Source organism: Candoia aspera, chromosome 2 (assembly GCF_035149785.1).
Source record: "Candoia aspera isolate rCanAsp1 chromosome 2, rCanAsp1.hap2, whole genome shotgun sequence".
Lineage (NCBI taxonomy): Eukaryota > Metazoa > Chordata > Lepidosauria > Squamata > Boidae > Candoia > Candoia aspera.
In genome coordinates, this window is record NC_086154.1 from 86,880,163 (window position 1) to 87,168,520 (window position 288,358).

General features: G+C 42.0%; 5 protein-coding genes across 9 annotated transcripts; all 5 read right to left on the minus strand.

Moving 5' to 3' along the window:
• Positions 1-1,036: 1,036 nt before the first annotated feature.
• On the minus strand, positions 1,037-14,698 carry BNIP1 (BCL2 interacting protein 1). 2 transcript variants are annotated; one of them, XM_063292387.1, is made up of 7 exons: positions 14,579-14,698; positions 13,718-13,810; positions 11,980-12,071; positions 10,345-10,446; positions 7,930-8,048; positions 4,752-4,957; positions 1,037-3,759 (listed from the first exon to the last, which is right to left on the minus strand). In XM_063292387.1, the coding sequence occupies exons 1-6, from the start codon at positions 14,660-14,662 to the stop codon at positions 4,761-4,763; spliced, it is 687 nt and encodes a 228-aa protein (XP_063148457.1). In that variant the 5' UTR covers positions 14,663-14,698; the 3' UTR covers positions 1,037-3,759; positions 4,752-4,760. The 2 variants fall into 2 exon arrangements, with proteins under 2 accessions (XP_063148457.1, XP_063148458.1); XM_063292388.1 differs by having other exon boundaries at positions 1,037-3,828.
• Positions 14,699-22,941: 8,243 nt separating this feature from the next.
• Positions 22,942-53,801, minus strand: CREBRF (CREB3 regulatory factor). Of its 2 annotated transcripts, XM_063292390.1 has the most exons (9): positions 53,675-53,801; positions 38,558-38,753; positions 37,865-37,990; positions 35,385-36,447; positions 34,010-34,204; positions 33,033-33,222; positions 30,411-30,484; positions 29,719-29,841; positions 22,942-28,740 (listed from the first exon to the last, which is right to left on the minus strand). In XM_063292390.1, the coding sequence occupies exons 2-9, from the start codon at positions 38,669-38,671 to the stop codon at positions 28,625-28,627; spliced, it is 2,001 nt and encodes a 666-aa protein (XP_063148460.1). In that variant the 5' UTR covers positions 38,672-38,753; positions 53,675-53,801; the 3' UTR covers positions 22,942-28,624. The 2 variants fall into 2 exon arrangements, with proteins under 2 accessions (XP_063148460.1, XP_063148461.1); XM_063292391.1 differs by lacking the exons at positions 38,558-38,753; positions 53,675-53,801 and adding an exon at positions 36,735-36,817 and having other exon boundaries at positions 37,865-37,920.
• A 1,781-nt stretch (positions 53,802-55,582) lies between these two features.
• On the minus strand, positions 55,583-72,557 carry ATP6V0E1 (ATPase H+ transporting V0 subunit e1). Its single transcript, XM_063292392.1, has 4 exons — positions 72,395-72,557; positions 68,893-68,940; positions 57,929-58,058; positions 55,583-55,862 (listed from the first exon to the last, which is right to left on the minus strand). Exons 1-3 carry the CDS (start codon positions 72,496-72,498, stop codon positions 57,965-57,967), a joined length of 246 nt encoding a protein of 81 aa, XP_063148462.1. The 5' UTR covers positions 72,499-72,557; the 3' UTR covers positions 55,583-55,862; positions 57,929-57,964.
• Positions 72,558-73,794: 1,237 nt separating this feature from the next.
• RPL26L1 (ribosomal protein L26 like 1) lies at positions 73,795-80,080 on the minus strand. Its single transcript, XM_063292393.1, has 4 exons — positions 79,978-80,080; positions 78,733-78,905; positions 77,899-78,039; positions 73,795-73,964 (listed from the first exon to the last, which is right to left on the minus strand). Exons 2-4 carry the CDS (start codon positions 78,898-78,900, stop codon positions 73,836-73,838), a joined length of 438 nt encoding a protein of 145 aa, XP_063148463.1. The 5' UTR covers positions 78,901-78,905; positions 79,978-80,080; the 3' UTR covers positions 73,795-73,835.
• A 1,509-nt stretch (positions 80,081-81,589) lies between these two features.
• ERGIC1 (endoplasmic reticulum-golgi intermediate compartment 1) lies at positions 81,590-219,502 on the minus strand. 3 transcript variants are annotated; one of them, XM_063292403.1, is made up of 10 exons: positions 219,388-219,502; positions 198,008-198,069; positions 179,307-179,379; positions 128,491-128,585; positions 120,802-120,926; positions 108,133-108,237; positions 102,643-102,703; positions 99,523-99,623; positions 98,192-98,314; positions 81,590-83,254 (listed from the first exon to the last, which is right to left on the minus strand). In XM_063292403.1, exons 1-10 carry the CDS (start codon positions 219,405-219,407, stop codon positions 83,147-83,149), a joined length of 873 nt encoding a protein of 290 aa, XP_063148473.1. In that variant the 5' UTR covers positions 219,408-219,502; the 3' UTR covers positions 81,590-83,146. The 3 variants fall into 3 exon arrangements, with proteins under 3 accessions (XP_063148473.1, XP_063148472.1, XP_063148474.1); XM_063292402.1 differs by lacking the exon at positions 219,388-219,502 and adding an exon at positions 219,230-219,375; XM_063292404.1 differs by lacking the exon at positions 219,388-219,502 and adding an exon at positions 198,752-198,798.
• Between the last annotated feature and the right edge of the window lie 68,856 nt (positions 219,503-288,358).

Below are 288,358 nucleotides of genomic sequence, written 5' to 3' on the forward strand. Positions count from 1 at the left end.
TCACATGTAGAAGAGTGTGGGAAAGAATTGTGAAGCCTTACAGGTTGGTCCCACTCCTGACATGGAAACGGAGTTCTCTGCCACCTATAGGTTTGGACACAAGGGGAAAGGATTCTGGATTAATTAAGAGTCCTCCTCACCTGAAACATACCTGGGGACACATGGATAGCCCTTTTCCTTGGAGGGCAAGCAGAGAAGCATTTTTACTATGGCATCCAGCAGTGGACAGAACTAATCCATACCCTACCCTACTCCAATGTACAGAGAAATTCTGTGCTTCATACATTCCAGAATGCTGAAACCTTCACCACTAGAAATTCTACCCAGTACCACAGTTCTCACCATGTTTATGAAATTCCACTTGGCTTGGGGAAGGGGGATTTATAGCCTTCTGAAGAAGCTGAAATACCACTCCCGGCATCGCTCACCACTGGCCATGTTGATGGGGCTCTGGAAGTTGTAGTTCAACAAGATCTGGAGAACCAATTTTTCATCCTTCATTTAGTATTACCTATATGTTACAAACTGGAGCAAGGGATAATTTAGAATCTCACTAGCAGGCACCTTCCAGCAAGGATTCCCAGTAAAACATACTAATGATAGGCTGAATGTCTTGATATATTCTGTCTGTCTGGGGAATCCTGATGCATTGACTGAATTTCTAGTCCACCCATTCATTTATTTATTGTATTTCTAGGCCATCCAACTCCAGAACGATTCTGGTGGCTTCACAAGTTAAAAGAAGCAACATTTCATAAAATGTCCCTTTGTCTGAGGGGCAAGACAGCCTCCAACTGTGACACCTCCAACTCAAAGGGGTTCGCCCAGCACTCTTAGTCCTTCTACCAAGGACTTCTCCCTTTAGATCAGCTCTAAGAAAACCAAAACAGAATGTCTTTTGGACCTTCCCATCCAAAGCCCAGAAATACAACCATTACTAAATCTTGTGCCATTCATAAATACAAGTGGTAGCTGTGTCACTGCTTGCACATGGAGAAGGTTTTAACAAGAAATCAGCTTATTAAGCAGCCAAATCTCTAGAAATAAAAATGGAGTTTATTGGGTAAAGGGTCATATGAAAAAACAAGGGAAGTTAATGATTAACCACAGAGTTTTCCAAATAAAATCAACAGAATCAATCTGACTGAACTAGTTAACTATGCCAGCATTGAACAAGACCTTGGTTTCTGCACATAGCCAGTGCTTGCTGCCATGTATAGGTGGAGAAATCCTTTGGGCCTCCTGCCTGAATGTTTTTTGTCAGGTCTTCCTTGCTCTGCTTTTTTTGTTGATGATCTTCAATTTTATAAATCATAGAAGATAATTGAAAGCGAGCCTCTTTGGAAAAATAGTTTTCTTAGTCAAGGAAAATGTTCCCCATTTTTAATGTTTAGGAGTCTAGCCAGCCAATGAGGAAGTATCTGGTGGCTGAACTCAAGTGATGAAAACTAGACTGCAGTTTATCAGTTGGGCCACTGTTAGGAGTTCTTAGGAAAGCAAGCCCCTCAACATGGGTCAATTTACTGGATGTTTTGGGCCACGCCACGAACTAGGGGGTTTGTCCACAGTATTCAGTCCAGTCCATCTCCACTGAGCTTGATATGTATGTTGGGATCCAAATTGAGTTCCAAACATTCACACACAATATTTTATCCCCCTGCAGCATGCCAGAGACCTCTTTGCTGAAGTTGGCTTTCAAAAATAACAAAAAAGTTAATCTAGTGCTGAATTCTGCATACTACAAAACTCATGCAAACAAATAACAAAATTTATTTAGTTCTCCTGCTTGTAATACTGAAATAAATACCAATTTAATAAGAAAGCCTAAGACAAATGTAAGTATTAGTGCAAAAGATACCAGAGCTGGATAAGAAAATGTTTTTTTAAAGTGCAGTTTGCTTCTCTGACTCCCCCCTCGCATGCATTTTTTGCTTTAAGGCAACACTATTATTTTGAATAATAGTGTTGAACCTATTCAATTGCTGCAAATTAAAGAACTATCTGTAATTTTTAAAAATATGGTCCTTCAGTGCCATCTTGTGGCATACACACAAAAATCAGTCTCTGGTTCTGGATTAGTCTCTCTGTGTGTATGTGTTTGTGTGCATGCACTTTCAAGTCACTGTTGACTCCTGGCGACTTCCTGGACTAGTCCCTGCAGTTTTCTTGGCAAGGTTTTTCAGAAGTGGTTTGCTATTGCCTGCTTCTTAGGGCTGAAGGAGAGTGACTGGCCCAAGGTCACCCAGCTGGCTTCATACCTAAGGCAGACTAGAATTCACAGTCTCCTGCTTTCTAGCCTGGCACCTTAACCACTACACCAGCCTGGCTCTCTCTGGATTAATAAACTAGAGTAATTTTCACCTGCTCTATAGTCATGAACATCAGTCTTTATAATCTGCCTTACATCCACCTATGTTGACAGTGGAAATGGGAAAAACACATTCACCATTTTTTCAGTTCCTTCAGTAACAAATGTTTAGTGTATTACAATCAGGCTGAATCAATCCACTGCAGGATGAAGCCCACATCATTGAAGGCCATGGACTGTAATCTACTACACTGGTCCAGTAGAGATGGTCAGGAGGTTTTTTGACTTCCCAGTCTAGAGCTGAGAGAGATGAACTGGTCCAGTCACCCAGCTGGTTTCCATAGCTAAGGGAGCACTAAAACCCGAGCCTCCCTGCTCCTAGTCCAGCACCTTAACTACATCATACTGGCTCCCATTTAGTGTATTATTCATGCTAAGTACCAATCGCCTTGTATTGTTGGACAGTTTAAGTACTGCATTAGCTTGAATATTCTTGTAGAAATTATGCACAACAGATGATAATAAAACATTGCACTGGCTTCTGCATGGGCAGACTCATTTTGAAAGTTATTCTCCTAGGGCTTCTCAACAACCTCCACAAAAATCACAAAAAGATCTAGCAACATAAAATACTTGTATCTGACTATGACTATGCACAGACTATTTAATTTCTATTAAGTGCAACACTCATGGGACTAAGCCCCAATTTTCTAATTTGGAATCCACCGATGAGATCAGACATTTACATGATAACTGACCGGATTCTAAGAAAGGGACGGTTCCTTGCATGAAAACCAGGAGAAGAGGAATTGAAATGAATTGCAAGGGAAAGCACCCGAAATCGTCTGTGTCAGTGCTTTGCTACTGGCATTTTAACTGGGGCAACAGGAAGCACCACTGAATGTTTAACTGGACATTAACAGAAGAATAATTTTCAGCTACCAACAGGTGCATACAGGGAAAAAGAACCCTTGTGTTTAAGCCCATAGTTTATAACAGATTAAACATTCTAGAAAATTAAGGAATGTTTTTATAATTTGTGCTTTATACTGCAAACATGCAAGTCCCACAGGAAAACACTAATTACAAAAAATGCTCTTTGATGTGTTTGTAGAAAGTAATGCTGAAAAATGTTTCAGAATGAAAAGTTACCATTTAAAAACATCATTATTTGGAGGTGACGATAGATCCTCTTGACTCTTTCCATATCGCTAGCCCAGCTCCTTCAGCTTACTCAGATCTCTTCATTTTGCCAGACCAGCAAATATTGGAAGACAGTCTGGTTGCCTTTCTTGCAGTAAAGTGTCTGGGGTGGGGCTTCTTCACAGAAGTCCTTGTCCATCTGTCATGGGAGCCCATGAGAGTGGGTAAGACCCCAGTCTACACCCTGCTCTCGCTTGATGAGGACAGCCTTGATGCACAACTTTGAACCCAGAAAATAACTATGTGTGCTGAGAGGAAGAAGACAGGAAAAGAACTCTATAATTATTTGCTGAATGTTGTTCAGGTTCACCGGGGTCCTGTAAAGAGTAGGATATATATGTTTATTTCAATGTATACTAAGACATCAAACTACTTTCAGACAAAATTCCCTGAGTATTTAATGTTACAATTGTGTACTGTGAACTCAGGGTATGTATGTTACAGAGTTCAGCTTTTAACACATATTTTAGCCCTAACTGGATCTGGACATGCTTTGCAGGAGTCACTTTTCTTGACACAACATTTTCTCTCTTTTTAACAGAATTATCCGATCTTGCCATAGTGGGAAGCAGGATGCTGAATAAAATGAACATGATTTTAATCCTCAAAGTACTTTGAGACTGCTATCCCAAATAAATGATCTCAAAGATCAACAGGAGGCATCAAAACTGTACGCTGGGATGAAGCAAAGAAATCCATCTAAACAACACTGGCAAGAAAAACAGAACAACAAAAAATATGGACCCATCAATTAAAAAGAGATTTGGGGATTTGCCTCATTGCTCTTTCTGGAGACAATCTGAGAAAAAGGTCATTTTTATAATTCAAAAAGGACCAACAATAAGACTTACACACTTGGCTTCCTTTAATTTATAAGATTTTTGCAGCACTGGCAGTGACATGTACTTTACTTAAGGTATAATATACAATATCTAATATATGCTTATTGTATTCTCCCAGTCCTCTCAGTTCTGTACTGAACTGAAGAAAGAAGTAGAAATGTATTTCAGACTAAAGGTGGGAGACATTGAAATGTGTTTCACAGAATATGTCTAGTGATGCATCCTTCCAGTCTCAGAGCGAACATGCACCCATTTTCTTCTTCCTTGTTCTAACCCACTGCTCATTTGGCTTACTTGCGTAATATAAAGTTCTGTCTAATAAAAGTCTCTTCTGTCAGAACTCTTTTTGCAATATATCTCCTTTCCTTTTTCCTCACAGCCATGCTTCCTCCTCTCACCTGAAAAAATTACAAAAAGGGAAACAGTCTTTTCTTGAGGATGTAAAGCACAGTGGCCAAAAACAAGGCAAGGGCAAGAAAGATGAGCAATTTATCAGTCAGCTCCCTGCGATTATATTTTGTAATAAGCTTTCGCCCCAGCTGTATTGTTCCAGACATGGATTTAAACTCCTCATTGGCATCCAAGATGGTTCGTGAAGAATTAACTGAAAGAGAAAATGTACATTTCAGTGGCTTGTTTCTGAAAGCAAAAACATACGTTGTAGAAGCATCTCTTTTGCATCCTGTGAAAGAAAGCATACCGCAAGCAGAACACTAGGTAAGTTGGCTTAAAACTTCATGTTTCCATCTGAAGCCAGATGAAGTCAATTCAGGTGGCTCTCTTGTCATCTGATGACCACCTAACAGTCCAAATGATATGTTACCATCTTGAAGAGGGCCATTCGTAGAAGACTGAGATCAGAATTGGCTCAAGCTCAAGTCTCCAGACCACTAAAACTTTCACCTCAGCCAAACTCTGTATCACAACACACCATAATCTCTCTTAAGGTGTTCACAAACACTTTAAAAGGGCAGATATAAATAATTAAAACAGCAACATATAAACATTCATCAGCATTTAGTTAAAAAAATCTGATCTATCTAAAATCAGATAGAAGCATTAAGTCTTTTAGGCCTATATTTAAAAACTATCTGAGAGGGGAAGAGCCAATGTAAACAGATAGTGGTAGAATTTGCTCAATAAAACCACAGATTTTCCCCAAGCACATGAGAGCTAGCCTAATGCTTAACTTCTTTTTGATGAAGCAAGTAAAAATACTTTTCCCACTAGTTGCCACTGTCAGCAGGCGAAAACTGGACTTACAAACACATAACTCTTTATCACAAAATGAAGCTACAAAGCATCAACCAGACAAACATTTCCTAGTCTAACCAACAGCAAATCCAGATCTGACTTCCCCCGGCCCCAAGAATGGATTACATCATAATCAGATAATCTTAAAGGCACTCCCAGGACCCCATGGAAAGTGAACAGGAAATCCACAGTGATAACTTTTATACAGTCAGTTTACCCTGCACTGCTGGTAAACCTTGTAATATGCAATTTCAGTGTGTGTGTGTGTGTCTGTGTAGAATAAGGTAGATCTCTGCTTTACATCAGCAAGACTTTTGGCACCCAATTATTTAGCCATAAAAAGAACAAGGATCCTGCCATGATGAGAAGTAAAGACTCCCTCAAGTCAAACTAACTTCTAGTAACGACAGGGACACATCCATGTAATTTCCTTGGCAGTAACTGAAAAAGTTTGCAATTCCCTTCTTCTAGGATTTTTTTTGTTTTTACTTCTTAGTCTAGCCAATAGCTCTGGGACTTTCTGGTGGTCTCCCATCAAAGTGCTAACCAGGTCCAATTCTGCACAGCAATTTGGGATTAGTAAGATAGACTAGGTGCTGCCATCTTTTGAGGCCATCATCATAAACTAGGGTGTTAAAATGAAGGATGGATTTATCTATGGGGGAGAAAAAGGTGTGACCTACTTAAACGGAAGGGCAACTTGCCTCGTAATTCTAAGGGCATGTCATTTGTTCTCTCCAGTACTGTGCCTGACTCCAAGGATGGCTGGCCAATGCAGACAATGCAAGCTTGGCATTAGCCCACCTCAGTTCTAGTTGGCTTCTTTGTGGTTCGAGAGGCTCAGACAGCATTCTATATGACCAGTATACAACTTAGGTTATAGCCCTTTCCCAGAAACCTCAGCAGGAATTTCATGATAATACGCATGATGGACAGAAAGAGTTCACTACCATTTTAAACTATTCCTTTGGATGTGTTTCAGAAAAGGCATCACCAGTCAGAACAATGAATCAGCCATTTGGTAAATCAAAAAAGATGTTTTGCTGTTCAGATATTGCCACTGAAAGCAAGCTGAGACTGACCATTCTAGAATGGACGTCCTGCAGTGTGTTTCATCTTAGGCATTTTGTCCTTGTATAAACAGAGTATAAATCAACAGAACAATTAAGTGGTACAGCATACCCCTTGCATTTCAGAGCTGTACATTTAATCCTTGGATCTCTAATCAAAAAGATCCCAGTAAGGTGCTCCAGAAAGCTTTCTAAGTGAGACTAGAACAAACTGTGGACAGCAGGAATAGAAGGCCTGGGTTACAGAAAGCAACATTTTAAACCAGTATAAGGCAACTGTGTATGTTCATATCAATTTTCTTTAAAATATACAGATTTGCCTTTCTGTGTATTTTAAAAAGGGAAAAAATGAAATAGATTCATGCTCCTCATAATTTGTGAAAGATGTGTATTCTATAAAGGATATCCATGTTCAAAAACACAATACAATTAACACTAAATTAAAACATGGAACACTTCAAATCAGTGAATACACTCAATACAGTACAGCAATGAAGGCCTCTTATTTCATGTTGGGAATCAATTTTGTAAAACAAAATATTCTCATGGGAATGCTCCTTTTCTTCAAGTTACAAATATATGTATGTGTTTGTGTGTTGTGGATGGATGGATGGATGGATGGATGGACAGATGGATGGATATAAATAATATGTACACACCCACACAACCTACATAATTCTCCGCACCACCATATGACTAGAAATGTTCAGCAAAACATTTGGCCTGGTCACTATACAGCATTTTCTCCTTTCTGCTAGGTATATGCAGGCCAAATAATGGATTGGGAAAAATTTCCTCAAACATTAACCTGGTTGTTTTACTGAAATGCTTTTATTTCTGCATTAAATACATACACTTCATTTCTATTTAAGCCAATTGATTTTAGAAATTCATTTACTGAACAAAAAAATGCTTGAACCTGAGAGTTGTGACAAGAGATCTCTCCTGGTACATCTTGGTTGCACCACATGACATTCTTCCCTTATCCTTGAATGAATATTCCTGTACCTGGCAGATTACTCGGGCCTTAGTGAGAAACAGAAAATTGAATTCAGAGGTGTCTTGAGTGCAAGGAAGGTACATGCAGCCTAATTCTCCTGGTTTCTTCCTCTCAGGGAACCGCCATGGAAATCATGACAAGCCAAAGGTTCTGGGGAAGACAGAGGGGTGTGGCTGGGGGGAACCAGGAAAGCCCTGTTGCCTTGGAAGACCACCTGTCCATCCTGGACTCAACTCCAGATCATTTACTTACCTAGAGACTGCATGGTTTCCTCACTTTGCCGAACCTGCTGAGACATCATTCTGCTAATTCCCATCAGGCTCTCTGTGATGTTACTTGCCCCCTCTGCCAAACTTTCCTTAGTAGATTTTCTAAAAGAGAAGAAAGAAAGAAAGAAATCTGGCATGGAGCTTCAAATTATATGCCTTCCTAGTTTCTTCTTCAAAACCTGGGGGACTGTAGAAAAGAAATCTTCAAGGAGAGAAATATTCCAGTATACATACAAATGCAAACATGCCTTCAATTACAAACGGTTTTCTTGGGATAATGCAGAAAGGATTTGCCACTCCCTTCTGCTGGGATGTTTTGTTCAATTATCCAGTCTAGTTTATCATTTTGCACTAAGTGGCTCCTGCATCAAACAATTAACCAGGTCTACGCTACATAGCTTCTAAATCAGTCAGACTCAGTTAGATGCTGCCACTGGCTGAGGTTCTTAGGCTCCCTCAAGTCAAGCTTGACTTTTGGTGAGCTCACTGCTGCCACTACCTGAGCTGTCCTTGGTTGATAGAGAAAGCTAAGAGAAGTCAGCTCTGATTAGTAACTAGATGTAAGACCACCTGGGAATTAAGGAGCTATAGGCTAGGGGGCAGAGAAGTTAGAAAAACATATTTAAAAAAAAGCAACGGAAAACATGTTTGTGTATCACACCAAGAAAACTCCATACTTGTCCATGAAGACACCAAGTGTTGAGCTCAACTCAACTTTATTTGCATTAGGGCTGATCTGCATGACCCAGATTGCTCCAGCCTGAGTATGAGCCACTAGCCATTTCCTGATGTTAGGAAAAAATTACTTAGTCATCTACCCACCCCCAAGTCACTGGGAAGGCAACCTCTGTCTTTTCCTCTATGTGTCAAAAGTAGTGTTCTCCCCCTTCTGCCAGCTCAAGCAGGGCTGCCCAGTTTACCTGCTGTACTTCATTTCACTGCAGGCAAACCCCTCCATTCAAATTGGCTGCTGTGCACTGCCAAAGAAACACCACCTCCTCTCAATCACTGGTGGCTGCCCTCGAGACATCCATCACGGCTGCCAGACCAGTGACACGCTGGACTTTTTTTAAACAATGCAGCAGTGAAAGGCTTGGCTGTCCCCCCACCCTCCACAACTCAGGTGAAGGTGACAAGTCTTTTGCCAGTTTTCTTATAGCCCAAATGACAGGACTAATGGTAAAACTGTGGTGTTTTCTTTTTTTCTTTATTGGTTGACCAGTGGACACATCAGACAGGAAGGTCAAAGGATGAGGACTCATACAAAAGATTAATCAATGGAAACCATGTACATGACCCACTTGCAGAAAGGACGGTAAGTGCTGCTGGTTTTCCTGGCATGGGTAGCAGGAGTAAAGAAGCAAAGGAATCCACCAGGTGGGGTTTGTAGTAAGCATGGTCCAGATAGAAGGCCATCACTGTGGCCAAAATGAGGAAGGGATTGAAATCTAAAAAGGTGGTTCTTAAACTGACTTCCTTTTCAGACAGTTTATACATAGGAGTGAAGCACCTTAAATATGTAGTGCAATAAAGCTCTCATTCTAGAGACAATTATCTACTTAACTGCTCAGAGCCCCTGATAGTTTTTGAAATGTGCCTGCCTGAATCTCATATGGCTTTAATGAAGGAATGAATTTAAGATATAATAAATGTTAAGTGTATCCATAATACAGTAATGCACAACTATAAGCTACCACTGCGAGAATCCAGGATCCTCTTTTTGCAACATCACATAGTTTGACTAGAAAGTTAATTACAAATGTCCCATTCTTTCTCTGATACATAGAATCAAATACTGATTTACCAGATATCCTGTAACATTCTTGACACATCCAACTTCAGAAGAAGCTGAACTACTTCTTCCTATCACTACACATCAACATTTTAATAATCAGGAGTACATTATAAATTTGCCCAGATATACTGTATTCATACCAATGAAGAGGTATTCTTAATGCTGCAGAACTATTCAACTTTCTCAGAAGCAAGATCTACCAAATCTAATGGGAATTACTTCAAAGAGACATAGAGGACTGAACAAAAAAAACCCTGTAGGTCTTGCAGCTACCCAAGTATTCAGCACTGCATACATCTATTCCCCAAATGGATAGGATAATTTCATGAAGATGCAAAGAAAGCAGCAAGCATGCATCGAGTGCAGGGACTGAAATCAGTAAAAGTTAATTTAAGCTGTCTTACTTCCCAGCAGCATCTCAAAAAACTGCCTGCAAATGATGACAAAAGATAAAGCTAAAGAAGGTTCCAAGTGGTGGAGTTAAAAGAGAAAAGCATATATTTATAATGGCTCACAGGAATGAATTTCTGAAACAGTATTTGGCAGAAGGTTGGGAATTTGTGTGCTTATTTTTCATAACAATAAAAAAGAATAATTACATACCTTTGTCGTAAAGGATCTCCCCCACGCAGCAATTCATCTTTCTCAGAATTGTCAATGGCAATTTTGCAAGCTAGGTTTGCCTTTCGCCAGGCTGACTGATTGCTGAAATGATTAATATACAGACTTTGGTATCATGTACAAAGTACCTGAGATACCTGAATGCATAAAACTAAAGCATTCAATTTGCCCTCGGCTTAATTAACACTTTTTTCATTAGCATACATGTTATATCAGCATCTTATTAAAAGCTCTATTATGCAGTTATCTTCCTATTTCTTTATACTTCATCACTATAAAAATAAAGTTTCTTAGTCAATGGTATGTTTAACAGTGAAAATATCTGGATGCTTACAGAAATCAATAACTATCATCCAAACTTTTGGCAAAGTTTCTAGCAATGGTTATAGCACTGGATGGATGGCCTGAATCAAACTATTTTTCAGTCAACTGATCAGTCAACTTTCAAAAGTTGCATTGCGAGTCACAGCTAATTCTAGCAACAGAGTATTTTAGAGAGCTATTTTTTTCTATGAAAAGAAGAAAGAACTCACATCCTTGGAAGAAAACCCTACTAAATTTAATGGAACTTACTGTGATGAACAGATGACTAGATACTGCATTCTAGAGATCCTCATGCAAAACAGGTTGAGTACCAGCAGGATACAAAAATCAGCTCTGTCATCATAAACCAGTACTTTTAGGTTTGAAAGGGCACATAATTGTATCATATCTTGTGGGGGATATTTTGGATCTGAGAAGGAAACACTAGGATACTTGACAGGGAGATTTCTAATACAGAATTGCAATAACTGCACTGGTCCATTGCTACTTCTTGTCTGCCCTTGTGATACTCCAATCCCATCATTTCAGCCCATTATACAGAGCTACATTTTATCTTGATGTTTAGTTGAGAAATTGCTATATGTAGGGCAACATATGCTAGAAATTCTTCCCCTGAACACGCACGGCACAAGGTATTATTTATTTTACATTTTTTCCCTCATGAATTCTATTGGGTTGAGTCCAACCCTATCTATCACTCAACTGAACTCGCCTCTCCTTCCCATATGCCTCCCAAATCTGCCCTGCAGGACTGAGCAAGCTTTTTGAGTAAATCTGGGAGTGCAGAAGGAGAAGAGCAAAAAGTAATTGAAGGCAGGTGATTGTCTTCTTGCGTAATGTTGGTTGAACTCTAGGATGGTTACATAAGGGCCTTGGTCGCTTTAAAAACAAGTAGGGAGTTGCCTGCAGAGCAGGAAGTAGAGAACTGAAATATACAATCAATCAAATCTTGTATGAGGGATAACTTCAGTGTTTCCTATATTCTGAAATTTCTGATCTGTAGGCTGAGTTTAAGCTCAGCTAATAAAAGGTATTACATCATTGGTCTTTGTAGTTTGAATTTTTAAAAAAGTGTCATGGTAGAGCTACTCAAATACAGACATGCTTTTAGAGGGTTCCAAATGGAAAGCTAGAATACACATCCAGGTTTGAAACCAGCTTACAACTTGCCTCACTTCTATAGGAGTTGAGATTGTTGAAAAAATCTGTTTGTTTTGTTTTACAAAAGACTTTCAGAAAAAATGTCCAAATGCACATGCAAAATACAGATCAAATCTTCACTGTTTCACTGACCTGAGCATTTGCTTTTTATGGTTCTCTACTTCTTGGAGTAATACTTGTTTTTCTGATTCTTTATCTTGCTCCTCAGCCATCTGTTCCAGCTCCTAGGCAGAACCATAAACACACATTATTTATTAATATTTTTATATCAAAAAAGGAAATATGCATAATAAATGCACAAATACAAAACGCTATCCTTGGCTGCCAGTAAAATTAGATGGATTGGGGCTATCAAAATTCTTCAGTGCTGCTATTAATTTCATTTACCCAGTTTCAAGTGAAGGATAGACAAGAAGGAACTATGAGAGCAACAGCATGCAATCTGAATGACTTTCTGAACATCCTGCTACACTGGACTTTTTATTGTTTACCTAGTCCCACCTTTACACCAATGATCAAGAGCCATGGAATGTTACAATCTCTCTCCTTATCTTACCCAGAAAACCTATGTCAGTACAAATCTTTGAGTCTTAGATTATCTATGGAGCATGAACAGAACATTTGGTGTTCTTTCTTTAGTGGAGCTTGAAGGTAAGAGGTCTTGCTTAGTAAAAAGAGTGGAACAAGACCAGATTTTATGCAGGACAACTCTATAGCATTATGTGAACTGACATGACAGTTCGGATGCAGAACCAGCTGATATAAAGAAAGTAGACACACTTCACAATTGGAAAACAATTACTAGTAAAACCAGATTCCCCACAATGCTCCTTTAATTAAAGCATATTAGCAAAGGATTGTGTGACCCTATCACTGAAATTGTTTTGTCCATTTAATTATTGTGGCTTTTCCACCCCTATCCCCATTGGGGCATTCTTATTATTGTATTTTAATTGATTAAATCATTGTCCAGTATTGTTGGACTTTACAACATTGCTACCACATATGAAAAAAGGATCCAACTTGTTTGTTACATTTCCAGCATGTTTTACAAAAAGAAATTGTCCTAACAGCCAGGAACCACGCTGAGACAAGGAACAGGTCTCTAGTGTTTTATTGCTGCTACATAACAGGAAAATCCTAACAAACTGAAGAAGCGTGGGAAAAACCCAGCCATATAAACCCCAAAGGTTAAGGCGGGCCCGATCTGTGTCTCTTGGAATGGCTACCTAATTCCTCAGTGCTACGCATGCGCTTTACAGCCTGGATGGGAGCCCCCTGCCCGCCATCCTTACTCATGACAGAAATATTCATTTCAGCAACCAAGAGTAATGTTCCAATAGTAGAACGTCTTACATCAATTCTCTCTAAATATGTTTGAGGTAAATTTGTTTCTTCTGTTGAAATTCCCACTGTTCCATCTCTACAACTTGTTCAAGTTCTGCATCCATTTCATCATATAAGTGTTTATCATGTTGAGATTGTGAATAATACTTTTAGATTTATAGTAATATAGTAATTTATAGATTGTATCTAACAGATATTCAGTATTACGCATTATAAGATTTTCAAATTCAGACAACTGAAATAGCAGTAAAATAGATAAATTCATGACATTTTCAACATCCTTACAATGAACTTTGGTGAAACCAAGATGTGTACCTTGCAGTCCTTGACCATTGCTGACAGATATAACTTCAAGAATGTTTTTTAAAAAATCGTTTACATTAGCATAGCATTCAAGCATAAGGAATTGCATGCAGGTGAGTGCAAACACGTGAGAGATGGCCCAATAACCCCCTGCAAGCTAGTAAAAACATCTATGGGTTTATTTTCAAAACATCACTAATGTTTTGTCAATATTCCTCACCTGTATTCTACGACGTAAATTCTGGAACTTTTCTTTTACTTTGGCATTCAATTCTGTAAGTGCACTTACAGGTCCTGTACAATCCCGGATATCCTGAAAGAAAGAAAATTAACACATGTAGCCAGTATGGTGTAGGGTTAAGATGTCAGTCTAGGGCTGGGGAGAGCCAAGTTCTAGTCCATCCTCAGCCATGGAAGTCTACTGGGTGACTTTGAGCTAGTCACCCTCTCAGTCCAGCCTATTACACAGAGTTTTGTTGTGGGAAAACAGTAAGAGGAAGGAGTGTAATGTACACCACTGAGTTCCCAGAGAAAAGGTGAAAGACAAAAATCTAACAAACACAACAAACACTTTTTGCACCATTGTTCTCTTGGAACATATATTCTTAACTGGATCATGCAGCAATTTCAGATAAGATAAATACAGCAATTTCAGAAAGGTTGGATGGTATACCAGTGGAGCATATTAAGTCAAGTATTATTCTTGATTTTTTTATTAAAAAAAATAACCATTTGGACGACGGCTGCCAAGGTGAGACCACCATCACATCCAGGGTGTGGGAAACTGAAACAGCTGAAAAATTACACCGTCCAGAGAAGCAGGTGCCTAAACCGGTAGCAGCCGAAACGGCCAAGTGGCTTGTAGCATTTCTTACAGCACAGACCTTCACTGGGTTGAGCCAAGTCGTTTGTGACCCGTTCAGCTACTGCAAGGCTCCTTGAGGCCGGCTGAAGGATGCAGCTGAACAAACTGTGCCGGAGGGGCAACCATTGATAAGAGGGACAGGTAGGTACGGACTTAAAAATAAAGTGCCCACCGACCATACCGTGGTTGATTGAGCAGCGGCGACGGGAACCGTACCTGCACGGCGGCTTTAATCTCCAGGTCGAATCTGACAATCTCCTGATTGCAAACCCGGACCGGCACGTCACCGGCGGCCGCCATCTTGGGTCTAACTACGGCGAGCGTGAAGGAAGCCCAGCGAATTTGGAACGAGAGCGTGCTGCGAGGCCGAACATCCACAAAGAGAAGCCATTGGTTGGCACAGAAATGACGCGTTCCTTTTTCACGAAGCTGTTCGCCCCCTGCTCTTCCAACTGCGAGGGAGAGCGAAGCGTCGTCGGATGAAAGGAGGAGTTGGTTGTGCCTCGAATTCTGCCGCGTTTTCCCGCTAGCCGCGCTTCCCTGTGTCTTTCCATTCAGAACAGTCTCTACTATGTTTAAGATTGCGGTGACGGAATTCTTTGGAAACAACTGTAATACTACTCCTGTTGTAGTACCTTTCATGTGATTATAACATGTAATATTATTTATTGGGATTTATACTTGTACCATTGCTGTTTTTCTCTTCAAAAGGGGGCAGAACTCGATACCCGAGCATATGCTTTCTTTTGCGGAAAGTTAGGCTAATTCCCCAGTATTTCCAGATGAAGTCATCCTAGACAGGAGCTGAGAATTCGATTGCAGGATTGCTATAGACATTGGATTGAATCAGCCGATAATTAAATAGTTTAAAACTATTTAATAAGCTCTCATATTTTAAAGGTATTATCCTCTTTACAGGAAGTCTAAATAAATAGCATTATTTGATAATTTCTGAAGATTTGAAATACTTTACTCAGATTCATAATTGATCTAAAATAGCCTATTTACCATTTTCATTACTGTTATAATTACATTCCACAGAATTAATTAAGTGAATGCTGGGTTGTTGTTTTTTTTGCCTACTGATGCATATGGATACCCATTATGCTTTTCCTTTTTGTGATAGCTTATCACAAAAAGTTATACAGGACATACTAAAAGAGTAAAAAAAAAATAATCCAAAGAAATTGAAGACATGAGATAAGAAAAAGAAAACATAGCTAAAACTAGGTCATGCCAGGATCATTTGGTATACCTCTTTTTATTCTTGCAAACCATCTTTGCTTCCACCATGTTCATACAACACTTCATATATTGCCTATTCTATTTTAAACTTTTCACATGTTCTTGAAGATCTAACCAATTCCACCCAATCACAACTTTCTAGATTTTTTTTTGTAGTCTTTCCATTCCTCTGCACCCATTCTTCCTTCATATATTTGTTTTGCAATTCAGTACTCATTCACTCCTTCTAAAACTACCTCAATGGATTTATTCCATAACCGTTAACTTTTATATTGGTCTAGTGGTTAAGGTGCTGGGCTAGGAACCGGGAGAGTGAGAGTTCTAGTCCTGCCTTAGGCATGAAAGCCGGCTGGGTGACCTTGGGCCAGTCCCTCTCTCTCAGCCCAAGCCACCTCACAGGGTTGTTATTGTGGGGAAAAGAGGAGGAGAAAGGAGTATTAGGTATGTTCCGCTGCCTTGAGTTATTTATAAAAAGATAAAAAGGGATAAAAATAAATAAATAAATAAATAATATTCCATCCATCTTCAAGGCACATTCACTCTTGACGTTATCTCCAATTTTACCATGCACACTTCTTCCCATTCCCACTGCATACCCAACTTTCACTTCTGCATAAGAAAGAAACTCAAATACTCCTCTCAGAATTTCCCTCACTTCTCTTTCATCCAAAATCATTTGATCACTGTAACCTTTACTTCCATTCAATCTATTCAAGGCTCTTTATTTAGTCCTCTTCACCCACTTCAGCAAAGGATCGTTACCTTCTCGTGGTGCTGGGGCTTGAGCACCTCAGTGATGCCATGAGCTAAACCGTGAAGGGCCACCCAAGACGGGAAGGTCATGACAGAGAGGTCAGACTAAATGCGATCCCTGGGGAAGGTAATGGCAACCCACCCCAGTATTCTTGCCATGAAAACTAAATGGATCAGTACAACCAGAGATATGTCGGTATACCATCGGAAGATGAGACCCCCAGGTCGGAAGATGGTCAAAATGCTACTGGGGAGGAACAGAGGATGAGTTCAACTAGCCCCAGACGTGATGACGCAGCTAGCTCAAAGCCGAAAGGACGGCTAGTGGCTGACGGTGCTGGTGGTGAACGGCAAATCCAATGTTCTAAGGACCAACACACCATTGGAACCTGGAATGTAAGATCTACGAGCCAAGGCAAATTGGATGTTGTTATTGGTGAGATGTCAAGATTAAAGATAGACATTTTGGGCGTCAGTGAACTGAAATGGACTGGAATGGGCCACTTCGCATCAAATGACCACCAGATCTCCTACTGTGGACAAGAGGACCACAGAAGACATGGAGTAGCCTTCATAATTAATAGTAAAGTGGCTAAAGCAGTGCTTGGATACAATCCAAAAAACGATAGAATGATCTCAATTTGAATTCAGGGCAAGCCATCTAACATCACAGTGATCCAAATATACGCCCCAACCACAGATGCTGAAGAAGCTGAAGTAGAGCAGTTCTTTGAGGATCTGCAGCACCTACTGGACAACACACCTAAAAGAGATATTATTTTCATCACAGGAGACTGGAATGCTAAGGTGGGCAGTCAAATGACACCTGGAATTACAGGTAAGCATGGCCTGGGAGAACAAAACGAAGCAGGACAAAGGCTGATAGGATTTTGCCAAGACAACTCACTCTGCATAACAAACACTCTCTTCCAACAACCTAAGAGACGGCTCTATACATGGACTTCACCAGATGGACAACACCGAAATCAGACTGACTACAGCCTTTGCAGCCAAAGGTGGCGGACATCTATACAGTCAGTAAAAACAAGACCTGGAGCTGACTGTAGTTCAGATCACAAACTTCTTGCACAATTTAGGATCAGACTAAAGAGATTAGGGAAGACCCACAGATCAGCTAGATATGAGCTCACTAATATTCCTAAGGAATATGCAGTGGAGGTGAAGAATAGATTTAAGGGACTGGACTTAGTAGATAGGGTCCCGGAAGAGCTCTGGACAGAAGTTGGCAGCATTGTTCAGGAGGCGGCAACAAAATACATCCCAAAGAAAGAGAAAACCAAGAAGGCAAAATGGCTGTCTGCTGAGACACTAGAAGTAGCCCAAGAAAGAAGGAAAGCAAAAGGCAACAGTGATAGGGGGAGATATGCCCAATTAAATGCAAAATTCCAGAGGTTAGCCAAAACAGATAAGGAATTATTTTTACACAAGCAATGCGCAGAAGTGGAAAAAGACAATAGAATAGGAAGCACAAGAGACCTCTTCCAGAAAATTAGAAACATTGCAGGTAAATTCCAGGCAAAAATGGGTATGATCAAAAACAAAGATGGCAAGGACCTAATAGAAGAAGAGATCAAGAAAAGGTGGCAAGAATATACGGAAGACCTGTATAGGAAGGATAACAATATCGGGGATAGCTTTGACGGTGTGGTCAGTGAGCTAGAGCCAGACATCCTGAAGAGTGAGGTTGAATGGGCCTTAAGAAGCATTGCTAATAACAAGGCAGCAGGAGACGACGGCATCCCAGCTGAACTGTTCAAAATCTTACAAGATGATGCTGTCAAGGTAATGCATGCTATATGCCAGCAAATTTGGAAAACACAAGAATGGCCATCAGATTGGAAAAAATCAACTTATATCCCCATACCAAAAAAGGGAAACACTAAAGAATGTTCAAACTATCGAACAGTGGCACTCATTTCACATGCCAGTAAGGTAATGCTCAAGATCCTGCAAGGTAGACTTCAGCAATTCATGGAGCAAGAATTGCCAGATGTACAAGCTGGGTTTAGAAAAGGCAGAGGAACTAGGGACCAAATTGCCAATGTCCGCTGGATAATGGAAAAAGCCAGGGAGTTTCAGAAAAACATCTATTTCTGTTTTATTGACTATTCTAAAGCCTTTGACTGTGTGGACCATAACAAATTGTGGCAAGTTCTTAGTGGTATGGGGATACCAAGTCATGTTGTATGCCTCCTGAGAAATCTGTATAACGACCAAGTAGCAACAGTAAGAACAGACCACGGAACAATGGACTGGTTTAAGATTGGGAAAGGAATACGGCAGGGCTGTATACTCTCACCCTACCTATTCAACTTGTATGCAGAACACATCATGTGACGTGCTGGGCTGGAAGAATCCAAGGCTGGAGTTAAAATCGCTGGAGGAAACATTAACAATCTCAGATATGCAGATGATACCACTTTGATGGCTGAAAGCGAAGAGGAACTGAGGAGCCTTATGATGAAGGGGAAAGAAGAAAGTGCAAAAGCTGGCTTGCAGCTAAACCTCAAAAAAACCAAGATTATGGCAACCAGCTTGATAACTGGCACATAGAGGGAGAAAATGTAGAAGCAGTGAAAGACTGTATTTCTAGGTGCGAAGATTACTGCAGATGCTGACTGCAGCCAGGAAATCAGAAGACGCTTAATCCTTGGGAGAAGAGCAATGACAACTCTCGATAAAATAGTCAAGAGCAGAGACCTCACGCTGACAACAAAGGTCCGCATAGTTAAAGCAATGGTGTTCCCCGCAGTAACATATGGCTGCGAGAGCTGGACCATAAGGAAGGGTGAGAGAAGGAAGATTGATGCTTTGGAACTGTGGTGTTGGAGGAAAATTCTGAGAGTGCCTTGGACTGCAAGAAGATCAAACCAGTCCATCCTCCAGGAAATAAAGCCAGACTGCTCACTTGAGGGAATGATATTAAAGGCAAAACTGAAATACTTTGGCCACATAATGAGAAGACAGGACACCCTGGAGAAGATGCTGATGCTAGGGAGAGTGGAAGGCAAAAGGAAGAGGGGCCGACCAAGGGCAAGATGGATGGATGATATTCTAGAGGTGACGGACTCGTCCCTGGGGGAGCTGGGGGTGTTGATGACCAACAGGAAGCTCTGGCATGGGCTGGTCCATGAAGTCACGAAGAGTCGGAAGTGACTAAACAAATAAACAACAACTTCACCCACTTACAAAACACTTTTGTCAAAATATCTCTGCATAGCTTTAAACCTAAGAGCACAAGCATGCTTAGGGTAAAACTGGGCTTGTGGCACTTGTACCATATTGGCCAAAATATACCAAAACTGACTGATACTTTTCATCCCTGCTCTCATTATCTACATTCTTTGCAGATTTTTCTCTATATACATATTACATTTTTTTCTTTTTCTCATTTTTAGCAGCGGTCATTCTCTTAACATTCATTTTTTCTTAGCCAGTGTATTCCACTTTGTTATTCCACCTTGCATCCTGTTTCATACTCATCAGTGCAACCCCATAAACTTCTGTGGTATTCAGTAACGTATTTTCACTCTCTCCCAAGTAGTTTCCACATCATCTTTCCTTATGTCCACTTTACATTCATTCTAAAATGGGAGACTCTCTAATATGTACTTATGTACCTCTGTGTACTTTTCTCTTCTGCAGTCATTCCATGGTTTTCCTTTTCATCCATGTCCAGTCTTGTCAAGATCCACTATGGACATTACTAAGGAATGGTTTGTTCCACATTCAGAACCTCTCATCAATCCAGTATCCTTCACTAATTCTCAGTATTTCATCATTAAACAATCAGATCAGTCATGCCTTTAAATCTTCATTCCCTTGCCATGTATATTGGGAAAATATCAAAGTGAAATTACGAACAAGCTGGAGAGAGTTAACAGGTACACCTTTATTCCATAAAAAAGGAATGATCGTCATCAGATACTTCTCCAAAAAGAAAAAAGGCACATGGGTAGAAACAGGAGCAGGATATGTAAGTTTCCAGTTATACCTACAATATTCATTTAACTAATTTTCCTGAAATTAATAAAGATTAGCTAAGCAGGGTTACATCATAAACATTCACACATTGATTCTTCAAGAAGATTCCTTCACCTCCATATTTAATTAATATTTTTACCTTGAGAGCAAATAAGAAATGATTTTCACCTGGGACTGTGGTGGTCATGTCAGCTTATCAAGTCAGGTAGAGTTTACTTCAGGATATTTCTTCAAGCAGGAACTATTGGTTCCTGCTACTGTCAGCTTAATCTGCTTGCTTTATATTTTAATTTTTATTAACTATGATCCCTCCATAATATGTATGAATAGACCTTTACCTAAATCAAGCAGATACTCATTGAAGAGTCGTAATTCTTTCAGGGATCACCAGATAGCCCAAAAACTTCCACTGTATTCTGCATCTTGTTCCCACCCATCCATTCATGTTACCTGAGTAAATTTTTCCCTGAATTGTAGTCATTAGAATGTTGCCCAACTTTTCCTCAAAACTCAACTCTGGGATTGGTAACATGTATCTACCACCAATCTGTGGATTCCTACTTTCATATCTACCCATAACATCCTAGACGACACTATTTTATGCATGCTGACATACAATTTTAGTATTTTCATTGATAATTAAACCTAAACCTTCACTTCCCTGCATGCATTCATAAGCTTAATTCCACAAGATCAGACCACCTCCATTAAGTTCATTTTTTTACCTTTCTTGGTTTCACAGATACACAACATATATCTATTTTCATTTCATCCCTCTCTTCAGTATTTACACCTCTCACATTTTAAATCAGAATCTTCCATATGTTATAATTTTCAGATGATGGTCCCATGGATACTGTCCTCTGTCACCCATCATGGCTTGGTTAATAAGAAACTTTCACATAGTATATTTCAGTAAAACAGAAAATGTGTAGATTAGGTCAATGCTCATCATTCTTTAGTCATATGCATACCTGTAGCTTGGTCACACCAGGCCAAGTTTAAATTATAGCTCCTCCCCACTACTTTGGCGTTTGTTTTCTGTCACTGTATCTACTTCTAGAGCTTCTAAGGGGATTGGTACTAAGAAGAATTTTCCCAAGGGTATGTTTGAACTAGAGACCAGGGCACAATTATATTGAAGCACAAATTGGTTTACTGACAGTGCTAGAGGCAAAGGCAGGTTTAAAGAGGGGAGGGGTTATAGTCTCTTGACTGATTTATGCAAATCAGAGTACATACAGTATGTGGTGGGATTGGATATAGCACGTTATGTGCCTGGTGAGGTCAGTTAAGCCATTAGGATTTAATTATGAGGTAATGGGGGACGCGGTGGCGCTGCGGGTTAAACCGCTGAGCTGCCGATCGGAAGGTTGGCGGTTCGAAACCGCGCGGCGGGGTGAGCTCCCGTTGCTAGTCCCAGCTCCTGCTCACCTAGCAGTTCGAAAACATGCAAATGTGAGTAGATCAATAGGTACCGCTTCAGCAGGAAGGTAATGGCGTTCCGTGTCGTCATGCTGGCCACATGACCCGGAAGTGTCTACGGACAACGCCGGCTCTAAGGCTTAGAAACGGAGATGAGCACCGCCCCCTAGAGTCGGACACGACTGGACTTTACGTCAAGGGAAACCTTTACCTTTACCTTATGAGGTAATGGGGCAGGACTACAAAGACAATACAAGTTGAAAGAATAAAGAGACAGCATTTTATGAACATAGTTCTTTCCTTTGCTTTCCCTGAGCTCTGCTTACCTCTATCTTTTCCTCACGTATTAGTATTTCTTGGTCTTCTAAATGTTTTGTGGCTGAACTGACAATTTAGTTTCCTTGGGAAGATGTATTTGGTTTAGGGGCTTTTAGCTTGGACCCTCCCCCCCAAATCATTCTTCAGTACCTCTCCCAATTGTCAAATGGACAGCCATACTAATCTGTGACTGAGATCACACATTACACAAATCCATGATTTGGTTTACTAAATAAATCACAATTGTCTGGGATTATATAAGCCATGAGCTACTATATATAAACCACAATAACTAGTTTAATGTTTTTACCAGGTGGTCCCATAGATACTGATCTCCACAACTGCCAGTTGTGGCTTTGGTCAACTGAAATTTTCAGATAACACTTTTTAGTAAGAAAAAGTATAGTATAGGTTACTAGCCTTAGCCACAACCTATCACATGCAGCTTTCCTGACTCACAGTAAAGAAAGTTACAATCAATTCTGGTACACTTGGTTTATAAGCCATATGCAACTAAAGCCCAGTTTTAAAGTTCACTCATGCTATTCTATGCAAGACAGGATCTCTAATCTAGATTATTTTGCAAACCAACACTGTTGCCCACATCCCACAAACTCAGAGATACATGCAATGTACCATGGTGTCTACATGGAAGCTTTTACTGAACAATATGATATGTTCATGAGAAAGCCCACCATTTTAATACAGAAGTACCAAGGATATTAAGAAACAAAACAAAACAAAATATCCTAGTGTCTTTGTAACAGCAGTTTTACTTAACAATGTATGAGTCAAAAATCACAGACATAAAACACACTGAATGCACTACAATGTCAGAACTTCTCTTCACAATTTATTTTCAATTACAAAGGATGTTGCATACATTGATGAGTTTGTGAATAGAAATGTTCGGGCTCAAGGGTGACAGAATAAACAAACCAATATTTTAATTGTGTCTTTTTAAAAAAAGGAAAAATTACACAACATTAAACATTATAAAAGTTGCAAACAGATCATGCTTTTAACAGGATAATTTTTTCTAAACAGAGACAAGACCTTCAATACATTTCTCTGAGCTCCAGTTGGAAATGGACCACAGAACATTATAACAGCATTACAAACATAATCCTAGTAAAGGAAGGTCACAATAGTTTTTAATGTACTATTTTTACCTTTCAAAAACTTTGCTGTGTTTGCATATACTATCAGACTTGCTCCCCAATCTTAAACAGGTTGACATAGAGGCATCCCATGATACAGTGCAACCTACTTCCAAGTAAGAATGCTTAAGGCTGCAGCCCTAATTCTTAATCAGATTTTCAGTATATTTAAGGAAGGACAACTTAATTTGTAGAATATACTGCAGTAACCAGTGCTAAGTGTTGTATTACTTTGCATCTGAGGGAACAGTGTAGAGCAGCAGAAATTTCCATTACTCTTAGAAGCCAGAAGTAATTACCTCAGTCTTTCATATCTAGTCTTTCATGGCTAGCACACATGTTCAGATCCAAACTTGAAGCAGATCCACTGAAATCAATGGGAAATCAAAATAATGTACTTTTAAGCAATAGATATTTAACAACATCTTCTATAGCCAATTCAATTTTAAAAACATATTTAAAGGAAAGACATGTTTAATACATTAAAGATGTCAGCAGTACCTGGATCAACTAAATTAGAAGCTTCATACCAAGAGGCAATTCAAAGCAGTGGGATGAGCTAGCACCTTTTACTACTGGAAATACTAGGTTAGCTCCTAGTGAAATGGTAAACTAGAAGATCACTTGACCTAACATAACATGTTTTGGTTTTCTCTTTTTTACCTAGGTTTAATTTAGGCTTAAACTTTCTATTTTAGAAAAAAATTAAGGCTACAGCCATAAATGCAACAGTGTAGTAAGTGCCACATAGATAAAATGGGATGTTTTTAAACATGTTTGCTTAGGATTAGGGAGAAAAAGCATCACCAGTATGTTCTTGTGGAAGTTCCTAATGTCTTAAGAGGCTAAGCATCTCACTGCATGAACACTGAAAATAATGGAGGAAAATTAAAGAGTATACCTATGAGATCCAATCAAGTTTAGAACGCTTTGAAGGAAGTATATGCTAAAGTGCCATTTCTGTGTGTTGTCAAAGCATTCAGTTTACTCTGGAAATATGCCTAAGTATTATTGTGGTAATGCCCTTACATGCCATGATTTATTAATTAAAAAGATTAAAGAATCGCCTCTTGGATTAGTAATTGACTGAAATATAATTTGCACAATCCCTCAGGTAAAAACATAATAAAAATAAAAAGCTCAAGACACTGCACTTTTATGCAGTATTCAGTTATACAAAATGGAGCTTTCCATCTGATAGCAGGCTAAAATACATGATTTTGCAGCTAAAGCCTTACTTTAAAAAAGAAAGAAACCAAGAGTAGACAGGAGTGAAATTCAGACCTCAAGGCCTAAACTTTTGTACAATGTCTTGTGATTGTGCCTCAACAGAACTCAACAGGAAGACTGCTAAATGTCCAGAAACCGACTGGCTATGCTATTCTGCTGAAGGCAACTTGTAAGAAAACCCATGAAAAACAAGTAGAGTATTAATGCTTTAAAACTAGTCATATTTGTAAGACTTACATAAGAGAAACCATACATCAGTTATTGACATTTGTGAATAAACAAGCAGATTTATTAACAAAGGCAAACATCAGAAAAGTGGTACAGACTTAAGTGAAACTCACACTGACAGTACGGTATTTGAGAAATGTCTGTTGCTTTTAAGTTTATTCAAGAGACCTTTAATCTGTTAAAGAAGTAGTTTTTGCTCTTTCTCCAGTACATTTCAACCTAAGTTTAAAAATAAATTACCAACCAAACTAGTGAAGTTTGTATATCTTTGCCCAAGTCCTACAACAGTTTCACTGTTTGCATTTGATGCCACAGTAGCATGGAAAGAACCAGTCCTTAACTAGTCAGAAGACTAGTACTAATGAGCCCCAGAAAATTAAATACCAAGATTTGGTTGATAAAAGAGGCAGAGAAGCTGTTGTTAAGAGATGGAGTGGAATTATTATAAAAATCCTATTTTCCAAGACCACTAAAAATTGGTCACCCTATGCCAGTACAAACTATCAATATAATTTTAAATCAGATCTATTTGAAGTTCCTTTATTATGGTTTAATTGTTATTTGCTTCTAAAAGGGTTTAAGGAGTCCTGGGGAATGAAAAATAAACTTGGTTCTAATATACAAGTAAGGCACGATATAAAGCCACATCATAATCTGTCAATGGAGTTAAGTGGATAAAGGACAAGAACCATACATGGTACAGAGCAAGTAGTTCATCATAGCCATTCAAAAATAGAAGTGTGGCACTCAGTTTCAGACTGACAATTTTTTAGCAAGAGCATGCTTTCAATGGAAACAAACTCTAAAATATCCAGTGTATGAAAGAGAATTTAGGACTTTTTTTTTAAAGTAGATAATTGCTTTTGAGGGACATTAGAATATCCACAACGTCTACACTTAGAAAATGACCAAAGACTTCAATAAGATCCACATTCCATGTATGAAGAGTGAAAACCTTTAGAACTCCTCTAAAGATAATCAGCCAAAAATGCATGCCACAATTTCCCCAAACAAAACATGAACATTTGGGTTTTTTAAATCTTTGTGATAATTATACACTAAACGTATATTTAATGACACTAGAGGAAGCAGATTGTTACTGGCATTAAAAGTACAACCATTTCTAGACTGTTTTAAATGCCACAGAGTCTCCTGGTTAAAATGTAAAGCTGCACAGCTTGCCTATGTCATCTTTACAATAAGATTAAACCAGCAAAGGTCTTAACTTTACTCTACATTTTACTGCCAGGTTTTATTTAGATCAAGTATCGCTGCAGCATTCTGACCAGCCCAGAGTTAGCAGCAAATGGCAGGAATCATATAAAATGCAATTATCTTTTTTTTCTTTTTTTAAACAAAGTGCTTTTCTAAGATATACATACATATATAAATAGATACAAAATAAAGTGTCACCATTAAAAAGCTCAACTATTTAAAAGCTTTTTGACTATAACTTAATACATAGAAAACACTGAAATGCAAGGGCATGGAATCCACTAAAAGGGTTCAGTCCTTTTTTTTCTTCATACCAGTTTTCAGACATGCGTGCACACTCACACACACTCACACACAAGTTGCAAAAGCAGTATTAGCTCAGAGGAGACTGAGCTACAAAGGGGATATCATATCTTACTGTCAGTTTATCTTGCTATATAAGTCCTGATTAGAAAACAGCTGTATTGTATTGTAGCATATATCCTTTCCATGCTATTCTGATTCAGAGTTAGAATCTTAGCATGAACGGTATTTAAATGCCATTTACCAATGAAACTCAACACTATTCCAATGTATCACGGTAGATGGATATAAAATACTCAGAAGACAAAGATCCACAGCAAGTGTTAAGTCAGGCACATTACTGAGCTGCCAGTGATACTTCAGCTGCAGATACATCTTAAAAATCTTTCTGCTCCATCAGGACATGCAAATTTCTGCTGATTTCTTACAAATACTTCAGATGTTTTTTCAAATAAGTAAATGGTAATAAACAATGATTTGGAGAGACATAAAAAGAAAAAGCTGTAGGATGGTACAACTCTGTAGTGGTATATTGGCGTTCTCCAATCTTCGAAACTTAAAAAAAATGAGTATTAGGTTCCACTTAGGAATAATCCATTGAGATGCAAAAACTGCACTACAAGATGTATGTAAAGAATTGGGGGGTGGGGGAATCCATGAGCTTTTTGCATTTGCTTGGAGCTACATCTAAATTATTTGGTATTTTAGTAAACAGTGTTATGTAGTCATCTATATCAAAAAAGGGGGAGGAAAGGCAATCATGAAACCATATAATGATCCTGTCTTGACATAAATAACTCCTCAAGAGATAAAGCTTTTCATTGGTACTTTAACACTGGCTAAAAGCAAACTCTTGTGAGGCAAACCACATACATATTTGTATACCCCCAATCATAGAAACTATGAGTTAACAATAAGTCACGTATAAGTTTGAAGAAGCTAGTTCAAATATCTGTACAAAAATATAAAATCTAGAAATTCTTTTTTTTTTAGCCTGTGTTGATTCTTGGAAACATCACATGCACAATAATACAATTGGAAAAGTGGCAACTAAGGAATTAAATATTTGTAGCTTTTTTTTTTTTTACATATATACATACTACAATAAAAATAATTTTATTTTGGTTGGTTGGTTGGAAATATACTACAAGCTAAATTTTTTAAATTCCCAAAGTCGAAATCTATTTTATCAATAGCTTACTAAAATCCAAATATATTAAAATTTCTACGATACGTGCAGAAAACAAAAAGGATTTACAGTCTTTCAGATGGCCAACTTATCTACTATGAACAAACTAGAGGATCAGCAAAATAATAATGTATGGATGCTCCTTCCGTAGATAATTGGACCCAAAGAGAGAGAAAGAAATTCACAGTTCAGTAAGATCCCTAACCCTGACCTTTAAGTTTTTTTTCTTTTTATACATTCAGTACAGTATCATGTAAGCTGTGCAAAACTTTACTTAAACTGGCAGTTTGCCATTTCAGTTGCATTTGTCTTTGGTACAAAAATAAACAATCGCATTAATGTGCAAGTATTTGTTTTCTTCCGGCCAAGTACCGAAAATTATTTTTCTAGAGCCATCTTTTATACAATACACAGACTCTGTGGCATATCTACATTTTCAACATATTCCTATATACATTCAAAAATTTGTAAGAGCTGGAACAAATACATTATAACCCACGAGACCATCTATGTATCTTACCTCCCAGAGGAGTTTCTCATCCTACAAAATTTGTACTATTCCATGTTTATTCTTCCCCCTTCCCTCCCTCCCAATTCAATACAAGGCACAAAGAGTATACATTATTTCTTACTTGCACAGACATTTAAATACCGTATCAAGCTCAGAAAATTATATTTTTTATATGGCACACTAGCTTAATTGCTAAGTGTGCTATTTACAAGTTATGGTTACAAAGAAAACTTATTGTTTAATTTAGAAGAAAAAAAGCAACAATTCTTCAAAAAAATCCTTGAGTTTACTTTTTTTTTTTAAATTTAGAGCATAAACCTGCCATAATGTTTGGCATTTTGGTAGGTTTTTATTTGCAAAAAACATATTTTGCTCCTACATAAATTATATAATCTGGTCCTAGATAAACTTAATTTTAAAATTAACATGTAGCCATCACATTTATGCCAGAAGCAGATTTAAATCTACAAGGTTTATGCTCCAAAATGCCATTAAGCATTTTATATCATGCTTTCATTTACCTTACTACATTGTTATAAAAATAAAACTAAAAAATTATGGAACTTAAAACTGTTTTATACAGCACTAAACTCACATGCAGACCAGAATTAATTCTACAATGTAGTAGTTCATGATGCAGGCAGAGCTCTGACCAGTGTGATGGGATAAAATGATGTCTACTAAACTTTTGATGTTGGTATTCGCAGCCCGACAAGTCCTCCTGTAGGATCTCCTTCTGCTGTTTTTTCTAAAACCTGGTTCACAAATTCTGAAGTTTGTCCAGACACCGGCTGTCCTAGAGAAATGAGTGAAAACACATTTTTAGAATATTACTATGAACATGTGTGTCCCCTGCCCTTTATTCCTTACGAATTTAAGCTTCGCCAGTGTCTAATAGGATCAAACATGTTTTCATCTGAGGTAATTTGAAATTTGATTGCCCTCACCCAGAGTAGCCTAAAAAGATGGCTGATGAACAAAGAGCAGAATGTATACATGTAGTATGAGACAAACCTGAGTGGGCGAAAACACTGCCCGGAAGAATACAGAAAAACTTACTGTAATTGTTGGGTAATTTGAGGCTAGTTTAGCCAATAATGAAGTCAGATAAGTCTTATTACATATTGTTTGTTATCTTCAAATCTATGCGCAGCACTATAAATACAATATTTTGTTGGGAAATCATAATACATGTCACAGCAAACAGTCACATTCCTGTATGCAGGCTTGTTTTGCCTGGAATACCTCCAACCCAATCCAGAAAGTGTAAGCAAGTAAGGAAGAAGGTCAGTAAATGATGAGGCCATCCTACAGGAAGAGGGATCAACTTTGATGTAATTTAACCATCTTTGTTTAAATGGAGCAAATTAAAGCCAGGATACTCTGTGGACTCTCCCTCTTTCCCTCAGTGTATAGAAATGGTTAGATAGCATCACCAATGCAATGAACATGAATTTGAGTAAACTCCGGGAGATAGTGGAGGACAGGAAGGCCTGGGGTGCTGTGGTCCATGGGGTCACGAAGGGTCGGACACCACTTAACGACTGAACAACAACAACAATAGAAATGTATATAAAGAAGAGAGGAATAATAATTTTAGGACTGATAATTTTTGAGCTCTTGAATGAAAGGGATGATATAAATCAAATAAATAAGGGTAAAAGGTGACTTATGCTATCTGAGCAACTAGTACTTTCAAGTTTTAGAAATACTAAAGAGGGAGGCCTATTTTTTTTACTGCTTATAAATAGTTCTGCATTTGCTGTTCACTTACCAAGAGTATCTTTAATAAGTATATCAAGCTTCTGACTCATATTTGTTACTCTCTCGTCTTTAGGACTCTGCACCCTATTCACAATTTCTTGTTTGATAGAATTGATCACAAACAGCAAGTTATCTGCAAAAGAGACCAAGCAACTGTGTAAGTCCATCCCAGTGCAACTTTTCTGAGAAGGAAGAATACATCTATTTGTATAAAAGTAATTTTATACCACTCTTCCACCTGAAATTGCCCCATTGATATGTAATAATGTAATAAAACTACATTAATACTGAAGACAGAACTCTAATACAGAAAAAAGGTAGACTAAAGATTGAAAGGTAGAAAATTTTTTAAAGAAAAGGTCTTTGTATGTAACAAACATTAATATGGATGCCAGACTGTGGGAGAAGCTCCACAAGTGGGACACCCTAAACTACAATGCCTCCATCCCCCTAATTTCCTGCTAAGTGATGTGGCAAACATTTCAGATTGTTAAATCTTTTTATGTCTTCACAAGACCATGATCACTTTACAGAATAACTTGTGAATTGACCAGCCACTTTCAGATTTTATATAATTAGATCATACTTCAAAATGGACAGTTTCATCAGTCAGCATACTTAAAAGATTTAAGATTCATAATTTTGATAAACTGAAACCTTCAAGTACAAGACAACTATTTTTTTTCTTCTGTAAAAGCTTACCATATTCAGTATTCAGACCCCAAAGTTTAACTTTGTTGGCTTCATACTGAGCTTTCTTTTTCAGTCGGCAAGCCCTGCGATATCGAGAAGGAAGGAAAAGAATTGGGAGTGAGATATTGTTCAGTTGTTCAGAATGATCATCACACACATAATCAGAGATTCAGAATATTAGGTATTACCAAGCAGTACCCAGACTATAATTCCTGATTCCAGCACTCATTTCTCCTTTCACTAACAAAATGACTCCTCTATGAGTATTTATTAAACATATTTCTATCCCATCACAATCAAAAGACTCTCAGGGGTTTACATGGAACAAATAATACAACTTAAAACATGCACAGTGCAATCTTAAAAACCAACAGTCTTAAACAGAAACAATAAAAAGACCTTAAAACAAAAACGATACCATAAGAATAAGAAAAATAAAGTTGGCAACATCTTACCATCAGAGAATATATCTTTCAGTAATACAATTAAACGTAAGTATGCTGACCGCACACAGCAGGCTATTATGATCAGGGACTCTTCCAATGTGCCATGAGGGGTGTGGGGCAAGGGAGTAAGGGAGAAACAACCATTTGCATAGATTGGTTCTTACGATTAGACTTAACCAAGCCCTCAGGCTCCAGGCAAAAGTGGGTATGATCAAAAACAAAGATGGCAAGGACCCAACAGAAGAAGAAGAGATCAAGAAAAGGTGGCAAGAATATACAGAAGACCTGTCTAGGAAGGATAACAATATCGGGGATAGCTTTGACGGTGTGGTCAGTGAGCTAGAGCCAGACATCCTGAAGAGTGAGGTTGAATGGGCCTTAAGAAGCATTGCTAATAACAAGGCAGCAGGAGACGACGGCATCCCAGCTGAACTGTTCAAAATCTTGCAAGGTGATGCTGTCAAGGTAATGCATGCTATATGCCAGCAAATTTGGAAAACACAAGAATGGCCATCAGATTGGAAAAAATCAACTTATATCCCCATACCAAAAAAGGGAAACACTAAAGAATGTTCAAACTATCGAACAGTGGCACTCATTTCACATGCCAGTAAGGTAATGCTCAAGATCCTGCAAGGTAGACTTCAGCAATTCATGGAGCAAGAATTGCCAGATATACAAGCTGGGTTTAGAAAAGGCAGAGGAACTAGGGACCAAATTGCCAATATCCACTGGATAATGGAAAAAGCCAGGGAGTTTCAGAAAAACATCTATTTCTGTTTTATTGACTGTTCTAAAGCCTTTGACTGTGTGGACCATAACAAATTGTGGCAAGTTCTTAGTGGTATGGGGATACCAAGTCATGTTGTATGCCTCCTGAAGAATCTGTATAACGACCAAGTAGCAACAGTAAGAACAGACCACGGAACAACGGACTGGTTTAAGATTGGGAAAGGAGTACGGCAGGGCTGTATACTCTCACCCTACCTATTCAACTGGTATGCAGAACACATCATGCGACATGCTGGGCTTGAGGAATCCAAGGCTGGAGTTAAAATCGCTGGAGGAAACATTAACAATCTCAGATATGCAGATGATACCACTTTGATGGCTGAAAGCGAAGAGGAACTGAGGAGTCTTATGATGAAGGTGAAAGAAGCAAGTGCAAAAGCTGGCTTGCAGCTAAACCTCAAAAAAACCAAGATTACGGCAACCAGCTTGATTGATAACTGGCACATAGAGGGAGAAAATGTAGAAGCAGTGAAAGACTTTGTATTTCTAGGTGCGAAGATTGCTGCAGATGCTGACTGCAGTCAGGAAATCAGAAGACGCTTAATCCTTGGGAGAAGAGCAATGACAAATCTCGATAAAATAGTTGAGAGCAGAGACATCACACTGACAACAAAGGTCCGCATAGTTAAAGCAATGGTATTCCCCGTAGTAACATATGGCTGTGAGATCTGGACCATAAGGAAGGCTAAGAGAAGGAAGATAGATGCTTTTGAACGGTGGTGTTGGAGGAAAATTCTGAGAGTGCCTTGGACGGCAAGAAGATCAAACTAGTCCATCCTCCAGGAAATAAAGCCAGACTGCTCACTTGAGGGAATGATATTCAAGGCAAAACTGAAATACTTTGGCCACATAATGAGAAGACAGGACACCCTGGAGAAGATGCTGATGCTAGGGAGAGTGGAAGGCAAAAGGAAGAGGGGCCGACCAAGGGCAAGATGGATGGATGATATTCTAGAGGTGACGGACTCGTCCCTGGGGGAGCTGGGGGTGTTGACGACCGACAGGAAGCTCTGGCGTGGGCTGGTCCATGAAGTCACGAAGAGTCGGAAGCGACTAAACGAATAAACAACAACAAAGCCCTCAGGCACAAAGCTGTGACTTGCAGAATAGCTGTTTTCCAATATACCAGTCTGCAAATGCTTGTCAATAGGAAAATAATAATAATAATAATAATAAATCTAATAATAATAATAATAATAATAATAAATCAAACCTCTTTGCTGCCCAACACTCAACAACTCTGGGCAGCACAAAGCAATCAAAATATAAATAATCTATACAAAATATAAACATTATAGACACAGATATATACACACATACATGCACAAACACAAAATATACTGTAAACAGAGAACAAACTGAATTGCTAACACTTTATTTAACAAATTGTTACCTAGAGGCAAGTTTATTTTTTTCTTTCCTTGATCTTGGTCTTGCTGTTAAGGGAAGTTCACTGACAGGGGTCAAATCACTAATTACTTTATTCAGTTTCCTAAGTTCATTTCCAATTTGTAGCAGCTTTTTAGGGTTAGGTGTCAGATCTTCTACATCAGTCCTTCGTGACTTTTTAACAGCATATTTTCCTATTTAAATATATACAAAAGTAATCAGTAGGTTGCAAATTTACATTCAATTTGTAGAAATACATTCAAGCTACAATTTGTTATGCTTCCAGGTGTATTTGCCAGCACTATATCTCATATAACACTATATCTCATATAGACTAAGAAGTCTATATGGACTTTAAACCACATACAAATGCATGTTAGCAGTAACAGTAGGCACAAAAGGAAAAAGTAAGATCATCTTGCTGCAGGTGCAAGATGTACAGTCAGAAAATCAGTAATGCATCTGTTTATTTTAGGCTATTTTGCATTTAAAGCAGTTTTAAAAAATGATGATATAACTAAAGACAACCACTATCACCAATGTCTTAAAAGGATTGTTTTCATTTCTCTAACCAAAGTTAATGTCTAGAAATGCAGACTATTCATGCATTTCCTTCAAAGAGGGAGATGAGAACAAATACTGTCAAGATATCACAAATGGTACAAAAAAGTAGGGAAATGTTTCTAAATTGCAGAAGCAAATTGTTTTACGACTCCTCCCTCCCCCCGTTCCCTCTCCAACTGCTTCAATATATTATTGGAACAGTAGTAAAAGTTGTTTTACTTAAAAGAAAGCTGTGATAAGGAGGTTTTAGAATACTATCAACAGATACTCACATTTCAATATCTTCATGTCCCAACCCAATGTTAACCTAACCCATGTTAAACAGTTTTAGAGTGCCTAGAGATCTTAAACAAGACAGAGGAAATTCTGACAAACTTTAAGAAGTATGCCCATGCACCTGTAAACAACAGCTCTTACCATGATGTAATCCGTTCTTCTGATACATATTGCTTGGTAAGGTCTCTCGATTCCACTCAGAAGGCCTTAACATTCTTTCCTGCTGTGATGGCGTCAATTGTTCACTATATTCCCAGAAGTATCTTCGCTTGCCTCTTTTTCGACAAGATATTGCAGTCATTTCTTTCAAATCTTCTACAGAATCATTTTCAAAACCTAAACATTTATAAAGTTGTACTTGTATAGAGCTCATCCATAGCAAATGGACCAGAGACAGAGAGGAGAGAGTACATTAAAAGTAAGGGTAAGGAGGATTGGAATAAAGGGAAAATGCAACTTTAAACACTGACAGTTTCTGGCAATGTTCAAACTCCCCCCCCCCCCCCTGAAGTGACTGCTGGCAAAGAATTGTCAGATATTTTATGGACAAAACATTTTGAACCTCCGGGCTGGTGGTATAGGACTTTTCCAGAAACTCTCTTAACCATTTTGTTCTTAAGCAGAGTCTGGAAGTAGCTGCAATTCTTTACCAAACTGTATCCTTCTCAGCTAATGTTCTCTTCAAGTCAGCATTCTACCTCTGGTTACAGAAAGCCAAATGCCCACTGAATCACTGATTCACTGCCAGCATGCAGTGGAGTCAGATACAGAGAAAAACATGTAGTTACAGTGTAGTATTATATTACATTGTTTTATATGCATATAATTTTTTTAGCTTCCATACTATGGATATTGCTTTAAACAAAGAGTGAAATTTTACTATTTCCAGGCATTTTCTAATCTCATATTAAAAATAGGTACCTGGTTTCACAAACTAGATATAAAATGCTTTTTTTCACAGCAGCCATTTGTACTTGCATCTGCTTATGCTCATGGAAAATGAATGTTAGATAGAGGATTATATACCCATGAATGATTTATATTAGGCTTTATATTAATTATGCAATGGGAAGAATAATAAATCATTTTATCTTGATGCACAACAAGAAGCAGTGGCATTTATTCATTACAATGATAAATGCTATTTATTTCTGGAAACACTTCCATATAGATCAGAGCATGGCAGTCATTAGGGCCCATCAAATTATCATATATGACACAAACATTTCCAAAATGTAAGAAAAAACTCTAAATAGAACCTTAACAGGCTGTTATATATATTGTTGATGGTTACCTTAAAATAAAGCAACCTCATCAGTGTTATATAAGACATTAAGTTACAAGACAACACTGCTGCATTCTAGGCTGTGCTTCCTTTAGTTATTTGAAGCAAGAGGTTGTTCCACATAGCTAAAAACTCATTTTCAATTTTAGAGTGTAATGCCTTCAGGAACAGCACACATCTCCAAGAAGAGTAGTTTATTAGTTTGGCTCTAGATCATATGAGTTTAATTACCTGGTTCAGAAAATGTATCACTGATGTCATCATCTTTATCATCCTCATAATCCTCCTCTTCATCATTTTCAGATAGTTCATGCTCACTTCCAAACCCTTCATCATGGTCTTCATCCTCCAACTCTTCCTCATCATCTTCATCCTCATCAGGATCAGCTTTGCCTGCTTGATCAGCTGATCCATCACTGACAAAAAGAGAATAATTATGTTCTTCTTTTTTCTGTGAAGGATCTGAAACTGAGGTGCTAGCAGAGAGATTGCTCTTCTCAGCAATAAGTCCTGGAGTTTCCTGGGGTGGAGTGAGGAGCAGAGCCTGAGTCTCTTTAAAAGGCAATACAGGAGCACTGTGATTCTGAAGTGGATCAATTCCTTTCTGCTCTTGTCTCTTTGCTACAGCTCCACAGTAGCAGGTATTTTCTTTTGCAGCATCAGCATTTGCCTGGTTCATAGTAGACCTGTTCTGGTGCACTGGATTTATCTTTACTTTTGCCTTTTTAACATAATCCTTACATTCAACGTGAATATTCACTTTCTCATTATTGTACATATTGGTCGTAACCATGATTTGTGTGCTTGAATTGGCCTTGCTTGCTTTCTGAGCAAATTCAGATAAAGGTGCTTCAGCCTGAGCAGTTTTTGATGAACAAACTGGGGCTGCTGCTCTAGTTGTAATTTTCTTGGTTGGCAGAGAAGTTAATTGGGTTTGTTTTGCGTTGAACAGCAACTCTGGGTAGCATAGTGGATCTGAGACAGGCTGAGAGTCCTCACTGTTGAGCTGAGCCAGAGTCGGAGTTTTACTTATTACCTCTTCATCCTGATATGGGCTTGAAAAATCATCAAGACCCAAATAGTCTACCTCTTTTGTTCCCCAAATGTCACAGCTAGTTAATTTCGTATATTTTGTTAAATCTTCACAGTAAGTATCCCACTGATCCCAATTTGCAGGGAAAGACATTTCAGTATCCAGAATCTCAGTAAAAGTCTCTAAGCTCTCAAATTCTTTACAATCCTCTATAGAAAGGAGATTGTCCCTGGAACTTTGTTGGTAATCCATTCCTCTGTCCTATTAAAGTAGATATAGATAAGCAGATCAATAACAGTTCATGTTTTTTCTATCCAGATTCTCACCCCATCAGCTGACTAAGACCAAAAGAAATTAATAATTAAATATATCAGATACACCATGAAGGCCATATTACACAAAGCAATTTAAAGCAGTAATCCTAGAGTAAGCTCCACTGAACCCAGTGGGCTTTCTAAATGAATATACATAGGTCTATGCTGTGTATCAGTTCTGAACATCTGGGAGTTTGGGGGGTCAACAGTTCTCATGCTTATCTCAGTGCTTACCTGCCAATAGGAACACCTCATCAGTTCTAGTATCTTATAGATCATTCCTCTCTTAAAAGCTCAATAAGATATTATCAATGACACTGAATGAATCAGAACAAGAAACAAAGTGGTAAGAAGTCCATTCTTTCTCGAATTAATCCCATAACATTCAGGTTCTGAAGAGATTATTTTAATTGTATTAATTAAAGAATACATTATTTAAAGAATACCTTTAAAATGGGCAGAAAACATCAGCCTGAATGATCAAAAGTCTGAAGCAAATTTCCTAATCAGGAAAAATTACAATGTTTGGAACTATTTGGTTTAGAAAAAATGTGAGTAAAAGCATATATGGTATAATTTAAAAATATACACATGACAGAGGTAAGAGATACAGTAAATTTATATATACAGATTTTGCTGCATCTGTTATCTCTGTCTCTCAAACACACTCGTGTGTGTGTGTGTGCGCGTTTATGCCAATAAAATTGAACAGTGTGAAATAAATGGAAATTGTGCATTGGGTACAATTGATAGCCACTGCTAGATAATTTTAAAATCGATACACTTAGGAAAGATAAGGATATTAATGGTAACTAGCCACAATGGCTACATGCTACATCCAGAAGGAGAGGTAGCATCGCTACCAAGTGCAGAGGAAACTGAGGAGAGAGCTGTTGCCTCCTTTTATCGTAAGGGGAAAAACCTTGTAGGCTTCCTTTGAGAAAACTGCTTTTTGAAAGATAGCATATAAATACATAAATGAAAGAACTACATAGGTATACACACACACACATATACACCCACAGCCATGCACACGCACACTTTATATATACATTATAATAAAGCTGATACGCTTAAGAAAAAGATCAAAATTTGGACAATTTTTAAAGAAGTATAAAAATAAAGATATATACTATACATCAAACACACAGCAGACATCAAATATATTTATAATATTTCTATTTACTACATAAGTTAATAATTGTTTTAAACTATATTCCAAGAGGAAGAAAAATGCAGAAATGGAACAAATTTATCAAGAGATGCTATAGCACCTTTTAGGATTTCAAAGGGTAGCTTCATCTGAGTTTCTTTAGGAATAAGAGATAAGCTTCATGCAATTAAGGAAAATAAATGTAACTTACCAATTCATACATGAAATCTGGGTCAGAATTGTTAGCCAAGAGATCTGTGCTGATTAGAGTCTGTTCTGAAAACATGTGGCTTTGAAAGGCATCTCCAAAAGGAGGGTCCATTCCACTCACACTAGGCTATAATAAATTAATATTAGTTTGGAATTTAAAACATCCCAATTTTAGTATAAAACAAAACAGAAATACCAAACCTTCAAACAACACACCTTTTCTTATGTTTTTCATTCTTACAATGTATTAGGAATAAACATTTGAGTTTAACAACCTTTTAGCATTTTCTGCACATATGTGATTTATGATTCTGGCTGAGTTCCCAAGATGTGCTAAGCCAATATGGTTGAGCTTGGTTTAGCATTCTTCAGAACTGATCATTATTTATGGCTTAGAAAATTCTGCAAATCCAGCCACTGCGATTTATTCAATAAAAATTATTAAAACAAATGATGGTTTTGCAGAAGGTATGATCCCTACATCTTTCTACCCTGTCTACAGTATTTGTAATTAAGTAAGAGTATACCGTAGCCTGTATTCCTGTTTTAAACAATCCACCAAAGTACATTCCTTTTGAAAGAATAATCATGATACATTGGTGGATACCAAATTATATACAGTTCTTTTAAGCTGTTATTTTGCTTTTTAAAAAGTATTAAAATTTGCTTAGGTAAGCATGTATTGAGCATTTACCTGAGGCATTTCCAGGCCCAGATCCTCCAAATCCAATTCCAATTTTTTTGTTTTCCTTGCTTGCAAATTCTGTTCCAGCTTTTTTTCCGGGTCAGTAGGCAGCATATAACTCATACAATGGCAAGTTGCAGATATTTTGCTAGCAAAATTTTTACTTTGATTACTTAGAATACTTTTTTCTCTGGAGGGTTTTTGTCTGAAATGAAAACAAAACCATTAAATCATTTTACATCAAATGCATACATACATATATACCCGTCATCCTATTTCCTTTTTGGATAAACAAAACTACAATCTTAGGACCATTTTGGCTTCTTTTAGCAAACATTCACTCTTCACAACAGACTGTGTGCTACCTAATACCCTTTTACCAGCATTTGCATGCCTTAAGATATCTCCGCCATGATCCCTAGTTTAGTTAGTAAAAGTGCTACTAACATGTAAAAACACAGATTCATCTACTTCCTTCAGTTTTTCTCCACAGATGTACAACTTGCAATCATTCACTCCATTTTCCCTGTCAAACACAACTAACACAACTATCTTAGTCCTCATTTTTGCTGCAATCATTTTTACATGCATTTCTCATCCACAGCCTCTTTTCCTTCATCCTATCTTTTTTCATACCTATTAGCATAATTGCATAAGCTTTCAGAGGCAATTTGTAAAGAAATTCTATTCCAAGCAGCTTCCACATAATCTTTTCGTATGTCCACTTTGTGTTGGAAGATTAATCAGATCTAATACTTTTTCATATAGGACTTGTACTTTCTATTCCTGCAGTTGTTCTTTTTCTATTCTATTTCTTTCATATTTTTCCCTTTTTGCTATTTTTCCCCCTAAAATCCATCATTGATGCTACAAAAAATGCTTTATTCCACATTTAGAACTGCTTGTCAGCCTCATGCATTTTCTCAATCTTTCATCCTGAATAATCAAGTCTACTTGTTTGTTTCAATGACTCGCACATTTTAGACTGTTTTTTATATACACCTGTAGTGTGAGTGCCATCAACTGAAAACCACTGCTTTAAGGGATCTTGCTTTCAGGTCCTTTAAGGCTTTAGATATTAGTATCAACACTCTGAGTTATGTTTGGAAACAAACAAGTGGCCGGTGCAGCTGTTTTAATATATGTTTCCTTTATCTAGCTCTGCTCTGTAACACACTGTAGTTTTGTATCCAGAACTAATGGCTGCTTCTCAATTGTTTTCAAATGCAGCCCCACAATGAATGTAAATGGAACTATGTGTTACCAGGATGTAGAATTGGTTCAGGAAGCCTTATTTCAATATTCTAATTATTATCAAAGTAGAACCAGGACATGGAACTGCTTTAGCCTAATGTAATATTCAGATAAAAAATTTAACATGGGCCAAATGTTTTGCTTCTACAGTAACTGGTACTTTCTAAACTATGTCACAAGAAAGTAAATGTTCCAATGAATTCAGAAGAATCCACATCCTCACACAGGAGAAGCTGCCCATTATGACTTTGCAGAAGCAACTATTTTGACCTGATTAAGCTTTCAGCCTTTGCTGATGACTGGCCATTTTGTCATTATGGAACAGAATATTCTATATCTACTTGTATAATTATTCGTAATGTAGCAGAATTACCTTCAGAGGAGCACATGTCATGTAGAATCATAAAAGCATAGCAACCTTTTATTATGTGTAAAGCTATTTTTTCAAGAATAAGAAAACGTGTACCTCCAAATAAAATTCCAAAAAAAGTATGAAAATTATCTGAATATGCATATCAAGTTTCCAGTTTGAAGAGTTTCCATTCCAGTCAGTATTTGCAGAAGTAATTGATTTATCTAGTGCTGTTATTATTTTAATATTGTTTTATTGGCTCCTGATTTCAGCTTCACTCATTGTGTTTTTAATGTTCCACTGTTACTTTATGATTGTGGTGTTTTTGTGAAGCCTTTATATTGTTCTACTACTGCTGTCTAATGGAAAGGAAGAGTAATCTTTCATGAAGATGGTCTCAAATCCATTAAAATAAGCACCCAAATGTTAAGCATATAAAGCAGGGTAACTGGATGACAACTTCATACATAGTAGGAATAATTATCTGTAACAACATCTCAGTGAAACATTAACACGTTAGGATGTACTGGAATAAGGAAACAAAACAAATCCTAATAACTCTATATATTTCCAATAAAACCTCTCCCTTAGAGGCTACATAAAAGATCGGCCTTTTTATAAAGAATTAAACTTTCTTAGAACTTTCACCTATAGCAGCTATATTTTGACAAACCTGATGTTTAAGATTTTGGGCAGGTTGTTGCATGGCATTTGATTAAGCTAGGCACATTCCGTACACTAAGCACAGCAAGATAACATTAGCAAAATAACTTACACAGTGCTGTAGCAGTTTCTACTAGGTTACAGAAATGACATTGTTCATTAGTGACTCTAGAAGCAAAGGTCTCAATTCAATCAATTCATTGAAATATTTTAAGTTGATTGCTTTTCCTGAAGCGAGGTAAAAAAATATAATTCTCATAAAATGACTATACCTCTTGGCAAGATAAAAACTGCATATTAGTAAATTAAAGCTGACTTCTATTGTTCCAATATTGTTTTGATTTACTCACACATGCTTTACATGCCTTGTTGTCTCTCCTTTCAAGTGTAGTCAAATATTTCATTTAAACTTAAGGATACTGCAAATCAGCTTGAAAGTTTATGTGAATGTGCTGTTATAATTAAATTTGATTCCATGCAGTAACAGACAAGCAAAACAGCACAAGGATCACCTTCTGCCCATTTGCATCACCTATGTTTTTATTCTATAAATTATATTTATTTCATGAAAATGCTGCAAACTAAATCATTGCTTAACAAGTAGTTCATCACTTATTGCCATGAAAAGGTCTCCCTTGAAGCGTTTATGCAGGCATTAATGATATGATTATAACCACAAGACTATAAAGGCATATAGTTTAATACACAGAAGCTATGCACTGAATGTGTTAAAACAGTAAAATTGCAGCAGTTTTGCTAGCTTTTTTATCAACTTTCATTTTACCATTTAACTGTTAAGGGAAAATCTGCCTTTGTTGAACATTAAGTGCTAGTCATTTGAAATGACTAAATATGAAAGGAATTGGACTTTGAGTAGGCTACATAGAATCCTGTTAACTTGTGTAGACATAAATTATCAAAATTTAAAGAGTTCTGAATCACAGAAGATCCAGTTCAGCTAACTCAGCAGCACTACACAAGGCAGTGTATTTGTATGTTTATTTAAGGTTTAGTAATTAATATAGATTTTACAGCTGTGAAGTGCTTTAGATTTGGTTTCAGGAAGGTCCATTAGACCACAAAGAATGCAAATACGCTTTGTACGCCACCCAGAGTTGCTTGCTTGTGAGATGGGCGGCTATATAAATTTGAAAAATAAGTAAATACATAAATAAATATAGCACCTGTCTGCAACTCTACATCTTTTCTTGGGACTGTGCAGCTGGTTTAAAAGATGCAGGCCTCTAAAACCCAGATAGATGCTATGTTCTTACCCCACTCAAACATCACCTAGTCAGATGCAAAGGAGGATAAAGGCTCCTGAGAGAACAACTGCAAATACTGCTTGTAATGCACGAAAGAGAGAGCAACATCTGAATTTTTTTGCTATGGGGAAAATGGAAGATATAGCTCACCATAATGTCTGTTTACACTAATTACTGCAAGGAAAAAAAGTCCCTAATTGTTTGCAGCACAGATTTAAGTCTAAGTAGCATTCCATATCCCTTTGTTCTGATTGTTCCAATCACCTTGCTTGAATCCTTTAAACTGCTTCAGTAGCTGAACACAGCAGCATCCTGAGCCATCTGATTTTCAGTATGCTTTCTGTTTCTGCCTTTAATGGAAAAGCAACCATTACAAACCACACCCAGATGATTTAGTCTTAGAAAATGTTCTTTTTCTTCTTTTTGGAATTTCAAAAGACTATGAGAATTCTTTGCTCAAAACAGTAGGTTTTTTTAAGAAGAGTAAGCAAGTTTTCACTTTACTAGTTCCAGAGTTCTTGCTTCCTTGATGTTTTAAAACTGACTTCCAGAAGGTGGCCTTTCAAACTCTTGAGGGCGATATTTATAGAAAGATCTCTTTTTCTGTGTACAGCTTGGTGTACAGAACACAAGACAAGACAAGACAGACTTCAAATGCACAAAAGAATAATCTGCTTTGTTCATAGCTTTGACAAAAAAATTTGACATTCACGACAATGTCAGATTATAAAAACTGATTTATTTATTCAATTTGTATAGCCACCCATCTCAAACAAGTGACTCTGGGTGGCTATACAAATTTATGCTATGAATGTGTCCTTATGCAAAATATATATGTAAATCATTGATTACAGAATGGTAACATTGATTCTGCTTGTGCTTAACACTAGTCTATAGTTATCAGTTATCATAGCTGATAATGAAAAGCTCTTTTTTATGCCTCCCTCTCTCAATTTGTGGAGGGTCTCCACTTTCATTATGACATTATTCTAGCTGCAGTGGCACAGAGAATCCCTGAGAGTACAATTATGATCTCCCCAGCCAATATAGCCAGGGAACAGGCATGACAGGAATTGTATCAAATAATCTAGAAGGCACCTAGTTAATTTCCTAGAAATTATGCTTCTAACAATTATATCCAGGGCCCTTTTTCCACAAATATATGAGATAGCAAGCCCATTTGAAGTGTTGTTCTGATTGCTACACCTCTGAAAAGATATTGGAAAGCTTAAAGGAGGCGCAAAAAGGATAACCAAAATTATTACAGGGATAGAGCAGTTATAGTGGGACGCAGCGGCGCTGTGGGTTAAACCACTGAGCCGCTGAGCTTGCCGATCGGAAAGTCGGCGGTTTGAATCCGTGTGACGGGGTGAGCTCCCATTGCTAGTCCCAGCTCCTGCCAACCTAGCAGTTCGAAAACATGCAAAAGTGAGATTAATAGGTACCGCTTCAGCGGGCAGGTAACGGCATTCCATTTAGTCATGCTGGCCACATTACCACGGAAGTGTCTATGGACAAACGCCGGCTCTTCGGCTTTGAAACGGTGATGAGCACCGCCCCCTAGAGTCAGACACAACTGGATTTAGTGTCAAGGGAAACCTTTACCTTTAGAGCAGTTATCCACTACAGAAAAATTACATTGATTGTTACATTGATGTGTGTGTGTGTGTGTGTGTGTACATATAAGCAAACGGGTAGGAGAAGACATAATGCAGTATACAGAGTCATGCAAGTTGTGAAAAATAAATAGAAGGATTCTGCTCCCTCTCTCACAATGTTAGAACTTAGGCTAATTCACAGAAAATAAATAAGGGAAGATTCACAATTAATAGCATGAAGTAGTTTTTTTATGCAATACATAAATGCCTGGGATTAACTTCGTAAGAATGTTGATAGCCACCAATTTAGACTGATTCAAGAGAGGACCTGAGAAATGTAAATGAGGGATTAAGCTATAAGTGGCTAATAGCCATGAATCATAGTCAATTAGAGCAACATTTAAGCCTAAAATAAAATAAATATCTTAAAACCACCAATTAAAGCACTAAAGTTGATAAACATTAAATCCTAAAGGTAAAAACGACATGGTGAGAAGCAGCAAGGATGTTCACACAGTGAATAGGAATATGAGAAGATATAACAATAACTGCATAATATTCAATCATACAAGTACCTAAGCCTGATAACTTTCCTTTAAAAAAAACCAAACATGAAAGTCCATTTCTGATGAGAAGGAAGGTATAATAGGCAAGAGAGAAAACTCTGAAATTTGACCTGATACTTTCAAACTAATCTTTCTTGCTCATCTTCTCCATATCTATTTCATCTTGAATTTTAAAAATCCATTTCCTTGAATAAATTCAATGGTTTCCCACTGTGCATTTACCTTTATTTATTTTACATTGCATTTGGGGGACTTGATTAGAATATTCTGCAGTCTTATAAATCATTCATTATCCTGGGGAAATATTGCATCCTAAGATATTTTTCTGTAAATTGTACTGATTTTCCTATCAGCATTTACAATGACTATTCCATTTTCAAGCAGAATTACATCTTCCAATTATTTTTAAAGCCTTCATAACTAAAGTGAGAATTTATTGGTAAGTAGCAATCTGGAAAAGCACAAGTGCAATGTCACTGTGAAAGTACTCTGAAGAACAGAAATGCTGTAGAAATAAAACTACAGAAAGTGCAGAAAGACTAATTGTGAATTTACCCTTGTTTTAACAAAAAGCACTAGCCATTTCCCTAAAATTTTTGAAAGCTAGAACAGAAAGTGAAATTGAAACATGATCTGAAAATGAGAGGCTAGTACAAATTTCTTTAAAAAAAAACCTTGCACTTTAATGTATTATTGACTTTACCATCTACTTCAGCAGGCTTAATCAAGACATACCTAGGAAATCTAGCATCCATCAACTTGAGGGAGGTAGAAAGTACAGCTTATCCAATCAATACAGAAAAGGGAAAACATTTAAAGGGTTTTTTTCTCTAACCAATGTAAATCAAACTGCTCTGTGAACTAGTTCTTGCCATCCAATTGTATGCAACTGTATCCAAGATACAATTGAGACAAACTCAAGTACTACTGACACACACATGTCAACGTAGTTTTCTTGGTGATTTGCCAATGCTGTCTTCTGGAATTTTCTATTCATTTTCCAGTTAAGCCTGCAGCCCTCAGATTTCTGGGTGAATGACCATGCAAATATTTTATATATTTATTGGTTATTGGTATTATTTATGATTTTTATTGAATTTTAAATTGTTTTTACTGTGAATGCCCAGGGTCCCTCCTTGTGGGGGAGATGGGCGGTGATAAAAATATAAATAAATAAATACTAACCAGGTCTCGCCCCATCAGCTTTTTGCAAAATCACTTACTTAATGCTTAATGACTCTCTTTTATGATGAGGCTGGTAGCTTTGAGCCTGGATGAACCAGGATAGATATAGTATCCCTCTTGCAGCTTTATAAATCTGACAATTCTGAATGTTTCTTAGGAGACTTGAGAAAGTTCCCTGTTGGCATCATTGGCTCTGAGTTTACTGTTACCTTTGCTCTAGTTATTTTTCTACTTGCTTCATCACCCCATCCCTCTAGTAAATCAGGATACAAATAGCAGAAAATTCAGAGCAAGCCTAATGGAACATACATAAAACTCAGTACTGAGCCAACACTGTGGCTGGCTGATGGCACTTTTGAACTTATGATTCTCTAACACTATTGTATTTGCATACAAATCAGCAGAAATTTTGGAGTAATTTGAAATAAATTACTGTACAGTTTTGGATCCAACAAAGTTAAGGAAGCTTTAAAGGCCATTTATGTAGTCTGTTAAGCATACAATGAATTGGAGGATCTGTGACTACCTAAATATTATTGGTCTTGTGTCTTCTATCATTCATGTCAATAGTGTGGGATCTTGGAAACTGTAATTCAATAATGTCTGAGAGGTCACCCAATCTACACGACCATGCCAAACAGAGTAACTTGAATATATTTCTTTTTTTCCTACAAGTAAAGTAGTGCAAATGCTTGAACTGGTAATGAATCAGATGAGGGCAAAGTATTCCTGCATACAACACTGTTGACAGAGGCTCAAATAGTCTGTATAATACCAAGCACCTTTGAATGGTGAGACTAGTGTAACTCCTCCTGAACAAATATAATTTAGTGGAAGGATATGAAATCCAGTGCCCTCCAAATGTTTTGGATACTTCTTATCAACTCCATCCACCAAAAACAATGATATGGTATTGTGGAAAGTACATCTGGAGAGCAACATATTGCCAAATCCCAATCTGCTCAATGATATCCATGTATTAGTAATCCTTTTATTATGCTAGAGAAATATGAGTTTGTTTGGAAGCTACAAAAATTACAGCTACTAAGCTGTCAACTGGACCAGCTGAACATGATACATTAACAGCTATACTGTTAACATACTACTAATAATCAGCTACACTGAAATTACAGCTACTAAGCTGTCAACTGGACCAGCTGAACATGATACATTAACAGCTATACTGTTAACATAATACTAATAATCAGCTACACTGATTCCTGCTATAGTTCAGGCATAATTTGCAGAACTAGCCCTTATTTCTAAAACGCAAGTTAGTTCTAAGATCTGGCTACATATCTGGGCTGCAAACTCCAGATGATCACTAGATGGCAGCATATGGCTGGAAATTGTTTTTGCTGCTATCTAGTGGTCATCTGAGGTTCTATGGTCCATAAATGACAGGCCTACTGAAGGAAGCTATTAACAATTGCAACTGAAGAGTTTTCTAATAATCTTAAATACTATTTGTACAATATCAGCCTGGAATTTACATAACTCTCAGCATAGGAAGGTTGGGAATTTTTTTCTAAAACTAATGCAAAGGCTTAGCTCATTTACCATTCCGCAAAATGCATCAAACTCCCAAAGAAACACAACCATCTCTTCACTAGTGTATAATAAAAACTATAGCAAAGAAAACAAAGGCAGTGAATCTGGAGAAGAATTTACATTCAGTGTGATACAAATTTACTTTCAAAATGTAATACCTGTGATTTGGGATTTCTTTCCGGTTGCAATGTCAATGCTCAGTTATTTTCTTTTTCTTCACAGGAGTTTTTAAACTTTAGCTGCCTTAGCTTCTCCAGTGTAAACACTGTTTAACACAGGGGTCACCAGTTTTTGTGGGGAAGGGGGAAGAGAACTAAGTGTGTGTATGGAACACTCATCACATGTATTGATAAGTTAACAGCTGAATGACCATGGCTGTGTCACTACTTTCTACTACTGAAAAGGTTGGCTGGTATAAAGTTCATCTCTAGTTCTGGATGGGGTGGCACTGCCCCATTCAGAACCTTGGGGGTCCTCCTGGACTCACGACTCCTGCTCGAAGAGCAGGTGGCAGTCGTGGCCAGGAGGGCCTTTGCGCAACTTCATGTTGTGCACCAGTTACACCCTTTCCTGGATCAAGATGCCCTCTGGACAGTCACTCATGCCCTGGCCATCTCCTACACAGACTATTGCAATGCGCTCTACATGGGGCTACCCTTCTGGTCCAGAATGCGGCCGCACGGGCAGTGATGAGTGCCCCAAGATCAGGACATGTGACACCACTGATGTGCAAGCTGCACTGGGTGCGTTTGCTTCCCGGTCCAATTCAAGGTGTTGGTTATCACCTTTAAAGCCGTACATGGCATGGGGCCAGGCTACCTGAGGGACCGTGTCATCCCCGTAACATCAACCCATCCCACGCAGTCATGCAGAGAGGGCATGCTACAGATCCCCTCAGCAAGGGAGTTTCACTTGGCGGGATCCGGGAGGTGAGCCTTCTTTGCAGTGGCGCCCGCCCTTTGGAACATTCTGCCCTCCGAGGTGAGGCAGGCCCCTTCACTCCTGACCTTCCAGAAGGGTTTGAAGACCTGGTTCTGCCACCTCGCCTGGGATGGGAACGGCAATAGCTCTTTCTGGGGGTGGCTGGTGACATAGAGTTCTCTCTACTGAATGGAAATTTTCCCACTTGGATTTCATATTTATACTTATTATTTTAGTATTGTGGATGTTGACTTTGTAATTTTATGTGCTGAGGTTTTTAAAGGACAATTTTATTGTAAACTGCCCAGAGTCCCCCTCTTTGGGGGGGAGATGGGCGGTAATGGAAATTTGAATAATTAATTAATTAATATAAGGTAGGACCTTATTATATGATTTCTCCTGAGATTATATAGCTATATTGCAGAACTTGTGTTTAACTCTGGAGACCTTTCAACAGTTGTTGCAAAATTAGGAAGACAGATAATTTACTGTGACATAAAGGACACATTTTAAAATACATGGAAAGTAATATGATTCAATTAAATTGTAATTTTATTTACATTTATTAATGCCCTGGTCCTGTTCATTTTTTGAAGTACTGCCCCAAGCACACTATTTAAAGGCAAACTAATCCTTGGCCCCCAAAAGTTTGTGCACCTCTGTAATAAAACTAAAAGTTGAGGTCAAATATTTTTGCTGTTTTTTTAAATCAAAGTAAAAAAAAAGTACATAATATTTTTCAACACATAATACAAATTGTTAAACCAGCTTGCAATTTATAGTGCAAATGTTTTGTTGCATTCTATTTTTGGACAGATTAACACTATTTCCTGCTTCAGAGCCCTATACAGCAATTAAAATAAAAGTGTACTCATGTAAATTTTACCCCCAACATATACCTTTTCTTCCATCAGTTCTTAACTTTCAATTCTACATCAAGATACTTGAGATCTTTCATCTAAGAATAAGTGAATAAGCTGATTTTTCACAAACTGGTTCTCCCTTCATAGACTTGCTGTTTCCAAGCTGGGGATAAGTTTGTTGTAGGCCTAAGAGATACCAGCCAAGACAAAGGAATTATTTTCACATGAAAAATTCCCTCCCTGGTACAGCGTCACAATAATTACAAATATGACATAGTATAGATATACTATATAATGTACATCTTATCAGTAAACCTTCCTGTAAAAGTATGATGAAGTACCACAGGTGAAGCAGGAGATTCATCAATAGTTACAGCATCCCTCAGCTTTTCAGGGCTGGCATTTGTATGGTTAAAATTTATATTCTGCTCTCATTGTTATGTATACTGAAGCATCCTCACATCCCTATTAGGAGATAAAGTTCTAGCAAAGGCTAATTTCGCTTGCATCCTACCAGGCCACAAAGAGTAAAAGAACTGAAAGCTCTATTTCATTGGTTCTTCAACAGTACTGAATATTTTCCATGATCAGCTCCCTAGTAGAGTTTCTCTGCTTTGAAAAGCAATCATTAATATAAACTAGCACAATCTCTGATTCATCAAATCTCATGTTGCCTGCTAAGAACGTGGCTTACATTGGAAGCCGAAGGTTGCACCTGAGGTCTCAAGCCTTTGAAAGGTCAGAAAACATAACTGTCTGCATTAATGGATTACAAGTTGTTGAGACTTAAACCAGGAAAATATGCAAATTTTAACCAAATTAATATACAAATAGCTGGATAGTTACCCCACTTTATAATAAATGAAAAATTTAAGATGTCAGGCTTAAACTATTATTATTCATATTGCTTCTGCAAGGAATACTACAGTACATTGTTAAATTACTATTTAATAATTCAGAATAATATTTTTTAAAATATTAATTTTACAGTTGGAAAAATACCAACACAAAAGAATTAATGGCACGTTATTGGATTCTGCCAATGCTTAGTTGAAATTACTAAGAATTAAAGCAGGGACTAAAAGAAAGCAAAAAGTTCAAAGAATCAGGCAGTAAGAGGTTTCATAGTGCAAAGGAAGACTTTGACCTTCTTGTCTTGTTTTTTGATTTAGAAACTGTATACCATATGCAACAATTATTTTCTATATGGCAGAGTTTACAATAAGAGTATCAATGCAATTAAAATTGATTAGCTTTGAACAATATCTCCCAGATTTTGCCATAAAAATATAATAAAACATCACTTGGACTTCAGGTATATTAGGGGGAAAAAAAGGACTATCTTGATTGGGAAATCAAGAAGGTGGCGGCATCACAACTCCAGCTACATTTGTATACAGTATTAGTATTCTGTATTCATTTCAATAACTTATGGGTGGAACTGTTTTGATTGACTTGGTTCAAAATTTACAAAAGAAACAGATGAAAGGGCAGCCCTATTCATTCTTCTGGATGCTCAGAGGTATATGTATTATTAGCCCTGATATCTGTCTTGATGACCTAGCAGAGGTAGATCTTTTGGATGCTATATAGCAGCAACAGTTTGTCCTACTGAATCAAGCCTGGAATACTGGAAGATTGTTTGATACCACATCCTTTGACATCCTACAGGGTTCTATTTTGGCCCAATTATTATTAAAAATCGGAAGCTATTGGATATGTAATTGGGAACTGTAGAGTGAGTTGGCACATATGTATTGATGACACTGAATAATGATGCCAAGAACATGGCTGATACATCTGAATGCTCAATAAAATTTACTCAGGAATTAAGATTTAACCAGTACTGGACTGGATACCTCAGGATGCTCCCCATCGCTAGATTCTGAGCACCTAGGAGTGAATTTATGCCATGAAGTCACGAAGAGTCGGAAGCAACTAAACGAATAAACAACAATGTTCAGGGCACCAGTTTCAACCTTTTCTATGTTTAGCTGACCATTATTCCTTCCCTGGTTATATCATATTTAGACGTTTGCAATACATGTTATATAGGGCTACCATTTAGAGCCTCCGGAAGCTTCAACTAATGCAAAATGCAGCTAGATTTATGCTACTGAGATCATAATCCAATAACATTTGAAAAATATATACTGGTTGCTAATTGTTTTCTGGGCTCAATTCAAGATTTAACTCTTTAAAGCATGAATAGCTTAGGGAATGAATAAGAGTATGCTTGTTTTAGAATGGATCTGTCTGATTTAAATCTATAGCAGAACTGTCACCTCTTAAACATATATGTAGAAAAAAATAAATTTTACAAGTTGCAAGCAAAATTAAAGTTACAAAACATAACCTCAAGCAGTGTTAAAAATGCAATTAAACCAAACAATCTATTGCTTATTTCAAATAGTCATATTTCTTCAGGATAAAATTCCATAATCTGGGTCCTGCTTGCAAAAGAAGCCCCACCCCACGTACCCATTAACCCACCATCTTCAGTGGCCAGATGAACAAAAGGTCCTGTAATGAAGATCCGTCCGGTTCAATGAACTGCCTGCATTTACGTTCATTTTCATTATCAGAGTAATACTTCTCAAAGGTGGGCAGTCTGCTATTTCTCAACTAGTTATTTCTATCATCTACCTGATCAAAATATAATAGTAATAGAAAGCTGACACTGTATTCGAAGTGCACCCATAACCCAGGGAAGGAAGTTATACACACAGCACAAAACAAACTACGCTCCTGCCTACTTTTTATTCAGTCTTCTTGCATTTTGGCGGTAATTATGGAACTTACAACTTTTTCCTCTATGTATCAAAAGGTGCCCTGCTCACTGCCTGCCAGTTCTACAATATGCATATATGGAGTCGCTTCTCAGCTCTAGCTTCTTCCTTATCACCCCTCAATTCTGCTTTTTTATAATGTTCCAGTGCTCGGATCCCGTCAATCCACTTCACTAAGCTGACCCACTAACACACCTCCCATCCAATATGGCCGCTCCACCAAACAGGACCAAAACACACTCGAACAAATTGTCGCTTCGCTCCGCCCTCCCTGTAATCCTATTGGCCCGTTCTATCCGAAACTCCTCCACCATTGGGCGCGCCCGCCGTCGTTCTTTCTGACTAGCGGCCGCCCTCAAGTTAGAATGACGCGACATGTAAACAAATCACTTTCTGGAGGTTCCGAACTAATCAGAACTCCGCCGGCCCACGCCCGTCCCGAAGCCAACGAGGGAAGAGAGCTGGGCAGCCCTCTGCATCCCATCCCGGAAAGAAAAAAACATTATTGAGCTACAAAGTTACCTAAAAAAAAGGGGGGGGGGGGAGAGAAGATACCTGTAGCCTATCAATGCGGGTTGGGTGGGGTTTATTATTATTTATTTTATTATAAATATTTGTATGCCACCTAGGGAATCATAGAGAAGAGGTGTCGGCACTAAAAGAGGGTGGTGGTAGTGAATCTCAGATGCCTCCCTTTTCCTCCTTAGGGCTACAACCGAACTTTGACAAACTCCTAGCGTTGCAGTGCATACAAGGACTCCTCACACACCCCATCCAGCCATTCAGCGTTAGGGAGAGGTTTTCTCCTTTTCCTCTCAATGCCTGCTCTGTTTGAAGCACAATCCTTTTTCTTGGACCCCACGCCAACTACTTGGCTTCCTCCACTTGCCGGTATTACCAAACACAATGAAAACCACGAGGGCCGAGCCAGATACCCTGTATGTTTCACTTCCCCCCAGGTAGACTAAGCGGGCAATAAAATTGGGGTAAATGTTAAAAATTAATATGTGTAGCCTTCAGGTGTGAATACGATTTGAAGCATATGAAATTCTTCGAACACGTTTCTCTCACCATTTCGCCGGCTATTCAACAGTGTTTAATCTTTAGATTCTTCTTCTTAATTACAAAAACGAGAGAACATTTTCGTCCGTACATAAGACAGTTCTGAAAAGGAAAATGTGGAACCGAACCAAACCAAACGGACCCCACAAAACTTTAGCGTTAAGCTTTATAATAGCTGACAGTCTTCTGTCAAATGCCCAAGTAGTAAACGAAACATGCACAAGCCTGCACAAAATTGAACAAATAGCTAGATCTACTTCTTCGCCGTACATCTCCCTCCTGTTATAAATGCGTTAAGTCCAGTTTTTGGAAAACGAGGTTAAAATGGGACAGTGCATTACAAAAGTGAAGCACTAAATTAATCCAAGGACTCAATACCGATGTCTGAAGAAACACCTAGCTTAAAATCCCTCCTTTACTTTACATGGAAAAGGAAACTATAAACAAATAATTCCCCAAGCTCCTCTGCAGTCTGAGGAAAAAGGAAAGCAAGCACACGCCCCCTTTTCCTCCAATGTCCCTTTCCACTTAGGGCGAGCGCCCCGAAGAAATTGGGCATGTTCTCGTCCATCCTGCATGTCTCTTCCAGGATTAAAAGACCGAAAGCTATTTTACCTTAACTTCACGCAAATGCAGCCCATTTGCCTGAACTAACCCTTCCGCCAGTAGTTCTCACTGCAGCTGCCCCGGGTCTCCACTCCAAGCCACGCTGCGGAAGGACAGCACCTTTCACTCCCCACACGAAGACGACCTCGCGCCGTTCTGAGCAGCCTCCATCCTAAATCACCCTCCTCCTCCCGCCCCAGGAGCAGCAAGGACCCTCGGCGCCTCCCTCCCGCCAGAGCCGCCGCATCCTTCTGCCACCGAAGGGCTTCCCAGCTGATGCAAGAACCTGCTGGGACCGTCGATCTCCCCGCCCCCGCCCCTTTTTCTTCCGCCCAGGCGCGGGGGGCATGGGGCCCCCCAAACTTCTCTTTAGCGCCCCCTCCCCCTCTCTCTCCCACCTCATTCTCTGTCCGGGCTTCAGCGGCTTTCATCTCCCTTCGTGGCTCCTCACCTGACGCCCCGACCCAGCGGGGGGATAGAGGACGTCTCACTTCGGGTCCCAGCTTCTGCTGGGGCTATAGCTCTGGCCCGGCCCCTCCATGCCGCTCTGGGGTTTGTTTTGTTTATGTCCCTTCCTGACGGATTCCCGGAAATCGCGTGACTCGCCCCCATCACGTGGGCTTTAAAAACGGAGGGGGGAAGGGCAAGTAGAGCCAAACCTAGGCAGAAAGTATGGAGCCAAGGCCTCCAATCAGAAAGTACGGAGCCAAGGGCCAATCAGCGGCCGCAGAAACTCGTCTCCCCTCTCATGTGACGGACAGAAGGGCGAGGGCGGGGAGAAGGAGGGGAAGGTTCTTGCTCAGCTGACGGGGACGGCGGCGGGAATTCAACGGGGGAGGGGAGCTACTAATGACAGCTGCTAATTGCAAGCTGCAGTCGCATTGGCCGCTCGTCCATGGAGCGAGTATTAAAGGGCTGGATTGTATTCAGTCCCAGCTCGATTTTTAGTGATCTCTAAATTGCCTCTAGTCTTGCCAAACTCCTTTGGCACGATGAGAGCTGTACTCCGACCTTTCTGGGTGGGCCCACTGACTCGATCATGCCACCTTACTTAATTCGGTATGAATTATGATGAGGTGTCAGTCTAAAAACTAGCTCTAATCCCGGGGGATTTTTAAAACACAGAGACCCAGATGTGGAAGGATGTATAGTCCTGCTGCTTTGCAAGTGCTGGGTGATGGTCAGGACAATAGTCCTTAGGGCCTGCCCCTTGTGCAACTGTTTTCAACTGTACAAGTCCTGGCTGCATGATTGAGCGTCTAGTATTTCTAGCCTATGGGATCAGAACTATTGAAAGGAATTACTGCTCAGTGGTTGCAAAATTGTTTCACTGTAGTGACAAAGCTACAGATAGATCCTGAGGAGGCATTCGCTTCTCCAAATGACAACCTAACATAGGACTTAGTCATAGGTAGTTTTTACCACATATATGAAAATTAACCTTCAGAGTTCAAAATGCTGGAACAAAATTTTCTTATTAGCTCTAACAGTGTTCTTCAATGAAGCTTGTCCATACACACTAATGGAAATGATCTAGAGATGAGAAAACAAGGGATGTATATGCATGTATGAGATCACCCCAAGGTTTGGTTCATGACTATCTTCAGAAAGCTCAGCAATCCCTATGCAGTATTTCCACATGGGCCTCATATTGTTTTAGAAGTATATCCATGGTTACCACTTGCCATGAATTATCTTTTGTATCTGACATAACTCATTCATATTTTTTTCTTCAAATTAGATACACAGTTCACTCAACTCTGACCAATCAACCATCACCAGTATTTCTCATTTATCTGTAAATTCTGATCTGACTTAAACAAAAATTTTAGTTATTTAATGAATAGATTTCTCTATAACTTAATTTTGAATATAACTAATACTGGTTAACTTAACAAATTCCATATATAAATGCTGAAATTCTTGGCCATATTCACTATTTGTAACCTGGACATAATTAAACTGGACTTTATTTGTAACCTGGACATAATTAAACTGGCACAGCTTTTACAGTGTTCTGCTGTAGTTCTCTACAAATCCAATGAAGCTATTCACATTTTCATACTTTATTATTTAGGCCCCAGAATTAATTAAATCTGAGAAAATAAGGTTGAGAAGATATTGGACATCAGATCTAGATTTTCTGAATCAGCAGGGATATCTGTAAGAGGAAGGATATCAACAATGAAGCTACAGGGAAGTAGCCTAGGTAAGTGATCGCTAAACTACTTCACCGAGAGGTATTTGAGTAAAACTAATTCTATAGCACTCTAAAACTAATGAATTCATAAATAAGTGATTCCAAACTTAAGTTTCTATATATTTATGCAAAAATAACAGCCCAAGGAAAGCCAGAAAATTAAACAGAATAGAAATTTATTCCAGGTTTGCTTGGTGGGATATAGGGTGTTCTCAATACACCTAGACATCATCATAGGAATGATGGAACATTTTGTAACACTTGAAATTCAAGCAAAACTGTACAGAAATCAGGTACAAAATACCCTTTAGGCACTTCAGGAGTATTAAAAATGTCTGAGTTAAATATTCTTCATAACAGAACAAAGGCATTAAGGTAGACGTGGATGGATTCAAAATACATTAAAGGCATCATTCAATCAATGGAGCTTTATCATAACCTATAAAGAAAGAAAACAGTTAATTTTATTTCAGAAACATTTTAATTCAAAAGTCAACTAATTATATGACTATTGAGGGTAGGACTGATAGAAGACTTTAATATTCAAGATACTGCAACTGTTCCAAATAAAGTTTTACTTTAATAAGCAGTACCATTTGGGTCTTGAAATACTAGTTTTTGCCTTCAACACAATTGCTAATCATTGGCTAAACTGTGCTAAATTTAGCAATATATGAATGTAAGTTAACAGTCAGCTGTAATCTACTGACATTTCTTCTTTTTAAAAAAAGCTGTCTAAAATGAAAACTGAACCTAGTGGCAGAATATTAGTTTTGACTAAAAGGCTAAGATCCCGTCTCTCTAGTTAATTCCAATTCTCTTGTGGACACTCCAGTACTTCCAAGTCAAAGTTGTTATCTGGCAGGAACAAATTCACTATAACAAATATACCAAAGATCACTGCTTTGTCGCCTATGGCGTCTCTTTGCAAGGCACAGCATGATCACTGACTTTTATGAACTACTAAAATTTTAAAAAGGAAATAAAACTACAACCCCAACCCTGAGTCATCACCCAAATTCATTCCATGCCTCATCTGAAAACACTGGAGCTTTGTTTCAAGGGGAAAAAAATAGATAATTAAAAGCTTAACATCTGTCCTCAGCTGTTTCCAACAGAGCAAATGATAGATATTCAGTGAAATCAGAGGTCTGGAAATAAAAAGCAAAAGAAGCTTTCTAAACTGAGCTGGTTATAACAGAAACTAGGTTCATGGATTGGTGTAATCCTTTCTGTAATCATTTGTGTGGCAAACTGCACCATTCCACACCCAAAGCACTGAAGGAAATCAACCATTTCTGCTCAGATGATCAACAATCTTGTCCAGCTCCCAGACTCCTATACTAATAGAAGTTCCCTAACTTCTGGATTTGAAAAACTTGCACACATCCCATACAATGTATTTCAAGTCCAAGTGGTATGGCTGCACTTCTGTTCTGTCTAGTTTTTAAAAGACAAATAAAATGAATACTGTAGTCTTGCAAGTAGCAGTAATTAAAAATACTTCTGAATTAAGAAGATATGCTGGCTTTAGAATTTGATTTGCCTGCTTGGCTCAGAATAATTAGTATTCAGCTCAATAAACAAACTAATTACATTGGGTTGCCCATTTTTGAAGTTCTCTTTGATAACTGTGTATATTTAGTAAAAATCTTCTATATCAATTTGAAGTTTAGAATTCAGTTTACACTGATATTGTCAACAATAAAAAAGGACCCATGTTATTAACAAGTTTCTGTAATGCAAAAAAACCCTACCCATTCTTTTTCAAGTAAAAAGTAATAATATTAAGAATCAAAGAAGAATTAAATATGAAAAATAACCATAACTAAATTACCTAAGTGGAAACCTCTTTTATTGTGGCTATGAAACTGGTACAAAACAGTATCTCTGTTTTGGTTGAGTTCATGAGCTGCACAAAAACATCATCCTCAGTTTATATTATACAGTCACTATGTTCACATAGCACACTATATTAGGGTAATCTGTCAATGGATCTAAAATGAAACTATTCTACTATATTCTGTCAGCCAGAATACCAATTCCACTGGTTAGTTCCATTAGTCCTCTCCTTGGCCTTCTATTCCATAATCAACCTTCTCTCACTAGACTGTTCTCTTCAACCTCTTTTAATCAGTGACTAACACAATTCCAGTTACTTTCAGTGTTAATGCTAAAAGTCTGATGAACTGCAGAAGCTGAGTCTGAAAAACTAAGTCTTTTCCTTAACACAATACTGTTGTTAGCAAGAACAGGTTTTATTATTACAATCTTTTCAGCAAAGTGAGTTGGTTTCATCTCATGCAATAACTATCCTACCCTCAGCAAGGTTATTGCTTTGAGCTCCCAGTTTATGTTCTGTCATCTCGGATATGCTGCACACATACACGAAGTAATCACCGAACTAGTGCAATAATGATGGAACAGAGAGAACAATATTCATTCCTTGGTCAAAATGAGAGATATAATCTTAGTGCAAAACAACAACAACAAAATGGCATTTACCTAGCTCATATACTGCCACAGAAAAGGACATAACTTTTAAGGCCAGTGTTCCTTCAGATACAGGATTGTCTCACTTTTTAACTGTGGTCCAAACAGAGGGTTCAGCTGAGCCAGAATGGCAATCAGCCAGCTGCAAAATAATAACAGATTTATTAAGGGATTGGCTAACATGGAATATTGACAGGGCAGTAATAGAATAACTAAGTCTAACATCTACACAAATTCTATTAAAAGTATAATTTCAAATAAAGCAGCAACCAGAATAGTCTAAGCATCTGTTTAGAAGTCCAGTATATATTTCTTAAAACAGTTTTTTTCAATTTCAAGGCATGGATAATCCTATCAATTCTGTTTACGCTTTTCTTAAAAGTGATAAAATGTTCTATAACTAAAGATGTATCAAATTCAACATCCCAATAATTTTCCCCTGCCAAATTTCCAAGTTTTAGATTGTGAATTATGTTTTTGTAGCCAATTGGCTACATCACACATACTTGGAAAAATTGCTGAACTACAAGAAAGAAGTAGAGGAAAAAAAGTCTTCCCTGCCCACTCCACAAAATAGGGACTTCTGCCAAAATAGGGAAGTAGCTACAGAATGCTGAGGAAAAAAAAAAGGAAACTGAGAATGTGAGAGGAATTGGAATGGAGTATCATGGAGGAGGGCATGGTTGACAAGAGCACTCCACATGGCAATATTTTGTTGCAGGCCCCTTTTGTTTCTTCTAATGAAATATAGTACTGGACTGTTTTAAAAGGCACCATAGCAGTTACAGGTATCACCTGTGGAGCCCTATTAATCTGAACTATAATTTATCTTGTCCTTATCTATAACTTTTCTGCACACCAAGCAGTTCGAAAACATGCAAATGTGAGTAGATTAATTGGTACCGCTTCGGCGGGAAGGTAACGGCGTTCCGTGAGTCATACTGGCCACATGACCCGGAAGTGTCTATGACAACGCCGGCTCCAAGGCTTTGAAACGGAGATGAGCACCGCCCCCTAGAGTCGGACACGACTGGACTTTACGTCAAGGGAAACCTTTACCTTTACTTTATCTATAACTTACCTATATTTTGTTTTCTAGGTGAACATGTCCTGCTTTGAGAATCTGTACGTTTACTACACTTTATAGACTTTTTGCTAAAAATGGATAAAAATGAACTGCTGATTTTGGGATTTACTGATTTAAAAGTTTTGTTTATGGGTGAAGGGAAATATGATATGTAATATGGGAGGGTGGAGATGGTAATTACTATGTTTGTAACTGCTGCAAAGATGACTGGAAGTTGCTTCTTTAGATATCTTTCTTTTTTGTTATTCTTCATTTTTTCTTTTACCCCTTTATAATCTTTTTCTATTCTATGTTTCTGTAGTTTTTTAACTCTTTGTAAAATCTTCCTTTAATAAAAATTATTTTTAAAAAAGAGAATGTATACATTTACTGATAAAGCCACCTTACTGCTGGTAGTTTTATACCTTGGATACAAGAAAAAAACACGAGAGAAAAGTTAATTATTTCCATCATATATCTCTTGCAACGAAAAAGCTTATACCCAATCCCACATACTTAATAATAATGTTATGCAAAATTGCTGTTAAGAGCTTCTGAAACCACAGTAGTATATTACAAAATACATGACCTTCTTTCTCAAAGCAGTGGTCACCAAACAGAAGTCAAAGTTAAGACACAAACATTTTTCACAATGGAAAATACAGAGGAAAACGCAGCACATTTATTTCTGAATCACTCACTCAATTTAACAACTCAAATTTGAAAATGGACTTTAGAATCTCTTTAAACTGTAGGGAACTACCACTGAACTAATGCTCAGAATACAAAACATTTTGTGAACACAATGGCACATCTAACTGCTATTTCTAGAATGCTTTTGGAGGATGAGAAAGAGCAAAGCAGCTTTGTAATGGGAGCTGCTGTAAATGCAGAGAGCTGTGACAGTCATGGAAAATTCCACACAAACCTGGATGCTTGGACCATAAAATGAAATACTGATCAGATAGGGGGCAGGGGGATGACAGCAGCCACAGACAGATGCAAGATTAATTCTTTTTAGATTAGTCAATTTTCACTATAAAGGTTAAAGGTTTAGACTCATAGCACACAATATAAGATTTTAAGGTAAATTAGCATTTTCCTTGTTTTCACTGCTACCTATACAGGATAGTCAGCTTGGACTTCAGGACAGTTTTCCTTGGAATGATGCTACAGCTGCATTATAGATATCTTTACCTGTATCAGATTGTTAGGGCCTCTAGGGACACAAATATTATATGTGGTCCTCTCTATAGACAAAACACATGTTTTTTCTTACCACTTAATGTGCAAGTACCACTGCAAATATTTACTCATGGCTGCTTAAGTCAATGTTTTTTTCAGTTTATATTCCAAAAAATTGACAGGGTCCTTCAGAAGTTGTCAATAAAGACAGTGTTTTCCAAAGGGTATGTTCTCTGCTTTTACCAACATTCCCCATTTTACACAGCATCAGAAAGCTTGGAAAGTATTCTATGGCCTATGCTTAATCCACAAGCAACCACAGGGGTTTAGCTCCTAGGCACAGTCAATTATAATTCCCTGTTCCAATTGACTGTGGAATGTACTCTCTGAAACTAACAGAGATTCGATGACAAAAACATAGGGAATATTTTCTGAAAATTGACAATTTTGAAAAACGAAAGAAAATCCATTCTTAGGAGCTTACAAAAGCTGGTGGGGTTGGAGTGGGAGACTGAATGAATGTAAACAGACTCCTTTTGTTGTATTGGATACTGGGTTTTTACAAAGCAGACTAGGATTGCTCCAGACTTTTGGAAAAGCATGCTCACAAAAACACAAATACGCTGTACAGTACACCTACTGTAATGAGTTCCCCAATACCATGGCTAATATGCAGCTTTCTATGTTATTCAGGGGCAAGTTATCCGGTTTCCAGATTACTCCTAGATTTCTCACAGCTGTTAGGCAAGAGTTAGTTTAAATTCTTCTGAACATAGAAGCCATTTCAAACTGAAAATTAGATTTAGTCACTGGACCCTAGAAAAGGCTGATCCATGAAGCAAACACAGAGCAATTCCAGGTAATGTCAATACTGACTTTTGCAGATTTCATGTGGGTTCACTTCAGTATATCCCAGTATTCTTACTATTGCCCAAGGGTATGAATAAAGAGGGAAGAACTCCTTGTGCCAGTTACGCTTTATTAAGGCTGTGCTTCCATGAACAAGATGAACAGTTTTACCAAGTTCGACAATCTTTTGCTGGAATATTATATATAAATTAAAAGGCAGAATTTGTTATTAACATCTGATTTTGTTACATTAATGTAAAATACAGGTCCTAAAGACAAACATCAGAAGGAGATAAAGTTGAGCTCTTTGCTGCAAGACAGCTGCTAAACATTTCACTCATCCACCCATTGCAAGGATAAGCTGTGAAATAATTAGGTATAGCAGCAGCAACAGAGACCCTATTAGTGACATTCAAAGCTGCTGTTTGGATACTGCATTTTCCATTGGAAGTACCAATTTATTTATTTATTTATTACTCATATTTAGCTACCGCCCATCTCCCCCAGAAGAGGGACTCTGGGAGGTTTGCAATAAAATTCCCCATAAAACATAAACATTAAACTCACATAAAACAATTATAATAAAACCCAATAAATAAATAAAATCCAAGAGAAATGTAAAATCCAGGCTGGTGGGAGGGACTCTAGGGTGTGAGCCATCCCCAAGAATGGTTATTCCCTTTCCCACCCCAGGCGAGACAGCAAAACCAGGTCTTCAGGGCCTTCCGGAAGGTCAGGAGAGAAGGGGCCTGCCTCACCTCCGGGGCAAGATATTCCAGAGAGTGGGGGCCACCACAGAGAATGCCCGCTTCCTGGACCCGGCTAGATGAAATTCTCTTATGGACGGGGTCTGTAACATGCCCTCTCTGGATGATCAGGTGGGGCAGGCCGATGTAATGGGGATGAGACGGTCCCTCAGGTAACCTGGCCCCGTGCCATGTAGGGCTTTAAAGGTAATAACCAAAACCTTGAATTGGACCTGGAAGCAAGCTGGCACCCAGTGCAGCTCACGCAGCAACGGTGTTATATGTGCCCACCTAGGTGCACCAAAAATATCCCGCACGGCTGCATTTTGGACCAGCTGAAGCTTCTGGATACTCTTCAGGGGTAGCCCCATGTAGAGCGCATTGCAGTAGTCTATATGGGAGATAACCAGGGCGTGAGTGACTGGTTATCGGAGGACTGGTTATCGGAGGGCTTCACGATCCAGGAACAGGCGTAACTGGCGCACAACCCAAAGTTGTGCAAAGGCCCTCCTGGCCACGACTGCCACCTGCTCTTCGAGTAGGAGTCGTGAGTCCAGGAGAACCCCCAGATTACACACTGAGTCTGTCTGGGGCAGTGCCACCCCATCCAGAACTAAAGATGACAGTTTCCTGGAAGATGAAGCCCCATCAACCCACAGCCACTCTGTCTTACCAGGGTTCAGTTGAAGCCAGTTGTTCCCTATTCAGACCCCCACAGCCCCCAGGCACCGAGAAAGGCCAGTCACTGCATCACTTACCTCACCAGGGATAGAGATGTATAATTGGGTATCATCAGCATACTGATGATACCTCAACCTGTGGTGACAGATGATCTGACCCAGTGGTTTCATGTAGATGTTAAACAAGAGAGGAGAGAGAACCGAACCCTGCGGCACCCCACAATGGAGGGGCTGAGGGCTGGATCTCTCCTCACCTATCACCACCGACTGGGACCGGCCCTGGAGGAAGGAGGTGAACCAGCGCAGAACTACGCCGCCCACCCCTAACTCCCTGAGCCGTCCCAAAAGGATACCATGGTCGATGGTATCGAAAGCCGCTGAGAGGTCAAGGAGCAAGGATGGATGCACTGCCTCCATCCCGCTCCCGCCAGAGATCATCCATAAGTGTGACCAATGCAGTTTCTGTCCCATATCCTGGCCTGAAACCTGACTGAAAGGGGTCCAGATAATCCGTTTCCTCTAGGACCCTCTGGAGTTGTAACGCCTCCACTTTCTCAACCACCTTCCCTAAAAAGGGGAGGTGGGAGACTGGACGAAAATTGTCGAGCACAGTTGGGTCCAGAGATGGCTTCTTGAGGAGGGGGCGCACCAGTGCCTCCTTAAAGGCGACCGGGAACACCCCCTCCCTCAAGGATGTATTTACCATTGCTTGGACCCAACCACACGTCACCTCCCGAGCTGCCTTCACCAGCCAGGAGGGGCATGGATCTAAACAACAGGTGGTGGCATTCACAATCTGGAGGATCCTGTCCACTTCCTCGGGTCCAACCGGATCAAACTGCTCCCAGGTAACAAGGCTAAAACATTCCCTCGGTATCTCCTCAGACCCTGCTTCATGCATGGAGTCCAACTTAGACCGGATCCAAGTGATTTTATCCTGCAGATGCTCAGAAAACTCTTCCACACGGCCCTGTAGGTGGGTCACTGGGCCCACCTTCCCCAAAAGGGTACGTGTGATCTTAAACAGGACTGTTGGACAGCAATCTGCGGATGCAATAAGACTGGAGAAATACTGCCGTTTCGCCACTCTTACCGCCACAAGGTAGGCCTTAATAGCGGCCCTAGCTTGTGTTCGGTCGGATTCGGTCTTTGTCTTCCTCCAGCGGCGCTCTAGGCATCTCTTAAGCCTCTTCAAAACTCTCAGCTCCTCCGTGAACCAAGGGGAGTGTAGGGTTGGATGAGACAAGAGAGGCCGCACAGGCGTGATCCTGTCCAAGGCCCCGGCCACTTCCCTGTTCCAGGCAGCAGCCAGGGCCTCCGCTGGACCGTGCAGCAGATCCCTGAGCACCTCCCCCAGCTCCCTCTGAAACCTCACTGGGTCCATCAGTCGCCGGGGGCGGACCAATCGAATGTGTCCTGCCTCCCTGCGGAGGGGAGCGGCTTAAGAGAATCTCAGGGCCACCAGGGCGTGATCTGACCATGACAATGGGGATAGATGCAGCTCTCCCCTCAGATCATGTTGCCACTGCTCCGACAAGAAGACCAAGTCCGGAGTGAGACCACTGTCTCGAGTCGGGTCCCGAATGATCTGGGACAGGCCCATGGCTGCCATGGTAGCCATGAACTCCCGAGCTGCCTCCGAGGCATGCCCCAGGGAAGGCAGATTGAAGTCCCCCAAAACCATAAGTTTGGGGAGCTCCACCACCAAACTCGAGACGGCCTCCAGCAGCTCAGGCAGGGAGGTTGCTACATAGCAGGGGGGCTGGTACAGTAGCAATACTTCCAGCTGTTCTCAGGAACCCAACTTGAAGAACAGGGTCTCACACCCGGCAACTTGTGGGGCAGGGCCTCTGAAGGCCACAAGAGACTCTCGTATGACAACAGCCACCCCTCCTCCCATACCTTGGTATCTCGGCTGGTGCCACACCCAAAACCCAGCTGGGCACATTTCCAAGAGGGCTACCCCCCCTTCTGAGCCCAGCCAGGTTTCAGTGATACACACCAGGTCTGCCCCCTCCTCTGCGATCAAATCGCATATGAGGGGGCCTTTGTTGTTGACTGACCTGGCATTAAGCAGCAGCAGCCGGAGACCAGGGCCCTCAAGGATCTGCTGTCCAGGGCCCAGGTCTGAACTCAGAAGGCCGGAACATGCCACCGGTAACAAACACCGGGGGCGTCTTCCCTGAAGATGGCCCACCCTCCGGTTCCCGTCATAGCATCCCCAACCCGTCACCACCTTGATGATATACCCCGCTCTATAGCCCCCAGAATTTCCAGGCCCCGTTGCCTCCACTCCCAGACCTCCAGAAACCCTGGGTGGAAATAAGGGTCTCCTCCCCCATTCACCCGAATCAATCAATAGCCAGGCAATGGCCAGACCCGCAGCGCACCAGCTCACGCTCTTGGCGCTGCGGGAGTCTAGCCAGAGCTCCGCACACCTACCCTGTGCCCCCCTCAGCCTCTCTCACTGGTGGATAGGGGAGCACCCACCCATTCCTGCCCCCCCCATCTCTCACACAGGGGGTAGACACTCTCTCACACTCTCATGCATGAACACACAACTCTGCCCCCCCCCGAATCTCTCACCCTCAGAGGGGAGTACCACACCCACACAGGAGGGATCCTCTTAACTGCCTGCCACAAATACTAGGATTATTAAGATAAGAAAAGAGATGGGTTCATTATAAACTACAGTCAGCATGCAGAAATACTGGGGAGGGGAAATATGCTACAACTATCTTCTAATGCTATTGGCTAAAACTGATTAACTTCCTTTGTGGTTCATAATATAACTGGACAGAAAGTGAGCTTAACTACGCAGCTGGCAAGGTGAAGTAGAAAATGCTCTCTTTTTGCTTGAACTGCAGCTAGAAAGATGTAGAACTACTGTGTGACAATTGTATTTGGACTCTTAAGCAGCTCTGCACCCTAAACTTTATGCTAAGATATTACCACTTTTACAAGTTCTATTCATAACAGAATAACCAAAGAATATTGGAAATGAGCATCTCATTCCTTACTATCACATGGAAGTGACAACTTCCTCTCTCAATTCTGCTGCAGTTCTTCAATTTACACAACTTAAATAAACACATATAGACTTAGATGCTGTTTATGTAAGATGGTCAAGTATAACATAGAAGTATAACATAGTTGTTTAGAAGTATCAGGAAAATTAAAAGAAATGAATTTATAAACACTCATTCAGATAGCCCAGAATGATGACTATCCTCTGGAAGATAAAAGTGCTAATTAGAAAGCTCTTGAAATTATTCTAAGTTCTCATCAGGTGGTAGAGTTATATGCAAGAGCTCCATGGCATTACAAATTAGGTTTCCACACACAGAAAGTTGTAATCCTGTTCTACATTCTGAGACACTGTTTGGTTTCATTCATTCATTCACTCACTCGTTTTTCAAATTATATAGCCATCCATCTCACAAACAAGCGACTCTGGGCAGTGTACAAAGAGCTAAAAACAATCTATGCCAGTCTTCCCAGTTTGGTGGCTTCTACATCTGGCATCTGAGAATTTGGGGAGTTGTACTCCCAAACACATCTGGAAGGTGCCAGGTTGGGAGAGGATGCTCTCTGCCGTGAATAAGAAGTCACTGCTTTGTAGACATTCATAAGCACTTTTCAACTAGTGAAGTACCACAGCCTCTCTTGCTTTCATCATCTGTGCAAAACTACCTGAAACTACATTTGTGTAGCAAGCTGTTCTCTTCATATATATACACCACGTTGAGTGATGTCTGTTTAATAAAGATACCTCTACTTCAAAGGTAACATCTGCTTCCAATTCAGCTTGACCCCAGTGTCTACATGAGCAGATCTGGGTTGGTAGCAATGAATTATACAGAAGGGCTTTGCCACTGCATGGCCTTCCTCTGGGAAAATTTTTGGTCTTCCCAAGCTAGCCAAGCTTTGGGTTTCTTGGTTGCCTCCCAAGTACTAACTAGGTCCAACACTACTTAGCATTTTGGGGATCAGCCAAGATCAGCTAGTGCTCCCACCTGCTGTGATGATTTCTATTTAGAGTATCAAATTCATGCACAGGACACATTGATGAAGTGGAAAAAATGTGGGTGATGTGGAAGAAAAGAGCAGAGAAACTTCAACATGTTTTCCATCACTGTAACTTCTCCTTTTTTACTATTACAGTCTTAGTTCTATTTGTTTATTGTTTTTAATAGTTTATACTTGTTTTAACTGCTTGTTGTTGTATGCTGCCCAGAGTCACATTTGTGAGATGGGCAGCTATATACATTTGCTAAATAAATAAATAAAATAAATTACTTCCTTGGCCAAGAAACCCATTCTGCAGAATCAACACACAGTATGGTTTTATAGAACTTGAAATTTTCTCAACAGATCACAATTACTTTATGCAGAAAATCTCTGCTCAAAACCCTTGCCACTATGAGATATTTTAGGCAAGTACATGGTTTGCATATAAAAGGTTGAATTCCTAGCATTTCCAAGTTTTATTTTAAATCTGAAACAGAAACAAGCTGCTGCCTGTCAATATCAGTATCAGTTGGATATATCAATAGTCTGAGTCATCATAGATGTCTGCAGGGGGTGGGTAACTGATAAAAATGCACTGTGATTAAGACAACTCATACCCTGTGATTTATGTACTTGCATTCAACATTGGAACCAACGTATGAAAAACAAGGGGGCTGTGCTCTGATGCATGTTTTATCTTTTTGCTATCATTGTAGTTTAAAGCAAATGCCTGTGCTCAGTATAATAATGTAAAGGCAGCTTTTTGCATTCAAAGACCTACTTCGTTCACAACTTACCACACTCTAGTTCAAATAACAGACCTGGCTCCAGATGTTTTTGATGGGAAGCAGGGTAACTGAACGCTCTCACTGACATAATGGGCACTGCCATTGCTTTGCTGCAAGTAAGTTCAATCACCTGAGAACTAGGTGAGTTCCCTAGTGAGGTGGGGTAGATGGCCATTCTCCCCTCATACAGAGTTACTCCACACTGGCACTCTACCAGTTCAGGAACCCAGCAGCCCTTGCTTCAAGTCTATTGCAGTGGATAAACCACTGGGTAAGTTCACTTGCAAGCAAGAAGGGAGGTTGACAATTGGAATTTCATACTCAGTAGCCCAACTGGCAGCTGCTAAAGGGAAGAGGGGAAAGGAGTGAGCATTTGTACATCTACTGAGGTATGTGGGTGTAGGCTAATACCCACTGCGGTGAATCCACATATATCTACTGAAACCTACATTTCCAATCATGTTTCCATGATTTATTATTAACCCCTTCTTACTCATGCCCAACACAATCTCTCATCACTGTGAAAAATTCTTTCCAAAGCACTTTATGGCTGGCTGTACCCAAAACATTTTAAAATATTATCTGATAGAATGGTAGCCAAGGATAATATCCTTCTTTTGCTAGTAGGCTAGCCTAAAAGAGAAAACACCCAAATGCATAAAAATGTATAAAAATGGCCACTCTTACTACCTGTACTGTATGTATGTATGTTTGTTTGTTTTCTGGGTATCTCCTGCCTACTTCAAAGATAGAGGCCCACAATCCTTCAGACATTAATCTACAATTGTTCAGAGCCAATGGTAAGGAATGCTGGGGCTTTCATTCAATGCAATGTTAAAACAAAGAGAAATCATGATGCAGAGCTTATTTGAAAGTCAGCTGGGTCACAGCTTCATATTTATGAGTCTTTGGGTTTGTTGAACCATAAATAAGTACAACATATGTACAAAAAAACTAGTTACGTAGCATTTGCATCTCCTAGGCTAGTTCAGGCTATAGTAAGTTAGATCTTGTTTAGGAATGAACAATGTGATTCACAGTTTATAAAAGCAAAGATGAAGGTCAATTCTTAGAGAAAACTGGCTATACACAATGATATTTCAGCTTAGTAGCTTGTCTTACTGTTTTCATTATCATAGCATTCAGGAACATTATTCTAAAATAAGAACTAAACAACTATTCAGGGAATTTAGAGAAGAGCAGACAATACAGCTTATTAAAATGCAGACAGTTGCAAAGCATTTAATACCATAGAACAGAAAAGGTACTTAGCCCTCATTCCTGTACAGCAAATATGTACTAAATTCTCCTACAGAATCTTACTAAAATATTTTAATAGAGTAAATCAAAATAATAAATTATAAGTAGGAACAATACTAAAGCAGGTAATATCAAAAGATGCACAAGTTGCATAGCCAAATATATATTTTCTCACTAATGTTATGCTGTCTTTTTATGACTAAAACACTGAATGACAAAAAATATATGCCTGAAGACTTATAGATCAATCCAATATGTCATGTTCATATTTTCTTGCATCAGCCACTATGATGCAAATCTTCCCATTCTACAATCAAGACACTAAACTCAAAATATATTGTAGTTATAGCACAGATTTTTACCACATATGGAATGAAACATTAATACTTACAATAGGTAGCAGCACACAGCACATGTCACCAGCATTGTATTAATAACACTGTTGAAAGAAGAAAGATGGCGGATAAAATGGAAGTCATGTTTACAAATTGGGGTTAGAGAAACAGGAAAAGAGACAGTTTCTCTAATTTTATTACACACGAGTTAGAAATACCAATACAGTAATCTAATAATAACTTTCCAAAGTGTTCATAAATGTTAAAATATGTCCGTTATTGTACGATAAGTCAATATTATACTCATAGTTCACAGTAACCTAGGCCATCTGATAAATTTACAGTAAGAGCAAGAGTGAACCATTAGGATACAGCCAACTTTATGAGAGTACAGAGTTTTTTCTTCCATGTAACTCTCCCCCTCTCCCCATATCTAATCCAGAGCTTTGGGATGGAATGGGAAACCGGTGATTTCTGTTCTGCTGTCAGGAATGTTTAGATCCACAACTCAGCCTTTCAGCCATTACCATGTTTTCAAAGAATGAAACACCAGCATTCCAAATTTGGTTTTCATGCCTCTTCTGCCCCTCCTGCTTATTCTCATTTTTTAAAAAAGCATCTTTCATATATGCATAGCTGCCATGAGAAGCTAAAGGCATACACAGCCTATGGCTGATAGTCTCAGGAACTATAGCATGTAGACATAGCTGCCTGGTCTTCCCTAGCTAGAGCAAAAGAACTCATCCAAAATTATAAAATACTGTGCATTCACACAAGGCAGAGACTTTACATATACAGTTTTAAAACATGCAATATTCAGACATTATCAGATATAGTCCCAGTGTGTATGAGTGCCTTCTTGTCACCATTGACTCCCGATGACTGCCTGGACAAGTCCCTGCAGTTTTATTGGCAAGATTTCAAAAGTGGTTTGCCATTGCATGCTTCCTTGGGCTGAGAGAGAGTGACTGGCCCAAGGCCACCCAGCTGGCTTCGTGTCCAAGATGGGATTAAAACTCATGTTCTCCCAGTTTCTAGCCTGATTCCTTAACCATTACACCAAACTGGGTCTCGTTATAATCCCAGTAGTATTAGTAAATAAGAAAAAAAAGTAAAGCTCTAACCTCATTAAAGAAATGATTGCTTGCAAAACCTAATGAACAAGACTTTGTTCAGAACAGAAGGCATCAATGTCCTAAGAACCACCATTCATTTTGCCATCCTTTTCCCAGACCCACGAAGCTTATGCAGATATTATTCAACATCTGGCACTAGGGCATGAAAACATTTTTTTTTAATAGAAGACTTTGGAAAATCAGTATTTTCACTATAGGCAATAAGTTATCTATGCAGTTTTAAGAGAAAGCTATTCTTGGCACAAAGATCAGAACTAAGCTAATTATCTCATTGCTATTTGTGGATTTGACACAAGGAATTTAGTACCCTACATGAAAGGCACCAGGTTGCTGACAGCAATGGTAAGAACAACATATTTTCAGGAAGAAAGTTTCACTTCAACTTAGGGTATAATCCCTATGAGTGAATAAAAATGATTTTTTGCTAATTACCATGAATAAGAGGCTAGAGAACCACAGTTTTGGCTATTTATTCTTGCTTTCCTTTTAAAAAAAGGTATTTATCCTAGTATTTCTGCAAGCATGTACACAATCATCCTTTCATACTACCACACTGAATTAGGCTACAGTTAGAACAGATGACAGTTCATTCAGCTATAGCACTTAATTTCTATTCAAGACAAAAAAGAGAATACACTGAACTAATCACTTTAGTCTCTTAAGTAAGATGACTGTTTTCCAGTGAATTTTATGAAGCCCAGAGCACTGATGGAAAAGTAGTTTCAGAAATACAGGCCATTTTGGAAGTTTAAAATTGTTCTGTGCTGAAAAAAGAATAATAATTTGAGCTATTTTCTTAAATTTACTATGTTATCTATTATTATCAATAAAACTTAATTACACATGGAATTGATATGATTTTATTAAAATCAGTCACAACATACATAAATATGCTCTGATAGTCTGCTATGTGTAAGTGGCAAATTACAAAGCATACAAAGATTCCTGTTCTACAGATTCAAGAAAAGTAAAAAGCCACTTAAGAACAAGGTAACTAAATTTAATGCAACACATAAAGTGCAATTATACAGTCCCAAGTCTTGCATAGACTGTACCTCACAGACCAGCTCAGATATTCCCTGGGGAAGGCAAATCAGGTCATTTACTCATCCCTTGTTCAAACATCATTTTGAGAAGTACATCATGCTATACACTGGGTTGCCTTCAGAAATTGCAACTGGGTTAGAAGAAGCATGCAACTCTAGTATTGTCTGATCTGCATACTGATCTGCATACATTTCTGAACCCAAATTACTGCAAAAGCCCCAAGCAGTTTTGGACCAGGATACTTCAGAGCTTGTTTCTTCCTTGAGAACTGAAGAGATCTTGCTCCAAATACCATCTTCTTTTGCAATCTAACTGTAGATACAAATAGTGAGTCTCCTTATCCAAAACAGCCTATTTTTGAAACTTCCTTTCTCAGAAGACTGCCTTGTTTAAATAGCTTCCTTCTTTGCACATTAATTTTATTTGGCTCCACTGCTGATGATGCACTTTCATATACTGCTCTTTTTTTCTGTTCAATTGCAGGGAGAAGCAATCTCTTACCTTCAAGATCCTTTGGACTACAACCCTCCACAATAACCTTCTGGCCAGTGATTATGGGAGTTGGAGTTCAAAACATCTAGGCAGCACTCAGCTCCCTGCCAATTTTTTTTTTTGTTCTATTCCTTCCATCCTCCTCCACTTAGCAACTCTTTAATAAAAAGCACCTTATAGATTAAAAATAAAATAAGCAACAGTGTAAACTAATAATCACATTTTGACATTTAGCATCAATGTAAAAACGGAATGAAGGAATCAGAATAACACTAAAAGGGGAAGTTAACTAAGATGCCTTCCAGTCCGATCTACAAACACAATGATTACCTTAAAAGGGCGTTAACATTCAATTATTAGCGTTACGGTAATAGGCTATAATGACAGAACAAACTGGAACATCTGTCTCACGTCCCTCTGACTAGGAAGAGGGGCTTAAATAAGGAGCAGCCTAAAAAGAGAAACTGTCACAAGACTGTGACAGTGCTACCCCTTTTAGCCTGCCTCACACGAAGCTGTTATTCCAAGGATGGGCTTCACACGACATAAAGGCCCCCAAACCCAAGTAGTTTCCCCGAGAAAGTGGGGTGCCCTCGGGGGTGTATCATGATTAAGAGGCAGCCCTCCGACACCAACCCGGGAAGGAGCAGGCGGCCCGGCGTCAGCCCTGGGGGAAGCAGGAGAAAGAGAAGGAAAGGGCGCTGCATTGCTGTGGTGCTCCAAGCAGGAGGAGCAATAGTCGTTTCTTGCCCTCGGGACGGCATCGGAGCCATGACAAGCGTTCGCGGCAGGCAACCAGGCCAAAGCGGGGGAGGGGAGGGCAGCGTCTTCGCCTCGCCCTCCTTCTCCGGAGCGTCTTACGTCTTCTTTTCCAGTCACTTACCCCCGGTTAGGGCCCTTGGGAACCAACCACGGCAGAATTCCACCGATCACCCCCCAGAAAACGCTCATGACGATGATAGGCACCAGTAGGCCGCCGTACGCCATAGCTGCCTCTTTCCACCGACTCCGGCTCTAGCCAACGCTACGGCCGATTGCCACCCCGCTTTGCTAGCCACGCCTGTCTTGGCGTCCTAGCCAATCAGGGCAGCCGTAAGGCGGGCCTGCGGAACGCATTTTTTCGCTCCCCCTTGGACAGCAGCCCAATGCAGGCACGGGGACGCAGGCGCCCGCCTTCGTGGAGGGAGCGGAAGCGTCTTAGTCTATATACGGAGTCGCAGTTGCGTTCTGAACTCCAACGTTCAGGCCATTGGGCCTAACGCAGAAGGATGCGCCATCCTTTCCTCGAACTGCCCGTGGCTTGCAACTCGCCGCCTAGCTTTGTGGTTCACCTTACCACCACCCCCAGCCTCCAATATGCCAATGACTGTCCATGATGTATAGTATCTATTTCTAGCCCTAACTACCGTCATCGTAATGTTTAGTGCACTTCGCAGGAAAATCTTAAGTACTTATTTTGGAGAATTAAGATTTTCTTCTTTCCTTCCACACAGAAGAGTTGAAAAGAAAGCTATTTCCTGCTTCCCTTTCCATATTACAACTTGAACTGTGGCAAAATGAGCAGAAAAGGAAACTGGGAAATGAGAGGGTTAATGATGAGCATGAGAAGTGGCAAAGAAATAGTGCATTTCACAGTAATACCCACAAGCCCATGCAGATCTACAAATCTCAGTAGACACAGATGGTGAATGATCAGTGCTCAACCGAGGGGAGCTGGTCTAAAATGCAACTATTAAAGCGTAACACTGGATACAAGAGACCTTGGCCCTTGCTAACAATGCATGCAGGTGTGGGCATTAGTTTTCCATCCCCAGACCAGTTTGTAATTAGCACTTTTGTTGAAGAAGATAACTCGAGTATGTCAGTATTATGTTGTCTGCTCACAAAACTTTATAAAGGATGCTGAAGTAAGATTTCTCCAGTAGAAACATGCTATCCCTACTTGGTTTTCAATATTGTTAATTACCCTATGTTATGAACTAAGAATGTTACAGTAACAGCCCTCTAATTTCTTAGCTTAATTTTAGCTGATCTGAAAAATAGCCTTGGAAATTAATGTCCAACCATGTATTTTTTACTTTCAACCATGAATCCCCTGCTACAAATTTTCTGCAATGAACATACTATTACAGGAAACAAGAGTATGGCTAAGCATTTCTCTACATCCATGTAATATTCTTTGGTAAGGGAAAATTCCTAATTTTTATCTAATTTGCAATATATTCCTTTTTTGTTACTATGTTAAAGTTATAAAAGTTGTAAAAATAAGAATACTGATAAAAATAGTTTACTGAAATTTTAATGGATCTGACAAAAAGTCCATTTTATTCTTGCATCTTCTCAATTGTTTCTTCCTTGTATTTTCCTTTCTCTTTTCCAACCTGGCGAGACTTTGCTTTGCGTTCCAAAATCTTTTTGCGATCCTTGTCCAGCTTTAATCTTGTGATCACAACCTATGAAATCAAAGCAAATACTTACATTTGTTTTCTTAAGTCTTCCAAGGCATCTCAGTATGAATGATTCACTATGTAAGTTATTTGAGCACAGCACCAACTTGTTGCCCATTTTTAAAAATGCCGCAGTTAGGCCCTGCATCACAGCCTGTCTCAGAAGTGGTTCTGGCTTGTTAAAAGACTACGGGACCAGGGAATTGGGTTTGGATTGAATTCTATACAAGCCATTGATGAAATTTCCCTGAGTTGTTTAACCACCTGATGGTGCAAGGTGCAATCAAGAGCTATCAGGTCCAACGACTTGTTCAGTTTCAACAAATCAGTTCTGAAAAAAAATCTTGGCTTATTATGACAATACTAGCTTACTACTGACTACCAAGCAGGACACAAAGTATTTAAAATACCACATGAAAAGGTGCAATAAAGATTTCAACCATCCATCAACTAGCACAAATTAGACATAGGCAAAACCCTTTCCTATCAGCAAGGAACTGCATCAGCCAACCTTGCCTGGGGTCAGAAGCTAAGCAGGATTAGGCCTGATCAGCACTTGGCTGGGAGACCTCCAGGGAATACCGTAAACTGCCCAGAGTCCCTCCAGTGGGAGGAGTTGGGCAGTGATATATTTGATTAATAGATACATACATACATACCAGGGCCATAGACTAGGAATAGGAAAGTAGAGGAAAAAAAAACAGTCCCAAAGAAGTCAATGAAAAGTCATTTCCCTATTGCTGGCAAGAAAACTACATGGACATGCCCACAAAATCCCCAGAAGTGGAGCTCAACTTGAGGGAAGTTTAACTTTTCACTTCTATTTAAATTAAAGATTTGGTTTGTTTATCTGGTACAGCACCCAAGTTCTTTTAAATCAGTATGAAGAAAAGCACACGTTTTTCCACTGGATGGGCACAAGGTGAAAAATGCGCTTTGCTTGGAGCAAACCCAGTGTGCCTTGGAAGTCTGGTTGGACTATTCCAGATGGGTTACTGTCTAGCTGAATTGAAAGCGGGATTATTTAGGTTGATCTGGGTTTGCACCAAGGAAAATCCAGAGGAGTCTTAAGGGGCAGGACTGGTGCAACTCTACTCTCCTTCTCCAGGAACGCCTACGCAAACAGCCTGCTCACCAATCTTCCCAGAATTTTTCTACTCCGCATAGCATACCTGCCTGCCCCATCCAGCCTCTCTCATGTTCCTTTTGTCTTTCTGCTCCCACCTGATGGACCTGTCTACCTCTCCATCATGCACATTCCTTCTCTGCCAATGCTCTGCACCCATCCAACTTTGGCACCACTTTTAGTTTAATAGCCACTTTTCTTTTTGTTTTCTTTCCATTAAAACTAGGTAAATCTATGAAAGTGTGGTGAAATGAAAGAAAAGGAAATTGCAAAATGAGGGATTTAATGCTAACCATTAGAAGAGGTAAACTGTGAGGGTTAATTTTCTAATTTCTTATTACAAAAATTAAAAAATATTACAACTATGACCAAAAAAGGTGATGCTTGTGTGGTCAATGGATGTTCTAGACTACACTTCTAACAAACGTTATGCAAGATTACTAGCATAAAGAAACCAGGAGAATTAATCTCATCTTGTTTTCCTCTGTGCTCATCTCAGTGTTAATTTAAATATTTTGTCATTTCAAATGAACTCACTGTTTGGTAAGAGACAATATTCTTAATTTTTAAAAATACAAACAGCTGATTTTTTTTTTCTGAATAAGGTAAATTTGAAGAGAAAATATATAAAATTGCAAATCAAAGCTGCAAACAGTGAAGTTCAAAATCATATACTTTACAATCACAGATACAAGCCATTACAGGTAGTCCTTACTTAACAACCCTAACTGGGACCGGATTTCTGTCGCTCAGCAAAGCAGTTGTTAGGTGAAACATCACATGACTGCACTGCTTAGCAACAGCAGTTCTGGTAGTTCCTGTTGCAGTCATTAGGTGAGGACCTCACACTTCTCCTCCTCTGCACTCTCATCTCAACTCTCCCCACCTCCCTATCTCCACCTGTCTCTGCCCTTTTGGCTGCCCTGCACTCCACTGCCACAGCCTACCCCTGCCAACCTTCACTGTCGTCTTCCTCCTGCTGCTGAGGAGGCACGCCTGGCTGAGTTTTTAAGAACTGAAAATAATACACTTGATGGAAAGCTAAACTGAGTGAAATGCAGAAGTGGATCAATATTCAGACAAGGAACAAAATATGAAAATAATGAACCCAAAAAAATCTTGTCACATAAAAGACAAGAATACATTATTCCTTTTGCACAATCTTGAGTATGTTATAGTCTGGAACTAACAAATCTCCCAATTATGACTTCCTAAAGGAATATAGGGAACAATCATTTTCAACATCTGATGTCCACATAAGTAAGGCATTTATCCCAAATCTTCATTATAAAGTACTATTCCCAAGTAAGTCAAAAAAGAAAAAAGCAATGACAATAAAAAATATTCAAAATAACACAAACCATCTAAACTAACAGTTCACTTAAACAGGTAAGTCAAAACTACTTTATATTTAAAAAATGCTAACTTTTTTAGAATTTAGCAATTCTTAAAAGGTTAGACTTGTGCAGTTCCAAGAACACTGATGGGAATTTATTGTTCCTACTCTTCCTATTTTATCACAAAACTAAGACCAAAAATACTGACTTTCTTGGTAAGATAGCCTATTAACCATTACTCTCTTGCTGTTGTTTGAATCATGTGTTCCTTACCATGGGATTTGAATAGGGTGACATTAGTTTACAGATCTAGAATCATTTAGCAATATAATGCTTTGGTTAAAAATATATCTGTGCAATGGTGGCACTATAACTGCAATAAACAGAAATAAATTAGCAAGAAATGTATTCTTGCTGCCTTTTCTCATCCACACAAGCATCAAGATGCATTCTATCATGCAGAGACAGAACATTAGACAGTTATTCTAATGGAAATTCTACTTGCTTCCTTGGGTATGATCTCATCTTACCTGATTCTTACCAATTACATTGTCTAGGAGTAACACATATTCCTAATGAATTAGCATCAAGAATACACATTAGCATGTTCTTCTAAATGTATTCAACATTAAAAAAAAAAAAGCTGAAGAGATAAGATGTAATCCCCCTTTGGAGGAAATCTCAATTCCTAGTGACTTTACAGACATGTTGTGGCAACAGTACATGTTGTTGCCTTCTTCTGGAATGTTTTTTCAACTTTTAGGTCTAACTGACCCCCCCCCCCCGGGCTTTCTTAATGGCCTACTATCCCAAGTACTACCCAGGACTTGCTAAACTGAGGTCAACTTTAATTTCAGAACTTAATATGTACAATCGCAAAATCCAAAGCAGAATAATTCTGTTATGCTAATATTAAGAATAGTCTTAGGGAAATTAAATATTTTCCTGTATTTAAGACACAGGTACTCTTACATGTATGAACTTCAAAACCCCAGAATTCCCAGCCAGAAGAAAACCATTGCTGAAAATATAGGGGAAGGCTTATCTATACTTTTTTTATTAACAGAGATTGCCCAGTTAAGTGAACATTTGGTCAATGGTAGTATTATTTCTCACCAACAAAAAAGGCTTTTGCCTAGAATATGCTTTTTAAATACAGCAACTTAACCTTAAAATCAAATATATTTTTACAAACCATTTCTTAGAAGACTGGTAATCAAAATAACCTCTGGGAAGTAAACAATGATCCAAACCAATAACATTGTTCCTCTTCCACCTGCTCTGTTTATACGAAGTCTGCTAAAGTTAATTTTTGCCCCAAACTATATCTGCTTTGCCTGATTCAATAATTAAACAAGCCCATATTAGTTTATGATGCCTCTGTACAACTTTCCATTTCATTAATTCTTTTTTGAAATTAATAATAATTACCACTATATAAAGTGTGTATGTGTAAATAATCATGATTAAAACTCACCTTGCTAGGGTGAATGCCCACATGTACAGTTGTGCCATTAGCTTTCTCACGCTGTACACGCTCAATGTAGATAACATACTTCTTTCTATATACCTGGACTACCTTGCCAATCTGCTGTCCTTTATAATGGCCCCGAACCACCTAGAAATAAAGGTATCTGTTATCCTTTAAAATAATATTAATTTTAATATAATTCTTACAATATTAAGGTATTTTAATATTAGGAAGTGCAAGCTTAAGGATAATCTGTGAATGCATCATAGAAGGATTTCCTACACTCATGATAAAGTATTACAGTAGCAGCAGTTGTGTAGCACTGCAGATTTGAAGGTAAGAATGTGCTTTAGAGGGAGCAAATGTATCACCTGCTTACTGTTCCTTAAAGCAGTTATGCCTGTAAGAGATTGTCAGGGGGCTGGGAAAGGGAGAGAGTAGATATAGACAATCAAGAGACAGATGTTGAGTCCACTGGCTGTCTATCTCATAAACAGCAAGTTAACCCAAGTGACAAGAAACCTGTGAAGAAAGGTTTTAACTCAGAGACTCTGCTGTAATGAACTCACTATAAATGAGTTTATAATGCCTTCTCTGCTGCAGTACCTGCCCTATGGAACAACCTCCCCCTGAGATTCAGATAGCCCCAACCCTCTTAGCCTCCCAGAAGGCTGTTAAAACTTGCCTCTCCCCCAAGTGTTAGGGGAGCCCAATTTATTTGTGTGTTTTATGGAATTGTTATGTAACGTCTTCATTATTTTTTTACCCCTGGTATTGTATTTTTTTAATTGGTTATGGATTTCATCACTATTAATAGAAGAAAAAGATAGCTTGACATACTTGAACTTCATCATCCTTTCGGATGGGCATAGAGCGAACATTGTACTTCTGCCTCAATTCTTTGGAGAGGGGTGAAGACATGATCTTCCTCCGAATGTGAGATGGAGCATTGAAGTGCCGTTTACGATTCTTGCTGCGATCCGAAGTCACAAATGGATTGAACTTCATTTTGACTGGAGAAAATACATGTTATAGAACTAAATATTCATTGAGAAATATATTAAGATTGCAATCTGAAAATATTTATCAAGTCACTGCAATAATAACTGGAGTTTGTGCAGATATAATACTATTCCCTAACCCAAGAGTATGTTATTGTCAGAATGTGTAGATAACATCACCTGTACATATGGGAACTTGAAGCTGCTTTTGAAAATTTCTTTCCTGCTCTAACAATATCCTATAAAATGCTCTCTATATAGGTCTGAGGTTATCAATCTTCATTACTGTATTTCTAAATACCAGCATAACCAATAAATTCATGTAAAAGCTTACTGGCTTTGCTAGACTATTATTCTACCTACAGTAAGCAGCCTTATTCCTCTATATATATATATATATATATAGTTCAGAGTTATTAACCTGAAAACAAGAATATAGCATTGATCAAACTTTGGGAAAAAAAAAACCCTAAACAGATGGATTCATAAATTTCACTATGTTCAGTATATCCTATTTTGCAAGCTAATACAAGATGAACCTATAGAAATACCGCAGCAGTCATAACTATCCCCAAATAAGTAAGTTTAACACCTTGGACGAGTAGCAGACAAATTTTTAAAGCAGCTTATTTGCCCAGCATCAACTCCGGGGGACCTGAGTATTGACATGAAAAACTGCACTTAAAGCGAAAAAAGGCAAGCCACTTCAGAACCGATCTGAACTGCTACTGTTCTAATCTATCACCTTGCTGAGACTGAACAGCCCTTAAGTCTACGCCGCCATTCAAATATGACACTAGCAGCAGCTTGAAGGCGACATCCCCTGTCAAGAACAGCACCTCTATCAGGGAGCAGCGTACGGGGTCCACCAGACGTTAGTAGGCCCTAAACAGAGAGGGGAGATCGGCGGACGGCGGGACCGCCGTGGAAATGACATTCTGAAGTCTCTACTGCTTAAAATACAAGAGCTGCAACAAAGGACTCTCCACTTTTTGTATCTCCTCACAAATCGCAACACAGGAGCTTCCACCAACGAACGGATGGTAAAGGATTACAAAAATCCACTCCTCTCTATAATCCTTACCTGCAGCCTACTCGGCTATGGCCGACCGGAAAAAGAATTTTGTCCTACTTCCGCCGGTTCTAGTGAGAGTTCCTCGATGTCTCGCGAGAATTGCCTTCTTTGAGGATATTTGAGAGATGATCGTCTGCGCCACCTCGCGTCCATCCAAGGAAACAAGAGCAAGTGGGGTTGTGCATCCCAATTCGTGCGTTATCGACCCATTTTCTTTTTCTAATGCCGGGTTCTCTGTTCAGGCTCATATTACATTCATCCGTTCATTGTTTCTCTTTCCATTCGCAAAACCTTCATTCAGTTTATTCGTCCATTCTACTCCGGCTCTTTCACTCACATTCCATTCTTCCGTCACCCATTTTCTCTCTCTCGTGGCTGCCCCCCCGTTTCAACCTTCCCCTCAGAAATCAGGCTTTCAGGAAAAGTTCTTATAGGAGTTGTGTGTGTGCGCGCGGGGTAATGGTGGTGACGGGACGGAAAAGACTGCGGCAAGACTAAAGAAACAACTCTTCTTTTCACCGCTGCGAGCGATCCCTCTCAGGCTACAATAAGGCATTTAAAAGGTTCCACGCAGTTGAACTGGCTCGTATTTTCTAAGCTGGATCCAAAGAGGCAAGCTGCACTGATGGGACTTCAAATAATGTATGATTACTATAGTGCAGAGTTGGCATGAGTTCCTGCCAGATTCAGCTCACCTATATTTTCATGCAGATTTTAACCAAGAACAAGTGAAAAGGGAGGTGATTGAGACTTTGCCAAATGAAACTGGGAATGTTGGTGGTACAGTAGTTTAGTAGTTTACTCTCCCCTTAGAAGAGTAAAGGCATCCTACACTAAACAACTCACTTCTATTGACTTAGCAGTGGTATTTGAAAAAAAAAAACAATCACCACAACACGTAACTAATATTCTTCCTGCAGAATTAGCACTGGAATACTTGTTCTCCAATATCGGGAAATGCCAGAAATGTAAAACTCACTGTTACTCTAGTGGAAATGTTATTAGACTAGATCACATCAGTGGATGATCTCAAAAACAAAATAAAGCTTTCCTGAAATCTAGCAAAAAAGAGATACCAGCTTTAAGCAGGGCTTCTTCTTAAAGGTATTAGGAGCTGTTTAAATATTTTTACTTAACTCATTAAGCCAATACTCTTCATTTGTTGATTTAGCATAATCTTGCATTATCTTTTTCTTAATGATAAATAACAAAATCGGATGCAAAACGCAACACTGCAAGAGACAAAACCTTCCACCTCAAAAGGACCCATCTTCATTTCCGTGGGAGAAAGGCACAAGCAATCAGAAATTAATACGCATGTATTGTCTTCAGTTTGATTTTTACAAATGAAAAAAATGTATAAAATCCATCCAAATAGTACAAGATCCACCAAGATAATAATAATTTCTTAAGAAAAATAGTGGGAAATTCTAAATATATTTTACTTCAGGAAAGGATGGTAAAAAAATCAAGAATTTTATGACAAGAAAAATTAATATCTTCTATACACCAACAAAGTAAAAATAGACATGTTGGGCAAATTGAAGAACCATATATGTCTACAAGTGGGTCCCCTTGAACTTAATGTGGTTTACTTCCAAGAAAAGCATAGAACAACATATAAAGTACTTCTGGACCGAAGCAGTTTAATCACAGGATATTGATTTGACACTTTCAAAATCTAAAAAGGTCACCCTTAAAAGACCACAGTCATTCTGACAGCAAAATGACAGTTTCCAAACTGTAATGTCAGAAATCTTACTGTTTCTTTTAAAGGTACAGCAAAGCTAGAGAACACACCATTTGTATCCATCTTAGGTGATATAAAATGTACAAAGCATGCCAAAATTATAACAGGTCATATATCAAAAGATTTGTAGTCTATGAAAATTGGTGGGTTTTATTGAAGGTCCCTATGCACCAATGTCAATACCATATCAAAAACTATTAACTCACATGATTTTTGCCTTATCACCTTGTCCCCACATTCACTTGGAGAATGGAACAAACTATTATTTTATACTTAGAACACATATGGAGAAAATGTTCACATAGAAAATGTGTTTTTTTATATATATACAGTGTGGTACCTCTCTCTTAAGAATCAGCAAAGTAGGTGCTTGCCTTTCAGGTTGTCATTTGGCAAATGCTCACAAATTAAAATTTTAAAGATGAGCAAGTTATTATGCAATGACTTGACTTCCCCAAGATAAGGGCTACTTTCTGTGTTTCCAGTATTTATGGAAGACTTTGCTTCTATTTTAACACATTGCTCTTCTACCCAATTTGAGTATTGACCTAGTATTACCTCCCCTGCTGCTCCTTTAAATTAAAATTTTTGACCTAGACAGCTGAATGATCTGTGTTGCAAAAAGTAAGAGAAAGCCTCACAAATACAGAAATATATAATCTGCTTTATTTACAAATGAAGCTTATATTCCTTCATTTTTTCTAATTGTTTCTATTATTTTATGTTGTTGGAAATAAGTAAAAATATTTTAATATTCCAGAAGAATAAAAGACAGTTGTCTTTCTGCTAACTGTGCTGGAGAATCCTGGGAAGAATAAATGTTTTAAATGGTCACCCTGGAAGTGTTTCTCAGCCTGCCAAAAAGATAACTAGACCATAGATCCTATGTTTCTACTCATCTGGAAAATATATAATGCAAAAAGATCAACAGACTTTGTTCTAAATATCTGGCCTAGGTTTTTTTTAAAGCCAAAATGTTACTAAAATCAGTACTACTGTTCAGTAAAATCAGTATGATTGTCGAGTTCCATAATTCTTGAATAAAATCTGATTTACATAACTAAAATGCTGCTCTGAAGCCACCTTCTGAGACTTTAAAACATATCATGAAGTCACGAAGAGTCAGAAGCGACTGAACGAATAAACAAAAGATCTATCAGATCTAGTCTGAAAAAGTAAAAGATAACAAACCTCAAAAAACATTGAATGAGAATGGTACATATAAAACCACATTCCCTTGCAAATGTTGCTAACTTTCAAAGACTCTGGTTTGTTGGGCAGAGGGTTGTTTATTTGTTTTGGCTCCCTTATAATGTTTCCAACAGCTTGTGTGACATATGTCAACTGAAATGGTATGAAGAAAAATGGATAGCTGTGGGCTTTTCCTTCTTTGCTTCTTCTCACAAGACTAGGGTGAAGATTCTTTTGTTACTGCATCTTTCCTAGTTGGATCTTTTTCCAGGCTTCAGAGGCTGTAAAAATGCAGGAGTCAAGAATCCCAGCCACAGTGAACGTTCCACCAATGATGGCACAAATCTGAAATGGGCAAAGGAAAAGGAAACACTTAGTACTGTTGGCCTTCCCTGCTCCCTAGGCCCCTCCCCCACAAACCTCAGAAAGATCCCCTCAGGCATACAGCTTCTGCTTGGCTTTTATTAAGTTATTTTTAAACACACTAGATGCAGTTAGATATAAGTTTAGTCAATGATCTGGATGAAGATTTAAACCTTTTCTTAAATACAATAACAACACCTTAGTGTTATAGTTTTTTTCTGAATTCTTTTATCTTAGTTAATATTCCCCCTAAACAATTCGCTAATAGGTGATTCACAACCCATTTTCTGCCTTCATCTTGTTCTTCCTGGTTAGATTAGAACTCCACTAGGTTGAGATCATGTCATTTTAGTACTTAGTCATATAGTACTTAGTATTGAGATCAAGGATCTTCCCAACTACCAAGTACTAATGCAACCAACCCATCCATGTATCAGCAGAAAACCATACTGGGATGAAATCTGGTTCCCATTCTGCCAATTCCTTTCCTGGAATTGACTAGCAGTGTGGCTGCTTCTAGTCACTGCTGTCTAGTGCTGTTCGGATTATTTCATGGAGCATTCTTTAATCTTTGTTTTAGAAGCAAATCTGACAATGGAATTTATTTCTGAATCAACATCATAGCAGCCTTCCTCTGACTGGGTGCCCTCCAGATGTGTTGGCCTCAATCCCATAAACTGGATAGGGATTATGGCAATTGTAGCCATCAGGACACCAAGTTAGGAAGGCTACATTATATATATTTGGGCTACACACCAAATTTAATGAAAGGGTTATCACCCTTCCACAAAGGAGTGTGATACTGAGATGGCCACCTAAAAGAATAATCATGAAAATTGAGAAGGGAACTAGGAATAAGATTATATAAAACTTTCATGAAAATTGAGAAGGGAACTAGGAATAAGATTATATAAAACTTTAACAGCAGTAACAGAAGCAGTGAGGGAGGAATTGCTCATTTTTCTGTGTATTTTTTATTCTGATATTTGTGTCCAATGAGCTCAGTGAAATGGAAATAGGTTTCTGTGAAAAAAAAAGTTAAAGGATTTTTCAAGCCGTGGCTGAAATTCTGGGAAATAAAAGCCACAAAAAGAAATGGAACAAACTGATTCCTTTACATTTCATTTTCTTTTTACAGAGCTGAAAATGTTTTCCACAACTACTCTCAATTCATTTACCTTCTCTTCTACCAAAAGTGATGCAAAGTTACTTTTCAGGGAATATGACAGCAGAATGAGTTCGGTAACTTCAACCAATACAGATTAGTTGACACCAGAGGTTTTAAACCACAAGATGGGAGAGGAAATGTACTTGGTACATCAAAGCAGGAAAGTATCACTTCATATTTCTAAACATAAGAAAAATATATTTCCACTTCTATTTATAAAATTAAATACTCCTATACATGGAGAATCCCCTGAACTGGTAGAAACAACTGGGGTATCTTAGGATAGCCACATTTCACTTCAATAGTTAATGAGCAAGGACATTTATTGGATGAAATGTCACTACCGCATGGGTCTGCAACAATCCATAAGCAAGATGAGGCCAAAACACTTCTCTGAACTTTGTGCAAAAACAAGTCACAAAAACAAGTAAATAAATGTCCCTAGTTTCTCTTATATTGAGCCAATGAATATGCAGAATACTATTTAAAAATCACTCAATTAATTAATTAATTAATTAATATATCACCCAACTCCTAGCAACTCTGGGCAGTTTACAAATTGTTAAAAACATTTAAAACAAGAAAACAACACAAAGCAAAAAAAGAGCAAAGATGGCAGAGACAACAAACCTGGATGGGAACAAAGAAAAGGAATAAAAGGGGGCTTTGATCACATGTTAGGAATTTAAGGTGAAGAACCACACTGAATCAGGAATTGAACTCTAGTATTTATTGTTCTATCCTATAGACAGAATCCTGCCAAACTCAAACCAAACTACTAAGCACTAATGGAAAAACTCCAGAACACTTTTTGTTTATTCGTTTAGTCGCTTCCAACTCTTCATGACTTCATGGATCAGCCCACACCAGAGCTTCTTGTCAGTCGTCAACACCCCCAGCTCCCCCAGGGACGAGTCCGTCACCTCTAGAATATCATCCATCCATCTTGCCCTTGGTCGGCCCCTCTTCCTTTTGCCTTCCACTCTCCCTAGCATCAGCATCTTCTCCAGGGTGTCCTGTCTTCTCATTATGTGGCCAAAGTATTTCAGTTTTGCCGTTAATATCATTCCCTCAAGTGAGCAGTCTGGCTTTATTTCCTGGAGGATGGACTGGTTTGATCTTCTTGAAGTCCAAGGCACTCTCAGAATTTTCCTCCAACACCACAGTTCAAAAGCATCTATCTTCCTTCGCTCAGCCTTCCTTATGGTCCAGCTCTCGCAGCCACATGTTACTATGGGGAACACCATTGTTTTAACTATGCGGACCTTTGTTGTCAGTGTGATATCTCTGCTCTTAACTATTTTATCGAGATTTGTCATTGCTCTTCTCCCAAGGATTAAGTGTCTTCTGATTTCCTGACTGCAGTCAGCATCCACAGTAATCTTCACACCTAGAAATACAAAGTCTTTCACTGCTTCTACATTTTCTCCCTCTATGTGCCAGTTATCAATCAAGCTGGTTGCCATAATCTTGGTTTTTTTGAGGGTTAGCTGCAAGCCAGCTTTTGCACTTTCTTCTTTCACCTTCATCATAAGGCTCCTCAGTTCCTCTTCACTTTCAGCCATCAAAGTGGTATCATCTGCATATCTGAGATTGTTAATGTTTCTTCCAGCGATTTTAACTCCAGCCTTGGATTCCTCAAACCCAGCACATCACATGATGTGTTCTGCGTACAAGTTGAGTAGGTAGAATGGGAGTATACAACCCTGCTGTACTTCTTTCCCAGTCTTAAACCAGTCTGTTGTTCCCTGGTCTGTTCTTACTGTTGCTACTTGGTCGTTATACAGATTCTTCAGGAGGCATACAACATGACTTGGTATCCCCATACCGCTAAGAACTTGCCACAATTTGTTATGGTCCACACAGTCAAAGGCTTTAGAATAGTCAATAAAACAGAAATAGATGTTTTTCTGAAACTCCCTGGCTTTTTCCATTATCCAGCGGATATTGGCAGTTTGGCCCCTAGTTCCTCTGCCTTTTCTAAACCCAGCTTGTACATCTGGCAATTCTCGCTCCATGAATTGCTGAAGTCTACCTTGCAGGATCTTGAACATTACCCTACTGGCATGTGAAATGAGTGCCACTGTTTGATAGTTTGAACATTCTTTAGTGTTTCCCTTTTTTGGTATGGGGATATAAGTTGATTTTTTCCAATCTGATGGCCATTCTTGTGTTTTCCAAATTTGCTGGCATATAGCATGCATTACCTTGACAGCATCATCTTGCAAGATTTTGAACAATTCAGCTGGGATACCATCGTCTCCTGCTGCCTTGTTATTAGCAATGCTTCTTAAGGCCCATTCAACCTCACTCTTTAGGATGTCTGGCTCTAACTCACTGACCACACCATTAAAGCTATTCCCGATATTGTTATCCTTCCTATACAGGTCTTCCGTATATTCTTGCCACCTTTTCTTGATCTCTTCTTCTTCTGTTAGGTCCTTGCCATCTTTGTTTTTGATCATACCCATTTTGGCCTGGAATTTACCTCCAATGTTTCTAATTTTCTGGAAGAGGCCTCTTGTCCTTCCTATTCTATTGTCTTTTTCCACTTCTGCGCATTGCTTGTGTAAAAATAATTCCTTATCTCTTCTGGCTAACCTCTGGAATTTTGCATTTAATTGGGCATATCTCCCCCTATCACTGTTGCCTTTTGCTTTCCTTCTTTCTTGGGCTACTTCTAGTGTCTCAGCAGACAGCCATTTTGCCTTCTTGGTTTTCTCTTTCTTTGGGATGTATTTTGTTGCCGCCTCCTGAACAATGTTGCGAACTTCTGTCCAGAGCTCTTCCGGGACCCTATCTACTAAGTCCAGTCCCTTAAATCTATTCTTCACCTCCACTGCATATTCCTTAGGAATATTAGTGAGCTCATATCTAGCTGATCTGTGGGTCTTCCCTAATGTCTGAAGTAAGGATGGCAAGCAGGGGGCTCCCATCCAGACTGTCAAGCGCATGCGTAGCACTGAGGAATTGTTCAGCCATTCAAAGAGACACAGATCGGGACCGCCTTAACCCTTGGGGGTTATATGTCTGGGTTTTTCCCACGCTTCTTCAGTTTGTTAGGATTCCTGTTAAGTACTAGCAATAAATATTAGAGACCAGTTCATTGTCTCAGTGTGTTTCCTGGTTGTTAGGACATCAATCCTAACAAACTCCTACTCCCATCGAAAGAGGGAGGAACAAGCAATTAAGGAGATACGTTTAGAAATGTCTTCCCTACTCCACCTGGAGGCTCCGCTACCCCCAAACACCCGAGCAGGAAGGCGCAAGACTACAGACCGGACAGCATCTGGCAGCACCGACGTCAGACGACCAGGGCACGCCAGACAGGGTCACGGCCCTGGAAGCCAGGGTACAATACCTTGAACACCTGCTCCTGTCCCCGACATCGGCAGACCGGGGCACGCCAGACAAGGACACGGCCCTGGAAGCCAAGGTACGAGACCTGGAACATATGCTCCAGTCCCTGGCAACCATCGTAGGCGAGCGCTCCAAGACTGAGGTGACACAGGGGGCAAGAGGGGATCAGGGCACCATACCCACCCCGCCAACAACCCCGAGCGGAAGGGGCAAAGCATGAGACTCTGTCGCAGGGCTTCGTGGCCCCAGGCCAGTGGGAGCCATCCCTCACCACCCACAGGTAGGGGTCCTGCAAATTGGGAGGTTCGCCAAAGACTTCCCCATACAATTCGACGGGAACCCTACGAAACTGTCCTTCTTTCTAACAAATGCGAGGGACTACATGGCCAAATACGGCCATTGCTTCAGCACAGAAGCCGCTAAAATCTCGGCAGTGGCCACCAAGCTCCAAGACAGGGCTGCGGACTGGTACGTGCAGATGTCCGAGTCCGGAGCCCCTGCTGTGGCCAATTTCCACAACTTCCTAGCCGAGCTGAAGCATTACTTTGAGGACCCCCTGGCGAAGGAAAGGGCCAAGTGCACACTTCAAGCGCTGCGCCAGGGAAGAAAAACGGTGGCCGACTACGCCCTTGAGTTCAAGGTCCTCGCAGGCAAAATCACGGAATGGTCTGAGGCCACCCTGATCGACATGTTCAAGCGTGGCCTCAACCAGGAGGTGCTACAATGGGCACTCTACAGGGACGACCCAGCCTCCCTTCATGGGTGGATTTGCCTAGCCGGAAAAGCGGAGCACGCTCAGCGCACGTTCCTGCTCGCAACCGCAAATGACAAGATCCCTCCCAGCACCAGAGGACCAGTCCCACAGTCGGACCCGACCTGGCACGCAGCCCAACAACGGAGGCTTGCCCACGGGCAGTGTACCAGGTGTGGGAAGACGGGCCACCAAGCGGCGGACTGTTCCAAAAACAGGACAATGGATCGCCCACCCAGACCCACACCAAAGACGCTGCACAAGCCATCCAACCCCCCCAGACGCCTAACAGGAGCGTTAGCAACCCGGGACGAGGACGCGGACGCCTACCTCGCAGGGGACGTGATCGACGCCCAAGAACAGCCGATGGAAAACGCTCCCCACCTGCTCCAAGCAGCGCCGCTGGGCAGGTGGTGAAGAAGGGGCGCAACAACCCCAGGGTGAGTGATGATTGCTCCATCCTGGCAGGGACAATTAAACTCTCTTATGGCCCTAGAGCCATTGCGGTCGAAGCTCTGGTGGATTCGGGGTGCTCCAGAAATCTGATCCACCCGGACATTGTCGCCGCACTAAAACTGCCCTGTTCCCCCCTCCCTAAACCGCTGGTGTTCCAACAACTAGACAGCTCTACAGCGGGGGGGGGGGGGGGACCGGCCACCCAGAGGACCAGAAAGGTCACCCTGACAATGGGCACCCACAAGGAATCCATAAACTTTGTGGTAACCCAGATAGGGAAACCCATAGTAGTGCTGCAGATCCCCTGGCTAGCACGCCACAACCCACACATAGACTGGAGGACACACTCCATCAAGTTCAAAGACGGGGTCTACCAGGCACCAACACCGGACAAACCATCTGCTCCGACGGTGGGGAGGGCAGAAGTCGTCGACCATACCCACGACCCCCACCCCCAGAAGGACTGCCGGAACAATATGCAGACTTTGCAGATGTCTTCGGAGAAGAGGCGGACCAATTACCCCCCCACCGCAAGACGGACTGCACAATTGAACTGCTCCCAGACGTCCCATTACCCAAGCCCAAGATCTACCCCATGACCCAGAGAGAATTAGCGGCGCTGCGGGAATTCTTGGACAAAAACCTCTCCAGGGGCTTCATAGAACCAGCGAACTCGCCGGTTGGAGCACCTGTCCTATTTCGGGAAAAGAAGGACGGCACCCTGAGACTATGCACCGATTACCGTGGATTAAATTCCGCTTCCCTATCCAACAAATACCCCCTACCCCTCATAAAGGACATGCTAGCACACCTGTCAAAAGGAAGGGTGTTTTCCAAACTCGACCTCTGCAAGGCGTATTACAGAATCCGCATCACCTTTTGTGGTGCAGGTGGACGCCTCTGACTTCTCAATAGGCGCCATCCTGCTGCAAAAGGATTCTGCTGGAATCCTGAAGCCATGCGCCTATCTCTCGAGGAAATTCTCAGAGACAGAGAGGCGCTGGCACGTGTGGGAAAAGGAAGCATTTGCGGTTAAAGCAGCGCTGGAGGCTTGGCATCACCTTTTGGAAGGGACGACTTGCCCGTTTGAGGTCTGGACAGACCACCGCAACCTCGAGGTGCTCCGCATGCCCCGGAGCCTCAGTCCCAAGCAAATACGCTGGGCTCAGTTCTTCAGCCAGTTCAACTTCCAGCTGAAGTTCATACCAGGCAAAAAGAACTTCCTGGCAGGCGCACTCTCCCGACTGCCTCAGGATGCGGAGCCTATCTCCGACATCGTAGGGACGGTGCTTTCCGATTCCCAGCTGGGTATGGCAGCGGTCACCCGGGGGCGCGCTCGGGGACAGCCTGCCCCCCCTCGCAAACAACTACGATGCAACCCGCTCCTAGATGCAGGCAACCTCAAATGCCAGGTGGGCTACGGGCAGATTTTATAATGGCATTAAAATCTGACCCCTGGCTCCTCGCCAACCCCAACAAGGTCACTATGGACCAGGACCTCGCATGGGCGGAGGGAAGGTTATATGTACCCGACTCACAACGGCAGGCGATCCTCAACAGATCGCATGACAGCAAACAGGCTGGTCACTTCGGGTTCTTGAAAACCCTACACCTGACTCAGAGACAGTTTTGGTGGCCCTCGCTGAGGAAGGACGTCAAGACGCATGTGGCGTCCTGCCCAGTGTGCGCTATGGCCAAGCGACCGGCTGGCAAACCCCATGGGCTGCTGCAACCCATGGCTGAACCCTCCCACCCTTGGGATGAAATTTCAATGGACTTCATAGTCGACTTACCGCCCAGCCAAAAGAAAACGGTCATTTGGGTGGTAAAAGACTACTTTTCAAAACAAGCACATTTTATCCCCTGCGCCTCGATCCCGTCAGCCCAACAGCTGGCGAAACTGTTCCTAGTCCACGTGTACCGCCTACACGGCTGCCCCTCCCACTTGGTGACCGATAGGGGCACACAATTTACCTCGAGGTTTTGGCGGGCTTTCTTGAAACTGATAGGTACCCAGGAAGCCCTGTCAACCTCCTGGCATCCCCAGACGAACGGATCCACAGAGATCCTTAATGCCACACTGGAGCAATTCCTCAGCTCCTACATAAACTATCACCAAGACGACTGGGTGGACCTCCTCCCATTTGCAGAGGTCGCATACAACAACGCGATACACCAAAGCATGGGAAAAAACCCCTTTGGGGTAGTGTCAGGTCGGGAGTTCGTCCCCATCCCTGAACTCCCTCAGCCTCCGTCCCCAACAGTGGCCGCCTGTGATTGGGGTGAGAAACTCACAGATTCCTGGCCAGTCATCAAGGACGCGCTTAAAGAGGCACAAACGGCGTACAAATTACAAGCGGACAAACACCGGTGCCAGCAACCAACATTTCAGGTGGGGGACATGGTCTATCTATCCACCAGATTCATAAAATTGCCGCAACTGTCAAAGAAGCTGGCCCCCAAGTTTATTGGACCATTCCAGGTGACACAAATCGTGAACCCAGTCACGGTGCGCTTGGACCTGCCCCATAATTTAAAGAGACTGTACCCGGTATTTCACTGCAGCTTACTCAAGCCGGCAAGTGATCCCTCCTGGTGGCACCCACGCATGCCCCCCCCCCTCCACCAGTGATGATAGATGGGCAACACTTCGAAGTGAAGGAAGTACTTGACTCCCGCAAGCGGCGGGGCTCCCTCCAATACCTCGTAAAGTGGAAACACTTTCCACACCCTGAGTGGGTCGCTGCCCGTGACGTCCAGGCCTCCCACCTGATCCGCACCTTCCATACCGCCTACCCCTCCAAATCCGCGGCTTAACCTTCTCAAAGGGGGGCAGTATGTCATGACCACCGTTGCGATGCTTGTGACATCGCAACGGCTCGCATGACAATGCAGGGAAATGGGTACCGGGCAGATTAAGGGAAAAGGCAACTAGCTAACAAAAGAGAGCAACAGGTGCTGGCAACAAAGTATCAACTCTAGCCGGAGGCGCGGAAGAGAGAGATACAATATTGCAAAGAAGGTAATTGACAAGACCAGACCACGAGGCGCGCCCGAGCTCTCAAAGAGATTACGAACCTGATCGCCCGGCAATGAACCATCACTGGCCAGGGAAGCAAGTAAGGAAACGCCCGGAGCACAGGGGGGGCTCCACGACCCCTCACCTACCGGCAACAGAACCGACGGGGCTCGGCGGCGCACCCGAAGTAAGAAGGGGTGGAGCGCTGACCGGCGCGGGCTATTTAAATCCTGTTCTGGCGCGCTCCACTCACTCTCAGCTGTTCTAAAAGGCATGCACTCTGTTCTATCAATAAAGCCAGAACCTAAGCCCACAGTGTCTGTGTCTTTACTGGTTAGCAGGCAGAGCCTGACAGCTGCAGATCCTCATAGAACTGCTCTACTTCAGCTTCTTCAGCATCTGTGGTTGGGGCGTATATTTGGATCACTGTGATGTTAGATGGCTTGCCCTGAATTCGAATTGAGATCTTTCTATCGTTTTTTGGATTGTATCTGAGCACTGCTTTAGCCACTTTACTATTAATTATGAAGGCTACTCCATGTCTTCTGTGGTCCTCTTGTCCACAGTAGTAGATCTGGTGGTCATTTCCAGAACACTAAGGCAGTTCTTTTCTGATCTTCTTGGCTGGGAGCTGAAGAGTTTCAACACTGCACGTGTCCTTTTCCCCCTGGAGAGGGCCCCCTCCTTCTTTTCCAGTGATCCCCATAACATCACACTTGCCAAAGGCCTACGTGAAAAGCCAGGTCTTCAGGACCTTTTGAAACACCAGTAGGGTGAGGGCCATTGAAAACTTGAAGCCCTCATTCCAGAGGACAGGCGCTACTGCAGAGAAGGTGCGCTTCCAGAGTCCCTAAAGTTGGCATTGTTTAATTGCAGGAACCCAGAATGCACCAACCCTGCCAGATCAGATCGGCCAGGCAGATGCTGTGGGAGAGGCCTCATTCTGAACCATTAGCTTCCAGGTGGTCTTTCAGGGCAACCCCACGTAAAGCACGTTGCAGTAGTCAAGCTGTGAGGTAACCAAGGCATGAAAGACTGTCTGAAGGGCCCCCCCCCCACATCTTGGGAAAGGCGCAACTGTCTCACCAGATGAAGCAGTGCAAAGGCCTTCCTGGCCACAGCTGCCTCTTGCTTATCAAGCAGGAGCAGTAATCCAGGAAGACCCCCAAATTGCACACCACCCTTGAATGGGAAAGTGCCACCCTATCCAAGGTCAACAATGGAATATCCTAGATCTGGGCAGTCCAAATACCCACAGCCACTCAGTCTTGGTACAAAGAGACAGTTCTTCCCCATCCAAACCTGCACAGTCTCCAGGCACTGGGACAGAACCTCGACAGCCCCATTTGGTTGGCCTGGAGTTGAAAGATATGATTGGGTATCATCAGCATACCCCAAACTGGCAAATGATCTCACCCACTAGTTTCATGTAGATGTGAAAAGGAGGGGAGAGAGAAAAGAATCCTGCAGGACTCTACAAAGCAAGGGCCTGGGGAACTATCACTCCCCACCTACCAACACCAACTGAAACCAGCCCCGGAGAAAGGAAGAGAACCACCATAAAACGGTGCCCCCAATCCCCAACCCGTAGAGCTGGCTCAGAAGATACCATGGCTGACAGTATCAAAAGCTACCGAGAGATCAAGGAGCACAAGGATGGATGCACTACCATCATCCCAGCTCTGCCAGAGGTCATTAACAAGTGCGACCAAAGCTGTCTCAGTACTAAATCCCAGCCTGAAATGGGTCTAGATAATGTTTCCTCCAAGGTTCTCATCAGCTGCAGACTGACTACCTTCTCAACAACCTTCCCCAGAAAGGGAAGGTTGGAGACTGGTTGATAGTTATCAAAGACCATTGAGTCCAAGGACAGCCTCTTGATGTGGGGGCATACCACCATCTCTTTCAAGGCTGGGAGCACCACCACTTCTATCAGAGAGGCTGACACTACAGCATGGATCCAACCACAGTCACCTCCCTGGCCACTTACATGACCGGATCTGGAGGGACCCAGATCCAGTAAACAGGTGGCTGAGCTGACAACACAGAGAGCCCTGTTCCTTCCAATACTGCTGTACCAATAAATCCTCTGGATGTCGTGATAAACCTTAACCCTCATAATAGAAACAGCATCCTAAACAGAGAATCCACAGGCATATATCCATATAAATCTTAGTCATTCTTAAAGTTCTCACAGTGGTGCTTCCAGGGGAAGATGGCGGACTGACGTTTGTAGCATTTTCCAAGGGAGCTGAAGCAGATCGGCTCCTACGATCCTCTCTGGATCAAAAAGAGAGATGCGAGATCTCCTTACAGTTGTTGTTGTTCTTCATGAAGAGACCACAAGACAGTGATATTGGGTGGAGGGGGTAACCAGGAGATGGTGGAACTTGCCATATTTGCTCTAGCTGCAAATGGAGCCTTTCAAAGGACATTAAGTTCGTGCACTTCCCTTGCTAACTATTTTCAGAAACTGCCTATTAACTGTTTCAAAGAAATTAAGACACCTGCAGAGTGACAAGGCTGGAAATACCAGGTGAGTGCTTTCAATCCTCAATATAAGAATATGAAGATCTATTTTATAATCTTTAAGAACTTAAAATAAACAGCAAAAAGTAAGGCAAGCTTTTGCTACAGAAAATTTTAAGGGGTTAGAAAACAATGGAGTTTTGAACTTCGAATATTAAGACTTTGAAACTTTTTAAAAAAATAAATGTATGTCTGTGGGAAAGAAAAATTGTTTTTGAGATTGGCGTTATAAGACAAGCCCCTTATAATGGCCTTTAGAGACATTTTTGAAGAACTGCTTAGAGACCTGCATCATGAATTTGATTCATTCATGTCAGCTATTTTGTGTGTTCTTGAGAACAGTTTGTTTCCCAGACTAAGATGTTACAGAACAAGATATGCAGCAAAATTTACCTGAGGAAAATGTGACCGAGACTCTGAATAAGAATCTGTCACCAGATATAGAGAGAAAACTGGATGAGGTTTTAAAAATCAAGAGGAAAATAAAAGTAATAATCCCAAGGAACAATTGGAATAATTTCCTTTACTTGGATTTACAAAAGAGACTGTTTAAAGTGCTAAAGAAATCTGTAACAAGGATCAACAATCATCTGAATGGATTACAGAGAAAGACTGCCCTGTATAGAAGAAAAAAGACTACAAAGTCGGTTTATTCAACCAGGGATAAAATGGGATAGGTTGTTATTCTGGGTGGTTCTTTCTGTATTTATTGAAATCTTAATTTAGAAAAATGTGCTGTACTGGATTTGCTTACATTTAATATGTGTAAAAGTTTTTTCCCCTATAGTTACATTATGTAACTCCTATTTTTATAGTACCTAAGCTGGCTTTGCATTTAATTGTTTCTCTTTATTCAAAGTAAGGAAGTTTGGAGTATTTGTCTTTTTAAAGGAGAAATTATTTCTCTATGTTATGTTAAATTTTAGTCCTTTGTTTATATTAGGATACTGGGATTACTTTATATTCGTGAAATGTGGATGTGGTTATAGGTTAGTGGAGATGTGGAATGTGTATTTGAATGGGACAAGTTATTTGGAATGTTGTGTATTGAAGCTTGTCTTTTGGGAAGGAGAAATGGTCTCTCTTTGTCATGTTAAACTTGGTTTTTTAATTTTGTTTATATTAGGATATAGGGACCATTTTATGCCTTTTAAATGGGATTTTATTATAGTTAATTCAGGTGCAGAATGTTGAATTTTATATATGTTAATTAAAGTTACAATCTTAGAGCTTTGTTTAGATTTTTTGCTGGTAACTAGACTGAAGAAGATGCTACTTATTTGATTTGCCTATTGTTAAGAAATGGGTTATGGGATGAAGAGTTTTATATTTGTTAGGTAAAAGGAGGTGAAGAGATCAGGGAATTGTTCATACTTGCCACGATGAGGGTGGAAAGTCACTTTCTTAAGGAGGGAGGGGTGGTTCCTTTTTACATATTTTTTTCTTTTTTTCTTGCATTTTTTTCTCTTTCTTTTTTTCTTTTAGTTTGTACTATCTTTTATTGTTTTATTCAAAACTTTTAATAAAATTATTATTTTTTAATTAAAGTTCTAAGTTTAAAAAAAATTAAACCCTGTAGTGAGAGACACTACAGAGTTCCATTTTCTCAAGATAAAAATAGAAAATTATATAGTTCCAAACCTAGATAAAATATCACATGAGTCTTTTCTGCACAGTCCTCGTAAGATTTCATTTAAAAACACTTTATGTGAAAATTGTTTGGGTCCAGCTTAGTAAATAAACTGCTGAAAAAAAAATTAGCCTCTATAGCTTTTAACTCAATAGCTACAGCTTAACAAGATCTAGGGTGCTTCTGAGGCCTGCCCAACTTGACAGTAACACCAGCTGCCACAAGTGGATAATCTCTGCCTGGGCCAGAAGGCTATAGGCCTCTCCACAATCATGACAACTCCAACTCAACTCTAGGGCAACCTTGATGCAGTAGGGACTTGGGGCAGCAAAAGTGGTGACAGGCTGGAGAATGACTCTACTAGGTTTGAAAGGCCTGAGATAATAGAGAATAGTGCCCTACCAACTCTAGTTTTTATCCTAACAAAGAGGCTGGTGTTTCAGTATAACAGAAATGCAAGGACAGTATATGCAGAAGAATTTCTAGTAAAGATAGAAAAGGCTGGTATCTCTAAGAGATCAATCACTAAAGCACATAAAAGTAGACACCTTCACTTGGATGAAGAACTTTAGACCTAAAGCTGGAACATGACTGGGTTTGATTTTGTAGTCTACTAGCATCAGAAAGCAAGCCAAGGTATGAGAAGTTCAACTGGATCCTGGGGCTAAAGAAGTAGATTCAGAAAAGGAAGAAAGCCAAGACAGGCAAGCTGCTGTTATAATATAGAACAGATCAGAAGCCAGGACAAACGGGCAAACAAGCAGGCGTATGGTAAAGCATAGGTAAAGAGCTCTAAAGTAAAAGGCCAATCAGCATTCAAAGCTATTTTTTGCTTCTTTCTTCAGAAACTGCCACCAGACTTCAGTGCTGCACTTCTCTTCCCAATGTATAGAAAATGACGAAGAAGCAGTTCAATAAGTCTTCACAGAATGTATCCATTCCTCCCACCTCCTAACACACATTAAAGGTTCCACAGATTACAACAAGGGAAGGATTGAAAACACAAATTTACACCTACTTTTTTTGTTTTGTATTGAATGATGTATCAGAGGAGTGTGGAATATGTGGCCCTCCAGATAGTGCCTAACTACAATTCTATGAAGTCGTGATTTTATAATGAACCAACTGCATTTTTCTCTACCATTAGAATGATGGGAGATAATATCACTGAAAAAGAAAGGTTCATTACAGGGAAGCACAGCCAGGCAATTCCCTGATAGAGTACAGCTTCTTGCAAGCCTGCTTGTTTTGTATCAGTCACTATATATCTCTCTACGCCAATGCAAAGGCTGGAGAGCAGAAAGTGCTATTTTATTGTATACATTCTCACAACTCTGTTAAGGAAGAAGTTAAAAGTAAGTTAATTAAATGTGAAAATTAAATGAAAGATGAAACACTCTTTCAAGCTCTTATTTCATTACACTGGAAATCACCTTAAAACAGACAGCTTGGATGGAAGTATAAAAAGACCATCCTGTGTGGATCAGCAAAAGGTTTTCTTGAAACTAGCAACTAGCATTTTCTTGAAATTATTTTTTGTGAGCACTAATCAATTTCAGTAGGAATATGTGATATGGGGGGAAAAAGGCAAAGAAAACATCAGTGTGCAGGCATGCCCTGAGAACAAATATAGATGAATTCCACATTCCAATAATTAGAATTCTAGTATTGTGTTGGGGGGGCAGGATTAGTGTGTGATGAAAAGAAAGTCTCTGCATACTAGAGATGAGGTTTGGGAATATATTTGTGGCAGTACAAATTTGAGATTCTTTTGCAAAATGCCGGAAAAACCTCAAAAGTAATCAAGATACCACCAGCATAAATTATTTTCCAGGGATGTATCAGCCTTTAGGCCAAAGCATCCAGTACCTTCCCATTTTCCTACCTGAACAATTTTCTGTCTTCTGGATGCATGTGGGAAAGAGTTCAGCATTACAGCGCTTAAATCTCTAGCACATACACTCCACTCATGCACAAGCAGCGACAAGAGGGTGATAGTAACTTACCGTTGTGATAAATCTGTACAAAGGCTGTCGCCTTTCTGTGTACTTCACTGTAATAGGGCTCAGGTCATAGCGAAACCAAATGGCTGGAATAATGCGCCCTGTGTGGCTATATGCTACATATTCCTGAAAAAGGATGTGCGGCAGAGAATGAAGGCACAAAGTATACGCAACAGACACCTAAGACTTCTGCATGCATCTACTTACTTTCCCCCAAGATACTTGATAGTCTTCAAGATGTTTGTTCGGATCCAGGTTTAGTTAAATTTAAAGGGCAGGACCTTCAAAACCATTTGGACTTAAAACTAGTACAGTAATGACTTTTAAGATACTAATTTCACAAGGCCTACTCTACATATGACTACATCTTGATCTAACTCAGTTAGGGATATTACAAAATTAGCACCTCTTATGCAGTAAAGTAGCAGTTACAACCTTCTGGGCTATGAGAGAAAACAGATTATTTCTAGATTCTGTGACATTAACTCTAAGCAGCATTTTTATACCTGAAGTTCAAGAGGTTAGAAACGGCAAAAACTATCCAGAACTGGAGCCAACAAGAATACAGCCAGGTAGTTGAGGTGATATTAGAGAGGTTTTGAGAAACAATGAAAGGAATAGGAATAATAATAATTAAACAACAACAATGGAGCCTAGCTTTATAAAGTCATACACCAGGAAATCTATGTCAAATGATTTCAGTAAAACTAAAATTCTTTTAAACATGATATTAGCAGGGTTGAAGCAAACTACAGGAATTTTTAAACAATAGTTTTTTTAAAGAAGGAAGCAAGAGCCCTGGACAGAGAAAAACAAACATAACTGATAGGCAGAATCTATCCCAAAATCCTTTCATTCAGCCATGCTTTAATTATATAAGACTGCTACTCACAAAGCAGAAAGCAATGATGGGTCAATCAGTTTGCTGCCTATGTCAGATTATCAAATATTCATCCATATATTCATCCCATTTCCACATTAATCTGCAAAGAATATTCTTCTTTGGCATGGAATTGAAAATATATATTTGAATACTTATGTCTAAGTATATTATCTATGGGTATGGGTATGTTTTTGAGCTGAAAACCTTATCAGAGTAAACTGGGAAGTGTGAAAGCCAGAGAATTTTCCATTCCTATTAGGTTGACTGCACTGAAATGCATACAAGTTCAATACTTCAACCTTTCTTTTTGTTTTCATTTTTCTAGTCTTCCAGAAGGGGGTGCTATTTGATATTTTTTTAAACTAGTGTACAATGAAAGAGCAACAATGGACACAAGACTGGAAAATAATATTAAATCAAGCCTTTTTAGAAGGGGATGTAGTATCTTTACCTTATTGGCTACAGTATACTGGTATGAGTACCGCTGTTTGCCACTCATGTCTTCATACACAGTAGGGACAATCTTCAATATATAATCATGGGAAGCAAGGGCTGTGAAAACAGAATATACCTCTTTTTGAGAAACCCCAAAATATCAGAGGTGCTGTTCTGATGTATAGATTTAAAAGTACAAATCTTGAACCTGGCTTACTCTGTTTGGAATTATACTGATTTCTAACTGAAAATAATACACAATTGCCTGCATTTTTCTCTATACAGAAGAATATATATTTTACACGTGTTTTTAATAAACGTTGGAGATGTGTTACGTTCCTTCTTGTTTTAAAAGCTCTACAATTATTCCAGTTCCTAAGAAATCTTCCATCAGTGAGTTGAATGACTACAGACCTGTTGCATTGACATCTGTAGTTATGAAGACCTTTGAGAGGTTAGGGCTGGCTCATCTGAAAGCTATCACGGATCCTCTGCTAGATCCACTGCCAGTTTGCTTATAGAGGAAACAGGTCAGCAGATGATGCTGTCAACATGGCTCTATGTTATATTCTGCAACATCTTGAATCTCCGGAGTCTTATGTACGAATCCATTTTGTGGACTTTAGCTCAGCGTCCAATACTATTATTCCAGGAATTCTTTATAACAAATTGGTCCAGCTTACTGTGCCGGACCTTACCTGTAGGTGGATAATCAGTTTTCTAACAGATAGGAAACAGCATGTGAGGTTAGGCAAAACTATATCCAGTATTTGGTCAATTAGCACAGGTGCCCCTCAGGGATGTGTGCTCTCCCCGTTGCTTTTCTCCCTCTATACCAATGACTGTATTTCAAAAGATTCTTCTGTCAAAGTTCTGAAATTTGCAGATGATACAACTGTTATTGGTCTCATTCGGAATGGTGATGAGTCAGCATATAGATGGGAGGTACAACAACTGGCCCTGCGGTGTAGTTATAACAACTTGAAACTGAATACACTCAAAACTGTAGAGATGGTTGTGGATTTTAGAAAGAATCCTTCTAACTCCCCTCTTCTTACTATATTCGATAGCCCAGTATTAGTGGTGGAGTCCTTTAAGTTTTTGGGCTCCATAATTTCTCAAGGTCTGAAATGGACGCTTAACATCAGAACTATGATCAAAAAGGCACAACAAAGGATGTTCTTCCTGCGTCAACTTAGGAAGCTTAATCTATCTCAGGAGCTTTTGGTATAGTTTTACAGAGGAATTATTGAATCTGTTATCTGTTCTTCTATAACGGTTTGGTTCCGCAACCAAGCAGGACAAATATAGACTTCAACAGATAGTTAAGTCTGCAGAAATAATTATTGCAATCTGCCTGCCTTCTATAGAAGACCTGTATATTGCAAGGGTCAAAAGGAGGGTGGAGAAGATATCTGCAGACCCTTCGCATCCTGGACATAAACGGTTTCAACTTCTACCATCAGGACAGCACTACAGAGTACCATATGTAAAAACATCTAGGCATTGAAACAGTTTTTTCCCTTGTGCCATTGCTCTGTTGAACTCCTGATTAATGTAGCCTGATATAATGATTGACAATGTATGGTAAGACATGACTGCTAAGATGTGACCGGTAATGCTCTGTTAAATGTGAACATATGTTAGACAACAGATGCAGTATGCTGTCCCTTAATTCTCCCTTTAAATATGAGTGTGTGTTAGTTAACAGCTGTAGTGTTATTTCCTTCCATTTTTCTTTCTTTCTTGATTGTATAGTTTTAGCAAATAACTTTATTACTTTACTATTGCTTATTTTTGATGTTATGTAAATATCTTGAGAGCTCCTCCACCGAAGTCAAATTCCTTGTGTGTCTAATCATACTTGGCCAATAAAGTATTCTATCTCTCTCTCTCTCTCTCTCTCTCTCTCATCCTTTTTTTTTTTTTGGAACTGCTAGATGCTTTACCACACTCAATGAATTTTTCCAGTAAAATATAAAAATCTAATTTGACTAGATATTGAAAAATTATTCTGATTTACAACTCTCTATCATAATGTTTACTAGAAAGTTTTCAATACCAACAAGAGTCTGAAGAATTTTGGGATAGTTTACAACAATTTTCCATATATTCAGTCTTACCCACTTAAAATTCAAATAGCTTTTTTTTAAAAAGCATTACTTTTATGTCATGGATTATATTACTACCAATGAAGGATCATCAGATTTAAAGTTGAAATCATCTGACTGTATGGGAGGAAGCTGGATAGATATGGGTTTATGGATTTTTGAAACATAATCTCATAGCAAAGATAGAAATTCCATAGGACAGGAAACAGTCTTTCAGCAAGGGCTAAGTGGAACTAGTTCTGAACTACAGTTACCTTAAGATAATCTAACTCATTGCATCCTATAAGTACATACAGAGGAAGGAAATACCAGGCAGAAAGATGTTGGCTAGGACCAGGTTCATTTCCTGCTCTGCATGATCCTTAAAAGCTCTTCCAACTTTGCATCTCTTTGCCCTGGCTCCTTTGTTTCTTTCCTTCAGAGACACATGCGCATACACGGATGCTTTGCAGGAGGAGACCTGTATACGTCTACGGTGGCAAAACTTCAGAAGGAGTCTGGTAGCACCTTTTCTGACTGACAAATTTTATTAAAAGGCATAGGCTTTTGTGAGCTGCAGCTAATTTGAGGGACCATTCCAACAAGTCTTCTGAAGTCGCTCTTAGAGACAAATTTATAAGAATAAGTTTATTCTTCAGGCATCATACATCTCTAACTAGCCACAGTAATCAACAAACCCCAGGCTGCAGAGCACATCAACAGTATAAAACATCAAGTAACTAGTTTTTCCTAACCTGGTGCTCTTCATTATAGATGGTACTCATCTATAATTCCCAGCCAGCATGACCAGCTGGCTGAGAATTATGTATTCAAATATATCTGAAGACTACCACATTGAAGAAAGCTGTTATAGATAATTGATCTGGGCCTCTTTTATAGCCAGGAAAATCAAGTCTGTACATGCCAAACTTATTTCATTGCTTAAAACACCAGTGATACAATCTGATTAGTTTTTGTAGGCCTCTCCTATCATGAATTCTGTACTAACAACAGATGGACTCCTGAACACCACAAATTGTACGTACGGTTTGAACTGAGTTTGTTCGTTCCCTCCAGTGCATTGAATGCTCCATGAATGTTCTGGACCTGAAAAGAGAAAGACTATAGAATATATTTTTGCATTAAGTATCTGATTTTGTGTTCTCCAAAAATGAATAAAATAATTCTTAATCACAGATAAGAAGGAGAAGAAGCAAAAGGGACGAAATCTCCTCAATCTTCATACATTATACAGTTTCATATTGATGTCATCATTCATCCTTATTTGGGAACAAATTTCTCATATTTCCAGAGACCCTGTAAACAAAATACCTTAAAGCAACTGAAGCATCTCAACACATGTACAATATTTGGCATATATTAGCTTATTTTATAAAGTAAGAAATCCTGAGCATATAAAAATAAGTGAATCTCACCAAACTTCAATAGGATTTTTTAAAAATTAAAATGCACAAATATCAACTTTAATTAAGGCTCCTAAGTCTTGTGCAGTTACACAAAAGCAACAACTGACAGAAGAGTAACACATATAAAAGGATGGTGCAGCTGGTTTTCTAAAGAGGCATTCAAATTATTAACAACCCTAAAAGATTTGCCCTGTACCAAGTGGCACAGCATCCACTGAAAGATTATTCAGAAACATGACTGCAGCTCTGTGTTTGACAGAACTTCATTCATAGATGTGTCATCAGAACAGCTCATTGAGAACCAACATTTTTTAAAAAACAGAGCTAATGCCAAGTTATGAGCTCAGGGAATCCATTTCACTACAAAGGCAAAATACTTGTGTGATCTTGCCTAAAATACAAACGCAGATAGAAGGTAGTATGATTGGTTTAGATTCAAGTTGGAACATAGAAATTTTAAGACAGTTTCCTTTCTTCAAGACTTATAGCCTGAAGACATTCAAAGAATCAATTTATCCTTTGGTGAGGCTCAAAAAGCCACTGGTTTCTAATAGGCAGTTGATGCACAAAATCTGATCAAGTGAACTGCAGGGCACAAAAGCTTATGCTTTTTAACCAAATGTGTCATCAAACACCAGGTAGCACTTATAGGAGACAGTCATGCTTTATTAGTATTTCTGTCTATCACCAGCAATCTTAGAAGTCCAAGGAGAGTTACCATGTCTCAGCAACAGAACATGTATCAAGGAGGTTCCAGATTCAATCCTAGGCATTTCCAGTTTTAATTCTTACTTTGTTTTATTTTAAGAGATCTAGGAGTGAGTAATGTTGCCAACCAGAACAGAAACAATGGTAGACTAGTTGAGCAAATAATGTTTTTCTAAATTCACAAAAGACAAGATTCATCACTGCAACATGCAATAATATAATAAAGTTTTGGGGGTGGAAGAAAGGAAAGCAGCTGATGTGACTAGTAGGCATGTGAGGATTGCTATACACATGAAACTGACTTGATTTAGATTCAAGGTGTATAAGGGCCAAGGGAGTTTTCTGAAACCAGGTTGGAAGGGATGAATTCAATGGAAGCATTCTGCTATCAAAAAGTGCCTGACCACTCAACCCACCACAGCACAGCCAACACAAGCTATGAAAAGGATAACACTACCATATGTCAAAAACATCTCATAAACAACCAACAGACTATTACAAACACACAGCATCACCATAACACACAAACCAACTAAAACCCTCCAAAACATTTTAAATAAACCAAAAGACTCAGTAGCCCAAGAAGAAAAAAACAGGAGTCATCTACAGCATACAGTGTAAGGATGGTAACAGCCACTATGTAGGACAGACAGGCAGAAGACTAGCAGAGCACATCCATGAACACCAACTAGTAGTCAGAAGACAAGATGAAAACTCCTTAATCTCACAACACATGGACAGACTCAACCATAGTTTCAACTGGGAAACTGTGAGCATCCTAGACCAAGCTAAATCCAAAAACGCTAGGGAATTCCTGGAAGCCTGGCACTCAGACAAATCAGCCTTCAATAGACACATAGAGATAAACTACATTTATACACCATTCAAAACAGACAATAAAAAAAACCTAAGACCAGAACACATCCTCTCCAGCAGCCTACACCCAGATAAGCAGGGATTAACACCAGATAAGCAATCAGGTAGAAAACAATACCCTAATCAAGGAACTACCAAGGAGAAAACCATACCCCCACCAACCCTGGCAGGGCAAGCTGCTGCATAAAAACAAGGAGTAAAACCCACACTCACTAGCACTGATTATTTATTTATTTATTGAATTTGTCACCGCCCATCTCCTCCAAGCAGAGGAACTCTGGGCGGTTTACAATATAAAACAATAAATATATAATAAAATTTCAATATAAAACACATTATGAAACAATTTTTATTGTTTCATAATGTGTTTTATATTGAAATTTTATTATATATTATATATATATTATGTTACCTAGTAGGGTAATGAAATGTCTGCAAGCAAACAATGAAGCTCAGAGAGCACCAAGGACTCCACAAGTTCAACCCTGAGCCACATATATTCTCTTCTATTAGTACTATTCTACGTTGCACTGGCCAGACTGCATGTCATGTTCACTGTTTCAGTGTGCCTGGTACATCGTAACACTTCACATGTCATTTACTGATTGTGTGTTTGATTTACAGGGAAAGGAGGTTTCCATTGCCCGGACTGTTATCTCTGGGCTGAGGGAATGGAATGTGTTTGGGTTTTCTCAAATGTTCAAGGTTGCTTTCCCAGGATGGGTGAAGACGGTTACTGGCACCTGGGAGGGGGTGGTTAAAATGGCTGGGTGGGGGGAGGTGTTACGTTTTGAGCCGAGGGTTCTTAATTTGTGTTTGGAGCACTTTTGCTCGTTCTCAGCTTTCTCTGTACTTGCATACTAACCCTTCAATAAACCAGATTTCATAAAGTTCACTTGTGAGTCTGGCTCTGTTAGGTTAGGCAGTCGTTACACTGCACCTAGAATACTGTGTCCAGTTCTGGTCACCACAATACAAAAAATATGTTGCGGAACTGGAAAGAATGCAGAGAAGAGCAACAAAGCGGGTAAGATGCTTGCAGGCTAAATCCTACAAAAAGTGGTTAAAGGAATTGGGTATGCTTAATCTGAAGAAGAGAAGGCTAAGGGGAGACACGATAGCAGTCTTCCAATAGGTGAAGGGATGTCACAGGGAAGAGGATTTATTCTCCATAGCACCTGAGAACCAGACAAGAACCAAAGGGTGGAAGATTTACAGAGAGAGATCCAAACTGGAAATGAGGGATTTCCTGATTGTGGGAGCTACTAAGCAATGGAACAGCCTGCCTCCTAAACACATACATGCTCCATCACAGGAGGTTTTCATGAAAAGATTGAACAGCCATTTGTCTGTGATGGTCTGAGGATTCCTGCACTGGGAACGGGGGTAGACTGAAAAATCTCCAGGATCCCTTCCAATCCTATGATGCTATGTTTTTTTATTTTTTCTTTATTTTCTTTATTTTCTGTGGAGTCCTCTGGATGCACTCTGCTAGTCTTCTGCCTGTCTGTCCTACATAGTGGCTGTTCCATGAACACCAACTAGTAGTCAGAAGACACAATGAGAACTCCTTCATCTCACAACACGTGGACAGACTCAACTATAGTTTCAGCTGGGAAACTGTGAGCATCCTAAACCAAGCCAATTCCAAAAACGCCAGAGAATTCCTGGAAGCCTGGCACTCAGACAAAGCAGCCATCAACAGACACATAGAGGTAAACAACATTTACATACCATTCAAAAGAGACAAAAGAAAAGCCAAAAGACCAGTACACTCCCTTGCCAGCAATCAACACCCAGCTATGCAAAAATCAACACTAGGATTAACACTAGATGAACCATCAAATAGCACGGATCACCCTAATCAAGGAACTATTAACTCAGTCAATCAACCAAGCAGCAAACAACAGCCCAATCAAAGAACTCCCAAGGAGAGAACAACACCCCCACCAACACAAGCAGGGCAAGCCACGGTATATAAACTGAGAGCAAGGCACCACTCCCTCTTTGCACTGAAGAAGTTGCCTAGTCTGGCAATGAAACATCTGCAAGAAAACAAGAAGGCTGAGAGAGCACCAAGGACTCCACAGTTCAACCCTGAGCTACAAATATTCACTTCAATTGGTATTTATTTTCTATCCCACCTGTATTATTTTTATAAATAACTCAAGGCAGCGAACATACCTAATACTCCTTCCTCCTCCTATTTTCCCCACAACAGCAACCCTGTGAGGTGAGTTGGGCTGAGAGAGAGGGACTGGCCCAAGGTCACCCAGCCGGCTGTCTTGCCTAAGGCGGGACTAGAACTCTCAGTCTCGTGGTTTCTATTGGTTTAACCAATAGACCAAACTGTTTAGCTTTGCTATTACATTCACCATTTTTACCTCTCTTTCTGGATTTTTCCTGATGCTAAAATGCCCACTCCCCCATTTCTGTGTTGCAGACTGTAGAATGTTTCCCAACCTGTCACTCTCTAGTTACAGTATGTTAGGAACGGAACACCCAAACTTTGGAAGTTGCACTCCCAACAGATCTGGAAGATGCCAGCTTGGGTGAGGCTGAGACAGAGCACAAGGGAAGATATGTCTTGTACTACACTTAGATATAAGTGCATAGCAAATAAAAATACTAAATATGTAAGTATCTTTTTCTATCCTACCAGCTAGCTTGTAGGATATCCATCATTCATAGAGAAGATGAAGCATTAATTAGGCCTCTAGTCATAAATCTACCTCTAGTCATAACAAAGAGCACAGACTGTTCAAAGCTGTTCTTTATGTGTGAGACAGAACATTTGCAATATCTATCCAAATATACCATTGCCACTCACCTAGAGAGTACAAGGAACTATAGTGAGCCACCACTGGCAAATGCAATTAAGCAAATAACTCCCTAATAAATAATCAATCATTTATTGATTCCTGAGGAATAGGAGGAACAAGAATCAATGGCCAAACAAATAATTCGAAACAGGAGCTTTTATAGTTTAAAGAATAAACAGTGACAATTTGTATCCTCAATATTAGCAACGTCTATTTTTAACATGTTGCAAAATATTATTCAGAATGCACTGTTACATAAAATAATGTTTTTCTAATTGAAGTAACTTGTCTAGTTTTCATTTCCACCCAATTTTTCTTTTCAGTTGTAAACACAGAATCCCAAATCACATAATTGCATAATAAGATATTCCTAGCAGTTGTTTCTAGCAAACAAGAGACATGCACAGATGAGCTCATTCTCAACTGGCTGCATTGCACAACTTGACAAACCCTTGCCATTCACAAGCAAATGGATTTCCATGTATCCAGTATGCATATGTTGGTAAGCACCCATCCCATCTCTTGAAAGAAACAGACCTCACATAGCCTTTTTTTTTCAGATGTATTCACCTGTCCCAGCAGAAATAAAAGAATATATCAGATTGAACGGAGCCTCCTTCCATTTTGCAACCTTTTTTTCTCTATGTATAACTGTTTAGCAAGATGCACAACCTTCTTGAGGGCGGTAGCTCCCAGGACTCACCTGCAGCTTGTCACCAAAGGAGAGTTTGTGGATGACATGTGTCATATCAGGATTCTGAGGCTGTGCAGTGGCACTATGTGTAGATACATGAAAATTTCCTGGAACCTAAAAGAAAGCAAAGTTCATTTCTGTTGTGCTTCAAGTTCTCAGCAACCAACATTTGATGTGTAATCTGAATCTTCAAAAACACTTATAATACCTGAAAAAAGCAGAATAAGCAATGCCTGAAACGTTTATACACTTAAGTTCCCCCTTTAAATGTTCGTTTAATAATTCCAAGCATGCATGAACAAATTGCAGGCCTCAGCAGAGAGCTGGTTATCTAAGTTAATACGGCAAATAGAACAAATGATACACACACACACGTATTCCCACCTGCCTTACAAAGCAGCAAACTAGGACATTCCCAAGTTGGTTGGCTGTTGGGGAGGGCCCCAAGCGCAATGCAACTTTATTTTTTTTAAGTGGATCCATTACGATTCCTAATGGCAGGAGTTCAAGGCAGTAGCACTCGCTCCCTAAATGTTTATCCTGTCAGCCACAATCTAGTGAATAGGTTGGACTTAGCAAAAGTGTTATCCAGAGTTATCCAGAAAGTTTCCATGGCTGAGTAGATTTAAACCTGAGTCTCACCAGTCCTAGTCCAACACTTTATGGATGTTTCCACTATAAGAATGAAGGAGATTATAACAAAAATTATTTGCTAGGAGGTTCCAGCCACAGAACATTGGGATCTTCCTTCCTAAGGGAATTGTCATGTTCACTGATTCAATGTAGTTTATACATCGTAACGTTTCACATGCCATGGTGCTGACGTGCGTTTCTGTTTGGAAGGGAGCTGCTGTGAAACCTTGTACCAAGCTCTGTATATGAAATCAGTACAATGGAATGTGTTTGGGTTATGTTATCTGTTCAAGGCCTTTTCCCGCAGACCATCAGAAACTGCTAGGAGCACCTGGGATTGTGAACTTGAGAAGATTCTACGGGGGGAGGGATTTCATTTGCACCGAGGGTTTTTAGTTTGAATTTGGCACGTTTTCATCATTCTCAGCTTTCTCTGTGATCCTGCATACTATTCTTTAATAAATCAGATATCTTTGAATTCCTGTTCATGAGTCTGACAGTGTTTTAGAATAGGCAACCATTACATAAAGCTGAGAATCCCCAAAGTTGTACCGTTAGCTCCTACCAAGATCAGTTTCTTGTGAGGGAAAATAGTTAACGATGGCTGAGTCCAAGCTCATGACCAGGGGACTTGAGGAGACGGCTAGCTTGATGCCCGAGTTGACGGTCAAGAGCGGAGAACTGAACCTCACCCCAGAACCTTCAGACTCCCGGGATGGATCGAGTTCCAATTCTGATGTGGAGGAATCTAACGATGGAGAAGAGCCAGAGCAACCGGCACCCAGCGAATTGCTCGCAGAGTTGATCACCTTGGATGAAGTAGAGGAACCCCAGCCAGGGACGTCGGGGGCATCCTGGAAGTATCGGTTCCCACTAACCCCAGACATAGAATCTACTACGGTGTCAACAGAGAGAAAGCCAAACACGCGAGGGAGGGAGGACTCTCAAACCCCTGAAAGGCTAAGAGTGATGGAGGCCAAAATAGAATCAATAGAGTACATGCTAAGAAACCTGTCTCTGTCATTGGAGGGGCAGGGGAGGCGCAGAGGAGATCCCAGCTTCCCGCAACCATCCCCCATCCTCCCATCCAGACTGCGAGCGGAGCGGGGCCAGAGACGACTCCGGGATGAATCTCCACCCCGCAGGGCTCGATCACCAGTGTCCCAACCGTGAAGAGGGAAAGCTACTGTAACCTGGGGCCCAAGCACTCAAGTAGCTGCCGATTCCGCTCCAACAGGAGTGGGGGTGAGAGACTTTTCTGTCAAGTTTGATGGGGATCCAACAAAGTTATCTTTCTTTTTAACTAATGGTAAAAGTTACATGAGGCAGTTTGGAGCACACTTCCCTTCCAAAGAGGCTAAGATAACTGCCATTGCCACCAAGTTGAAGGGTCGAGCGGCTGACTGGTATGTTCAATTAAGTGATGCTGACTCCCCTGCACTTGATTATTTTGATGATTTCATGTGGGCATTAAAGCTGCATTTTGAGGATCCTCTGGCCAAGGCAAGAGCTAAGAAGGCGCTGAAGGACCCAGAGCCAAATGTCCATAGCTGATTATGCCCTAGAGTTTAAGGCTCTAGCTGGGAAAATCCCTGACTGGTCTCAGTCAACCCTAACAGAACGGTTTAAAGAGGGACTCAACCGGGACATCCTACGGTGGGTGTTGTGTAGAGACGACCCAGAGTCATTGTACGACTGGATCTGTCTGGCAGGCAAGGCTGAGCATGCTCAGCATACCTTCATGCAAACTAGAAAATCTGAAAAACCACCCGCCACCATGAAGGGACCCCGAAGTGCTACGACTGCTGCCCGGCCAAGCTATAGAGCTTGAGATGAGGAGAGAGATCGGTGCTACGCGAGGGGTCAGTGTCTCCGATGCAGAAAGGAGGGCCACCGAGCAGCTGATTGCTCAAAAGCCAAAGCTGGAGAGCGAGCGGGGAAGCCGCCGGCCAAATCGCCTCCCCCTCGCAGCGGATGACAGCAGCCAAAGGTACAGCCAACACTGAGGAAGTAATCTACTTCTCAGGAGAGGCTGAAGACGACTCTAAGGAGCCGGCGGGAAATGCCAGCCACCTGCTATGAAGAGTGCCTGCGGGCAGGTGAAGGAGGATGGGCGCGAAGATGCTATGGTGAGTGCTGACTGTCCCACTTTAGCAGTAAAAGTGAAATTGGGTTCCCACACAAAAACTACAGAGGTATGGGCTTTAGTTGACTCTGGGTGTTCCAGGTGTTTAATTCACCCTGATCTGGTTGCTGCTTTGTACCTGCCTAGCTTCCCCCTCCAGCAGTCTTTGATCTTCACACAGTTGGATGGTTCAACGGCGGGGGGGGGCGGCGGCAACCAATTTCACTGGAACTGTGGCAATGCAAATGGGCAGCCACCGTGAGACTTTGAAATTTGTGGTGGCACCTGTTGACAACCCCTTGGTAATCCTGGGGATCCCCTGATTGACCTATCAAAGCCCCTATATAAACTGGGAGCACAGAACTGTGACTTTTAAAGATGCATTTTACCAAGCTCCTACAGTGGAGATAGTTGCACGTGTGGGGGTTGGAAGGGCTGCAATTGCCACGCCGCGCCCTAACTTGGCACATTTAGAAGGCTTGCCTGATCAATACTAAGACTTTGCAGACGTATTTGGGGAGATGGAAGCAGATCAGCTACCCCCCGCCCCCATCGGAAAACTGACTGTGCAACAGAGTTGGTTCCCAATGCTCAATTGCCCAAGCCAAAAATTTATCCAATGACTCAGAAGGAGCTTGAGGCATTATGGGACTTCATTGACAAAAATCTGTCAAGGGCATTTATTGAACCTAATTCCCCAGTTGGGACCCCTGTGTTATTCCGGGAAAAGAAAGATGGCATGCTTTGACTCTGTACTGACTATCGAGGGTTAAATTCCATCTCTATTGTCAACAAGTACCCTCTCCCCCTCATGAAGGACATGTTAGCTCATTTGTCAAAGGGCAAGATTTTCTCCAAGCTTGATCTTCGCGAAGCCTATTTCCGCATTCGCATACAAGCTGGGGATGAATGGAAAACTGCTTTTAATTGCCCACTAGGATCGTTTCAGTACAAAGTCCTCCCTTTTGGGTTTGCAGGGGCACCCGGAGTCTTCATGCAGTTGATTAATGAAGTTTTACATGCTCATTTGTTTAAAGGGGTCCTGGTTTACTTAGATGATGTTCTCATTTACACTGAAACCGAGGAGGAACACAAACGCCTCCTCAAACAGGTGTTACGCAAACTTAGAGATGCCAAACTCTATGCCAAACTTTCCAAATGTGAATTTCACAAAACCCAACTTGACTATCTGGGCTATCGGGTGTCTGACAAGGGCATTGAGATGGACCCTGCAAAAATTCAGGCGATTCTAAGTTGGGAATGTCCCCGCACCCAGAGGCAATTGCAAAGTTTCCTAGGGTTCAGTAATTATTATCGCCAATTTATCCAGGGGTTTGCTGAGATTGCCTTGCCCCTCACTGATTTACTCCGTACCAAGGGCTTGGGGGAGACACGCAAAGTAAAACATCCTGGAGCCGTGCTGAATTGGATGCCTGAATGCCAGGCAGCATTTGAAAAGTTGAAAAACCTTTTCACCGCTGAGCCTATTCTACAGCACCCCAATCCTGAACGCCCCTTTGTGGTCCAAGTTGATGCTTCTGACTCCTCGGTTGGGGCTATTTTGTTACAGAGGGATTCTGAAAATCACTTAAAACCCTGCGCTTATCTGTCCAGGAAATTTTTTGAAACCGAACGCCGTTGGCATGTTTGGGAAAAGGAGGCGTTTGCTGTAAAAGCCGCTTTGGAAACCTGGAATCACCTCCTTGAAGGCGCTAAATGCCCCTTCAAGGTTTGGACCGATCACAGGAATTTGGAAGCCCTCCGCACCCCCTGGCGTCTCAGTCCTAAACAAATTCGCTGGGCTCAGTTTTTCAGTAGTTTCAACTTCCAGTTAAAATTTATCCCGGGAAAGAAAAACTTTCTGGCCAATGCTTTGTCACATTTACCTCAGGAACTTGACCAGGTGGCAGATGTGGTTGGGACTGTTCTCACTGAACCACAACTGGGCTTGGTTGCTGTCACTCGGAGCCAGACCCATGCACAGGCAACCCCGCCCTCAGCTCAGTCTGGGAAGTGGAAAGTGCAAGTTCCTTCTCAGTTACAGAAGGACTTTCTCCAGGCACTGAAATCTGACACTTGGTTGATAGCTAATAGAGACACTGTTTCTTTTGAAAACAGTCTGGCGTGGGTGCAACATCGCCTTTATGTGCCTGAAACTTTAAGGTCTGCTATTTTGCAGCGTTCCCATGATGATAAACTTGCTGGACACTTTGGTTTTGTCAAAACCTTACATTTGGTTCGCCGCCAATTTTGGTGGCCAACATTGAGACGTGACGTAAAAGACTATGTTGCTTCCTGTCCTGTTTGTGCCATGTCAAAATGGAAAGGAGGGAAACCACAGGGGCTTTTACAGCCAGTGGCCAGTCCTACCCGTCCTTGGGACGAGATTTCTATGGATTTTATTGTGGATCTTCCTCCCAGTCAGAAGAAAACTGTTATTTGGGTTGTAAAATATTTTTTCTCCAAGCAAGTGCATTTCATTCCATGTGCATCCATCCCGTCAGCCCCACAATTGGCACGCCTATTTCTGCTCCATATCTACCGCCTCCACGGTAGCCCCTCCCGTTTGGTCAGTGACCACGGGACACAGTTTACTTCCCAGTTTTGGAAATCATTTTTAAGATTGATTGGCACCAAACAAGCGCTGTCCACATCGTCCCATCCCCAGACTGATGGTTCTACTGAGATTTTAAACTCCACTGTTGAACAATTTCTTAGAGCATACATTAACTACCATCAGGACGATTGGGTGGAGTTATTACCTTTTGCTGAAGTTGCTTACAACAATGCTGTCCATCAAAGTACCGGACAAATCCCTTTTCGCGTGGTTTCTGGTCACGACTTCGTTCCCATCCCTGAACTGCCACAGCCCCCTTCCCAAACATGTTCTGCATCTGACTGGGCTGTTCAACTGTCTGATTCCTGGCCGGTAATTCAACAAGCTTTGGCTGATGCCCAGGCTGCTTACAAGCTGCAAGCTGATAAGCATCGTTCCTTACAACACGACTTCAAAGTTGGGGATCAGGTGTATCTATCTACTAAATTTATCAAATCACCTCAACCCTCTCAAAAACTTGCTCCCAAATTCATTGGTCCCTTTCCTATTGTTCACCTTATCAATCCAGTTACCGTTAAATTGGACCTGCCTCACAATTTGAAACGATTGCACCCTGTTTTCCATTGCAGCTTGCTTAAGCCTATGCACCACTCCTCACGCTGGCACCCTCAACCTCCTCCTCCTGCTCCAATCATGACTGATGGCCAGCAACACTTTGAAGTCAAGGACATCATTGATTCCCACAAACTTCAAGGCACCCTGCAGTATCTCGTCCAATGGAAACATTTTCCTCATCCTGAATAGGTGTCTGCTCACCATGTTAACGCTCCTGATTTAGTTAACCGTTTCCACCTTGCTTATCCTTTAAAGCCTGCTGCTTAATGTAATCTTTATTTGGGGGGGGCAGTATGTCAAGTTCACTGATTCAATGTAGTTTATACATCGTAACATTTCACATGCCATGGCGCTGACACGCGTTTCTGTTTGGGAGGGAGCTGCTGTGAAACCTTGTACCAAGCTCTGTATGTGAAATCAGTACAATGGAATGTGTTTGGGTTATGTTATCTGTTCAAGGCCTTTTCCCGCAGACCATCAGAAACCGTTAGGAGCACCTGGGATTGTGAACTTGAGAAGATTCTATGGGGGGAGGGATTTCATTTGCACCGAGGGTTTTTAGTTTGAATTTGGCACGCTTTCATCATTCTCAGCTTTCTCTGTGATCCTGCATACTATTCTTTAATAAATCAGGTATCTTTGAATTCCTGTTCATGAGTCTGACAGTGTTTTACAATAGGCAACCATTACAGGAATATACAGTTGTAATTGAAATTATTCAGCCCCCATTGCAAATCAGGCTGATTGTCAAAATGTACAGACTTTCAGCTGTTTGCAATGAACAAATCAAACAAAAGCAATTGAAATAGCTCAACACAATGAATGCTTCAAGTGGTGTCCCCAAAGTCAACTGAAAATGCAACTTATAATGACTTCTCCAGTCTCAAAATTATTCAACCTCTTTATGGCAAGCATCTTCAGTACTTAGTAGAGCACCCTTTTGTTGTTATGACCTGCTGCAAATGAGATGCATAGCGAGAAACCAGTTTCTGGCAGTGTTCCTGAGGAATCTTAGCCCACTCATCATGAGCAATGGCCTCCAGTTCAGTAATATTCTTGGGTTTGCATGCTGCAACCGCCTTCTTCAAATCCCACCAGAGATTTCCTATGGGGTTCAAGCCAGGTAACTGTGATGGCCACTGTACAGTCTTCCAGGACTTCTTCTGCATCCAAGCCTTAGTGGAATTTGAGGTATGCTTGGGATCATTGTCCTGTTGGAAGGTCCAATGACGCCCAAGCTTCAGCTTACTTACAGACGGCATGACATTTTCTCCTAGGATTTCCTGATACTTCAATGAATTTATCTTGCAGTCCACACGCTGCAGGTTTCTGGTGCCAGAGCAGCCCCAGAGCTTCACCGAGCCACCACCATGCTTAACTGAAGGCAGAGTGTTCTTTTCAGCATATGCTTCATTCTTCTTCCTCCAGACATACCGCTGATCCATCGGGCCGAAAAGTTCCAGTTTTGTTTCATCACTCCACAGAACAGAATCCCAAAACTGCTGTGGCTTATTTATATGATTTTGAGCATATTGGAGCTAACTTTTCTTGTGCTTTTGGGTTAGTAGTTGTGTACGTCTTGGGAGTTCTGGCATGGAAGCTTTCTGTGTTTAGTACACACCTTACTGTGCTCACTGAAACCTCAGTGCCTGTTGCCACCAAGTCTTGCTGCAGGTCTTTTGCAGTCACTCAAGAGTTTCTCTCCACCTGCCTTCTCAGAAATCTGGTTGCAGCCATTGACAGCTTCCTTTTTCTGCCCCGTCCAGGTAGTGTAACCACTGTTCTTTTAACTTTGAACTTGCAAACTATGCTTCCAACTGTGTCTCTAGGAACATTCAGTGCCTTCGCTATCTTTCTGTATTCTGTTCCTTGTTTGTGAAGGGCAATGACCTCTTCTCTTACCTTTTTGGACCATTCTTTTGACTTAGCCAGACTGTATTTCTAACATGCAGTCAAACGTGACACTCAACAAACCCCTAGCCACTTCAGGTATTTCATGTGTTCCAGCTCAAGCACACCTGGTGCAACTAATGAAGCCCTTGATTAGTTGCATCAGGTGTGCTTGAGAAAACACCTGTTTTGCATACGGTATGTGTGCTGTTCTGACGGATTCTCTTCAGGGTGTTGAATAATTTTGAGACTGGAGAAGTCATTATAAGTTGCATTTTCAGTTGACTTTGGGGACACCACTTGAAGCATTCATTGTATTGAGCTATTTCAATTGCTTTTGATTTGCTCATTACAAACAGCTGAAAGTCTGTACATTTTGACAATCAACCTGATTTGCAATGGGGGTTGAATAATTTCGATTACAACTGTACTATTTGCACTTGAGTAAGCATAATGCCTACCTGTGAATCCATCTACACATAAGCACCTTATTATGTTACAAGCAATGACTTCACTTTAATCCACATTTCTCACCACAATGTTGGGAAAATGAGTTCTTTAAAGCAGTTCTTTATGCTCATGCACAATAAAGGCGGTCTGGGAAAAATAATATTTCTCATTGAATTATAATTGAACCAGAGCTACTGAAGAACATGACTTCTACTTTTGGTTCCTGAATACAAGGAAGAGGAGGGGAGGAACAAGAATTAGTAGCCAAACAGGAATAAATAAATATTAATAAATATTTTATATTTTAAGAGCAAAAAACTGCACTGGACCGTTTTATGTTTTGCAATTAGTCACCAAACACACTAGCTAATATGAAAAACATTGTAAAGAAAATAATTGCACTCTATCAAGGAAAATGTTTACACCGCAAAATGAGCAAGAGTGATCTGTGCACCATTTTTAGGCATGCTCTAACATGAATTAATAGGAAGAAGCAGTACAATTTCATAGCCTGTGGTGCAAAAAGGAGGCATGAGTTAGCTATACATCTTTATTATAGCAACAGCATGCCACACACTCCTTCTTCCCCACCCTGTGGAGTCATAAGTGGCCTTATATGATATGATTACCTAATGCCACCACACCCACCCCACAAAGCAGGCCTTGTTTTTCATGGCTGCTGGTGAACTTGGGGCTCTACTCCCATCCTGAGAACGGAAGATCCTTGCTCTTTAACATCAGGATGCTCCTTCCCATCAGGGTGGCATTCTTTATTAACTAAGAAGTTCTTGAAACAGAAGGCAGCCTTGTATAGTACTGCATTAGGCTGCAGCTCTTTGCACTGTGGGGACTCCTAAGAAACCCTACCCTAGAATATAATTAAATTAGCCCTAGAAAGGTAAACTAACTGAAAGTGTTCCATGATTGTGTTTCTAGCATCACAGGCTTCAGCGCTGCCTCTTTTACTCAATTACAAGTTTGCATAGCTCTGACTTTTCTTGGTACTTATTAACATTTTGCAGTCTTCAGTTTGCAGCTGTAGGCTGATTCTTTCCTTTTCCTTTGAACTTTCCCAAGGAAGTCTTTTTTGTTGTCCTTAGTATTCTTTGTATTGAGCAACATTTTTGTCAGCCCTCCCAGGTAAACCAGACAGGAAACACGACAAGATGAGCTAATTCTACTTTATTGTAAGGCGACATTAACAGAATCTTGCAACTCTGGAAGTACAAATCTCCTGCCCTCCCTATTTATTGCCTGAGCAGTTAGGGCAGGCCATTCCTAAGCTTCTTTCTCTAACTGTTAAGCTGCTGTGGGCTCTTCCCTCTTTTATCTGATCATTCCCTAGGCAGCATCTCTTCCCCTCATCCTTCAAGGTTATTCCCACATGCCGTTACAGTCTTCTGACACTCTCTCCACAGTTTTGAGCAACCTGTCCCCCTCCTTTTTTTCTTACTATATGCAACCTTTGTTTTCACATCTTCTTTAAGTTTTTGGTCTAATCACACTGGCTTCTTTTGCCATTTTTTCCTTACTGGGATCATCTGCAATTGTGCTTTTAGTCCTTTTTAGGTACATCCACTAATCTTGAGGGTTTTTTCCCATTAGCTTCTTTTGCCATGAAATCCTATTTATTGGTGCCCTGAGTTGTTAAAATCCACTGTTTTGAACTCATAACTTTTCTGAAACATTCATGCTACTTCCACTTCATTGATTAAATTGAAGTCCAAAAGAGCCAACCCTGTTTTAATCCCCCATCTGAAGGAAAAAGTTGCCATTAAAAGAATTTCCTGGAATGGCCAATTCCTGGCAGAGTTTGTCTCCCAACGGATATTGAGTCCCCCATCACTACTTGTTTATGCCTATTTGAAAAATCTGCAGTTTGCTTTTGGAAAGCATCATCCTCATCTTCTCCTTGGCTGAGCAGGTAATTAGCAACTATTTTGCTTTTATTCATTCTTCTACCTATTTTATCCCATAATTTTGCCATGTTCATTTACCTGGATTTGTAAAGAGGTGTGGACACTTTAAACATAGAGTTCAGCTCCTCCCTTTCCATGGCTTCTGTTCGTTTTGAACAAATTGTAGCCTTTAATCATGGTACTTCAATTGTGAAACTCATCCCGCTTCTTTATTACACTGTCATCATATTTTCTTTCTTGTACTAAGTGCTGAACTTAATTTTATTTCCCATAATCTGAGTGATAATGTACAGAAGAGGCCATGAACTTTATGAACTAGTGTTCTTCCTTATTTTTCAGTGAGCAATTTAAGAGGACCTGTTACAGTTCCTACTTCTTTCTACAGTGCACATGTTTATTTGAGGTCCTTACTTTTTGCATTTCTAGACCTAGCCCTGCAAGATACAATTTAAAGCTCTCCTAATGCCACTCATCAGCCTTCTCTCAAATATATTTGTACCTGTCATGAGTGAGGATGGCGAGCAGGGGGCTCCCATCCAGGCTGTAAAGCGCATGCGTAGCACTGAGGAATTAGGTGGCCATTCAAAGAGACACAGATCGGGCCCGCCTTAGTCTTTGGGGTTTATATGTCTGGGTTTTTCCCACGCTTCTTCAGTTTGTTAGGATTCTCTGTTATGTAGCAGTAATAAAACACTAGAGACCTACTCCTTGTCTCAGCGTGGTTCCTGGCTGTTAGGACAGTACCAGTCCTTGTGAGGTACAATCCATTCTGTGCCAATCAGACCACTGTCCTCAAACAACACTACTGACACTATTTGCATGGTTAATTATTCATTTGCAGTATTCTTCTTTTCCTTTCCAGTCTCCTTTGTGGACTAGAACACAAACGAGAATACTACCTGAACCCCCAGTGTCTCGTGCTTCCTTCCTAGATCTTGATGATGATATGATTGTAGTTGTCCTTGGCAATATCATCTGTCCCCATATAGATTAGTAGGAAGGGATAACTGCCTGTGGACTTGATAGATCTTGGAAGTTGTTCTGCCTCTTCCTTGATGTGTGCTCCTTACAGTATAGTTAACAAGCACATGGATCTCATTGGTACGCATTTGTTCTGGTTCTTCTTATTAATGAATCCTCAGCTATTACAGCTCTCTTCTTTCTTGCAGGGCACAGCTGCATCTCCTCTGTCCATTCTATCTGCTGTTCTACAGCGTCTTTTCCCCACTTAGAGACTATTTCTTCTGCAAGAAGCCTGTTTATTGTGAACAGTCAATAACAGCTGAGAGCATGTACATATTCACATTCTTTGCTGTATCTCTTTGTTCTCCTGCACTTATACCTGACATGCAAAAACAGCTTCATATGCTGCAGCTATTCCATATGCTTTGCACACAAATATCGCAATCACACAGATGAGGCAGATTCATGGTTCCTTACTATCTGGTTTTACCCAGAGACACCACTCTTATGTAATTGAAAGGGCAATATCAATCTGGTATTCTCACCTATATTGATCCTCTATATTAGCATTAGATAACTGGTTTGCATTACAGAGAGGCAAGGATGAGACAAACACAATATATTAGATACCCACATATGTGTGCATGCCTTCAAGTCAGTGTTGACTCCTGGTAACTGTCTGGACTAGTCCCTGCAGTTTCTTGGCAAGGTTTTTCAGAAGTGGTTTGTCATTGCCTCCTTCCTAGGGCTGAGAGAAAGTGACTGGCCCAAGGTCACCCAGCTGGCTTTGTTCTGAAGACAGAACTCACAGTCTACTGGTTTCTAGCCTGATGTCTTAACCACTACACCAAACTGGCTTGATATTGAGGAACTGGGGGTCTTATTTTACTCCATTTCAGTTTGCCCGCTTGTCATTCTAGTGATGCTGTCTTTGTTTCTGTACTATTCTTTGCTTTGTTTGCAAAATATCAAGATCACCATGAAAATAAATGTTGTTTATTAACAAGTTATTTCAAAATATCAGGATGGGATATTTTCTTGCTAAGCACTCCAACTGTTGCCTGAAACAGCAGAATGGAAAATCTACTTAAATGTACATTGCTTCATCTCATGGCAACATTCCATGGAACAGAGACAGAAAATCAATTTTTTTTAACAACATTCTGATTTCCAGGAACCAAAGCTATATGAAAACTGTCAACCAGGACACTTATTCAGGAAGAGGTTCAAGTTTCATCAGTTATTTCTGCAATATCTTCTTACTCTTATTATGAGTAAGAAACAGTTGCAGATACTAATGCTATTAAGGGGCAAACTTAACATGAAACCTATTTCTTTCTTTGTAAATGAAACTTTTACACCTCATTTCTTCACAATCCAAGGGCTATTTTAAACAGCTCTCTTCCTTCCACAGCAGTGTATGATCTAAATCACAGTTCTTACAGCACATTTGACTCTATAAACATACAAGCAGTTTCTGACAAAGCTTGTCACCATTTCCCCAGGATGGTTTCAGTTTTACTTGCCTTGTTGATGCTGAAATGACCCTCAAATCTGCATCCATCTCCATTATTCAGAGGAATTTTCATTGAGTTATCAATATGGCCAACTTCATGTCTTCCCATTTCATCCTGAATATCCAATCCAATCACTACAGGTCCAAGGATCATGTACAAAAAGATAAAGAGATAATTTGTTATAAATGACTTAAGACAAAAACATCCACTGTATTTCCCATTGTAAAATGGAAGTGGAACTAGATAGAAAAATAATCATCGTTAAAAATTATCATCATTAAATATTTTATGATCCCCTAGTCTAATGAACTCATAGACATCCAAATATCCTGATAAATTCTACCAGAAGTATTCAATGAGCTAATGCTAGAATGCAAGTATTAACTCTTCTTTAGCAAGTAATGACAAGCTACTAGTATTTGGTATGGCACAATAGTGCTCCCCAAAACATCTGGTCAGTTGACCCCATACATAGAGGGCTGAATAAATGGAATATAGCTTTTATTTCCCCAAAACCCTCTCCAATATAATCCCATTTACACAATGGCACAACTGGCAAAAACTAGAGTCTACCTTTATCATTCTACCAATAATTACTAGGAAGATAGTATTAGCTACTAGATAATTTTTGATTTCCTGGCTAGATTTCTAGAAGGGCCTGAAGACATTGCTTTGCCATCTGGGGATCTGGTAATGTAGGTATGGGGCCTGCAAAATGGCTGTATTGGTAGTGAAATTGAATATGCTGTCCCACAGATGGTTTTTTTTTTTTTGCTATGGTTTTAATGGTTTTTATTGTTTTTAATATATTTTAAATGATTTTTGTTATGTTTTTGGTTATTTTGTTTCACTATTTTTGTGTTTTTAACTTTGTATGCTGCTCAGAGTCATGTATGTGAGATTGGCAGCTATATAAATTTATCAAATAAATAGAGTATACTAATACTTATATTGTCTTGCTAGTATGTCATAGGAGGAAAAGACAACCAAAGCTTACAGTGAATGAGCTAGTAGAATATGCTACTAGAATGAGCTAGTAGAATATCACCTTTGTCATTGGAAAATAATCTCCCAATTTTCAAGCACAGAAACACAAAAGATATCCACTTGGTTTGCTCTCAGTGTTCTTATGAACCTTTCCACTAAGCCAAAAGGTTTTCTATGTTGAGATACTAAGGCAGCCATTTCATAGTTAATTAAATGAGGCTGGCTAGATAAAGCCATAGTTCAGCATCATAATATATTTTTGTCATGAAGGACTCAGGTTCCACAATGGTATCTCCTATTGACTGATCGATTATGTGCCATCAAGTCATTTTCTACTCCTAGCAACCAGATGGATAGATCTTCCTCATGATGATCTATCCCTAACCTGTTTTTTCAAGTCTCCCAAGGGTACACTCATTGCCACTGTAACTGAGTCTATCCATCTTGCTGCTGGTACTTCTCTTTCCTTCTACCTTTCCCAGCATTCGAGCCTTTTCCAGAGAGCTGGGTCTTCACATAATGTGTCCAAAGTAGGATAATTTGAGCCTGCTCATTTGTGTGTCAAGTGACTTGTTAAATGATCTATCGGTTTGTTTTCTTGGCTCTTCATGGTATTCTCAGGAGTCTTCTCCATCACTAAAGTTCAAAGGCATCAATACCCTTCCTATCCTGTTTCTTTAAAGTCCAACTTTCGCTTCCATAGAGTGTCACAGGGAATACCATGGCTTGCACGATTCTGATCTTTGTAGGCACAGACACGTCACAGCGTTTGAGTATCTTTTCCAAGGCCTTTATGGCTGCTCTACCAAGAGCTAGTCTGCAGGGTATTTCTTGACTTCTTGCTCCTTTACTATTTTTTATATATATAATTTTTATTAAATAAATTTTTAAAAGAATAAAAACAATACAAATTTTGAAAGAGAAAAATAAGGAAAGTAAAGAAAGGTAATAAGTAAGTGAAAAAAGAGAGGAGAGGAGAGGAAAGGAGAGGAGAGGCTTCTGGTCTCCTGAACAGCAGGTACAAGTACATTTATATTTTACCCTCTCTCTCTAAGGTTACAACAAAATTTCCTTCTTTCTATAGTCTACCCTTTCTAATCATCAAAGCCATAAATCAAAAGTTCATTTTTTTTCTTTTTTTCAGCAAAAAGTCCATAAGGAGTTTCCAGTCACTAATAAATGTAGTTATTGTCCTTTCTCTAAACAAACAAGTCAATTTTGCCATCTCTGCTAATTCTGTCATCTTCACCAGCCATTCCTCCATTGTGGCTACTTCAGAGACTTTCCATTTTTGTGCATATAGTTGTCTCACAGCAGTGATCATATATAAAAACAATCTTCCATAACTGTTTTCTATCTATCTATCCATTAGTCCCAACAAGAAGAGTTCTGATTTCAAGTGAATATTATTAATCTTTAAAATTGTTTGTATCACTGTATGTATTTGAACCCTAAATTTTCTGGCTTTTTTGCAAGTCCACCAGGCATGATAAAAAGACCCTTCATGTTGTCCACATTTCCAACATAAATTTGAAGTACTTTTATACATTCTAGATAATTTTTCTGGAGTCATGTACCGACAGTACCTAATTTTATAAAAGTCCTCTCTTAAATTATAACATAATGTAAATTCCAGTCCTTTCAGCCACATATTTTCCCATTGTTCCATCAGTATATTATATCTAAAGTTCTTAGCCCATTTTATCATACACTCTTTCACTATTTCTTCTTCCATTTGAAATTTCAACAAAACTTTATACGTTTTAGCAATTACAGTTCAAGTTAAACATTTGTACATAGTCCAATTTCAAATTCTGTCTTGTGCTGCTCAATTCCTAATGTCCTGTTATCTCTAAATCTTTCTCTTAACTACGCATACGAAAACCTTTGAAAACTAAATCCCCCTGCAGTCAATTGATCTCTTGATTTCATCTTATATTCTCCATGCTCTTGTTGCAACAACTCTTGATAGTTAACCATCTCTTTCTGCTGCTGTTTCTTTTCTATACAATGCTTCTTGTGCTGAGAGCCATAAAGGCATTTTTGGGCACAATCTGGGTTTATATCTATCCCATATTCTCAATATGGCACTTCTCATATAGTGATTTTAAAAAGCTACATTAACCTGAACTTTATTGTACCAAAGAAAGCCATGCCATCCAATCTTCAAGTCATGCCCTTCTAGTTCTTGACTATTTGTTCCTTTACTATTGATGGTTGATCCTAAAAAACAGAAGCCATCTTTGATATCTCAGTTGTCAATTCTAAGGCTGGTTGTTCTACCTGTTGTCATTTGTTTGGTCTTCTTTATATTTCATTTTAGTCCCATTTTTTCACTGTGCTCTTTGACTTTTAGTACTAGGGCTTGCAGATCCTTAGATCCTTTGCGTTTTTGGCTATCAGGGTAGCATCATCAGCATAGCACAGGTTACTGATATTTCTTTCTTCAATTTTAAACCACACTCTTCTTCCAATCCACCTTCCCTTAATATATATTCTGCATATAGGGTGAAGAAATAAGGGGAAAGTATGCAGCTTTGTTGCAGTCCTTTGCTAACCTGGAGCCAGTCTATTTCGCCCTGTTCTGACCATATAGCGGCTTCCTGACCTGTAAATATGTTTCTCATGAGGACAATAAGATGTTCTGGGATTCCCATTTTCCTGAGCACTTTCCGCAGCTTGACATGATCAACACAATCAAAGGCTTTTCTATAATCAATGAAGCATATAGTGACTTCTTTTTGGTATACTTTGGCTTTCTCAATTATCCAGCCTGCATAAACAATAATGTCTCATATTCCTTGGCCTTTTCTAAAGACAGCTGGAACATCTGGCATCTCTTTTTCTGTGTAGGGCTCTAATATGCACTGGATGATCCTAAGCATTATTTTGTTAGCATATGGAATTAAGGATATTGTATGATAGTTTGCAAAATCTGTTATGTGTGAGGTTTCAGCCTGCTTCTGACTCTGAAAACAAAACTTATTTGGAGTCACAAGGGGAAAACGAAATGTATTAGCGAGGACTTGAGGAATCTAATCCAGGAAGTAACTCAGCAGAGCGGGAGAAATTGCAGGAGAGGATTGGACAAACTCTGGAGGGGGATTTGAAGCCTCCAATCAGTGCTTGAGAGAGGAGAGCAGAGAAGCGCATGAAAGAAAAAGAAGCATAATTGGCCAGTAAGGGGAAACGGCATGAAAACGAGCAAATAAAAAGGCAGGTGCACCAAGAGGAAGCTGCCGGAGACAACTGCTCCTTTGAGCTCACAGCACCTGCGGGAGAATCCTAACCAGCATCAGAAGCCTTGCCTGTAGCCAGCATGGAACCGGTGCCAGCGCCTTCTGACCTCGCGGAACCGCCTTCTGCACAGTTCGCTCCAGTAGAGCCTCTCCCTGCCGTCCCTGCTGAGCACAGCCTCGTGTCCAGCTTCAAGCCTCGTCGCTTTGCTCCAGCACGATTCAGGCATGCCTCCAGACCTCAGCCTTGCCTAAATGCTCCAATCCAGTCCAGCCTTGCCTCCAGTTCACAGCCTTGCCTGAATGCTCCAGTCCAGTCCAGTCCAGCCTTGCCTCCAGTTCACAGCCTTGCCTGAGCGCTCCAGTCCAGTCCAGCCTTGCCTCTAGATCTCAGCCTAGCCTGAACACTCCAGTCCAGTCCAGTCTTGCTTCCAGTACCAAGCTCTGCCTAGATACTTCAGCCCAGCATTGCCTAGCCTCTGTGTGCCTGCCTGCGTGCCAGGATAGCAGCCCGAGTATCCATCCTCACCCTTGCCATGCACTCTAGCTCCTTCCAGCCTTGCAGCTTCCATCCGAGAAGTGGCCAAGTTCTGTCTTGCTGCCTTGCCACAGCCTGGCCCTGCAGTGTTGCCTTCGTGTTATCTGCCACCTGGCTGGACTTAAATTGAACTACATATTCTAATCTATTGCAAGAACGTTTATGTTTGTAAATAGTTTGTTCAATAAAGAATATTATTAGTAGCTCTGGCTGGCCATCTCATAGTCTGAACAGGACATTATGTTACCTTTTTTTGGTATCAGTATGTAAACTGACCTCTTCCAATTGGCCACTGTGTTGTTCTCCAGATTTGCTGGCATAGCTTGATTAGAACCTTAACTGATCATCTTCTGTTGCTTGCCATATGTCAGTGGGTATTCCATCAGTTCCTCTAGCTTTCTGACTTGGTAATGACTGGAGTGCTGATCTAACTTCATCTTCTAGTGCTAGAGGTTCTTGTAAGGAACATTTTCTAATGTATCTTGGATGTTGACATCTCTACTGTATAGTGCTTCAGTAAACTCCTTCCATCTTCCTTTGATCTCCTTTGAATTGGTTATTACATCCACTGGTACCCTTTAGCATACCAATTTGAGGTTGGAACCTCCTGAGTTCAGAGATCTTTTGAAAGACTTTCCTGGTTTTTTCATATCTGTTTTCATCTTCAATGACTGCATAGTTGTTATAATACTGCTTCTTGTCTCTTCTAACAGCTCTCTCAAACTCTTTGTTAAATTCCTTTCTGAGATTTTTGTCTTTCTTGCCTTTGGCTTCTCTTCTTGGCAATTTCCATGGTTTGTTCTGACATCCAGTTTGCTTTCTTCATTTTTGGCAGTCTTTTTGTCACATTCATCCTTAACAACTTCTTTAAGTTCATTCCATAATTCCTCTGGTTCTCTATCAATGAAGTTCAGGACTTCAAAGTTATTCTTGATGTTCTCCTTGAAAATGGTGGAGATATGTTGAAGATCATATAGTGGAAATTGACTAGCTTTCTTCTTCTTCTTTAGCTTAACTTGGAGCTTGCACATGAGCATTTCATGATCTGTTCCACAGTCAGTACCTGGCCATATCTTTGATGCTATAATTGAGCTCCTCCACCTCTTTTTAGAAACAATATAGTCAGTTTGATTTCTATATACTCCATCTGGTGATGTCCATGTATAGAGGCGTCATTTTGGTTGTTTGAAGATAGTGTTAGCTATGAAGAAATAATTGGAGTGGCAGAAATTGGTAAGTTGGTCTCCTGCTTCATTTTGGTTTCCTAAGCCGTACAGTCCAACTACATTATCCTCTTTCATGTTTCTAACTTTGGCATTCCAGTCTCCAATCATATTAAAGGGTTGTCCATGAAGTCTAATTGATATTATTCAGTCATTGATTGCATTGTAGACAATTCCTGTTCTTGCTGTACCCTTCCTAACTATAAAAGCAGCACCATTTGTTCTTTGTTTTTCATGTCCTGAGTAATAAACAGTGTGAACTTCTGACTGAAAGTGTCCAATCCCAGTCCATCTCAATTCATTGATGCCTAAGATGTCAATTTGTAGTTGTTTCATTTCATCTTTCACCGTGTTGAGCTTTCCTGTGTTCATGCTTCTTTCGTTCCATGTTCCTACTGTGATTCTATTTTTGCAGCTTCAGATTTTCTTTTCCTGAATGGCAACATCAGCAACTAGACGTCCCAAAGGCTTTAATCTAGCCATGTCGTAAACACCATTAGTACTCCAAAAGATCCTCAGCTCTTTTTCAGTAGCATGTTCAGTGCCATCCAACCTGAGGGGCTTATCACCCAGCACTATACTGTCAATCATTTTATATTCTATCCATGTGGTTTTCTTGGTAAAATACAGGAGTGGTTTACCATTGCCTTCTCCCATGCAGTATGAATTGATGCCTTTGCCATTGTCACTAAAGTGATCATCTGCCTCTGGCATCTTCCTATATCACTGCTGCTTGCTTTAGCTGGACAGCTGGGATGATCTTCATCCCTCTCTCCCATTATAGTATTGATAACAAACCTACAAAAGACTTTGTCTAAGATCTTGCTAGGATGCTATCTGTCAGAGGAAGCAACAGATGAACCAGGGGACTGGATTCAGAATAAGGCAATTTTTTTAAAAAAAAATCACATCTAAGGACATACACAGTGGCATAGCTTGTCCCTCCTATAATTTTAAATCCATGAATACCTGGAAATGATCACTCTATCCTACTCAGTCACTCCAGGAACAGTAGAAGTTTAAAAAAAAAGTAGTGTAACCCCAAGAGGCTTATGTGAGAAAGGTTATTAGTTGCTAAGGTCTCCAGAAGCTGTGATACTTTTATACATGCTATAAAGTGATGCTTGCTTTCCCTTTCTGAACCTAAGAAAATGTCCCTAAACCACAGTAACTGATTGCCTTCCAAAGGTTCAAGATGCACATGGGACAAGCACAGCAGTTGCCATCAGGCCTATTTATTTCAATGGACTTTGCGTGGTTCTCTCATATAGAAGCTCCAGTGAAATGTGAGTTGGTAGTAGAAATTCTACTTATATAATCCATACCCTCACACCTGTTGTAAAAATAGTTAGAACAGCATTACAGTCATTTTCAAACCATTTTTTTTCTGAAAAGCTCTTTGCCTACTGAAAACATGAAAATAGATGCTAAATTAGTTCCTCATCCCCTTTTCAAGGAAACAGTGTTCTGTAAATATTTTTCTTTTCTGTTAAGTACCCTGTCATTTGTTACAGTGACAAGTAGACTATTGTCTAAATAAATATTTAGCAACACCAGAAAAGTCATTCATAAAAGCAAGAATGTAACTCTACACAGAATGTTTTTTCCAAGAAAAGAACAAGTATTACTCATAGGAATCTGAATGTGAAATATGAAGCTAACATCATAGCTCTTCAATCACAATTGTAATCTTAGCTGAATAAGGAAAACTCACATTCACAGTGCAGATTTGGCAAGCTGATGTTCAAATTTACTTCTATTTTTCCCCCACTGTCTTTGTCTGGATCATCCACATAGAGTTCATTCACACTGCAGGGGAGAGGAAAATAGGTGGTCATTCTTAGAAGACATTAAAACAAGCCATTATTTCAATGAGATGTGTCAAGGATATTTGTACTGAACGGGAACATAAACTTTGCTATAGGAAAGCTATACAGGTTCAAAAAAATAATTATACCAATCTTCAAAATACTGATGCTGTCTCTCTAGAACACACGCAGAATGCGGAATGACTGATTTAACAATAACTTTAAAAGAAACACACTTGAGTTGAGAGAAAAGATGTACTTCTCTATATGATTGAGCTAACCATTAAGAAACATAAAAGATTTCTATTAGCACAAGTAAAATTAGATTCTAATAAGTTAAATAATAAGTACAGGGTGTATCTTCTCAATAAAAAATTAGAATATACCCACAAAGTATAGAAATCAGATTCAAGCTTAGACATGTTAATGATTGGTCAAGTTGATACTCTTTCTTGGCTCCCAATTAACAAAATTATGTTGAAAATAGCTGTTTTATATTAGAAGACCAATTGTGCATAACTTCCTTCCAGGCCAGTTTTGGCATCATTCATTTAGGCTAAATAACTCTTTAATTTTTAAATAGATCTTCAGTTACTCAATTTTATAGATGGAAGGGCACTATTTAGAAGTTGAGATGTGGCACAGTCAATCATTTCTCAAAGAACCCCTATGCATGTGATGTACTGTATGTGAATGGAATGGAGCAGAGAGACAGCCTGGACCTGCATTCCTCAGGCTTATGATTTCCAGCTATGTTCAGGCAGCATGGGTATGAACCATGCTATCTGGGGATCATGGGGGCTGTGGGACAGGAAGTGGGAGCAGTGGACTCAACCTATTCCCTCATGTTCACATTCTCATAAATGTTACATCATTAATGTGTGTTCTCATCATTCCAAGGATTAAGTAATACACAGATGTCTCTTCCAAGCAAAAAATAGGACACAGATTTGCAAGGGCTCTGAATAATGAGCTTTTTTTTTTAGATTTTTGTTTTTAAATGCAAATTTAACTTAGCAATAGCAAGAATGGTGGAGTTCTGGTCTTTTTGTTTCCTTCTTAGCATTTTCAGCATATTTGTCCATTCTGGACAATTTTCATCCAGTCTCCCACCTCCCCTTTTTGGGGAAGGTGGTTGAGAAAGTGGTGGCATTGCAGCTCCAGAGGATCCTGGATGAAACAGATTATCTGGACCCCTTTCAGTTGGATTTCCAGCCAGGATATGGGATGGAAACAACTTTGGTCGCACTTATGGATGATCTCTGGTGAGAACAGGATGGGGGCAGTGCATCCATCCTTGCTCTTCTTGACCTTTCAGTGGATTTCGATACCATCGAGCATGATATCCTTCTGGGGTGGCTCAGGGAGTTGGGGGTGGGCGGGTTGGCTTTGCGCTGGTTCACATCCTTCCTCCAGAGCCTGTCCCAATTGGTGGTGATAGGGAGCGAGAGATATGGCCCACGGCCCCTCCTTTGTGGGGTGCCGCAGGGTTCAGTACTCTCTCCGCTCCTTTTTAACATCTACATGAAACCGCTGGGTGATCATCCATTGCCACGGAGTGACAACATCAATATGCAGATGATACTCAATTATACATCTCCACCCCTAGTGATGTAAGTGACGCTGTGACCACCCTTTCTCAGTGCCAGGAGCCTGTGGAGATCTGGATGGGGAACAACAGGCTTCAGCTGAACGCTGGTAAGATGGAGTGGCTGTGGGTTGGGGGCTCCCGGGTATCTGGGAATTTGCCATCTTTGGCTCTGGATGGGGTCGCACTGCCCCAGACAGATCTGGTGCAGAACCTGGGGTTCTCCTAGACTCACGACTCCTGCTCGAGGAGCAGGTGGCAGTCATGGCCAGGAGGGCCTTTGCACAACTTTGTGTTGTGCGCCAGCTATGCCCTTTCCTGGATCGGGAGTCCCTCCAAACAGTCACTCATGCCCTGGTCGTCTCCCACATAGACTACTGCAACGTGCTCTACATGGGGCTACCCTTGAAGGGTATCTGAAAACTACAGCTGGTGCAAAATGCAGCTGCACGTGCAGTCTTAGGAGACCCTAGACGGGCACATATAACACTGTTGCTGTGCAAGCTCCATATCGGTGCAAGTTTGCTTCTGGGTCCAATTCAAGGTGTTGGTTATCACCTTTAAAGTCCTACATGGCATGGGTCCAGGTTATCTGAGGAACTGCCTCACCCCCGTTACATCTGCCCATCCCACCCGGTCAAGCAGAAAGGGCATGTTACAGACCCTGTCCATGAGGGACTGCCGATTGGCAGGATCCAGGAGGACGGCCTTCTCTGCCGTGGCACCCGCCCTTTGGAACAAGCTTCCCCTGGGGATAAGACAGGCCCCCACTCTCCCGGACTTTTGGAAGGGAGTGAAGACTTGGTTATGTCATCTTGCCTGGGATGGGAGGGGGGACAGCTATTCGTAGGGGTGGTTAGTACCGTGAAGGTGCCAAGGAGAAGATTTCATCTTCCATCTTGAATTTTATATTTTATATTTTATATTTGTATTTATATTTATATGTATTTATATTTATATAGAATTGTTTTTAGTAATTGTCATTTTTATTATCTCTAAGCCACCCAGAGTCGTTATACACGAGATGGACAGTAGACAAAATTAATAAATAATAAATAAATCATTTTTATTGTCTCTTTTGAATGGTGTGTAAATGTGATTTATCTCTATGTGTCTATTGATGGCTGATGTGTCTGAGTGCCAAGCTTCCAGGAATTCCCTAGCATTTTTGGATTTAGCTTGATCTAGGATGCTCGTCTATATATTATAGTCTGCCAAGAAAAAGTCGCGAAAGTGGCATCCCTCCAAAGGGTCAGACATGACTCAGTGCTTGCACAGAGGACCTCACTTTCACAGGATGCTCACAGTTTCCCAGCTGAAACTATGGTTGAATCAGTCCAAGTGTTGTGAGATTAAGGAGTTAACAAAAAGACCAGAATGCATCCTCTCCAGCAGCCTACATTCAGATAAGCAGGGATTAACACCAGATAAACAATCAAGCAGAAAACAATATCCTAATCAAGGAACTACCAAGGAGAAAACCACACCTCCACCAACAGTGGCAGGGCAAGTCACTGTATATACAGTACGCAGGGAGCAAAACCCCACACTCACTAGCATTGATGTTACCTAGTTGGGTAATGAAACATCTGCAAGCAAACAACCAAGCACCAGAGAGCACCAGATACTCCATAGTTCAACCATGAGCTATATATATTCTCTTCTATTACTATACAATTATATAAAGGGTAAGAACATTGAAGGTTAACCAAAGTCTGCATCAGCACATCAAATTAAATCAGAATGGCTGCACTTGTAGCTGTACCTATTAGCAGTAACCATTAACAAATTACAGATAGCTCCTCTATGGTTTGATCTGCATATATGAAACAAGGATTGTGATTTGTTCCAAAGTAAACAAGTCAGAAAAAGAAACCAACTTTTTTTTCTAGGTTTTTTTTTCTGATTTGTTCTTTTTCAAAGCAAATGAGTATCTCTGGTTCACACAGCACACTAAACCAAATCACAGGTGGACTTTTCTGTAAGTATAGTTGCTTACACCCAATCAAAAGAGGAACCCATAGATATTATGACTTAATCCAATATGTGAATGTTTTGTTTAAAAAGAATAAAAGGAGATGCTCATGACATATAAAAGAGTTGCAAACCAAGTTGCTTAGCATTAAATACACAGAAAAGGTAACCAATCAGCACATGTGATGAAGTTCAGTTCTCATTTAATTCATCCTAGTCACACCTCTTTCCCAGCAATTATTTCCTGATCTCACTCTGCAATTGCTTCCTTTCCCTTCTTTTTCACCTTTTCTAACAGTTTTGCCTTTTCCTTTCTTTTCACATTCTTGGTAGAAAGATTTCACATGATTTTCTAACACTGACTATCAGGAAGACATTTTACTGGAGCATGTGGGCTCAAGATGGATCATATGGATGCAAGTATACAACAGAACAGAACAGAGGCACTGGTCTAAGAAAAAGGTGTACTGTCCAGATGTGAAGATTATATGGACAGCCTTTAGTTTTTGGATGGTACATTCCAGATGGAGCAACACACGTAAGTTATTTCCGAAAGAGTGTCAGGTCAGCAAGTTCAGTATAGCTGCATTTCAAGACAATGTGCCATGCTCAGTTCATTGTTTGGCAGCCCTTCCTTTGCATCTCTCTTAAAACTGGTCCAAAGAGCAGATGGTAAGCATTAATCAACCCTTTGTTCAGATGATTCATAAATATGACACAGAAGGGAGGAACATGTCTACTCACGGATGACCTGTTTTGATGTTCCCTCATTGCAGCTGTCGCTTCCCAATAGGCAGGATTAAGCTTTCTATAGAGTTTATCACTGGCTGATTACATAGTCTTTAGGATTAAGTAATATAGTCCTCCCAGTTCCCAGGAGTGACCTCAGCCAAGAGATGCATAAATCCTCATAAGCAGTGCACCTATCCATATTTGTAGTGCTTCCGGAGGTATGCCAGCTTGCAAGACTACGTGTTTCATAACAAGCCCTTACTGTCCTTCTCCCCATCTCCTCATGGATCTATGAGATTAGAGACACACCTATCTTGTCAGTTACAATCTACGAAACAAACAAAGCTATCAAAGACAGTCAAGCTTTGCAGGTTTTACATGACAGTAGCTTTGAAGTAAAATTTGTATCAAAACACCCTTGCTGTCCTCTTTGGGATAAGATTTGCTATGTGACTAGTGTCTCTTTTTGTAGAAGCCATTTTAAAAGTATGCATGTTGGGCTAATAATACTGGTCTGATTTGTGGTTCTTTACTGCAGAGTATATAGCTTTTATGCCTTTCTTTTTTCTGGAACAGGTCCTACTATGCTTGAGAGGGATCTTGAGAAGATGGTCTCCAGCATCTCCCCCAGAGCTACTAATCTTGATGCTCCAGCAGCTTAGCATTCTCTCTCCACCTCATCTGCTGCTGCAAGCACTCCACTCTTCCCCCACCAAAAGGATTTACTAGTGGCCTTGGGAAACAATTGTCCTTCTTCACGATATGCTAAGCAACCACCACTATTAAGAACAAAGAGGAGTAGAAACTTCCTCCCAATTCTATCTAATTATATCATAATTCTTCAGTCTTCCTCCTTCTTAAATGGCACTGAAAAAGTGCCACAATATATTGGTGGAGTCCTTGGTGCTCTCTGAGCCTCGTTGTTTTCTTGCAGAAGTTTCATTGCCAGACTAGGCAACATCTTCAGTGTGAAATGAAACGTCTGCAAGAAAACAACGAGGCTCAGAGAGCACCAAGGACTCCACAGTTCAACCCTGAGCTACAAATATTCTCTTTGATTGGTACAATATATTGGTGTAGATTTTCATGATCGGTATCTGTTAGGCAGTGTTGAATTCGGGATTTAGTGACCATGGTCTAGATAACAAATTTCCTGATGTTTCTCCAGCAACTGTGGCTAGTATCTTCAGCGACAAGATGATCTGCTATGCTCAGAAGTTTGAGACTTAATAAAACTTGCCAGTCCTGAAACACAAGGGATAGCTGTGAAACTATGCAATTGTATGCACTGGGAAAGAATCAAGGAAAAGTTCCTTTTTAAAACAATATTGCTAAATTTCTAATTATAATAAGGAGAAAGGGGGAAAACAGGAAAAAATAGGGAACCACCATATGCAAAGAATTCCAAACAAAAACAAAAAACTCAGTTTAACTAAACAAGCCACATATAATTATTCCCACCCAAATAAACTATTGGATATGTGCAGAGTTTATTCCTGCTACGATAGATTAAGATAAGTCATCTGACCTCCTGCTTAGGTACTGGATGCCCTTCTTGCTTCTCCACCCTATCCCTCAGAATTAAATCCAAATCTCTTAGAGGAAACAATGTTTATCCCAATTAAGCAAAAAGTACCATTTCTAATGCCAGAGGCCCAGCCAGGATTACAGAAAAAAAAGCACCTAGAACTGGAACCCACCAGGTATTTTCAGTGATAAGTCCTTATATATTTATCAGGCATACATTATAAGATATATAAAACATAGATGGTGGAAAGTACAGCAACATCTATTTGATAAACATTTCACCATTTAATTAGCAACAAAGTCACTGTAGAGGAAGGGGGAATATAACCCTTGCCTGTTGCTAGTATTCTAAGGAAGCTCTTCAAGCTACAAGGGCTCAGTCTTCTGCCCCAAGATCTTAGACTAAGTCACCACTGCATGCCCTTTAAGAACTGTATTTGAGCTACCATCCATCTCCCACACCTTCTGCACATCTGTCCATTATCTCACCCAACCCAGATTGTTCTTCAGTTATTTTGCCAGGTTCCTATTTCTATTAGATACCATATGAACCCCGGTTATTAAGATCTTCCTCATAGGTCCTATTTTAGATGTTCAAACTGTATGAAGAGAAGTAAACAGCAACTGATGGGTCACCCATCCCACCCCATCCGCCCCCCATCCCACCCCACTCAGCTGGAGAAGGTGGTCTGCCTCCTGAGGCCTCGTTACAATAAAAAGCTTTATTGCCACTGCTCCTCCACCAATAGTGGGTGAAGAGGGGAGTTTGAAGTAAATTAGGGGATGCTTTAGAAGTGTTACATCCAATCTGTTCTTTCCTCCAACGAAGACGAACCTTCTCCCCACAAATTTGAGAGGGGAAAAAAGTAAAAATTATAATCAAAAATAAAAAAAGGAGCAGAGATAAAATTGGGTCACACTTCCCACATAGTGTGTGTGTCTGTGAGTATGTGTGTGTGTGTGTGAGAGAGAGAGAGAGAGATCTTTAGCTTCTGAAGTAATCAAAGATAAGGAAAATGCAGGTTAAAAAGAGGATACAATGTTACTTTATTATTTTAAGATTTAAGATATACCCAGTATCTTTGTCACTTCCTCTTTGCCGAGATCCAGGAATGTTCAAAGCATACTCGCCAACTATGGAAGGAACTGTAGTTCTCAAATCAATATAAAATAAAATGGAGGTTAGAGACGTCAACATTCATTTGAGTCAGCCACTGTAATTGGCACTATAGCACTCAGTCTTGTTTCCTGTTAACCCACACATGTACATGAAAAGGATGAACAGCCCAACCTTACTACTTCAACAGTCTTGCAACACCTTTCATTAAAGTATCTCAAAAGTGTTGAGCAAGCATTAATTAAGCTGAGGAAGTAGACAACCAAATATGATTCTCAATTTAAAGCACAGCATAATGAGGAATACATGCAAGATTATTCGTCAAAAGTTTGCCAGTCATAATACTGAAAAAACAAACCAGAGAGAAATGAACCATTTAGTCAAACAATTAAATTAAATGCTCCTCTTATTAGAACAATTAACACTTGCTCTAAGCCAGTGCTTTTCAAATAATTTTCGAGAGACTCTGGGATTCTTCAGAATCTTCTCAGGGGTTCTTTTAACTTTGAATAATAGACTTGGTGGAAAAGTTCTCTACAAGAAAACTTGCCCACCAGTACATGTCATTTTCTTCAATACGTATAGGCAAAAATAGGACCTTTCCCAATCTAACCATGGTCCAGACATGAGGACCAATTCCCAGAATTTATTAGCCAGGATAGCCATTGTCGAGAATTCTTAAGAGCTGAATCCACACATCTGGAGGCTCCCAGGTTAGAGTAGCCCAGTATATAACATATTCCAGAGCATACATTTCATTCATACAGGTGACAGAAAGCATATGTCCATTCCACACTACAGAAATAAAGTGTACACTCCAAAACTATACCTCCAAATGCCTTGTGTCTTATGAAAGTGAATAGCAGGCATACAAATATTCTCAGTCACCAAAAATGTAGCTGGTGAGAAAGGGTTCAACTCACCTAGGTAGGAGGAGGAGGAAGCAGCAGCAGTATAAGTTGTAAATATTCAAGGACAAATGTTAGCCACGATAGCAATTCCAGGTAATTGGCCCATGTCATATAGGCCACAGCCAAGAGGCCATGCAGCAGCTAAATATTGGAGCCCAGGTGTACCAAGTCAAAAAAGTGCCCCTTCTCATGGACCAGTCCAATCCAGGAATCAGAAAAACTTCCAGAGACAGCAGAATGACTAGTAGCATAAGCATCAGCATTTCTGCAATGCAGTTGAACTTCCAAACAGACTAGGCAGCAGGCTGCTCCAACAGCAGCAGTCTTTTGGTAGCCAAAGCAGCACTAGGTGATGCCATCAGCATCAATCTTAAGTTCCAGAATCATCACAGAGACCAAGAAGAGAAATATAGCTGCCCTCTATAGTGAGGACACACAAGTCAGATCTCCTTTCTCTCCATTGCTAGAATTGCAATAAGAGAACTAAGGTGCACCAGATTTTGTTAGGATGGAGGCTGAGTTTGAGGACGAAGAGGACAGCCCGTTAGAACTGTTGACCCAAACCACGGGAAACAATGAGGAAGGCACAAAGATTAAAAAGAGCCTCACCCGGGAACTAGAACAGCTGATTGACCAAGGGCAATTGCCCTGCTAAGTCCTGACCAACCACCGAGTTGGGAAACAGGCACCGCCCAACCTAAGGGGGCAGTTAGGTTGGGTAGAATTGGCGGCGAGCCCATTCTTTGCCTTGTCTCGTACCTTCTGAGCACATGGCAGTAATGGTGATCCTATAAATTGTTTGGTCACCGTCAATTTCCATCCAAGAGATGGTAGACTTGGGGGCCTCCATGAATTTCATGGACACAGAGTTTGCTAAAAGGTGGAATATTCCCCAAAAAAGAGTTGAACCTCTGATGGTTGTGGAAACAATTGATGGCAGACCAATGCATTCTGGACCAGTGTCCATGGTCACCGAACACTTGGCCATGAGAATCCGAGATCATTTCGAGTGGATTGAATTCTACATGGTTGCTACGCCCCACTTCCCCTTGGTCCTGGGCTTGGAATGGCTGAAGATCCATGAGTGTGGTCAAATGGGCATATAGAATTTTCAAGTCCACAGTGCACTCAACATGTAGCCAGAAGCTTGTCTGCCAACTATGTCACCACAATAGAGCCTCTAATTCCTACCCCATACCAAGAATATGCAGACGTCTTCAACAAGAAGGAAGCAGAGTGTCTTCCTCCCCACCAAATGTATGACTGTCTCATCAATTTAAATCCCGGCACCAAACTTCCTGTGGGACAAATTTACTCTCGTTCAGAACCCAAACATATGGCGCTTCGGGCAATCTTGGACACTAACCTTGAGAAGGGATTTATCCAGCCTTCCACCTCTCCCGTCATAGCCCCTGTGCTCTTTGTCAAAAAAAAGGAAAAAAAATCCAAGATGGCGACCGGGAGCAGACGCCGATGCTGACCGCTGCTGTAAGGGGAGGACTCCTGGGTCCCCCCCCCCGGGCTTTCACCTGATCGGGGGGGGGGGTTGGAGGGGGATTTCTAGACTCCCCGGCCCTCATACCTTATGGGTCGGGGTTGGACGGAGCACCCTGAACGGAGCAGTGAGGGGCAGTGGACCTGGGCGAGCCCTGGCAGCACGAAGCAACGCGGTGAGTCCCGGAGGTTTGGCAGCACAGATTGGTGGCACATGGGACTCGGGAGAGGCTCAAATGGCACGAGGGGCGTCGGCGGGGCGACCCCTGGGGACGCTGGATGGTGGCCTGCGGTGGCCTGGTGGCCTGGAGGCATGGGGGAGCGGCCTGACGGCATGGTGAATCAACGGAGTTGCAGGCCAGCTGACTGGCCTCGGTAGACCAGCCTGGTGGGACAGTTTGGCATTGTGGCAGACAGATGGCTCAGTGGTGCAAGGGCCCAACTTTGGAGGGCCAGCCCAGCGGAGCAGTTCGGTGGAGCAGACCAGTGACGAGACAGACCTGCAGACCCACCTTGGAGGCCCAGCCTGGCAGAGAGGGTGAGCGGTGCAGCAGCCCAGCAGCGCAGCGAGCCGGTGGAATGAACCTGGAGGCCCGGTTTGGTGGAGCAGGTTGACTACCAGCTAGACAGTGAACTGACTGACCGACCAGGGAGAGCCCGGGAGAGGCCTAAGGCTATAGGCCTTGGCGTTGTAGGCCCGAGGACGTGGAGGGAGCTGGGCAAGGAGATCTGGGCCATCCCCTCCCTACCTGCTGGAAGCAGTGGAGAGCTATTGGGGCCCCTCCAGTGTCATGAGTGCCGTTGAGCTGAAGACATCAGCACAACGGCACACATGACAATAACGAGGAAGCAGAGGAAGGGACTTAAGATAAGCATAGCACGCACAACAACAGACACAGACCCCGGCCGGATGATTCAGCCATCAGGACACAAAAGAGGAAGAAGGAAAGACAAAGACAAGGCAGATCACGAGGCACACCCAAGCTGTTAGCAAAAGCGCAACGGAGATCGCCCAGCTGACAGCAATCACCGGCTGAAGGAGGAAACCGATTATGGGCAATCCCGGGGCACCAGCTGGGGCCCCGCAACCCTTCACCTACCGGCACGAAAGCATGCAGGACAAAGGGGGGATGACGCAACCCAAGGTGAGGGGGCGCTGACCGGCGCGGGATATTTAAACCCCGCACCGGCGCGCTCCCTTCACTCTCAGCTTTTTTCGCATCTAGCTCTACGTTTGAATAAACCTGAACCTGCTCTTCTCTGAATCAGCGTCTGTGTTTTACTCAGCGGTAGGCAGCGCATGACATAAAGCTGAGAGTCACAAACTCAGCCTCGCCGAGCCCCACCGGACAACAACGAGCCGCGGGAGGAATAGACGGCGAGAAGAACAAGAGCGATGGGGCCAACACGTCGCGGCCAAGGCGGGCGAACCGCACGGCAAGAAGCGGAGGAGGACCGATCGAGGCCAGAGGCACCGCGGACCCCAGGAGCCACGGACACCCTCCCGGCCCACCCCGAGCCTCAGCTCCAACCCCAGAGGGAGACGGAGGCGGAGGCGACCCGGCCACGGGAGGGAGCAACATACCTCCCGAGACCCGCGGAGACCCCCCCGCCCCACATCGCACCCCAGCCACAGGCGTGGAGCGTCAGCCCAACTGCGGCAAGCACGGTGGAGGACGGAGAGGCAACCCAGCCGATGCACTCCCAAATGGAGGAAGCTGACCAGCGGACGGGAACGCCTGAACCCCACCGGCGGCTCAACCCTGCGGAAACACCGACAGACCCGACCCCAGCTGCGGCGCAGATCTCGGACGGGGAAACACAAGCCAGACTCGCGGCCATGGAGGCCCAGCTAAAGGACCTCAGGACCATGCTGCAATCGCTGATGTCCCACGCGCCGCACAACGACATTCCCGTGCAGGTACACACCCCGATCCACACCCCGAGCGGGTCATTGCACTCCCATGGGCCAAATGCTAACCAACAAGCGGCCCAGGCGGACGAAGCCATGGGTCGGGAAGCGAGAAGAGGGGACTTACAGAACGCCCGGGCCCCAAAGGACTTCCCCATTTTCTTCGACGGGAACCCCGCGAAACTGTCGTTCTTCATCACGAATGGCAGGGAGTTCATGGGGCGGCACGGACACTCCTTTAACTCAGAAGCGGACAAGATCGCAGCCGTGGCGATCAAACTACAAGACCGGGCGGCGGACTGGTACGTCCAAATGTACGAGTCCAACTCCCCCGCCCTCTCTGACTTCCATGCCTTCATCACCGAGATGAAGCGCTACTTTGAGGACCCGCTAGCCAAAGAGAGGGCTAAAAGCGCACTCCAAAGCCTCAAACAGGGCGCACGAACTGTCCCGGACTACACCCTCAAATTTAAAGCCCTCGCAGGGAAGATCAACGACTGGTCCGAGACCACCCTGCTAGAAATGTTCAAAAGGGGCCTCAACCGTGAGGTACTCCAATGGGCTCTCTACTGGGACGACCCGGAGACTCTGCAAGGCTGGATCCACCTCGCGGGGAGAGCGGAACACGCGCACCGCACATTCCTAATGGCGACGACGGAAGTCAAAACCAACACCAGCCCAAAGGTACCCGCGCCACACTTGGGGCCGGCCGGTCCCACATATCAAAGGAAGAAATTTACTCGCGGGCCCTGCGGGAGGTGCGGAAAAATGGGGCACAAAACGGCAGATTGCTTCTCCAACCGAACCCTAGCTAGCGCTCCCAAACCCGCACTGAAACCTAGCCTCAAACCAACGAACCCGCCGCCGCCCCCCCACCGCCGAATGACCGGAGCCACAGCAACACCGGACGAAGGCTGGGACGCTTACTTGGGGGGAGAGGACGCCGAAGACCCAGACCAGCCGGCGGGAAACGCTCCCCGCCTGCCCTAAAACGCGCCGCGAGGCAGGTGGTGGGACAGAGGCGCGGATCACTTCGACAGAGCGGTGAAAGCTCCGTAGTAATGGCGGCAATCAAGCTCTCCGTGGGCAACAGAGCCACCACGGCCGTGGCACTAGTGGACTCGGGGTGCTCGAAAAACCTGATCCACCCCGACATAGTCGCCAAACTCGACCTACGCTGCCTCCCTCTCCCCACGCCGCTGGCATTTCACCAGCTGGACGGCTCAACAGCGGGAGGAAAACCGGCCACGATGCAGACCGAGCCGGTGACCCTACAAATGGGCACCCACACCGAACGAACATCGTTCGTGGTAACCCACATAGGGCGGCCCATCGTAGTCTTGGGAATACCATGGCTCGCGACAAACAACCCGCACATCGACTGGAAGACCCGCACCTTCCAATTCGACGACGGCGCGTACCGGGCGCCAGTTCCGGCGGGCAGGACCAACCCCACTGTGGGACGGGCAGAGGCGGCAACCCAGGACAACATAGCTACCCCAGAAGACCTACCTGAGCAATACGCTGACTTCTCAGAGGTCTTCGGAGAGGCGGAAGCTGATCAACTACCCCCCCACCGCAAGACGGACTGTAGGATTGACCTGCTGCCCGATGTCCCCTTACCTAGGCCGAAGATTTATTCGATGACCCCGAAGGAGATGACAACCCTCCGGGAGTTCATCGACAAAAACCTAGAGAGGGGCTTCATAGAGCCGGCATGCTCACCGGTCGGAGCCCCCGTCTTATTCCGGGAGAAAAAAGACAGCACCTTACGGCTCTGCACCGACTACCGGGGTCTCAACGCAGCTTCCCTATCCAATAAATACCCCTTACCCCTCGTGAAAGACATGCTCGCCCACCTGTCCACAGGCAGAGTATTCTCCAAGCTGGACCTTCGCGAGGAGTACTACCGAATCCGAATCAGGGAGGGGGACGAATGGAAAACTGCGTTCAACTGCCCCCTACGTGCCTTTCAGTACAAAGTGCTGCCATTCGGACTAGCAGGGGCCCCGGGGGTGTTCATGCAGCTCATCAATGAGGTTCTGCATGAAACCTGTTCAAAGGGGTCCTGGTCTACATAGACGACGTCCTTATCTACTCCAAAATGCACGAGGAACACGTGACCCTAGTCAGACAAGTCCTCGAGAAGCTAAAAAGGGCAAAACTGTCATGAGTGCCGTTGAGCTGAAGTCATCAGCGCAATGGCACACATGACAATAGCAAGGAAACAGGAGAAGGGGCTCAAGATAAGTAGCCATCAACTCACAACGACTAACGGCCAACAAACAATAGCTAAACGGATCACGGAGCACACCCAAGCCATCAGCGCTAATACAACGGAGATCGCCCAGCTGACAGCAGTCACCGGAGGAATAGAAAACCCGATGATGGGCGATCCCGGAACGCCAGCGGGGCTTCGCAACCCCTCACCCACCGGCAGGGCAACGTATTGGACAAAGGGGGGTGACGTGACCGCGAGTGAGGGGGCGCTGACCGGCGCGGGGTATTTAAACCCCGCACCGGCATGCTCCTGTCACTCTCAGCTTTTTTCCCGACGCTGTACCTGCACTGAGAATAAACCAGAGCCTGATCCACCGAACCAGTGTCTGAGCATTATTCAAAGGTAGGCAGCGCATGACATAAAGCTGAGAGTCATAAACTCAGCCTCGCCGAGCCCCACCGGACGACAACGAGCCGCGGGAGGAATAGACGGCGAGAAGACCAGCAAGATGAAGCCGGAGCGACACGGGCAAGGAGGGCGAGCCGCACGGCAAGAAACAGAGAAGGACCGACCGAGGCCAGAGGCACCGCGGACTCCCGGAGCCATGGACGCCCACCCCACCCGACCCGAGCCGCAGCTCCAACCCCAAGGGGAGATGGCGACGGAGGCAACCCGACCGCGGGAGGGAGCAACATACCTTCCAAAACCAGCGGAGGACCCCGCGCCCCACATTGCACCCCAGCAACGGACGTGGAGCGACAGCCCAACGGCGGAGGAGGACGATGGAGACACCCAGCAGACGGCGGAGCAAGCGGACCAACGGCAGAGGGAGGATGAACCCCGCCGGCAACCCACCCCCGCCGACACACCGACGGAACCGGCCCCAGCGGCGGCGCAGACCGTGGACGAGGAGGCACGAGCTGAACTCGCGGCCATGCGGGCCCAACTGACAGAACTCCGGACCATGCTCCAGTCGCTTATGCCCCCCGCGCCACCCAACGACGTCCCCGCACAGGCCCACACCCCAAGCGAAGCACCGAACCCCCACGGGCCAGCGGAAGGTCAGCAGACGGCCCAGGCGGACGACACCACAGGCCGGGAAGCGAGAGGAAGGGCCGCGCAAAACGCCCGGGCCCCAAAGGACTTCCCCATCTTCTTCGATGGGAACCCCACGAAACTGTCGTTCTTCATAACGAACGCCAGGGAGTTCATGGGGAGGCACGGACACTCCTACGACTCCGAAGCCGACAAGATCGCCGCCGTGGCGATCAAACTACAAGACAGGGCGGCGGACTGGTACGTCCAACTGTACGAGTCCAGCTCCCCCACCCTCGCCAATTTCCCTGCCTTCATCAATGAGATGAAAAACTACTTCGAAGACCCCCTAGCCAAAGTGAGGGCAAAAAGCGCACTCCAAAGACTTAAACAGGGCACACGCACTGTCCCAGACTACGCCCTGGAGTTCAAAGCCCTCGCGGGGAAGGTCAGCGACTGGTCCGAAACCACCCTGCTGGAAATGTTCAAAAGGGGGCTCAATCGCGACGTTCTCCAATGGGCCCTCTACCGCGACGACCCAGAAACGCTACATGGGTGGATCCACCTCGCGGGGAAAGCCGAACACGCGCACCGCACCTTCCTCATGACAACCACGGAAGACACAAACTATGCCTGCAAAAAGGTACCCGCACCACACGTGGGGATGGCCGGCCCCATATACCCAAAAAAGAAATTCAATCGGGAGCCCTGCGGGAAGTGTGGCACACTAGGGCACAAGACGGTGGATTGCTTCGCCAACCGACCGCCGACCAGTGCGCCTAAACCCACCCCGAAAATTAGCCCCAAACCACCCAATCTGGGGCCGCCCCCTCACCGCCGAATGACCGTGGCCACAGCGACACCAGAGGAAGGCTGGGACGCCTACTGGGGGGAAGAGGATAACGTAGACCCCGACCGGCCGGCGGGAAAAGCTCCCCGCCTGCCCTGAAACGCGTTGCGAGGCAGGCGGTGGGACAACAGCGCGGACCACCTCGACGGAACGACGAAAGCCCCGTAATAATGGCGGCAATCAAACTCTCTGCCGGCAACGGAGCCACCACGGCCGCGGCACTAGTGGACTCGGGGTGCTCAAAAAACCTCATCCACCCCGACCTAGTCGCCAAACTCGACCTCCGCTGCTTCCCCCTCCCCACGCCGTTGGCATTCCACCAGCTGGACGGCTCTACAGCGAGAGGGAAACCAGCCACGCTGCAAACCGAGCCGGTCACCCTGCAAATGGGCACTCACACCGAACGCACATCGTTCGTCGTCACTCACATCGGACGGCCCATTGCAGTCCTGGGGATGGCATAGCTTGCGACAAACAACCCGCGCATCAACTGGGAGACCCGCACCTTCACATTCGGCGACGGCGAGTATCGGGCACCAGTTCCAGCGGGCAGAACCAACCCCACTGTAGGACGAGCGGAGGCGACTACACAGGACAACGCCGCTACCATAGCAGACCTACCGGAACAATACGCCAACTTCTCCGAGGTCTTCGGAGAGGCGGAAGCTGACCAACTACCCCCCCACCGCAAGACGGATTGCCAGATCGACCTGCTGCCCGACGTCCCCTTACCTAGACCAAAGATCTACTCGATGACCCCGAAGGAGATGGCAACCCTCCGGGAGTTCATCGATAAAAACCTAGACAGGGGATTCATAGAGCCAGCATGCTCACCGGTCGGAGCCCCCGTCTTATTCCGGGAGAAGAAAGACGGCACCCTACGGCTCTGCACCGACTACCGGGGCCTAAACACGGCTTCCCTGTCCAACAAATACCCCTTACCCCTGGTGAAGGACATGCTCGCCCACCTGTCCACGGGCAAAGTCTTTTCCAAATTGGACCTTGGCGAGGCGTACTATCGCATCCGAATCAGGGAGGGGGACGAATGGAAGACTGCGTTCAACTGCCCCCTAGGCGCCTTCCAGTACAAAGTGCTGCCCTTCGGACTCGCGGGGGCCCCTGGGGTGTTCATGCAGCTCATCAATGAGGTACTGCATGAACATCTGTTCAAAGGGGTCCTGGTCTACATCGACGACGTCCTTATTTACACAAAAACGCACGAGGAACATGTGAACCTAGTCAGGCAAGTCCTCGACAAGCTCAGAAGGGCGCAGCTCTATGCCAAGCCTACAAAGTGCGAGTTTCACAAAGCGCGCCTAGACTACCTGGGGTACCGAATCTCCGGGGACGGCATAGAAATGGACCCCGCAAAAGTCGAGGCGGTGCTAAACTGGGAGCGCCCCCGCAACAGACGCCAACTCCAGAGCTTCCTCGGCTTCGCGAATTTTTACAGGTCATTCGCCCGGGGGTTCGCAGAGATAGCCCTCCCCCTAACGGACCTCCTCAAAACCAAAGGGGTGGGGGACACCCGACGCGCCAAGAACCCGGGCACAGTGTTGAATTGGACTCCCGCGTGCCAGACCGCATTCAACAAGCTGAAAGCGCTGTTCACCACGGAGCCAATCCTCACGCACCCGGACCCAGAACGGCCGTTCGTGGTCCAAGCCGACGCCTCAGACTTCTCCCTGGGGGCCATCCTACTCCAAAAGGACCCCACGGGACTCCTGAAACCATGCGCCTACCTGTCAAGGAAGTTCTCCGAGACAGAAAGGCGATGGCACGTCTGGGAGAAAGAAGCCTTCGCGGTAAAATCGGCACTAGAAACATGGCGACACCTACTCGAGGGAGCCACCCAACCATTCGAGGTCTGGACCGACCACCGGAACCTCGAGGCCCTACGAACGCCCAGACGCCTTAGCCCAAAACAGGTCCGATGGGACCAATTCTTCAGCCGCTTTAATTTCCAGCTGAAGTTCATGCCGGGCAAAAAGAACTTCCTGGCCGACGCCCTCTCCCGACTGCCCCAAGACGAAGAGCCCGCCCCAGACACCATTGGGACGGTCCTATCCGCCTCGCAACTGGGGATGGCCGTGACCACCCGAAGCTGCGCTCGGAAGCAGCTCGACTCTACGGCGCAGCCGACGGCGGGACAACCTGCGCCCAGACGAAGCCAACCGCAACTAACAGGGGGAATGCGCACGGACCTCGCCGCCGCCCTCAAAACCGACCCCTGGTTCCTGGCAAACCCCAACAAGGTAACGATGGCACAGGACCTGGCATGGGGGGAAGGCAGAATCTATGTCCCGGACTCGCAACGCCAAGCGATCTTGCATAGGTCACACGATGCCAAACAAGCGGGACACTTTGGGTTCCTCAAGACCCTACACCTAACATGGCGTCAATTCTGGTGGCCCGCGCTCAGGCGAGACGTAAAAGCATACGTAGCGTCCTGCCCAACGTGCGCTAGGGCCAAACGGGCACCAGGCAAACCCGCGGGGCTATTACAACGGGTGGCAGAACCCTCCCGCCCATGGGAGGAAATCTCTATGGATTTTATAGTGGACCTCCCACCCAGCCAGAAGAAAACGGCCATTTGGGTGGTGAAGGATTACTTCTCAAAGCAGGCCCACTTCATCCCCTGCACGTCGGTCCCATCCGCACAACAACTAGCCAAACTCTTCCTCACCCACGTGTACAGGCTACACGGATGTCCCGCACGTGTGGTGACCGACAGGGGCACACAGTTCACCTCCAAATTCTGGCGGGCCTTCCTAAAGCTGACGGGGACCCAACAGGCCCTATCCACTTCCTGGCACCCCCAGACGGACGGAGCCACAGAGGTCCTCAATGCCACCTTAGAGCAATTCATACGCTCATATACTAACTATCACTAAGACGACTGGGCTGAACTGCTCCCGTTCGCCGAAGTCGCATACAACAACGCCGTCCACACGAGCACGGGGAAAACTCCGTTCGAGGTAGTCTCGGGGCACGACTTCGTCCCCATACCGGAGCTACCTCAACCCCCGGAACCCCAGGTGGACGCTAGCGACTGGGGACGGAAGATCGCGGAATCATGGCCAATAATCACGGCGGCGCTGAAGGATGCACAGGCAGCCTACAAAGAGCAGGCCGACAAGCACCGGCGCCAACAACCGACGTTCCAAGCGGGGGATATGGTCTACCTATCCACCAAATTCCTAAAGTCACCCCAACCCTCGAAAAAACTGGGGCCTAAGTACATCGGGCCGTTCCGAGTCACGCAAATAGTGAACCCGGTAGCAATACGCTTGGACCTGCCACACAACCTACGGAGACCCCACCCGGTGTTCCACACCAGCCTCCTGAAACCAGCAACCACCTCTCGATGGCACCCAAGCACGCCACAGCCCTCACCGGTGATGATCGACGGGCAACATCACTTTGAGATAAGGGACATACTCGACTCCCGCAAGCAACGAGGAACTCTACACTATTTGGTCAGGTGGAAACACTTCCCCCACCCGGAATGGGTGGCGGCGCACAACGTTAACGCGCCGGACCTGACCCGGGCATTTCACCGGGCATACCCCGACAAGCCACAACCAAGGTTAGCAAGCCGTCCCCTGCAAACCCCCCCCCCCGCGGGCCCCCCCCGCCTACCGTGCCCCAAGGGAAAGGGCCCCCCCAAGCCCGCGACTTGGGTGGACCTCCCCCCCCGGGACTCACTCCCCCCGCCCCGGGCCCACGAGGCAGTGACAAGCGTTCGCCAGCACCCTCCCCCCGCCCCCGGCCACGGGGGAGTGGCAAGCAAGTCAACAGGGCAACCTGGGGGCAACGCCCAGGAGCACAAATAACAAAGGCGACGCACTTTAAATAAAAAAGAAGGGCCCTACCTGGAGCTGATAAGCACCCGACCAGCCACGCCTCTCTCCTCGCCGAACTGAGCCAAACAAACAGGGTGTGGCTGGAGCATGCGCACTAAGGACACACCCTGGGAAGGCACGTGGTAGAGGGAGGAGCAAAGGGAGGGGCGACAACTACTCCGGCGGGAATTTCAAAAAAAAAAAAAAGTGCCATTTGACAGCTCCACCGAGAAAAAGGAAAAAACCAGAAAACCGGGGGGGAGCACTATTCGGACAGGGGGCAGTATGTCATGAGTGCCGTTGAGCTGAAGTCATCAGCGCAATGGCACACATGACAATAGCAAGGAAACAGGAGAAGGGGCTCAAGATAAGTAGCCATCAACTCACAACGACTAACGGCCAACAAACAATAGCTAAACGGATCACGGAGCACACCCAAGCCATCAGCGCTAATACAACGGAGATCGCCCAGCTGACAGCAGTCACCGGAGGAATAGAAAACCCGATGATGGGCGATCCCGGAACGCCAGCGGGGCCTCGCAACCCCTCACCCACCGGCAGGGCAACGTATTGGACAAAGGGGGGTGACGTGACCGCGAGTGAGGGGGCGCTGACCGGCGCGGGGTATTTAAACCCCGCACCGGCGCGCTCCTGTCACTCTCAGCTTTTTTCCCGACGCTGTACCTGCGCTGAGAATAAACCAGAGCCTGATCCACCGAACCAGTGTCTGAGCATTATTCAAAGGTAGGCAGCGCATGACAAAAACTCTATGCCAAACCCTCAAAGTGCGAATTCCATAAAGCACGCCTAGACTACCTGGGGTACCGAATCTCCGGGGAAGGCATTGAGATGGACCCCGCAAAAGTCGAGGCAGTGGTGAATTGGGAACGCCCCCGTAACAGGCACCAACTCCAGAGCTTCCTCGGCTTCGCGAATTTCTACAGGTCATTCGCACGGGGGTTCGCGGAGATAGCCCTCCCCCTAACAGACCTCCTCAAAACTAAAGGGGTGGGGGACACACGACGCGCCAAGAACCTGGGGACAGTACTAAATTGGACTCCCGCGTGCCAAACCGCATTCAACAGGCTGAAAGCGCTGTTCACCACGGAGCCAATCCTTGCGCACCCGGACCCAGAACGGCCGTTCGTGGTCCAAGCCGACGCCTCAGACTTCTCCCTAGGGGCCATCCTACTCCAAAAGGACCCCACAGGACTCCTGAAACCATGCGCCTACCTGTCAAGGAAATTCTCTGAGACAGAAAGGCGTTGGCACGTCTGGGAGAAGGAAGCCTTCGCAGTAAAATCGGCGCTGGAAACATGGAGGCACCTACTGGAAGGAGCCACCCAACCATTCGAGGTCTGGACAGACCACCGGAACCTCGAGGCCCTCCGGACGCCCAGACGCCTCAGCCCAAAACAGGTCAGATGGGCCCAATTCTTCAGCTGCTTTAACTTTCAGCTGAAGTTCATGCTGGGTAAAAAGAACTTCCTGGCTGACGCCCTCTCCCGACTGCCCCAAGACGAAGAGCCCGCCCCAGATATGATCAGGACGGTCCTATCCGCTTCCCAGCTGGGGATGGCTGTGACCACCTGGAGCGGCGCTCGGAGGCAGCCCAACCCCACGGCGCAACCGACGGTGGGGCAACCAGTGACCAGACGGCGCCAACCGCAACTGCCAGGGGGGATACGCGCAGACCTCACCGCCGCCCTCAAAACCGACCCTTGGCTACTAGCAAACCCCGACAAGGTGACGATGGCACAGGACCTGGCATGGGGGGAAGGCAGAATATATGTCCCAGACTCGCAACGCCAGGCGATCTTGCGCAGATCCCACGACACCAAGCAAGCGGGACACTTCGGGTTCCTAAAGACCCTGCACCTAACACGACGTCAATTCTGGTGGCCCGCGCTGAGACGGGATGTGAAAGCCTATGTAGTGTCCTGCCCGACATGCGCCAGGGCCAAACGGGCACCAGGTAAGCCCCTGGGACTTTTACAAACGGTGGCGGAGCCCTCCCGCCCATGGGAGGAAATCTCCATGGATTTCATAGTAGATCTCCCACCCAGCCAGAAGAAAACGGCCATTTGGGTGGTGAAAGACTACTTTTCGAAACAAGCCCACTTCATCCCCTGCTCATCGGTCCCGTCCGCCCAACAACTAGCCAAACTCTTCCTTATACACGTGTACAGGCTACACGGATGTCCCGCACGTGTGGTGACCGACAGGGGCACACAATTCACCTCGAAATTCTGGCGGGCCTTCCTAAAGCTGATGGGGACCCAACAAGCCCTATCCACAGCCTGGCACCCCCAGACGGACGGAGCCACAGAGGTCCTCAATGCCACCCTGGAACAATTCATACGCTCATACACCAACTACCACCAAGACGACTGGGTCGAACTGCTCCCATTCGCAGAAGTCGCATATAATAACGCCGTCCACACGAGCACGGGGAAAACCCCGTTCGAAGTAGTCTCTGGGCGCGACTTCGTACCCATACCGGAGCTACCACAACCCCCGGGACCCCAAGTGGACACTAGTGACTGGGAACGGAAGATAGCGGAATCGTGGCCAATAATCACGGCAGCACTGAAGGAGGCACAGGCGGCCTACAAAGAGCAGGCCGACAAGCACCGGCGCCAGCAACCGACGTTCCAGGCAGGGGATATGGTCTACCTATCCACCAAATTCCTGAAGTCACTGCAACCCTCGAAAAAACTGGGGCCTAAGTATATCGGGCCGCTTCGAGTGACACAGGTAGTCAACCCGGTGGCAATACGCCTGGACCTGCCGCACAATCTACGGAGACTCCACCCGGTATTTCACACCAGCCTCCTGAAACCTGCAACCACCTCTCGATGGCACCCAAGCACGGCACTGCCCTCCCCAGTGATGATCGACGGCCAACAACATTTTGAAGTAAGAGACATACTCGACTCTCGCCGTCAATGGGGAACACTACACTAACTAGTAAGGTGGAAACACTTCCCCCACCCAGAATGGGTGGCGGCGCAACACGTTAAGGCGCCAGACCTGACCCGGGCATTCCACAGGACGTACCCCGACAAGCCGAAGGGTCGCTAAGCCGAACCGGCCCCTGAACACCCTTTCCCCCGCGGGCCGCCCCCCCCCACCGTGCCCCCAGGGGAAAGGGCCCCCCAAGCCCGCGACTTGAGTAGACCTCCTCCCCCCCGGGACTCACCCTCCCCCCACCCCAAGCCCACGAGAGAGCGACGATTGGTCACCAGTGCATGCCTGGGGGCAACGCCCAGGATGCACACATACAATGGCAATCGCACAACGCATAAAGATAAGGTTCCTACCTGGAGCTGAAAAGCACCCGACCAGCCACGCCTCTTCCCTCGACGAACTGAGTCAAACAAGCAGGGTGTGGCCAGGGCATGCGCACGCCCAGGGTGTGGTCGGGGCATGCGCACTCGGAACACACCCTAAAGATGGACACGAGGTAGAAGGCGGAACAGAGGGAGGGGCGAAAACACTCCGGCGGGAAATTTAAAAAAAAAAAAAATTGACAGCTCTCCTGGAGAAAACCGGAAGGCCGGGGGGGGGGCACTATTCGGACGGGGGGCAGTATGTCATGAGTGCCGTTGAGCTGAAGACATCAGCACAACGGCACACATGACAATAACGAGGAAGCAGAGGAAGGGACTTAAGATAAGCATAGCACGCACAACAGACACAGACCCCGGCCGGATGATTCAGCCATCAGGACACAAAAGAGGAAGAAGGAAAGACAAAGACAAGGCAGATCACGAGGCACACCCAAGCTGTTAGCAAAAGCACAACGGAGATCGCCCAGCTGACAGCAATCACCGGCTGAAGGAGGAAACCGATTATGGGCAATCCCGGGGCACCAGCTGGGGCCCCGCAACCCTTCACCTACCGGCACGAAAGCATGCAGGACAAAGGGGGGATGACGCAACCCAAGGTGAGGGGGCGCTGACCGGTGCGGGGTATTTAAACCCCGCACCGGCGCGCTCCCTTCACTCTCAGCTTTTTTCGCGTCTAGCTCTACGTTTGAATAAACCTGAACCTGCTCTTCTCTGAATCAGCATCTGTGTTTTACTCAGCGGTAGGCAGCGCATGACATCCAGTGTGAATGAGGACTCCCTCCTGGGATGAGAGACGGGGGGAGTCAGGAAGCGCCTGATGGCGTGGGAGAGCACTCACCTCCTGAGAGGCAGGAGGTGAGGGGGAGTGAATGAGATGCCCCTGGCCGACTGGTGAGAGAGGCCAAACAGGGAGAATTGGGATTGAAGAATGCATGGGTGGGTGATGGCTGGGCCCAGATGGCGCTGAGAGCACGAGCTGGTGCGCCAGAGGGCTTGCCATTGCCCTGTGGGTAACTGTGTATGTGTGAGGGTGTGTGAGTGGATGGAGGGACCTCTACTCCAAGCGGGAGACTCCGGAAGTGCTGGAATGGGGTTAGGTGGCTTTGGAGTCTCTGGGGGCTGCAGGGCGGGCCATACTATTGAGATGGTGATGGGTAGGGGACGTTATGGCAGGAGCCAGAGGGCAGGCCATCTTCGGGGAAGATGCCCCCAGTGTTTGTTGCCAGTGGCGTGTTCCAGCCCTCTGCGCTCAGACCCAAGCCCTGGTCAGCAGACCCACAGGGGCCCTGGTCTTCGGCTGTTGCTACTTAATGCCAGGTCTCTTAACAACAAAGCCCCCCTCATAAGTGACTTGATCACTGAAGAGGGGGCAGACCTGGCATGTATTACTGAAACCTGGCTGGGCCCCAAAGGGGGGGTGCCCCTTTTGGAAATGTGCCCGGCCGGGTTTACAGTATGGCACCAGCCGAGATTCCAGGGCAGGGGCGGAGGGGTGCCAGTTGTCATCCAGGAGTCTCTGGTGGCCTTCAAGGGCCCTGCCCCACAAGTGGCCGGTTGTGAGACCCTGTTTTTCAAGTTGGGTGCATGAGAGCAGTTGGGAGTGTTGCTGCTGTACCAGCCTCCCTGCTGCGTGGCAACCTCCCTGCCTGAGCTGCTGGAGGCCATCTCAGGGTTGGCAGTGGAGTTCCCCAGGCTTATGGTTCTGGGGGACTTCAACCTGCCTTCCCTGGGGCGGGCCTCTGAGGCAGCTCGGGAATTCATGGCTACCATGGCAGCCATGGGCTTGATTCAGATTATTCGTGACCCAACTTGAGACAGTGGCCTCATCCCGGATTTAGTTTTCTTGTCGGAGCAGTGGCAATGTGACCTGAGGGGAGAGTTACAGCTATCCCTATTGTCATGATCAGATCACGCCCTGGTGGCCTTGAGATTCTCTTATGCCACCCCCCTCTGCAGGGAGGCAGGACCCATTCGATTGGTCCGCCCCTGGTGACTCATGGACCCAGTAGGGTTTCAGAGGGAGCTGGGGGTTATACCCGGGGATCTGCTGCATGGTCCAGCGGAGGCCCTGGCCGCCACCTAGAATAGGGAGGTGGCTGGGGCCTTGGACAGGATCGCACCTGTGCGACCTCTCTCGCCTCATCACACTTGATGCTCCGTGTGGTTTACGGAGGAGCTGAGGGTTTCGAAGAGGACTAAGAGATGTCTAGAGCGCTGCTGGAGGAAGACCAAGACTGAATTCGACCAAACACTGGTTAGAACTGCTATTAAGGCCTACCTGGTGGCGATAAAAGTGGTGAAGCGTCAATACTTCTCCGTTCTTATTGTGTCTGCAGAATGCCACCCAACGGCCCTATTTAAAATCACTCAATCCCTTTTGGGGAAGGTGGGTGCAGTGACCCACCTGCAGGGCCGTGCAGAGGAGTTCTCGGAGCATCTGCAAGACAAAATTGCTTGGATCCGCTCTACGCTAGACTCCAAGCATGAGGCAGGGTCTGTGGAGATACCAAGGGATCGTACTTACCATGTTATCTGGGAACAGTTTGATCCTGTTGGACCCGAGGAAGTGGACAGGATCCTCCAGACAGTAAATGCCACCACTTGCCAATTAGATCCATGTCCCTTCTGGCGGGTGAAAGCAGCTCGGGAGGTGACATGTGGTTGGGTCCAGGCAATGGTTAATACATCCTTGAGGGAGGGGGTGTTTCCAGCTGCCTTTAAGGAAGTGCTGGTACAACCCCTCCTCAAGAAACCATGGTTGGACCCTACTGGATAATTTTCATCCAGTCTCCCACCTTCCCTTTTTGGGAAAAGTGGTTTAGAAAGTGGTGGCATTACAACTCCAGAGGATTCTGGAGGAAACGGATTATCTAGACCCCTTTCAGTCAGGTTTCAGGCCAGGATATGGGACAGAAACGGCATTGGTCGCACTTATGGATGATCTCTGGCGGGAGCGGGATGTGGGTAGTGCATCCATCCTGTCTCTTCTTGACCTCTCAGCGGCTTTCGATACCATCGACCATGATATCCTTTTGGGTCGGCTCAGGGAGTTGGGGCTGGGAGGCGTAGTTTTGCGCTGATTCACCTCCTTCCTCCAGGGCCGGTCCCAGTCAGTGGTGATAGGGGGGGAGAGATCCAACCCTCGACCTCTCCTTTGTGGGGTGCCGCAGGGCTTGGTCCTCTCTCCTCTCCTATTTAACATCTACATGAAACCGCTGGGCGAGATCATCCGTCACCACGGGATGAGGTATCATCAGTATGCCGATGATACTCAGTTGTATATCTCCATCCCGGGTGAGGGAAGTGATGCTGTGACTGCCCTCTCTCGGTGCCTGGGGGGCTGTAGGGGTCTGGATGGGGAACAACAGGCTTCAGCTAAACCCTGGTAAGATGGAGTGGCTGTGGGCTAAGGGTTCCTCCGTATCTGGGACTTTGTCATCTTTAGTTCTGGATGGGGTTGCACTGCCCCAGACAGACCCGGTGTATAACCTGGGGTCCTCATGGACTCACGGCTCCTGCTGGAAGAGCAGATGGCAGCCATGGCCGGAAGGGCCTTCGCACAGCTTCGTGTTGTGCACCAGTTGCGCCCTTTCCTGGATCGGGAAGCCCTTCGGACGGTCACTCATGCCCTTGTTATCTCCCATATAGACTACTGCAATGCGCTCTACACGGGGCTACCCTTGAAGAGTATCCGGAAGCTTCAGCTGATCCAGAATGCGGCTGTGCGGGCTATTTTTGGCGCCTCTAGAAGGGCGCACATAACACCTTTGCTACGTGAGCTGCATTGGATACCAGTTTGCTTCTGGGTCCAATTCAAGGTGTTGGTTATCACCTTTAAAGCCCTACATGGCATGGGACCAGGTTACCTGAGGGACCGCCTCTTCCCCGTATCATCGGCCCATCCCACCCATTCATGCAGAGAGGGCATGCTGCGGACCCTGTCAATAAGAGAATTCCGTATGGCAGGGTCCAGGAGGCAGGCCTTCTCGGCAGTAGTGCCCGCCCATTGGAACATCTTGCCCCGGATGTAAGATTAGCCCCATCGCTTTTAGCCTTCCGGAGGAAGTTGAAGACCTGGCTCTGCCACCAGGCTTGGGGCAGGGAGGAGAATCGATATACTTGGGGTTGGCTGGTGCCTTGAAGTGCCCCTCCTACATGATGGTTGAAGAGATCATAGCCATCTGGATTTTATGAGCTGGGGTAGTTAAGAAATTGTTTTGGTTTTTAATGGGATTTTATTGGAATTTTACTGTATTTTTATTTGAGTTTTTATTGTATATTTATTCTATGCTGTAAACCACCCAGAGTCCCTCTGGTCGGAGGAGATGGGCGGTGACAAATTTGATTAAATAAATAAATAAAATTACCATCAAAAACCGGTACCCCCTGCCACTGAACTGGGAGCTACTAGAAAAGGTTTGGGACGCCCAAATGTTTATCAAATTGGATTTGAGAGGAGCTTATAATCTGATCAGAATTAGACTAGGAGATAAATGGAAGACGGCATTTCGTACCTGCTACGGTCATTTTGAATTCACAGTGATGCCGTTTGGTCTATCTAACGCTCCTGCAGTGTTCATGCATTTTATGCATGATATATTTAGGGACCTTTTGGACCAATTCTTGATCAATTACCTGAATGACATTCTAATTTACTCTACCTCTCTGGATGAACACTGCCAGCATGTGCGCACAGTGTCACAATGACTTCGCGAAAATCAACTTTACGCCAAACTGGAAAAATGCCAGTTTGATCAACTGGTCATAGATTTCTTAGGACACCAAATTTCTGCCAATGGTATTGAGATGGAACTGGACAAGGTGAAGGCGATACAGTCCTGGCAACCCCCACATAGAGCCAAGGATGTACAATGACTACTGGGATTTGCAAATTACTACAGAAATTTCATACCGTGATTTGCGGAAATTACCAACCTGTTGACCAATTTGTTATGGAAACGGTCCATGTTCAGCTGGGGAGAAGAAGAGAACCAGGTGTTTGAGGCATTAAAAACCACCTTCATGTCTGAGCCCATTCTCAAACATCCAGACTCCACACAACTGTCTGTGGTCAAAACCGACACTTCGGATGTAGCTGTTGGTGCCGTGTTGCTTCAGACAGATTCCCAGGCTAATCAACTGTGCCTGTGTGCATACTACTCTAGGAAATTAGCAGTAGCTGAACAAGCATATACTATATGGGATAAAGAGCTTTTGGCTATTAAAGTAGCCTTCGAAGTATAGTGACAGCATCTGGAAGGAGCTCAACACGTCACTGAAGTAAGAACGGACCGTCGCAACTTAGAACATCTTAAGACAGCATGGAACCTCAATCAAAGACAAATCTGCTGGTCATTGCTCTTTTCCCGCTTAACTTTCAAGATATGTATATTCCATGGGGCCAGAATCAACGAGGAGACGCCCTCTTGAGGAAAGCTGAGTAAGAAAGATTTGCAACCACTCCAGTGCTCGGGTCCATGACTCCCTTAGGACAATTTGCGGCTCTCCAACAGTCAGGCGACCTACTACAACTTCAGACTCAACAATAGGATTTTTTTGTAGCCAAGCAGAAGAAGAAATTGGACTACCTACCTGTGGACCAAGTGAAACAGTGGAGTTACAATCACAAGGTGCTGTGCTTTTGGGGCTGTTATTATGTACCAGCAGGTGATGTGAGAGAACGACTCTTGAAACTTTGTCATGACTATCCAGCGGCAGGGCATTTTGGGTTTTTCAAGACCCTCAACCTGATATCCCATGAATTTTGGTGGCCGCACATCCTGATGTCAAGCAATGTGTGGCTTCATGCTTGGAATGTCGCAGAGTGAAGATCCAAACCAGGAAAACCTGCCGGACTCTTTTTACCATTGCCTACTCCAGCACGTCCTTGGGAAGCCATACTGATGGATTTCATTACAGAACTTCCCAGATCCAAAGGTGCCACAACTATATTTGTAGTTGTAGATACCATGTCCAAAATGGCACATTTCATCGCTTGTTCAGGATTACCCACTGCACAAGAAACAGCGGGACTGTATATTGAGAATATTTTTTGACTACATGGTTTGGCCAGGAGAGTGATATCAGATCAGGGCTCTCAATTCACCGCCAGGCTCTGGAGGGCTCTACTCAAAAGCTTGAAAATTCAAGGCCATTTGTCATCCTCACATCACCCGCAGTCCAATGGTGAGACAGAGAAAGTGAACGCAATTTTAGAGCAATATTTGCATTGCTACATTAATTATCAACAGGACAACTGGGCAGATCTGCTCACAGTGGCAGAGTTTGCTTACAACAACTCGAAGCACGCCTCGACCAGAATGACGCCATTCATGGCCAATTATGGGTTTCACCCTAGACCATTTCTGCTGGATGCCCCCAACTCTAGGGTTCCTGCATCTGATCAATTCCTGCAGGAATTACAAGCCTGTCACCAGGTTCTTTGAGAACAACTAGACAAGGCCAAGGAAGATTATAAGCATTATGCTGACTGTCACCAGAAGGAGGGTTTGCAATTGTCTGCTGGGGATTTGGTTTGGTTGTCTACCAAACATCTGGTATCTTCATGGCCATCCCGAAAACTAGATCACCGTCACATCGGAACTTTTCTGATCGAAGCTATTATTAATGCGGTAGCATATCGCCTTACTCTTCCAAAAAACATGTGAATGCACCCAGTTTTACACTGTTCTCTGTTCATCCCTGAGGCTCCTGACAGTCCACTGAGATCTGTCAAACCTCCTCTGGTTATTATGCTAGGTGAAAAAGAATACAAAGTTGCTTGTATCCTCAATTCCCGTTTCCATCATGGTCACTTGCAATATCTCATCGCTTGGAAGAGTTACGGTCTGGAGGAAAATTCGTGGGAAGATTCATCCTATGTACATGCACCTGTAAAGGTCTGGCAGTTTCACCGACATTTCACTGCTCAAACCCGGGCAATGAATAGAGAGGAAGGGGAGTCCCACAGGGAGGGGGATAGCGTTAGGATGGAGGCTGAGTCTGAGGACGAAGAGGACAGACCGTCAGAACTGTTGACCCAAACAGCGGGAAACAATAAGGCGTAAAGATTGAAAAGAGCCTCACGCGGGAAGAACAGCTGATTGGCCAAGGGCGAGAGTCAGGTTCACCACTGCCAATCAGCATCCAAGATTGACGCAATGAAAGGAGGCCCATGCAATGGGAAGCCTGATTGACACCCAAGCACCAACGGCACAAAAAGTCAGCTTATAAAAGGCGCCGAAATACAGAGTGGGTCACGGAGACAACTGCTCCTGTTCCCAGCCTCCAACTCTCAGTCCCACCGAAGAAGTCTTATAGCCGGAACCTGATCTCGTGCCAGAACGTCTACCTCTGCCACAGCTGGACCTCGAGCCCTACCCCATTGTTGAACATCCACTCCCTTCCGACACCACACTAACCCTCGATTTGGCCTCCACCCTTCCACTGTGTTCTCAACTTCTGGAAACTCCTACCTCATCACCACACCCTCAACCTTCCAAACCCTCTACCTTGCTGTCACACCTCCAACCTCCAGAAACTCCTGCCTCACCACACCTTCAACCTTCTGAACCCTCTACCTTGCCACCGTGCCTCCAACCTCCGGAAACTCTTGCCTCATCACCACACCGCCAACCTTACCAGCCCTCTGCTTTGCCGCCATCCTTCCAGCCTCTGGAAACTCCTGCTTCACTGCTGTGCCTCCATTCTTCAATAACCCCCACCTTGTCGCTGTGTCTTCAACCAACAGAATCTCCGTCTTGCTGCTGTGTCTCCAATCCCCTGTATCTTCCGCCTGACCACCGCGCCCCAACTCCAGTAATTCCTGCCTTGCTGTCGTACCTCCACTGCCTGACACTTCAACGGCTGCTGTGTCTCTAGTTCCTAGAAGCTCTGCCTCACCGCCATGCCTCCAACCACTGAGGGCTCCTGCCTTGTTCTCACATCTGCAATCTCCGGAATCCTGCTTGGCTGCCGCACCATTGTGGAATCCAACCGCTTCTTCTTGCATCTAGCCCTTCCTTGGATCCTTGCTACCAATAAGCCATTGTATCTTGTGTTGTAAATAAAGCTTTTAAATACAAACCCTGTGTTGGTCCATCAAACAGGACAGATTTGGTGATATGTTGGGGGCAAGTCCCAATAGGGCAAAAGAGACAAGAACTGGTCTGCAATGTTAGGCATGGGAGCTTAGGGCCCTGATGAGGGAAAGGCTCTTGTTGAGTCTGGTCTACCCATATAGAACATATGCAAAGAACATGGGAGCTCCACCCTATCCCCACCACTTGAATAAGGCAGTCTCCAGACCTGAATTATATGCAATACAGGTAGTCCTCACTTACCAACCACAGTTGGGACTGGTAACTCTGTCACTAAGTAACATGGTTGTAAAGTGAAACATCATGTGACTGCACCTATCTTACAATGTCAGTTCTGGCTCCAGTTGTGAAGCAAATCACCAGTGGTTGTTAAGCATGATATCATGTGACCATGACTTGTGACTTCTTGCTGGCTTCCCCCTTGATTTTGCCAATTGCAACCTTCATAGGCGGCTTCCAAGAATCATGTGACCAGGGTATGCTATGACCATCATAAATGCACGCCAGTTGCCAAGTGCCCTAATTGTAATCATGTCACCGTGGGGACGCTGTGATGGCTGCAAGTTCAAGGACCAGCCGTAAGTCTTTTTCAGCACAGTCATAACTTTGAACAGTCACTGAACGAGCAGTCGGTAAGCAAGGACCTGTAGTAAATCATCTCATTACAGAGCAAGTTGGAAGATAGGAGAATAAGTGATTCTTACTTCCAGAAACTCATCAAGTGAATTCTATTCTTCCCCATTTCCCTACCTATTCTTGATTTATGAAAAAAGGAAAGAAGAGAAGAAGGAAAGAACTGAAGATTGAAACAGTCAAAAAGTCATGAAGAAAAAAGTCAACAGGAAGGAGAAAACAGTTCCAGCAGCATCAGAGATGTGCTAAAAGAGTATCTTATGTTCAGGATCTTCAGCTTTCAATGTACTATGCAAAGAGGCAGAATCATTGTTTCCTGCAAAGAAGCAAAGGAAAGAACCACCTGACACATTCTTCATAGGGTTCATGTCATAAGAAAATCAGCTTTCATATTATGATTTTGCACAATCCAGTCCAAGTCTTCACATCAGAGATGGTTTAATGATCACTTATTTGTAGTGATACTTAATAAATCACCAAGAGTGCTTACTAGGCCCCAGCAATCCTATAACCCAGTGGTTCTCAAACATTTTGGTCTCAGGACCCCTTTACATTCTTAAAAATGATTGAGGACCCCAAAGAGTTTTAGTTTATGTACGTTATATCTTTTCTTTTCTTTTCTTTGCCTTCAAGTCAGTCTTGACCCCTGGAGACTGTCTGGACAAGTCTCCAGTTTTCTTGGCAAGGTTTTTTGGAAGTGGTTTGTCATTGCCTCCTTCCTGGGCTAAGAGAGAGTGAAAGGGCCAAGGTCACCCACTGGCTTCGTGCTTAACGTGCAACTAGAACTCAAGGTCTCCTGGTTTCTAGCCTGGTGCCTTAACCACTACACCAAACTTGCTCAATATTTACTGTATCAGAAATTAAAACTGAGAAATTTTAAAATATTTGACTTCACAGATCCCCTAAGGCTCTCAGGGTCCAAGGGTCCTCAGACCACACTTTGAGAACCGCTGCTATAATCAATGCTTCCAAGGGACCACAAAGTTCTGCCAGCGTTCCCTTCAATTTCCAATACAGACCTTAGAATGCCATTTCCAGATTTCTTCACAGAGATAATAAAAAATGTGTGGACCAAAACAATCAATCCAGGAAATCCTCTATACTGGTGAACAAGCTGTATTCCATCCAAGGAGGTAACAGAATGAGACATTAGCAGGCCTGGTTTGTAAATCAGTTGTCCCAGAAGACTGAGGAGAGGGCTTTATACATCAAATGGAATGTGGAACAGACGGAATGCTGAAACAAGTCCAGGAAGCAGCACAGCTAGGAGTAAGTAGCTGCAGATGTCCTTTCTGTATTTACCCAGACTTCGGTAATATAGCCCCCATGACCCTCCTCCCTGAATCTCACAGAAGCCAAACATTAAGTGACAACAGTATTAATTGAACAAGGACATAAAAAAATTCTTGCCCTCAACTCTGAAAGAAGAGGAGAAAAGACTGACTGTATTTTTCAGTTCGAAGATTATAGTCTGACCTTTTTGGAGGCAGGAAGTATACAGGAAAATAACCACTGGAATTCCCAATTCATAAGCCTCAAACAGAGAAGGCAGAGGAGGCAAGAGCCAGGAAAATGTCTCTCTAATTGACATCACCACCTCTTAAGTGGGTATGTGACTGCAAACATTTTGGTGTACCTTGAAGCATACAAGCAATGTGAGATGGGAATGGGAATATAGTGGGGATATTTATCTATCTATCCATCCATCCATCCATCTAATTTACATACTGTAGCTGCCCACCTCACTTTTACAAGCGACTCTGGGCTGCTTACACCAGGTTAAAACAGCAATAAATACCTAAAAAACACTATATGAATAACTAAAAACATCAAAACTATACAAAATTGAGCTAAAACAAAAAGGCAAAGGGATGTTAATAATAACAGAGCCACCTTGCTAGCTCAGCTGCACCCTGGGGTCCCCAGGCCTGCTGATACAACCAAGTCTTAAGGAACTTTCAGAAGCTCAGAAGTGATGAGGCCAACCTCACCTCAGGCGGATGAAAATTTCACAATGCAGGCGCCACTGCAGAAAAGGCCTGCTGTCTAGGGCCTGCTAAATGTAGCTCCTTAGACAATGGAACCTGTAACATGACCTTTCTGCTGGATCTCATGGGACAAGCAGATGAAATCAGGGAGAGGCAATCCCTCAAGTAATCTAGCCCCATGCCATGCAGGGCTTTAAAGATCAACACCAGCACCTTGAATTGGACCTGGGAACAAACTGGTAGCCAACGCAGCTAACAAAGCATAGACGTAATATGTGTTCCTCGAAACACACATAACTGCTCGCTCCACTGCATTTTGCACCAGCTGAAGTTTCTGGATACTCTTCAAGGGCAGCCCCATGTACAGCGCATTGTGATAGTCCAACCAGGAGGTGATCAGGGCATGAGTGACCGTGAGTAGGGCCCCCCGCTCCAGGAACGGGCGCAACTGGCACACAATACAAAGTTGTTCAAAGGCCCTCCCAGCCACAACTGGCACTTGCTCTTTAAGCAGGAGCCATGAGTCCAGGAGGACCCCCAGATTGCACATAGGGTCTGTTTGGGCAGTGCAACCCCGTCCAGTACCAAAGATGGTATAGAACCAGAGGGCCCCAAAACCCACAACCACTCAGTCTTGCCAGGGTTCAGTTGAAGCCTGTTGTTTCCCATCCAGACCCTTATGGCCTCCAGACACCAGGATAAGACATCCACAGTATCACTTAATACACCAGGAGCAGAGATGAAAATTGGATATCATCAGCATACTGATGACACCTCACCACATGGCGATGGGTGAGCTCACTGAGCAGTCACACATAGATGTTAAATAGGAGAGGCAAGAGCACCAACCCCTGAGGCACCCCACACAATAGGGGCCGGGGCGGGATCTCTCCTTCCCAATCACCACTGACTGGAATCAACCCAGGAGAAAGGAAGTGAACCAGCACAATCCCGTGCTGCCTATCATCAGTCCTCTGAGTCAATCCAGAAGGATACCAGGGGCGATGGTATCAAAAGCCTCCAAGAGGTCAGGTAATGCAAGGATGAATGCATATCCACCATCCCACTCATGCCATACATCATCCAAAAATATGACCAATGCCATTTCCATTCCACCTCCAGGTCTGAATCCTGACTGAAAAGGATTCAGATAATTCACTTCATCCAAGGTCCTCTGAAGCTGTTGCACAACCACCTGCTCAATCACCTTCCCAAAAAGGGAAGGTTGGATACCGGACAAAAATTGTCCAGTATCATGGGGTCCAGCAATAGCATCTTGAGGAGGGGGTGAACCAAAGCCTCCTTAAGAGGCAGAGGAACAACCCCCTCACTCAAAGAAGAATTCACTACCACTAGAACCCACTCACACAACATCCCCTGAGCTGCTTTCACATGCCAGGAAGGGCATGGATCTAAGGAGCAGGTGGCTGAGCTCACAGTCCTAAGGACCCTGTCCACTTCCTCAGGTCCAACAGGTTCAAACCATTCCCAGTTAACTGGGCAAGACTCCACCCTAGGCATTTCCTCCAGACCTGCAACAAGGCCAGTGTCCAGTAGCAAGCAAATCTGAGTGATTTTGTTCAACAGATGCTGAGCAAGTTTCTCCACACATCCCTGCAAAAGGTTCTCCGGGCCCCCTTTACCCATCCCCCATCTTCCTAAACAAAAAGCAGCAGCTTAGAATGATACCTGCAGGTAGTCCTTGCTTAATGACCACAACTGAGAGCAGAGTTTTAGTTCCTAAGCAAAGTGGTCATTAAGTGAATCTGACCCAATTTTACAATCTTCAGCTCCTCTGAAGCTGTTGCACAACCACCTGCTCAGTCACCTTCCCCAAAAAGGGAAGGTTGGATACCAGACAAAAATTGTCCAGTATCGTGGGTCACTAAGTGAATCACCGTGGCTGTTAAGCGAACCATGTAGTTGTTAAGTGAATCACACAGTTCCCCATTGATTTTGCTTGCCAGAAGCTGGCCAGGAAGGTCAAAAATGGCAATCACATGATCCCAGGATACTGCGACGGTCATAAATGTGAACCAGTTACCAAGCAGCCAAATCTTGATCACGTGACTGCAGGGACGCTGCAACAGTCTTAAGTGTGAGCATCGGTTGTAAGTTGTTTTCTTCAGCACTGTCGTAAGTCTGAACCATCACTAAACTAATGGTCATTAAGTGAGGACTACTTGTTTAGGATATTGACACAACAGAGCATTTTTCTCTGTAAGACACTGTCTCCAACGTGTTCTCCATTCTATTTATGGTTTCAAAGAAAAATTGGACGAAAAACCATTTTGAATCTTAGACTAGTAAACAAGTACGTGGTGTACCTTCCTTACGAATTAATTTTTGTGCACAAACCACAGCAAAATTATTGTTATCTGTCCAGATAACATCAATTACATCAATATTCATTAATATTTATTAAGATAAGTAAGAAAAAGCCCAAATTCTATAAAATAGTACTTGTATATACATATAGAAAGTGCAAAGAGAAGTCACAGGGATAGAAAGAACAAAATTGAAATGAAATATAATGAGAACTGTTCTGGACATGCTATAAATTCTAGCTGGACAAAGCAGAACTTGCACAAAAAATGAATTGTGCTTATAGGTGCTTTATCCTTGTGCAATCTCCTCTACAATTCTGACAGTCCCATTATATATAACTTTTATTACAGGATACAATTTGTGCACCAAATATTACATTTTGAAAACATATATGCAAGGATTATCTAAGCTCTTTAACCTCTATTGAACTGAATTTTATTGAACTTTATTGAACTTAACTTTATTGAACTGAGCTCTTCAACCATTACCGAACTGAATGGCTTGCTTAAAACACTCAAACACATCCTGCCATCAGACATGTAAACTTCTTCAGGTTTTTTAATCAATATAGCAAACACAAGATAACTCACTATTACATAACTTGCAGCAATAAGATTTTCTTGACATTAAAAATGGCATTATTTTGGCAATATTTGGGAACTCTGTAAACGTATCCACATCCTTGCTATATTATTCATTAGTTGTAGCATCAATTGGACTAATTATTTCATTCTTCCTTAATTGGAGATTATATGGAAAGATTCAGCATCACTTTTACAGAGTATTAATTAGGTCAAAAGGTGCATGATGATTATATCACCAGTTAGATCATTATAATAATAGCAGCCACCAGTTAAGCTACAAATCTGGGTTAACTATGAAAGAGGTTATTTGATTTATGATGTATCAGCAAGATGAGGTAGAGAAGGATGTTAAAAACTACAATGAATGTTGTCTGAGGTATATCAACCTACCACCAATCCTGCACAGGAAATACCAAAGGCATTTAACACTTGCAGCTTAATTTTCCAAACCTCTTGAGTCACTCACTCAGTGGAATAGGGTACCTGTTTGTGACTGTCAACCTTAGAGAAATCCAAATATGAAACACTGACCTCATTTCCTTTATTTGTTCTTGGAGTCAGAGCTCTCTCCCTTGCCTTAATGTGCTCTTTTACACGTAAATAAAAAATCAGAGCTCTGAAGGATAAAGTTTAGTGCTTTTGGAAATTTTAATCAGTTTTCATTTTGTTATTTCTCTGGCAAAAGGAGAAGGAAGAATAGAGCTGTAACATTTCATCTTGCAAGGAGAGAGGATAAAAAAAAAGGGGGGGGACAGTTGAAAGGATAAAATTATTTCATTTTATCCCAAAAGTCACCATAAAGAAAGAAATTACAAAAATTTCCAGCAAGCTAGCGCTTCAGATCTCCTAACCAGCATCCGTTATTCTGTTTGATTTTAACTTACACTTCCTCATCTGTTTAAACACATCCACAATTTCACATGAATCTAATGAAAATGAGAAATAGAGTTGGATATCAAGAGTATGTGATTATCTCAACTCATAACACAGAAATTAGGAGACAAGAAGCTAAAATACAACTTTATGATATGTCACATTACTATTGACACCACCAAGAACCACCATCTATTGGGAAATACACATACACACACAGACACAGTACATTTTAAGAACAAAAAATTGAAATAACATTGTCCACAATACTTGTTGTTTATTCATTTAGTCGCTTCTGACTCTTCGTGACTTCATGGACCAGCCCACGCCAGAGCTTCCTGTCGGTCGTCAACACCCCCAGCTCCCCCAGGGATGAATCCATCACCTCTAGGTCCATAAAACTACTATGACTATAAAATAATGAATGAGAGATAACTGGACTGAAGCAGTGTTTGCTACTATGGGACCAGTCTTCCCTTACCCTACCTATCCTATACCCAATCATCCAAAGAAGGAGAGCAACTAGCCCATACTGTTACTTTATTTTATTTTATTTGGGTTTTTAAACCCAAACTTTTCAGATCCTCCTCCAGTCCCAGTCTCCAAAAGTGCTCTAGCAAAACGCTCAGCTCCTTTGCCTCATCACAGTTGAGTTAGGATGGCTGGCTCTGTAGTCTTTCTCTGCTTTCCTCCTCTCATGGGTTCTTTCCTGATTTGAGGGAGGGGATCACAATCAGCCTAGATTAGTTATATGTATCACCCACTGAGAAACAATGGACTAGATTACCAATCAAAGAGAATGTCTGTAGCTCAGGGTTGAACTGTGGAGTCCTTGCTGCTCTCTGAGCCTTATTGTTTTCTTGCAGACATTTCATTGCCAGACTAGGCAACATCTTCAGTGCTAGAAGGGAGTGGGGTTTGCTCTCTGTTTATATACAGTAGTTTGCCCTGACAGTATTGGTGGAAGTGTTGTTCTCTCCTTGGGAAAGAAAGGAGAGAACAACACCCCCACCAACACCGTCAGGGCAAACTACTATATATAAAAATACGTCACTCCCTTCTAGCACTGAAGATGTTGCCTAGTTGGGCAATGAAACGTCTGCAAGAAAACAACCAAGCTCAAAGAGCGCCAAGGAATCCACAGGACTAGATTACATTTAATGATTATGCATTTTTATCAATCATTGCTGCAAATCAGGCAACCACAATTCACCCAGCTTCAGTTACCAAGGAAATCCATTGGTTGGAGCCTAGAAAACAAATTCTATCTGTTAAGATCTCCTGGAGAAAGAGTCCCAGAAGTCTTAGTGCCGTTTTAAGCTTAAACGGCACTAAGACTTTTGGAACTCCCTGTATACAGTCTTTTACGATCAGAGATCTATATATACCTGTGACTTAAAACTCCACGTCACAAGAATGTAGTTATTCCTATATTGCCACACTTTACACATGAACAGCACTACTATGTGTACTTTTATTTAATTGCACAAGAAAAGCATCAATGTAATGTCAACATGTAGCTAGTGCCAGGAAGAATGACATAGGGTTATCCCGTGCCCAGAAGGGCATACTAATTAGAATTAGGAGAATCCATCTCAAATACGGTGATGGAAAAAAAAAATTTGCTTGGGGAAATTTAACAATTGCAAATGAGAAATATAAAGCCCGAAGGGGCACACTACTAGGTAGAACCACAAAAGCAATATATCCGTAATGCTTTCCATATTAGAAGTGACTTATTAGCAACACTTCTGCAAAGCTGCTTTAATTATTTGCTGCTTTTTCCTTTCCTTGTACAGACAGCAGCATAGAAAGGGAGGAAAAACCACCACCACCACCACATTAATCTAGTATCCCTTGCTCTCAAGGTGAATATATCACACTTCTATTATGTCCCTTAATCTTTCCATTAGTCTCTCACTCTGAATAGCAATAAAATATTGTAGTTTTCTGGAGGAATATGCAATAAGCTAATCCAGTGACACCACTAACTGTCCCGGAATTCCTAGAAGCTAGCCTAAATATCAAATGCTTCACATTCATTTAGAATTATCCTAAAAAAATACGCTGGACAATGACAGAGATAGAAGCCTTAGCCCCATGCCCTTTATTTGCTGCCTCCTCCAACATCCAAGATTGTACTGCTGAAAATGGACGCAATATGTTTTCTCTTTCTTAAAGAAAATAAACCTCCAAAAGACATGTTAAGTGCTCTAGTGATACCACTGCATCACTACCACTCCTCTTTTAGCCCTCAGAGGCCAATTTAAAAAAATAATAATAGTAATAAGGTACAACTCCTGGCTAAACAGTGTTGCCTGCCTATGGACTAGGGAAAGAATCTGAGACACTGTTAAACTGGATGGACGCCCTGTGCCCTTTAGGAACCTCCTATCCTGCCTACTGTGGACAGGGATGCCTTGTGACTTTCCCCAGCCAACAGCTCACTTGTTCATCAGGAGAATACCCAAAAGCACTATATACCAGGGATTAATAATTTATGCTATCCAAAAATACATGCTGGAAAGTAGCTCATCAATCAGCTGATTGACAAACTGCTGGACAATGTGAAGAAAAGCACATTAGATTTGGGAAAACACTAATACTAAATTCCTGACACCCAACTTTTCAGACAGATGCAATGTTAACAAATCAGGGATCTGCTGATAATTTCATGACTTATAAAGTATCCGTATTCAGAGGCTTCTGATGTTGCCATTTACTTTGGAAAACCTGTGCCAGTAATGTGATGCTTCCACAGGTGTTATTGTTAAGGAAGAAATTGCTGATTAAGAGATAAAGAAATGTGGCCTCAGGTCTTAGACAATACATTTACAGGAAGTTTTACATCAGGAAATGCTTCCTCTATCCTTGCCAAACTTAGGGCCAGACTACGTATGATAATAATTACATAGCTCCACCCTTAAATATAAAACAGTGTTGTTTTATATTTCATTTGTAAAAAAAAAAAAAAAAGATTGTGGAGTGGCTAATGCCAACTAAGACCATAACTTGGGGATAGGGGGCTTTGTTCCCCCCCCAACACACCCCTGTAGTTTGTATTTTTCAAAAAAATCGAATTGAAGCAAAATACACTTTTTTCCCCCTATCCAATGCAAACAGCCAGCACCAGGGATCCAACAGGACTCACAATGAGAGCAGGGATAAAACATTAACAAAATAAATTTATAATATAATATAATAATAAAATAAAAATAAAATAAAATAAAATAAAATAAAATAAAATAAAACAAAAATATCATTTTAAAATGCCACATAATGTAATAAAGTGTATTATATACACTTTTAGGATGTCAAAATATTTATTTCTCACAGCCATCTAGAGCTCTCTGGAAAGAGGAGCACTGAAAAGTATGAAGATAAGGTCATCCAGATACAAGAATGATTAAAAAAAAATCCTGGAAAAAAGCTTATGAAGAACCATAATCCCTAAAATATCTACCAAAAAAAATGTAAATAAATCTGAAAGAGGAATATGTCTTTGAAAGTCAGAAAACACAGGCAAAGTTGCCTCTGTTTACTTCAGCCATCATCAAATCCCAACACAAGCAGGATCTCTCAGTGACTTGACACCACAGTCTATTCATTCAAGTGCTCTTTTCAAGGGAAAGTCACCTATGCTTAATACCAAAAGAACTGTGTGTCATGGCATGAATTAATCATGATCTAGACCGGATGCCAATGAGTAATTCATAACCCAGGCTTGATTTGTTCATGTTAAGTGTCACTAATTAAACCTGATTTCTGCTTTGTAGAAAGAACTTCAAGGAGGAAGTTCATTTTCTACTGACTGGAGAATTTACCTATATGATTTTATTTTGTCAAAGTGTTTCAAATAATTTATTTCAAAATGAACATGGTAGGAAACAGCCTTTCTTTCTGTCTGTGTCTGTCTGTCTGTCTCTCTCTCTCTTTCTTTCTGCTGTGCAGCTAAATTCAAAGACTGTAGGCAGCAAACAGCAACAAAACAATTCAAAATATTGCCATATTTCCAAAGCAAAGTAAAAGTTTATAGCAACAATTTGGAAAGCAATTCTAAAACCACAATGGGATCAATACAGTCAAATTAAAATTAATTTAATTTTAAACAGAATTAAAACTTCTAATAGCTGGAAGTTTTAATTCTAACCCAGATGAAAGGTACCAGGTTGGTGAAGAGTGTCTTCCATACTATACCACTAGTACTACGGCAGGGATTTAACATTACCTTCGGTAAACAATGATGAAGTACATCCCTTATTGGGTAATCAGGAAACATACTTACAAATATTAGGACTTTGAAAATAAAACAGGGAGAAAACTTGAATATGAACACTATCTCTGCCACTGTAACTAGTTCCTAAAACTAGATGGAATGAAAAATGTACACATTTAAAATTTTGCTAACTGGAAAATTCATTTTTGTCTATGCATATTCTAAACAGGAACTTTCTACTTTTTCCTGATCTAGTAATATTCTTCTCTGATGCTAAATTTCCAAAATCAAACGGTCCCAAATTGTAGCTTGACATTCTGCCATTGATATCCTTTCTTGATCATCCAAATTTAGCAACACCAAATCAATAATACAGTATAATAGTTTTCTTTGCCAACAGGACTATTTATATCTTTGAAACGCTGAAGTACAACATCCTCTCAATTTGATTTATTTTCTCTAAACCAAAAAATAAATGCTACTTTATATTTAATCTATCCCTTGAAACCAGAAGGGGTAATTTTGTTCCCTAAGTGTCTCAGTTTTAAAAATAATGGAGCCAATTTCCTACATTGCTAAATTTGTGCCATATTTTCTTCTCTCATCATTTCCTTCTTCTTCTTCAGCATATTACATATACCTAATACCTTCTGATTGTAGCCACTGAAGAAGGAAAGCCATGTTAGTTTATGCAGGCAAAATATCAGGAGTCTGGTAGTACTTTTTCCAATTGCAGAGAGTGGCTAGACCAGCCTTTCTCAACCTTTTGACCCTAAGGGAATCCCTGAAATATTTTTCAGGCCTTGGGGAACCCCTGTACCTTCAGGTCAGGCTCAAATATAGGCCAGAAGTTACAAAATTATTATATTTGCTTCATGTGTAGGCCTGTATAGATGCATTAACAGCATTCTTAAATTAAAAATAAAGAATGAAATTTACCTCTTTAATGTGAAGTTGCCCAAAAATAATTTTTTAAATAAATTGTGATCTCCCAGGGAGCCACTAGTGACTTCTTGCAGAACTGTAGGGTTCCATGGAACCCTGGTTGAGAAACCCTGACTTAGAATCTGCCCTGGGAGGAAGACCAGCAGTGGTGTTGATTTTGAAAGGAGATGGGAAATCTTTGGGCCACACTAAACAGCCCATTTTTCATGAGACTTGTCCACTGTATGAATCATCAAATATTTAAAAGCTTGTGGCTGAGTTCTCTTGTGATTTTTTCCAGTTCCTTTGCCTTCTCTCTTATAAGCCTGAATACAAGTCCTTTTTGTTTTTATCACTCTGTATGTGACCCTTGGCACTTTTCACACTGAAGAGTAAAAAATGTTTTACACAAAGAAACTAACAGAAGAGCACAAACAACACAAAGGAAAAATATTAGCTGTTCCCTCTACTTACAGGCTTGCAATTTGTCAATATAAAAAATATAGCGTAGATCTAGATCTGCTTGTTCCTGGATCCTGTAAGACTCCACCAGCACAACTTGACTACTATCTTCAGGAACTAGCTGTTGTTGTTTATTCGTTTAGTCGCTTCCGACTCTTCGTGACTTCATGGACCAGCCCACGCCAGAGCTTCCTGTCGGTCGTCAACACCCCCAGCTCCCCCAGGGACGAGTCTGTCACCTCTAGAATATCATCCATCCATCTTGCCCTTGGTCGGCCCCTCTTCCTTTTGCCTTCCACTCTCCCCAGCATCAGCATCTTCTCCAGGGTGTCCTGTCTTCTCATTATGTGGCCAAAGTATTTCAGTTTTGCCTTTAATATCATTCCCTCAAGTGAGCAGTCTGGCTTTATTTCCTGGAGGATGGACTGGTTTGATCTTCTTGCAGTCCAAGGCACTCTCAGAATTTTCCTCCAACACCACAGTTCAAAAGCATCGATCTTCCTTCGCTCAGCCTTCCTTATGGTCCAGCTCTCACAGCCATATGTTACTACAGGGAACACCATTGCTTTAACTATGCGGGCCTTTGTCGTCAGTGTGATGTCTCTGCTCTTAACTATTTTATCGTGATTTGTCATTGCTCTTCTCCCAAGGATTAAGCGTCTTCTGATTTCCTGACTGCAGTCAGCATCTGCAGTAATCTTTGCACCTAGGAATACAAAGTCTTTCACTGCTTCTACATTTTCTCCCTCTATTTGCCAGTTATCAATCAAGCTGGTTGCCATAATATTGGTTTTTTTGAGGGTTAGCTGCAAGCCAGCTTTTGCACTTTCTTCTTTCACCTTCATCATAAGGCTCCTCAGTTCCTCTTCACTTTCAGCCATCAAAGTGGTATCATCTGCATATCTGAGATTGTTAATGTTTCTTCCAGAGATTTTAACTCCAGCCTTGGATTCCTCAAGGCCAGCTTGTCGCATGATGTGTTCTGCATACAAGTTGAATAGGTAGGGTGAGAGGATACAGCCCTGCCGTACTCCTTTCCCAATCTTAAACCAGTCCGTTGTTCCGTGGTCTGTTCTTACTGTTGCTACTTGGTCGTTATACAGATTCTTCAGGAGGCATACAAGATGACTTGGTATCCCCATACCGCTAAGAACTTGCCACAATTTGTTATGGTCCACACAGTCAAAGGCTTTAGAATAGTCAATAAAACAGAAATAGATGTTTTTCTGAAACTCCCTGGCTTTTTCCATTATCCAGCGGATATTGGCAATTTGGTCTCTAGTTCCTCTGCCTTTTCTAAACCCAGATTGTACATCTGGCAATTCTCGCTCCATGAATTGCTGAAGTCTACCTTGCAGGATCTTGAGCATTACCTTACTGGCATGTGAAATGAGTGCCACTGTTCGATAGTTTGAACATTCTTTAGTGTTTCTCTTTTTTGGTATGGGGATATAAATTTATTTTTTCCAATCTGATGGCCATTCTTGTGTTTTCCAAATTTGCTGGCATATAGCATGCATTACCTTGACAGCATCATCTTGCAAGATTTTGAACAGTTCAGCTGGGATGCCGTCGTCTCCTGCTGCCTTGTTATTAGCAATGCTTCTTAAGGCCCACTCAACCTCACTCTTCAGGATGTCTGGCTCTAGCTCACTGACCACACCGTCAAAGCTATCCCCGATATTGTTATCCTTCCTATACAGGTCTTCTGTATATTCTTGCCACCTTTTCTTGATCTCTTCTTCTTCTGTTAGGTCCTTGCCATCTTTGTTTTTGATCATACCCATTTTGGCCTGGAATTTACCTCCAATGTTTCTAATTTTCTGGAAGAGGTCTCTTGTCCTTCCTATTCTATTGTCTTCTTCCACTTCCGCGCATTGCTTGTTTAAAAATAATTCCTTATCTCTTCTGGCTAATCTCTGGAATTTTGCATTTAATTGGGCATATCTCCCCCTATCACTGTTGCCTTTTGCTTTGCTTCTTTCTTGGGCTACTTCTAGTGTCTCAGCAGACAGCCATTTTGCCTTCTTGGTTTTCTCTTTCTTTGGGATGTATTTTGTTGCCGCCTCCTGAACAATGCTGCCAACTTCTGTCCAGAGTTCTTCTGGGACCCTATCTACTAAGTCCAGTCCCTTAAATCGATTCCTCACCTCCACTGCATATTCGTTAGGAATATTAGTGAGCTCATATCTAGCTGATCTGTGGGTCTTCCGTAATCTCTTTAGTCTGATCCTAAATTGTGCAATAAGAAGTTCGTGATCTGAACTACAGTCAGCTCCAGGCCTTGTTTTTACCGACTGTACAGATGTCCGCCACCTTTGGCTGCAAAGGATGTAATCAATCTGATTTCGGTGTTGTCCATCTGGTGAAGTCCATGTATAAAGCCGTCTCTTAGGTTGTTGGAAGAGAGTGTTTGTTATGCAGAGTGAGTTGTCTTGGCAAAATTCTATCAGCCTATGTCCTGCTTCATTTTGTTCTCCCAGGCCATACTTACCTGTAATTCGAGGTGCCATTTGACTGCCCACCTTAGCATTCCAGTCTCCTGTGATGAAAATAACATCTCTTTTAGGCGTGTTGTCCAGTAGGTGCTGCAGATCCTCATAGAACTGCTCTACTTCAGCTTCTTCAGCATTTGTGGTTGGGGCGTATATTTGGATCACTGTGATGTTAGATGGCTTGCCTTGAATTCGAATTGAGATCATTCTGTCGTTTTTTGGGTTGTATCCAAGCACTGCTTTAGCCACTTTACTATTAATTATGAAGGCTACTCCATTTCTTCTGTGATCCTCTTGTCCACAGTAGTAGATCTGGTGGTCATTTGATGTGAAATGGCCCATTCCAGTCCATTTCAGTTCACTGACACCCAGGATGTCTATCTTTAATCTTGACATCTCACCAATAACCACATCCAATTTGCCCTGGCTCATAGATCTTACATTCCAGGTTCCAATGGTGTGTTGATCCTTAGAACATCGGATTCGCCGTTCACCACCAGCACCGTCGGCCGCTAGCCGTCCTTTCGGCTTTGAGCTAGGTGCGTCATCACGTCTGGGGCTAGTTGAGCTCATCCTCTGTTCCTCCCCAGTAGCATTTTGACCATCTTCCGACCTGGGGGTCTCATCTTCCGATGGTATACCGACATATCTCTGGTTGTACTGATCCATTTAGTTTTCACGGCAAGAATACTGGGGTGGGTTGCCATTACCTTCCCCAGGGATCGCATTTGGTCTGACCTCTCTGTCATGACCTTCCCGTCTTGGGTGGCCCTTCACGGTTTAGCTCATGGCATCATTGAGGTGCTCAAGCTCCAGCACCACGACAAGGTAACGATCCTTTGCTGAAGTCAGGAACTAGCACACACAGAATATTCAAGAACTGAGCGTGGTTAGATCAAAGCTTTATTGCAAATGTCTTTATCTATGAAGATCAATTACTACAGAATATGGGAATCTAACTGTGTTTGTGCACACGCACATGTTCCTGTGAAAAAGAGAGAACAAGTGTGCCTCCAGGGTTTAAATCTCATCCATCCATCCATCCATCCATCCATCCATCCATCCATCCATCCATCCATCCATCCATCACATTTATATAGCCACCCATCTCACAAATGTGACTCTGGGCAGTGTACAATAAAAACAAAACAATTGAAAATAAAACTTTAAAAACCATTAAACAACTAAAACATAAATATAACTAAAAACTATGGAGAGTGCCTTCAAGGTCTTACATGCAACATAGCCATTTAACAGGCCCCCTATTTCCATGCGGTCTCCAAGCCTGCTCGCACAATCAAATTTTAACTAGTTTCCGGAAAATCAGTAGGATTGGGGCCAATCTCACCTCAGGGGTGATTATGTTCTACAGGGCTGGTGTCATGGCAGAGAAGGCTCACCCCGTGGGTCCTGTCAGATAGAACTCCTTAGCAGATGGAATCTGTAGCATGCCCCTCCTGCTGGACCTGATGGGACAGGTAGGCATAACCATGGAGATATGGTCCCTCAAATATGATCCCTGGCCCCATGCCATGTAGGATTTTAAAGGTCAAAACCAGCACCTTGAATTGAATCCAGAAGCAAACTGGCAACCAGTGCAGCTGGTGGAGCAGAGGTGTAACATGTGCAGTTCTAGGGGCACACATAACTGCCCACACCGCCACGTTCTGCACCAGTTCAAGCTTCTGGATACTCCAAGGGTGGCCCCATGTAGAGCATGTTACAATAGTCCATTTGGGAGGTGATCAGGGATGAGTAACTGAGAATAAAGCCTCCTGATCTAGGAACGGAAACAACTGGACCAGAACACTAAGTTGTGCAAAGGTCCTCCTAGTCACAACTGCCACGTGTCCTTTAAGCAGTAGTCATGAGTCCAGAAGGACTCCCAGATTGTGCACAGGGTCTGTTTGGGGCAATGCAACCCCATCCAGCACCAAAGATGGTAAATTCCCAGACCCGGAAGGCCCCAAAACCCAAAGCCACTCAGTCTTCCCAGGGTTCGGTTGAAGCCTGTTGGTTCCCTATCCAGATCCCTACAGCCTCCAGGCACTGAGATATGACATCAAAAGCATTGCTTAATTTACCAGGGAGATGTATAATTGGGTATCATCAGCATAGTGATGATATCTCACCCCATGGCATTGGATGATCTCACCCAGTGGCTTCACACAGATGTTAATCAGGAGTGGGGAGAGTACCGAACCCTGTAAACCCCACACATTAGGGGCCAAAGGTGGGACTTCTCACTCCCAATCCACAATGACTGGAATCAATCTGTAGGAAGGAAGAGAACCAGCACAATACAGTGCTACCCACTCCCAAGCCACAGAGCCAATCCAGGAGGATACCATGATCAATGGTATCAAAGGGTGCTGAGAGGTCAAGTAGAGCCAGGATGGATGTGCTACCACCATCCCACTCCTGCCAGAGGTCATTCAAAAGCATGACCAATGCTGTTTCAGTCCCAGGCCCAGACCTGGATCCTGACTGAAAGGGGTCCAGATAATCCACTTCATCCAGGATCCACTGAAGCTGCTTGGGGACCACCTTCTCCACAACCTCCCCTAAGAAAGGGAGGTTGGATACTGGATGAAAATTATCCAGTATGGTGGGATCTAGCAATGGCTTCTTGAGGAATGGGAAACAAACACCTCTTTAAGAGGTGGAGGAACAACCCCCTCTCTCAAGGAAGAGTTCACCACTGCCAGAACCCAACCACACATCACCTCCTTGGCAGCCTTAGACAACCAGGAGGGACATAGATCTAATGAGCAGGTGGCTGAGCTCATAGTCCTAAGGGCCCTGTCCACTTCCTCAGGCCCAACAGGTTCAAACTATTCCCAGATAACAGGGCAAGACTGTGCCCCAGGCATCTCCACAGGACCTGCACCAATGCTAGCATCTAACTGGAAATGAATCCAACTGTGAAATGAATCCAACTGTGATGAGTGTGTGTGTGCATGTATGTGTATGTCAACTCAAAGTGGCAAACATACTTAATGCTCCCATCCCCTATTTTTCCCACAACAAAAATCCTGTGAGGTGGGTTGGGCTGAGACAGAGTAACTGGCCCAAAATTATCTAGCAGGTTTCATGCCTAAGGGAGGCCTAGAACTCACAGTCTCCTGGTTTTTAGGCCAGCACCTTAACCACTACACCAAATTTGCTCTGCAAATTCCTCTGTGTGGCCATGTAGATAAAGAGGGCTCAGGTTACCCTAAACAGGGCCGATGGATGGCCATCCATAGACAAAATAAGGGCAGAGAAGTACTGATGCTTTACCACCCCTACCACTAGACATCTCTTCACCCATTTCATCTCCCTTAACTCTTCCATAAACTACAGAGAATGTTGGGATCCATGCAAGGGGAGAAGTCACATGGGCATGATCAGATCCAAAGCCTTGGCTGCCCTCTCATTCCAAGCGATGACCAAGGACTCAGGCAAGCCATGGAGCAGACCAAGAGAAACAGTCTCCAGCTCCCTCTGGATCCCATCTCAGTCCATCAGTTGCTGAGGGTAGACTTATCTAATAGGCCCTGCCTCTCTGCAGGCGGGGGACAGCACCAGAGAATCTCCTAATTACCAGGGTGTGATCTGACCATGGCAGGGGCACCAAGAGCTCCCCCAATTTCAGATCACGTTACCACTGCTCCAACATGAAAAACAGATCAGGTGTATGACTGCTGTCCCATGTCAGGCCCTGGATGACCTGGGATAGGCCCATGGTTGTCATGGTGGCCATGAACTCCTAAGCCACCTCAGACCCCACTCCCAGAGAAGGCAGATTGAAGTCCCCCAGGGCTGTAGGCCTGGGGAACTCAGCTGCCAAGCCCAAGATGGAATCAAGTTGCTCAGGCAGGAAGGTTGCTATGCAGCAGAGATGCTGATACAGTAGCAACAGTCCCAACTGATCCCTAGAGCCCTACTTAATGAACAGGATCTCACATCTGGTAACTTGTGGAGCAGCACCCCTGAAAGCCATAAGAAACTCCTGAAAGACAATCACCACACCTCTACCCCTGCCCTGAGGTCTTGGCTAATGCCACACCTGAAATCCAGTTGGGCACATTTCCAAAAGGCAGATTCCCCCTTCTGGACCCAGCCAGTTCTCAGTAATACACCCCAGATCAGCCCTCTCATCTGTGACTGAATCGCAAATGAGGGTGAGGGAGACTTTATTACAGACTGACCTGGTGTTTAGCAGTAGTAGCGGAAATCCAGGGCCTAAACCCTAGGTGTCTTTCTCCTGCCCTGTCATGATAATGAATTTTTTGCTGCTTTTTCCCCAAACAGTAATCTGGAGGACACCCGCACTATGTTAGGAAAATGGGCTTGTCTACTCTGAGATTCTTTGCTTCCCACTTTGTCATCCTGAGCTCTTGCACCCCCTATGAAAGTGGTTAAACTTTGAGATGTTATCTAGCTGGTGCAGTCCAATTTGTGCAAAGCAGTTGTTATGTTGATCTGTTGTACCTTCAATAACAGAAAGAGAAGCTCCTTGATGGCTTTCTGCATTGTGGGGAGAGTGCCTCTCAGAGGAATTGTAGCTTGTCTCTTAGAAGTAACTGGGCCAGTACAAAACTGCTGTGGCTCAAATGAGTCATCTAATCCTGTTTGCTGATTGAAAGAGGGTAGCCAATAGGAGGCTGGTCAAGAGGTTGGACAGAGAGGGGAAAATGCTTTGGTTCCAGGACAAAGGCAGACAAGATCCAACATTTATATGCATCTCTGCTCTGCCAAGAGAGCTTCTGCATGTGCACTTGAGTGTTGAAACCATGTATTTATCATATGGCAGCACATCATACATATTACAAATATATATTAAAAAATTGGGAATATAAAAAGGTATACAGAAAATATACATTGGTCGTAGGGCAATTATAACTAAAAACGAACATTAAGATTACAAATATAGTCTTTTGCAGCATCAGTTGCCATCAGGAAATCAGCAAAGTTCCCGTCATGGGCTCTGGTCTTACATTCTTGTATTATGTGTTTAACGATTTGCCTGTCAGCCCTGCAGTCACACCTTGGAGATGGTATCTTACCCCATTTATATAGGGAATCTGCACATGTTGAAACCAGAAGATCTGCAACTGGAGGGCTGGGGGGGGGGGGGGCTAACCTGGTACTTAGATATCAAGTGGAAGAACAGGAGTGTGCCTTAGAGCAGGTCTGCACCAAATACATCTACTGATATTAAAGAAGCAACACCCAGGACCTTTTGCAACAGAACTGGTTGTCAGGATAGCGTTGGTCTGCAGAGGTGTTTGACTACAATGTCTATTGTCAGCATGAATTCTGCCTTACATGGCCCCTTTATAATTCTACAAACGTGATGACTTATTGTCAGAACCAGTTCTTGCCTAATTTAGAACATATTCTGGTTAAAATGCTTTTTTTCTTATTTCATTCAAGTCTACTTGATCAAATTCAGGCTTCCAGAGACCAATATATTATATGCAGGCAGTCCTTCTTTCCATGCAAAACCTTACCATCAGACAAGGTTATATACTTTTTAAAAATGAGAACTGCCAAGAAAAATGGCTTGTACTTACATTTCAGTGGCTATGAAACCAGTAAGCTCAGACAGGAAGAGAAACAATATGAAGAAACAGCAGCAGACAGAGACTGGAAAAGACATGAGTAAATAAAAGTTAATTTCTACTCCTCCCTCAAAAATCTGAAAGTTTTTGCCCCCAACCAGCTTGATTCCATAATGGCAATGTTAGCACTCAACTGCTTGGATGTTATCAGCATAGCTGCTAGAGACTTTCCTCAAAAATATTTCCTGATTCTTCTAACCAGGCTAGAATCCAGGAGTCTGTGTGAGTTCTAGTCCTGCCTTAGGCCTGAAAGCCGGCTGGGTGACCTTGGGCCAGTCACTCTCTCTCAGCCCAACTCACCTCACAAGGTTGTTGTTGTGGGGAAAATAGGAGGAGGAAGGAGTATCTGGTATGTTCCCCGCCTTGAGTTATTTATAGAAATAATAAAGATGGGATAAAAAAATCTAAAAAAACCCCACCTAGATCTCAATTTGCCTTCTGTATTTAAATATTGCTTTGTTTGAGACCCCCAGGTCGGAAGATGGTCAAAATGCTACTGGGGAGGAACAGAGGATGAGTTCAACTAGCCCCAGACGTGATGACGCAGCTAGCTCAAAGCTGAAAGGACGGCTAGTGGCCGACGGTGGTGGTGGTGAATGGCGAATCTGATGTTCTAAGGATCAACACACCATTGGAACCTGGAATGTAAGATCTATGAGCCAGGGCAAATTGGATGTGGTTATTGGTGAGATGTCAAGATTAAAGATAGACATTCTGGGCGTCAGTGAACTGAAATGGACTGGAATGGGCCACTTCACATCAGATGACCACCAGATCTACTACTGTGGACAAGAGGACCACAGAAGAAATGGAATAGCCTTCATAATTAATAGTAAAGTGGCTAAAGCAGTGCTTGGATACAATCCAAAAAACAATAGAATGACCTCAGTTCGAATTCAGGGCAAGCCATCTAACATCACAGTGATCCAAATATACGCCCCAACCACGGATGCTGAAGAAGCTGAAGTAGAGCAGTTCTATGAGGATCTGCAGCATCTACTGGACAACATGCCTAAAAGAGATGTTATTTTCATCACAGGAGACTGGAATGCTAAGGTGGGCAGTCAAATGACACCTGGAATTACAGGTAAGCATGGCCTGGGAGAACAAAACGAAGCAGGACATAGGCTGATAGAATTTTGCCAAGACAACTCACTCTGCATAACAAACACTCTCTTCCAACAACCTAAGACAGAGGCTTTATACATGGACTTCACCAGATGGACAACACCGAAATCAGATTGACTACATCCTTTGCAGCCAAAGGTGGCGGACATCTATACAGTCGGTAAAAACAAGACCTGGAGCTGACTGTAGTTCAGATCACGAACTTCTTATTGCACAATTTAGGATCAGACTAAAGAGATTAGGGAAGACCCACAGATCAGCTAGATATGAGCTCACTAATATTCCTAAGGAACATGCAGTGGAGGTGAAGAATAGATTTAAGGGACTGGACTTAGTAGATAGGGTCCCAGAAGAACTATGGACAGAGGTCCGCAACCTTCTCCAGGAGGCGGCAACAAAATACATCCCAAAGAAAGAGAAAACCAAGAAGGCAAAATGGCTGTCTGCTGAGACACTAGAAGTAGCCCAAGAAAGAAGGAAAGCAAAAGGCAACACTGATAGGGGGAGATATGCCCAATTAAATGCAAAATTCCAGAGGTTAGCCAGAAGAGATAAGGAATTATTTTTAAATGAGCAATGCACAGAAGTGGAAGAAGACAATAGAATAGGAAGGACAAGAGACCTCTTCCAGAAAATTAGAAACATTGGCAGGTAAATTCCAGGCCAAAATGGGTATGATCAAAAACAAAGATGGCAAGGACCTAACAGAAGAAGAAGAGATCAGGAAAAGGTGGCAAGAATATACAGAAGACCTGTATAGGAAGGATAACAATATCGGGGATAGCTTTGATGGTGTGGTCAGTGAGCTAGAGCCAGACATTCCTGAAGAGTGAGGTTGAATGGGCCCTAAGAAGCATTGCTAAAAACAAGGCAGCAGGAGACGACGGCATCCCAGCTGAACTGTTCAAAAGCTTGCAAGATGATGCTGTCAAGGTAATGCATGCTATATGCCAGCAAATTTGGAAAACACAAGAATGGCCATCAGACTGGAAAAAATCAACTTATATCCCCATACAAAAAAGGGAAACACTAAAGAATGTTCAAACTATCAAACAGTGGCACTCACTTCACATGCCAGTAAGGTAATGCTCAAGATCCTGCAAGGTAGACTTCAGCAATTCATGGAGCTGAGAATTGCCAGATGTGCAAGCTGGATTTAGAAAAGGCAGAGGAACTAGGGACCAAATTGCCAATATCCACTGGATAATGGAAAAAGCCAGGGAGTTTCAGAAAAACATCTATTTCTGTTTTATTGACTATTCTAAAGCCTTTGACTGTGTGGACCACAACAAATTGTGGCAAGTCCTTAGCAATATGGGGATACCAACTCATCTTGTCTGCCTCCTGAGAAATCTGTATAACGACCAAGTAGCAACAGTAAGAACAGACCACGGAACAACGGACTGGTTTAAGATTGGGAAAGGAGTATGGCAGGGTTGTATACTCTCACCCTACCTATTCAACTTGTACGCAGAACACATCATGCAACATGCTGGGCTTGAGGAATCCAAGGCTGGAGTTAAAATTGCTGGAAGAAACATTAACAATCTCAGATATGCAGATGATACCACTTTGATAGCTGAAAGTGAAGAGGAACTGAGGAGCCTTATGATGAAGGTTAAAGAAGAAAGTGCAAAAACTGGCTTGCAGCTAAACCTCAAAAAAACCAAGATTATGGCAACCAGCTTGACTGATAACTGGCAAATAGAAGGAGAAAATGTAGAAACAGTGAAAGACTTTGTATTTCTAGGTGCGAAGATTACTGTGGATGCTGACTGCAGTCAGGAAATCAGAAGACGCTTAATCCTTGGGAGAAGAGCAATGACAAATCTCGATAAAATAGTTAAGAGCAGAAACATCACACTGACAACAAAGGTCCGCATAGTTAAAGCAATGGTGTTCCCCGTAGTAACATATGGCTGCGAGAGCTGGACCATAAGGAAGGCTGAGAGAAGGAAGATCGATGCTTTTGAACTGTGGTGTTGGAGGAAAATTCTGAGAGTGCCTTGGACTGCAAGAAGATCAAACCAGTCCATCCTCCAGGAAATAAAGCCAGACTGCTCACTTGAGGGAATGATATTAAAGGCAAAACTGAAATACGTTGGCCACATAATGAGAAGACAGGACACCCTGGAGAAGATGCTGATGCTAGGGAGAGTGGAGGGCAAAAGGAAGAGGGGGCGACCAAAGGCAAGGTGGATGGATGGTATTCTAGAGGTGATGGATTCGTCCCTGGGGGAGCTGGGGGTGTTGACGACCAATAGGAAGCTCTGGCGTGGGCTGGTCCATGAAGTCACAAAGAGTCGGAAGCAACTAAATGAATAAACAAGAACAACAAACTATAAAAGTTGGTTTAAAATACTGTATTACATAAACAGACTGAAAATGGATGATCATCAAGATAATAAAACATAGATGTTTTATGCCATGAGATCACGGCTAAGAAATATTAAGTGTAAGATGTTCTTATTCAGCTATGCCTCTTCCTTCATCCTGGATTTTCTTAAGATGAATAAAGATGATATTCCATTTTTCCTTACAACCACCCTCAATAGTGTAAAGGTTGAAATAAATCACTCTATCCTGAAAACACAAACAGAAAACAGGATTCATAAGTGAGTGGAGAGCTAAAGTCAAGTTCAAACACTACTCTCTGTCCATTGCAATTGCCTTATCTATTTCTTCTTTCACTATTTATGTCTCAAAAAAAAAAAGAAGGGAGAACCTGCTCCATTTAGAGTACTCTTATTCTTATACCAACCTTGTTTTCTGTTTGAAAAGGCTAAACCAAAAGTGCTTCTTATTTATTAAACAAATTTATATGACCATCTAGCTTAACCACAAGTGGCCGGCTATGAGACCCTGTTTTTCAAGCTGGGTTCTCAAGAACAGTTGGGAGGGCTGCTATTGTACCAGCCTCCCTGCTGCATAGCAACCTCCCTGCCTGAGCTGCTGGAGGCTGTCTCTGGGTTGGCAGTGGAGTTCTCCAGACTTATGGTTCTGGGGGACTTCAACCTGCCATCTCTGGGACATGCCTCGGAGGCAGCTCAGGAGTTCATGGCTACCATGGCAGCCATGGGCCTGTCTCAGATTATTCGGGTCCCAACTCAGGACAGTGGTCTCACCCCAGACTTAGTTTTCTTGTCAGAGCAGTGGCAATGCGATCTGAGGGGAGAGTTGCATCTGTCCCCATTGTCATGGTCAGATCACACCCTGGTGACCTTGAGATTCTCTTATGCCGCCCCTCTCCACAGGGAGGCAGAACCCATTCGATTGGTTCACCCATGGCGACTGATGGACCCACTAGGGTTTCAGAGGGAGCTGGGGGTTATACCCAAGGATCTGCTGCACGGTCCAGGGAAGACCCTGGCTGCTGCCTGGAATAGGGAGGTGGCTGGGGCCTTGGACAGGATCATGCCTGTGTGACCTCTGTTGTCCCATTGAACCCGACACTCCCCATGGTTTACAAAGGAGCTGAGGGTTCTGAAGAGGATTAAGAGACGTCTAGAGTGCTGCTGGAGGGAGACGAAGACCGAACCAGATCAAACACAGGCTAGAGCCACTATTAGGGCCTACCTTGTGGTGATAAGAGTGGCGAACCTTCAATATTTCTCCACTCTTATCACATCCGCAGAATGCCACCCGACGGCCCTGTTTAAAATCACTCAATCCCTTTTGGGGAAGGTGGGCCCAGTGACCCACCTACAGGGCCATGCAGAGGAGTTTTCTGAGCATCTGCAGGATAAAATCGCTAAGATTCATTCCAAGTTAGACTCCAAGCATGAGGCATGGTCGGTGGATATACCAAGGGAGCAAACTTACCCAGTTATCTGGGAACAGTTTGATCCTGCTGGACCTCAGGAAGTGGATAGGATCCTCCGGACAGTAAATGCCACCACTTGTCATCTAGATCCATGCCCCTCCCTGGTGAAAGCAGCTTGGAAGGTGACATGTGGTTAGGTCCAGGGGATGGTTAATACATCCTTGAGGGAAGGGGCATTCCTAACTGCCTTTAAGGAGGCGCTGGTACACCCCCTCAAGAAACCATCGCTGCACCCTACTGTACTGGATAATTTTCATCCAGTCTCCCACCTCCCCTTTTGGGGGAAAGTGGTTGAGAAATTGGTGGCATTGCAGCTCCAGAGGGTTCTGGATGAAACGGATTATCTAGACCCCTTTCAGTCAGGTTTCAGGCCAGGATATGGGACAGAAATGGCACTGGTCACACTTATGGATGATCCTGGCAGGAGCGGGATGGAGACAGTGCATCCATTCTTGCTCTTCTTGACCTCTCAGCGGCTTTCCATACCATCAACCATGGTATCCTTTTGGGACGGCTCAGGGAGTTGGGGGTGGGCGGTGTGGTCTTGCAATGGTTCACCTCCTTCCTCCAGGGCCAGTCCCAATTGGTGGTGATAGGAGATGAGAGATCCAACCCTCGACCCCTCTTGTGTGGGGTGCTGCAGGGTTCGGTTCTCTCCCCTTTCCTATTTAACATCTACATGAAACCACTGGGTGAGATCATCCGTCACTATGGGATGAGGTACATCTCCATCCCGGGTGAGGTAAGTGATGCTGTGACTGCCCTCTCTCAGTGCCTGGGGGCTGTGGGGGTCTGGATGGGGAACAACAGGCTTCAGCTGAACCTTGGTAAGATGGAGTGGCTGTGGGTTAATGGCTCCTCTGTATCCGGGAATTTGTCATCTTTAGTTCTGCACTGCGTTGCACTGTCTCAGACAGAGCCAGTGCGGAATCTGAGGGTCCTCCTGGACTCACGACTCCTGCTCAAAGACCAGATGGCAGTCATGGCCAGGAGGGCCTTTGCACAACTTCATGTCGTGCGCCAGTTATGCCCTTTCCTGGATTGGGACTACATGGGACTACCCTTGAAGAGTATCCGGAAGCTACAACTGGTCCAGAACGCAGCCACACAGACTATTTTTGGTTCCCCTAGAGCGGCACATATAACACCCCTACTGCACGAGCTGCATTGGGTACCTGTCTGCTTCCGGGTCCAATTCAAGGTGTTGGTTATCACCTTTAAAGCCCTACATGGCATGGGGCCAGGCTACCTGAGGGACCGCCTCATCCCCATTACATCAACCCATCCCACCCGATCATGCAGAGAGGGCATGTTGCCGACCCTGCTGGTAAGAGAATTCCATCTGGTGGGGTCCAGGAGGTGGGCCTTCTCTGCAGTAGCTCCCACCCTCTGGAACATTCTGCCCCTGGAAGTGAGGCAGAAGCCTCATCGCTCCTGGCCTTCCAGAGCAATCTGAAGACCTAGCTCTGCTGCCTTGCTTGGGGCAGGGAGGGGACTAGTTATTCCTGGGGATGGATGGCACCTTGGTGTGCTCCTCACACACATGGACTGAGTTACATCTTTTTGCCACTTGGATTTTATTCTTATTCTTATATTTATATTTGATAATCGTATTTATATTTGATGTACGTGTATTTATATTTTATGGTTACTGTTTTAATTGATTGTTTTTATTGTAAACTGCCCAGAGTCCCTCTTGTGCAGGGTAGATGGGCAGTGGCAAATTTTGAAAAATAAATAAATAAATAAATAAAAACCTCTGGCTGGCATTCTTGCATGAGCTCTTCACTGAAACTCTTTGCCCACTAAGCTGGGTGCCTGTGACTAACAGCTGCTGCTAAATCTATCCTCCACTATAAGTTTCCAGTTGAACACAATGATTTACAACACTAACAGAAACATATTGCACCTTGCCTGTGTGTATTCCTCTGCTATGTTCCATCCATATTAATGAGCATCTTTTCTTCTTCACATGTTTTAATAAATATGAATTATTTTTATTGCATATTGTTTTAAATTGTTTTGAATGAATTAGTATATTTGTATTGCTGTTTTTACTGTAAAACTTTGAGATTCTTCGTCATAGGAACCAGTCTGTAAAGATAGATAGACAGATAGACAGATAGACAGATAGACAGATAGACAGATAGACAGATAGACAGATAGACAGATAGACAGATAGACAGATAGATAGATAGATAGATAGATAGATAGATAGATAGATAGATAGATAGATAGATGGGAAAGACTACGCCTATCATAGCTCCACACAGATCACTAAATCATTTGCAGCAGCTGTCATTTTAAAACTTTAATTTAAAAAAATAATAATTTTCAAACTGCTCATTAAATTATTGCTATAGTGTCACATAGCAGGACTATGCAAGTCTTTTGAAAGGATTTCAGGACATGTGGTAGCACATGCAAAGTGCTTCTTTCAAACTGATAAAAAAAGCCAGGTCTTTTTCGAAGCCTGTATGGCTGCTTTGGAAGCTGGTCTCAACTGTCTTCACACATGAAATGGCACAGGTATGGAAACAAGTGGGAACAGCTTTGGAAGTAGCCATACGAGTTTAGAAAAAGATGTGTTTGTGATGTCCATCTATTGGGTACTTTGAGTTGCATGACCTCTTGGTTCAGGAAGTAACCACTTTTAGGTCAATTGATCTACCTACCCATTAGGAAAAATAACCACATAAATAAGCTGGCTCAGTGCAACCAAAAAGCACTGCAGAACCCATGGATGGAAGTGGGTAGTACCACAGCAGACTTGCCAGATCCACTGGACGCACTTTCATATATTGTTACAGCCACAGCCAAGACCCTTTAATAAACCTGAGATAAGAAACAGCAATGAATGGTACATATTCTATTAACTTTAACTTAAGTGAAAACACAACATTTAAACCAAGAAAAACATGACATATGAGTTACAGTCTAGCAACTTAATAATTCTCACAAGCCAATCGCCCATAAATGCCAGGAAATGTGAGGCCAGAATATAAAATTTTCACCAAGACTGAATGCCTATTTCAGGAACTAATGCCTGATAAAGCCTGTCACTGTTCCACAAATTATTCCATGGGCAAGAATCTGAAGCTAACACCCCTTTACAAGAATCCTTTGATCAAGTGCGAGGCTTCTTTCAGCTAGAGAATGACCATGCCCATAACATTATAGTTGATTTAAAGAAATCAGAATGTTATAAAGCTTGAGGCAGAAGTGAAGGAAACCTCAAAATACAAAAGGATTATCACAAAGAAAATTTGTTTTATACTTGACAAACCACACAAAGAAGGAAAAAACATATGGTGACATTCTGCTAAGAATGTATTCGTATACTGTACCTGAATGAAAATCTTGCAAGATGATGCTGTCAAGGTAATGCATGCTATATGCCAGCAAATTTGGAAAACACAAGAATGGCCATCAGACTGGAAAAAATCAACTTATATCTCCATACCAAAAAAGGGAAACACTAAAGAATGTTCAAACTATCGAACAGTGGCACTCATTTCACATGCCAGTAAGGTAATGCTCAAGATCCTGCAAGGTAGACTTCAGCAGTTCATGGAGCAAGAATTGCCAGATGTACAAGCTGGGTTTAGAAAAGGCAGAGGAACTCGGGACCAAATTGCCAATATCCGCTGGATAATGGAAAAAGCCAGGGAGTTTCAGAAAAACATCTATTTCTGTTTTATTGACTATTCTAAAGCCTTTGACTGTGTGGACCATAACAAATTGTGGCAAGTTCTTAGTGGTATGGGGATACCAAGTCATCTTGTATGCCTCCTGAAGAATCTGTATAACGACCAAGTAGCAACAGTAAGAACAGACCACGGAACAACAGACTGGTTTAAGATTGGGAAAGGAGTACGGCAGGGCTGTATACTCTCACCCTACCTATTCAACTTGTATGCAGAACACATCATGCGACAAGCTGGCCTTGAGGAATCCAAGGCTGGAGTTAAAATCTCTGGAAGAAACATTAACAATCTCAGATATGCAGATGATACCACTTTGATGGCTGAAAGTGAAGAGGAACTGAGGAGCCTTATGATGAAGGTGAAAGAAGAAAGTGCAAAAGCTGGTTTGCAGCTAAACCTCAAAAAAACCAATATTATGGCAACCAGCTTGATTGATAACTGGCAAATAGAGGGAGAAAATGTAGAAGCAGTGAAAGACTTTGTATTCCTAGGTGCAAAGATTACTGCAGATGCTGACTGCAGTCAGGAAATCAGAAGACGCTTAATTCTTGGGAGAAGAGCAATGACAAATCTCGATAAAATAGTTAAGAGCAGAGACATCACACTGACAACAAAGGCCCGCATAGTTAAAGCAATGGTGTTCTCTGTAGTAACATATGGCTGCGAGAGCTGGACCATAAGGAAGGCTGAGCAAAGGAAGATCGATGCTTTTGAACTGTGGTGTTGGAGGAAAATTCTGAGAGTGCCTTGGACTGCCAGAAGATCAAACCAGTCCATCCTCCAGGAAATAAAGCCAGACTGCTCACTTGAGGGAATGATATTAAAGGCAAAACTGAAATACTTTGGCCACATAATGAGAAGACAGGACACCCTGGAGAAGATGCTGATACTAGGGAGAGTGGAAGGCAAAAGGAAGAGGGGCCGACCAAGGGCAAGATGGATGGATGATATTCTAGAGGTGACAGACTCGTCCCTGGGGGAGCTGGGGGTGTTGACGACCGACAGGAAGCTCTGGCGTGGGCTGGTCCATGAAGTCACGAAGAGTCGGAAGCGACTAAACGAATAAACAACAAACCTGAATGAAAGCATGGATTGTTTAAGCTGGTAAGAAGGAGCATTAGCTTGCACAAACTGGTTTATCAGGATCCTTCTAACTCACACCCACCACAGATTAGAAAGACTGGATCTCTGACTGGGATGCTCTTGACCCAGCATGAAAAAAATAGATGCAATATACACTGTGTTGTTTCCAGTGAAAATATAGCTAAATCCCAAATAATAATAATACAAGAATCCGCTTGATTCTACTTGAAGTCATTTTATCTTCTCCCCATTGACTGCTCTTGCTGTATCTATTCTCTTCCCTTTCATTATACCAATGTGTACTTAAGTTGGTTTGCCCATTTATTTTTCCCAGAACTGTACTCCCCAATATCATCCTACTTCTTTTTCCTGCTTTTGTCAGCATACCACCTCATATCCTGGAAAATTCTTAAATCCATTTTTCCTTAAATAGAAGTCACGTGTTTTAATAAATGTATTTTCATAAAAAACAAACTACATGCAAAGGGGTAATTTTAGCCCACCCAGAATATAAGGGAATGGAGCAAACTGCTTGAAACAATGAAGCACAGTAACTTAAGGCAAGGAAGAGACAAGTTTTGCTTCCCCTTCCTGGTGTAAGGACCAGGCTTCCTCTCCTCAACCTATAAACAAACACACCTCTTTTTGTGTTGGACCAAAAAGATTAGTTAAATAAATACATAGCTGCCAAACATGTGTAGCATGAGCATGTGTTGGGACCGTAACATCCAGAACTCTCAGCCAGCAAAGCAGGCTGAGAATCCTGAGAGCTGCAACTCCAGGTTGGAAGAGAGCATTTCACCCAACTCTAAGATGGATATCTGGGATACTATTAAACAGCAAAAACTGTAGTAATAAGCTGTTGTTGTGCTATGTCAGTGTTTTTCAAACCTGGCAACTTTAAGATGTGTGGACTTCAACTCCCAGTATTCCCTAGCTAGCCATGCTGGCTGGGAAATTCTGGGAGTTGAAGTCCACACATCTTAAAGTTGCCAAGCTTGAAAAACACTGTGCCATGTTAAGTTACTGTTAATCTCAAAAAAGGTCAAGGTACAAGCACACCTTCTTAATTAAGGAAGCATAATATTTAGGTGATTATTTTGGTTATCTGACAAGAATGGATATTCTTTCCTTCCTGGACCACTTAGGGTACTTCTAAGCGCAAGCAGAAATCCCGAGAAGAAAAATATAGTCATCTGTACACACATATATACATACTAAAAAAACACAAAGACATAAAGAGGTCAGTTCTGCATCTCTCTTCAGTTAGATAATTCATGGTACAAATGTTAATCCACTTCTGACAAACTTCTTAACTAACTGTTCTAACTACCAGGAAACACACTGAGACAATGACTTGGTCTCTAATATTTATTACTAGTACTTAACAAGAATCCTAACAAACTGAGGAAGCGTGGGAAAAACCCAGCCATATAAACCCCAAAGGTTAAGGCGGTCCCGATCTGTGTCTCTTTGAATGGCTGAACAGTTCCTCAGTGCTACGCATGCGCTTGACAGTCTGGGTGGGAGCCCCCTGCTCGCCATCCTTACTCATGACACTAACAAACGGTAATCCACTTTCATGGTACAAATGGTAATCCACTGCCCTCAGCCACACAACTATACAGTGCTCTAAGGCAAGAGTTAAAACAGCTAGAAACAGACTGAGATGATGACCATTTCATTTCAGCACTTAATTCCACCGCAAGAGCAATGATTGTGCTGTGCTGCCACAACAATTGCAAGGATAATTCAGACCAGACACCCCTTTATCATACTACAGTATACCTCAAATGGTGGCAATGGATCAGCCGTAATGGATCAGGGATCCTAAAGGTATAATGTTTATGCTGTCTGTAACAACTAACTCCTCCCCACTTATGCCACAACAGAGCAGGCGCCACTATGATAATGCACGTACACAAATCTATGGAGTACATGCACATGAAATAGTGTGTATACTCCTGATCACTGCAGAAAACGTATCTGAGGATTGGAAAGGGTAGAGACAGGAGCAACCAAAATGTTCAAACTGCTACTGTGGAGATGGGTAATGTAATCTTAATCACATGCAATCCCTGGCATCCAATTTGCATCCATCTATATCACATCAACAAAATGTGGTCAAATTTCTGGCTTCTTTTTCTTTTTCCCTGAAATTAGAGGTGGGAATGTAAGCAGATAGCTTCTGGGACACAACCCTTAACCCTACTAACCTCAAACTAAAAGAAAAGCTATTTTGGCATTAAAAACCGGTAGCCAGATTTGGGCTGCTTTCATGGGGGGAGGTTGAAGAATAGGAATGGACACTGTTTCCCTACAAGAAGCCTTCTACTTCATTCCCAGCCTTAAATCCCCAGCCCAGAAATAAAAGGTGGAAAAATTGCTTTCTGCCCTTTCCAATTATATCACTTTGTCCAACCATGAGTTAGAATTACTATTCTATGAAGAATCTATACAGGCCTTTTTATATTAAGACAAAAAGTGGAAGGAGAATGAAGTATTTGCGCAGCATGTAGAAAAAGTGGATAGAGAAAGTTTTCTCCCTTGAATAATCCTACTACTCAGATTCATCCTATGAAATAAAATGGGAGATTCAGCATAGACAAAGTTCTTATTCTCATATTCTCATATTGCATAGTTAAATTATGAGGTTCTCTTTTGCATAATACAGTGATAACTGCCAACTTGGCTAACTCTGAATGGACCCTAGACATATTCTTGGAGGATACATCTATTAATGGCTACTGGTCACAATGGCTATGTATTAAATTCAGTATTAAAAGCAGTATGAGTCTCAACAGATACTAGTGAACACAAAGGATACCTTTATTTTCATATACTGTAGGTTTCCCAAAGGCTTTTAGCCTACTACTATGTGAACAAGAATGCTGTACTAGGTAGCTCTTTGGAGGGAATAGTGACTCTTCTAAGGTGGTTGAGGAGGGCAGTCAAACCATTAGCCTTCAATAGTCTTTGATGCTCACTTCTGCAACAACTTAACAGAAATAAAAAAAGAACCCAGATCTATTACTGAGACAGCGGAACAAATTCACTGGGAGAAAAGTGTTTAGCTCATAAGAAGCAGAGATAAAAATATTGACCAAGGTCTGACTTAAGGGCTATGAATAGACAATTATCTCTGGGCAATTGATACAAGGGTGGAAGAGAAATGTTCCAGAGAAATTCAATAAGACTTATTTTTCATTAGGTGTGTGTTAAGAAGTTCTGCTGTTCATTTGTTTTTTAGAATCTTCTTTATAAATAAAAGAGCATTTTATCTATCTAGGGGAAAGCATGAGACCTATGGCAAAATTTACAGCTCCTCATGAGTATTCACACTATACAACTTCCTGTATACAACACATGTTCACCTTAAATTGCTTGGAGAGGAAATCCATGCAAAATATATGTATGATACTTTATTATGAAGATAAATGCATGCTAATTAACAGCATATTATCAGATGTCAAGAAGTGCTATATCAACAACAGGGTCTCTGAATTCATTTTCTGGACACGATTTCTTGTGCCACCTAACCAAATCCAACTAATGTAATGGAACTTGGAGACTGATTCTACCCCCCCGCCCCCAAAAGGTAAGGGGAAACAGACTATTAAATAGAGATAGTCCTCATATTGCATAGAAGGGTTTGAGCACCTAAAGGCTGCCAAGTTTTACAGTAAACCATAACATTTTAAAAGTAAATTATTCCAGTTAGCTTAATAGTAAAAATACCTTAAAGGTCCATTATGAATGTAAACCATACATTCTCAAATTCAAAAATCATAAATTCTCCATCTGTATCTAGAATCCTCTGCCCCCACAGCTTTACAGTATTTTTGCACAATGTTGTCATGCATACATACAGTTCATCCAGAAATGCTGGGGGATTGACAGAACAGCTGTCTGGACTGCTTTCTTGTCAATATGTCATTTAGCTCGTGCCATTGGGATGTGAGCTATCATATGCCAGGGCATATGTCACTGCAACCTTCCTATCCAAACATGGGCAGTTTGGCACAATGATACATAGTACTCTTGGAACAGCTATTGGTAGGCACTTTACAGTATAATCCAAAACCAAGAATACATTCACCAGTTGACATGTCCTGATTTAATGTGTAATATTTTTAGAAAGGATATTTAATAGAAACAAATTACCTAGGATCATTTGAAAGGCTATGTAAATTTTGTTCAAGCCAAGAATTGTAGGTTTAAATCACCTTTCAAATGGATGACTCCACATCTTCAGACAAATGATGAGAAAGAGAAGTAACTATAATTCAGTGATACAAGTGAGCTAAGAGTCTTCTATGAAACCTTGAATGATCTGCTGCCAAGCAGGCAGAAGAAAACCAATATAGCAGACTGATAGCCTTACTCAATGGGATATAGTTTGCCTGTATGCAAAAAATCTTCTACCAAAAGACAATAAGAAGGGATTCTTTTTAAGGACAGGATGGAACAATTAAAATTTAGATTGCTAAAGCTGCAAATATATAGTGGGGAGACAGTTAATGACAACAAATGACAATAGGTAGAACAACCAGCCTTAGAACTGGCAATGAAGATACTGAAGTGGTGGATAGCTTTTGCCTTTTAGGATCAACCATCAACAGTAAAGGAACAAGCAGTCAGATAGTACACTGCAGACTAGCACTTGGTAGAGCAGCCATGAAGGCCTTGGAAAAGAAATTCAGATGCCATGATGTGTCTATATGTCAGACTCCTCGACCAAATATCAATATAACATCTGATCGAACTCGCTGCCATTTTGAAGATATCCAGAACACTTATCAGCAGACTGCGAGCCGCCAGCAGGGAGGGGGAATGAGATTGGTGAAATATATTGTTTGGGTTAGATGCCCCTTGCCAAGGTCAATGGGCAGTAACTGTTGAAGACATCTGCTGATGCCGGGGAGGGGTGCATACCTAGGTGGGGAGTGAGGGGGAAAATAGACGTTTGAGATTTTAAAATGCAGAATGCATGGGAAAATGGCATTCGCAATTTTTCCTTGTATCAGAACACTTCGCTTCATTAAACAGTTAATTGAGCACAAGTCTCTAGACTGTCATTGAGTGAATGCTCGAGCGGGCTGGTCATTACACTATACCTACAAAGATTAAAACTGTGCAAGCCATGGTATTCCCTGTGAGACTCTATGGAAGTGAAAGTTGGATTTTGAAGAAGCAGGTTAGAAAGAGTATTGCTACTTTTGAATTTTGGTGTTGGAGAGACTCCTGAGAATACTGTGGACAGCCCAAAAAAAAAACCAATGGATCATCGAACAAATCAACCCAGAGTTCTCACTCTAGGCACAAATGACCAGGCTCAGATTATCCTACTTTGGACACATTATGCAAAGACCAAGCTCTTTGGAAAAGGCTCTAATGCTGGGAAAGATGGAAGGAAAGAGAAGAAAAGGACAACCAGCAGCAAGGTGGATGGACTCAGTTACATTGGCAATGGGTGCAATGTTGGAAGACCTGAAAGACCAGGTTACGGACAGATCACCATGGAGAAGATCTATCTATGTGGTCACTAGGAGTTGAAAATGACTTGATGGCATATAATCAATCACAGTTAATGCATCTCATATCTGCAATATGAATGAATTCATCTTTTTGAATGCTTATGTGTCCAAGGGATGCAATTTATATAAAATCCTTCCTAACTTTAAAGTAGTCCTCAACTTACAACTGCAACTAGGACTAGAATTTACATCGCTAAGCAATGCGGTCATAAGGTGCAACTACATCACTTAGTGGCAGCAATCCTTGCAGTCCCAGTTGCTGTCGTTAACTGAATCCCATGGTCATTAAGCAAGGCAACTTCCTGCTTGCTTCCCACAACCAAAGTCAGTGGGGAAGCCGGCAGGGAAATGCAAGTCCCACCCAGGCCTACAGGCAGGTAACTGGCTATTGCCAGGTGGGGAAGGAAGCGAGGGGGTACACAGGGGTGCAGGGCCGGGGAGGGTGTGCAAGTGGTGCAGCACAGGGAGAGTGAGCAAGGGTGCGAGGGAGGGTCAGAGAGGTGTGCAAGGATGCAAGGGGTTGCTCAAGAGGTGCCGCGCATGTTGGGGAGGGTGCACAAGTGGCCAGTGCAGCACAAGCACAGAGGGGCTGGGGTGGATGTGCAGGTGGCAGAGACTTACCCCAGTGATTTGTGACCTTCCCTGCTGGCTTCCCCACTGACTTTCTGGGGAAGCCGGCAGGGAAGGTTACAAATGGCGATCATGTGATTGTGGGGTACTTGGCAACCGGTTGTAAGTGCAAACAGGTTGCCAAGCATCCAGATTGCGATCATGTGACTGGGGGTGGCTGGGATGGCTGGAACTCCAAGGACCAGTCATAAGCACCATTCATTCAGCAGCATCATAACTTGGAACAGTCGCTGACCGAATGGTAATAGGTAAAGGACTACCTATAATCCCAACCTTCCTCAAATATGGTAATTCCAAACCTTTATCCAAAATACCAATCTATCCACCAAGAGTACAGTGTGAGTGCCAAAGAGGATTACCAAGCTAGTTCAATGCTCAGTCACAAAGTGGGTTGCTTAAACTTAGTCATACCTTACAAGCCTTCTTTTTAACTCTCTTATCTGAGGAGATAAGCAAAAGAGGAGATTCCAGTATGTCTTTTGTTCTTAACAGAACGTGTTTTTGTTATTTTTCTTCAAAAACATTACCCAGGCAGATTAAAAGGAAGCAGGCATTTTTGTTTTTCTACTCCTTATTGCTAACAGATATAATTGTAGTATGGCACATAGATACATTTGCATCACACTATTTCCTTTTGGGTTAAGAAACATTATGCAAATTGCAGAGAAGGAGTAAGGAGTAATAAGCCAAAAAAAAATTAAAGGCATGAGATAATAACATGATAATAAAATATAATTGAATATAGACAGCTAAAGACATGGCTTTAGAGAAAATATTCAGAAGCATTGCAAAAACAGAAAGTTCAGAAGCCTGCGTCAAGTCCTGGGAAAGGAGAAACTATTAGGAAGAGTCTGAGGCTGGCTCCTCCCTGACTCGCTGGATTATAAAAGGGAGAGAAGGGAGAAAAAAAATCAGACCTGCAATTCTGTTAATAGTATCTATCTCAATAAAGTATAATTCTAATCTTCTTGTTGAGTTGGTTCCCTGATCTGGACAATCTCAAAGGGCTGACACTAAATCGAGTTTACACCATCACAATTCACTATATGGTGTAACTTGAGAAATATTACATTATGAATGTAGTTTGCTTATGGAGTAGTTGTGTGACTTGCATCTATGCCTGATGGTTGGAAGAATGTTTTTGTTGTTCCCCTATAAAAAGGGAAAGGGATCAAGAGTAAATGCAAAACCTACAAATTCAAATATTATTTGTATAGCGCAACAGCTGCAGGAGAATTAGTTTATTAATTGTGTCTACAAAGATGCTTGCTGGAATTCTGTTTGAAAGGGTACAAGATGTGCCAATAAGCACAATTTGGGATGCACAGTGCAGACTTAGGCAGGGGATATACAGACCATTTTTTTGCTCCTCACAGAGAAATGTATGAATGCCAGAAAGAAAATTCTGTTGTCATTTGTTCATTTAGAGAAAGTATATCATAAAATGAATAGGCTTGAATTATGGATTTTTTTGTGCAAATAAGGAGCTGAAGATTGGTTGCTGAACAAGCTAAGAGAAGTTTATGATGAAAATAAAACGTGAGAATAAATGGAATGCTTAGGAAATGGTTCAACATAGTGAAGAGGGTAAGAGAAAATGTGTGATGTCACTTTCGCTATTTAATATATTTATGAATACATGTATAAGGAACATTTGTGCTCGTATTAGGGGTGTGTTGGTCTATGTATACTTTAGTATATAGATATATGTGAATGTAAATATCTGAGAATGTGAATGATTTGCAGCAGGTGTTAGACAGACTGCATGATGCAGTTGAGGAATTTGAATCTGAAAATTAACATATCAAAGACAAGGATTTGATAGGGAAAACTGAGTGAACAACTGCAAATTATACATAAATGACAAAAAAACTAGACTAGGTAGATAAATCTACAGTATGTACTAGGTAGGAAGTTTACTAAAGTTGGGAAAATGGATGGACAAGTTTTAAGATGTTCAAATGATGGTAAAAAGGCCGTAAATAGTATGGATCTGTTGCAAGGAATAAATGTTGATTGAAAGAAGAGAAATTGGCTATGTATAAGAGCATTCTTGTGACCACTTTTTAATATGGAGGTGAGAGGTATGTAAGCAAAAGCAAACAAATTGAAGGTGTCAGGAATGTAATACTTAAGAAGTGTCTGTGGTAAAACAAGAAGAAATAGGGACAAAAATTAATGAAGATGATGTGTCATTAGTGGGAAATGGCCACTCTAAGGACCAGGAAAGTATATTACAATAGACAAACACAACACTAGGCATCTACTTTTAGACGTTGAAAAATGACCCTGATGTGTATCAACCCTACGCAATGCCCTGCAATGATGGTATAGAATTGCAACTTAAAAAGAAGAAATGAAGGAAGGAGATAAAGATCCCAAATAAAAAAATGTATCACCCTCAAATTACGCTATGTGGCAACAAAGAAAGAAGATAATGAAGATTCAGCAAAAATATTCATATTAATTTGCCTTAAGAGCAGCTTCTTCACTTTCATCCTACAACCAATCTAAAGGAAAAAGATGTGTCAAACATCATCCATGTGGGAGAATTCAGCAAGATCTCACAATAAAGGCCAACATGCTATCTGGAGGCCCACATTACTGCTTCCAATTATCTTTAAGATAATTCAGTACCACTATTGGTTTACCACCTCACTGTTTGAAATAAAAGATCAGAAGGAACTCTAATCCTGGACTGAAATCTGCAAAGGCAAAAAGACACATACAAATACAGACACTTACTAATTGCTCCTGTAAAGGTTGGCTGTGTAAGGTCTTTTGGCACCTTTCTGTAGATATCAAACCTGAAAAACATACCAAAAAGAATCCATAATTATTATAAAACAAGTGGAAAAACATTTATAATATAAATGTTTATAATATAAAACATTTCATGATTCAGAGTCCACAATACTGCAAAATTTTCCATTAATGGTTCCAACATCATCATTCTTCATTTTACACTACAGTGCAAAAATCTCTTTTTTGTTCTCTTGTGTAAGTGAACAAAATTTTTTTTAAAACAAATTACTTCTATGGCCAGTCAAGTCTGATGAATAGATTGGGGCAAGCGAGAGTAGGGTGGGATGTCCTGTTTTTTTTCCTGCTTCTTCACACTCAGTCATCAAGCCAAGAAGCAGACCCCTTAAGTGTGCTCACTAGTGAGTTAGTTCACTTTACTATACAAGGTGCAAGAATAGCCATCAACAGCTCTCTAATAGCCTCTTATTCACATTGCCCCACTCCATCTGACCCATTTCCATTAACAGTTCTTTCAAGCAGACTAGGCAGAGCAACCTTTTGTTGGTTCACTTCACTTCACTTCACTTGTCTATCTGGAGGCTGCAGAATGATTTCCACTGATGTGATAACATCACTAGAATTTCAGAGGCATGATTACTGGCCATTTGGGGAGGAGGAGGGTGGTGGAGAAGAATTAAGGATGGAAAAGGGAAAAGTTTACTTCCAGAAAGGCCTCCTGCTTACATTTCAAGCCGTTTCATCACTTCTCCAAATGGATCGTTTTTGCTGCTGAATACAAGCGGTGACTTGCAAATTGGCTGAATTCTCAGCCAATTTGCAAGTCACCACTTAAGCAGTCCATAAGGCAATGAACCTATTTCTGGGATGAAACCCAGCAAGTGAGAGTTTATTGGACTGAATTAATTTTATTAAAATAATACTCGGTACATAGAAATCTGGAATGCTGAGGAGAATGTTTCTCCCTAGGAATGCAAACTTTCTATTTCCGTAGGGAATCTGTATAGGGGAACATTCAGAAATTCCACTCTCCACTTGTAATTTGAGGTGGTGGAGCCCAGAAACAGCTACTTAAACTTGGACTCCTTGGGATAACAAGGCCCTAGTTAATTTTATTTATTTATTTTATTTTCTATCCCGCCTTTATTATTTTTATAAATAACTCAAGGCAGCGAACATACCAAATATTCCTTCCTCCTCCTCTTTTCCCCACAACAACAACCCTGTGAGGTGAGTTGCGCTCAGAGAGCGTGACTGGTGAAGTATGGAATTAAGGAATAAAAAAAATGCTGAGGACCAGTTACAACAGTTACAGACTATTGTTTGTACGAAACCCTGGCATATATAGTGAAGTACCTTAAAAAGCTATAATCAAACAGGAAAAAGCCCCTTCTCTGAGCAGTTAAAAATCCATATTATACCTGAGCAAGGAAAACAAAAACAGAAGAAATGACAAGGTTTAAAAAAATACCAACCATTCCATTTAAACTTGTTTCAGAAATAATCAGAATAGTGGTATGGAAGGATAAAAGTCTGCTTTTCTCTAGTCTCCTCTTTACCTCTGTTATCTTCTTCTCTGTAGATTTCTGGTCCTCCACACACTTGTAATATATTTATATTGGGTTTAAGAAATAATCATTGTACGGCCTACTGTCATTTGGTTTTCTATGGATAGGCTGGCATCTTAAGTAGACTACATGTCTACTGCACAATTCTATAAACTGTGTACAACTCAGCCAATTCTTTCATAACTGGCAACAACTCCTTTCCTTAAAAAAAAAAAGAAAAACTATAAACTTCTAAAAATAAGATTTGTACTTCATCAGGCCACAGTGTTGCCTAAATTTAGTCATCAAACCCAAGTCAGTGGTCCTGCATTTCATTATGACAAGAAATAATTATGCCCAGCTGCTTAAGCAAGGCCTATTTCCAAGTGAGAGACAAAAAGACAGCTTTAGCTACAATATATAGGACACAGTCCTGCTTTAACACAAAAAGGTTCTGAAAGCTAAGCAACCTGCCTCTAGAATGCTGACCTACAGCTGAAAAAAGGTCCAGTGCAGCTTCTCCAGAATCAAAGCCTACATAAAATTCATCCAACCTTTGTGAAAACTGTCAGAAAGCTATTTCTCTTCTAGCGTGAGAGTTCAGCAAATCAAAATCTGGAAAGAAACTGATCTAAAATAAATCTTCAGGAACACAGAGAACATGTCAACACTTGGAATTGCAACACTTATCCCAGCTTATCCCAGCTTCCAGATTCCAGGAATATGGGACAATGGAGTATCCATGGGCAAAGAAGAACTATCTTTATACAAATACAAAACACATTGTCTAGTTCATCTCTAAACCTTAACTGTGTCCATACCATGGAGAAAAATGCAATTTAAAAGTCATAGACATCTCCTCTGATGTTTTATGTATGTAATTTCAGCAGGGCACTTACTTTAATGGAGTATTTTTAATGAAAAAACAAGATAGTTCCAAAAAAAGAAAAGTAAAGCACATGGACAAAAAGATTGGGCCAAGAATTATATTGATTTAGGATGCAATCCTACATACATACATACACACACACACACACACACACACACACACGCACACACACACACAAAGACATACTTATATTGGATGATGTATATGATTAACAGTGTAATCTAGGACTCACGCACAGCAGCATTACATCCTTTTTTGAATTAATTATTTTTATTGATTTCTTACAAACTGCAAATAAAAGTTAAAAAAAGGAATGTATACAGCCTGGCTCATTATTGTCATTAATGGTGATAGTATTCTGTAATCCTGCTTCACTTTATGACTTAATTGGGGAAAGATAATACATTTAATTATTTGTGACCTAGATATTCTATGTCAAGAATCACAGCACAGACAAACAACCTGACTTTCAATACAAGTTCTCAGACTGAAAGGCAGGAAACTGCAAATTAAAACAAAAATGCTCAAGAGCAGGGCACATGGAAATAAAAGAAGATAAAGGCTTATTATTACTATTATGGTTGGTCACACAGTCAGCCAGATGTTTAGACTGGATTTGGCATTTTTATCCACCTACTGAGTCCTTCCCAAGGACCTGGGATACGCAGATGTTGTTGTTCGATGGTGTTAAAGGTATCACTGCAGGATATAAGCTGTTCCAAGTAAAGCTGCATTTTGCAATTGACTGATGGTGATTTTGTCAATGCCGATGGTGTTCAAGTGCTGCTCCAGATGTTTTGGGATTGCACCCAAGGCACCTATTAGTAGTGGTACTATCTTTGCTTTCTTTCACCACAGTCATTCTATTTCTATATGCAGTTTTTTGTATATTGTGATTTTCTCCAGTTCTTTCTTTTCTATTCTGCCGTCTCCAGGTACTGCAAAATCCACTATCCAGACTTTATCTTTCTTATCAACAATTGTTAAGTCTGGGGTGTTAAACTGAGGACCTCTTTTAAGATGTCAGTGAACTCCTGCCTTTCAAAGCACATCAGTCTCCCTGGAGAAAATATAACTTTCTGCATTTCTAACATGACACATTTCCATGCCAGTAGATGGGTGGGAAGTTTGGGGTGGTACTTATAGATCACATATACATACAAACATGAAAAATTTACTACCTGAACAAAAGCCTGTACCATTCGATATTCTCAAAGCTGTATATTTTTTACAGTCTGATTCATCTTTCCTCTCATTTAAAATAATATTCTTCTGCAAAATGGCCCATTTATGGACCTGCAGCTTCCCTGGGAACATCTGGAAAGCACTGTTTACATTCTTTCCACACAGACCTCGGTAACAGCAGTATATGATAAAGAGCCTCATAGCAGCTTATGACACCATGGCCTCACAGGCAGAGGAAATAGCTAAACTTCTTGCTCACAGCCCATTAAAACCTCAACACTGGCGTCGTCTCACTAAAATGACAATAATGCCTTAGTAAACCTGGTGAGGAAGCCAAGAAGGAAAGAGGCACTTTGGAGTATAACTAAATAACTGGAAACAGGAAATAGCTCTAGGCTGAAAGCAGTAAAAATAACACCATACGGATACTATAAAAGGAAGCATGTTTTTGGAGCAAAAGACAATCTATTGCAAAATTTTACAAAATAGTGCCAATGTTTCTGGATTAAGAAGAGATGATTTAAAAAAAAAGATGATGTCGTCTCTGGCACACAGTTTCTTCTTAGTACTTTTCACTTTAATCATCTCAGATTTTTATCTGTGGAATGTCACCAGGAAAAACACTAGATATTTGGGGGCTTGCATGTATTAATTCTAAGGATGGATGGATGGATGGATGGATGCACGCGCACACACACACACACACACACACACAGAGTACATACATACATACTTCACTTACCTATTGGCCATAACTATTTACTTTAAAAATTTAAACAAAGAAATGTTGCCAGCTAAAGCAAGTTTTGCTATTGTCTTGCACTGGCAATATGACCAGGCTTTAAAGCATATAAAAACCTGTCCTTTGATAATATTTAGAAGCTAGAGTCAGACTTTCAAGATTGCATTATAGGATTCTGTGGGAAGGGTGGGTGGAATGACAAAATTCATGATATCATAATACAAAGGCTGCATCTCAATGTCTGATACAAGTACATAACTTGTGGCATTTGCATGACGTCTTGCACGTGTGTCATTTCAACGTCACTATGATATGGAGTGGACACTGCTGAACTGAATAGACTCCGAACTCTGATATCTTAACACTGTAATCATAAACTATAAAATAGGCACCACAGAACTCAGAAGGACTTAACTGCAGATAAGCCTGTTTATTTGGACACTAATATACAAATGAATGATTGGTACAATGCAATATTGGTAAATCTTTTCTGTGCTTTGGAGTATGGTAAAATGCTTGTCCTTTCTGCATCACCTATTAATATTGCTACTTCATCTGAGACCTTCCTAAATTAGACTTTTAAATTAAAGCTTAAATTCTTCTACACTCAAATGTCACTATACTAGACATGTGGCAAAAAAAAAAGAAACACAAAGCATTGCTATACAACACACTTCATTATTAAGTTAGCATATGTTCTGTTTTCTGTGCTGTGCATCAGTCAAAATGCCAGGACTGCATTTGGAATAATTTTAAGAGGGGTGAGTGTGCAGAGCTACTAATCCTTCACCATTTTTTTCAGTAATATAGCTTCATTTAATCTTCAGGTGTTTTTCTGTACTGTTTCAGTGTGGCACCAGAGACTACTGAAAACGCTAGATTTTTGCAAGAGAAAAAAATACAGAAATGTGAGCCCAAAGCAAACATCTTTAGCAGAGGTTTCCTTCTTGTTGCTCTAGCTTTGTATTTCACATTCAGGGCTCTACCAAACCTAGAATCCTGCATATCTGTTTGGTCTGAACATACTGGAAGTAGATCATCCTGGAGACACAACGAAATGACCTTCTGAAAGCTGCCTTGTATGTATTATTCTTAATATTCTGCAAAATGCTACAGTGGGCAGTGATCCTGCCTGCCTGCCAGCCAGCCATTCCCCACTTTTACCCACCTACCCACCCATTCATCCAGCCCTTTACAGTATTGCAGCCAGAATTCCATTTAAAAGAAGATAGAAAATAAAACTTACAAAAGATAATAGTAAACAACAGCTAAAAATCAATATGGTTGATTACCGAAGGTTTTACAAACAATGAAACAAAATTTATCTATCTATCTATCTATCTATCTATCTATCTATCTATCTATCTATCTATCTATCAAATTTATCAAAATTTAGCCATATTCAAGGAGACTGAATGTTATTGGTTGGCTAACAACATCTTTACATGAGGTTCCCACTAGGAATGCAAAAGATTTATTTTAGAACAAAATGTTATGAACCTGCCAATATTGATTTTGTTATGCATCAATAGCAGTAATATATGAAATTGGCCCATTGCAATGTCTATTACCCTTGACTCATACAAAGTGTGTATATGGGAAAATTGCATCAAAAGACTGCATTACGGATAGTCACTTAGAAAATACTGTGTATTACTAAACGGTACCCACAAAACAATTATGACCTAAGGTTAGTTGTATTAAATATTATATGTTGAGAAAAACTGGATTAACAAATGCAGGGCTTTCAAAATAATTTGCAGAAAAACTGACAAAATAAAAGAATATGAAATCCAGGCAACCTGACTTCAGCTGGACTTAAACTGAATGGGACATCTTTAGTTCATCAAGCTTGCTTATACTTTGCTGTTATACACGGATGGTGCCACCATAGCAGAGCAAGAGTCACACTCAGAGAACTGTGTTTGCTTTCATGTGCCAACAATGGCAGGTGGAAACATGAAGAGTGCCTAACTTACCCCAAATCAGAGCTACTCTTAATAGTTTGTACCATACATGAAAAGCAGAAAGCCTTATAAGCTACTGAGGCAAAAAACAGGCAAACTAACAATTGCTTTGATCAAAATCAGACAAATAAAATACTGATGACTGAAAAAACAAACCACATACTTCAAATAAGGCACTATTATTCATATTTTGCATATAGTAAATTAATGTTGGTATCTGTTTCACATTAATAGAAAATAAAGTATTTTTAAATAAAAATCAAACAAAAAAGAACAACACTTAAAAATCAGGGCCAAACCAGTAGTGAACACTGCAGCTTGCTAACTTTTGTGAATTGCTCAAGTCCATCTCCCCAAAATATAGACAACGCTCTCTTGTTAACAGGTCTGTCAGCATAACTCACAACCAGGTCATCAGGCAGATGCACAAGATGGTAAGAATGGCAGCTTTCAGAAATGAAAGTGGTCATGGGACTGTAGATTCACTATCTGTGAAAAGGTGAAAGGTCCCCTGTGCAAGCACCGAGTCATGTCTGACCCTTTGGGGGGATGCCGCTTTTGTGACGTTTTCTTGGCAGACGATAGCGGGGTGGTTTGCCATGGCCTTTCCCACTCGCTATCTAGACTAGCCAATCAGAACCCAGCACACTGCTTAACTACCTTCTCAGGGTCATTTCTCTCTCCACATAAAAGTGGGTCATTCTGGTGAGTCACTGAAAAGGCCAATCCCTTTGCCATCTACACTCCACAAGTTCTCAAACAAAATTAAGGTAGGGAGCATAAAGAAAGGCACAGAAAACTAATCTACAGTACAAAATGTACCCTTAAGAGGACTTCATTCAGATAAGAGGACTTCATTCAACAAAATATTTTAATACATTTTTTAAAAACATGCAAATGTGAGTAGATCAATAGGTACCGCTTCGGCGGGAAGGTAACGGCGTTCCGAGTCGTCATGCTGGCCACATGACCCGGAAGTGTCTATGACAACGCCGGCTCCAAGGCTTAGAAACGGAGATGAGCACTGCCCCCTAGAGTCGGATTCGACTGGACTTTACGTCAAGGGAAACCTTTACCTTTTTTACCCCCATAGGCACCCTTGCATCTCAGATATATATGTATGTATATGTATATGTGTATATATGTGTGTACGTGTGTGTGTGTGTGTGTATAACAAATCTCCCTTTGCATCAAGGGAGACTTTAAACACAAAATATTCTTAAATATGGCTCTAAAAAGGTTGAAAATGTTAATTAGTGGAAAAAGCTGAATCCAGATATTTCATTTTACATTAGAAAAATTATCTTGGTGAATATGGCAATTTTCTTCGTGAAGAAATATTTTATTTCGGGAATGTCATCACATGAGCTGTATCTTTAAACAATTTCAGCTAATTAACATAAGAAATCTCATTCTCAGCTTTAGCAATCACATTAAAAAATGTGGCTTTAATTGTAGCAATATTCCCACACTACAAAAGCTGGTGCGCTTGTAGCTCATTTGCTCTTGCCTGACTCTCCCTGACTGTACAAGCTGGTAAACAAATAAGAAATGGATCACATAGCATTACGCTTGAACCAAGGATCCTGGCTTGTTGTGATCTTGAGTTGTCTGGGAATTAAAAAAATCAAGAACCCGGTTGAATATTAATACTATTATATTATATGAGCAAGGAATAATAAAACTATTCCTTGCTTATTCGAACAGTAATAATAATGGGGGGGGGGAGCCATGGCCACTAGCATGCTGCTAATTTAAAGTAATCCAGGAAGTCATGAATCTTGATTTATAGTTATGTCTGAATGTAGCCTGTACCTCCCAGCTATCTCCCTGCTCTATAGATAATGTGAGCTAAATTAGTTTGAGTCATTTGCACAATTAGCAAACAAGTGAAAGCTTTTCAGAAGTAAATAAATTACTTCAGTCCTTTGATCCCTGTTGTAATCCTGATCTGGGGGGCAGGGGGGAGTGTCAGCTTCCATTGGTAGGAATGGAGACTTTTCTTCCAATGCAAATAGAAGGCATTAGGACTTGATCTGAACCATCATGGCAACACTGGGACAGTAGGTTGAAACTTCATTAGCCTTGGTTCTTAGCTAATGGCAACCACTGAGATAAAAGGACTGAAAGGAAGATATTACAGAGGAGGGGGTTTAGAACTACTATGGCTGCTTTTAAACAATAGCTACAGGTTATACAGACACACATACACACTCACCCTCTGTTATCACATGAGAACTAACAATGATCAAGACCAGGATCACAGAGATAGGCCTAGGTGGCGACAGGTGTCAATAAGATATCAGAATATATCAGATACAGATATCAAATACTGGAGTTTCAATAAGCAGTGCTGGCATACAAACATTTGAGTGGGTGGCCATAGAAATCAATCAAATAAATAAATTGATAAAAAAGTAAATAAAAAAGTAAATAAGCTTACCCAGGACAATCCAATGGCAATACCTGCTTTAAGTTCCTACCTTTAAAAAAATCTATTAGAAATAGTTATATAATCTCAAGAAAGATGCCCTTTTGAATTTGGCTATGGAGGTAGGGCTCATTAACTGGGAGCCCCCTCCATATATGCAACAGTAAACAGAGCTCAAAGCTAAACAAATTAAATTCATTCCTCAACCCTTCAATAATTTAGGAATAAAGAACGTTAATCATCCTGAACATCAAGCAGGCTGAAAAGCAAATTATTTAATAACCAATGTTCCAGCCAAGCCTTTCTTTGGATCAGTGCTCTGAAACAATGACCGAGGGATATTTTAACTTTGCTTTTTTTAAGTAATGTTGGTCAATGGAACTCAATTCTAAACAGTCAGGGGCAGCCAGAAACAATATCAAGAGCCAAATAAGTTCACCATGTTCTCTTACAGAGATGTCTTCAATTATCCAAGCTTAAAATAAAACAAATCAAAAGTTTGCCTAATCTGTTCTCTTAAGCCCTTGTCAGAGGGTAGCTATGATAAACCTATTCAACTTTCATAGTGTAACAGTAGACATGAGGGAAAATTTGCTTCACCAAGTTGCCAAATACAAAAAATAGCCACCAATTAGGATGTGCAGTGATCTGGATTCAACAGACAAAAAATGATTTGGAGACGTATAGGCACCAGGTCTGGAACATCTTAAAGCAGCTGCATCTTTTCTTGGGCTTGCAAGGCTGCCCTCTGCAACTGCCATGCAACCCCAGCAAAAGACAAGTTTAGTTTAAGATGCTCTGCGCACATTCACACTCTGAAACACAGTTTGTCCTTTGAATCCAGATCATTCCAGAGGTATAACCTGCATCTTAATCTATAGTTATAAATGGCAAGTGCTACTTTTTGCAAAACCTGGACCATTTGCCTGGATTATTTGAATTAATTAAAGCCATGGGGTTTTTTTTATGGTCATTATTACACTGGCAAAGCTTGCCAAATATTCAGCATTTTTACTGGGAATTTATTACTGACCCCATGCTCACAACTCTTTAAGGCTAGAGAAGCTACTGTTCTATAGGGACATTTAGAATATCAATTGTACTCACTTGGTAACACTTTTACTTCATTTCACATACTAGAATGATCAGTATATGGATGCTGATGAAGTGAACAAGCAGGGCTGGGCATGCTTTGAAAACAATTCAGAAGTGCTTCAGCATGTAACCCTCTGCTGCTTTTTTTTTTCTTCAGGCTTCCACATGAACCTAAACAAAAGGTGCTTCTGCTTTTAAGAGTCATGTTAACTTTAATGTGCAGGTTCCTAAGCAGCAGCAATATTTTCTCAGGCTTGCACACACCTCACAGGGTTGTTGTTGTGGGAAAAACAGGAGGAGGAAGGAGTATTAGATATGTTCACCGCCTTGAGTTATTTATAGCAATAATAAAGGCGGGATAAAAAAAATCTAAAAGTATATTGAATTAGTTGAAATAACAAGGCCATTTTATGGTCAATGACATATAATCCAAATTGCCAATAATGATGAATGGTTCTTTTACTTTAGTAATATATAAATGGAGGATTCTAAGACTAGTATAAACAATTTGCTTATTGGTGTTAATTGAAGGTAAGAATCTTTCAGGTCAGTAATCTGTCTTTTATCTTTACAAATAACGAAATATAAAAAATAGGAAAGCTTGTTTTTCCACTAATTTCCATCCACTGACCTCCTCCTACTATTACCTACTGTATTTTTCTGCTTAGAAACAAATTTAAAATATTATGATCTGAGAGCAAAACAATGCCAGTAAAACACCAACACTCATAAAGACACCATGATATTCAGAGCTTTTTAGTTTGTGGCTATGATATTTCTTGATGCAGAAAAAGCCTTTGACAATTTGGAATGCCCTCTCATGCTTTCAGGTTTAATAAATGAGCTGCAGCCCCACTTCTTTCACATTGATTCAGTGTATTTATAAAGGAAAAAAAGCCAAGATAATAGTAAATGGCTCTTAATCACACCAATACACCATGCTGAAGGGGACAACATTGCCCCTCTCCCTCTATTATTGTTCAAATTAGACCCATTAGAAATGAAGATACTGTACATCATGGAAATAAAATTTCAGGAGTTAAACTAGCAGCCCAAGAACATAAATTGAAATTATATGCTGACAATGTTGTACTCAGTTACTATCAACTATCAGCTGAGCTCCTAACTGTCCTCTGAAACTGCAAGACAGGCTCACGGGAGGGGGTGGAATTCCCACTTTGTTCAACCTTTCAACCAGTAGGATTTCCTCTTCTCTCCTGAAGCCAAGATACAGTTACACCTTGCCACCATGACCATCCCTTTTTCTTTAGCTGGAATTCAGGGGTGACTTTCCTCCTCTCTCTACATTATTACTGGCAAGGTTTCTTTTTTAAAAAAATTATTTCCCTCACTATGAAAGCAAACGAGGAAAAATGATGAACATGGGAAGGTGGATACTGAGTGGAGTACTGATTTTTTTCACACATCTACTGGCCAGCTGGATGGCCTTACTATATGCCCCCCATTTCTCCCTGTTACCAGTTTTATGGAGCAACAGTAAATAGCGAGCAGAGCAAGGTTCTGCAAAGAACAAGGCTGACAGAAATCTACTTGTTCCGAATCGTTTACAGGAGCTTAACCAATGGCTTTACTGAAGTATTTTCTGAGTTCACTTGGAAATCAAAATGAACTATAAAAAGGTTGAAAAACAAAAATAAAACAATATACTCAGTCCCTAGCCAAATCTGAAAATCAAATGCAACTTTAGTTTAACCTTGATGCAAAAGGCCAATCCTTTCAATTAGGCAGTGTAATGGTTGCCTATTCTAAAACACCATCAGACTCATGAGCAGGAATTCAAAGATATCTGATTTATTAAAGAATAGTATGCAGGATCACAGAGAAAGCTGAGAATGATGAAAGCGCGCCAAATTCAAACTAAAAACCCTTGGTGCAAATGAAATCCCTCCCCCCTTAGAATCTTCTCAAGTTCACAATCCCAGGTGCTCCTAACGGTTTCTGATGGTCTGCGGGAAAAGGCCTCGAACAGATAACATAACCCAAACACATTCCATTGTACTGATTTCACATACAGAGCTTGGCACAAGGTCTCACAGCAGCTCCCTCCCAAACAGAAACGCGTGTCAGTGCCATGGCATGTGAAATGTTACGATGTATAAACTACATTGAATCAGTGAGCATGACATACTGCCCCACCCCCCCCAAAAAATAAAGAATACATTAAGCAGCAGGCTTCAAAGGATAAGCAAGGTGGAAACAGTTAACTAAATCAGGAGCGTTAACATGGTGGGCAGACCACCAATACACCATGCTGAAGGGGACCACCCATTCAGGATGAGGAAAGTGTTTCCATTGGACCAGATACTGCAGGGTGCCTCAAAGCTTGCGAGAATCAACAATGTCCTTGACTTCAAAGTGTTGTTGGCCGTCAATCATAATTGGAGCAGGAGGAGGAGGCTGAGGGTGCCAACGCAGTGAGTGGTGCACAGGCTTAAGCAAGCTGCAATGGAAAACAGGGTGCAAGCATTTCAAATTGTGAGGCAGTTCCAATTTGACAGTAACTGGATTGACAAGATGAACAGGAAAAGGACCAATGAATTTGGGAGCAAGTTTTTTAGAGGGTTGAGGTGATTTGATTAATTTAGTAGATAGATACACCTGATCCCCAACGTTGAAGTCGTGTTGTAAAGAGTGATGCTTATCAGCTTGAGACTTGTAAGCAGCCTGGGCGTCAGCATCACTTAATTGAACATACCAGTCAGCCGCTTGACCCTTCAACTTGGTGGCAATGGCAGTTATCTTAGCCTCTTCAGAAGGGAAGCATGCCCCAAACTGCCTCATATAACTTTTAGCATTAGTTAAAAAGAAAGATAACTTTGTTGGATCCCCATCAAACTTGACAGAAAAGTCTCTCACTCCGCCTCCGGTTGGAGTGGAACCAGCAGTCACTTGAGTGCTTGGGCCTCAGGTTACAGTAGCTTTCCCTTTTCGGGGTGAGGATACTGATGGCTGGGCTCTGCGGGGTGGAGATTCATCCTGGAGCCGTCTCTGGCCCCGCTCCGCCAGCGGTCTGGATGGGAGGATGGGGGATGGTTGCGGGAAGCTGGGATCTCCTCCGCGCCTCCCCTGCCCCTCCAGTGACAAAGACAGGTTTCTCAACATGTACTCCATCGATTCTATTTTGGCTTCCACCACTCTTAGTCTCTCAGGGGTTTGAGAGTCCCCTCTCCTTCGCATGCCCAGTTTCCTCTCAGTTGACACTGTAGTAGATTCTTTGTCTGGGGTTAGCGGGAACCGATACTTCCAGGACGTCCCCGACGTCCCTGGTTGGGGTTCCCCCACTTCATCCAAGGTGATCAACTCTGCAAGCAATTTGCTAGGTGCCGGTTGCTTTGGCTCTTCCCCATTGTCAGATTCCTCTGCATCAGAATTGGAATTCGATTCATCCCTTGACAGGTCTCAGGATTCTGAAGGTTCTGGGGTGAGATTCAGTTCTTCGCTCTTGACCGTCGACTCGGGCATCAAGCTAGCCATCTCCTTGAGTCCCCTGGTTGTGGATTTTGACTCAGCCATCGTTAACTATTTTCCCTCACAAGAGACTGATCTTGGTAGGAGCTAACGGTACAACTTTGGGATTCTCAGCTTTATGTAATGGTTGCCTATTCTAAAACACCATCAGACTCATGAGCAGGAATTCAAAGATATCTGATTTATTAAAGAATAGTATGCAGGATCACAGAGAAAGCTGAGAATGATGAAAGCGCGCCAAATTCAAACTAAAAACCCTCGGTACAAATGAAATCCCTCCCCCCGTAGAGTCTTCTCAAGTTCACAATCCCAGGTGCTCCTAACGGTTTCTGATGGTCTGCGGGAAAAGGCCTTGAACAGATAACATAACCCAAACACATTCCATTGTACTGATTTCACATACAGAGTTTGGTACAAGGTCTCACAGCAGCTCCCTCCCAAACAGAAACGCGCGTCAGCGCCATGGCATATGAAACGTTACGATGTATAAACTACACTGAATCAGTGAACATGACAGGCAGCAAGCCTGGAAGAGCAAATAATATATCCATAACACTGGTTCTTTTTCCCTTTTGGGCTAGCCTGTCATATAATTAAATCATCTCAGAGGAAAATATGTTCAAGTAACAGGAGAGGTATTCAAAGAAACCAACCCATTTTTGGACTGAAAGCTTAAACTTCATTGCAAGTGAAACAATGAATGAAAACAGCAAAGGTGAAAAGGTCCCTAGTTCTTCCTCAGTTGGATAAAAAAAAAAGTAGACAATCCAGTTCAGCAACATTTTACCCATACTTCTCATCTGAATATCTTTTTTGTTGCCTTTATTTAATTGATTAAACATGGAAAAATCAATAGGAAATGTTTAAAATGAAAGCAAAGAAACTATTTTATCTTTGAGGCTTAGCACAGGTCAGTAAAGTCTCTCAGATTTGTTCTAATCTTGACTCTACTTTGGCAGGGCCTAGGTGGTGACTAGGGTATCAAACCATGTTACCTGAGAGTCTTTCTGCCCTATGTCCTCTGATGATGTGGAAAAGATGCTCTCTAGGATATCTACTTCTGCCTGTGGGTTGGATCCCACCCCCCCAGCTCCTTTGGATAGCTGGAAGGAGTGCAATTGTTAATGCCTCATTGCAGGAGGTGACATTGCCCACAATAAAGGAAATTGTGGTGCAACCCCTCCTTAAGAGGCCTTTTCTGGACTCAGAGGTGTTAGATAACTACCACCCAATCACCATCCTTTTAATTCTAGGGATCAGCTAGGGAGCACCCTGGAGGAAATGGATTATCTGGACCCTCCCCAGGCAGGATTCAGGCTGGGCATGGGAAAGAGATGGTATTGGTTCGGGACTGCTGCAGTGGGGAGGGGGCCAGCTGGGGTCCTTTTAGACCTCTTCGTAGTCTTCAGTATCATCAGCAAGGATATCCTTCTGAACCATCTATAGGAGTTGGGGATTGGAGACACTGTTCTAAGGTGATTATGCTCCTTCCTCAGATGATGGTTCCAGTCAGTTGGGGGAGAGAAGGAGGGGTTAACCCAGTGGCTTCTCTCTTGTGGGGTGACACAAGGGTCGGTCCTCTCCCTCTACAGTACATAAAACCAATGGGAGAGGTCATCTGGCAGTCTGGGGTTTGGCATGATCAGTAGTGATGATACCCAGCTTTATATCAGCACCCTGGGCCACAATGGTGATAGTTTATTTATTGCATTTATATGGCCACCCAATTTAGACAATGTGACTCTGGGTGGCCATATAAATGCTTCCTCAAGGAGCTGATTCACAACTTAGGGATCCTCCTGGACTTGCAGCTCCTGCTGGAACTGCAGGCAGAGGCCATGACCAGGGGGCCTTAGCCCAGCTTCAGCTGGTGCACCAGCTGCAATCCTACTGAGGCAAGAGGACCTTGCCACAGTAACTCATGCCCTCATCACCACCTGTTTGGACAACTGCAACATGCTCCACATGGGGCTGCGTTTAAAAACCACTTGGAAACTCCAGCTGGTCTAAAGTATGGCGGCCTGTGTGTTAAGTGGCACTCACCAGTAGGAGCACATTAAACCTGTGCTGCAAGCAGTGCACTGGTTTCTACAGGCAATTTAAAGTACTGGTCTTGATCTACAAAGCCTTTATGGCTTGGCACCAAGGTAACTTCAGGACTGCATATTCCCACTAGAATTGTCCCAACCAATTCACGTAATATGTGAACACATGACACAAAGAGAGAGAGAGATGCTATGAAGATCACTGAATGCTGCCGTCTCATTCAGATAAAGTTCTCTTGTACAGCTATGCCAGCATTACTCCCACTCTGATGTGCATTGTTGTCAGTGTAGAAATTTGGTCATAAATGCATGCATTGGTCAGAAAATGAATGTTTTATTTCCATTTATTACCATCATATTTGCAAATGGTCACTAATTGATGTAGTCGCTAAACAAGGAGTGGGTGTACTTTCTATTGACTACTGAGAGTCCTTATGGATTGAGGTGGGGTATAAATAGAATAATAAACAAGAACAGAAAAATATATATGTATACAAAATGTTAGTTTCAGTAAAGGATTACTATATTTTATTATAATTGTCCATACATAATTTACATCTGTAAGCAACTAATTCATAAGTTGCAATTAACAGACCTTTAAATCTACTCGGTAATGGGATTCATAAATTTATCTTTCCCCTATTAAAAGACTAGTCTGTTAGCAATAGGACGAGTGTCAAGTCTCATATCTTGAATTCAAGAGAAAAACACAGCAAAATTTTATGTCATAGCAAAATAGAAATAAAACCACTTCTCTTGGCCTACACTTCTACTATTTCCTGAATTGCAAAAACAAGTAAGAGCAGGGGAACAGATACTGAGCTTATGCTGGAAATAAGATGTGACTATGGAATTGCTTGAAGGCAGCAAGCATCAAAGAAAGGAAATCCCTTCAACCTGAATAACTCTTAAGAAATTTTTATAAAGTAATAGTTTACTGAACATAAAAATGTTGATGGGCAGCAAATATCCACATGTATTAATTGTTCACATATGAAATTCCACAAATGGGATGCTCCCTCTGGGGAGAGGGAGGAACTATATTTCTTGATACTCCTTTCAGCTCTGTACTATCTACAAAAATCTGCTATATACAGCTGGGAAACCATCCCCATTAGTATAGGACAGCCTTTCTCAACCTTTTGACCCTGGAGGAACTCTTGAAATATTTTTCAGGCCTCGGGGAACCCCTGCACATTCAGGCTCAAATATAGGGCACAATCTGTTTCATGGACAGGCCTGTATATATGCATTAACAGTGTTCTTAAACTAAAAATAAAGAATGAAGATTTCCTCTTTAATATGAAGTTGCCCAAATTTGAAATAATTTTTTAAATAAATTGTGATCTCCCAGGGAACCCCTAGTGACTTCTCATAGAACCCTAGTTGAGAAACCCTGGTATAGAAAATGGCACTGGGAGAACTCCCTGTTCTGCCACCACAAATTACTTATTGGACTGCAGGAACACTTTTATTTGTAAAATGGCAACTCAATAAGCAAAATTGGCTTATGTCTATATCAAGGGATAAATCTGGAGGCAGGGTGTGAGAGAGAACTGAGGCTGTCTTTGTAATTAGTCCATACTTACAGTTTGTATTGCTGCTGGCAAACAGATATGTAGCCACAAACATTTGCATGATCTATATTTGCTTTAATTAATTTTTTTAAAGTTCAGCATTGTTTAAATGTATAAATGATTCCTGATCCTGACTTGGCAGATAGGATGCTAACCAGCTTTGCCATTTTTGCGTTCTTCCCACACACTCTCAATACGCTGCTCTGCATCTATATTGTCCTTTGAAGGCACAAGGAGCTAAAGATTATAGCTGCAACTAGTAATTATTAGCGTTATACAGTATAGGTTCAAAGACTCTTGATCTGCATCCAGTTCTATTTGTGCATTCTTTGGGAAAAAGTAGGACTGAATTTTTTGGGAACAAGAATATTTATTTATTTATCAAATTTTATCACTGCCCATCTCCCCCAAAAAGGAGGGACTCTGGGCGGTTTACAATAAAAGCAAAGTATAAAATTCAATACAATTATAAATACCATAAATATAAATATAAAAAAAATTAAAAGATTGCTGTTTTACTACTGATTTTTTAAAAAGTTGATTTTAAAAGAAGGCCAGCCAGATGCTCATTTTTATCATTCTAGGCAAAATAGGAGCAAAAAGCGTCAATGATGTGGTCTCAGTAGTAGCTTAAGATGTGAACTTCCAAATAACCCACATGAAAAAAGCACATTTCTCATGATAACCTCAAAAGTTATACTAAACAGCCCTAATTTAGTTGGGAAGGTTTTTTCCCCTCTAAGACTGTGGTTTTTAACTGTTTTTCTTCTATTACTCAAAACAGCAGGCTGGTGTAGGAGAGAGTACAGATTAACCTCCTGTAGGAAACGCAATGGGCTTAGATTAAGCAGTTACGCCCTTGGAATGCCTCGTTTTGAGTCTGTTGGGAATTTTCAACCAGCACAGAACTTTCACCATCAGAATGTCACCTCTTCTGTTATACCCTCTTCTTCTCAAGGCCTCAATAAGAGGTAGTTAGGATTATCATCAAAACTGCAATTCTGTTTACTGTATAGTTCTATTGGAACAATCTAAATGAGCACATTGAAACTTACTTCAAAACACATACAGCACTGTATAATCAAGCAAAACTTCCTTCAGTAAAAAAGGGTTTAAAGGAACATTGATGACAAAGAGGAAGAGACTGGTTTGGAGGAAAAAAAATATTTTCAGATGTTCTGGATTTCAGCTCCCATCAGTAGGAGACTGTGAACGCTGTAGTTTAAAACATCTGGGGGCAGAAGTTTGTCTGCCCCAGAAACAAACCTACCTTTTTTTAACCTCCTTGATTAGGTATATTTCATAGCTGCAGTGCACTACGTATTGGGCAGCCCTTGAAGAGAATCTAGCACAAAATGTAATAGCCTATCCATTAGTAGTAGCTACCAGGATTTTACGTAATAGTTCAATATAGAACAGAAATTTGAGGGCAGAACAACCCAATTGCTGTCATTGGCATCTCCAGATAACGCTTTGACAAGACTGTCTAAAGTTCTGAAAAGTCACTTGCTGACTGGGCTGGCAAACTACGTATAAGGTTATTTCCTATATTCCTAGATCACATAGTATGTACTCTTGCCACATAAACTACCACAGTTAAACCTTTATTTAATGGACTAACTAGGAGGAGGGAGTATCCTTTATTCATGAAATCCATTAACTACAAAAATATGCTATCAAATGATATCCACCATTTGTGTGTGACACCATTATGCAAATGACATAAATCACGGTAAATATTTGGTCTATAGCAAGTGAAGCTCATTATAATAAAGTCCACTAAATCGAGGTTTCACTATATTTATTATACTGGTGAGTTTAAATGAAACTGTATATTCTCTTGTTTGTTATTTGAGTTTCTTGGAGAAAGGGAAAATTCAAGTGAAAGTGATGGATTATAAAAGAGAATTAGAGGTTGGGGACTAAATTAAATCTATACGAATTGTAAGATATATCTGCAATCTCACCTACCTATTCCTAATTAATGCAGTCTATTTAAACAGCATAGAAGTACTGTTCTTTATCATTACCTTTTTCAACAGGAGCAAAATCTCAAAGCTCTATACAGTGCATTGTTTCTTTCTCAACCAAGACTGTATAACTATTTATACTGAGGATCACAAGATCGATTAGTTACTTAAGGCATGTAATGTACCTTGACAGCTTCCTAAGTAAGTTTTACTACTTGGATTCAAATATTCAGATATTAGATACCATGCTCCACTGTTAAACCTGAAGTACATCAACCACCATTGTCAAGTGCTTCCTGTAATTATTTGTCTTGTAGAAAATTAGTGTTTCCTCACTTCAATTTATTCCAGGGGGCACAAATTATTCAAGAAAACACTCTGATTTCCTTCTCCCACACACCCAGGGAAAAGAGTAACATAAGATTATATAATAATAATAGGTTTAGAACTATGTCAAATTCTACACACCTTTTATGCCGCCATCCTATGTCTACCACACCCTCCTTCCTTCCAAACTTGCTGTTTATGAGTTTAGTTATATCATACCTCACAATACAGCAGATGCACCTGTTATTATATAATGAACACAGGTTTTCTTTCAGAAGGGCAATTTCAGAAGTTTCTCCCCTTCAGGATAAGATGCAGAGGCACAGATGGAAGGATATACTCTGGGAACTGCACTATCATAATAGAAGGACAACAGAAGCTTCAAGTTTGGTTGTGGAACATTTTGACTCACACTGAGAGAAGCAACCAGAAGTTGCTGTCCAAAAAGAGGCTTCTACCAGAACATCTCAGAACCCCAGTGATTCAGCTCATTTTCTTACAATAAACAGAATATTTCAGGTTTCTACTACCTGCCTACCAGAAAAGAAATTGTTAGTTATTTATTCTAATAAGGTGTACCCTTGTGTATTTGCAATAACATTTTTAACTGATTTCTCTGAGGATTTTTTTAAGGCTGTATCATTGATCAAAATGTAACAATAAAAGAAACTGGCCATAATAGGACTTTAAAAAGAAGAGCCTAAGAATACCACTGCATAATTTAAAAAGTGGGATAAAAATCTAATAATAACAACAACAACAACAAGACAATGAGGGGAGGCAAGAATGAAGGATGTAGAATCAGAAGAAAATGAAATATAGCAGCAAAAGAAAATTAAGAGGGCTGACAAAGCTTAAATAATAGCAAAATTCAGAAATCCTAAGTTGTGTTCACACAACAGACTAAAACTTTATTTGCTTAATCACAGTTTCTATATAAACCACATAACCAGCTGGGTTTCACAAGACACTTACCCATAAACCCATGGCTTAAGTATTATGTTGGCATACGAAGAAGCAAGCCACATTATGACTTAGCATATCATGCTACACTGGTCTGGTTCAGAAATAAACCTTCAACATTTATTTTATTTTTCATTCATTCGATTTATATCCCACCTTTCATTCAAGAGCTAAAAGCAGAGTACATAAGCACTCCCTCTTCCCCTTTTTTCATACAAGCAACCCCTTGAGAGGTAGGTTAGAATGAAAGAGTAACTGGTCCAAATTCATTGAATGAGCTTCCATGGTTGAGGAGGGACTTGAACCTTGGTTTCCCCAGTGCTAGTCCAACTCTTAACCATCACACCACACTGGCTCTCCAATTTATTTATTAGGGCTTAGCATGGCATAGAAATGCACCCCGTTATGTCTTGGAGTTATGAGGTTTTTTGCTCACCTAGCTTTCCCTTTCATCCCTGATTGTTCTAGATGTGAGCTTATACAGATTTAACCAACTAAAATTACTCCTGACCAGAAACGCATAGTAGTGCACATGACACTCGATATTCCATCCAATACATCCTTCAAGACCCTAAGCAGTCAAAAGTTTCAGTAAAACTCTGAGAAGGGACTCAGAAACAAATGGGCCACTTCTAATACTTCTAGTCATGCCCAGGTTCTCCCTATAGGCACTGTCTTCCTCCATCATTTCTTCAGGTTTGGAAACACGCTCGAAATCACACGCTTTTTCAAGCCAGACCCACACCTGAATCCACGTGCTGCTTACTCCCCTTACTTGCAGGTGGAAGGTAAACCTGGGGGCAGCCTAGAGACAGGGATGCGAAAGGTCAGTCGGCCACCTACGCGACGCGCCTCTTTTCTTCCGGAGGCGCTGCTCAACCCTAACCACCAATTACTAGGTTGGCTCACACCCCCTTCTTCCCACGTCCTCTCTCTGTTGAGAAGCACGCTTCATTCCGGGCACCGGGGCTACCCACCTCTGGGAAAGGTCATAGCGGCAAAGAGCTGTGGAGAGGCGTGATGGGAGGGCTCCCCAGCGCCGGAGACTCCACAGACGCTGCCCGGGCGTCAGGGAGCCCTTCATTCATTTCTGCCTCGCTCTCACACACCCCTTTCCTGGGGTCGCCACACTCACCTCCTGAAATCAAAGGGCATGTTGGTGGCGGACGTAGCGCTACCTCCCCGCCCCCCTTCTGCCTAGAATCTCGGCTTCAGCCGTGCCGGCTCCAGGGGCAGGAAGTGACGGAACCAGGCCGGCCAAGCCGGAGGACGCGCTGCACAAACTCATTGGGCAGCAGACTCGCGCGCCGCGCCGCTTCCGCCGCCGAGTTAAAGGCGACGGGCTAGGGGGCGCGCGGGAGGAGGGAGGTTGGTTGTTTGCACGTGGCTGAACGGAGAGATTATGGAATTGCTAAATGGGAGCTCTTGTCTCCGTACATTTGAACTGTTTGGGGGTTGTGCAAGACGTGAGCCGGAAGATTACGCTGTATACGTAAAATGGGGGTCGAAGAATATGATTTTAAAGATATGGGGGGACAGTTTTGTTCTCTAAACCTTCAGAAGTTTGCAAAGTACTTGTCTCCCAGTTATTACAGCTTAAGTTTTAAGATTGTTTACTATGACAGTTATTATAGTTTATATCTTGGATTTTCCACACAACAGTCCAGCACATTATCTATTACACCAAACTGGTTCAAAATGGATATTTTTCCATGGCCCAATCAGCAATATTAAGCAACACATTTCAAAAGTACTTTTTAAGGATGCATTGCCTATCCTATTATTACTGTATTCTTTATTTGTTCCCACTGTAAACCATCAAAAGTAAATAAATTTACAGAAGTATTCTGAGAATACCTTTGTGAATACACAAAGAAATTATTCATTATAATTAACAGTCGGCAGTTATTTTTTCCTTACACAGTCTTGCAATCACCAGTATACTGAACGTTTGTCAGTATACTGTCTGTACCTCCTAATGGAATGTGGACAAGAGTGAAAGCAGAAGCTACGGATTAGTTCGTTAAGTCTGGGAATTCTGTCTTTGGCAGAATTGACTGAAAAGGGAGGAGGGATTACAGAAGCAAAACTGGGAAGTGCAATGCAGTTTTATGCCAGGTGGAGGAAGTGCATAGATTTTTGCTCTTCAGCAGTTCACTCAATGTGAGAAAGAAAATGTACATTTGTTCATTTAGAGAGCGTATTACAAAGTGAATAGGCTTGAATTACGGAACTAATATGGAGTTGACTGGTTGCTGAAGCAGTGAGAGTGTTATATTATGGGAGTAAATAATGAATGAGAATAAATAGAATGCTTGCTTGCTTATTTATTTATTTATTGGATTTACATGGCTGCCCATTTCACTTGCGTGTGACTCTAGGCAGCGTACACAATTAAAACACAAACCAACGATCACCAAATTCAACTGTTAAAACCATTAAAAACTACAATTAAAACGTATAATAACAAAAGGACAGGGGAGAGTGCAGTCTAAACTTATACACAGCGCAACCATTTAGGAAATGACTCAACATTGAGCAGGGAGTAAAACAATGTGTGATGTCCTTTGATTATTTAATGTATTTCTGGTTAAATTATCTAAGAAATGTTTGTGATGATAAAGATGTATTGATTGTGGATAAAATGTATGTGCACTTATATGTGCAGATGATGCCATAGTGTTAGCTGAGAACTCAAATGATTTGCAGCAAGTGTGGGATAGATTGTATGATACATTAATCAGATCCATATTCCTCACTGTATCAAAGACCAAAGTGGCTGTGCTTGGCAGGAAAATGGAATGATATAGGTTACAACTTCTATATAATTGGCAAAAAAAAAAACACCCTCTAGAGCAATAATGTCATAATGTTGCCATAATGTTTACTAAATATGAGGAAATGGCCGGAGAAATTTTAGGACATAGAAATGCTAATAGAAAGGCAGAGATGCTATGTAGTTTGTTCTGAGGAATGAAGACTTATCAAAGAAGCAGAAATGACGGTATATTGCATCAGCTTTATTTTGCCTATGTTAAATGGAAGTGAGAGTTGGGAATATTAGGAGAAACCTAAAAGTGAGTTAAAAGCAGTGGGAATGGGATGCTTAAAAAGTACATTTGGTAAAAATAGGAAGAGAGAAGTCAAGAATGAATGGCTGCAAATTGAATTCAAAAGTGGGCAACCAGCACAAAACAAATATGTTGTAGTGGTTATGTTATAGAAAGAGAATGAATAAGGATCAAATTGCAAAACAAATATGTGAGGGGAGAGTTATGGGCTGAGAGGAAGGGAAAGACTGAGAATATCATGGCTGGATAGAGTTGATGAGATGCTCAAAAAGAGAGAGGTGAGTTTAAAGAACAAAATATAATCTATGAAGCAATGTTTGTATGTGGTGAAAGCAAGGATGATTTCCAAGGACAAAATGGCATGGAACAATATAGTTAATGGTGCTGGTGTGATTTTTTTTTTAATCCGTTCAATTGTGTCTGATTCTCAGAGACTCCCTGGACAAGTCCCTGTAGTTTCCTTGGCAAGGTTTTTCAGAAATGATTTGCCATTGCCTGCTTCTTAGGGCTGAGAGAGAGTGACTGGCCCAAGGTCACCCAACTGGCTTCGTGACTAAGGCAGGACTAGAACTCACGGTCTCCCAGTTTCTAGCCTGATGCCTTAACCACTACACCAATCTGCCTCTCAGTTATTAGACCTAACTATTTTTTTAACTCAGTTAATTAGCCCTAACTATATCCTTTTCTTACTTCATGCCTTAATTTCTTTGGTATAATATTTCTTCTTCAGCAAAGGATCGTTACCTTGCCGTGGTGCTGGAGCTTGAGCACCTCAATGATGCCATGAGCTAAACCATGAAGGGCCACCCAAGACGGGAAGGTCATGACAGAGAGGTCAGACTAAATGCGATCCCTGGGGAAGGTAATGGCAACCCACCCCAGTATTCTTGCCGTGAAAACTAAATGGATCAGTACAACCAGAGATATGTCGGTATACCATCGGAAGATGAGACCCCCAGGTTGGAAGATGGTCAAAATGCTACTGGGGAGGAACAGAGGATGAGTTCAACTAGCCCCAGGCGTGATGATGCAGCTAGCTCGAAGCCGAAAGGACGGCTAGCGACCGACGGTGCTGGTGGTGAACAGCAAATCCAATGTTCTAAGGATCAACACACCATTGGAACCTGGAATGTAAGATCTATGAGCCAGGGCAAATTGGATGTGGTTATTGGTGAGATGTCAAGATTAAAGATAGACATTCTGGACATCAGTGAACTGAAATGGACTGGAATGGGCCACTTCACATCAAATGACCACCAGATCTACTACTGTGGACAAGAGGACCACAGAAGAAATGGAGTAGCCTTCATAATTAATAGTGAAGTGGATAAAGCAGTGCTTGGATAAAATCCAAAAAACGATAGAATGATCTCAATTCAAATTCAGGGCAAGCCATCTGACATCACAATGATCCAAATATATGCCCCAACCACAGATGCTGAAGAAGCTGAAGTAGAGCAGTTCTATGAGGATCTGCAGCACCTACTGGACAACACGCCTAAAAGAGATGTTATCTTCATCACGGGAGACTGGAATGCTAAGGTGGGCAGTCAAATGACACCTGGAATTACAGGTAGGCATGGCCTGGGAGAACAAAATGAAGCAGGATATAGGCTGATAGAATTTTGCCAAGACAACTCACTCTGCGTCACAAACACTCTCTTCCAACAACCTAAGAGACGGCTTTATACATGGACTTCCCCAGATGGACAACACCGAAATCAGATTGACTACATCCTTTGCAGCCAAAGGTGGCGGACATCTATATAGTCGGTAAAAACAAGACCTGGAGCTGACTGTAGTTCCGATCACAAACTTCTTCTTGCACAATTTAGGATCAGACTAAAGAGATTAGGGAAGACCCACAGATCAGCTAGATATGAGCTCACTAGTGTTCCTAAGGAATATGCAGTGGAGGTGAAGATTAGATTTATGGGACTGGACTTAGTAGATAGGGTCCGGGAATAACTATGGACAGAAGTTCGCAACATTGTTCAGGAGGCAGCAACAAAATACATCCCAAAGAAAGAGAAAACCAAGATGGCAAAATGGCTGTCTGCTGAGACACTAGAAGTAGCCCAAGAAAGAAGGAAAGCAAAAGGCAACAGTGATAGGGGGAGATATGCCCAATTAAATGCAGAATTCCAGAGGTTAGCCAGAAGAGATAAGGAATTATTTTTAAACAAGCAATGCGTAGAAGTGGAAGAAGGCAATAGAACAGGAAGGACAAGAGACCTCTTCCAGAAAATTAGAAACATCGGAGGTAAATTCCAGGCCAAAATGGGTTGATCAAAAACAAAGATGGCAAGGACCTAACAGAAGAAGAAGAGATCAAGAAAAGGTGGCAAGAATATACAGAAGACCTGTATAGGAAGGATAACAATATCGGGGATAGCTTTGATGGTGTGGTCAGTGAGCCACATGCCAGTAAGGTAATGCTCAAGATCCTGCAAGGTAGACTTCAGCAATTCATGGAGCGAGAATTGCCAGATGCACAAGCTGGGTTTAGAAAAGGCAGAGGAACTAGGGACCAAATTGCCAATATCCGATGGATAATGGAAAAAGCTAGGGAGTTTCAGAAAAACATCTATTTCTGTTTTATTGACTATTCTAAAGCCTTTGACTGTGTGGACCATAACAAATTGTGGCAAGTTCTTAGTGGTATGGGGATACCAAGTCATCTTGTATGCCTCCTGAAGAATCTGTATAACGACCAAGTAGCAACAGTAAGAACAGACCACGGAACAACGGACTGGGAAAGGAGTACGGCAGGGCTGTATACTCTCATCCTACCTATTCAACTTGTACGCAGAACACATCATGTGACATGCTGGGCTTGAGGAATCCAAAGCTGGGGTTAAAATTGCTGGAAGAAACTTTAACAAACTCAGATAAGCAGATGACACCACTTTGATGGCTGAAAGTGAAGAGGAACTGAGGAGCCTTATGATGAAGGTGAAAGAAGAAAGTGCAAAAGCTGGCTTGCAGCTAAACCTCAAAAAAACCAAGATTATGGCAACCAGCTTGATTGATAACTGGCAAATAGAGGGAGAAAATGTAGAAGCAGTGAAAGACTTTGTATTTCTAGGTGCAAAGATTACTGCAGATGCTGACTGCAGTCAGGAAATCAGAAGACGCTTAATCCTTGGGAGAAGAGCAATGACAAATCTTGATAAAATAGTTAAGAGCAGAGACATCACACTGACAACAAAGGTCCGCATAGTTAAAGCAATGGTATTCCCAGTAGTAACATATGGCTGCGAGAGCTGGACCATAAGGAAGGCTGAGCGAAGGAAGATTGATGCTTTTGAACTGTGGTGTTGGAGGAAAATTCTGAGAGTGCCTTGGACTGCAAGAAGATCAAACCAGTCCATCCTCCAGGAAATAAAGCCAGACTGCTCACTGGAGGGAATGATATTAAAGGAAAAACTGAAATACTTTGGCCACATGATGAGAAGACAGGACACCCTGGAGAAGATGCTGATGCTAGGGAGAGTGGAGGGCAAAAGGAAGAGGGGCCGACCAAGGGCAAGGTGGATGGATGATATTCTAGAGGTGACGGACTCGTCCCTGGGGGAGCTGGGGGTGTTGACGACCGACAGGAAGCTCTGGCGTGGGCTGGTCCATGAAGTCACGAAGAGTCGGAAGCGACTGAACGAATGAACAAGAAAAATGATATTTCTTACTCCTTTTCAGTACTCTGTGTAACACTGTTTACCCTGAAAGGCAATCACAGAATTAAGAGGGAGGCAGGGAGGAAAATGCAGCTCCTCCTTGACTTCCACCTTGCCTTTTTGAACCTGGTAAGTCTTTGAATGAGATCCCAATGTAGCAGACACAGTAGGGCTGCAGTATTCTGTAAATATCCCTTATATTCAGGAGGAGAATATAAAATAGTTACATTTGTCTTCCAAGATCTATGCCTGCAGACCATATCTATTGCCAGATATGGTGGGTATGTTCAGAAGTTATATTGGTTCAGAACTTTGGGGATCTGGAGCATATCAGAGCAGGGAAGGCTGGATAGTTGGTCTAGATATTATTAAATGGTGGTCAGCACTCTTCCAGATCAAAACCACTAAAAATAACTTGAGGATTTTTTGGACTTCGTTTTTAACACTATGCACAAAGTTTTAGATGAAAGGAAGGAAAGAGTTCATTACTACTGATTTCAATAGGGAACTTAAATACATATTTATTAAATAAATTCTATGCTCAGATTCTCCTGACTGAAAGACTATATAATGTGGCTGAAATTCTGCCTAGGGACAGTAGAATTCTTCAAGACCTCCATCCTTAAATTAATGCTGCTGTGTTACCAGAAAGTGAAAGATCATGATCCCTTTCATGCACCTTAGTATAATCTGGTTTCAGTTAGCCCTAAAATGGGAATGTAGGGATGAGTTTGTTCTAAAGTTATTGTAGAGCAAAGGTGAAAAAGAATGAACTGTCAAAACAACTTCGAAATTTTCAGCTAATTTTTGGAACTCCGAGTTGAGTTGTTTTATGATGTGCGAAATAATTTTTTAGGAAGTGAAATAATGATGTTTAAAGATTGCGTTCTAAAAGGTCATTTTCTTCAAAAACAAAGGAGTCCACAAAAAGAACACCAATCTGGCTCCCTATTTTATCCTGCTGAAGCAATAAGTTTCTGAGATAAGACCCTCCGTCATTACATTGTTTAGTAACTTGAGTCGTCTAGGAAGTATGAGATAAGAAACAGGAAACTGACTGAATTCCATTAGGGTGCAGTTCCTTAGACCATCACAAACTGTGCCAGAATGAGTTTAAATGAGGTAAGCATAACTTAATCAGTATGTTGGAAATCAGGGAATGATAACTAGAACTGAAATTGACAACACGTTCTACTTGGAAAAAGGATTAAGGCAGGAAAGTCATTAACAGCCGAACAGTTGTTCTGTTCAAGGGATATTGCCAAATGGTTAAAACAAAGTAATGAATGCCTGCCTCAGAAAAATAATTAACTGAGTTGATCAATATTTCTAAGCCATAAACCAAGGTTACAAACTAAAATAGCTCAGTTAACCAAACAGAGAATGTTGGAACCAAACAAATCACTTGATGGGTTGGTACAGTGTGTGAACCAGATCACAGAGTGTTCCTTTTCTGCCACCATTCATGTGCACGTATGTACCAAATTTAAAAACCTATAGGAGACTATCTGAATTCTGAACCTCTCTCTCATATTTTAAAGTCTTAAATATGTCATAAATATATATATGACTTTGGGCCAATTATAACCCATTCTAAACTGGAATCATGGTACTTTCAACAAACTTGCTTTAATTTATGACCTGTGTAAAATATTTTTTTCCTCTTGTTTAATGGAGCATTCCAAATGTCAGACTCAATCTAGGAACAAGGTAGCTGAATTCTGGACTGCATTATTTCATGTTGCAAGTGGATAATTTCATTTTTAAATGTTCACTGATAAAAATGAAGTATCTACTGGTTACTTAAACCTGCCCCAGCCTTAAGCAAAATGCAGGTATTCCTTTTGAAGGCATCTACATTTTGTAGAACAATATATCATTCGGTTAAAGGCCATAAAATGTGATTTTCTTTTTCATAGTTGCCTCCATTGTGTTTTCAAATATGATTATAAGACCATGAGTACAGCTGATCATAATTTCGACTGCTTTTTGCCTGAAATTAGAGCACCTAGCTGGAATGTGGAGTGGCACAGCATTACCTTGCTCTATCATGATTTGTTAAAAGGCTTGGAGAAGACAAAAAATAATCTGGGGAAGCAAAAGAAGGGCAGCAGATCGGAGAAAGTTGAGAAGAATGAAGAGGCCACGTGAACAAGTTGTAAGAAGAGATGGAGGAAAAGCACACTAGGTGGAGCATGAGAATGTGAGCTGTAGTTTACCTTTAGCTCTAATTACATTACATTCAGGGTATTATTGGGGGAGAGGCTGACAGACAGTAAAAGTGAGAAACTATTAGGAGGAGGATGGGAAAGGAATTGGAGGAGAGTTGATGGAAACAACTGAGAAATAGAGGCCATTGGCTGCCTATCTCATGAACAGCAACTTAGCCCCCTTGCCTGGAACTTGGGAAGAAGTGTTTCTACTCAATCAAAGAGACCCCACATTATAGTATGGTTAATTCCATGAAAAAGAGGCATATTTCCCAATTTGTGTACCTGACAATCAGCCATCACAATTTCTCCATCTTCTCAGTTCATTCTCATTTCATTGGTTCTCATTCTCATCACGGCATCATTTATAGGGAGTTCATACAGAACATTCTAGAACCAATGAACTGACAAGATGGAGAAATTGTGATGGCTGATTGCTGGGTACACAAATTGAGAAATATGCCCGTTTTTGAGAGAATTAACCTCTGTCAGAAAGAACTAATGCCTAGGTTGGGGATTGTAATGATTGCCCTAGCCCAAATACTCAGACTCACAAGAGGCTGCTAAATGAAATCTGATTTATTAGAGAACTAAAGGCAAATACAGAGAAAGCTGAGAATGAGCAAAAGCGCGCCAAATACAAACTTAAACCCTTGGTGCAAACGTATCCCGCCTCCCTCGTAACAGCCCCGCCCGGCACAGGTGCTAGCAATCGTCAGAGTTGCTAGCCTGGGAAAGTAACCTTGAGCGCAGTAGATAATACAAATACATTCCAAAGCAAAGCCAAAAGATAATCGTTCCCATCCTCCCCAGAAAGATGAAACACGCATCTAATTAATGACATGCGAAATGTTACGATGCATCAAAGACATTGAAACGGCGAACATGACATACCGCCTCCCTAAAAATACACCTAGGGACCTGGTTTCGTGGGATAAGCAGAGTGGAAACGGGCCACCAGAACAGGGGAAGCCACATCTGGTGCAGCGACCCACTCTGGATGAGGGAAATGCTTCCAACGAACTAAATATTGCAAAGTATTGTGAAGGCGTCTAGAGTCCAGAATTTCTTTAACTTCGAAGTGTTGCTGACCATCAATCATGATGGGGGTGGGAGGTGGAGGTTGGCAATGCCAGCGGTCAGAAGGAATAGTCGGTTTGAGTAAGCTGCAATGAAAAACAGGGTGTAAGCGTTTAAGGTTATGAGGCAAGTCAAGTTTAAAAGTCACAGGGTTAATCTGAGCGATAATCGGGAAAGGACCCACAAATTTAGGCGCAAGTTTCTTTGAAGGTTGTGATGACTTAATAAACTTGGTGGAAAGGTAAACCGAGTCCCCAACTTGGAATGCAGGTTGGGGGGCCCGTTTCCGATCAGCATACAATTTGTAATCCGCTTGGGCATCAGCCAATGCCTTTTGAATCATTGGCCAGGAGTCTGCCAGTTGAGTTGTCCAATCATCCGGAGTGGCTGATCCTGTAGGAGGTTGGGGTAGATCAGGGATAGGTACAAAGTCTTTACCCTGGGCTACCCGAAATGGGGTTTGGCCAGTGCTTTGATGCACTGCATTGTTGTAAGCCACTTCAGCAAACGGCAGGAGCTCGACCCAATTGTCCTGCTGATAATTTACAAAAGCTCGAAGGTACTGCTCCAGAGTAGAGTTGACCGCCTCAGTGGCCCCGTCCGTCTGAGGATGCCAAGCCGTGGAGAGGGCTTGCTTCGTGCCTAACAGCTTGAGAAACGCCCGCCAAAATTGCGAGGTAAATTGTGTACCTCTGTCCGAAATCAAGCGGGAGGGACATCCGTGTAGCCTGTACACGTGTACAAGGAATAGGCGAGCCAATTGACGTGCCGACGGAATGGACACGCAAGGGATGAAGTGAGCCTGTTTGGAGAAATAGTCTTTGACCACCCAAATGACCGTTTTGCGTTGGCTGGGTGGTAGCTCTACAATAAAGTCCATGGAGATTTCCTCCCAAGGGGAAGAAGGGGCTGCCACCGGCTGCAGAAGGCCGTGGGGCTTGCCCACCTTGCGCTTAGACATTGCACAAACAGTGCAGGAGGCAATGTAGTCTTTGACATCTTTACGCAATGTGGGCCACCAGAATTGCCTCCGAACGAGGTGCAAGGTTTTTACAAACCCGAAGTGACCTGCGAGTTTGTCATTGTGTGAACGTAGTAACACATCTTTTCTGAGGTTTTCAGGAACGTAGAGGCGGTCGGATTTCCAAGCGAAGCCTCTGTCAAAAGTAACAGTGTCCTTATTCGCAAGCAACCAAGTATCCGTTTTCAGTTCTTTTAGAAACTTTTGTTGCAACTGGGAGGGAATTGACAAAGTGCTTGGCTGAACCGTGCTTGTGGTGGGCGGCTGCTGCGCGCGCGTTTGGCTTCGCGTCACAGCCTGCATGCCCAATTGGGGCGCCGTCCATAAGGTGCTTACCACATCTGGCGCTGCCCCAGAGTCCTGAGGTTGCCTCGACAAGGCATCAGCCAAGAAGTTCCTTTTTCCTGGAATAAATTTGAACTGAAAATTGAATCGATTGAAAAATTGAGCCCAACGAACTTGTTTGGGGCTCAGTTTTCGAGGGGTACTAAGAGCCTCCAAGTTTTTATGATCAGTCCATACTTCAAAGGGATGATTTGCCCCTTCCAACAGATGCCGCCAAGCTTCTAAGGCAGCTTTTACTGCAAATGCCTCCTTTTCCCAAACATGCCAACGCCTCTCAGTCTCGGAGAATTTGCGGGACAAGTAGGCACAGGGCTTGAGGCATCCTGCCTCGTCTTTTTGCATCAACAATGCCCCAATTGAATAATCGGAGGCATCTGCCTGTACAACAAAAGGCTTTGAGGGATCAGGATGCTGTAAAATGGGCTCTTTGACGAAAGCTGCTTTCAGCCGCTCAAACGCCGTTTGGCAAGCAGGCGTCCACCTTAACAGCGCTCCGGGATTCTTGACTCTCCGAGTATCTCCCACCCCTTTTGTTCGAAGCAGCTCAGTTAGGGGCAAGGCAATCTCAGCGAACCCCCTTATGAACAATCTGTAGTAGTTGCTGAACCCCAGGAAACTTTGAAGTTGCCTGCGGGTGCGGGGACTTTCCCAGTCCATGATAGCCTGCACCTTGGCAGGGTCCATTTCTATGCCTTTATCTGAAATCCTATACCCCAAGTAGTCAATTTGGGTCTGATGAAAGGCACATTTCGACAGCTTGGCATACAATTCAGCAGATCTGAGTTTACACAATACTTTCTTTACCAGAGCTACATGCTCTTTCATGGTTTCAGTATAAATCAACACATCATCCAAATACACCAGTACACCTTTGAACAGATGTTCATGCAAAACTTCATTGATTAATTGCATAAATACCCCAGGGGCCCCAGCCAACCCAAACGGTAACACCTTATACTGGAAGGCGCCCAACGGGCAATTGAATGCAGTTTTCCACTCATCCCCCTCCTTGATTCGTACACGATAATAGGCTTCTCTTAAATCAAGCTTAGAGAAGATCTTTCCCTTGGCCAGATGTGACAACATGTCCTTTATCAATGGCAAGGGATATTTGTTGGAAATTGAGACGGCATTTAATCCGCGGAAATCCGTACAAAGTCTCAATGTCCCGTCCTTTTTTGGGCGAAACAGAACCGGCGCTCCCACGGGTGAATTCGCCGGCTCAATAAATCCGCGCGCCAGATTTTTGTCCACAAAGTCCCTCAACAGAGTCAGTTCCTTCTGTGTCATGGAATAAATTTTTGGTTTAGGCAATTGGGTGTTGGGCAGCAGTTCTATGGCACAGTCCGTCTTTCGATGGGGGGGCAACTGGTCAGCTTCCTTTTCACCGAAGACATCAGCAAACATCCTGTACTCGGTCGGCAAGCCCTCCAGAGGAGAGGCCGGGTAAGGCGGAGTCGCAGCTGCCGCAACCCCCACCATCTCCTCTGGGGCCCCCTTCCCCTCTGCCGCTTGATAAAACCCATCCCTAAACGTGATAGTACGGTAAACCCAGTTTATTTGGGGGTTCTGCTGCACCAACCAGGGTACCCCCAACACCACCAATGGCCCCCCTACAGGAGCTACGACAAAAGACAACCCTTCCTGGTGACTGCCCAGTTGCAAGGCTACTCGCCCTGTAAAATGGGTGACCGGTTTGCCCCCTGCCATGGACCCATCCAATTGAGTAAAAGCGATGGGTCGTTGTAAAGGGAAAGTGGGGAGCTCCAAAGCCGCCACCACATCGGGGTGCATAAGACACCGGGAACACCCCGAATCAATCATGGCCCATACTTCAACAGTCTTGGATTGGGAGCCCAATTTCAATTTCACCATGAGTATGCGGTAAGTGCCACTCACCGATGGAGGCTCGCGCCCGTCCTCTACCACCTGCCCAGCGGCGCCCTTTAGAGCAGGTGGCTGGCGTTTCCCGCCGGCTGCAGGATTTCGGCCTCCCCTTCAATTTCGTAGAACATCACATCGTCTCCCTCGGTTTCAGCCACCGCAGCTTTCTGTTTCCTCGGCAATGCAGGGGACTTTGCCGGCGGTTTTCCGGGCCATTCCTCTACCTTTGCCTTCGGGCATGCTGCCACTCGATGCCCCTCCTTACCGCATCTCAGACACAAGGCTTTTGCGTACCGCTTCTCCCGCTCCTCGTCCCAGGGTCGTTGTCCCGGTTTCCCCCCGGTGGTCGATGTGCGGCTGGGCTTCACCTCCCGCCCCGACTTGGTGGTCTTCCGCTGGGCAAAGATCTCCTGGGCATGTTCAGCCCTCCCCGCCAGCAGGATCCATTCATACAGCGTGTATGGGTCGTCCCTCCCCAGGGACCAGCGCAGCACCTCTGTATTCAAGCCATCCTTGAAGAGCTCGATAATGGTTGCTTGGGACCAGTCATCCACCTTTCCAGCTAGCGCTTTAAACTCCAAAGCATAATCGGCCACTGATCTGAACCCCTGCTTGAGTTCCTTCAGGGCTCGCTTTGCTCTCTCCTTTGCTAAGGGGTCCTCGAAGTGTTGCTTCAACGCCCAGAGGAACTCCTCGAGACTTTCCAGTTCAGGCGCCTCCGACTGGCACATCTGGACATACCAGTCTGCCGCCCTCCCCTTCAGTTTGGTGGCAATGGTGATGATCCTTGCCTTTTCCGATTGGAAAGACGCCCCCCATTCTTCCATGTAGGCTTTCGCGTTCGTCAGGAAGAACGAGAGTTTGGTCGGGTCCCCATCAAACTTGACAGGGAAGTCTCGCATGCCGCCTCCCGCCGGGCTGCGCCCCCCCACCGGAGCTGCCGCGGCTTGTGCTTCCCTGGCTCGGGGCGGCACGGGGCCCCGGGGCGATCGCCCTGGCGATGCTGCGATTTCCATCTGGACCGACTGGTCCCCTTCGCGCCTCCGCACCACCCGTCGCCGTTCCGGGGACAGCCCCTGGGAATAAGGGGTTGAATGCCTCTGGCTGGATTCTTCCCGGACCTCTCGCAACGAGGTCACATCCAAGCTCAGCTGTTTCAGTATAGCCTCCAACGAATCCATTTTGGACTCCAACACTCGGATCCGATCCGGAGTGGGTGAGCCCTCCGTTGGCGGCACCTGCACCACGTTGGGGGATAATGGGTATCTCTGCTTCCAGGATGGGCCCCCCGCTGTCGGGGCATCTCCTTGGGTCTCATCCCAGGTGAGCAGCTCGCCCGGAGAATTTACGGTGGTCTCCGGGGCCGTTTTCAGCCCCCCGGCTTCACTCTCCGACTCGGAGCTCGCCTCCTCTCGGATGCCTGACAGCTCCCTACCTTGGAACAGTCGGCCGGACTGCCTCACGGTCGAGTCCGGTTCCCCTTCCTCCATCATCATGATGTCGGGTTCGGTCATCGCGGGCTCTCTCCCTCACAGGGTTAGACGCTTGTCTTTCCTGGACAGGGGCCAGCGGAGTTAGGAACTTAGGATTCTCAGCTTTATGTAATGATTGCCCTAGCCCAAATACTCAGACTCACAAGAGGCTGCTAAATGAAATCTGATTTATTAGAGAACTAAAGGCAAATACAGAGAAAGCTGAGAATGAGCAAAAGCGCGCCAAATACAAACTTAAACCCTTGGTGCAAACGTATCCCGCCTCCCTCGTAACAGCCCCGCCCGGCACAGGTGCTAGCAATCGTCAGAGTTGCTAGCCTGGGAAAGTAACCTTGAGCGCAGTAGATAATACAAATACATTCCAAAGCAAAGCCAAAAGATAATCGTTCCCATCCTCCCCAGAAAGATGAAACACGCATCTAATTAATGACATGCGAAACGTTACGATGCATCAAAGACATTGAAACAGCGAACATGACAGGGATGCTCCTAGGTTCATTTCCAAGGGAATCCGCAGGGAGGATTTAAAAAGTCAAGATGGTGGTTGGCAACTGTACGATCAAAGCCCTACTCCTTTTGTATGTGTGTTGATGTCACATGCACATATGAAGAGACAGACTTTGATTACATACAACAACTATCTTGACAGTTTTGACCCCCCTTCCTATGGGCACCATTGTTCCTTGGTGCCATTGGAAGCTCCAATCATTCCCATAGCTAGGAACACTTTTACAAGCTTCCTTACACAGAAACAATCTAGCTTGTAATGTCCATCCACTGGCAACTTCCCACCTTGGTTATTGTAAACTGCTCTTTGGGGAATTACCTGTGTATTTAGTACAGATGTTGCAAAGGTGGCTAAGTTGTTGAGTGGACTGTGTGGTTATATATCACTCCGTAGAAGCAAGAGTACAGGCTGGTAGTTAGCTTCCAAGCCAAACATCAGGTGTTGTTTATGATCTATAAGAATCTAACAAACTTGGGACCTGATACTTGATCAATAATACTCATTGTTACAGATCTGATGGACCACAGAGATTATTAAGGGAGATTCTCCTGTATGTGTCTAGAATGGCAGGGTGTCAATTAATGATTGCTTACAAGCTGGTTTGCTCTGGACTGTTTTCTCCCTTGAAATCTGTGAGGTGCCAACTGTTACATCTTTTAGGTCCTTGTTGAAAACCTGAACACGGGTCTTCCCTGTATTAATGTTAGATCAATTGTTTTTCTTTCTGATTTTGTTTCCCTTTCCCCTTTCTTTCTACTGGACATAGTTTTTCATGTATTATTTTTATTACACATTTTATGTTTAGTAAACAGCTTCAAGATTCTTTTGTACAGGAAGCAGTATGTATGTATATAACATGTATAAAAATAGACTACAAGAGAAAGTTAAAGAAACAATAGTACGTCTAGTGGTAAATAACTATAATTTATACATCAGCATTTACAGTTGGAAAATGTTACATTGATAGCCCAAATCTCAATAATAAGGTAGTTCATATCACTTCTCCTCCATATTAGAAAATTCTTCACAACTTGTTTTGTGTATCATGCAGAAGTGCTGCTAGGGGAAAAAAGATAACAATATATCACAACTACTGAGATTTTAGTCATAGACTGAATACATAAAAGCACCTAGGGGAAAAGAAGCTCAAGCTGAGAGAGCTGTATTTAACACCGTGCTTGTATAATGGAGTAAAGTATTCACTGAATCATCCTATAGTTATGTCCCATTTGATCTTTTTTATCCACTGCTATCTGAACTGCAGCATTTCAATATCTGTCAGAGAATATGAGTTTACACTGTTTTTCAGGGAGTGTTTCTTTACATATTAAGGCTGCGTACCGTGATATGTAGTATGTGTCACTGCATAACCATGTTACAGATGACACTCTAGGAAAAGAATGAAAAATCAGTGAATCAAAAAGGAAGAGTCATATACATTTGCAAAGTGATGAATTCTGTGAGTCATTAATCTGATAAGACTGAACTCCTCTTGCTTAGTCACTCTTCTAGGAGAACTGGATTCTCCCTCAGGCAAAAATGGCAATATTAGGATATAAATGTAATCATCAATGCTTTCTTACATCCAGCCTGCGCCAGCAACCTAAAAGACTGTTTTTATGCAATCAGGGATCAGGGTGCTGTTTCAGAGGGCAATACTAATCCAGACTTGTTTTCGAAATACATAAAATGTGAGCTTTACATAAAAATAAAAGCAAAAGGACAAAAAATCCCAAGATCCTTCTAAAATCAGATGAAGCACCTTGAACTATACAGACAAGTCATCCAACATCAAAGACTCCTTTGGGCATGCTTTCGTTGATAATTATTTTATAAGAGTTGCAAAATGTTCTTCAAAGCTCTGATTAGTTTGTATACCCAACACTTGAATCAGAAAGATGGGAAAGAACCTTCAGCAACTTCTAGTAAGGCCAGGAATCCTACCATGCCTTTCTTTCATCTTAGGATATGTGATAATATAACTAAGAGCATAGATGGTGTAAGAACTGACACTTTGGATCCCAATAATGACCTGACTCATGGACAATTGAAATATGAAGAATTCAGATTAAGAATGTGTACAAATCAAGACAAAAGCTGTGATTGAAGATTCCCGCCTAAACTACCTAATTAAAAGTTAGCAGACACCCCGCTCCTCCCTTACATCTCTTCCCACCTAATTCCAACGGTCAAGCATGCCAAGCACAGATGTCTCTGATGGTATGACCTTGACTTCCCCCCTTAGCCCAAACAGAATAGTTTCACACTCCTTGGTGTTCCCCCTCCCAACTGGTTCTTGACACACATTGACTCGTCATGGCAGACAAACATCATCAGATGATTCATCAATCAACTAATTGTGGAATCTGAGAGATGGCATTGGTTTGAGTTCTTCCCAGGAAATAAAAATCCTGCTTCAGATATAACATGAAAAGGTGGGAATTGTATGTGTATCCTACTGAACAGAATGCCAGCTATTGGTGGAATGACTGTCCCACATTGCATTATTCTAGAAGTTAACCATTTAACATCACAATAATTTTAAATGAAGTAAGCCATTTAACATCACAGTGATCCAAATATATGCCCCAACCACAGATGCTGAAGAAGCTGAAGTAGAGCAGTTCTATGAGGATCTGCAGCATTTACTGGACAATACGCCAAAAAGAGATGTTATCTTCATTACAGGAGACTGGAATGCTAAGGTGGATAGTCAAATGACACCTGGAATTACAGGTAAGCATGGCCTGGGAGAACAAAATGAAGCAGGACATAGGCTGATAAAATTTTGCCAAGACAACTCACTATGCATAACAAACACTCTCTTCCAACAACCTAAGAGAGGGCTTTATACATGGACTTCACCAGATGCGTAGAATAGGAAGGACAAGAGACCTCTTCCAGAAAATTAGAAACATTGCAGGTAAATTCCAGGCCAAAATGGATATGATCAAAAACAAAGATGGCAAGGACCTAACAGAAGAAGAAGAGATCAAGAAAAGGTGGCAAGAATATACAGAAGACCTGTATAGGAAGGATAACAATATCAGGGATAGCTTTGATGGTGTGGTCAGTGAGCTAAAGCCAGACATCCTGAAGAGTGAGGTTGATTGGGCCTTAAGAAGCATTGCTAATAACAAGGCAGCAGGAGACGATGGTATCCCAGCTGAATTGTTCAAAATCTTGCAAGGTGATGCTGTCAAGGTGATGCATCCCATATGCCAGCATTTGGAAAACAAGAATAGCCATCAGACTGGAAAAAATCAACTTATATCCCTATACCGAAAAAGGGAAACACTAAGGAATGTTCAAACTATCGAACAGTGGCACTTATTTCACATGCCAGTAGGGTAATGCTCAAGATCCTGCAAGGTAGACTCCAGCAATTCATGGAGCGAGAATTGCCAGATGTACAAGCTGGGTTTAGAAAAGGCAGAGGAACTAGGGACCAAATTACCAATATCCTCTGGATAATGGAAAAAGGGAGTTTCAGAAAAACATCTATTTCTGTTGTATTGACTATTCTAAAGCCTTTGACTATGTGGACCATAACAAATTGTGGCATGTTCTTGGTGGTATGGGGATAACAATTCATCTTGTCTAATTCCTGAGGAATCTGTATAATGACCACGTAGCAATGGTAAGAACAGACCACAGAACAACAGACTGGTTTAAGATTGGGAAAGGAGTGTGGCAGAGTTGTATACTCTCACCCTACCTATTCAACTTGTACGCAGAACACATCATGCGACATGCTGGGCTTGAGGAATCCAAGGCTGGGGTTAAAATCGCTGGAAGAAATAACAATCTCAGATATGCAGATGACACCACTTTGATGGCTGAAAGCAAGGAGGAACTGAGGAGCCTCATGATGAAGGTGAAAGAGGAAAGTACAAAAGCTGGGTTGCAGTTAGGTAAAGGTAAAGGTTTCCCTTGACGTAAAGTCCAGTCGAGTCCGACTCTAGGGGGCGGTGCTCATCTTCGTTTCAAAGCCTTGGAGCCGGCGTTGTCCCTAGGGACACTTCCGGGTCATGTGGCCAGCATGACTGCACGGAACGCCGTTACCTTCCCGCGGAAGCGGTACCAATTAATCTACTCACATTTGCATGTTTTCGAACTGCTTGGTGTGCAGGAGCTGGGACTAGCAACGGGAGCTCACCCCGCCGCGCGGTTTCGAACCGCCGACCTTCCGATCGGCAGCTCAGCGGTTTAACCCACAGCGCCACCGCGTTGCAGTTAAACCTCAAAAAAACCAAGATTATGGCAACCAGCTTGATTGATAACTGGCAAATAGAGGGAGAAAATGTAGAGGCAGTGAAAGACTTTGTATTTCTAGGTGCGAAGGTTACTGCAGATGCTGACTGCAGTCAGGAAATCAAAAGACGTTTAATTCTTGGAAGGAAAGCAATGACAAATCTCAATAAAAAAAAGTAAGAGCAGAGACATCACACTGACAATAAAGGTCCGCATAGTTAAAGCAATGGTGTTCCCTGTAGTAACGTATGGCTGCGAGAGCTGGACCATAAGGAAGGCTGAGAGAAGGAAGATCGATGCTTTTGAACTGTGGTGTTGGAGGAAAATTCTGAGAGTGCCTTGGACTGCAAGAAGATCAAACCTGTCCATCCTGCAGGAAATAAAGCCAGACTGCTCACTTGGGGGAGTGGTATTAAAGGCAAGACTGAAGTAATTTGGCCACATAATGAGAAGACAGGATACCCTGGAGAAGATGCTGATGCTAGGGAAAGTGGAAGGCAAAAGGAAGAGGGGCCGACCAAGGGCAAGTTCTAGAGGTGATGGACTTGACCTTGGGGGAGCTGGGGGTGGTGACAACCGACAGGAAGCTCTGGCATGGGCTGGTCCATGAAGTCACGAAGTGTCAGAAGTGACTGAACGAATAAACAACAAAAAGAAGTTAACATGTTTCTTGAATATGGAATATTTCTATATTCCAAGCACTTAGAAAAAAAGATGTGGCAGGATGACTTTAGAATTCTGACTTTAGAATTCTTACTGTGAGTAGATACAATGACATCTATCAGATTCTGAGTCCTGATTAAAAACAAAAAACACAAAAAACCAAGAAGTTGTATTTGATTTTTCTCAGCCAGGAGAGTAGAAATGCATACTTTGTGCACCATGTTCCTCTATTTCTTGGCCACAGTATGGATGGAAATGGTGCCTTCCAACTCTCTCACAAATAGTCCCTATGTCAGCACCTGATCATTTGAGCATTCACACAATCATAGTCAGGAGGCTGGGATTCCTTTAACTGTTTTAATGAAGCGTAATTAACGGTACAGAAGGCAAGCTGCGAATAAAGAGTTCCCGCTGAAACCTAACTTTAAAAACCACATTCCCTTAGTTAGTCCCCTTTCCCATGAAACCATGTCACCCCCCCCCTCCCATCCAGGTGGTGTTCCTGGTATATCTCAACCCCGTGTCCTTGATGTCTGCCATAGCCATAATAAACCACTTCACACTCCAACTTCACACCCCCTCCCATCTGGCGACACAGAGTCTATTCCTTTGACAAGGAAATGATGGCAGATGCTCCGATAAGGGGTTTTGTAAAACCTTTGATCGGGGGGATCTGACACCCTATCTGCCACAAAGAATTATAAAATGCTGTGCATTGAAAGCACCATCCAAATGGCTGCTTCAGCACATTTACACTACATGCCTATAGATGCTGGAGTGAAACAGAGTATCTTAGTAACAGCAGCAGCAGCTTTATGATGGAGATTGTTGAAATTCAACTCAGTTTCAAAAAGAGTGTAATCATATGCTTTATTAATATAATTATTAATGGTAATCATAATATAATAGTATGACTACCAAATTCAGCTCAGTTTCAAAGTGGAATGGATTTACCTTGAAAAATCCATTACACTCATTTCAATATATTGAAATGACAAAGAGAAATAGTATATTTGATGCATAATCACTCAAAAAGTCCTCTTTTCAGCACCCGAAAAATATTGGAACAACAATGATATTACTGGGTGAAGAGAATCAAAATCAAAGTTTTTAAACCACAATATTCATCTCTACCTCTCAAAGAATTCCAGAATAAACTTGTATTTCACAAGTTACATTTAAATTGTTTTCTGCATTTTCTACAACTGTAAATCACACAAAGCACCCATGCTGATAAAAATATACATTTGACTTTTACAGGGTATTTTCTCACTTTCTGTATTATAATTAATGGCCTTCCTAAGTTATCTGCTCTGGATTAAAATCTATGAACAGCATTTGTGATGCTTCCCCAAAGTAATGACTCTGTTCTCTTGGCTGGATAGTTCAAATGCACCACCAAAGAAGGGCTGAGCTTCTGACTCAGTTGTGGGATATGTAATTGATTTCTACAGCATTCTTACTTCCTCATAACTCCTAATACCATTGTTGCAATATCTATCCCACAGAACTTTCCAATTCTGCTGGCATGATCCTTGTTATACTTTCCAGATAAGGAATACATTTATCCCCCAAGTGCTCTGCCTTCTTTTAGAGGTAATTATACAATTACAAGCCCCCTCACTCCTGGACTTCCGTAAAAAACTAAAAACCTGGTTTTGCCAGCATGCCTGGAGCAGGAAGGGGAATAGTCATTCCTGGGGATGGCTAGCGCCCTAGAATGGCCCTGGAATGGCCTTTTTACTCACAGACTGATAGAGAACCTTTAGCCATCTGGATTTTATCATATTTTATATTTTTATTGTTTATTTATATTCATATTTATAGTATTTATAATTGCATTGAATTTTAAACTTTGCTTTTATTGTACACTGCCCAGAGTCCCTCCTTTGTGGGGAGATGGGCGGTGATAAAATCTGATAAATAAATACATACATACATACATACATACATACCAACTCATCACATTCTTCCTGGCAGTTCTCAGAGAGAATAACACTGGAGAAAAAGGCTTTACAAGGATATTCCAGATGCAGTGTAATGGAAATACTGTTGGCAATTTTACATCATTCAGAACCTGCTCACAACATAAATTCAGAACCAATACATAGTAAAATACACTTATAACTTGATTTTTGAAGTCCACATAAGGTGGCTCTACTAAACTAATAAAGGTGACTGACAACAAAAATCACACGAAGTAGTTTTTTCACTTGTTTCCTACTGTGTAGACATTTTCTTATGATAGGAAATGTGGACTAATGAAGTCACTGACTGGGGTCAGATAGATGCCATGAAAACGTATGAGTAATACATGATGTTCATGTCACTGAGAAAGTTTTGAGGGTAGCAAGCTAAATGTACGTAATATGAAAGGGTGTTTATATGTAGATAAGAAACCTTTTCTGACACTTCCTATTTCCTCCCCTTGCCCGCATCTCCGCTCTGAGATAGTCACTCTAGGTAGAACTGTCTTCCCCTTCTTCCTCACAACAGAAACATGTCTTGATTTTTCACCCAAACCCTGAGCAGATATGCCACAATGGCAAGAAAGTCTAACAAGGTGGAACTCTGGACTAATTGTACCTATTTGGAGCTGACGCTTGCTGGATTGTATTTGAGGGGAACAGACTGCAGAAATCAGGGCCACAGCTAGGGTCTGTGTCACCTGGGGCAAACATGGATTCTGCACCCATTTTGGTCCCCCCCCACACTCATTTTAGCGCCCCCCCAGCGTAGCACCCAGGGCACATGCCCTGGTTGCCCCACCCACCCACCCAGTTGCGGCCCAGGCAGAAATCACCAAGATGTAAGTTCTGAAACACGAATGTAAATGGGGCTACAAAAAGAGGAAGCTGTGGATTGTGGCTAGAGTATGCCATACCCTGGGAACTAATTGTTCTAGTCTCATTTTCAAGGCTTGTAAAAGTCTTGTCCCTTGAACTGTTGTAAGAAAAAAGCTTTACTGAAAGATGGTTTAATGTTATGTGCCACTTTATGATGACCCTAGCACAAACAGTTTATCGAGGGCAGCTCTTACGATCATGAGGAATGAAAGCAAGCTAGTCCTAAGAAGGATGAAACACAAAATCATCACATCTCATCTAATTATAATGTTTTAAGAAATGATATGGATTCTAAAGCAAAAAGCCAGATGATTTCTTAAGGCCACATCTATCACTGATTCACTTTTTTGGAGTCACCCTGACATGGCATTGACACAAGACTAATCAGGCTGAAAGACTTTGACCACTCTTCCTGCTCTTGTTTTTGATGTGCATCATCACTCTGACTCATATTCTATGCATCTGGTCAGCATGTATGGGATAGCCACCAAGGCACTTGTGGGTGAGTGAACTTTACAGACCCAAAAGAGGCAAGTGCTGGGAAATCTGGAATATATTTATCTCATAGAGTAAGAATTTCCTACATTTGGATAAGGAGGGTTTTATTCTGCCTTCCCGCAAGCAGGGATTGGATTTGGGTAAATTAAAAGTAGAAATGAAAGCATCATGCTGTTAATACATGTTCAGTTTTCAAAGTAAATCCATGCTGTTTCAGATGGAGCTTTGAGAGGTTGGTCTCCGTTCTTTAATGAGGCATTCAGGGTTGAACCAACCTACATCCAGATAGCCCTTCCTGTAGGGAGCACCAGCACAATGTGCCCATGCACATTCTCTCGCATTCAGTTTTCTCAGTCTGTCAATTTCAGTTGGTTGATTTTGAGAATCTTTTTAAAAGCTTGAAATAAAAAGCTTGCAAGAAACTCTGGGAAATTCTGTTGCAATTTCTCCTGTGTTTTCATTTTTGCTTATAGTTTGCCTAATATAATCAATTTTATATACTCCGCTTATAAATACACACACATATATACATATATAGTTTAAAAACTGCAGAACAAATTCAGAAAAAATACATATTTTGGATAATTAATCTTGGTTCAGGTACTGGTTAAAATTGTGAAATTAGAAGCTGGAATCATTGAGCTGGAAAGGACTTTATAACTCATCTAATTCAATCCCGATCAGTGCAGGAATACACTAAAAAATCTTTATTAGTATTATTTATTAAATTTGTATGCCACTCAACTCCCAATCTCTTCTAAAAACCTCAACCAAGTGGAAGTCTATCACTTTACTCAAGGGACCCTTCCACTACTTAATAGCTTTTACCTTGAGAAAAATTTCCCTAAGACTAGCCTGATTCTCTTTTAATATCAATCCTCTGATCCTATCAGTTTCAGCAAAGAATAGATCTGCTTCCTTTTGCACATAGTAACCTTTAAGATACTTGAACACCACTCTCTGGAGTGTATGTCAATATACTGCATATGCATTCTAATTGATAGGAAGCTCACAATAGTTTATCAGCTTGTAATTTCTAGATTAGAAATCCTAGGCTGCATAGAATCAAGTAGGCATGAAATGGGCTTGCCTTGGTGGGATGCTGGCCAAAATGTGGGCTGTTTCTTTCAAATACATGGTTTAAGCATAACTCTATTCATATGTACACATGGCAAAGAAATGAATATAAATTTTAAAACATGATTGATGTATTGTTTATGATGAGAGATCGAGAGAATTAGTGAGGAATACAGGGGTGATGAGAGATTTTGAGTGTGGCACAGACTTTGTTGTTGTTGTTGGTAATATCAAGAGTGGATCTTGGGCAAAAACAGACTTGGAAGAAAAGAAAAGAAGTGGAAGAAACAATGGAATTAGGAAGAAAAGCTGTGAGTCCTGTTTGCAAAAGTATTAGAAGATAAATTAATCTCTCAACAGAATGAATGAAACTTGGTCATAAAGACAGAGGATGAGGAAACTGCTTGGAACTCGATAAAATAATTATGTTACAAAATGCCACAGAAGCGGATAGGGTTACACTTAACAAGAAGCATAACAAAAAATACTTAGTGAAAGATGAAGTGAAAAAGGTTGTGGATGAGGAAAAAAATGCAATCTTCTGGGATTGGGATGATTTATAGGAAGAAAGGAAAACAGTTTTGTTGTTCCAGCTATTGCCTGAAAGCTGAAGGTAAGCAAAATGTAGTTGTGTAATGGACAATATTTTTGCTCTTTCATGTTAGCCTCCTTGCAATGCACCAAATCAGATCAATACAGAGGCAGGGGAACAGAAATTTTACTTTGTCTGGCAAATGGCATTGCAGAACAAGGGGAACAAAGCTATCGGAGAACTACAGAATGAGGTAAGGGGACTGCGAGGAATTTCGGGAGAAAAACTTTCAACCTCTCTGACCACTTCTGTGTCCTTTATATACTTCTTTATCTGGCAGCATGGCCAGTTCCAAAAGATGTGGTTTGCACAATACACTAAAGGGATTGTGTTTGTTTTTTGCTTAGTGAGGGATACAACTTGGATTGATGCATTAAAGCATGATTTGTTTTAGGGTACTAAATCATGGTTTGAAACTATGGTTCATTGCTGGCTTAATGATCGCAACTATGTCATAGTGTGAAGTGTGAGCAAGGTCACAGGGTCGCTTATGGTCTCCTAGCTTTATTTCTGGTATTTGGTCCTGCTGAAGCAGTGACCTTTATACAGCATTGCAAAACAAGAATAACAAAAAACAAGGAATAACAAAACAGGGCCTGAGAAGGAAAACACAAACCAGCCATGCAAACTTTGCTCAACCTTGGTTCATTTCTGGATTCTTTGTTCAAAAAAACAAATAAAAGAAACTTACAGTTACGGTGATGCATGAATTAGCTATCACCATGGTGGTAATGAATCCGCCTGAAACTCTCTCCTCAGTCAAACATCACCACAACACAGTCATGCTTTGCCACTGGGTCTTCCTCTATAACCCAGCTGAAAAGCTGTTCATCCATGCTTGAGTCAGCAGAAAACTAAACTGCCATGAAATTTGCTGCCCCATTGCTAATCCCTATCCTGCCTCAATTGCCTCTGTGCCCAATTACCAGAGAATGTGACCATTATGGGTGACTGAGCCTAACAGATTTAACATCCCTTGGAGCTGCTCTTGGATGGTGTTTTGAAAAACACCAGCACAACTCATGGCAACTTAAGCTGGTCTCACACATGGACTGAGGAAAAGATAAGGGCAAGGCAATCAGTGGAAGCAGATAAACCACAGCTGTCAAGGCATGATTATGCTATGGTTAAATGCAAGCGGGGAGAGGGCCTGCATATGGCCTCCCCATGGGATGAGGACCAAGTAAGAACACTGTTAGGGCCCTTGGGGAAAACTTGCTTTTCTTCAGTAGGTTGATCCACATTCAGGGGAATACAGATCTAAAGCACAAACTCTTGAGTATGGAAAAGTTCATTCAGAGCTTCAGAATATACCAGAGGGAACAAACATCTGAAGAAAGAGGAAGCGCAGGATCACTCCCCAAAATCCAGCTGTCTTGGCTTTCTCCTGATTAGGGCCCTGATTAGCAGATGTTTTCTCTGCGATGAAAAGGCACAGAGTCAGAGGAGAATGCCAGTCCCCTTGCCTATTATGAATGTTGTTGTTTATTCATTCAGTCGCTTCCGACTCACAAATCAGGATGGCACCATTCAGCAGGGACACAGGTCAGACGCAACTGAAACAAGAGAGGGATTGGCAGTGGGGACAACATATTTTACACCAGCATTTTTTTGCCAACTTAAAGATAGGTGGATGGCATTTTAACTCCAGAGTATAAGAAATTACACCTGCCCTCGGTATAAGAAACTACAATTCTTATCTCAGATTAAAAGGACAGATATAACTTACAAATGCTTTACACTTGTGGTGGATATATTACACAGATAAAGGAGCCATCTTCTGTTTTTCTAGAATGAAGGAATATACTTTTTTCACCCACAATGGGGACAGTCAGGACAGGTTCGCATAAGCAGGCTTGGGGCCAAGTCTGTGAAACGGAAAAGATCCAATATCCCTAATGAGACAAGCTCTTATCTAGAAAGGGTTAATTCCTGTTAAAATAACTAAAAACATAAGAAAGGCTCCAAAGTACATGAAACTGGACCTCCTTTTGCTGACAAGGAACATTGTGTCACGTAAAGGACAAGCAGTGAAGGAAAGAACAGTTCAGCTGAAATGCAAATGATATCATTCAGATAAGAACCACCTCGTTTTCTTTGTTCCCCACTGAACAAACAGAAACCAGTGTTTGTGGTCTATGCAAGTATATTGTAAAAAACTACTCATACAATCTTTTAGTACTATCAGGGTTTTTTGGCTTTTTTCCCAACTAATGCAAAACAAATCGGCATTATTCATGCTATGGATAATCAAAGTGGGTAATTAATATATACACTATGTAACAGAAAGCTGAGATGATATGACTAAGGATCAGACTAGATGATGCATGGAGTTCCATAAACTGAATCTGTAATTTATTTGTCTTCATGAAAAAAAAAGTTGGGAGTGAAGAAGAGTATGTCACAAAAAGTGGGATTTAACCATTTCTTCTGATTTGTTTCCCCACTGTAAGTGGCTTCTGTGCATGCCAAACTGCTGTTTTACGTGACTGGGGGAAAAGCACACTGAGTAACCAGAAGGAAACAAACCTCAAAGTTCCTGGGAAATGTTTATTAGCGGAACAACACATTCTGGATGAAGTCTTGTGACAAGGGCACTACAGATTACAAATGTTTATCAAACATTAGATTAGAATACATTCACAGAGTTTATAAAGTAAAATAGATAACTCTATATGCTAAACACACATTTTAGCTATGCTAAGCCACAGGCATATACTGGAGAGCAACATTTCCACATTTGATCTAGGATTTTTTTTGTTAAAAACATGCTTATCTGTCCAGTGAGAGATCATTCTTATATTAGAAAAGTAAATGCAGAAAGGTAAGAGTTATGCATAAAAACATAAGCATTCTTTAGAACCTTGTTCTTGCCCACCAGTCCACCTACGGTTGCAACCTGCTCTCATAATCTCATATCTTGGGAACAGTACCTGGTTTCCAAATTGCCAGCATGCTGGTATTTCACCATCACAACTCCCAGGGCTTTAAAATGCAACAGACGAATAGCAGCAAGGCTGCTGGGAGCCTCTAAAGCAGTGTTTCTCAACCTCTGTAACTTTAAGATGCATAGACTTCAACTCCCAGAATTCCCCAGCCAGCATGAATTTTGGGAGTTGAAGTCCATGCAGCTTAAAGTTGCTGAGGTTCAGAAACACTCCTCTAGAGGATTTCAGAGCTTTGTTTACTTTTTTTTTTTTTACAACTGATTTCCCATCACATAACAAGGTCTCACATCTTTTGGTAAACCGTAAGGCAAATGTGCCACCAAAAAAAAAAAACCCTTATTGAAAATTATGTGGAGGGCAGTGCTCTAGCATTTTATTTAATTTCTTTCTGTATGGAGTACATGTGAGAAACAGACTGGATACTCCAGGGGGCAGGACACTGATTGGATAGCTGATGACATTCTTTCTATTTCCTATTTGTCAGCAGGATAGAAAAAGGGTGATGCAGATTGATGCATGGTGTTCTCTGCATTCGAGGCTGGCTGAAGTGAAGATGATTGTGGGTTAGTTTCAGACTGCTTTGTGCAGAAGGTTGGAAATGCTGGTGGTCATGAAAGTGCCCTACGTTACCTGCTCTGTCACAGATCGATAAACAGTAATCCACAGTTAATGCCAGACTTGGCAAAGTATGTCATGTAAACATACACGCTGTGAATTATATTCCAGTTCTAAACTGGGGAAGTAAAATCCATTGTTTCATTGGAATGTATTTTCAGTCTGTGTATTTAAAACTGAAATAAAAATGACACTGGTAAGGAGGACAGACTTAATCGTAAAAATCAATCTGTGCACTAATCAACCTGGAGTTGGGGTGCCTTGTTTTCAAGTGACCAATAAAGAGACTGGAGAATTTAATGCCATTTCTAGTTTGCCATGAAAAGTAACAGCAGTATGTATATTATGTTGATTTTGATCTGTCTTGCCTTTGTGGTCAGTTTGTGCTCAAAAGTTTAATATGCACCATGTTTTATTGTGAGCTGTAACCACAAAAACCATATTTATACAGTGGCAAGCCACTTTCACCTAAGCTTTCCTGCTCAGTAAATGTTACATCCCTTTGTAGGTTATGGGGAACAATTTTTATATTGATCTGATAAAAATGGAGCAGAACAGGGATTTTAAAAGATGTTTAATTTTTTAAAGAAAAGATACCACAACATATCCAGTTACAACTGCATACTTTTGCATTATGCTATGGAACGTGAAATTGGACTAAGAAATAATGGAAAGGAATTGGAAGCCAAACTAACAGACGCAAGGGATCTGGCTTATCTATGCACTTGCCAGGAGGTTGGAGAAGGGCTGGGGGCTCTGTTATCTGTTCCCAGATGTGCCTGTGATTAGTGCCTGTCTCTGGGGTGGGGAAGGCTATGTGACTAACCAAGCTTTCCTAACCACAGGGCACTGACCCCCAGCTAATTACTATTCCAAAGTCTCCACCCCAAGGTGAGGATTTAGGGGAAAACATAGAACATGCTAAGAACTATTATGGGATACTATGTGGGATGTGTGTTGTATGTGAACAAACTGCGCAAGTGCTGAAATAGTTAACCAATAAGAAGCTTTGATTTGCTGATGAACTGTTTTGATAACTGCTGTCAAACTGTATAAAATTGCGACTTGCTCTGTGCTTGGGGTCGTTCCCTCTTAATGGGGAGACCCTATTTCTTCTAGACGTCCTGAATAAATACCTGCTTGATTCCCCCACTCTGTGTGATCAATTGGCTGTTAAATTGGACTGGGCGAAGAACCAAGAAGCCCGCATTTTGCGTGCAACAATACAAATCATATTAAATATATCCGTTATGCTTGTAAAGGATGAGAGAAATAAGGGTGATTCTGCCCAAAGAGCTCAGGATAACCAAGGTTCCATGTTCCTTCCTTAAAGGATGATAACCAGGAAGATAGAAACAGCAGATATATATATATATATATATCTTCTTTTTCTTTTAATATAAGGGGATGGAGCAACTGTATTTAGTGATTTTTATAATGTGCCAATGGAATGACTTATAGAAACAATGTGATTTTGGTTTAATATAGAGCAAGAAATTGATTATGGAAAATTGTTGTATATAGTTGCTGTTAAAAGTCAGAAGTCACCTCTTTTTGTAACTTAAAAAACTTTTTTCTCTTGTGTTTTCACACTGTTTTAGTTTTTTCTTTTTTCTTTTTCTTTGTAGTTTTTTTGTTTTTCTGTAGTTTTTATCTTTGTCTGAAACTTAGTAAAATTCTTATTAAAAAAAGAAAGAAACACCAGTAAGAAAACATAAAGATGATATAAACTGATGTCAGCAAGGGCTGGATCCTTTCCATACTAGAGGCAGAATAATTAAAAGCTCCACAGAAACACAGTTAAGACCTTATATGATTGCTAGTAGTATGAGTGTATATATTTTTTCATAAGAATCTTACTGAGAAATAAGGACTGAGTTTGGAAACAGAACAGAGATAACCGAAGGGAAAGGTGCATTCCTTCATGTCATGAATCTGCTCTCCTTGGTAAGATGGCTGGACATTTGGGCAATCACACCATCATCTATCTCCTCTCCAAGCCAATTTTGCTATCTCCTTGTCCAGAAGGCATCTAGGCTTAATTAATGGAGTACTGCTGGTAAAAAGTGAATTTCTCTACTCTGCTATCTCAGCTGTTATGCAAGTTTCATGCAGTGAGCTCATGGAGAGTATTGTAATCTGCTGAGTAAAAGGGAGTGAAAATGCTTACTTCTAGCTGTGCTAAATCACAGCCCATTTTTTAAAAGAGAAAGGATTGAACATTCGTCTAGCTTGAAAGTGGTAAAGAATGCAGAACTGCCAATGTACATGATGTACTGAGCCGGTGGCCCTGCAGGAGCAATTTCCCCCAGCAGAATGACTAAGAGCTACTTAGAGGACACAATTTGCATGTTTTCTGAACTCTTTCACAAGGGTTGATGCTGTGTTCTTTAGTAGCCCGCACCAGGAAAAGCTGCTCATTTATTATACTGACAGTGCCCTTTAAAATAGCATGTACTTCTAGGGTTCAGAGTGGAAATGAGATTTATGTTCTTTTGGTGGAAAACATAGTCCAATGTGGCAGCAGGCTCCGGCTCCACCTTCATTCAGGCCCTAGGTGATTTAGTGGTGGCTTGAAAAATACATTCAACATATATTGTTAAAAATTTAAAACTGGAGGAGATACTTTTTATTTTGCTATGGAATTTAAATATGATCATGACATTAAGTACTATAGATGCCTAATTTTCTGGAATATCTAATATTTTAACACTGCCTGATTTCTGGTGTCAATAGAGAAACAATGTATGTTGCATATTATAAATAAACATGTAGTATTTAAAAAAATTAACTGGATATAAAAGTCAATCATTGTGAAATGGGATAAATTTCTCATTTCCAGCCCACAACTCTTCAAAAATGTACATCACAAGATGACTATAACATTGTTACGATCGCTCACCAGCAAAAGCTATAATATTCTTATCAGCATAGATGCTATTATATCCCTCTGTATGTTCAGATTTCCTGAGGGCTATTGACCCCATTTGATACAGAGTCCAGGATTATCTCTGTAATCTAAAATAACGTACAAAAAAACATCTTGTATTTTACGGCTGCGCCAGAGATCTTCATACAACACATACCCTGTTTTCTTTCTCCATCATATCTCTTTCTTTCATATCCTTTTTCTCTCTGTCCTTCCCCCACTTTTCTCTATATGCTGTGTCTCAGACAGTGAGCATGAACTAGACCTCAGTCACTGTCACATGAACTACAGCTCTATATGTAGGGAAGAGAAGCGAAGATCTATTTTCATACAAACCCAGCTCTACCATCCCAAAATAGACTAGCTAGATGAGGGCAAATGTTCAGCATTAGGCCCTGACAGAGTACTGAGCCTTGGCTATTGTCCAAAGAGAGCAAGTACCAGCACCATCCATTTGAATAATGAGCCTAGGTGGATGGTCTATCATGGTAATTTGTACAAGTACATAACTAAAAATCTTTTCAGTTTACAGTTAGCCTTAGGGAAAACCCAGACTGACTGCATACAGTGATGTGTTGTTAACCTCTGCATCTAGAATACTTGATGCGTTTTGGACACTGTGTATAGATGGCATTAATGGAAGTTAACATCCATCTTACCTAGAGGTATCAGGTAGGGAAATGATGTTATATTCAAGGTTTTGCTCAAAATTCCATATTAGGCACCTACTGCCAAGATGTTTCAAGCTCTGTGGTATAAAATATCCAGGTAGCTTTTCCCAATGCCTGGAAATAATTGTAAAGTTTTCCATAAACATCAGACAAACCGCATTCACCTATACCTTGGCGTTATTCAAAGGCAGTGTTTATCCTGAAATATTATACCACAAGAGTCCAAGTATAAACTAGGAGGTTTCTGGCCTCCACTTCAAATTTCCTACTATCAATTTGCATGTAAAAAAACAGAGTCCTCAGTTGAGGGCTAAGGAAGGCAATCTGAGTAGTGTAAGACTCAACAAGAAAATATTTTTCTTTGGAATTAAACTTTCCATTCCCTCAAAGATGGCTTTGCATATGGTTTGTCACTGAAGTCATATCCAAATATGTGGCTTTGCACAGCCTTGGTTTACCTCCCTTCCTTACTGTGTACCAGATATTAGAGCTTGTCCTGTAGCTTTCCAGTTCATATACATTACCCAGGCTGAAACAGAGGATAGAAGGCTTGCCAGTTAGGATGGAGACCTAACAACCAAACCGAACTCCATCACTTCACCTGGAAGCTTTATATCCTTCTGAGCATTACACTTTTTTAGCCTGTCAGAAACCTAACTGCGCGAAGGGTCAAAAGGTGGTTGTGAATAAATCCAACAAATATTATCTCCTTTTATCTTGGAAGAATGAGACTTCATTTCAAAATGACTCCTGTGCCTTATAGCGTTTAACCCTGGTGGGTTTTTTTTGTTGTTTATTCGTTTAGTCGCTTCTGACTCTTCGTGACTTCATGGACCAGCCCACGCCAGAGCTTCCTGTCGGTCATCAACACCCCCAGCTCCCCAGGGACGAGTCCATCACCTCTAGAATATCATCCATCCACCTTGCCCTTGGTCGGCCCCTCTTCCTTTTGCCTTCCACTCTACCTAGCATCAGCATTTTCTCTAGGGTGTCCTGTCTTCTCATTATGTGGCCAAAGTATTTCAGTTTTGCCTTTAATACCATTCCCTCAAGTGAGCAGTCTGGCTTTATTTCCTGGAGGATGGACTGGTTTGATCTTCTTGCAGTCCAAGGCACTCTCAGAATTTTCCTCCAACACCACAGTTCAAAAGGATCTCTCTTCCTTCTCTCAGCCTTCCTTATGGTCCAGCTCTCGCAGCCATATGTTACTACGGGGAACACCATTGCTTTAACTATGCGGACCTTTGTTGTCAGTGTGATGTCTCTGCTCTTAACTATTTTATCGAGATTTGTCATTGCTCTTCTCCCAAGGATTAAGCGTCTTCTGATTTCCTGACTGCAGTCAGCATCTGCAGTAATCTTCGCACCTAGAAATAGAAAGTCTTTCACTGCTTCTACATTTTCTCCCTCTATTTGCCAGTTATCAATCAAGCTGGTTGCCATAATCTTGGTTTTTTTTGAGGTTTAGCTGCAAGCCAGCTTTTGCACTTTCTTCTTTCACCTTCATCACAAGGCTCCTCAGTTCCTCTTCACTTTCAGCCATCAAAGTGGTATCATCTGCTTATCTGAGATTGTTAATGTTTCTTCCAGCGATTTTAACTCCAGCCTTGGATTCCTCAAGCCCAGCATGTCACATGATGTGTTCTGCATACAAGTTGAATAGGTACGGTGAGAGTATACAACCCTGCCGTAGTCCTTTCCCAATCTTAAACCAGTCCGTTGTTCCGTGGTCTGTTCTTACTGTTGCTACTTGGTCGTTATACAGATTCTTCAGGAGGCAGACAAGTTGACTTGGTATCCCCATACCACTCAGAATTTGCCACCATTTGTTATGGTCCACAGAGTCAAAGGCTTTAGAATAGTCAATAAAACAGAAATAGATGATTTTCTGAAACTCCCTGGCTTTTTCCATTATCCAGCGGATATTGGCAATTTGGTCCTGAGTTCCTCTGCCTTTTCTAAACCCAGCTTGTACATCTGGCAATTCTCACTCCATGAATTGCTGAAGTCTACCTTGCAGGATCTTGAGCATTACCTTACTGGCATGTGAAATGAGTGCCACTGTTCGATAGTTTGAACATTCTTTAGTGTGTCCCTTTTTTGGTATGGGGATATAAGTTGATTTTTTCCAATCGGATGGCCATTCTTGTGTTTTCCAAATTTCCTGGCATATAGCATGCATTACCTTGACATCATCTTGCAAGATTTTGAACAGTTCAGCTGGGATGTTGTCGTCTCCTGCTGCCTTGTTATTAGCAATGCTTCTTAAGGCCCATTCAACCTCACTCTTCAGGATGTCTGGCTCTAGCTCACTGACCACACCGTCAAAGCTATCCCCGATATTGTTATCCTTCCTATACAGGTCTTCTGTATATTCTTGCCACCTTTTCTTGATCTCTTCTTCTTCTGTTAGGTCCTTGCCATCTTTGTTTTTGATCATACCCATTTTGGCCTGGAATTTACCTCCGATGTTTCTAATTTTCTGGAAGAGGTCTCTTGTCCTTCCTATTCTATTGTCTTCTTTCACTTCCGCACATTGCTTGTTTAAAAATAATTCCTTATCTCTTCTGGCTAACCTCTGGAATTTTGCATTTAATTGGGCATATCTCCCCCTATCACTGTTGCCTTTTGCTTTCCTTCTTTCTTGGGCTACTTCTAGTGTCTCAGCAGACAGCCATTTTGCCTTCTTGGTTTTCTCTTTCTTTGGGATGTATTTTGTTGCCGCCTCTTGAACAATGTTGCGGACTTCTGTCCATAGTTCTTCTGGGACCCTATCTACTAAGTCCAGTCCCTTAAATCTATTCTTCACCTCCACTGCATATTCCTTAGGAATATTAGTGAGCTCATATCTAGCTGATCTGTGGGTCTTCCCTGATCTCTTTAGTCTGATCCTAAATTGTGCAAAACGAAGTTCGTGATCGGAACTACAGTCAGCTCCAGGCCTTGTTTTTACCGACTGTATAGATGTCTGCCACCTTTGGCTGCAAAGGATGTAGTCAATCTGGTTTCGGTGTTGTCCATCTGGGGAAGTCCATGTATAAAGCCGTCTCTTAGGTTGCTGGAAGAGAGTGTTTGTTATGCAGAGTGAGTTGTCTTGGCAAAATTCTATCAGCCTATGTCCTACTTCGTTTTGTTCTCCCAGGCCATGCTTACCAGTAATTCCAGGTGTCATTTGACTGCCCACCTTAGCATTCCAGTCTCCCGTGATGAAAACAACATCTCTTTTAGGCGTGTTGTGCAGTAGGTGCTGCAAATCCTCATAGAACTGCTCTACTTCAGCTTCTTCAGCATCTGTGGTTGGGGCGTATATTTGGATCACTGTGATGTTAGATGGCTTGCCCTGAATTCGAATTGAGATCATTATATCGTTTTTTGGATTGTATCCGAGCACTGCTTTAGCCACTTTACTATTAATTATGAAGGCTACTCCATTTCTTCTGTGGTCCTCTTGTCCACAGTAGTAGATCTGGTGGTCATTTGATGTGAAGTGGCCCATTCCAGTCCATTTCAGTTCACTGACGCCCAGAATGTCTATCTTTAATCTTGACATTTCACCAATAACCACATCCAATTTGCCCTGGCTCATAGATCTTACATTCCAGGTTCCAATGGTGAGTTGATCCTTAGAACATCGGATTCGCCGTTCACCACCAGCACCGTCGGCCGCTAGCCGTCCTTTCGGCTTTGAGCTAGCTGTGTCATCACGTCTGGGGCTAGTTGAACTCATCCTCTGTTCCTCCCCAGTAGCATTTTCACCATCTTCCGACCTGGGGGTCTCATCTTCCGATGGTATACCGACATATCTCTGGTTGTACTGATCCATTGAGTTTTCACGGCAAGAATACCGGGGTGGGTTGCCATTACCTTCCCCAGGGATTGCATTTAGTCTGACCTCTCTGTCATGACCTTCCCGTCTTGGGTGGCCCTTCACGGTTTAGCTCATGGCATCATTGAGGTGCTCAAGCTCCAGCACCACGACAAGGTAACAATCCTTTGCTGAAGTTAACCCTGGTAGGAAAAACAAAATATATTGCCAAAATTCATCTGATTACTTACTACTGTAACCCTGTAAAAGTAGATCATATATGAGCTGGAAGTATTTGTATGAATATGTGACTGACAGTTTAGAACTGAAAAATAAAGGAGATGCATCAGCCAACAGACTTCTTATTTAGCAAAACACCAGACTGCAGGAGAAGACATCCTTAGTGTCTTTGAAGACCCATCTTCTAAAGTGGCTGCTGTTTGACAGGGATGGAGAAATCCAGTGCTGTCATTGAGGGGGATAAGTATGGGAAGGACCTTGAGTTTACTTGCACAAGAAGCGGGTTGCATACACAGTGGACAAGAAGCAGGATGAGTACATGGTGAAGTGTACTCATAGCTCCTACTATTCCTATTATATCTGTAGCTCAGCTACAATCCCCACATTTGTTGTCACTGGACATACAGCTTCTGAAACTTATATTTCAGCAACATTTGAAGGATGACAGTTCTCCATGGATGCTTTCTAACATGACCTTGCAATCAGTTATTGCTACGGTTCAGAATGCTACTCTGATTAACATTGTACATCCAAGATTATGCAAGGGAAGTGACTTGTTAGTGTCTGGGAAACAGTCCCTGGAAGGTTGGCAAGCCACAGCTCTTGATAAGCTAATTTTGTTACAGATATTGAAAAAGCCATAATTAGAACAGAAAACCAGCTGCTGCAAACTATAAGATTCCGTATACAGTATTTGTGTGTGTTTGTGTCCCCTAACTTACTGAGAGCTGGTACTTTGTCTATGTGAGAAGCAGGGGACATCTGTACATTGTTACTATAATGGACCTGTCTGTTTCCCTGCTTCTCTCTATGCCCATTATAGCTCTCACACTACTTAAACTTTTAAAAAGTTTAAAAGGGGCGGCAGGAGTTTTTATTGTGGTTGAGGGTTTTTAAAATAGTTTTTATTGTTTTGTGAGTGGCCCAGGGTAGTGATTCATAATATGGGAGGCTATATAAATATTTTAAACAAATAAAGTCGTTGAACAATCCTAAGCTTCTGGGTCAATGTCTTCCAAGGTCTTGGCTAGCAAAGGAGAACAGTGTCTACCACGGAAATCCCTAGAGAACCCACAGAAAGGTCCACGTGGGTTTAATATTGCTGAAGTGAAGTTGTGAAGTTTTGAGCAGGATGAAAGCAATCTTGGATCTCCTGAGTCCCAAACATTTCATTTTTCTGAGATGTACAGAAACAAGCCGTCCAGCTGCTTTGGAGTTAATTCCCTCCTCCTTTAAAGCCAATGAATTGGAAAGACACAGAATAAACAGCTTCTGCAGATGCAACTTTCCAAGAGCTTTAGGTGTGAGAGGACATCTGATGCTTGTTTTCCCTACCCCTTGCCTTTAGGACTGTTTTTCACATCTCTATTTCAAGCATTATCTCTTAGGAACTTCCCACCATATTGTTAAGAAAGCTGAAGAAAATATACGTGCTGTATACTGAATACGAAACACATTAAATGGAAATATGTTCTATTTTCATTTAAAAAATGTGATCATAGTGGCTAAGTTCACTTTGCCCTTTGATTTCTTATTCAATATTAAAATAGTTAGGCAGCCTAGAAAAGGAGGAAATATTCTGTTTTGATTTCTCTCAAACTGCCTATTGGCCTATAAACTATTTGAGAAGATATATCACTGGAATGACCAACTCAAGATCAAATCAACCAAACAGACACATAGATACAGATGTCTTGATATTTTTGCTTATTCTTTTTGTGATATCTAGTAATATGCCTCTTTTCTGTTTAAATGAGTTGTAAGAATATGGGGCACCATTATAGAATGGCAGGGTACAAACATTTTAAATAAACCTAATGCCTTACTCCGAGCTTCCCCAATGTTTTCCATATGTGTTCAGCTTCCAGCAGCCTTACTCTTTTCTCGTGGAATCCAACCAATACCCCAAAGTCATCCCATGCAAATGATATTGTTGTTAGAGAATTATGCAAGCAGTTAAAACAAATTAAAAAGCTAAAACAAACAAAAAAGCCTCTGTCCCATTCTTTTCAAAACACAACTGAAATATTTTTAGCTTTGGTGGTCTTCTAACCACTAATCAGAACCTTCTGCATCTTGGGATGGGCTGCATTCTTAATATATGACTTCACTGCAGTGTGTTCCAACAACTGGAGGCAGTCCTTGAGACTTTGCTTAGCTTTCTTTTCCTCCCTTTGCTGTATCCCTAACCCTCAATTCATCTGTAGTGTGCGTGTTTGTATGTGCATGCACTTTATAGACAGTATATCATACTCTTTTGAATGTTTTCTCCTTGAAGATTTAGCTAGCTTGGCAAGGACATAGGACATTCTTTAGCTATTAAATTAAATGGAGCAAAGTTACTCAAGTGATCAGCATCAACAAATTCCAGCATAATTCAACTGACATTCAGATTCTTAGTTAACATATCTATCCTGCCTTTGCCTTCCATGTTTTCCTCTTGCTTGCCTTCACTTTTACTATGGTGCAAATAGGCTGGCGTAGCATCTAAAAACCTATTGAACCAGCTTTTGCTCTCTTTTTTCATATACAGTATATACAGCATAAGAATTATTTATTAATATCCATTTTATAAGATAGTCCTAATGACTGCACTGGCATATCCAGATACAAAGCTGTCATAATACCCAGGAAATTCTGTTTCACATATTGGGTCTTTGTTAAGATGATTCTCAACAAAGTTCATGGATCCGCCCCTGGAATATTGTAAAGCAAATGACAAAAAGTGAAAAAGCAATGTAGCCTAAGTGAATTTTCAGGAATTATCTTTTGATATCTTCTAATAATTACAGCAATGTTATTTGTACAATGTAAACAGTCAAGCAAAGAAATCTGCAGTATGATGTCAAAATAGTTAGATGATGTCATGTTCATCGTTCCAATGTACTGAATACATCGTAACGTTTCGCATGTCAATTTCCTGATCCGTGTCTCACGTTTGCTGGGAGGAGATTTTCAGCCATGCCAGGCTGTAATCTCCTTACTGTAACTGAGGAATGTATGTTTGGGTTATTGCATGTGTTCAAGGTTACTTTCTCAGGCCAATGTGTGATGGTTGCCAACACCTGGGAGGGGGTGGTTGCTAAGTGGGAACTAGGGTGGGATCGGGTTTGAAGCGAGGGTTTTTAGTTTGTATTTGGTGCGCTTTTGCTCATCCCAGCTTTCTTTGTATTTGCACACTATTCTTTCAATAAACCAGTTTTCCTTAAGCACCTGCTTGTGAGACTGAGTCTGTTAGAATAGGCAACCCTTACATAAAGCTGGGAATCTCAAAAAACTTATTCCGCTAGCCCCTATCCAGATTCGTCTGTGAAGGGGAGCGCTAGCGATGAGCGAACCGAGATTGCAAGAGCTGGAGAGCGAGGCATCGAGCGAAGGGGAACTGGACACCACGGTGGTGAGAGCGGGGAAGGTACCCTGCAGCGACGCTCCGGAGGGTCGGGCAGAACCCGACCCCAACCTGAAGGAGAAGGAGGGATGTCAAAAAGCACCAGAAATGACCAGTACTTCGGCCGGTGACTACATCACTTGGGACGAGGACTCGGTCACTGGGGCGACTCAAGCCTCCTGGAAGCGGCGGTACCCGCTGTCACCTAAGGTGGTCAGAAAAGAGGCGCCTGAGGGATCACCCACCCCTGACCGTATAAAGGTGTTGGAGTCAAAGTTAGACTTGGTCGAATTCATGCTGAAAAAAATGTCAATGGGCTGGGGTTCGCCTGAAAGAGGAAGGGAAGGGTCCCACCACAGGCATTCCACCCCACCATCACCCCTACCATCCCCCAGAGGGAGAAGCAGGGCCCGGCGTTGAGGAGAGGAGAAGGGCCCGAGGGTGACAATTTCGAGGTCCCCTCCAGTGGAGAGGCACTCGCTAGGGGCCGTGCCAAGGGCTGAGCGACCAGAAGCAGCGAGACTCCCACCCTTCACTGTAAAGTTCGATGGGGACCCTACCAAATTGTCCTTCTTCATAACTAATGCTAACAGTTATATGGAGGACTGGGAACAGGGGTTCCGGTCAGAACGGGACAAAATAAACGCCATTGCCACCAAGCTCAAGGGGAGGGCGGCCGATTGGTATGTACAGCTGTGCCAATTGGACGCTCCGGAGTTAGAAGACTTCGAGGAGTTCCTGTGGGCGTTAAGGCAACATTTTGAAGACCCGTTAGCTCAGGAAAGAGCGAAGCGGGCATTAAAGGGACTGTACCAAGGGTCACGATCCATGGTGGATTATGCGCTGGAATTTAAAGCACTGTCTGGGAAAGTGGAGGATTGGTCCCAATCCACGTTGGTGGAGATGTTCAAGGATGGACTGGAAACTGAGGTTCTAAAGTGGTCCCTGGGGCGAGAGGACCCAAAAACCCTGTATGACTGGATTCAGCTGGTGGGCAGCGCTGAGCATGCCCTAGAGACGTTTGCCCACCGAAGATCGGCGAGGTATGGGAGATTCAGTAAAGGGTCCTGCACCCCGGCTCCTCCAGGGAGATCCAGCCAATGGACCTGGGAGGAAGAGAAGGAGCGACGCTATGCGCGAGGCCAGTGTCTGCGGTGCGGAAAGGAGGAGCACTGAGCAGCGGCGTGCCCGAAGGGAAAGACCGAGGACCGGCCGGGAAATCATCCGGGAAATCTCCTTCTCTACCGAGAAAGATGAAGGCGGCACTGGCGGAGGCCGAACCTGAGGAAGTCCCTTTCTTCGGGGATGAGGAGGAGGCTGTTCTTAATCAACCGGCGGGAAACGCCAGCCACCTGCTTTAAAGGGTGCCGCTGGGCAGGTGGAAGAGGAAGGGTGCGATCACGCTTCGGTAAGTGGAAACTTCCCTACACGGACAGTGAAGGTGAAATTGGGGTCCCGCACTCAAACAGTGGAATTGTGGGCGATGATTGATTCAGGGTGTTCTAGGTGTTTGATGCACCCTGACATGGTGGCTGTGTTAGAGTTACCCACGTTCCCTTTGAAACGTCCTATGATCTTCACGCAATTGGATGGATCTACAGCGGGAGGGTCGCCTGCGACTCTTTCCACAGGGTTGGTGGCGTTGCAGTTGGGCAGTCACTGGGAGAAACTGCCTTTTGTGGTGGCGCCTGTGGGAGGTCTGTTTGTCATTTTGGGAATGCCTTGGTTTGTCCAACAAAACCCCCATATAAATTGGGTGCACAGAACTGTGACATTTGCAGATGGGTTCTACAAAGCCCCTGGGGGGCATGATACGGACGATGGCACAGTGGGGAGGGCGGCAGCGGCAACTCCGCATTTCCTCAACGGTCCGCTAGATGGGCTACTGGTACAATACCAGGATTTTGCAGATGTGTTTGGCGAAAAGGAGGCTGATCGGCTGCCGCCGCACCGAAAAACTGACTGTGCCATAGAGTTTATTCCTGATGTGAAACTGCCGAAGCCAAAAATCTATCCTATGTCCCAAAAGGAGCTGGCAACGCTACGGGAGTTTGTTGACAAAAATCTAGCTAGAGGTTTCATTGAACCAGCCAGGTCCCCAGTAGGGGCTCCTGTGCTCTTTAGACCAAAGAAGGATGGAACTTTGAGACTCTGTACAGATTTCCATGGATTGAACGCAGTATCAATATTAAATAAATATCCGATACCGTTAATCAAAGACATGTTAGCATATCTGGCGAGGGGGAAAATATTCTCCAAGTTAGACCTGAGAGAGGCATATTTCCACATTCGCATCCGGGAGGGGGATGAATGGAAAACTGCGTTCAATTGCCCTCTGGGATCTTTCCAGTATAAAGTATTACCTTTTGGGTTGGCGGGAGCGCCTGGGGTCTTTATGCAATTAATTAATGAGGTCTTGCATGACCATTTATTCAAGGGGGTCTTGGTGTATTTGGATGATGTGTTAATCTATACTGAAACCATGGAGGAACATGTAGAACTGCTCAGACAAGTGCTCAGCAAGCTGAGAAAGGCTGAACTGTATGCTAAATTGTCCAAATGTGCTTTTCATAAATCTCAAATTGACTATTTGGGCTATAGAATTTCAGACAAGGGTATTGAGATGGATCCAGCTAAGATTGAAGCCATCTTGGCATGGGAGCCGCCACGCACGCGTAGGCAGCTCCAAAGTTTCCTCGGATTCGCGAACTACTATCGGCAGTTCATCCAGGGGTTCGCGGAGATAGCGTTGCCCCTCACTGAGTTACTCAAAACAAAGGGGCAGGGGGACACACAGAGGGCAAAAAATCCGGGGGTGTTGCTCAAATGGACACCCGCATGCCAGGTGGCCTTTGAAAAGCTCAAACAGCTATTCACGGCTGAACCTATTCTACAGCATCCCGATCCTAACAAACCATTTGTGGTGCAAGTGGATGCCTCTGATTTCTCCATTGGAGCGCTCCTGCTACAAGCAGATAAGTCGGGATGTTTGAAACCTTGTGCTTACCTATCCTGCAAATTCTCTGAAACAGAAAGGAGGTGGCATGTTTGGGAGAAAGAGGCTTTTGCTGTTAAAGCTGCTTTAGACACCTGGCGCCACTTGTTGGAGGGGGCTACCCACCCTTTCGAGGTTTGGACTGATCACAAGAACCTCGAAGCGCTCAGTGCACCTCGTAAGCTCAACCCAAAGCAAATCAGATGGGCTCAATTCTTCACCCGGTTTGACTTCAAATTAAAATTTATTCCAGGAAAGAAAAACTTTCTGGCTGATGCACTTTCCCGCAGACCCCAAGATTCCAGCACTGTGCCTGATGTAGTAGGCACACTGTGGATGGAGCCGCAATTGAGTCTGGCAGCTGTGACTCGCAGCCAGACTCGCGCACAGCAAACCGACGCTTCACTTTCACCCCGTCCAGGATGCCTGCCAATTTCCTCAGACTTGCAACAACAGTTTCTTTCCCAATTGAAATCTGACACTTGGTTGCAAGCAAATTTACACAATGTTACTTTTGACCGCGATTTCACTTGGAAGTACGATTGTCTCTATGTGCCTGATGCTTTGCACAAAGACATTTTGCTCCGTTCCCATGATGACAAACTGGCTGGGCATTTTGGGTTTGTGAAGACACTCCATTTGGTGAGACGCCAATTCTGGTGGCCAACACTAAGGCGTGATGTTAAAGACTATGTTGCATCCTGCCCTGTGTGCGCTGGCTCCAAACGGAAGGTTGGTAAGCCCCAAGGGTTGCTCCAGCCAGTGGCCAGTCCCTCTCACCCCTGGGAGGAGATCTCTATGGATTTTATCATGGATTTACCTCCAAGCCAGAGAAAGACTGTAATCTGGGTTGTAAAAGACTTTTTCTCAAAACAAGCCCATTTCATTCCATGCGCTTCCATTCCCTCAGCACAGCAGCTAGCCCGCCTCTTCTTTGTACACGTGTACAGACTCCACGGGAGCCCCTCCTGTTTGGTGACTGACAGAGGCACACAATTTACTTCCCAATTTTGGCGGGCTTTTATGAAATTGGTGGGCACTAAACAAGCACTGTCCACTGCGTCGCATCCTGAGACTGACGGATCTACAGAGGCGCTTAATTCCACACTGGAGCAATATTTGCATGCTTTTGTTAACTATCAGCAAGATAATTGGGTCGATCTACTGCCCTTTGCTGAAGTCGCCTACAACAATGCCGTGCATCAGAGCACTGGGCAGGTGCCATTTCGTACTGTCTTTGGTCGGGATTTTGTGCCCATTCCGGAACTGCCTCGACCAACCTCTCCTCCTTCGTCCCCTGCAGACTGGGCAGCACATCTGGGCAACTCCTGGCCTAAAATCCAACAAGCTCTTGCCGATGCACAAGCCGCTTACAAACACCATGCTGACACCAAACGTGCACCTCAGCCACCTTTCAAAGTGGGAGATAAAGTTTATCTCTCCACAAAGTTTATTAAATCCCCGCAGCCCTCTAAGAAATTGGCGCCCAAGTTCGTGGGGCCCTTCCCTATTGTGGCCCAAATTAATCCTGTTACTTTTAAATTGGATTTGCCTCATAATCTTAAACGTTTGCATCCCGTTTTTCATTGCAGCTTGCTCAAACCGTTTCACCAATCGGATCGCTGGCACCCACAGCCAGCACCGCCTGCTCCCATTATGATTGATGGCCAGCAACACTTTGAGGTCCAGGAGATTCTCGATTCTCGGCGCCTTCGTTCTACCCTGCAATACCTTATCCGATGGAAACATTTCCCTCATCCTGAGTGGGTTGCTGCCCGCAATGTTCACTCCCCTCTTTTAGTGGCCCGTTTTCATGCTGCCTACCCTGCCAAGCCTGCTCCTTAATTTAGGTTTCTTTAAGGGGGGCGGTATGTCATGTTCATCGTTCCAATGTACTGAATACATCGTAATGTTTCGCATGTCAATTTCCTGATCCGTGTCTCACGTTTGCTGGGAGGAGATTTTCAGCCGTGCCAGGCTGTAATCTCCTTACTGTAACTGAGGAATGTATGTTTGGGTTATTGCATGTGTTCAAGGTTACTTTCTCAGGCCAATGTGTGATGGTTGCCAACACCTGGGAGGGGGTGGTTGCTAAGTGGGAGCTAGGGCGGGATCGGGTTTGAAGTGAGGGTTTTTAGTTTGTATTTGGCGCACTTTTGCTCATTCCCAGCTTTCTTTGTATTTGCACACTATTCTTTCAATAAACCAGTTTTCCTTAAGCACCTGCTTGTGAGACTGAGTCTGTTGGAATAGGCAACCCTTACAGATGAGCTGTCAAATATATGTAGAGTTCTCTCCACACCCCCAATTCTTAAATAAAGTATTTTATTATGTGGGATCCAATACCTGAAAGAATGCTTCTTCCTGCATATTCTCTTAGATGCTCTTCAGACAGCCTTTTCTGGATGCCCTTCCAAATCGAGGTACAGAGGGCACCCACACAGGAACAGGCCTTTTCAGTGGCAAACCTGCCCCCATCTCTAGAATGCCCTTCATGAAGGATGCCTAGTGCCGAGTTTCTTTTCATGTTGACATGAGGCAAAGACTTTTCATTGTCACAGGAATTTAATCAGTTCATGTGTTGATTTTTAACATACAGCTGTTTAGAAGCTTACTATACAGACTGCTGATTTTGCTGTGTAATTGCTTTATTGCTTTAATGTGCATTTTAATTTTTGTGTTTTCTTGTACAGCTTGTTTGGAATTTGTTCTGGTTTAAGCTTGTTGTAATCCACCCTTGAAAATTCTGATTTTGAAGAGTGACATATTATTATTATTAATAATAATAATAAAAATAGATTGCATCACATGGCACATGCTACTCTCTTGTGCTTTTTCCATTCTTTGGCTAGTCATGCGGCTGTGGTATGATGAAGATGAGCTAAGATGGGGTTGAGAGGAAGGCCAGAAGTTGTGAAATGCCAACTTTGCAACCAAACTGTCATGCTGTGCCTGAAAGGCAGTTGCATTTTGAGTGTAGGTGGAGATAAGACCAAGTGTTGGAAATGACTTTTCTCTCCATCTGGACTAGATGATTTGAATTAAATAATAGGAAGTGGGAGAGCAGTGGAGGAATTTTAAGCCAACAGAGACCATCAGGAGATCTGAGGTAGCAAATATGATTCATATTTTGGCTCCAACAAGCAAAGTTTACCAGTAAGCTGAAAATGCAGCAGAAACTGCTTGCACTCAGTGGTTGTTCCTCTTGCCTGCTGGGAAGAGAGAAAAAAACTCCTCCCCATCAGTTATCCACCCTGACTCATTTTTTACTAAGCCATCTTTTAAAATTTATCCTTTTCTCCATAGCCATCATAGGACAGGAAGACCCCAATAATCCCAAGGAATGCATTCATTCATGCTTGAAATCAATGGGAAAAGTTAGCAATGACTAACTTCAATTCCTTTATGTTCAGAGGGGTGAGCTAACTTTTTCTGGATGGAGACCAAGTAATATACTAAGGTCTTATTTATACAATAAACAATGGGCTATTATCTTAGAGCTGTTATACTAAAAAAAAGCTCCATAAATCTGGTACCCTCCAGCTGCCTTGGGCTACTTAGGCACCATTCCAGGCCAATGTAGCTGATGACCGTGATAGCTGGGAACAATGGGATTTGCAGTTTAACACACTTGGAGAGCACCAAGTTAGGAAAGATTGCCCTTCAAAGACTTTTCTCATGGAAAGGCATTTCCAGATGAAGCATTTATTATTTTATTTTTGTATTTATTTGTCAAATTTATATGCCCCCCCCCCCATCTCACTACAAGTGACTCTGGGCAGTGTACAACAGAGCTAAAAACAATCACTATATACAAAACAGTTGTTGTTATTTAAAAATTTTAAAACTATAAAAAACCACAAAGCTGAAAGAGAAAAAAAAATTGGGCAATGAGCAGATGTTAATTATAATGGAGCCACCTCAATATTATGCAATCCTCTTGGCTCAAACACAAAGTTTTACAGGGTGCAGGTAATTATATTTCCCATTTGAAATCTCTCCTGTGCCCCCTTGGCCTTCTCCATAGTTATTCTTTCCACAAAATTTTATGAAGGGGAGAATGTTAGAATAGCCACACAGCGTCTTTTGTCTGGTAGACCTGGAATCTTAGCTCTGACTTTTTTACACAGTAAGGACTAAGCTTTTATCAGATCCAATGTACCAGCAGAGAACATTTTCATGTAGAAATAATTTTTAATAGACAAATGACAGATCATAGTTAAAAATGCAACAATTGTATCAAGGATACATAAATAGATCAGCATGTTCACATCATGCTTCCAAAAGTATGTTTAATTATCAGTATCTTTACCTTGAATCATGTCTTTGTTGTGATTAAAATTAGGCTCATTTCTCCCCACAACAGTGTGTTGTTATTATGCTGTCATATTTTCCTATCTGGTACGTGGACTAATTAATTAAGACATTGTGTTTTGGAAGCAGTCGCACCTTCTACCATATTTGTTTCATAACAGCAGGATTTTCGTAGCATGGGACTTTTCTAGGCCTTATGCTGGTAATGTGGTTGTGATGTTCTGATGAGTCATTCTAAGTCCAGAGAAGTCCTGCTACTGGGCAGAACAAAGGTTTTGTCTCAGAAATTGCTATCTTTTTGTCTTCCTCGTCATTTCTGGACAAGGATGATTCATGCGCTTCTTTTATTTACAGTTTCAGAATCTGCTTGGGCCTTTCGTAACGTTTACCACTTCTTCCTTTTCACACACAAACACACACACACTCTTAAGAGGGAAGGAAGAAGTTAGTAAAACTGTAAAATCAAGTTAAAATAATAATAGGACAAAAAAGGAACAAGTAGATCAGAATCAAGAGATCAGTGCTTTTAAGCATGTGAGGCATAAATCACCTCTTATGAGACACTCTGTCATTCTTTGTGGATCTTATTCAGGTGAAAGGGAGACAAGAAAGGCATTTGTAACGTCTGTAAGCACTGCAGACAAATTGTTTTATGTTTGCATACAAAGCATTTCAAGCAATAGCCACTTGAGCCTAAATATGAAAATGTCCTATGTTGGCATTTGGGGTTTGGGGAAAGCTGGGAGTTGGGCGGCATAATAATAGTAATAATAGTAATAATAATAGCAGCAGCTCAGTGCTGTGTGAAGAAGCCAGAGGTGAGACCCCAGGTTTACCAGGCAAAAAACACTGCAGCCATTGCAGAGGGGAAACAGGATACTGTATTATTACAAATGGGAGATACAGTATAATCCCCTACCCCCTCCACCCTGTGTAAAATTTTGTGTTTGAGCTGGGATGATTGCATAATAACTGTTCCTTCTCCAAGCTTCCTTCATGAGAAATGTGTTGGAAGAAATAAGTGAAAGACCACATGTCTAGAGTATAGATGGAAAACCTTAGATTTGGAGAATAGCTTGCTTTCATTTATGTATATGTCTGGAACGTAATATAGAATATTCAGATTAAGAATGGTGGTGTTTACTTATGTGTAACTGTATGGGATTGTAGCAAAGTGTGTAATTGGCAATCCTGGATAATCAGTTTGGACTATAAAACTTACTTGTGCTTGTGAAAATAAATCCTGTTAGTAAAAGCTAAATCCCAGATAAAAGTTAATGTCCAAACTTTTATAACACAAACACACCTGTCATACAACGTTTGCATTATCAGTTATACATTTAACCTCTGGCCTTTGTACTGGATCAATTAAGTATAAACTTTGATTCAAACACACTTTGATAATTTAAATATTTATTTTAACCAAATTTGTATAGGGACAGCACTTTTTCCATTTACTGGTAGGATAGATCCTGAGGTCTTTTTCTTAAGGCAGAATACTGTGGGGTAAATAGTTATTGTATACTTTCTGACTTAATTTTAACAAATCATGATTTTAAAGTCATGCTCAAAAGGGTATGAGATTTTGCATCGTTGTGAGTCCAGGACAGGTTGTTTCTTATCTCTGTTAAAGGATAAACTAAACTGTTAAATTAAGTGGCTTAGTTGGTTAAAACATCTGGTTTAATGATTCAGCTTGCTTGAAAAGCTCTTCTGGTTCATTCACAGTTCTAACATATGGCATAGAGAATGGATTCTTCACATCTTGGACATTTAGAGAACCTAATCCAAATTGCTGGATCTGAATCCTGAAGGGAATATCGTCATCTGCTTCTGTCTTTCTGAGTCTTCCTTTAGATAAATTCCTTCAGAAATCTTTGTTAAAGAAGGAAACATATTGGTGTGGAACTCCTTCCTGCTACCTGGCCTCTGTCTAAGCTGGTCTTGATGTATCCTCTACGTTTTTGTGCCTTTGAGTCAGTGTTGACTCCTGGTGACTGCTTGGACTAGTCCCTGCAGTTTTCTTGGCAAGGGACTAGTTTTTCAGAAGCGGTTTGCCAAATACCACAAGAAAAACAGAATATATTAGCATTTGGAAAATATATTTGTGATCAAAAGGCTCCATATAAAGGTATTTTTAAAAAAAAAAATTGAAATAATGATTGTCAGCCTCTTAAAAAAAAGAAGAGGAAAGACGTATTTGTACATTTTATTCTTAACAGAGTTCACCAAGAATTATTCCGAGATAAAATTGTCTTCTGTTTGGATACTGAGAGTTTACTGTCATTGTCATTTGAGAATAGAAATACAAACCATACATTTTATGACATATGAGCCTACTGAGTTGGAAATCCGATGTCACCGAAATATGCCCTTTTTGTGCGTGTCTTGAAGTTAGTTTCATTCCTGGCAAGACAAGTCCATGCAGTTTTCTTGGCAGCATTTTTTGGAAGTGGTGTGCCATGGCCACCTTCTTCTTCCTAGGGCTGAAAGGAAAAGTCTGGTCCAAGGCCACCCAACTGGTCCAAGGCTCCCATGCCTAAGGCAAGACTTCGGTTTCCCTGCTCCTAGCCCAGCGTTGAACAGGTACAGTACTGATATAGAATACAGAAGGTCCTTTTTGTGACATTGACATTAGTCACTGTGACTAGTCACAGTGCCAGCACTTGCTGATAATATGAAAACTCAAGTCATGGCAAATCTGAAACAGTACAGGGCTCTTAACTGAAATGTATGAACAGTCCCTAAGTAGCATTGAAAGTAGATTGGAATGGGAGAAACATTGCTGGTATATCTTATGAGCAACTCCTCCCATAGGGCAGTTTGCAGGGAAGGCATTACGCTGTTTCAGTACATGTAGCCCCATACTGTATGAGTCAGTCAGTCCGAACATACTGTGATGTACTTCTGGAACTGACACACTGGGACAAGGTTTGACTTTCCACAGCCTCAGGCCTTTCAGATTCAGAACAGCCAAACATTGTTCCCCTTTTTTCATGACTAATGCTATATTTTTGCCTGCCTCTCATTATGAAACCCAGGCCTCACCTCATCAGTCACACAAACCAGTCATGTTCTTTTACAAATATTTTAACGTCCTTACTCTACAGAGAAAATGAATAAGCACCTCTGTGTTTACTGATACTGGGGTACCTTTATAAATAGAGAATGGCAAAATATGTCTAGGTCATACTGTTTGAGGAATGTGAGTGCTGGATTCTGCGAGAAAAACGGGATGGGGATGTTTGCATGTGGAAGGAACTAAGCAGCACCATTCAAGCTGCAGTCTGAATGTTTGTCTTTTGCTCCTGACAAAGGTGGTTGTGTGTGTCTATGTACATGGTCAGGAAGAGGTTGTAAGAAAAACAAATTGAAGATCATGTTATCTCAAGCCATTTCCCCCTGCCCTTCATAAGTGCAATAATGCTTTTTTTTTTTAATCCATTCAATCTTGTCCAATTCTTGGAGACTGCCTGGAGAGGTCCCTGCAGTTTTCTTGGCAAGGTTTTTCGAAAGTGGTTTGCCATTGCCTCCCACTTAGGGCTGAAAGAAAGTGACTGGCCCAAGGTCCACCGTCTGGCTTCATGCCTAAGGCGAGACTAGAACTCATGGTCTCCTGATTTCTAGCCTGATGCCCTGACCGCTACACCAAACTGGCTCTCTAATGCATAATAAAAGACTCATATTGTTACAGTATGTAAGTGGTACCAATTTTTTTTCCTGGCTTTTTATCACCTATAAAGCTTATATCTGAAAAAATGTAAAAAATTACCTAGATTAGAAACACAATACCTTTTTCTAAATGTCCTGTCATAGAAACAGCTTTCAGACTTGGTATACAAAATCACAGAGAGGCCCAGGTGTACTTTTTTCGATACTGTCTGAAACCATTCTTAATTTTTGTTAGATTTGTTGTTGTTGTTCAGTCGTTAAGTCATGACTGACCCTTCGTGACCCCATGGACCACGGCATGCCAGGCCTTCCTCTCCTCCACTGTCTCCCAGAGTTTACTCAACTAGTTTAACTTTGTTTAAATATAACTAGTTTAATCTAACTTTGTTAGATTAAATCACTGTAATTAGTAGTTGTTAAAAATCGAAAGCTAATTCATGCTACTTACACCTACATTTTCACTCTCATCTTCCCAGTAATCTTTTAGATGCAATTAGATCTGGAATATTAAATATTCCTAACACCATGTTAAAGTATATAGCAGCATATAATTTATGCTGCTATATCCCTTTTTTTTTTTTAAAGGAACAAAACCCTTTTCTTAATTAATTTCTTAGTTAATTTGGATCAGGGTCACACTGTTGTAGGAACAGCAGTTTCTTCAACTATTATTAACCACAAAACAGAGACAAAAATGTAAATATGGATTCTTCTCTGCCCCCTCCTTGTGCACTGATTACAGCATCACTACAAGAGAGGGAGAGGCTTTTAAATTTAGAAAGTGGTTAATCCTGTTTGCCATCTATGATTCAAACCACTCTGCCTGGAGTGGTTTTAACCAGCTATCAAGAAGCCTGATCGTGAATCATATTCCTCAAAGCACTGGGGCTGGCGGTTAAAGAATCAAGTGGTCTTCTTCACTTAAATAGAAGTAAATCTTCTTTTTTCTTCTATTTTCTGACCTCCTTGCCCCCATGTTTCTTTCTTCCAGTGAAGAAGTCAGACTTGCTAACTCTCAGTGAAAGGATTGACTTCCAAGCGTTTCCAGCACGTGGAAGGACTCTGCCTTTCAGCAGACAGGCACAGAGGGTTCCTGTGCAGGGAATTCAGCCAGTCAGTTCTGACACACGCACACCTCTTCGCCTTCTTTTGCCTAAAAGAGGCATCCAGAAAATAAAAGGCAGTTAAATTTATTGTCCTCTGAGTATTTTTAAGGCACCTATTTGAGAACATGTAATGCCGGTGTATTATTCCTGAAAACACTTTACAGGCAGTCCTCATTTAGCGACTGCCTCGTTTAGCAACTGTTCACAGTTACAACAATGATAAAATTTACAACCTTCACAGATCTGTAAGTGAAGGAAAGCTGAAGTAAAATTGTAAACACAGTCATGGTTTCACTTTGAGGCCGCTTCACTTAATGACTGAGTTGCCGGTCCCAATTGTGGTTGCTAAACGAGGACAACCTGTACTTGTCTTCTTGTTAAGAACTGAGATATTTTTTCCTCTTCTGTGTCTGGATCAAAAGGCAAGTCACTGTCTATTTTAGTAATCGCAAATACACAATGGGCGGTATAATGGTTCAAATTAGTCCAAATAGTTCAAATTACTTCAGACGAGATACAAGAAACTGATTTTGGAGTCACCTATTTAGAATTCACAGTACGACACTCTGTTTGAAATGGATGCTCCGTCTTTAAAAGGAAACCATGGGACACAGAGGTAGATGTATGGAAAGAAGCTTGTTTCAATTCAAGTCAAGCTCACCTAAGTCATTACTTCACAGTAGCCAGACCTCTGCAGCTACAAGTGTTGCATCTGAGACATTACTGTAAAAAAAAAAAATCCCTGTGAAGTGTTTTGCTTCCAGGCGAAAGTTCCTTCAGAAAGAGAGTTCTCACCTAGATAATGCTTTCAGCATTTTCTAACTCACTCACAAGGACTGCACATATAGTACTTCAGTCACATAGTCTCACATTTCCCCATGACACAGAAAAATATTCAAGAGTAGTTGATTACTGTACAAGGAGTATTTTCTATTTCAATAGATTTTTCTCCCACAAAATCCTAACAATACCACAATAATCAGGTATTGCCTCACAGCTACAGAGGAGTGAATTTGATTAGAAACAATTCATGGATACTGGCAGGTTTCTGTGGAGACACAGACATTGTCATAGCTTAGGAACTGGAGGTAGGGTGGACTGAGTTAGGTTTTAATTTTGTTATTGGGTTCATTATGAGCAGCTGGCCAAGATTTCCCATCTGCCTATAACATTAGCCCTTGCAGAAGGAAAAAGAAACACCCTGCATGCAGAAAAGAAAATATTCAGCAGTTAAATTAACAGTACCTGAAGATTCCAGGATGAGATTTTCTAGACCAAAGTGCAGCTGGAAATGCACTATATGGATAAATATATACAAAAATTCATATGGATCGGTTTGAAGTAATGTGTATTTAACAGACTGATTCTCAGTTTATGCCTTCTCTCCCTGGGGTGAACTGTCCCAATCTGAGTACCTTCCAAATGTGTGGACTTCAAGTCCTAGAGTTCTTAGCAATGGCTAAGCAGGCTGGAGAATTCTGGGATTTAGGGTCCACATATCTTGAGGGTATCCAGGGCAGAGAAGGCTGCTCTGGGATAATTGTCCAGACACAAGGACCCTTCAGTGAACAAGAACAAAATACAAAGCATGTAGGCCAGATGAGGAGGAACAGAACTTAGTTAAAATCTTATACTCACTCAGAAATCACTTCCCCTTCTCATCCTACCTATCATAATATTTAATGAGAGAATGTGTTGTTTAAAATACTTTTAAAATGCTTCCTTTAAAATGCTTCCTTTTATGCTCATGGAGCTCCAGATGACTGCCCCCTCTCTCCTTTCCCTCTCTATTTTCCTAGCTGTCACAACCACAGCAAAGACATATGCCATCATCAACCAGCAATACCCTCTGGATTCTACATAGGACAAACAGGACAGACGTTGTACAAAAGAATGAATGGACACAAGTTTGACATCAGGACTCAAAAACAAGGACAAAGTAATATCAGAACATTTCAACCGCCCAGGACACTTTTGCAGACCTCATAGTGACTATCTGGGAAAAGCAAGACATTGACAGCACCATTGAGGGAGAGACTGCTGAACTTATATCCATCAAAAGGTTTCAGGCAATCAAGAAGGTTTCAACAAAAACAATGGATTTTTAACACATAAGAATTATTCATTGGTAATGTACTTGCAGTCTGTCTCTCATGTAACCTGCATCTGCCTAATCAATCTATTTTCCCCACCTCAGCCCAATTTAAATTCTACATCAGTCTAGCCCAGAGCTGGCTGGGATATTCTGGGAGTTGAAGGCCACACATCTTCAGGTAGCCCAGGTTGAGAAACACTGGTCTAGCCACTCTTCATATCTGCTGAAGTAAGCTGCTGCTGATGAACATGTATGCCTTTGAATAAAATTTGTTAGTCAGAAAAGGTGCTACCAGATTCCTGATATTTTTTGCCACCCTAGACTAACACAACTCTCCTGCTACATTGGGCATTTTTAATAGCTCTGCCTTGGCTGCAGCATGCCTTCCCTACAGAAGCCTACTGGCAGCAACAGGACAAAAACTGGTTGTCTCCTGGATCATAAAGAGAAACAACACCAAGCCAGAAAACAGCTATGCCAAATACCATTCCCTTTGTTGTCCTAAGAGGATGTGCAATGTTTTTGAGGGGTGGAGAGGAGCTTCCTGTGAGCTTTGAGTGGCATGTTACAATCCAAAAACCCATGTGTGGAGCCAGGAAAGAAACTAAATTAATTTCATTTATATTTAATAAAAGTTAAACATACTGTAGTTAAAATAATGACTCTCCAGTCATTTGTTGGAAAGTTTTCCCCTTCTGTCACATTAAATATGAATGTTTCATAACAGAATTTGATGGGCCTATAGAGACTGCACTCAAGGCTTGGGAAAGTTGTATCTGTCTGAGGATTCCCAATGAATTCATGAACACTCCAATTTATGCTGATGTCAATGCATATTATTATGTATATCATGCAGATGGGTGATTAGCAACAGGAGAGTCAAGATGCGGGCTGAGCATGCAGTTTCCATGGCAGGCTGCTGCCTTTGCTCCTGAACTCTTGTCCTTGCATCTGGACTTTCATCTTGCCCATATGCAGGACACTGACTTGAACCCTGATCCACTGTTCTCTGATTCAATTGGGCTGTCCCTCTTCTTGGTAGGAGAACTGAGATGGATTGAAGTATTAAACCTCTGGAGAAAAATAGTCTCTTTGTATATCTATCTGGTTTCCTTGGCAAATGTGACAAGCCACCTTCAACCAAAAACAACTGCTGGCCATCCATACTGCCACCAAAAGACTGTTTCATCCCACCGTAGTAACTCTTTGTCTTCTCAAGGGAGCAACAGAGTAGCCCTTTCCTGTTTTATATGGCAGGATTTTCTTTCCCATCAGTTTATGCAAATCAGTTCACTGGAGTCCCTCCTGCAAACCTGCTGTTCGAATTTCTGTTCTTCCATGTATAAACTGTTCTCCTTTTTTTCCTTCACACAGAAATTTTGGATGCCACATTATTAACATTTTCTGAGAGGAATCCACCACAGGGCTCAAACCTTCTTCTGATAATTTGCCATCCAAAGACTCTTATGTAAGTTTCCTCTGTCCCACAAGTCTATAGTGCTTTTTGTGTGTGTGTGCGCGCATGCTTTTGAGTCAGTATTGACTCCTGGCAACTGCCTGGATGTGTCCCTGTAGTTTTCTTGACACGATTTGGGAAGTGGTTTGCCATTGCCTGCTTCCTAGGGCTGAGAGAGAGTGACTGGCCCAAGGTCACCCAGCTGGTTTCATGCCTAACATGGGATTCGAACTCACGGTCTCCCAGTTTCTATCCTGGTACCTTAACTACTACACCAAACTGGCTCTCCTATAGTGCTACCTGTTTTTTATTATTATTTGATAGTAGCTGCAGTAGATCTAGAGGCCTATAAGCTAACTGATGTTTCTTAAGGGAATAGGCTACTGGCTAGCTGAAGACTGTAACATTTCCTATGAACAAAGTAACTGCCCTTTTCTAAAGAGAAGCAAGGACATTGGCTTCAAGGGCAGAGGAAGTTAGAGGTTCCTGTAGCTGGGAGTCCTCAGAGAAGCAAGGACATTAAAGTACAAATTTTCCAGTCTGGACCAGAGATTCAGGCCCTCTGCCCCAAAGCCCTGGAAGAACAGGGACTAGTAAGGCAAAATTGCAAGGAAAGTAGACAGTAGTCATGTAAGCATCTATCATTTCTTGTCATTGCTGCTTTTCTCAAGTATATCCTTATTTATGCCCCTATTGTCTGTCCCTTTATCTCTTTGTTTGATCTGGTTAATGATCACAATAGTAGTATGCAAATTTTTACCTCCCGCAACTTGATGTAGCTAATCCAGTTTCTAAAGGCTTTCCTTTTTTTATGTGCCTTTGAGTCAGTGTTGACTCCCAGCAACTGCCAGGACAAGTCCCTGCAGTTTTCTTGGCAAGATTTCGGAAGTGGTTTGCCATTGCTGCCTTCTCAGGGCTGAGAGAGAGCGACTGGCCCAAGGTCACACAGCTGACTTTGTGCGCTGACTTCATGCCTAAGGTGGGACTAGATCTAACTCACATCTCCCGGTTTCTAGCTGGGTGCTTTAATTACTACACCAAACTGGCTTTCCTTTGTTGCCTTTGTTAAAATAACAGTCATTTATTCTGTATGGGCCAGTGTTGGATTTGACGCTATCACCATGCACTCCAAAACCAAAATGGAAAACCTGAAGCCATTTATTTAAAAGCTGATTCCCGGAGGTGGGGGATTCCTGTTCTGCTGCAACCTGCCCAGATAGAACTCTCTCACCTGGGGGAATAGCCACACCCAGATACCTGTGGAGGTAGACACTATCTCAGCTACTATAGCCCTTCCTATTCAGGATGATCCTGGATTTTCCCTGAGAAAAGTGTGGTGTACCACTGTCTGTGTTTTAATTACCATAAAATTTGCAAACCTGCTCTTGGAGATTTCTGCACCATGCAACTTTTCCTAAACAGCATTGGCATTACCTATGGGGAAGAATGGGCCAGTGCTGGTTTAAGATGGTTGCAGCAACATATGCAACTGCATTGGGCATCAGATGAGGAGGGAAGTGGGGTCCCTCCTTCCCTACTCTCTTCCCTCCACAATGGTCCCCTTGGTGTTGCCACTACCAATTCATGGTACTCACTGTGCAAGCTCCATTCCAAGCCAAGAAAGCAACTATATACTGTATGTTTCTGCAACTGGTCATGTTCTTGCACAGTTTGAATACCTGAGGCCAGACAGGTAATGGAGGAGGAACAGGGCAAATGACAATGATGGTCTCTGCAGAGTCGGAGCAAAGCAGGGAAAAGCACCCTGCTCCAGCAGCTGCCACCAAGGGATGTGGAGGAGGTGCCCTGTCCTGCTTGCTTGCTTGCTTGCCTGCCTGCTGGACTGTGAATCCAGAATCCTGTAGTTGCCACCAACCCAGCAGATGCCTGGCCAACATCCAGCTGTGCCATTGCTCCCCCAATGTCAAGATCGTATCTCTCCATCCTGCCTACTAGGACTGAGAAGAATGCTGCCCTGCTGCCTAGGGGCCGTGACCTTGCTGAAAGCCAGGAGGGGATTCTGCTACTAGCAACTCTAGCAGTAGAAGGCCAGACGTCCTTTTATTTCATCCTTTTCACTACTGCCATGCCTGGAAAGGGAAGGAAGAGAGGGCCTTGGTTAGCAGTGTGAACGAGCAGGTTGGCAGAGGTGATCCAGTGGATACTGCATTAGGCTGTAAGTTAAAATCCTCTCACAGGTAGGTAACTGGCTAAAAGAGAGCAAACAGAGAGATAAATGGACACTAAGATGTTATTTCTAGAAATATGGTGATGGATTTTTGCTGTTTTGTTTTCTTTGTGTAGCTGATATGGAAGCAGTTGCTACCACAGTATTATCAAAGTCTAAAGGTCATAAAGTAAAGAAAATAGCATTTCAAAAATAAAAGCAATTTTTCTCTCTCTGTTAAAGAACATCTGTTTCTCTCTAATGAGGAAGAAGAGGAAGAAGGAGAAGAGAAGGTTTTTAAAATAAAAATAATAGATTTCTCATCCCATATGTCTATTCTAAATACAGGTAGTCCTCGTTTAGTGACCACAATTGGGACCAACACTCAATTGTTAGGTGAAGTGGCCATTAAGTGAAACCATGACTGTGCTTACAATCTTACTTCAGCTTTCCTGTGCTTTACAGACTTGTGAAGGTTGTAAATGTGAAGAATGGTCATAAAGTTACTTTTTTATCACCATCGTAACTGTGAATGGTTGCTGTACGAAGCAGTTGATAAACGAGGACTACCTGTACATCTTTAATGTTTAGTTCAGGTTCTGTGACTATTCTATTTGGAATCCTGAGGCTGAATATCAACTTTTACCAGGATCCAACTTCCCTGTTCATCTAGAGTTGTGTGCATAGGGGGGCTCCAAGTCCCCAAGTTCCTTCAACTAGCTTTCAATGTGCTGTTGATGTTTTGGGCAACCTGCTTGTGCATTCCATTAGGAAAGCATATAGAACACACTGAGGGACATCAGAACAGTATGAGTGTTGCCAGTATATGTTGATTGGTGCTTTGGATACATGGCTAACATGGGACATTGTCCAGAGCAAGACTTAACTGATGGGTGGCCACAGAGATTGCAGTTGGCCATCTTTGTTGCTATTTTGCCTGCAGTAATACTGTGCTTTTGATTTTGCTGTTGGGAGAGCCTAGAATCTTGATTTATCATAGGGCCATAAGTTCTAGATTTTTCTAAGTCCTTAAAGACCTGGCCCTGGGCCTAGGCCTGGGGCCCTGAATGGGTGCAGGGACCCGTTCCTTGGTTATATTAGTGATTGTGGTGTATGATTTATTCTCGGCTGCTATGTATTTTAATGTTTGTATTATTCTAATCGTTGTATTTTATTTTTAATTTTGTTTGCTGCTGAGAGTCACTTGTTGAGATGGGTAGCCATACAAATAAATACTGCTCTGGCCACAAGTTAGCAACTGAGGAAGCCTCTGAATGGTGGTCCTTGTCTCTGTTACAATTTGCTATGGCTAAACAATACATAATATCCAAAAATTGTTAATACTCATAATACTGACACTGTTACTATAATTCAACACCATCCCTTACCTTGCTTCAGAAAAAAAAGGCTCCATATTATTAGAACTAAACAGCTATCATACTAAAATACCTCTGTTATAAATATACAGTATATGTCATGATCACCGTTGCGATGCTTGGGACATCGCAACGGCTCGCATGACAATGCAGGGAAATGGGTACCGGGCAGATTAAGGGAAAAGGCAACTAGCTAACAAAAGAGAGCAACAGGTTCTGGCAACAAAGTATCAACTCTAGCCGGAGGTATGGAAGAGAGAGATACAATGTTGCAAAGAAGGTAATTGACAAGACCAGACCACGAGGCGCGCCCGAGCTGTCAAAGAGATTACGAACCTGATCGCCCGGCAATGAACCATCACCGGCCAGGGAAGCAATCGAGGAAATGACCGGAGCACAGGAGGGGCTCCACGACCCCTCACCTACCGGCAACGGAACCGACGGGGCTTGGGGCGCATCCGAAGTAAGAAGGGGTGGAGCACTGACCGGCGCGGGCTATTTAAATCCCGTTCCGGTGCGCTCCACTCACTCTCAGCTTTTCTAAAAGGCATGCACTCAATAAAGCCAGAACCTAAGCCCATGCTAGCGTCTGTGTCTTTACTGGTTAGCAGGCAGAGCCTGACAGTATATCCTGAGAAAATGAATGAGAATTATCTTTTCACTTTATCCCACTCAGGGCTGGCCCTGCCAACTCTTTCCTACTGGGTCTCACTGCTTTTAAAAATTGGAAAGGGAACTTCTGAAGCAATGAAGGGCCAACCCACCTGATCTAGAATACTACCAGATTACGTACTTCTTTCATTGTCTTTGTAACATTGTTCTTCTGCCCTTTCTTAAAGGATTTCAGCATAGGTTCCATGATTTTCCTTTCAATCCATGTTATCTTCATCTGAGCTTTGTGAGCGATTAGGCCGAATGATACTGATTGGCCCAAAGTTCCCCTATTGAACATCACGGCTCAGAGAGGATCTCAGTGACCATGGTCTCAGTCCTTCATGGTTAGAGGAGACTTTTTTTCTTCCTTTCCCAGCACCATCAGTATTTAAATCACTTCTGCAAGTAGGACCTTTAAGTTTTGGATACAGTTTGGTTCTAGGTGTGGTCTCAGCTACATGCTGGTAGGGCCACATGCTCTGACCCAACCCTTTTCAGAGACTGGAATTTAATACTTTCAAATCCAGGCATAACGAGGAGGATAAAATCCATTTGAGGAAAGTGATGTCAGGCACTCAGAGGCCACCTGTAAACGTCACTAGTTTATCAAGCAAACAGTCCTTGATGCTGGCCACAGTACAGGTTTACCATTATAAGTTAATGATTACACACTCCCATAAACTACCCTGTGGCCTTTGAAACCTCTTTTATTTTTCTTGGAAAAAAAAGTAAGGAAAAATTAATCTTGGGCTGTTCTTCATCGCACCACTACTGGATAATACAGGAAATAGTCCAATGAGTAAAACTGCAGCTGTGAAATCATGGTGAGTTGGTGGGAAATGAGTCTTCTTCTCTGAGTGGGTGATGAGGAATTAGCCTCATGTGGTTCTCCTGTCACCATGAATTTGTTCATCAAATTGTGTACAAGAGCCATACACCACCATGCCTTGATGGTTGCCTTCGCAAAGTAGTATGAAACTATGAAAAATGTAAAAGTGTATCGATTAAAGTGCTTGAGGCCGACAGCTCATCGAAGAAGTGCCCTCAATGAATTTCTCTTTATTACAAATTTCTCCCCCAAATCAGTGTCTTGAGAAATGCAGACTGTGTATGTACATTCACCAATTTTCCACAGCATTTTTTCAACATTTGAACAAATTCTTATGCTTTTTCAGTGAAATTGGGATAAATATTTCATTGAGTAAACGTAGGGAAGTTAGCATGATATTTCTATTTTGTTGGGATATTAAAAGATTCATCCAAACAACTTGTCTAAGCCATGGGTGGTAGCAATGGTGGAATTAGAGAGCAGAGCCAACATTTGTAAGGTAATGTTTTCTAGTGGTTAACCAGATGTTGGACTGGGACCGTGGTGGTGGTGGTGGTGTTCATTTGGTCACTTCTGATTCTTTGCTACTTTATGGCCATTTAACCAGCATTTTCTGTCATTAACTGCTTCTTTGAGTTCTTGTAGGCTCATGCTGTTGATATTAGCAATAACCTCTAGCAATCTTGCCTTCTGTCAGTTTTTTTTAAAAAATTGCTTTGGATTTTTTTCAAACTTCAGGGAGATTCAGATTCAAATCCATCTTCAGCTATGGAAATTCAGTGAGTAATTTGGGCCACTCAGCATTGCTCAGCCCAAATTACCTGAAAGATTTGTTGGGGGGATGCTTTTTATCCACTCTTGAACTCTGAAAGTTAAGATGAAATATCTCGTCTCTTATTACTGTTATTATTATTATTATTACCACTTAGAAGAAGAGGAAGGGATTGTACAGTCAATAATATTCTTTCTGACTGTATTGTACTGATGGGGGAATTAAAGCTTGAAATCAGACAACTGTACATGATCTGTACATGTTCCATATATTACAAATGAACAGCCACTTCCATATTTCATACATCAAATAGAGTTCAGACAAACAAACAAACAAACAAACATATCTTTATTACAGTCAAAGACCAGCATAAATGCGGTTCAGAATAATTATTCTACAATTTGTTTGAATAAAAAATGAAAGAGGCTGATTCTTTGAGATACTGTACTACAAGTCAGCTTTGCATTTCCTGGCTTTTGTTAAGCCAGGAAGGAAGTCCAACCCAAGCCTAAGTCATTGGAGTTATTTAAATGTGATTTTTGTTACATTTTGTTTCACACTTTGCCCTGTGACATTTTAAAAGGAATTATTTTTAAAAAGACCTTTTGAAAATGAATACTAGAAATGACCTGATGGTGTTTCCTTCTTCCTATCATTTCCATCTCCTCTCCTTTCCTAAAAATCTCTAAGGAAAAGAGAGTCCATCACTTTTTGAGACAGTCTTTCATGCCATTTCTGTTCAATTCAACAAACGCTCATCCCATTAATGTCCTGTATTCCCATTAATGTTCAGCTGAAATCCCGTTTCTTGCTATTTAAATCTCTGCCATACTGTTTAGTGAAGTTACAACTAAACCAAGATTCTTTTCACTAACACCTTCTGCTATAGCAACTGCAGATGGGAGTATTTGGAGGGAAATCTGCATGCAAATGTTTTTAAGCCATTCCCCTCCTACTTCTAACCATGGCACAAACATGCCCTGCAACATCTTTTTTCTGCTGCATTCCATTAATGTTGCCTTCCTCTCATTCCCTAACCCATGAGTGTGACAGGCTTAAATAGTTTCTTAGCTGTACTTTTGTTAAAGTAGTATTTTCCCCCTTAAGACTGGCTCTGTCCAAAGGTCCCCTCAAAGTTATAAAATCTATTAGGCTTTGTCACCTATTATCTTGGGGGGAAGTGAGGGGTCTGAGGTAACTGGGAACAGAGATAATAACAGCAGGATAAATATTGGCAGTGGAGGCAACAGATTAGTTAACTGTCCACTCCAAGACTAGTGGAGAGCATTTGAGTTCAGCAGTGGAGAAAGGCACATTGCCACTATCCTCTTGATCCCTGTCCTTTCAGTCCTCAGCCTTCACGTCTTGAGCAGGGAGATCTGAAGAAGGATGTACTCCTATTCATATGTGGGGCTAACCCAGTTTTCATCAACATCCATGGATGGCAATGTCTTTATTAGGATCATCCAAAACAACACAAAGAATATGAAATCTTTCAAGTTTTCCAGAACTTTTATCAGAGAAGGTGTTAAAAAAAACAGGGGATAGTAGAAAATGAAGAAACTGAACTAATAGGCCATATGATTCACTGCTTTCAAAAAGGGAAGAATAGAAGCTTATTTTAAATGTTTCCCCTCAATGTTAAGATGCTGGGATTGAATGATAGGAATAAGAAATTTGCGGGTACATTCCCAAACTCATGTCCCCCATTTTTTAGTGGCAAAACTGTATGCCACATAATGCTAACATCAGATAAGTAGAACTAGTAGTTTCCAAAGATAAGTGAATGGATTTAGCTCGTTGTAACTATTGTTAGGGAGTGCACAGCTGGTCTTTTCAATCATATGAAGCTGCACAGGAATTTGTATAAAGAGCAAATGTGCTCTGCATCACAGCATTTAAATTCCTACCTCCTGAGGATTTAATTTGGCAGCAGCGATCATTTTCCAAAGGACTGTGAAACCAAGTCTAAATATTTGCAATAAAGACCAGGTCCCAGTATGATTTCAGCGATGCAAGCTGCCCACCAATCCAACTTGCAGCTGTTAGAGTGGTTATTCTGAATTCAAATGTCTTTGCTCACAAGTGAAAGATGTCACTGTTTAATTCAATAGCAGCCTTGCCTAACCTGATGCCAGCCACATGTTTTGCCCTACAACTGCAAATCCCATCACTCACAGTTCCCAGCAGAAGTATTAGGAGCTACAGTCCCATGTAGCTGGATAGCACAAGGTTTGAGAAGACTGTCCTACAACAACAAGTTTGCTAGTACTAAGTAATACATACATTTGTTCTGCACTGTGCCACTTTAAACTGGATCACTAGAATCATTGGGTCACTGCGACTGAGAATAATACATATGTATGAAACCATACATACATACAGAATTCCCTGTGCATATAGAATTAAACATCCTTGCAAAGAATTGTATCCTAGCCATAGCATGCCAGTTTTCTAATTGGAGAAATTTTAATTTCTCATAATGCAGTATCCAAACCTGCAACCAAGTACCATCACATTAAGATACATTGTGGTGTGCTTGGGTTTGGCTCAGAATGCAGTGCGCACCCAGCAAGGGTCAGTTTGATATGTGAATCCCTGTTGTCAGGCTTCACCAGACTGTTAGTCAAACTTGAAGTCTAGCAGGGAAAGATTCAAAAACACTGTTCTTGAATAAGCTACTTTTATTACAGAGAGTAGAAAAACTGTACTTAAAGCAGAAAGCCAGCAGCTACCAGTCATAAGCCTCATGCCATCTCCCTCTCTCTGTATCGGTCTCTATCTCTTCCAAGGCTCAAGTAGTTTTTCCCCATCTGTGTGTCCTAATGAACTGGGAGCTGGTCATTTGCTTGTGGGAGTTGACATCTGTCCGCTGTTATTTGATCAGATCAGTCTGGTCTCAGGATCTTTGTGTCTGACCTTGGTCCTTCCAACCTTCACATTTGTCACTTGCCCAGGAACAGTTTTGCCAGCTCTTGTTTTTCTAACTCCTGATGGGGGTTGGCTGCATGGTGGGTCCATTATATTTACAATGGATCTTTCCGACAGCTGCTTTGCTCCACCCATACGTTCATCTGGGCTTTTGGCCAGAACTGAAAATAACTTGGCCATATTCCTAAAGGTTACATAAACCAGCCTTCACAGAAAGTTAGTAAGTGGGAGGTTTTCCACAGTTAAGACAATAAACTATGTGTAGTAGCTTTAGGCTTATGTCTGCTGTTTAAAATTGGTTTTGGATTCAATTCATCATTAGCAGATGGTTAAGAATCTTTATCCCTGTTATTAATTGCCTCCAAAAGGTCTATATAGGCATTATGAAACCTAAAGAATTATGTATATCCAGGTGACTGATGGCAGCCTTCTTAATTAAATGCAGAAATGTTGGAAAGTCAATGTGTGTTATCCATTCTTCAGAGCAATCACAGTTATTCCAAAGATCACATTCAACTGATATTAATCATAGAAGAGAATATATGTAGCTTGGGATTGAACTGTGGTGTCCTTGGTGCTCTCTGAGCTTGGTTGTTTGGCTGCAGATGTTTCATTATCTGACTAGGTAACATCATCAGAGCAAGTGAGTGTGGGGTTTGCTCCCTGTGTATATACAGTAGCTTGCCCTGCAGCGTTTGTTTGTTTGTTTGTTTATTTGTCAAATTTCTCTACTGCCCATCTCACATACGACGACTCTGGGCAGCTTACAGATAATAGAATGAGAAAACGCTAAAAACATTACAATATAATATAAATATAAATACAGTACATATCAATCAGATACAAATATAAGAATACAGAAAATATAAAATCCAATGGCAATAAGATCTTATCCTTGGCACCATCACGGTGCCAACCACCCACATGAATGGCTAGCCCCCCTCCCATCCCAAGCAAGGTGGCATAACCATGTCTTAACCCCCTTCTGGAAGGTTGGGAGAGTGGGGGCCTGTCTTACCTCCGGGAGTAACCTATTCCAAAGGGTGAGTAACATGGCAGAGAAGGCCTTCCTTCTGGACCCTGCCAATTGGCAATCCCTCATGGACAGGGTCCATAACATGCCCTCTCTGCCTGTTATGGAGATTGCAGGCGAGGAAGGAGGGGAGCCTTCCAAGGGAAAAAGCACCCCCCCTTCCTTGCCTGCAATCTCCATAACACTGCCTGCCCAGGTGGGACGGGTCGATGTAATGGGGGTGAGATGGCCCCTCAGGTAGCCTGGACCTATGCCATGCAGGGCTTTAAAGGTGATAACCAACACCTTGAATTGGACCTGGAAGCAAACTGGCACCCAATGCAGTTTGCGCAGCAAAGGTGTTGTATGTGCCCTCCTTGGGGCTCCTAAGACTGCTTGTGCGGCCACATTCTGGACCAGCTGTAGCTTCCAGATATGTTGGTGGGGGTGTGGTGTTCTCTTAGGGTATTGTTTTCTGCTTGATTGTTTGTCTGCTTGTTTCCTTGGTGGTTCCCTGATTAGAGTATTGTTTTCTGTTTGATAGTTTGTCTGGTGTTGATCTCTGCTTATCTGGGTATAAGCTACTGGAGAAGATGTGTTCTGGTCATTTTGTTTCCTTAGTTTTATTATTGTCTCTTTTGAATGGTGTGTAAATGTAGTTTATCTCTATGAGTCTATTGATGGCTGATGTGTCTGAGTGCCAGGCTTCCAGGAATTCCCTAGCATTTTTGGATTTGACTTGGCCTAGGATGCTCACAGTTTCCCAGCTGAAACGATGGTTGTGTCTGTCCATGTGTTGTGAGATTAAGGAGTTTTCATTTTGTCTTCTGACTGTTAGTTGGTGTTTGTGGATGCGCTCTGCTAGTCTTCTGCCTGGTAACATAGTGGCTGTTACCATCCTAACACTGTATATTGTAGATGACTCCTGTTTTTTCTTCTTGGGCTACTGGGTCTTTTGGTTTACTTAAGATGTTTTAGAGGACTTTAATTGGTTTGTGTGCTACAGTGATGCTGTATGATTGTAAAAGTCTCTTGGTTGTTTCTGAGATGTTTCTGATGTATGGCAGTGTTATCCTTTTCATAGCTTGTGTTGGTTGTGCTGTGGTGGGTTGAGTGGTCAGGCACTTTTTGATAAAGTTGCATGGTATCCGTTTTGTTGGAAGATGTTGTATAGGCGATCTGCTTCCTTTCTCTGGTGTTCTGGTTTGCTGCAGTGTGCTTGTACTTATCTGAATAATGTTCTTACACAGCACCTCTTGTGGGAGGTTGGGTTGTTGCTTTGGTAATGGAGCACTTGGTTAGTGTAGGTTGTTTTTCGATAGATTTGCATTTCTAATTTGCCATTATTTCCTCTGCTGATGAAGCTATCCAGGAAGGGCAGTGTGTGGTTGTTTTCTTCTTCCCTTGTGAATTTTATTCCTTTGAAGATGTTGTTGATAGTTTCATGTGTCTTCTCTAGTTGTTCCTTTTTTATTATGATGGTGTTGTCTACATCCTGGATCCATATTTTTGGTTGTATGTGTGGGAGTGCTATTGTTTCCAGATGCTGCATTACAGTCTCTGCTATGAGTCCTGAAATAGGTGATCCCATGGGTGTTCCTCTGATTTGTTGGTATATTTGTCCATCAAACTGAAAGTAGGTAGTGAGGCAGAGGTTGATGAGGTCCACGATACTGGGTATTTCAATCTTAGTGTATTTGGCTAGGTCGGGTGTGTTGTGTAGTACTGCTGCCATGAATTCTTTCGCTAGTTCTGGGTCTATGGATGTAAAGAGTGCTGTGACCTTGAATGAAACCATAACTTCATCTTCATCTATATTTAGGTCTTTGATTTTCTGGAGGCACTGTAGTGGGGAGCTGATAGAATATTTGCTCCCCTCTGTGATATTAATCATCCACTGAAAAGGAATAATTTCAGAAATGTCTTCTCAAGAGGTTTACTTAAGTATCCAGATTCATTAGGTAGGTTTCAAAACTCAACATTTCCATTAAATATTCCATTAAATAATATTTAAGCTAAAGCTCAGCTATGTTGAATGGATTAATTAGGATGACACATTTTTCATATGAAATAATATGTATGTCTATTATTTCAAAAAGCATGCATATTAGAATTGTATTTACTGTTAATTCTGTGACTTTGGATTTTATGATCCTCATAAAATCATAAACTAAAAGTATGGATTTAGAAAACCCCTAAATTAGGTTTTACCTAATCAGTGACATCGGCAGGTTCTTGCTTTTCTCAGAATGAGAAAAGCAGGGTTGCAGCATCATGCTGCCAGCTTTACCCCTTTGGGGCATGCACACACTGTTGTGGCACCTGTAGAAAAGGGGTGTGGCTTGCATCAATCTGATTCCTGTGCCCCCCTCCCCCAGATGCCACTGCACTCAACCATTTAAGGTACAATAAAGGGCAACAACTTGCTGAAACCCATTACAATTGCTATCAAATATACTTATTCTACATTATGATTAGATGGGATTCTCAAGCATTCCTCACCCAAGACCCATCTGAGGGGATCACAGATCCCTGAAGTCAACCATTTACAAAATGGTGACAGCAGCAAGTAAAGGTGCAGTGCAAACACTGAAAGAAACATCTCATTTGTGAAGGAAGTATTTATTTGAACATGGCCAGTAGTTCATTATTCCTATTAAAAATGTCTTTTAATTTCTAACCCTTCAGTACATCTGGCCATTTCCTCACATCTCTTTTGTCATCATCTGACTGAACACAAGGGACTCACTCAGAGCAATGTTGAAATCGAATAGTGGGTCCAGACTCACAGTTTGAAAATATTGCAGTAAACCTCAATATGATTTGTTTGCTTTTGGCTTAGCCCGATGTAAATTTCCAGACATGTGCAGGAGCACAGTTCAAACTTTAAAGTACCTCCTATGAGAGACCCACCAAGTATTCTTTGGGGAATAACAGCAATAGCAGAAATACAAGACATTTGAATTATTTTTATTGCAGAAATTAGCAGTCCAATTTAAAATATCTAGTAAAGAGTAAAATGCAAGTGAAATACAATGCCAAAATAAGCATTAGCAAGGTAGAGGACAAAAAGAAAAAAAATAGTGTTTTAGAATGGAGGTTGGCAAGTTACACCCAGATATTCAGCAATGCAGAGATTCAGTAAAAATTCTGGCTCATTTTTTCCTTTCTCAGAAGAACCATCTTAACTTTTCTTTAGCAATTAAGAGTGCCAGCTACAAGATGCAAGCCTTTCTCCACAACTGAGCTGAAGTGCTACCCACCAACCCTGTAGGCAGACAGCAGTGCTGACATCTAAGTTGCTAATTGCATTGCTGGTTCCTACCTGAAATGATGAGAAAGCCTAACAGACTCATCTTGCCATTGTACAATGTCACAGTAAGGAGGAAAATGCTACTAGCATCTGGACAGCTAAGGGCAACTTCAGGCTGTCTCATAGGCTGGGGATGAATTGATGGAAACTTGAAAGGTCAGGGCAGAAAAAAGAGGCTGCCTGGACATGTTTGTGCTGTGGTTTGGGCCAAGAAGAGAATGACCCTCCTGCAGGCTAAGTCAGTGTTTCTCAACCTTGGTAGCTTTAAGATACTGTATGTGGACTTCAATTCCCAGAATTCCCCAGCCAGCATGCTGGCTGGAGAATTCTGGGAGTTGAAGTTCACATATGTTAAAGTTGCTAAGGTTGAGAAACACTGGGCCGAGTTTTTCACCTTTGGACTACCCTTTTCCTCAGTCAGAGAAAAAATTACATTTTAAAATCCAATATTCATTTTTAAGTCCAATATTGTCTATGCATTCACAATGTACTCATCCAAAAGGGGTCCTTTGTAACAGCGCCCAGCTGTTGTGATTTCAACATTGTTGTTCATAGCTTGACATGATGTGTGAGTCCAGCTACTGGGACTCATTCAACACATGAGGTTGTTGTTGTTTTAAAAAAGAAACATTTGTGTAATGCCTGAATCTCCTCTGAGTTTAGTGATTTTATTTGAGAAAGCAATTGTTGAGGGATTCTATTTCTCCCCTAAATTGCCTGGTGCTCTTTTCTTAATCATTTTGCTGAAATGGGGGTGGAATATGATTTTTTTAGTTCATAGCCTGTCATTAATTCTCTGTGTTATTATAGTAACAATGATATGAAATAAATAGACACAAATTGTGTTTGCCTGCCCATATTTATTTTTCAGAAAACAAAATCTGGATCAGCCACTCATCTAGACTTTTGGCACTAAAGCTTCTGAATGGAGACAGTTACAGAGCCAGTTAGAAAATACTCTTACTTTGCATGATAGGACTAAATTTGCCTGAAGTTTAAAAGTTTTGATGTGAGAAAATCAACTGAGGAAAATATATTGTAGAAACTGAAAGAGATATATTTTAGTCATCATGATTCATCAACAGACATATCTGTAACTGAAGTGTGCTTGAAGTTCAAAAATAAAATGTAAATACTAAAAATTAAAATTACTCACTGGAAATTTATGGTGTTTTTGATAAGATAAAATCTGGAAAGAAGCCATATAAACCTTGTTTTCATTTAGTGTAGTGTTTAAAGTATTTATAAATAGATATTCTTGTTTACTCTTTATAAGAGGAGAGATGAAAATGAAGAAAGACTCGAGAAGCTGAGAATGTTCTGGAACATTCCGGGAAAATGTGGAAGAAGAAAAAACAAGTTTGCACACTGGGTTGTTAATATGAAATAAAAGTAGAGGTGAAGACCTAATCTAATTGTCTGGATAAACTGCGTATTGAAAGGGCTCATAGGAGGGATTTGAACCTTCCACTGTCAGTTAGTCACTAATCAAGACCTCTGAGCTTGTGAAAAAACAAAGGCTTTTGATGTTTCCCATCAGAGGCTGGAAATGTTAATAAGCGTGTGTAGGCATTCCACATTATTGAATATAATAGTAGAAAA

Excerpts from the sequence above, each read along its gene's own strand:
- ERGIC1 (XM_063292402.1), bottom strand. The coding sequence starts at position 219,336 with ATGAAGGGCTCCCTGACGCCCGGGCAGCGTCTGTGGAGTCTCCGGCGC. Across the intron at positions 120,927-128,490 it reads GCCAAATCTGCACTGTGAAT|TGATTGGATTGGATATTCAG; the intron begins GTGAGTTTTCCT and ends TTGGACCTGTAG. Across the intron at positions 108,238-120,801 it reads GTCATTTCAGCATCAACAAG|GTTCCAGGAAATTTTCATGT; the intron begins GCAAGTAAAACT and ends GCTTTCTTTTAG.
- BNIP1 (XM_063292387.1), bottom strand. The coding sequence starts at position 14,662 with ATGGCGGCCGCCGGTGACGTGCCGGTCCGGGTTTGCAATCAGGAGATT. Across the intron at positions 13,811-14,578 it reads AGATTAAAGCCGCCGTGCAG|GATATCCGGGATTGTACAGG; the intron begins GTACGGTTCCCG and ends TCTTTCTTTCAG. Across the intron at positions 12,072-13,717 it reads ATTTACGTCGTAGAATACAG|GAGCTGGAACAGATGGCTGA; the intron begins GTGAGGAATATT and ends GGTTCTGCCTAG.
- RPL26L1 (XM_063292393.1), bottom strand. The coding sequence starts at position 78,900 with ATGAAGTTCAATCCATTTGTGACTTCGGATCGCAGCAAGAATCGTAAA. Across the intron at positions 78,040-78,732 it reads GAAAGGATGATGAAGTTCAA|GTGGTTCGGGGCCATTATAA; the intron begins GTATGTCAAGCT and ends CTTTATTTCTAG. Across the intron at positions 73,965-77,898 it reads TGGGCATTCACCCTAGCAAG|GTTGTGATCACAAGATTAAA; the intron begins GTGAGTTTTAAT and ends TTGATTTCATAG.
- ATP6V0E1 (XM_063292392.1), bottom strand. The coding sequence starts at position 72,498 with ATGGCGTACGGCGGCCTACTGGTGCCTATCATCGTCATGAGCGTTTTC. Across the intron at positions 68,941-72,394 it reads CCCAAGGGCCCTAACCGGGG|TGTTATTAATACAATGCTGG; the intron begins GTAAGTGACTGG and ends TTCTTTCAACAG. Across the intron at positions 58,059-68,892 it reads GCTGTGTGCTGCTACCTATT|CTGGCTGATTGCCATTCTGG; the intron begins GTAAGTATTAAT and ends ATTATTTTGCAG.
- CREBRF (XM_063292390.1), bottom strand. The coding sequence starts at position 38,671 with ATGAGTTATATGCTGCCTACTGACCCGGAAAAAAAGCTGGAACAGAAT. Across the intron at positions 37,991-38,557 it reads TGGGCCTGGAAATGCCTCAG|CCTAGTGTGAGTGGAATGGA; the intron begins GTAAATGCTCAA and ends AATTTATTATAG. Across the intron at positions 30,485-33,032 it reads AAAAATAAACTTGCCTCTAG|GGCTTGCCGACTGAAAAAGA; the intron begins GTAACAATTTGT and ends TCGATATCGCAG.